Consider the following 249,347-nt stretch of genomic DNA (forward strand, 5'->3'; position numbering starts at 1 on the left):
GAATACCGGAACAGGGCACCGCCGGCCAGGAGGAGACGCCAAATTTATTCTGGCCATAACTCGATCGCTACTGAGCCGATTTTAATGAAAATTGATTTATTACGCTGCGCGTAATGCTGTCCCTCCCTCTGATAGGGCTCCCAAAGGTGCAGTTGGCGCCCCAGTAGTGGTGTGGCGCCCCAATCGTGTCTGGGCGCCCGAATGTTGATAGGGCTCTTCAGTCGTGGTAGGCGCCCAAGTGCTGGTAGGGCGCCCCATTGCCGGTAGTGTGTCCCAATCGAATTAGAGAGTCCCATAGCTCAGTTGGTAGAGCACCGGACTCCCGGTAGTGAGAGCCCGGGTTCGAGTCGCTCCGATGCTCGATATTTGAGACTCCTGACGGGGATGGTCTGCGGTTGGTGGGAGCAGCCGCAGCCAGTTGAAGTCAGTTGAGTGGGACAGGTTGTGTCCGGCTTTGAAGGGCACGTTAAACTTAGGCATCTAAATTATTCCGTTACCCGGAATTGCGCGATCAGACGGTAGGGGTCGGGGTCTACGCAACAAGCTCTGCTTAGCGTGGGCTCCGGCTCTGTCAATCCGTCCATTCAAACATTCAAGCTAAATTTATAAAAAAGTAGGGCGCCACAGTTGCGGCAGGGCGCCCCCAGTAGTGAGAGGGCATCCCATTGGTGGTGGTGGCGCCTCAGTGAGCCCTTTTCCCCCTGTCAAGCTGAGTTCGCCCCAAGAATGTGTCGCCTCCGTGATTGTCGGCAGCCAATATCTGTGGGCAGACTTTTGGGCTGTTTTGCACTGGGGTGGCAAAGCAAGACGACTGGGGTGGAAAACCGCACCACTGGGGTGGGTTTTGCCACCCCAGTTAACATGTTAAAATAGGCCCTGCTTTGCGTCTCAGACTTAATTAATTAAAACCCGCGCCCCGTAGGGGGGGCCGAAACGGCCCCCCTGTCCTTTTCGGTCGATATCTCCTAAACGGCTAGAGATATCGCCACCAAACTTGCAGGACCCCTCCGGGCATAAATTTTACACATTGTGACCAAACAATTTTCCAGAGGCTATGATAGGTTGGCCACAAATGACGTTAGAATGACGTCATGTTCTGTCATTTTCGACTGAAAAAAGACCTTCGCGAGAAGACCTGTCAGGCCTACAGCTTTGAATATACAGAAAAATGATCACGACATAAAAGGTGTAGAATTGACAGGACTACAAAACTGCTATCTCGGATTTTTGACACTATTCAGTTTTGACCCCCAAAAATCAAAAAAACATTTTTTTTGATATATTAGCCAAAAAATCCACAAAAGTTTTTGAGTTTCGAAAAAAACCGGAATGTATGTGATAGTGCCTACCGTCTTCTATCTACATACCAAATTTCAGATCGATACCTCGTTTTTTTGGCCAAGTTATAGCGAAAAAACTGTTCAAAAATGATGACGTCAAATTTTCAAATTCAATTTTTGGCAATTCTAGACCTCGTAGAGGCAAACAAAGACCACCATTAGACTCCCCGTGACGAGCTGCATCGAATCAATACCCATTTTATGCAAAAATATCAACTTTGAAATTTGACCTAATTTGACCTGACCTTGACCTGACCTTCACCAAAACGTGACCTAGGCTGGCCCCAAAGGCTGCCTAACCCACATAATCGCATTTGTCATGTAAAATGGACCATAAAACATGTATCACACGACACTTTCATATTGTGACCCCCGGTGACCTGACCTCGCTGTGACCTGACCTGGTATCAGTGACCTCAGATAGCAAAGTATGTGTTTGACGAACAATATACCATCGATGGTTTTCAATAAATTACCAATTTACTCGATTTCACAACACATTTCTTGAAATGCCTGTGAACGGTGAAAATCTGACCTTTGACCTGACATGTGACGTCATCGGTTTGACCTAGGTCAATGAAATTTGGTCACAAGGTAGTTCCCGGGTGGGGCTACCGAACGCCGTTTGAATTTTGAAAATCGGCTGGTAACTTTCCGAGATATTAGGGGGGGGGGCGAAACGGCTCCCCCCTACGGGTGGTAGGGTCCGCCGGTAGTCCTACGGGGCGCGGGTTAATTTAAGCACCTCTGAAGCACTATTATATGGTGACTTTTGAATTTCAGGGGGTGCTCGAGCACCCCCAATACCCCTAATTCTCTACAGTCACCGTGTAATTCTGTTACCGGTCGCGTGTACTTTCCGGTTTCCAGCTCGAGAGTCTCGATTAACGGCAAAAAACTGTATTGCCACTTAAACCGCGACAACATCCCCCCGCGGGTTCCCAAGCTCGACTGCCTTCCCGCCGCGTCTCTCGCCGCGCCGCGTCGCGCGGCGTCGCCATGGCAACGGGCAGAGGAGATGCAAACTCCGACACACATACCCACGGACGCACGGCGGAGGGCGGCTTGGCGACAAAGAACCAAACATTTGTACTCTGTTACATCTCCCCCCGCCAGCCAACGCCGCCTCTCAACATATACAACGAAGCATCGGAACACATACGGTATGTACAGTGTACGCTACACGCACAGACGTATCCCTGAATACGCCTCACATTTCGTAGTCGCTTAGCCACTGCGGCGGCCGTCGCGTCCGCGAAGATCTGCGCAGACCATCGTCGGAAGGCTCGATGGTGGCTGGCAGCTGGAATCGTACCTGCCGCGGCGGAGATCCTTCAGCGCGTGGCCGTGGCGTTCCCTGGGTCTCCTGTTCGCTACCCTGTCGTGGGGACCGCAGGCAAGGTCGAGGTGGTGACACTTCACACGGCGCTGTCGTTTCGTATTCAACTGTATCACTTGGCATCGCCGCCTGCGTGGTCACTTCATGTCTCGTTATCCCGGGCTGTGTCGACTGCGGTACCAGGCCACACGGCACGTGAAGGTTGACGGAGGCGGCCCGTTCTGCCTCGTCTGGTGGCTCCGGTTCGTCGTTCGCCCAGTGGAAGAGCCGACGTACGCGCAGAGATGCTCGTTGGATGTACGCTGGCGGGTTCTTCCATGGTCTCAGCTGCGCGTGGTGGGCTCGCTGTGAGTGCCCTCTCTGGTCACTGACCTCGTAGGTCACGCCGTTGTCGTTCACTCGCGTCACTGTCAGCGGGCCAGCGTAGCGAGGTCCGAGCTTGCTGGCCAGCAGGTTGCCAGGGCGTTCGATCGCCTTCTTGACCTGCTCGCCGACACGGAAAGGCGCGAAGCTCGGATGTCCCGGACTCCATGTACGCTGCGTTGTCAACGGGACTCGCGGAACATCGCTGATCTCGTGCGCGCGCCCCAGTAGGTACTGAGTTGGCGACACGCCCAGTTCGGAGTGCAAGGTCGAGTTGTACGCTGACACGGCTCGGGGAAGGCGTAGGTCCCAGTCGCCAGGTGCACCGTCCAACATTCGCAGGGAATGACCAAGCGTACGGTTCAAGCGTTCCACCGCGCCGTGACCTTGTGCGCGCAGTGGCGTGGACAGAACGTGGACGATACCCCATCGCTCCAGCACGGCCTCGAACTCGGCCCCGCAGAACTCTCCCCCGTTATCCGTCAGACAACGGGCCGCTGGACGAAGGAGTGCCGGCAGCACCCGCTGTTCGAATGCCGTAGCAACCGCTGGCGACGACTTGGACCGAATCGGCACCGCGATACCAAGCTTAGAGGCATGGTCGACCACCACAAGACACCCGATGTGGCCGCGTCCGCTGCGGGGAAGCATCACCAGGTCTGCCTCGATCAGTTCGAACGGTGCGCTGGCGGTGATCCGTATGGTCGGAGGAGTCTTCACGTGAGAAGACGGCTTGAAGAGCTGGCATTTCTTGCATGCGCCAACCACGTCCGCCACGATGTTGGCCGCTCTGGGACAGAATACCTGCTGGGTCACCATGTCGATTAGCTTGTCGCGACCGGCGTGAGCCGACTCTTCGTGCATGGTCCCAACCAGTTCCACAAGCCAGTCTCGGGACACCACCGGCACGTGTCTGTTCTCATCGAACTGATACACCACCAGTCCTTCGACTATGGCAACTCGATCCCAGTGCTTGCGGAAGTGACGAAGAGATCGTGGCAGCATTGTCCTGCTTGTCTTCCGCCGCACATGATGAGCGAGAGAGCGGATCGCCCGGTTGTGCTGCTGGTGTTCGCGTACAGCTGGGAGTTCTGGCACGCGTTGCACCTGAGTCAGTCCGACCAAGGCGTCACCATCTGGCACATGCTGCTGCTCCAACAGGGGACTCACGCGATTCCCACAGGTCACCTCTCGCCGTTCCACGTCGATGATCGCGCCAGCTTCGTGCAGGAAGTTCACACCCAGCAGCAGGCAGTGACCGAACGAGCTGCTTCGTTCGATCACCAACGGCACGCGAACTGTCTTCATCTCAGGCGAAAGTGCGACTTCAGCTTCAACGTACTCAGTTCCGAACGTCAATCCAGCGAGTCCCTGCAGCGCAACATTGCTCCGTCGAACGTCGGAATCTCTGAAGCCGAGGCGCCCCAGCGAGTCAGCACTGTACAAGCTGACGGCCGCGCCGCTATCCAGCAGCGCGCAGGCCGCCTGTCCATTGCATATCGCTGCTGCCGAGCAGCGCGAACTGAACAGATGGCCACATGCAGGACCCCTTGTCTCCTCTGCCTCGCTCTGCAGATTCTGCCCTTGGGCTTCCGCACTGTGTCGCCGAGACAGTCCCTGATCCGAGCCGTCACGAGCTCGCTCCTCGTTCACGATGTACGCCGAGAGCACGGGGTTCTGCTCATCTAGCGCGCCGGCCTCAGCGAGGAGGTTAAAGTGGATGCCCGCCAGACAGTGCAGGTGAATGTTGCCCCGTTTCGAGTGGCGCGCACTGCAGAAGGTCATGGGATGATCAGGTCCGAAGTGCACCAGAACTCTCACGTCGAACAGGCAGGCGAAAACCGCAAGCAGCTCCACAGCCAGCGGCTGTCCGGGCAGGCGCATCAAACGCAAGGCCTGACGCACAGACCGGTCGAGTTTCAGCCCATATTTTCCCGGTGAGCGAAGGGCCTCGTCGATCAGCTTCGCACGGAGCTCGCGATTGACAGCCGGCTGAAGCGCGTTGGTGCTCATCCACTCGCAGAGGCACTCTACCAGGCTGTCCCCTCCCCCCTCCGGCCGACGCGAGAGGATGAGACCGGGAGGGAGACCCGTGTCGGCGGGAATCTCGGGCGCAGGCGGCGCGCCGTCTGGGGCTCCCACGCGGGACAGCATGTCAGCGGCAGCGTTCAGACGGCCGGGGACGTGTCGGATCTCCATGTCATAGGCCGCCAGCTCTTCCACGGTCCTCGCGACCCGGTGGTTAATCAACCGCAGTGAGTGCAGGTGAACGAGGGCCTGATGATCGGTGTACGCGATGAAATGAACCCCAGCCAGGAACGAATGAAAAGTTTTCACGCCCCATCGCAGCGCCGCGAGTTCTCGACCAGTCGCTGAATAGCCACGCTGGGCGTTCGTGAAGGACATCGAGGCGAACGCGATGGCGCGATCCCGCCCGTCCTGACGCTGAGTGAGGCACGCGCCAGCCCCATAGGCCGAAGCGTCGACCCAGAGACAGAGAGGGTTGGCGGTGTCGCTGTAGTCTGGAAAGGCAAGCATGACGTCGCGGGCGATCTCATTCTTCAGTTGTTCGAACGAGTCAGTCATTTCGGGTGTCCAGGTAAGCGCAGTGGAACCAGACTGGCCGGTGAGCTCAGACAGAGGGCGAGCGACCTCCGAGCAGCGGGGAACGAACTTCCGCTGGAAGTTCACGAGGCCGAGGAACCGGCGCAGCTCCTGAACAGTCTGCGGCCGCGGGAAGCTCTGGACTTTCTCGATGTACTCAGGGGCCTTGCGCAGTCCAGCTGCCGAGAGCTGATGTCCGAGAAACTTTACTTCAGGCTGAAACCAGTGACACTTCGCTGTGTTCAGCGTGATCCCGTGCGCCTCCAGCGCCGACAGGACAGCATCCACAAGCTGCAGATGGCCGGAGAACGACGATTCCATCAGGAGCAGGTCATCCAGATACACCACAAGCTGCTGACGTGAGAATCCCGCGAAAATGGCCTGCATTTCGCGCTGGAAGACAGCAGGAGCGTTTTTCAGTCCGAAACTGAGACATCGGAACCGGTAGTGGGACCGCTGCGTGCTGAACGCGGTGAAGTCCCGCGACTCTTCTGCGATGGGAAGCTGGTAGTAGGCTCGTTGAATGTCCAGCGCGCTGAACCAGCGCATATCATGCGCGCTGTAGACGGAATCTGCTACATCTGTCATCGGGAAACGCTCTGTGACGGTGCGGCGGTTCAGGCGGCGGTAGTCGATGCATAGCCGAAGCGAACCATCGCGCTTCCGGATCGGAACGATTGGTGCATTCCATGCTGAGTTGCAGTGTTCGATGATCCCCAGACGTTCAAGCTCCAGACATTGACGCTCGACATCTTCGGCGATCGGTGGAGACATCCGTCGGGGTCGCACGTAGATCGGGGTGTCATCCATTAGTTCGATTCGGTGCGCGGTCAGAGCAGTCCGCGGGGTGTCAGCGTCATCACCCCCGAACACTCTCGAGTGCCGGTCGAAGATTTCCTGCACGGCGTCGCGCTGTTCACGTGAGAGGCCAGGTATCTCGTCAGCGGACGGCGGGCGACTGACCTGTTCGTCAGCGGCGTCCGACGAAGCGGCAAGGACTTCCACGGGAGGATCGCAGTCAAACATGCTGTCCGCTGCAGTGTACAGCTGGCCGATCAGTGCACCTTTCCGGACAGTGGTTGGTACAAAGCCTCGGTTGCAAACCAGCACACAGGGCTCGGACAGATCCACAATTCCATCAACAGGTTGCAAGCAGGGCGCACTGGCGACGTCCCCAGTGAACACATACGAGCGGGAGGGCGCATCACAAACGTCGCAGGTAGGCTGGGAACTGATCAGGCAGGGGAGGGTCACAGAGTCACCAGGCGCAACTGTGACGTCTCGAGTCGCGCGACAGGGCACTGCGCGGGCGAAATACGCACAGGCGGAGTTGCGATCCCCATCAGGCAGGTACAGCGTCCACTGCGAACCATCCACATGTCGGCCAGTGACCGCTCGGCGAGAGACATCGATACACAGTCTGTGTCGTTCCAGCGCGTCACAGCCGATAATCAGATCAGTTACGGCGCGGTCCGAGTCGAGCACCAGACAGTCTGTGAGCTGAAGCGGCACCCCGTGCAGAACAACGGAGACCTCTGCACGTCCCACCGGATGTAGCGTGCGGCCGCCGATCGCGTGAACAACCTCCGAACACGGTCGAATCACAGCATCATCAACCAAGTGTCGCGCGATCATGGAGCGGTCAGACCCAGTGTCTATCACGCCCGTCACATTCTCAGAGCACCCAGCCACAGTAAACTTCGCGTGCAGGGCTGGCTGCGGTCGGGCAGACGAGGCGAAGACAGCTTCCGCATGCAGGGGAAGCGCGGGGCTAGAATCGGTCGTAGCGGCTGGCCCCGCCGCGGCAGTACGACCATTTAGTTTTCCGTCTGACTGAGTGCTGGGGCACGCTGGCCGCGACGGAGGGCTCGAGAAGCCCCACGCTCCGCATGCATTACAGCCGGGCTTGGCGGGTCTTCTCGGGACCTGTCCAGCGGGAGTGGCGAGCTGGAGCGGCGCGCGCGACCTGGGGCTGAGGGGACAGGCCCATCGTCGTGAGAGGTGCGGCAGTCACGCGCAAAGTGGCCAGAGGCGCCGCACGTGAAACACAGGTCATTGGCACGCCGGCACTCGTTCGCGGTGTGACCGCGGCGGCGGCAGAAATCGCAGCGCAGAGGGTTCCTTTGACGGTCGCGGGTTGGCGAGTGTGCCGGCTGCACGGCGGTCAGTGCGTGGTGTCCGCGGGCTGACGCACCACGTGACTTAAATGCACCGCGCGGGACGCTGACGGAACGATGAGAGCAGTCCCAGTCGCTGTCTGACTCGTCAGCGGACAAACGGAGGTCGTGGTGCGCAGGACGTGACCGTGGTGACGTTGTCCGGGGACGGGAGCTTTTGCACGACCGGCGCGCGGCCGTTGACTGACTGCCGTGCTCTGCTGAACCACGTGCATATAACGAGTCGTGTGTGCCATCAGCCTCCGACTCGAATCGTTCACATTCCAGGTATGACACCAACCCATCCCACCTGAGCGTGGTATCATGATTAATCAGCGCATAACGCAGCTGCCGGCGGAGAAAGTCAGCGGCACACGTGGGCAGCGTTGACAGCAGTTTACGTCGGAGATCATTGCTCACCTGTTTGTCCGCCTCAGGGTACGCATCTTCGAACAGCGCAGCCAGCCGGAACGCATACACTGCCAGAGATTCTCCCGGCCGGCGCGCGGCGTCCCGATATGCGTCCGTCGCAGTCGTCTCCTCGTAGCCGCGCTGACAAGCGGCCCACTCCAACATTCGGCGCTTGATCACTGGGTACGGGCTGCGGGGTCCGTTAGCATCGAATATTTCCAGAACGCGGCCCGACAGCTTTGAACGGAGCAGCGGCAGCGCGTCTTCCATTGTACCGCGGTATTCAGACGTACAGTACCTTTCAAACCGGGCGAAGAATTCGTCCATGGGCTCTGTTGGGTCTTCACGAAACGGGAGCAGGTCGTGAGAGCGAGTCGGATGACTCTGGACCGTCTCACGACTCACTGGAGGCCCGACGGGGGCGACGGCATCGTTTGTACCGGCGCCATTGTCGCCCGCCGGAGCCGCCCTGACAGATAGGGCCTGCTGTAGCGCTGTTATCTGTATGTCTTGATTTTGCATATGCTGCCGCATTTCTTCCATGAATGCGAGCATAGCTGTCGGTTTCGCCTCCGTGATGGCGTCAGCTGGCGGCTGTGGTGAATCACTAGCCGGCGCGGGGTCAGAGGCCGACATGGCGTCGGAAAATTACAAAGTTACGTTATAAAAAAAAAAATACTAACGGCACGGTACTGAGTCTCGCTGGACTAGGGACGCAGCGGACGAGCCCCCAATGTTACCGGTCGCGTGTACTTTCCGGTTTCCAGCTCGAGAGTCTCGATTAACGGCAAAAAACTGTATTGCCACTTAAACCGCGACAACATCCCCCCGCGGGTTCCCAAGCTCGACTGCCTTCCCGCCGCGTCTCTCGCCGCGCCGCGTCGCGCGGCGTCGCCATGGCAACGGGCAGAGGAGATGCAAACTCCGACACACATACCCACGGACGCACGGCGGAGGGCGGCTTGGCGACAAAGAACCAAACATTTGTACTCTGTTACAATTCTCCACCCCTGTTACCGGGCGAGACGCGTGCTCTAACCACACGGAGTCCAACGCTCTACCGACTGAGCTACCGGCTACGGGACCGATAGTTCCTGATTCATGCAGCGTAATAAAATTTTGAAGTAGCTCTTGTAAATAAATTCGTTTTTTCGATATTGTCGATATTTTCGTCATTTTAGAATAAAAAAGACATGCAAACAAGGTATAGGTACAACTCGAGAATAACTATAATTTAGTAGCATGTTTCAATAAACGTCGTTACTGCGGCATTATTGAAACTGCCAACTGTGTACGGAAAGAACTAGACGCATCTTTAGTTGACGAATCTCTGTGATGACGGACAATTCTTTGTGAATTAATAAAAGTATATTATATTTAGCTTCTAATAACGATACAGGTGAGATAAATACAACAGTGTAGAAGTAAATGGAGTGTGAGGCTGGCGTATATTCCTGAACTTTCGATAAACAGCCTTGCTTTGTTTGGATTCCCTCGATATTGTAAAAGTAGGTCTAGGTCAATTCTGTCATTTATTATTATGCAATAATATATTTTTATCATCCAGAAAATGTTTGGCCATTACCTCCTTGTGGTTTAATTTGACATGAATCAATGTAATTGTAAAAGGAAATACATCACTTTTAAGTAGTTTTGTAGGTACCTTGAGCTTGAGCTGAGACTGAGACTAGCACAAATCAGAGGGCTGTTCACGGGCCCTGTGTGTGGTCGGACCGTATACAGACTAAACCCACTGCGTCCCTACTTCATCCTTCCATCACCGCACACAGCGATTGCTGTGGTGTGGTCGGTCGGGACTGGCCACGGGTCACGGGACTGTCCACCGCACGCGGCTGTGACGTCAGAACTGCCAACTGCCTACCCATCCCCTACCCCCACACCTGCTGCACGCACCACACACACCACACTCAGCATTTTGTGGTGCCCTTGACTCCACAGTGATCACCCCAGGCAAGATGTTCCTTTTTTTGTTCCAAAAACAGTGTTTTGTAGATGAGAAAGAGCACTTTGTAGAGGAATGTGTGTCCTTTGTCATTGTAGAAGAATGAGGTCACATCATCATCTGCTGATCAGCATGCTGCTGGTTTTGAATTACATAATATGATTGGTCAACACATAGTAAGATTCTGTGACAAACCCTATTTGATGAAGAATATACAGTAAAGCGAGATGTTAAGGGACAGTTTTGAGGTGTTTTATTATGTAACTCAAGCAGGGTAACAAAACAGTGTCAACTTCCACACTCAAGTTTTTATTTAACCTTCTTAGATGAGGAACTTGATATGACTTGAAGTTTTTCCCTTGCAACTGTCCATTAGCACCCCACTGTCCCTTAACACCCTGCTTTATGGTAGAACTTCTGATATTGAAATAATTAAATTCTTTTTTAAATATGAATTCTGATCATTTTGCACAAAAAAGTCATGAAGCAGCAGGAAAAAAATTTCAGGGAAGTGGTGTGGTGCTTTTAAATGAGAAGGCACATGAAGGGTTTCGTCTTTATTCTTTCTGTGTCAAATAAAAAAATAAGCTGGGAGGAACAGACTGTATTTTTCTGTTTAAACTCAACTTGTTAAAAGCATCTAAGGAAGGTATGCCATGTTGTCTAAATTTCAGGGACTGGCACTAGAATTAACACCAAGTTGAACTCCTGGTCAGGCCCGATAATTTCAAAAGTTTGAGAGCAAGTTCTGCCCGATATTTGGCCGGACCAGGACCTGGTAATGGGGCAGCAGGGGCCTGACCAGGGGCAGGGGCAGCAGGCCAGGGCCAGGGGCAGCAGGGGCCTGACCAGGGGCAGCAGGCCAGGGCCAGGGTTAGGGGCCTGACCAGGGGCAGGGGCAGCAGGCCAGGGCCAGGGGCAGCAGGGGCCTGACCAGGGGCAGGGGCAGGAGCGGCAGCAGCCAGCAGAGCTGACTGGGCACATACGCCAGTGGGATAGGCACTCACTGGGACCTCGTAGTGGGGCAGCAGCCAGCGGAGCTGACTGGGCACATACGCCAGTGGGATAGGCACTCACTGGGACCTCGTAGTGGGGCAGCAGTCAGCGGAGCTGACTGGGCACATACGCCAGTGGGATAGGCACTCACCGGGACCTCGTAGTGGGGTAGCAGCCAGCAGAGCTGACTGGGCCCATAAGCCAGTGGGATAGGCACTCACCGGGACCTCGTAGTGGGGTAGCAGCCAGCGGAGCTGACTGGGCACATACGCCAGTGGGATAGGCACTCAGCACCAGCCTGCAAACAGGGCTGGGAAACTTCCTAGTCCAGATCAGTTTCAGCATTTGGCATTGGTTCATGTCATCTTTTGCTTTGTTTCAGAGGCCGGCTCTGACACATATCGGTCGAAATGTTCATCTGGGACTGGCTTACTGGTGTTCTGGGCTACCTTGGTAAGTGTCACTGTTGTCTGTTACCAGTTACCACCTCTTACCTGGTTACATCATGGTCACTGCAGTTATTACCTGGCTATATCATTGTCTGCATTGCTGCTTGTTTACTTGGTCAAGTGTCACTAAAATTGCATATCTATGTGGGTGGCACAATTTTAAGCTGTTAACCAAGGCACCTAAGCTTTATCAATACTACTTTGGAGTTGAGATCAATTTGACCTTTCATATAATGAATGTGTTCAGCATTCTGTTGTGGCCGTGCTGGGCTGTCGGTTCTGTTTGTGCTCTATGTGGGTGCCTCCCTGATAGCGCTGTGTTTGCAGGTCTGTATAAGAAGTCGGGGAAGCTGCTCTTCTTGGGCCTGGACAATGCCGGGAAAACCACACTGCTCCACATGCTGAAGGACGACCGGATGGCGCAGCACGTGCCCACCCTGCACCCCAGTGAGTCTCGTACTGTACCTACCTACTTACCCCAGTGAGTCTCGTATACTGTACCTACTTACCCCAGTGAGTCTCGTACTGTACCTACTTACTTACCCCAGTGAGTCTCGTACTGTACCTACTTACCCCAGTGAGTCTCGTACTGTACCTACAGTACTTACCCCAGTGAGTCTCGTACTGTACCTACCTACTTACCCCAGTGAGTCTCGTATACTGTACCTACTTACCCCAGTGAGTCTCGTACTGTACCTACTTACTTACCCCAGTGAGTCTCGTACTGTACCTACAGTACTTACCCCAGTGAGTCTCGTACTGTACCTACAGTACTTACCCCAGTGAGTCTCGTACTGTACCTACAGTACTTACCCCAGTGAGTCTCGTACTGTACCTACGGTACTTACCCCAGTGAGTCTCGTATTGTACCTACGGTACTTACCCCAGTGAGTCTCGTACTGTACCTACAGTACTTACCCCAGTGAGTCTCGTACTGTACCTACAGTACTTACCCCAGTGAGTCTCGTACTGTACCTACAGTACTTACCCCAGTGAGTCTCGTACTGTACCTACAGTACTTACCCCAGTGAGTCTCGTACTGTACCTACAGTACTTACCCCAGTGAGTCTCGTACTGTACCTACAGTACTTACCCCAGTGAGTCTCGTACTGTACCTACAGTACTTACCCCAGTGAGTCTCGTACTGTACCTACAGTACTTACCCCAGTGAGTCTCGTACTGTACCTACAGTACTTACCCCAGTGAGTCTCGTACTGTACCTACTTACCCCAGTGATTGCCATGTTATACCCCAGTGATTGGCATACTATAACCCGCGAGTTGCTGGGGGGGGGGGCGTTAAATGCCCCCACTTTTTTCGCCGGGCCATAGCATAAAGGCACGCCAAATTTTGGGTACCTGTAGGGAATTGATTGAAGTTTATTGTGACAAAGTTTCAAAAACATCCATCGGAAAATTTTTGAGATATCGAGGTTTTCGTGACGTCATGATTTCTGACTTTTCGACCAAAAACGGCAGATGTTCAAAAAATCATATAAAATCACAGAATAGACATACAGACATGCCGTAAACGCCATTAGAATGCCAATACCATGACCAATCAAATGGCTATCTTCGTTTATTGATTATCGTTCCGCATTTTCCAAAATCTTGAACTGAATCTTGACAATTTCTCGTGACTACTTCACGACCATGATACATGAATTTCTTAAATTGAACTTTTTGAGCCAAACACGTACACATCTGATAAAATGAATGTCACCATCGTGTTCTACGGCCCAAATTACCCATAAAACATGTGTCATAGGCTGCGAATAACAGTTTTGATTTTCGGGGATATGTGCCTACCCGGTTGACCTGACCTTGACCCTGACCTATGCTTGACTGACCCCTACATGAAACTGACACTCTTGTAGGCCTTATATGATGGATTGTGCACCGTTTTGACAGAGTTTCTGACGAGAGGCGCCCATTGCGAAGTCCTGAAGTCCATGCTACTGAAAGCCCGATTTCAGGTGTTTGACCTGACCTTGACCCGACCTGTGACCTCAAAATTCAACTTTAAAGTACTCATCTGAAGCGTCTCGTCGCGTTCTTTCGTTTGCCGCCTCGTGCGTTTCGCTGCGCCTATTGGTTCTCGAGTTATCGGCTGGGGGCGTTTAACGCCCCCCCCCCCCCCCAGCAAACGGCGGGTGCCGAAATACCCCAGCAACTGCCGGGATAACTCAGTGGGTGTCACCCTACACCCCAGTGGGGGTCATGCTATAACGCAGTGTCACCCTCTACCATGGGCGCCGCCACCGGGGGGGACGGGGGGGACGCGTCCCCCCCACTCTCAGAATTGAAGGGGGACGTCCCCCCCAAACTCATTACGGAGCGAGCGAAGCGAGCTTAGTCTTTCGTAGGTTAACGGAAATTTCTGAGTATGCCGTGGTCACGCTTTTGCTAGGCTTATATCTCAGCAACCACTTGGCCGATTTACATGCGGTAATTTTTGCAGGGTAGCACTAGAATCTAGATTCATTCCTTCTAACGAGCATCGGATCGGACTATTCCCGATGCATGTGAGTGACCCCATATGCACGTGCCACGTGAAAAACGAAGAGGTGTCAGTTTTGTAACAATTTCAATATCTCGGCAACTACTGGGCCGATTGCGCTGAAAGTTGGCATGTACGTAGGTAATCTTGGGTAGGTATACCCACTAGGCAATGCATATACATGTGCCACAGTTGGGGTGCTGCTGCACGTGCGCACATGCAGGGGTCGATTCCAGATCTCGAGAACGGCTGAACCGATTGTGCTGAAATCTGATACATGGTTAGGGACCGGTTAGTAGGGTGCCGTGCAAAAGTCAGTTTGGATCCATTTTGCACGTGCGCACGTGCAGGGTGCCGCTTCCAGATCTCGAGAACGGCTAGGCCGATTGCGCTCAAATTTGGCACATCGTTAGGGACCGGTTAGAAGGGTGCAGTGCACAAGTTAGTTGGAGGTATCCCCTCGCAATTTCGCACGTGCAAGGCCCACCCCACCCTCTCGCTCGCTCCGTTAGTCGCCCCAAAAGGCGTTTTACTGGTTGTTATCCTACTCGAAATTTGATTAGGCCCTTCGGTCCAAAGAGACCATTTCAGAGCCGCAAGTATGAAAGAATTAGTGGGAGACATTGGTCGGGGCAGCCACCCTAGTGAGCCACTTGGGATGAACCCGACCAATCGAACAGGCAGCCCAGCCCACTGGCACTCACTGCACCCGGCAAAGGACTATAGCTCCAGTGGAGCCATTCCCGCATGGGATAGAGTTGCCCGTCCAGCCCGGAGCAGGGGGTTGCGGCGTGGAGGAGAAGGATTTGACTGTCCTGAGGATGGAAGAGATGGAACGGCCGGTGCCGAATCTGAGAGGGTCCAGGAGGTTTAGATACTCAGTATATGGGGTGTGGGCCCACATGCATGGGTCTGACCCCTGCCACCTCGGCCAACAAAATCTCCAGGCTTATCCGACCTGCCATCGCGGAACTGCCGATTTTTGATATCGTGATCAACGTGTGTCGTACAACACGGCTGGCCGAACACGGACCTAATATATTTCGTCTAACCAGCCAAGAACATGACTTTACACCAATCCGACCTCGAAGTCAAAATCCGAACATTTTCGAAGACTTCAACTCCGACTCTGGCCAAAACTGGCCAAAACAGTCAACTCCGACTGATTCCGGCTCCGACCCCACGCTTCTGCAGTCACGCTACACTAAATTTCCAGCTTCTAAGAAATAAGCTATACGGTTGCAGGACCACAAAACTTTGAGGCGACTTGACTACTTGACTTGGTTTTCCTGACCTAAGGTTTTCTGGTATCAAGCTTGTTACACGGGCTGCAAAATTCGTATTTTGGAGCAGTTTTGCCTAATATTTTTTTGCCAGTTTTCGCGGCGCTTCGCGCCGAAAAAGCCACGGTAAGAATGTCTACTTGTGTTTTCAGTCAGTCAGTCCGTCCCCCCCAGTCAAAAATCCGTGGCGGCGCCCCTGCCCTCTACCCCAGTGAGTGTCATACCATACCCCAGTGAGTGTCATACCATACCCCAGTGTCATACTTCATACCATACCCCAGTGTCATACCATACCCCAGTGTCATTCCATGGATGAAAGAACCTGGATAGGAAACTCCTATTCCTTTAACATTACGGACAGTGTTCTGGGCGATCGACCTGCCACCTAGCGTTCGTTAAGTATCATTACTAGAAACTCCCGCCGGTAAGCATTACGGTCTATGGGCTATTGGGCTACGCGGGCGGCCTGTTTTTAAATGGGTATTAGACTGCAATACACAATTATTTTTAGGTTTAGAAGCTACTCACCATAGACAAAATTGATCAGGCTATCAAATGAAACCAAAACTATTATTTTCCGTTGCGCACAAAAGTCGTAGGTACACGAGGGCCGAATACAGGTGACCTTGAAAAAGAGGACCATTTCTATTGTTTTTCTCTTACGCGGCGCCAGTGAGGGCGCGGCAGACGCGTGCCCTCGGGCACTTACCGAAGGGAACGCAATCAGCTGTTAGTTTCCATTTCAGGTTCTCCTGGATAGGACACTCCCTATTCTTTAACCCTCGCCCGCACATGGGGGGGGGGGGTGGTTGCCACCCCCCCCCCCAGGTAGTCTTTCTGCTCTGCACTCAACATTTTTAGAGCTAGAAGGCTGATTTTTCGTATAGCTGCTCCTCTATCCTTTCTTGATGTCCACTGAAAATTTCAAGTTTCTGTGAATTTTGGTTTCGGAGATATGACCTTGTTTTTCAGGTCATGTCATGACCCAAATGGCCAATTCTCAACTTTTTGCGCTTGCCATGGGCCTTGTGAGCTTTTGACACCCTGATTTCGGCCTTTTTTGCCAGTCTTACCTCCCACCTATCATGGAACATGTTGTTCGACCATGTACAGGGGTCAAGGTCAGGGTCAAGGTCAACCTAGGTCATCTAACATAATTGCGTTTTAGGCAAGCTGAATTTACTTTTTGTGAAGTTTTTTGACTGCATTTTTGGTAAAAGCTTCTCAGATCATGATTTCATGTAATATGGACCCAAAAACAATCGGTGCACACATCAGTATACACACAGACACACACAGACATACAAACACATATAATTGACCTTGACCTAACTTGACCTGAAATGACCTCAGCAGCAAAATTCTGGTCGGGTAGTGTGACAAAGAGGTTCTAGCTGGCTTGGCACCAGAAAACAGCATCGTCATCGGTATTTGATAAGCAGCGCACTTGATATCCAACGGTGACCCAAAACAGCAATATTTTTTAGTTTGACCTGACCTGGAAGGTCAATGACTGACCTGAGAAGGTAAAACTGGGTATCATTGGATTCGTCTCTTCCCAAAGAATCTTTTTGGTCTTTACTGCTAAGCTCTATCTCCAACAGGAACGAAATGGCGCGGGGGGGTGGCAACCACCCCCCCCCCCCCATGTGCGTTCTAGGATGGGAAAATGGCATGTGCGGGCGAGGGTTAACTTATTAACTTATTTTCATGCTATCACATACAAAAATCACTTAACCCTCGCACGAGCTATTGGTTTTCTACATACGCGCCGGCCAAGGGGGGCGGGTACAACCCTCCTCGCCGTTTCGCCCCTGTTGGAGCTAGCGCGTCGCGGAAAAAAACGAGCGTGTGCGCCGTTACGAGACGCAGAGATTGATACCCGATTTTAAGGTCCTAGGTCAACCTGTGACCTCAGAGGTCAGGTCAAGTGGCCAAGGTACGGTTCAGTTTTTGGTGAATAACTTCGCATAGAACGGCCACAGAGCCGCGATTTTGGCAGTATCATGTTTGCCTCGCACAGGCGCGTCGAATGATATACCTACTTTTTGTTTGGGTCAGGTCAACTTAGGGTGTTGAGTGTTGACCTCCGGCCACGGTCAGGTCAGCGCCCCCAGGTCACGAAGATGGTCGAAAGAGGTCATGTCGCATATCATTCGATTCGGCAGCTCTTCCTGAGTCCATTGGTGGCTTTTCCGACTCGCTAGCTCAAGTTGATCGGGAGTTATTGACGAAAAACTAATATGACTTTGATGACGTCATAAATGACGTCACGCAGGGTCAACATTGCAAAAGTGACGCATCCAACCTTGCAAGGAGTGCATCAAATCACGATTCTGTGTGCTTGAGATAGTTGGAGATCGTTCCCGGTGCCAGAATAGCAGTTTTCATTTTTCCCCATTGGCTTATAATGGTGAGGTCACGAAAATGACCTGACCTCATATGACCTTAAGGAAAAATCCGAGATATACAAGCTGTGAGACTCGTAATGGATACTGGGTCCTGCAAGTTTCATTTCCCTGTGAAAGCTCCTCTAGCAGTGAGGGCGTTGCGAAGTTGCGACATCTGAAGACCGTGCAGAGATTCACTTATGACGTCATAGGTCAGTGACCTGACCTGACCTGACCCGAAAATGCGGTTGGTGTCAAAAGATCCGGCTTGAATCAAAGGTCAGGTAGGTATGCCAAGTTTCAGCTCTCTATCGCCAGCGTGTTCGGAGCTATCGCGAAAAAGCCCTGGGGGGGGGGCACCCCCCTCCCCTTGGCCGGCGAGGGTTAATTCTTAACATTTGCTCATCGGCTGTAATCATGACCCCACACTTGTTATCAGAATTTAAACAACTTGCTTAAATTCAGTGAGTGCCAAACTACCCCAGAGTGTCATACTACGTACAGTACACCCAGTGACTAGTGAGTGTCAAAGAACACCCAGTGAGTGCCGTAAGTGAGTCACATAGGGATACTAGCTCGGTGAGCTAACATGACTAGCTTGGTGAGCTACCGTATCATTAGTTCCCAGGCCTGCCCAAAGCAAAAACACATCCTGATTGGAGAGCCATGCAAGATTACTTAGGGAAGGGCCCAGGGCAAGTCCTTTGATACAGTTTGAACAGCTTTGTAGGATAGTTTAATAATTTACAAGCGATCTTTGTGTTCTATATAGTTTCAAAAATGCATTTATTATGGCTTCTTACCATGCTACTGGTTGGGATCAGTAATTGTGCTGATGTACCGACGCACATGCATCTAGTCCCATGGAAAGGTAGCAAATTGTCGTTTTTTACACACCTGTATTCAGATGGGTTCAAAAGAGTATCAGCGTTAGGCGCTCTGAAGGTCCCAGTTAACTGCTTTGCCTGGGTCACATTTGGTGCATTTAGACTTGAGGAGTTGTGGTGCTCATTATATAATGAAAGTGAATGTTTGACTGGTGTTAAACTGATGCCATTTATTTTTATGCCTGAGAACTCATTTTGAATTTGGTGTGACGTTATAGAGCTGACAATTTGATTGGCTCGGTGATCAGTTTGCAGCATGGCAGTAGGAATGTTTAGTGAATCAGTTTGCCAAACTGGACGCCTGATTCTGCGGGTTTGGTTTTTTTCACGGACGCGTGTGTTCACTGTGGGCGGTCGGAGGCATTAGTGTCCCGTGATTTCCCTCTGATAGTCTCCGTCGGCGCCGCGCGGTTCGCCGAGTCATCTTCGCCGGGCCGACTGTAGATACTGACGGGGACCCGCTGGCCTTGGCTCCTGGTGCGACTGACGTACTCCGGCCGGCCACTGCCGCGGACGGACGGCGAGTGTATTGGACTTAACACCGCAGTGTCGCTGTCGGCACAGCGGCTGTACACCGCAGTGTCGCTGACGGCACAGCGGCTGTACACCGCAGTGTCGCTGACGGCACAGCGGCTGTACACCGCAGTGTCGCTGACGGCACAGCGGCTGTACACCGCAGTGTCGCTGACGGCACAGCGGCTGTACACCGCAGTGTCGCTGTCGGAACAGCGGCTGTACACCGCAGTGTCGCTGACGGCACAGCGGCTGTACACCGCAGTGTCGCTGTCGGAACAGCGGCTGTACACCGCAGTGTCGCTGTCGGCACAGCGGCTGTACACCGCAGTGTCGCTGACGGCACAGCGGCTGTACACCGCAGTGTCGCTGACGGCACAGCGGCTGTACACCGCAGTGTCGCTGACGGCACAGCGGCTGTACACCGCAGTGTCGCTGACGGCACAGCGGCTGTACACCGCAGTGTCGCTGACGGCACAGCGGCTGTACACCGCAGTGTCGCTGACGGCACAGCGGCTGTACACCGCAGTGTCGCTGACGGCACAGCGGCTGTACACCGCAGTGTCGCTGACGGCACAGCGGCTGTACACCGCAGTGTCGCACAGCGGCTGTACACCGCAGTGTCGCTGACGGAACAGCGGCTGTACACCGCAGTGTCGCTGTCGGCACAGCGGCTGTACACCGCAGTGTCGCACAGCGGCTGTACACCGCAGTGTCGCTGACGGAACAGCGGCTGTACACCGCAGTGTCGCTGACGGCACAGCGGCTGTACACCGCAGTGTCGCTGACGGCACAGCGGCTGCCCGGGCGGGCCGGCGGCAGTGCGCCGGTGGAAACTTGCTAATGGGATTTGCATATCAGTGCACATCCTTTGAGAAACTGTCCTTTGGTAACAGTGTACCCCCGTTTCCCGTTTCCGTAGCCTCAGGAGAGCTCTCCACTGACAACAGTCTGTCCCGTTTCCCCAGCCTTTCAGTAGCTGTGTGTCTGTAACTCTGTGTTCTGTGCTCGGCAGCGTCTCTGTAACTCTGTGTTCTGTGTTCGGCAGCGTCTGAGGAGCTGTGTGTCTGTAACTCTGTGTTCTGTGTGCGGCAGCCTCTGAGTAGCTGTGTGTCATTAACTCTGTGTTCGGCAGCGTCTGAGGAGCTGTGTGTCTGTAACTCTGTGTTCTGTGTTCGGCAGCGTCTCTGTAACTCTGTGTCCCGTCTCCGCAGCGTCTGAGGAGCTCTCCATTGGTAACATGTGTTCTGTGTAACTCTGTGTCCCCACTCCGCAGCGTCTGAGGAGCTCTCCATTGGTAACATGTGTTCTGTGTAACTCTGTGTCCCGTCTCTGCAGCGTCTGAGGAGCTCTCCATTGGTAACTCTGTGTTCTGTGTTCTGTGTTCCCCAGCGTCTGAGGAGCTCTCCATTGGTAACATGCGGTTCTCTGTAACTCTGTGTTCTGTGTTCGGCAGCGTCTGAGGAGCTCTCCATTGGTAACATGCGGTTCACCACGTTCGTGTTCTGTGTTCGGCAGCGTCTGAGGAGCTCTCCATCGGTAACATGCGGTTCACCACGTTCGTGTTCTGTGTTGGGCAGCGTCTGAGGAGCTCTCCATTGGTAACTCTGTGTTCTGTGTTCGGCAGCGTCTGAGGAGCTCTCCATCGGTAACATGCGGTTCACCACGTTCGTGTTCTGTGTTGGGCAGCGTCTGAGGAGCTCTCCATTGGTAACATGCGGTTCACCACGTTCGTGTTCTGTGTTGGGCAGCGTCTGAGGAGCTCTCCATTGGTAACTCTGTGTTCTGTGTTCTGTGTTCGGCAGCGTCTGAGGAGCTCTCCATTGGTAACTCTGTGTTCTGTGTTCTGTGTTCGGCAGCGTCTGAGGAGCTCTCCATCGGTAACATGCGGTTCACCACGTTCTGTGTTCTGTGTTCGGCAGCGTCTGAGGAGCTCTCCATTGGTAACTCTGTGTTCTGTGTTCTGTGTTCGGCAGCGTCTGAGGAGCTCTCCATTGGTAACTCTGTGTTCTGTGTTCTGTGTTCGGCAGCGTCTGAGGAGCTCTCCATCGGTAACATGCGGTTCACCACGTTCTGTGTTCTGTGTTCGGCAGCGTCTGAGGAGCTCTCCATTGGTAACTCTGTGTTCTGTGCTCGGCAGCGTCTGAGGAGCTCTCCATTGGTAACATGCGGTTCACCACGTTCTGTGTTCTGTGTTCGGCAGCGTCTGAGGAGCTCTCCATTGGTAACATGTGTTCTGTGTTCTGTGTTCGGCAGCGTCTGAGGAGCTCTCCATCGGTAACATGCGGTTCACCACGTTCTGTGTTCTGTGTTCGGCAGCGTCTGAGGAGCTCTCCATTGGTAACTCTGTGTTCTGTGTTGGGCAGCGTCTGAGGAGCTCTCCATCGGTAACATGCGGTTCACCACGTTCGACCTGGGCGGCCATCATCAGGCGCGGCGCGTCTGGAAGGACTACTTCCCGGCCGTGGACTCGATCGTCTTCCTGGTGGACGCCAGCGACCGGCAGCGGCTCACAGAGAGCAAGGTTCGAATCCCGCCAGCGGCTACTGCTTTACCACTAAACACGGGGTGGGGATGCCAGCGGCTCACCGAGAGCAAGGTTCGAATCCCGCCCGCGGCTACTACTTTACCACTAAACGCGGGGTGGGGACGCCAGCGGCTCACAGAGAGCAAGGTTCGAATCCCGCCAGCGGCTACTACTTTACCACTAAACACGGGGTGGGGACAGAGAGCAAGGTTCGAATCCCGCCCACGGCTACTACTCTACCACTAAACACGGGGTGGGGACGCCAACGGCTCACCGAGAGCAAGGTTCGAATCCCGCCCGCGGATACTACTTTACCACTAAACACGGGGTGGGGACGCCAGCGGCTCACCGAGAGCAAGGTTCGAATCCCGCCAGCGGCTACTACTTTACCACTAAACACGGGGTGGGGATGCCAGCGGCTCACCGAGAGCAAGGTTCGAATCCCGCCCGCGGATACTACTTTACCACTAAACACGGGGTGGGGACGCCAGCGGCTCACCGAGAGCAAGGTTCGAATCCCGCCAGCGGCTACTACTTTACCACTAAACACGGGGTGGGGATGCCAGCGGCTCACCGAGAGCAAGGTTCGAATCCCGCCCGCGGATACTACTTTACCACTAAACGCGGGGTGGGGACGCCAGCGGCTCACCGAGAGCAAGGTTCGAATCCCGCCCGCGGATACTACTTTACCACTAAACACGGGGTGGGGACGCCAGCGGCTGACAGAGAGCAAGGTTCGAATCCCGCCCGCGGATACTACTTTACCACTAAACACGGGGTGGGGACGCGAGCGGCTCACCGAGAGCAAGGTTCGAATCCCGCCCGCGGATACTACTTTACCACTAAACACGGGATGGGGACGCCAGCGGCTCACAGAGAGCACGGTTCGAATCCCGGCCGCGGATATTACTTTACCACTAAACACGGGGTGGGGACGCCAGCGGCTCACCGAGAGCAAGGTTCGAATCCCGCCCGCGGATATTACTTTACCGTGGCCCGTCGAGTGGAAGGGGTGGGATGTCGGCTGAATTAGTGGGAACTCCATCATTGTGGTTGAAGATTAGGCAATAGGCATGCTTTGTTGATGTTCGATACACATTAGCGGGCTGTAGGCAATGACGGTATGAGTATGGATAGTGAACGCTAAAATACGAAATAGACGTTATTAAATTACTTCGGTTTCATCAGAGAATGGTGTACCCATTTGAAGGCGGCATATCTTGGATGCTGCGCCTATGCACTGGAAGTAGGCATTTTTGCCTAATGCGGCAGCTGACAGTACTCAGTGCACGGCCCCGTGCTGAGTTCAGGGGTGTCGGGTGGTCCTCAATGTTGCCAGTGCTGCTCCATCACGGTCCTACACTGGCCGTGTTACGGACATCTGCGTCACCGGGCGCGGCAGTATCCAGCCACGCCTTATTTGGAGCAAAAAGTCGTGCCGTGCCACCAACCGGTTTTCGGAACAAGTAGCTGCCGCTGAACTTGTAATGCGGGACACCTGGTCCCTGTTTCACCGCCCGACGCTGCGCGCGCTGCAGCGCGCTGGGAACTGAGGCACACCCCTGACGTCACTCGAATGACGTTGCGTGCGATCCGTTAGCTTATAGTAAATCGCGTATCGAACAGAAACCTTGAAGAACCTAGTATCAATTGAACAGAAGTTTGAATGCGAATACTGCTAGCGTGCGGATGGTGCTGGCGCCGCGGTGCTAGCGTTTTGCGATGACGTCATAGCGTAGCGTCAGAGGGAAGTTTGTTGATATTGCCATGGAAACCCAACGCGCTGACGCGCGCAGCGCACTGCAGCGCTCCGCCGTGAAACAGGGCCCTGATGTCTGGCCTTTGCCGTTGTTTGGGTTTGCGTCACTTGCGGGTTGTTGAAGTCCTTCGTTAGTTAGTGACACGTTTAGTGACTGAGTTTTTTTTTTCATTGGTATATCATTCCTTGCATGCATCTTTTATCTGTTACGCATCACACTAATACGTTTTACGCATAAATTACGGATGTTTCGGCGACTTGATACATGTTTCACTTTCATCATTTACTTGCAGTTCTGAGATTTGGTGCCAGTGTCATGCTTTGCCTTGCTGTCAAGTAATAGGTAGTAGGTACAATATCCGTGTTTTTTTTTTTTTTTTTTGCTTCTCTTACAGTTTGGTCCCGTTTGCCGACTTTTTGTCTCCTTTGCCAAATTTGGTGCCGTTTGCCGTCTTTTAGTGCTACTTGCGGTGTTCTGGTGCTGACCGACGTGTTCTGGTGCCGACTGATTTGTTTTTGGTGCTGACCGAGTTGTTTTGGTGCTGACCGCGGTGTTTTGGTGTGATCCAGGCGGAGCTGGACTCGCTGCTGACGGACGAGCAGCTCTCCAACTGCCCGGTGCTGATCCTGGGAAACAAGATCGACAAACCTTCCGCGACCTCCGAGGACGAACTGCGGAACGTGCTGGGACTCTACGGACAGACCACCGGAAAGGTACGGCAGACCACGGACAGACCACCGGAAAGGTACGGCAGACCACGGACAGACCACGGACAGACCACCGGAAAGGTACGGACAGACCACAGAAATAGTACGGACAGACCACGGACAGACCACCGGAATAGTACGGACAGACCACCGGAAAGGTACGGCAGACCAGTGGAGAGGTACGGCAGACCACGGACAGACCACAGGACAGACCACGGACAGATCACCGGAAAGACCACTTGAATAGTACCGACAGACCACGGACAGACCACGGATAGACTACGGACAGACCACCGGAAAGGTACGGACAGACCACGGACAGACCACCGGAAAGGTACGGCAGACCACGGACAGACCACGGACAGACCACCGGAAAGGTACGGACAGACCACAGAAATAGTACGGACAGACCACCGGAATAGTACGGACAGACCACCGGAAAGGTACGGCAGACCAGTGGAGAGGTACGGCAGACCACGGACAGACCACAGGACAGACCACGGACAGACCACCGGAAAGGTACGGACAGACCACTTGAATAGTACCGACAGACCACGGACAGACCACGGATAGACTACGGACAGACCACCGGAAAGGTACGGACAGACCACGGACAGACCACTGTAACAGTACGGACAGACCACCGGAAAGGTACGGACAGACCACCGGAATAGTACGGACAGACCACGGACAGACCACCGGAATAGTACGGACAGACCACGGACAGACCACCGGAAAGGTACGGACAGACCACAGGAATAGTACAGACAGACCACGGACAGACCAGGGACAGACCACGGGCAGACCACCGGAAAGGTACGGACAGACCACGGACAGACCACCGGAATAGTACCGACAGACCACAGGAATAGTACGGACCTAGTCTTTGGATAACAGAGTAAACTATAGGTAGCGGTTTCCAGTGATGGCTATAGGTACTAATATGCCTGGCTACAAATGATTTTTTTTCGCAGGTCTCTAGCTCATATTCTATTGTCCCTTTATTTCGACACATTTTTTTCAGATCGTTGAATGAAATCATTTTGGTTGGTTAAGTCATTAGAGCGCCGCTGAGATGTTTTGCAACATCTAATGTGAAGCTAGGGACTCGCAACAGACCCTATGTGAACGCGGCTAGGTACTGTCCGATCGAGCTGCCACCTACCGAAAGAAGCCGCTGATCTACCCATGGGCAGCGCTTCATTCATGAAATGCAATACAACGCAGCGGGATAGTGGATACCGCAGCATAACCATTGTCATCACTGGCGCAGCTATTCCGTCATTTTCATGCCGTCGCACTGTCATACATATTGCATGCGTCGTACATATTGCATGCGTCGTGCGCTCAGCCCATTGAGTGCCGTATAAGTTGGGCAGTGAATTCTGTCCAGAGGCCTCTTGCACCAAAATCCTCTTGCACCAATGCTTGGATTATTTTGCATCGTATACCCAATCCAAGACTCAAATGTGACAATTTGGATGTAAAATTTATCAAGTACCTGTAGGATTATGTATTGGGCTATTGCAAACAAATTTTCCACCGTTTGATTAGCTTATTCTGAAACCGGTTTTTCGATTTTACCTAGCTAGGTAGTTTGGTGCAAGAGGCCTCTGCTGTGAACCGTCTCCGTCACACGCTACTGGCAGCTGAGGGACCAGTGTCACCACGGCGGTAGTCATGATGTCCGTACCTCGCAGGTTGCGACATGATGCATCACGACTTACCTTATTTGCTTTACATCGTCTACCATGCATTTGCGCTTATTCGGCTCTTGTATTCATTTGAACTAACCAGACACAGTCAAACTTGTCCAACTTCCAACGCTGGCATATATTCCTATACTAAATGGATGCCTAGAAAGGGGCCGACGTGGCAACTTTGGCACCCTTGTGCTTTGTTTTACCCCACACTGACCTGACCTGACCCCTGAAGTGACTTGGCCGGTCTACGCGCAGTGACTTGTCTACCGTCTCCCATCAGATGAAGATCCCGCGCAGCGACCTGCCCTGACCCCCGCAGTGACCTGTGCCCCCCCCCCGTCCCCTCAGATGAAGATCCCGCGCAGCGACCTGCCCGGTCGGCCGCTGGAGTTGTTCATGTGCTCGGTGCTGAAGCGGCAGGGATACGGCGAGGGGTTCCGCTGGCTGGCCCAGTACATCGACTGAGAGCTGCGCCGCGCCGCTCCCTCCTCCGGAGCCGGGCCCGGAGCGGCCGGAGCGGCCGGAGCCGGAGCCGGGCCGGAGCGGCCGGAGCCGGGCCCGGAGCGGCCGGCAGCTGCCCGCCGGACCGGCGCCGGGCTGGGTTAGGACTGGTGAGGGCAGCGGACTGAGTGTGTGTGAGGGAGCAGCAGGCGGGCCGGCGCCGGGCTGGGTTAGGACTGGTGAGGGCAGGGCACGCTGAGTGTGTGAGGGAGCAGCAGGCCGGCACCGAGTGTGGGCGGGGGCGACCTCTCTGTCGTCCCGGGCGACTTCTGCGGCTGCTCAGTGGTGCGACTCACCCGTCACTGCGGCCCAGTCAGCGGACTGGGAACGCGGTTAGAGGCGCCGATCCGGGGACTGGATGGTCGCGGTGAGAGGCGCCGGTCCGGGGACTGGATGGTCGTGGTGTCTGAGTCGGCTGGTGAGGCGGCGATGGTCGTGGTTCATTGACTAGGCTAATCAGTTGACCAGGACCTTTGTATTCTGGCTAGGTTCATCAGCAGGGTCCTTGTTCTCTGATTGGTGGGTAATCCGACTGAGATATTGGTCGACTGACTAGGCTAGTAGGGTGACTGAGATATTGGTCGACTGACCGGGTTAGCTAGTTGACCGGGGTCTCTGCCTTCTGACTAGGCGGCTGCTCGTTGACGGGGCCGCGGTCCGCTAACTAGGGTCGTGATCAGCTGTGGCCGTCCGTCGGCCTCTACTGGCTGCCGCGAGCCGTCTGTCCGACTGGCCGGCGCGTCGGCCGGCGCTGAGCTGACCAGCGGCCACTCGACTGGCCGGCGCTGGTGCAGTGACCGGGACGCCGGACCGGGGCCGGTGAGCCGACCGGACGCCGCCGGTGGTGGTGGTGGCTCTGTCCGACTGCGGCGCGGACGTGTCGTGGCTCCCCGCGGTAAATCACCGCTCCACTGTGCGCTCTCGGTCGCCGCTCCCCGGGGGTAAATCACCGCTCCACTGTGCCGACTCTGTTGTCGTTATTTTTACAGGGGCCGCCGGGCTGCCCTCCCAGGGTCGCCCCGGGGGCGGGGGGGGGGGGGGCGGTTTGACCCGGCCTCCATGACGCCCCGTTCGCCGTCAAATTGTCAATGGCCGCCACTCCGCGGTCAGGGTGTACCGGTGACATGTACCCGCCGGGACAGGGGGGAGAAGTCCGACCCGCCCGCCCGCCGGGTGGTAATGCGGCGCCGGCGCGTTTTATCGCTATTGTCCGCGGTTCTGGTTTAGGCGTGATATGTATAGTGAAATATACCCATATTCTGTTTAAGTTTACCCCACGGCGCGGCTAGGAAATTGCGTATACCGTATCTGATAGCGTCTGGTTAAGTTATTGCTAAGTGTGACGCACGGGGACTGGTGTGGGACCGCGCAGCTGATACAGCGCACTGTGGGGGTATTTTCTGCTGCACCTCCCAAATCCACTGTACTCAGCCCCCAGTGACTGTGCAGGCGTCTGTAAACCTCTCCGGACTTTACCGATCGGTCATCTGTCCAGCAATCAAAACTCTCCTCTGTGAACACCCACCGGCCCCGTGCGCGCGCGGGCGCCGCCGCTGTGCGTGCCTGTCGGCCTCCGGTGACGTCACGCGGTGTACTGGTGACGTCACGCGGCCGTGCCGGTGTCCGGGCTCTCAATACACCTCTGTCTTCGTGGTCGGCTTTTATCCGCGATTGGCTTTTATCCGGTTTGGGTCTGACTCAAGCTGATGTTTTGACGAAAATACATCGGTAAATAATGGACAGGAAATGAAGTTCTGTTTAGGACATGAGCCGTGCTGGTGATCCGAGTTTTTTCATGCAGTGCTGGGATGGAGGGGGGGGGCGTATTCACGCCCCCGTCCAACTCTGCTCCTGAGCCCTAAGGTCAGGTCACAAGGGGTCATCAGAGTTCAAATTTGCATAATTAACGATGTTTGACGGATCGTCGCAGAACTCTGAAGCCAATAGGTACAGAGCCCACAGAGTACCCACGGAAGCCCACAGAGTACAGCGCCGCGGAAAGCGCATTCGACAGGGTAGGGAAGGGTGACTTGAACAGGTGGGGCAATTTGAACATAGTAGGATTAACCCTCGCCGGCACAGGGGGGGGGGGGAGGTGATGCAACCCCTCCCCCCCTAAGGTTTTTCGCGAATAACGCGTAAAAAGCGGCCGATACCGACGAAACTTTCAGTACCCTCGCATTGATCAATTTTACACCCACCCTCAAAATTTCATGACCCTGACCCAAATGACCTTTGACCTGTGACCTCTTTTCCGAGACCATGTTTGGCCGGAATCGCGATTCGGCGTATGTCGGCTCGCATTAGCCGCGCGTTTGCAAATTTTTCGTGGTTTCAAACGTTCAAACATGTGATTTGATGTTGCTCCCATACATTAGGGTGGGTGTCAAGGTCACCTGAAGGTCAGGTCAGGTCATTGACCTTTGGTGACCTCGGGTGACCTCGGTTCACTTTTTCGAGTTTTACATGTTTCTAGGCTAGTTTTTGGAGCTGAATTCGAATTTAGCAACCATTTGAACATTTAAGAAGTAGTTTTGGTGCCTTCGTAACATGTTACGAAGCTGTCAGAGGCGGTTGACACGTATTACGAATACCCGTCACAACCCCTACCGGTTGACCTGACCTGACCTGACCCGACCTGGTCTAAATGCTTAAAGACATCATCTCTGGTCAAAACTAACACGATATTCGTGATCAGCACCCCGGAAAACCACATAGCAGCCACACTACGACTTTCTAACAGGTCCCGATTTTCCCGGTTTTCGGGTCATTGACCTGACCTGGAAGGTCATCCGATGACTTAGGACCTTAAATTGGGTATCATCGGCTTCCTCTCGTGACGGGCAACACGCTCGTTTTTTCCGCGAAGCTCTAGCTCGATCAGGGGCGAAACGCGAGGGGGGGGGGGGTCGTACGGGGACCCGCAGTTGCTTCTGTACACGAACCCCAACTCCAGCCGTCTGTCCTGTCCAGTAACAACTGATAACATTGATATCGACTGCCGGTCCCTGTACAAGAGCAGCTGAGGTTTCCTGTGAGTGCCCTCTGACAGTTTATCGTTGTTTCCTGTGAAGGTGCTGGTGCTGGGACAATTTACTCAGGGTCGCTGTACAGTAGCAACTGCCCCGTACCAACCATCAGGGATGCGCTGGACGCCCCCTTGTGCCGTCGAAGGACGCAAAATGGCCTGTGCCGGCGAGGGTTAACACAAAATTACGGAACATCCATAACTGACATGACAATAAGACTAATTAGGGTAAATATCCTAACTAAAAGGGCTGTCATATGAACGGGGTTTAAAGTTTTTTTTTCAATATTTTTTTTCCGCTGACACTTTTATTTCAGAAACAAGTGAAAACATACAGGTCAAAAACACCTTCTGTGTTTCTGTTCAAACGAATGCCTGTTAACATTCTAGAGTTGTTTATCTGTCTTTCTAATATCAGTACCGCTAAGATAAAAAGATGACCGGACACTGGATCTCCCTGTCGTATCCCTCTATTCAGGTATATTTTGTCCCCTAAATACCCATTCATGATTATCCTAGCAAAATTTTGTTTATTATTTTCAGTCGGCCGGTGCTGGCGGTCGGGTTCGGACGCGCGCGCCACCTCTCTCCACCGAGTGGTACAGACTACCGATACAGAGCGCGGTGTGCGACCAACAGTGCCGGCGGCTTTTTTGATCAGTGAGCGCAAGCTTCATGCTTACTTTCTAAGCTCACTTTGGGAACGGAACTCGCAGTTTCTCGAGTCGAGTGTTTTTTTCCTCTGTGTCGCGACTGACCCAGTGACGTGGCGCGCGAGCCATGCTGCGTCCCGATGCGTCCCGTGCAGTCGGCGCCGAGTCTGAGGCCCGTGACAACTCAACCAGCACGGACCAGCCGACTGGCGCCGGCGAACGACAGTCCGTGAGTCAGCTCGTGAGGGCTAACGGCGACGCACCAGTCGACGGCCAAAAGCGTGACCGCTCAGAGTCGGACGACCAGGCCCCGGCGGGCAAGCGTGGCGCCCGAGAGCGCAGCGGCGAGCCCACGCGAAGCCCGTCCAGCCTGAGCAGCAAGGGAGGCAGGAGTTTCAGGGATGAGCTGGACGCCGCAGTGGAGGATCTGGAGCAGCGTGTCACCACATCCCTCTCCAGAGACCTCCACGAGTTCCGCGAGAGGATGTCGGCTCAGATCGAGAAGCTTCTCGGTCCCGTTCAGGATCTCGAGCATCACGTCGAGGAACGGGACTGCATTATCGATCGGCTATCGGACGACCTTCGCCAGTCAAGACAGGAGATTTCGGTTCTAGGTACAAGCGCGCGTCGAGGATGCCGAAATCAACTCTCGCTTGCCCTGTCTCGTGCTCTCCGGCCCAGCCATGGCGTCTCGCCGGGCGGCTCGCCTGGAGCCGCCCCTGCCAGGGCAGCCGCCCGCGGCGCGGGCGGTGCCGGCCGGGCAGCCGGGACCTGACCCGGGACGCGCGGTTGAGTCACGATCAGCTGACCGCCGCACACTGGGCCGGTCGCCAGGTCTAGCACGACATGGGTAAAAAATCGAACTTCGTGGATGTGCAATGAAACCTATACCAATTTGTTCAAAAATGATCATATTACATTGCTGTGGTCTTTGTTTTCCAACACAATTGCTATTTCATGGCGAAAACTCAGCTTAACCCGCGCCCCACTGGGGGGGGGGGCTATTTATAGCCCCCCCCCCTCCCGTTTTTCTGCAATAACTTCCAAACCGCTTGACGTATCGACGCCAAACTTTCAGTACCTTCGGCTGCATCAATTTGACACCTTGTGTCAAAATTTGAACTTCGTACCTACCATAGGTCGGCCGGAAATGACGTCAGAGTGACGTCATGTTCGGCCGATTTCGACGCAAAACATTGAACCACGGCAATCGCTCCCAAGAGCTCAGTTTTTAAGCTAGATCCAATTTCTTTGCATGAGAGGACTCAGAATAGAATGCGCTATCAAACTGCTATCTCGGATTTTCGAAATTTTGAAAATTTCGAAAATTTTATATAATAAAATTCAAAATTTATATTTTTACATTTTTTTCAAAAACTTATTGACTTTTCGAAAAAAACCGGAATATATGTGACAGAACGCATTATTATGACTAACTCTAGCAAGTTTTAGCTAAATATCTTCAAAAATGGCCAAGTTATACGCATTATTGCAAAAAAATTAACAATTATTAATTTTTCAAATCAATTTTTCAGCACGAATTTGACATCGTACGCCAATATAAATAGCACCATCGTGTTCCTGAGCTCAAACTGCATCCAATAGATACCTTTGTTGTTGAAAAATTTTAACTTCAAAATTTGACCTTTTTTGACCTGAAAGTGACCTGACCTGAGCTAAATTTGACTCAAAATGACCTCGAATGACACAGACGACATCAAATTCGAAATGTTTGGCGTAAATGGACCATAAAACATGTGTCACGTGACCGACGGATGATATAATATTTTCGTGACCTGTGATGACCTGACCTTGACCTGAAAATCAAAGTACAACTTTGGTACCCTCAGAGTATCTAGAGCATCTGTTCACGAGTGTGTGAACCAAAAATGAGCCTGATCTGACTTGTAAGACGGCGGCCAGAGCCCAAAACGTGAAGAAGCCAAAATGCTAATAATTTTTACTTTGACCTGACCTGTGACGTCATCGGTGACCTCGAGGTCAATGAAATTAGGTTTCGCTCGACAGTTTTTCCGGGGCTATCAGACGCCGTTTGAATTTTGACGATCGGCCCAGTAGTTTCGGAGTTAGGAGGGGGGGCTATGAATAGCCCCCCCCCCCCCCAGTAGGGCGTGTTATACGCAGACCCCAGTGGGGCGCGGGTTAAACACGAACTTCGGAATCGTTTGGACCGAACTCGTCCCCCGCACTCTTCGACAACGTATCTTTGATCCACGAAAACAATCACAATTTGAGGAGGAATTCCACATTTATATACAGGGTGTCTCAAAAGTTCGTTCACAGGTACCAGCCATGCTTTTTTGTCAATAATTCTGAATCAACAATTAATTAACGGTCGAAATTTTGCATGGGCATTCGTAACAACCTTCCTCAAGCAGTCTCATTGTTTTCAAGCGCATTCGACCCTTTATGAGCTCACAAAAAGGGTTCATCTCTGACCATGGGTCAGGCATGAAAATGGAGGTCGCAAAATCGGGTCGGCTGAGAAACTCTCTATTTTAGGAGTAATGGGAATGGTTAAGTCGGAAATGACCCATGGCAAACTGTCGGCGAGGATGAGTACAACATGATGATCATCTAATAAAAACGGTGGCTAAAATTTTTGAAGGACAAAACCATGCGAGACTAACAGCGTTTTGAACGACCCTCGTACGGCAGCAGACTCGTGCTCCGGAAAGCAGCTTAAAATGAAGTCATAACTATTGAAAACTGACAAGAAGCTCACAGACAGAGGTTACCCAGTTTCACAAATTGCAGGTCATCGTAAAATAAAGACAAAGTATCATTTTAAATTGTTTATTATATCTATAACGCTAAATTTTGGGGGAAAATAACACGAAAATCGTCAATGCCAAGGACAACTGACCCTTCAAAAGTGTCAATTAATGTAAATTTTATCTTATGAAGTTTCAAGAGGCAGATCTGGAGCGAATAGCTTTCTTTTAGACACAAAATCCCGACAAAACCGCACGATGGACAGGTTTTGGCCGTTTACAAAGCAGAACCTCTCCTGAGGAAAACACTCCGCAACCCAGTGAAGATCTTGTCATGGGGAATGATGAGCGTTTGGGATTTGCAAGATTTGCACAACGTGTCCAAGAAACAGATAGCCGACACATTCTTCTACGATATGCTGCGAAAAAATTTGCCCCTGGCACTTCCCATTTGTTCAGGAATGGGGTTGTTTTGAAAAGGAAAATGGTGCTTAGGAGGTCGGCGCCAGTCATTCATGAAGGAGTTATCGCCAGAGGAGACCTACAAAATACTCACGGATGGTGTCGATGCAAGCTGTCGGCTTTCAGGGAGAAGCGGATGTTGCCGGGGAGCTCGTCAAACCTAAATCCGACGCAGAAACTGCAGGGGATTCCCCTACAAGAGCTTGAAAGCTGGTAACCTTTTATCAGCCTCCGGCAGCTGACGGAGCGACGAAAATCGGTATGGACAAATATTTTTGGAGATACAGCAAATAGTTTGATTTCCAACCTTCCGAATCAGTTGTCAAAGCATGCATATTTGTCTAGTGTGCACACAGACACCAAAACCTTAGATTTTTGGCCAGTTCTTATATGCTTTATGGGCATGGGAAATGTGTGAACGAACTTTTGAGACACCCTGTACATCAAACGATAGCTCCGGGTCTGCAGAACACACATAACCACATGAAAATGGCGAACTCTTACTTGGTTATGATGTATTGGCACCGCAAAGATTTAAAGACGAAAATATAATTTCACATAATTGATGTCACACACAAATAGACTTTTAAAAAAAGTACCGCAGAGTACCGCTTCGAAAATCTCGCTACATGTCAATGATTCATTGCACTACAAGGTCCAACAGTCATTTTTTGCGACTTTTTGCGACTTTGGATGTAGCAGCCAAACATCAACCCGCGCTGGACCGGTGCTCGGCGCATGGGCGGCGCCACCGGGGGGGACGGGGGGGACAGGTCCCCCGCTATCGAAAGTTAGGGGGGTACAGTACCCCCCTATCGGCGAGGCCCGTTCAATAGTTGATATTAATGCATTATAGAGCTCTCCGTCGCATTTAATGCATCGTTGGTTAATCAAGGCAGGTTCTGAATAGAGATTGCTGTTGGGATGCATCGCAGGGGGTCCTGGCCATCTGCAAAAGGTGTGGAGCTGTGATGCCTGTAGTTATAAGGTGATCGGCAGGGCCTCGGGGATCGTGCCCCCTTTTTGGGGCGCCAGGCAGGGTTATTACTTATTACCTCCCCACCCCACTGCCAGACCCCATTGCCGATAAAACCAAGTTCACTGAAATTCCATAGATTTCCGTTACTATATGAAAATTTTCCATTCCTAATTAGTCAAATTCAAGCATGGCAGTTCTACCACAGGAACCATTTGAAATCTATGCCATTTAACCCCAGCACTTGTGGGGAGAAGTGTTCGGATAGATCACAGGCAGGACCAAAAAAGCACGCAGTAGCCCAAGACCTTATAATTGGATATAGCATCGGCTCCCTCTCGTCAAGGGGTTCGATAGCACTCGTTTTTTTTCTGCAAAACTAAGTTCGGTCGGCGGTCGAACGGCTGGGGGTCTAATCGAGCCCCCATCCCTCCCCTTCTTACGTCAGCGGCTGTGAAAATGCCATTACCAGCTGTTGAAACATGGCAGTTGCTTTTGCATGAGTGCACGAAAGGGTTTTAGGTCCGTGATACGTGAAAGGTTCTACATGAAAATTGAGATACACCAGCTTATCAAATTGTGCTCACTGTGGTGCGCTCGGTTTTACCTTGACTAGTCTTTGAATTCTGGGGTGAAGCAGACCAGTCAAGAAACCTGTTCCATAAGGAGAGCCACTAATGCTAAAGAGATGTGGGATGACGTTTCCAGAGACCTTCATTACCTCCCAAAGGGGTTGCCCCGCCATTTGCCAATCCCTGCTGTAGTTGTTACGATTGGAGGGTGAATATGAGAACGATGCAGGTCGTGCCAGCTCGATCATGACGAACACAATGGTGCCGACAGCACAGCTCTACTGCCATTTTTGACGAAGTTAATCAACAAGCACCGGAATCCTACCCTGGGGCATTTCACCTGCAGAGGTCGCCGGACCTGAGACCCTTTCACTCAATTTTTTTTTCAACGGTGCATGCGCTTGTTTTTCCCGCGAAGCTCTTGGCAAGTAAAATCCATCAGAAAGTGTGATCAAATAACGGCTGGTGACCTTCCATGACCTAGCATGGCCTTTTGAGTGACCACCGATGACATGACCACTGACGGCTAGCCATTAGCTGCACCCTGCCCGTTGCATATGGATCAGGTGGTGATGTCATGATTCTGAAATTATATTGCAGTTTTGGCGCACTTGTCAGAGCAGAAGACATGACTATATGATGGTGAAGCCCTGAAGCTGACCAGACGTAAGATCGAAAATTTGAAAGTACGAAACGTAAGAACAGCTGGCACTGCTACTCATACCTAAGCAATTCGCAGCTTGTAGGAAACCAGCTTTGAGTTGGCAAGACTGCAAATTTTGATTTAGAGGCAAGGATGATTGAAAAGGTGATCGATCTTAGGTGTCCTAGGATAAGTTTGGAAACGGGATGCACCATTCGATGTGTTTTGGGCCTTGCCAAGTTTCGCGGCGTTACGTGCCTCGTTTTTTTTTTTTTGCATACACGATCAGTATCTACTTTTGGGATTTTCGATTTTCGGTCCCCGTCCCCCCCTATCGAAAACCCGTGGCGCCGCCCCTGGCTCGGCGTCAAACGCGCCGGGCCGGGAGGTGTTGATTGAATACTCCCCTTCTAATTCGGCTCTTGGGCCACATAGCGAAACGTAGTAAGTGGCATTCGAAAGAGCGCCCGAAATTCCAGATGGAGTAATCAGTCATTTCTAGGTCCGGTCAAATGTCACGTCACCAGAGGTCATCAAAGGTAAAATGTTGCATATATCAACATTTCTCGAAAATCGGCCTCGGGGACCAATAGAGCTACATCGTCGCGGAAAAGTGCATTCAATTGCTCTTTTAGCGGTCTTTCTGAAATAAACCCTCAGATTTGGCTTAACCCTCGCCCGCACATGCCATTTTCCCATCCTAGAACGCACATGGGGGGGGGTGGTTGCCACCCCCCCGCGCCATTTCGTTCCTGTTGGAGATAGAGCTTAGCAGTAAGGACCAAAAAGATTCTTTGGGAAGAGACGAATCCAATGATACCCAGTTTTACCTTCTCAGGTCAGTCATTGACCTTCCAGGTCAGGTCAAACTAAAAAATGTTGCTGTTTTGGGTCACCGTTGGATATCAAGTGCGCTGCTTATCAAATACCGATGACGATGCTGTTTTCTGGTGCCAAGCCAGCTAGACCCTCTTTGTCACACTATCCGACCAGAATTTTGCTGCTGAGGTCATTTCAGGTCAAGTTAGGTCAAGGTCAATTATATGTGTTTGTATGTCTGTGTGTGTCTGTGTGTATACTGATGTGTGCACCGATTGTTTTTGGGTCCATATCACATGAAATCATGATCTGAGAAGCTTTTACCAAAAATGCAGTCAAAAAAACTTCACAAAAAGTAAATTCAGCTTGCCTAAAACGCAATTATCTTAGATGACCTAGGTTGACCTTGACCCTGACCTTGACCCCTGTACATCTTCGAACAACATGTTCCATGATAGGTGGGAGGTAAGACTGGCAAAAAAAAGCCGAAATCAGGGTGTCAAAAGCTCAAAAGGCCCATGGCGAACGCAAGATGTTGAGAATTGGCCATTTGGGTCATGACATGACCTGAAAAACAAGGTCATATCTCCGAAACCAAAAATCACAGAAACTTGAAATTTTCAGTGGACATCAAGAAAGGATAGACGAGCGGCTATACGAAAAATCAGCCTTCTAGCTCTAAAAATGTTGAGTGCAGAGCAGAAAGACTGCCTGGGGGGTGGCAACCACCCCCCCCCCCCATGTGCGGGCGAGGGTTAACCCTCGCCCGCACATGCCATTTTCCCATCCTAGAACGCACATGGGGGGGGGGGGGGTGGTTGCCACCCCCCCCGCGCCATTTCGTTCCTGTTGGAGATAGAGCTTAGCAGTAAAGACCAAAAAGATTCTTTGGGAAGAGACGAATCCAATGATACCCAGTTTTACCTTCTCAGGTCAGTCATTGACCTTCCAGGTCAGGTCAAACTAAAAAATGTTGCTGTTTTGGGTCACCGTTGGATATCAAGTGCGCTGCTTATCAAATACCGATGACGATGCTGTTTTCTGGTGCCAAGCCAGCTAGAACCTCTTTGTCACACTATCCGACCAGAATTTTGCTGCTGAGGTCATTTCAGGTCAAGTTAGGTCAAGGTCAATTATATGTGTTTGTATGTCTGTGTGTGTCTGTGTGTATACTGATGTTTGCACCGATTGTTTTTGGGTCCATATCACATGAAATCATGATCTGAGAAGCTTTTACCAAAAATGCAGTCAAAAAACTTCACAAAAAGTAAATTCAGCTTGCCTAAAACGCAATTATCTTAGATGACCTAGGTTGACCTTGACCCTGACCTTGACCCCTGTACATCGTCGAACAACATGTTCCATGATAGGTGGGAGGTAAGACTGGCAAAAAAGGCCGAAATCAGGGTGTCAAAAGCTCACAAGGCCCATGGCAAACGCAAGATGTTGAGAATTGGCCATTTGGGTCATGACATGACCTGAAAAACAAGGTCATATCTCCGAAACCAAAAATCACAGAAACTTGAAATTTTCAGTGGACATCAAGAAAGGATAGAGGAGCAGCTATACGAAAAATCAGCCTTCTAGCTCTAAAAATGTTGAGTGCAGAGCAGAAAGACTGCCTGGGGGGGGTGGCAACCACCCCCCCCCCATGTGCGGGCGAGGGTTAAACCAAGAAAAGACTGCAAACCCGCGGCTAATGCGAGCCGACATACGCTGAATCGCGATTCCGGCCAAACATGGTCTCGAAAGAAGGTCATAGGTCAAAGATCATTAAGGTCAGGGTCATGAAATTTTCAGGTTAGCTGTAAAAGTAGTTATCGCGAGGGTACTGAAAGTTTCGTTGCGATCGGCCTCTTTTTACGCGAATTACTCGCGAAAAACCAAGGGTTCCGTTCGAAGATTCAGGCCCTGTCGCGCTAGAATGGCATATCGGCCCACTGTGCGCCGGGCCGGCGAGGAGGGCGGAGCGGGTCAGTGTGCGGCCGGTGCTGGTGGCGAGCGGCGTGACACGCGTGACTGGTCCTCGGCTCGCGGTGACACGTGGGGAGACAGAGAGGACGTGAACGCGCTCGTAGTGTCGACATTGAACCAGTGTATGCCCGGACTCTGCATGAACTTTTAAAAGACATCGACCGAGCGCATCGGCTTCAGGGCCCGAGCAATCGCGTCATCGCGCGTTTTGTGCAGTCGGGACAAGGTATTACCACATGCCGAGATATCCCTTTAACATTAGCACGTGCATTTGGGAAATGGCTTCGGCCCGCCTCGGCTAATGTTGAAGGTATTTGGGAAACGATTCGGCCCTAGGGCTTTTTGATTTTCCCAGACAAAGTTTTACTGAATATTCTGAGCGGAAGAACCAATTTCAAAGAAGATATTTACGGATAGTGTGTTCACTAACAGCAACAGCAAAATTAAGTGACTGCGTGTTTACATACTTTTGCTGTCAGCGTAATACTTCAACTATAAACAAGGGTATCGTTCCAATGCCACTTTATTTATTGCTGCAGAACATGGTCAGAATAGTCATTATTACCACATAATGCACGCAAAAAACGAACAATTCAAATGCGAGAGGCATCTTAACGTGCCACAATGAAACATTTGATATTGTTCCAGCTGGGATCGAAGACGCGTTTGATTCAGCGTTTCACTCAATTTTCAGTTTTCCTCACGGTTTCCTCACTCCTGCACTGGACTCCATATACTTCTTTGTTCTAACTTATTGATCCAGCTAGCATTCAAGACGCGTTTGATTCAGCGTTTCACCCAATTTTCAGTTTTCCTCACGGTTTCCTCACTCCTGCTGGACTCCATATACTTCTTTGTTCTAACTTCTGGCGCTTCACCATCTTCATCCTCAGCTTTTTCAAACCCAAAATAAGGGAAAGTATGGAATTTAATCTTTCATTCTTAACGCACCCTAAAATAAAAAAATACAAATATAAACTGTTACACCGGTACGGCATGTGGTAAATCTCTTCCCAACCTTGGGCTGTGAAAATGCAGTTTTATTCACCTCGGTTTTTTGCTACGGACCTCGTGCCTACCGGCACTCGGTCCTCCGCACAAAAACCTCGGTGAATAAAACGCATTTTCCCAGCCCCGGTCGGGAATATATAGTGTGCGCGACGTAGTGATGAGCCGGCGTCTCGAGTTGCGGGGGAGGTACTTGTTCATCAACGAGTCCTTGACCAAGCTGCGGAGTAGCATCTTCCAGTCTCTCCTGGCCGCCAAGCGAGAAAAGAAGATTTTTACAGTCTACACTCGCGGTGGCCAGGTCTTCTTGAAGGAGAAGCAGCACGGTGTGGGAACGAGAGTCAACTCCCTGCAGCAGCTGCGCGGGCTTGGCTACACGCCACTCCAGCGCTGATACATCGCTGCAGCCCCGGAGACTGGCCCGGTGGCCCGCGCGAAGCGGCCACCCGCATTGCGTCAGTGTTGAGGACTCGGATCATGTTGATTTGTGCTCCAAGGAGAGACAACAACAAACTGAGGTAATGTAGATATATTGGGCAAGTGTGTGGTGGTGAGCGGGTGGTCTGCGGATATGTGTAGTTTGGGCGGGACGGTTTCGTCTGTGGGGGACTTCTGCGGCGCTTTTTCAAAACGTATTTGAGGAGGCACTAGTTTTATTTAGTTTTATTTTATTTAGTTTATTTAGTTATTTATTTAGTTTATTTAGTTATTTTATTAGCCGGTCCCGTAGCTCAGTCAGCCGGTCCCGTAGCTCAGTAGCCGGTCCCGTAGCTCAGTTGGTAGAGCGTTGGACTCCGCGTGGTGAGAGCACGCGTTCCCGGTTATAACAGTCCGGGTTCGAAGCGCGACGGGCGCTCGACATTTATGGGCCTCCTGACAGGTATGGTTGCGGTTGGTGGCAGGCCGTAGCCAGGCGAAGTCAGTGAGGGGACCGGCCGTGCGCGGCTATATGCGCACGTTAAACTTTGGACTCTAAATTCTGCCATAGAACTGGAATTGCGCGATCGGAGGGTAGAGGGCAGGGTAACCGCAACAAGCTTCCCTTAGCGGTGGCTCTGTCCTTGTGAATCCTTCCTATCAAAAGGTTCGGACTAAATTTATAAAAAAAGCATTTTATTTAGTTTTACGCGCGAGGGGTCCTGGTATTTATATACATAAGGTCCGATCAACAAGGTGATTATAAAAACCACACCACTCAATGTATTTTGAGCTCCTGATTCCATATCTGATAGTTATTCATGGCGCAACCAAGTTTTAAAGCAACTGCGCAATATTTACCGACGCCGCCGGCCACCATCCCACGACACTCGCCGTCAACGCACTCCACCAACCGTTTGCGCCACGTGAGATGGATGGAATGGATAAACTCCAAGGTTGAGTGAAAACATTACGCTATTCAATCTCATTATGAAAGTGACGTCATGAAAATGGTCGTGGCGAAGCAGTGCAGTGCCGAAGGCAGTGCCTTAGGAGAGATTACAGGCAATGGTAAGTCAAATATTTTTAAGGCTGAGCTACACTATGCGTGACCGTCCAGGAAATTACGTGCGCGATCTGCAGATCCGTGATTGCAAGACTCCCTTGACATCGGTCTCTGCGATTTTCCAGAATTTCCGTGAATCATGGGTGGAGAATGTTTGAAAAAGTTACCCCGGCCGGCGACCGAAAGTCAGAAAGACGATGATGCACAAATATTTGTCAACGGTTATCAACAAACCCCTATTCTGTGGCATGGAACAATGGATGTCTGCCATTACGAGTTATCCGATGTTTTATTTGCAGTGATTTAGCTCGAATTTTTTAATGGACCGATTGACAGAGCCGGGGGCCCACGCTAAGCAGAGCTTGTTGCGTAGGTAGACCCCGAACCCTACCGTCCGATCGCGCAATTCTGGGTAACGGGATAATTTAGATGCCAAAGTTTAACCCACGAGCCGCTGGGGGGGGGCATAAAGTTGCCCCCCCTTTACGTTTTGTGAAATATCTCCGAAACCTGATGAGCTACGAACGTAAAACTTGGCATAGCTTCAAATGAATACCTAGGCAATGTTTGAGGAAAGTTTGGTGGTTGTAGCACCTAAGATGACGTCACAGTGACGTCATAAAGTTTTGTCGTTTTCCGATATGGACCGTTTCTGATGACGCTGAGCATGAAACTCGACTGTAAATGAACTAGACAGCACCTGCTGTCACCCTAAAACATCTTACTACACTTCCATCTAGTTTCTGACCAAAAATCGGCCCTTTATATTTGGTCCCATATATGTGATGTATCGTGAGGAATATGAGAGTCGCAAATCTATAATTTCACTTATGACGTCACTGTGACGTCATTTCAAATGGGATCGACATCAAATTTGGACACAACCTCGGCTAGGTATTCAGGAAGATGTGTGCAAAGTTTCGCTTCTCTATCTCTTCGCGTTGCGACGATATCGTCGCAGAAGTAAAGGGGGGGCAACTTTATGCCCCCCCCAGCGGCCGGCGGGTGGCGCGGAGGCCCAGCGGCCGCCGGGTTAACGTGCCCTTCAAAGCCGGACACGGCCTGTCCCACTCAACTGACTTCAGCTGGCTGCGGCTGCTCCCACCAACCGCAGACCATCACCGTCAGGAGTCTCAAATATCGAGCGCCGGAGCGACTCGAACCCAGGCTCTCGGGAGTCCATTGCCTCTACCAACTGAGCTACGGGACAGACTTATGTTATGAACTTTGAGAAAAGTCGTTGGAGAACGCTGAAATCAGAGGAATTTGGCTTTTATTATCTATGGTGATTTTATTATTGAGCTTGCCTAAAACTTGACCAGATTTCTCTGATCACGTTTGTCCCTCTTTCAAACGTCGTTCCGCTTTTCGCCTCGTAGCCCAGTAGCCGAGTTAGAAGGAGCGTGAAACGCCGACCGCTCGACTCAACGTGTTACGATAGGGCCACCACCCTGGCGCGGGTTAAGTTGGAGGAGCCTTGAGCCCCAGCCCCCAACAGCTCGTCCTTCTATCTCACTGGACACTGATATTACCCTCGTCCTCTCTTGTGATGATATTGCAGTGCCATCTTACGATAACGGCCCTTAAATATGATTTAGGGTTGTTAGATGAAACTTGTCGGGCTGCGCGATGAAAAAAAATTGAGAGCATAGAAGCTCCAAAATGAAAATAAAGTAAATTTTAAAAAACCTTTCAAGGTAGATAAAAATAATGAGAGACACTTTTATAGGTGGCAGTTTTTCGCATGGAGATAGCTTTTAGGATTTACAAAAGTGTACAAAGTTACCCCGGCCGCGCCGGGGTAGCCTGAAAGTTACCCCGGCCACGGCCGGGGTGGCCGGGGCAGGTTCTCCACCCATGCCGTGAATTATTGTATGCTGACGTAATAATAACAACTAATGAATGGTTTCGCAACAAACGCTTAATTTTGCTATGTTCTATACTATTTTATTGATAATTAGTTTATTTTGTTAATAAAACATCAAAAACACATGAAAATTAAAGAAACAATTATTAATTACGTCACTTAGATTCATACGGTGCGCCACCAAGTGCGCCAACAACTGTCTCATATCACGCAATCTCGCAGATTCTGCAAAAAAGTTCGTAGCTCTGAACTTTATATCGGTACGGAACATCCTGACCTGACCGTCCTGACTATCCGGCATTTCCTGTAGGTACTGAACGTCCGGGATTTCCTTGACTGAATCTGCGTGACCCCAGTGTAGCCGACCCTGTGTATTTCCTATCAGCTGAACTTGACATGCGTACCGATTTTCTGCAAAACCCGCAAACTCGCAGATCACGGACGTAGGGTCCCACATAGTGTAGCTAGACCTTTAGGTTAAGTGGTTGTGTCAGGCCCATGTCACTCCACTTTTGATGACATCATAAGGGGGCCTCAGGACAATAATGGCGCGGTGCGCCACAATCGCTTCAAAGCTACTTGCCAACAGTTGCCATTTTTGAAAATATTATTTTGAAATAATATTACAAGTAATAAACATATTGTAATAAAGTTGTTGATTAAATCGATACCATATCTAAAAACTTACTGAAGAATGATTTATTCATAGTAAAAATATAAGCTCGCTGCGTTTTTACGTTGCTTTCCTGCAACTGCAGAGGATTTTTAAATCGTCTATAACTTCAAAACCGGCCATTTCTTGACATATTGCTGCTCTTTTTATCGCTAGAAAATTATTTGGACTTTCCAATGACATCAACGGTTGAGCGATATGTGTAGACTGTCACCAACAATCTTCAAATGAAGTTAGTCATTTTTACGTTGTAAAGGAATGGAGCACCCCTTGCGAGCATCAGGGGTGACGTCACTCAGGATCTGTCTCTGATTGGTCGGCGGGAGAGTGACTGTACCTTCTATAGATGGCCTTGGGTTGTGTATCTGGCCTCAGGCCTTCGGCCTGAGGCCTGATGCACAACCACTTAACCTAAAAATATTTGACTTACCGTAAACCGGGGTGAGTTGATATGGATTTTGAGGTTTTTTCTAGATTTCTTTAAAAGCCACATTCATTTACGGAATTCTTTTTGTGCCAGTTTCATGACACATGCCTTGGGAAGGGAATCAGCAAAAATGAATAAAAAATGTATATATTAAGCCCCTTTTTTAAAACGCCAAAGTTTATATCAACTCACCCCCTGGGGGGTGGTGAGTTGATATGATTTTGGATTTTTCAAAATTTCTCGGCTAAAGAAGCTCAGAGGTGAGTTGATAAAATGCCAGTGTTTAAAAAAAAGGCTGAGAGAAGACATCCTGAAAGAAACCATCATAAAAAATTGTAGTAGTTTGGCAGCAGACCTCACATTCATGAAAACGCAATCATGTCCAACACAGCGCTATCAAATTGGCTTGATTTTAGCAGCATCATTTTTTCGCTTTATGATACTTATTTTACTTAGAACATTCTGAACTTGGCTAGTCACGTGTCCTCAACCCAACGGTATCAAAAATGGCAATATATTTTGGAATTACAAGTGTGTTTTCTTGTAATTAAACCACATTGTCAGTTGCGGGTCAAGGTTGATATGCCTCTGACAGAGATAATGCATTGAAATGAAAGAATACATATACTTCTGAGCTTTTGTTGACTGGTAGTCAACAAAATATTGATGAGGTGATGTGAAGCGAATCTAATTCGGACTGTATTCTATAACGTGAAATAAGCGACATAAAACAGAATTGAGAATTCGGCATCAAAAGCCAAAATTAACCCTCGCACTTATATAGGCGGGCGAACGGACCACCTCGGCTTTTCGCACATAACTCGCGCAAAAAGCGGCCGATCACGACGAAACTTTCAGTACAGTACCTCTCGAGTTTATCAATTTTACACATGTTCTAAAGATTTCATGACCCTGACTCAAATGGTTTTTGACTTGTGACCTGATTCTCGAGACCATGCTTGGCCGGAATCGCGATTTGGCGTAGTCGGCTCACATTATCCGCGCATTTCCAGTCTTTTTGTGATTGTAACGTCCAAACATGTAAATGATGTTGGTCCCACGCAGTATTGTGGGTGTCAACTGTCAAGGTCACCTGAAGGTCAGGTCATTGACCTTTGGTGACCTCGGTTCACTTTTAGGAGTTTTACATTTTTCTAGGGTAGTTTTTTCGGGCCGATTTCGAATTTAACATGCATTTGATCATTTACGAAGTATTTTTAGTGCCTTCGTAACGTAACGACACCGTCAGTGGTAGTTGACACTTGACATTCCCTATGGATAGCCGGCAGGACACCTACTGGTTGACCTGACCTGACCCGACCTGGCCTAAATGTACGAAGACATCTGTGATCAAAACTAACATGACATTCGTGATCAGCAACAGCCAAAAAATAATAAACTCGCTTTACGAACTTCAAATAACCCCCTATTTCCCGACTTCTGGGTAATTGACCTGGCCTGGAAGGTTATCCAATGACCTAGGACCTCAAAGTTGGTTATCATCGGCTTCCTCGCGTCTCGGGCAACACGCTCATTTTTTTTCGCGAAATTCTAGCTCCACCAGGGGCCAAACGACGATGGGATTCCAACGGACCCCCCCCCCCCCCTTATACGTTAAACGCTGGCAAAACACGAATACGGGTGAGGGCTAAAACACCAGTCAATTTCTTTATATTGTTTGTTCAATTTCATTTTGTCACTCATTCTCGGTTGGCAACTGCCAAGCAGGAAAACTAATCAGCTTCACGAGATCAGAATTCCCGCGCTGTTAGCCATACAAAAACGACAGTTCTGTCATTTTCGAAACTACGAATAATTATAACAATTTTTTTAATCTGTATGTATATAGGTGTTCTATAGTGTTCCTTTGTAGCTTGTAGGAGGGAGCCATCTTGAGACTTGACAGGGAGTTGTGCTGTGCCTTTTGCATGTTAGGTATGTCCACAAAAAAAAAACTTTGGGCCACTGATGTTAGTTGTCGGACCATCGTCCCCGTCTTGAGTTGAAATGTTAGTTTCACAACGTTTCGGCCAGTTACTCTCCGGCCGTCGTCACTCGTCATGTGTTCTTTGACCCTCAGAAGGACCTGGATGTTGGTGGCGTTGCGCCGTACGCGTCAAACAGTTCGAAAGCTCCTGTAGTCAGCGGGAATCGAACTCGGGTTTCCCCGGTGATGGTCCACGGTTCTAACCACTATCGAGGCAGATTTGACTATGGCCGGAGAAGTTACTGGCTGAAACGTTGTGAAACTAACATCTCTCAACTCAAGACGGTGACGAAAGTCCGACAACTAACATCAGTGATACTAACAGGCCTCGTCTCAAGCATTCAGAAAAAAAAACTAAAGCTTTTGGGGGTGATGGAATGATGTGGGGAAAGAAAAGGAGAAGAGTTGGTCTGATTGACTTTGTCTTACCTGCAGACCCATATTTCATGCTAATTTGCATGCATACCAGCCTGGTAACAGCTTTTATCATGCATATCAACTCACCACTTGATGTCATATCAACTCACCACCTGTCACTTTTCTTAAAATTATAAAAAAGTGTTGTTATAGGTGAAACCCAAAACTACCTGGGATCAACAGAAAATTGATGGTAGTTTCTTTCCCAGTGCATGTTGTTCCATGAATTTCCACCGTCTTAGCTGTAGGGTGGGGACTTTTCCTTAGTTTCAAAATCAGAAGAAAAAAAGGACTTTGAAAAAAGTAATGTGTTAAGAAGGCACTGCACCACATGCATGCCGTTCTCAGCTATATGCATCACTTATTGGTTGTTTCACTTCACAGAAAAATAAAACTGAAAATTGGTTTACAAATGGATGAGCAGCACACATTTTAACATTTTTCGAGCAATTTATATCAACTCACCACCCCATATCAACTCACCCCGGTTTACGGTACCATTGCTTGCAATCTATTCATGCGAGCAACTGTTTCCTTATCCCCAGGTAGGCAAAAATCAGTAGGTCAGGTTAGGTCAGGTTAAATTAGGTTCTGACAATTTTTGTCGATTTTTTTTCTATCCTACCCAACCACAGTGATGCAAATTGGGCTCACGAGTGGCCATAAATACCGAAAAGGCCCAAATTTCAAGTTCACCTAATTGAATAAATCGTAATATGGCCAGTCAGGCAAATGTTTGGGGTGTCTGAAAAAACATGATTTTCATGTTTTTCCTCGTGTATGATTGTCAGAAGTCGTGACATTTTCTATGTCGTAAAATGACTGTCAGGTACCCGCAACTTCAAACGCCGCTAGCGTGCGTCTATTTCATACAAATGACAAAAATTATACATATTACATGCAATTACATACAATTATACATACAATTATACAAAAATATACATAATTATACATCAAAATTTGTTCTTGCTGGAGCGCAAGGCGTTTTCTCCTACCGAACTACGTGATCGGGTAAAACGTCCCAGTAGCTCGCGGGGCAAAAAGCCCCAAGGGGCGTTTTACCTCATGTGTTGTTCGGAATACTCACTTCCTAATGTTCGGTAGCTGGCAAACAGTAAGTTTCTATGCCTCTACAATCTACATGTATTTTTCTCAGCAACCGGATGGGAATTTTCGACAATCCGTTATTGAGTTCTATTCGTTTGAAATTTTGATTTTGCAATATGTTTGTCTAAATTGCTCAGTATATGTGGATTGCAGAACAACGGTAACCACTCCGTGATGACGAGGTTAACGTCCTTCATAACATATCCAAAAACAAAGGCAATCGAAGCAGCGATGCTCTAGATATTTACGAAAAACGTTTCTCATAGCGTTACGCGTGAAACGCACCCTTAACCCGCGCCCCGCTGGGGGGGGGGGGGGCAGAATCTGCCCCCCCTCCCGTTTTTCGCCAATAACTTCTAAACGCGTTACGCCAGCGACGTCAAACTTTCAGTACCTTATCATACATCAATTTGACACGTTCCCTGAAAATTTGAGCGAAATCCGTCGGAAATTTTTTTGAGAAAATGACGTTTTAGTGACGTCATGTTCGCCATTTTCGCCTAAAAAATGGCAAAATTTCAAACGCCGCTAACATCTTCATTTTTAAAGGAATCAAGACGTAACAAAAAAGGTTATACGTGATTCTACTTTGTCTATCAAATGGCTATCTCGGTTTTTTGAAAATTTTGGATTTTGGCCCAAATTTTTTCAAAAAACTGACTTTTTGGGGAAAATATTTATAAAATCCACATTTTTGCGTGTATCGAAAAAACCGGAATATATGTCAAAGAAGTGGTCTATGTGCACCTACATACCAATTTTTAGAAGAATCGGTTCAAAAATGTGGAAGTTATTCAAAATTTTATGACGTCACGACACACAAAAATTTTGAAAAATGATTTTTTTTGGAAGTTCTAGACCTCGTACGGAAACAAAAATAGCACCATTCGATTCGCCGTGAAAAACTGCATCAGATAGACACCTTTTTAGGCCTTAACAACCAACTTCAAAATTTGACCTCACTTGACCTGACCTTGACCTGACCTCGACCTGAAATTCATCCAGAGGTGGTCCATATCACTTATTGAGTGTGCCTATTGAATTCTATGAGTAAAATGACCCATAAAACATGTGTCGCACATGCCCTTTTCTATATTTTGTTTTTGGTGACCTGACATGACCTGACCTGACCTTGACCTTGACCTTGAATGACATTGCATGCAACGAATATTGTCTTGGTAGTCTAAGAACACGTTTTGGGCAATCAGTCTCAGTCCATTCTTCGGCAACTACGGTGCAAGGCCGATACTGTAGAAACTTGCATCTTGTACCCTTGACCTGACCTTGACCTGACCTCTGACCTACCTAAGCAAAAAATTTGGGCTCTTAAGATCCGCCTTGTTGAGAGCTTTCGATTGCCGTTTTCCCCGTCTTTCTACGACCATCGGTTCGGAAGTTAGACAGGGGGGGCAGAATCTGCCCCCCCCCCCCCCAGCAGGGCGCGTATGGCTGAATAGCCCAGCGGGGCGCGGGTTAAGCCTGAATGCAGCATACATTTTAAACTGTGATTTGTAAAACCCTATATCCTTATTTCTGAATCCTGATCCGTTTGCATTTAATTTGCCGGCGCCTAGGCCGCAGCGCTGCGGGGCGCCGCGCCGGCGCCCGGGCAGTAGTTCCAGTCGCCGCCCATAGATGGCAGTAGAAGTAGGCGCCTGAAGTGATGCTGTGCCGCAATGCTGACGGGCGGACGGCACAGCATGCGGCGGTGAAACGGGATAATGGCAGTCCTGTCCAGGTGGGCGACGGCGCGTGCTTGCCTGAGGCGGTGGGGGGGGGGGGGGGGAACATATTCTCGTCATTTAATGCTTAATGCAATTGGCAATGGGGATATCTCAATATAGCCCGGCCGACAGGTGGCAGCACGAGCGATCCAGACACGCCGGTCTCGGTAGTGGCTATGGCGGCCGACGCATTAAATGCGTTTTGCGCTATTTACAGGCGGACGGAGCTAAGATCATAGCGATTTGGATAAGTTTTGGGGTATTTTCCTTGCTTTCAGGCCTTGAGACGCCTATTTTGTGGCTCTCCGGCCGAGAGGGGCGGGTGCGACTCCCTCCCCATAGGTTTCCCTGCGATAGATCGGAACACACCGGCGATAGAGAACTGAAACTTGACATCTCTAACCTTGATTGTTTGAATTGGACAAATTAATTCGTATATGATGTAAGATAAAAACACCAAAACCACCCAACGTTTCGTGTTATTCACTTTTTCAAGGGTGATATGACACATTTTACCTACAGAGTAAAGTACGTTTTTTCGGTTTCGTTCGAATATAGCGCGGGCACTTTTTCACAAATTTCCTCTGCCTTGCATGACATATTGACATATACATACAGTACACACATACTACAAATTAACGTCTTTCCTAGCCAACAGAGCAGACACCGAAGCTAGTCTGAAGAATCCACTCGAAGTGTTCAAAACATCACCTTTCGCAATAAACGCCGCTTCTATAATTCTCCGTTGGGTTTTAGAAAAGTTTTGATCCACATGTGTAGCCCGCGTCCAATCAGGTAAATGCCCTTCTTTCTCAGCGTGAATAACAAATGCATTAGAAAGTCTGTGATTACGTAAATCCCCCCTGTGTTCACGGACCCGTGTTTTGAGACCCCTACCAGTTTCCCCGTAGTACACCCGCGGGCACCCACCACATGGAATTTTGTAAACTACGCTGTCACTGTTGCGAGGCTGTTTCCTTTTTTTACGCATTATTCCACCTATCTTCTGCCCCCTACAGAGACTATGCGCAGCGCAGGACCTATCAGTTTCTGAACCGTTTCGTTCAAGGGAGAATGCGGAGCTACTACCATTGGTTTGGTTTCTGCCACAGGCTGACTAGCTACAGCTGAGGGCTGGTTATCTGAGGTGACAGATCGGGACCATATCTTCTTTGCTTTGTCTCTCAGAGATAAAAGCATGATTAAAGGGAATTGAAGTTTCATGAACGTTTGAACCACATAATCGATCTCGTCACGTAAAAAGTCTTCGGAACATATTCTGAAGGCGCGCAAAAAGAAACCAATAACGAACCCGGATTTAACTCTCTGACTGTGCCCTGAAAAGTAGTGTATAAGGTCATCCTTGTTTGTTGGCTTTCGGTAAACAGTGACGTTACAGTCCAAACTCCATAGACAAGCGGACATACGGTTTTACAAGAGTTAGGCGACGAAATACTCAGCTTAATTATTAAGTAATGGGCACCATTAGGTAGGCCATACAATTTTCTGTAGTACCGCATAGTCGCTGCAGTCAAAGGTGTTCTGGTTTTTATGCTATATGCCAAAGAATGTTTGCGTGTAATCACCGGTGACACGACATATTTCTGCTTTATTGGGTTGGGCGGTGAAGTCGAGGACGTGATCACAATGAAAATGGCTTAGTTTTGTAGAACATTGAATTCTGATTCCGGCACGACTCTCGCTAGTCCATTTTTTATTATAAATAAACCATTAATTGCGGTACAAAGTCAAAACTAGCCCGAAACGGCGCCCGCAGCGGCCGCGCCGTTAGCACAGCGGCCTTATGGTAAACAGGTTAGTTCACATTCCCGCCGCTATGCGAGTGGCGGTGGCGCCACCTGTCCTCATGTCCGCCTTGGACCGTAACGAATTTAAGTGAGTCTCCCGTTCTGATCAATAGCGTATCTAAGAAAGGAAGCCTGTCGTTCTCTTCCTCCTCCACTGTGAATTGTATAGCGGGATCTACTGCGTTTAGTTCATGGAGGAGGTTTGTGATATTAGTTTCTGATGGGATACATGCCAGTACATCATCGACGTATCTAACCCACAAGTTATGCTCCCCCACTATACGTTTGAACTGGTCTTCCTCCATTTTCTCCATATATAAGCACGCTAAAACGGCACTTAGAGGGGAACCCATTGCTAATCCACTAACTTGTATGAATTCCTTGTCATCGAAGGTAAAGGGGTTGAAGTTGACACAGAGCCGAATTAATGCCATGAAGTCTGCCTTTGAGACCGGAAGATCCTCATCATTCACGTTAGATAGCGCCCTGCCTACGGCATCTAAAGCCCCGTCTACTGGAACGTTCGTAAATAGGGCTTTGACATCAAAGCTCACCATCTTTTTGCCGGTTACGCGGAGATCTCTGATGCGCCTCAAGAGATCACCTGAGTTCTTGAGATGAGCTGAGCTTATAGTGCCAAGAAGGTCAGATAACGGCTTAGCCAAGACCTTAGCGAGCCGATGAGGGGCGCTGCCGATACCGGATGTTATCGGCCGCATTGGAGTGCACGATTTATGTGTCTTCGGCATGCCTCTCATCGTTGGTGTCCTAGGGCTTTCTTCCAAAAAGGGAAAGAAACTTCTCCATCTGAAATCAAGGCCCCAAAACATAAGGTTGGACGAAGTTTTCTACGAAAAATGTACTATGTAGGATAGCGCACGAGTCAAAGCTATTTCCGTTGTTTCTTTACAAATATGTTGCAAACAAGCGGTAAAGATTGCGCAGAAGTAAAGATAATAGAATCAATCCACATAAGAAACCTTCGGCCCAGCCTGAACACAATGCAAAGCTCTTGGCCTTTAACACACTAGGTTTTAACATGCAAGCAACCAACACAAACACACAGGCCCCTCCCCCCCCCCCCACACACACACACTTGTGTAGTCCAGTTCTAGATGACCACTGGTATACGATGTAGTATACTATGAAAACTGTAAGGATACTTGTGTAGCCTATATGACCTCAGTCCACATATCTGTATGGACAAATATTGGTATATGTGTGTGTGGTGTGTGATGTATAGTGGAATGTGACGGCGAGCGTGCTGCGGTCTGCTCTTGTTTAAATATTGTATCTATTTGTACCTATATTTGTATTAGATTTTGTTAAGTGTACGCCTCAATTGCGCAATGCGCATCGCTACATGACCTCCAAAAGCCATCTGGGTCAATGTGCACGTGTGAATATTTGGTTCCGTTTCAATTTTTCAAATGTGATTGCCTCGGCTAGACCAGAACCCGATGATGTCGTAAGACGAAAGCTCGTTCTATATTTTCGGCCTTGTTTTGTTATATAAAAATACATCTCACTGCCATGTTATTGGTCAATTTCATCACCATATTTAAGTTTTCTGTAATAAATCATTATTTCGAAGTTAACCCGCGCCCAGATGGGGTCTGCCGAGCAACGCGGTCTGATGGGGGGGGGGGGCATTTTGGCCCCCCTCAGATCTCGAGAACCACGCAACATAGCGACAAGCGGTAAACGGTGTAGGATAGCCCCAACGGGGAACTACCTTGTGACCCAATTTCATTGACCTCGGTCAAACCGATGACGTCACAGGTCAGGTCAAAGGTCGAATTTTCACCGTTTACAGGCATTTCAAGAAATGCGTTGTAAAATCGAGTAAAATGCATTTCATTGAAAATCATCGGTGGAGAAATGTTCTTCAAACACATATTTTGCTATTTGAGGTCACTGATACCAGGTCAGGTCACAGAGGTCAGGTCACTGGGGGGGTCACAATATGAAAGTGTCGTGTGATACATGTTTTATGGTCCATTTTACATGACAAATGCGATTATGTGGGTCAGACACTCTTTAGGGCCAGCTTAGGTCACGTTTTGGTCAAGGTCAGGTCAAGGTCAGGTCAAGGTCAGGTCAAATAAGGTCAAATTTCAAAGTTGATATTTTTGCATTAAATGGTTATCGATTCGATGCAGCTCGTCACGGGGAGTTCAATGGTGGTCTCTGTTTTGCGCTACGAGGTCTAGAAGTGCTAAAATTGAGTTCAAAAATTTGACGTCATCAATTTTTAACAGTTTTTTTGCTATAACTTGGCCAAAAAAAAAGAGGTATCGATCTAAACTTTGGTATGTATATTGACGAGCGTAGGGACTATCACATATATTCCGGTTTTTTTCGAAATTTGAAAAAATTTTGCAAATTTTTTGAGTTTTTCTAAAAAAAATCAATTTTTTTGATTTGTGGGGGTCAAAATCCCAAAATTTTGAAAATCCGAGATAGCAGTTTTGTAGCGCCGTCTTTTCTCTACACAACCACATAAAGAACTTTAAAATTGCTTGTTAACTGTAGAATTGGTGAGCGTTTCAAGATGTCATGTTTTTTGCTCATTTTTTCTCGAACATGACCTCAGTTTGACCTCAATAACTCCTGACCTGAGGTGACCTGTGACTTGAAATTTTGTGTGATGGTGTCAAATTGATGCCCGGTAAGGTACCCAAAATTTGGCGGCGCTGCGCGCCGCCGTTTTCTCGCTATTTAAGAAAAACCACAGGGGGGGGGGCAAAAATGCCCCCCCCCCCATCAGGGCGCGGGTTAACCTTATTCCTGGCTATTTTTGCACGAACGCTATTCTAGACACTCTCAAACATCGAGATGTAGGTAACATTGACACACTGAACCGGAAAATGGCAACTGTGACCCCTCGTTATGTCCCCAAGGTCATCTCAGGTCACGAACAGAATCTAACAGTTTTTCGCTAATAACATCTGATACAGGCGTGCTAGAGCGCTGAAAACGTCTTAGATGTGTTTGGCTCGACGTTGCGGATCGACTGATATGCAACATGAACTTTTTTGGTCAGGTCATGGCCTTGACCTGAGATCAAATTTTCAAGTTGACCTTACAAGGTCAAATTATAGTTTATTCGACGCGTCTCGACGAGAGGAACACAATGCTGCAAAAGTAATGGTATGGCTCTTTTGAGTCAAAAGAAATTGCCGAAAAAACGTTTTTCGTAAAAAACGGTTATTTTTGGAGTTTTTGCCCTCTGGAGGCTAAACCGTATACCTGAGGTCAAATCTGAGAGCCTTACCTAGAAAGGTCTGTAAAAGGGCTATCGAACGCGCTTTTCCGCGGCGCTGTAGCTCTATCGGTTCCCGAGATAGCCGTCGGCAGTTTCCAAAATGTTGAAATAGTCAACATTTTACCCTTGGTGATCTTTGGTGATCTGACCTTTGACCTGACCCAAAAAATGACCTAAGTGTTTTCGTCCTTATTTTTGACGTTCTTTCGATTGCCGCTTACCGCGTGTCGCTACGTGGCCCAGGAGCCGAGTAAGAAGGAGGGGGGGGGGGTGTTCAGACACGCCCGGCGCGGAATCTCGGAGCACTGCACCGGCCCGGCGCGGGTTAACCCGCGCCCTGCTGGTGAGGGGAGTGTTTGAACACCCTCCCTGTGGTTTTTCGCGAATATCTCAAAAACGGCGGCGTGGTACACCTTATCATTCATCAATGCTACACATGTTGTGAAAATTTCAGACCAAGGTCATTCAAGGTCAGGTCACCAGGTCACTTGAAGTGACCTCACCTCATAAAAAGTTTCAATGTCTGCCATAGCTACACCGAGTGACCGATCGCTTTAAAACTTTCAACGATTGCTAAGAGCAATAGCATGTACAAAATGTTCATCTCATAATTTTGATATCGATGACCTAAGGTCAGGTCAATTTTGCGACCTCCCCATTATAAGTTATTGGGAGAAAATTGAAATGAGCCTCTTTTGGACGAAAGGCATTATAAGCACTCCCAAACACTGAACTACAAGTGCACTGAAAAAAAATTTTACTCAGGCCAGGCATTACTCAGTAATAACTCATGAAGAAACTCAGTGAATACGATAGTGGTGCTCACTTATTGGCTGGTCTAACTCACATCACCAGGGTGACTTCGTTATGCGTGAGTTCTGAGTGCTTAGTTTCGTGAATTCGAACTGAGTCGGAAATGAGTTTTGCTTGGGCAAATCTAGTTTCCTGCGCAATGCATGAGTTCTCGCGAATTCACGTGCAGTTGTGCGTGAGGTACCCCCGGCTTGAAGATGCGCGCATGCGCGGCAGGGTGAGTTTCCTGCGTGATGCGTGAGTTCGCGTGATGAGTATTATAGCCGTTGCGTTCGAAAACCGCGGCGCGCGCTTCAGTCCGTTGTGGCGCGGTGACTCGCGTAGTTCACGTTGAATTGTTGAGGCTATTGTGAAATTGTGCGGGAGAGTGCAGGAGCGGGGAAGGCGTGCAGCGAAGGATGGGACGGGTAAGTTATCTGTGAAGAGCTCGGTGATTGTCGATGAAGCTTTTATCAATCGCATGCGCCGCGGAGAACAGGGAGGTGAACGGATGGACCAGCAGACATTCCCCGCCGGCGTCAGGAGGTCGGTGCCAACCGTGAACGGCGGAGCAGATCGATCGAGAAACTGAGGGATACCTACCCGGCATAGTTCGAAAAAGAAGAGGTCAGTTATGTTATATTTAAATTTAACCCTTGCATGTGTGCGGCGTTTTCCAGCTTCTAATGTGTAGGGGGGGGGGGTCGGTTGGACCCCCCTTGCCGTTTGGCCCCTGATCGAGCTAGAGCTTCGCGGATAAAACGAGCGTGTTGCCCGTGACGAGAGGAAGCCGATGATACCCAATTTTAAGGTCCTAGGTCATTGGTTGACCTTCCAGGTCAGGTCAATGACCCAAAGTCGGGAAAATCGGGACCTATTAGAAAGTCGTAAAATGTGGCTGCTAAGGGGTTTTTCGGGATACTGATCACGAATATCGTGTTAGTTTTGATCACAGATGATGTCTTTAAGCATTTAGACCAGGTCGGGTCAGGTCAGGTCAGGTCAATCAGTAGGCGTCGTGACGGGTATTCGTATTTCGTAGTACGTGTCAACCGCCTCTGACAGCTTCGTAACATGTTACGAAGGCACCAAAACTACTTCGTAAATGTTCAAATGGTTGTTAAATTCGAATTCAGCTCCAAAAACTAGCCTAGAAACATGTAAAACTCGAAAAAGTGAACCGAGGTCACCCGAGGTCACCAAAGGTCAATGACCTGACCTGACCTTCAGGTGACCTTGACACCCACCCTAATGCATGGGAGCAACATCAAATCACATGTTTGAACGTTTGAAACCACGAAAAGCTTGCAAACGCGCGGCTAATGCGAGCCGACGTACGCCGAATCGCGATTCCGGCCAAACATGGTCTCGGAAAAGAGGTCACAGGTCAAAGGTCATTTGGGTCAGGGTCATGAAAGTTTCAGGGTAGGTGTAAAATTGATCAATGCGATGGTGCTGAAAGTTTCGTCGCGATCAGCCGCTTTTTACGCGAGTTATTCGCGAAAAACCATGGGGAAAGGGGGTCCATCCGACCCCCCCCCCTACACATGCGAGGGTTAAAAAAAAACATGTTTGTGGGATAATGTTGTCCTTATCCTAAAAGGACGTTCATTTGACCCTTTTTACTTCTTTAAACAAGAACTCCGTCACGACCCGATGTTTTTTTTTTGGGGGGGGGCGAAGGTTGTTTGAAGTCGATTCTTTCCATGCAGCATCCATAGGCACAATGTTAAAAATGTAAAATATTGGGGGACACGTCCCCCGTACCCTTCCCCCCCCCCCCCCGGTGGTGGAGCCCATGGTCTTAATTCCGCTCGCTGAACCGTTTAAGATTCTTTTGTCTCGTTTGTGCTTGTTATTTTTCCACTGTTATTATTTTTTCCGACTGTTTTTTTTTAATGCCTACACACATATTTTCGTACACTATTCGATTTCAGCGAGCATTTTTAACCTTTCTTACATATTAATTATTAGATACCGCGGCGAGACTTGGCGTGACATACTTATTTCCATTACTGTTAAGTATAACACATTTTATGTGATTGTTTCAAGCTGATTTTAATATTGGACGCCCATGGAAGTGTTTTGCGAGTCTAAAACCCGACTGTTAAGGTGACCATCCGACCTTGACCCGCGCTGTGCTGGGTGGCGTTTTACGCCCCCCACCCCGCCCCCTCAGGTTTTTCGCGAATATCTAAGAACGGCGGCGCGCAGCGCCACCATTTTCGGCACACCTGCTCATACATTTGTTTCTGCATATGAAGAAATTTTAGACCCAGGTCGTTCAAGGTCAGGTCACGTCAAATGACTTAACATCGGAAAAAATTTCAATGGTCGCTGACGATCGCACCGTTCGCAACGTGCCATGGAAACCGTTCGATATTTTTGTCATTTTCGCTCAGGGAATTCACCGCTCGATTTCACACCAGTTTGAGGTAAAATGTCAAAAAAATATCGAACGGATTTCATTGTATAGCGTTTTTGATACTGTCCCATCACCATGTCTCAAGTATCAACCTTACGGCATGTATAAAATATATTTGCTAGTGCAATAAAACACCTCATATGTGTTCAGCTTGACGGTTTGGATCGACTGATATGCAACATGACCTGGTCAGGTCAACCTAAGGTCAAGTTTTAAATATGGCCTTTCAAGGTCTAATTATAGTTCATTCGTCCCGACGAGAGGAACACTATGCTAACGGCAAAATAAATGTCGTGACTCTTGAGTGGAAAGTATTACAGAAAACATTTTGGTAAAAACGGCTTTTTTAGAGTTCTTGCTCTCTGGAGGCTTAATTGTTGACCTGAGGTCAAATCTGAGATCAAACGCCAGCAAAAAAAAAGTCGAAAGGGCTTTTGACTGCATTTTTCCGCGGGCAGCTCTTTTGGTTCCGAGTTAAGCACCAGTTTTTCGAAAATATTGAAATAAGCAAAATTTGGCCTTTCCTGACCTCTGGTGACCTGGCACTTGACTTGACCTTAAAATTACCCAAGTATTTCCTTAAATATCTTTAATGCTTTTTCGAAAGCCGCTTACTGCGTGTCGCTACGTGGCCCAACCCCAACAGCCGAGTTAGAAGAGGGGACGTGAAGACGACCCCCTCCCCCCAGTACATCACGGTAAACTCAGAGCACCAGCACGGCGCGGTTTAACATTAATTTTGAGCTGAAGTAACTTGATAACTTTTGATATTTCAATCACCTTGCATGCCCTATAACTTCTGTTTCTCTTACTGGCAAAAGAAAATCTGACTTTTTTATTGTGTTTTCAGGGAACGGCCCATTGAGCCTCCTCTGCATCTTGGCGGAGAAGGCGTCAGTGGTGGCGTACACGGGTGACGAAAATTTGGATCACCCCTATCATAACAAGTCCGAAGAAAACGAACGGTGCCGCCTCATCGTGGAGCGAACGGAAGTCTTATGGGGATCCATGGTTTGGAAGGGAGTCTTTTGCTGTGGGCGACGGCGCACTTTGTGCTCAGTCAACAAACGGCGCACAAAGTGCGAAACACGCTGTGGTTTGTGTGTATCCATGTGCTCCACACACCATTCAATGCTGAGCGCCAGCCACCTGTAGCCGCGAAGACTGAGGTCGAGAAGCTGGCAAAAGAGTGAAGCTGAGCTGACGTGGAGTCGATCCCCCCCCCCCCCCGACGCAGTTTGGCGTGTGTCAGAATTGAAATACAGCGCAATGCGACCGTTTCTACAAACATGTATTTCTTGTAAGGGCTGGGGCGAATAGTGTAAGACTAGACGTTGGTCGGGCATGGTATAATACAGATATGTATGCTGGTTTTGGGCAATGATTCGTTATATATTGGCCAATCCCAATATATAGACTAGCTGCCTGGTAGTGGCTGTTGTATCAGCATCATGCATGCATATTGCATAATGCTGATGCGGCAGCTGTTATCATGGGCGGCGAGCCTATACATTGGCTTGAGCCAATATAAAACGAATCAGATCAGCCGTTTCAGGCGGCGCCTGAGTAACACCCGAGTATCGTATGAGTTATCGACGTGAGTATGTCCTGAGTACAGCCCTAGTTTTCACTGAATAACCGATGAGTTCCAACTGAGTTATGGCCGTACTACCACCTGAGTTATACATTAGTACCAGCTGAGTTACATGTGAGTTACTTCCTAGTTTTTCATGAGTAATGACTTACTAATACCTGAGTTTGGCCTGAGTTGTCTGAGTAGGACATGAGTTACGCATGAGTACTTACTGTGTTTTATCTGAGTTTTACCATCGGACAAAATGGCAACTCACTTTGTTACTCACATGCTACTCACTTGCAATGAGTTTTGCCCGAGTTTTACCTGCGTTCCGCCCTGAGTTTTACCTGAGTACGCGGATTTAGAGTGAGTTTTACCATTGGACAAAATGGCAACTCAGTCATTACTCAGAAAAGTGAGTAAAAAATTTTTTCAGTGTGGTTTAGACACACTGAACATGAAAAGTGTGTCCGTGACCCCTGTTTATGCCCCCGAGGTCATCTTAGGTCACGAATGGTATCTAACAGTTTTTCGCCAAATAACTTTTGATAGAGACATGCTAGAGCGATTAAAAAGCCTTAGATGTGTTCAGCGCTCGACGATACGGATCGACTGATATGCAACATGACCCTTTCCAGTCAGGTCATGACATTAACCTAAGGTCAAATTTTCAAGTTGACCTTTCAAGGTCAAGTTATAGTTCATTCGATGCGTCTTGACGAGAGGAACACGGTGTCGGTAAAAGTAAGCTCGCACAACACGGTTCGTCGGAAGGTCATCTCAGGCTCAAAAGAAACGATATATACCATTCGAAAGCTGACGGTGAGCTGAATCCAAAAATGTAATTTTTATCAAAATCGATCGATGGCCTTTTTTGAAAATTGCGTTTTTATAAAAACTTTATAATCTTTTATTCAACGGGCTGTCCTGGACATTCTTGAAAACATAAACATGTATTTTTCAGTTCCAGTGAAAGCTGAACGCCAAAGGAATAATATTTAGCGAAGCAATATTTCCAAACATTAATATGCGTCTCCCACAGCCGACAATAAGGCGCAATCACACAGCTTAGTGTCACGATGGACCAAAGTCAGCCACACAGAAGCGTGAAATGACCCTTATCGACTCGCTGATCCGGCGCTATCGGCCCGCCTGACCGGCCACGGAAAGAACGTTCGGCTCTCGTTCTACTAAACAAATGTCATATTTGTCAGTTTAACTGTCCAGATCGCTATTAAAGTTATTCAGGATACCTGTGAAGAAAATTCATTGTTCTGTCATCTTCACATCATGCATTAATTTGCATTTGTTCATGTCTACTTCGCTCAGTTGAGCTTGGTATCATGCCCATATAAGGAAAATGGGCCGCGCTGAAATGTCAGAGGTTGCACCGGCCTCAGCTCGGGTGGAGTGGGGGTAGCGCCCAGTGGGGCAGGGTAACCTTTGACCGGTCACACGGCCGAGCAGCTGTCACCAGTACAGCCTCTGACAGTGAAACCCCGCTCACTTCCCCCGCGCGGGCACTGATCGCAGATGGATGGAACAAAACATGCATAAGAAAAATGGTAAGTTAAAGCATATTGTAAATCGAGCAGAACAATGAATTTTCTTCACAGGTATCCTGAATAACTTTAATAGAGATGTGGACAGTTAAACTGACAAATATGACATTTGTTTAGTAGAACGAGAGCCGAACGTTCATTCCGTGGCCGGTCAGGCGGGCCGAGAGCGCCGGATCAGCGAGTCGATAAGGGTCATTTCACGCTTCTGTGTGGCTGACTTTGGTCCATCGTAACACTGAGCTGTGTGATTGCGCCTTATTGTCGGCTGTGGGAGACGCATATTAATGTTTGGAAACATTGCTTCGCTAAATATTGTTCTTTTGGCGTTCATCTTTCACTGGAACTAAAAAATACATGTTTATGTTTTCAAGAATGTCCGGGACAGCCCTTTGAATAAAAGATTATGAAGTTTTTACAAAAGCACAATTTTCAAAAAAGGCCATCGATCGATTTTGATAAAAATTACATTTTTGGATTCAGCTCACCGTCAGCTTTCGAATGGTATATATCGTTTCTTTTGAGCCTGAGATGACCTTCCGACGAACCGTGACAAGGCCTGGGTCAAAATTTATTGCAAAAAAAACTGTCCGAAAAAAATCGGCTATTTTTGCAGTTTTTGCCCCCTGCAGGCAAAACCGTTGACGTTAGGTCAAATCTGAGAAAATTGTTCAGAAAGGGCGTTAGGGCTATCGAATGCGCTTTTCTGTGGCGCTGTAGCTCTATTGGTTCTCGATTTATGCGTTGGCTTCTTGGAAATTGTCGACATTCGACCTGGAAATCAGCGAAATGTTGCCTTCAATGACCTCTGGTGACCTGACCTTTGACCTGACCAAAAAAAATGACTGAAGTGATTTCGTCATTATTTTTGACGCTCTTTCGAACGCCGCCTTCCACGTATCGCTAGGTGGCCCAAGAGCCGAGTTAGAAGGGGGGTGTTCAAACACCCCCCCTCCCCAGCAGGACGTGGAAATCCAGGACCCCCAGCCGGGCGCAGGTTAAAGTGTGATCATTTTTTGTAGCTTCAAAGCTGTAGGCCTGACAGCTCTTCTCGCGAAACCTTTTTTTGGTCGAAAATGGCGGCACATGACGTCACTCTGACGGTATTTGTGACCAGCCTATAATAGCCTCTGGAAATATTTGGTCACAATGTGTAAAATTGATGCCCCGAGGGGTCCTGAAAGTTTGGTGGCGATATCTGCAGCCGTTTAGGAGATATCCACGGAAAAGGACAGGGGGGGCGTTTCGCCCCCCCCCCCCTACGGGGCGCGGGTTAACCCTCGCCTGTATAGGGGGGGGGGGAGGTCGAACGGACCCCCCCCTCGGTTTTCGCGGATAACTCGCGTAAAAAGCGTCCGATCGCGACGAAACTTTCAGTACCCTCGCGTTAATCAATTTTACACCTACCCTTAAATTTTCATGACCCTGACTCTAATGACCTTTGACCTGTGACCTACTTTTCGAGACCATATTTGGCCGGAATCGCGATTCGGCGTATGTCGGCTCGCATTAGCAGCGCGTTTGCAGTCTTCGTGGTTTTAAGCGTTCAAACATGGGATATGATGTTGCTCCCATGCATGAGGGTGGGTGTCAAGGTCACCGGAAGGTCAAGTCAGGTCATTGACCTTTGATGACCTCGGTTCACTTTTTCGAATTTTACATGTTTCTAGGCCAGTTTTTGGGGCTGAATTCGAATTTAGCAATCATATAAACATTTACGAAGTAGTTCTGGTGTCTTCGTAACATGTTACGAAGCTGTCAGAGGCAGTTGCCACCTACTACGAATAATACCCTTACTGGTTGACCTGACCTGACCTGACCCGACCTGGCCTAAATGCATGGAGACATCATCTGTGATCAAAACTAACATGATATTCGTGATCAGCACCCCGAAAAACCCCATAGCAGCCACGCTTAACGACTTTCTAACAGGTCCCGATTTTCCCGACTTTTGGGTCATTGACCTGACCTGGAAAGTCAGCCGATGACCTAGGACTTTAAGATTGGGTATCACTGGCTTCCTCTCGTCACGGGCAACACGCTCGTTTTTTCGCGAAGCTCTAGCTCGATCAGGGGCGAAACGGCAAAGGGGGTCCAACGGACCCCCCCCCCCCCCTCCACTTATACGTTCGCGGCTGGAAAAACACCAATACGGGCGAGGGTTAACCCGCGCCCAGATGGGGTCTGCCGAGCAACGCGGTCTGATGGGGGGGGCCATTTTGGCCCCCCCTCAGATCTCGAGAACCACGCAACATAGCGACAAGCGGTAAACGGTGTTGGATAGCCCCAACGGGGAACTACCTTGTGACCCAATTTCATTGACCTCGGTCAAACCGATGACGTCACAGGTCAGGTCAAAGGTCAAATTTTCACCGTTTACAGGCATTTCAAGAAATGCGTTGTAAAATCGTGTAAAATGCATTTCATTGAAAATCATCGATGGGGAAATGTTCTTCAAACACATATTTTGCTACTTGAGGTCACTGATACCAGGTCAGGTCACAGAGGTCAGGTCACTGGGGGGTCACAATATGAAAGTGTCGTGTGATACATGTTTTATGGTCCATTTTACATGACAAATGCGATTATGTGGGTCAGACAGACTTTAGGGCCAGCTTAGGTCACGTTTTGGTCAAGGTCAGGTCAAGGTCAGGTCAAGGTCAGGTCAAATTAGGTCAAATTTCAAAGTTGATATTTTTGCATAAAATGGGTATCGATTCGATGCAGCTCGTCACGGGGAGTTCAATGGTGGTCTCCGTTTTGCGCTACGAGGTCTAGAATTGCTAAAAATTGAGTTCAAAAATTTGACGTCATCAATTTTTAACAGTTTTTTCGCTATAACTTGGCCAAAAAAAGAGGTATCGATCTAAAATTTGGTATGTATATCGAAGAGCGCAGGGACTATCACATATATTCCGGTTTTTTCGAAATTCGAAAAAAAATTGGAAATTTTTTGAGTTTTTCTAAAAAAATCAATTTTTTTGATTTTTGGGGGTCAAAATCCAAAAATTTCGAAAATCCGAGATAGCAGTTTTGTAGCGCCGTCTTTTCTCTACACAACCACATAAAGAACTTTAAAATTGCTTGTTAACTGTAGAATTGGTGAGCGTTTCAAGATGTCATGTTTTTTGCTCATTTTTACTCGAACATGACCTCAGTTTGACCTCAATAACTCCTGACCTGAGGTGACCTGTGACTTGAAATTTTGTGTGAAGGTGTCAAATTGATGTCCGGTAAGGTACCCAAAATTTGGCGGCGCTGCGCGCCGCCGTTTTCTCGCTATTTAAGAAAAACCACAGGGGGGGGCCAAAATGGCCCCCCCCCCATCAGGGCGCGGGTTAAGCGATATCGTCATTATCTTTGGCGCTCTTTCGAGCGCCGCCTTCCGCGTATCGCTACGTGGCACACAGCCGCTATCCGGGTTCAGAAGTGGCCAATACCCTAATTTTCGACAAATTTTAAAGCGTGATTTTCTCACATTTTCTGGTCGTAAATTGATCAGACTGTATAAAATCTCATCCAGAAAAAATATTACTCATTCTGGCACAGATTGGTGGGCTCCCAAAGTACACCGTTTTGTTTTGCTCCGTGAGACCGAACTTGTGCTGCGATTTTCATGTAAATGTTGACGAGTCTCCTGTCATATTCTTTGCTTGAACATGCGTAAGTAAGATATCAGCTGAAAGGGGAAAATGTGCGGAATCCATTGGTAACAAAAGTGCATCTAAAAAACTTCCCACTCAGTTATTGTAAGCTAATTGTTGCACACTTGCACAAAGCAGAAGGGCTTGAGGATTTCAATATTTACATAGGACTACCAAAAAACGCACAGCGTGCTTCACATCGAGACAACGTCCATAACATTTACCGTACAATTGTGATTCATTTGCTGAAAAAATTAGGTCGGCATCACACTGCCGGCAAAAGTTATTGCAGTTTTAGTGACGCTAGGTCGCCGCCCGGCCGACCCCGATCAGGTCGGCCGGGCGGCGGCCGTGCAGCTGACGTCCGTACGGTTCGGCAGCTGACCAATCAGCTGCGAGAGAGGAGCGCGGTCCGTCTAATCGCTCCCGGCAGTTGCTTGTGCTGAGGGGTGCTCGACGCTCGTGTCGATTGCATTTGTTGGTTGTCGATTGTCGATTGACTTGTGGGTATACTTTCTGGTGACCAATAAATGTACGTCGTCTTAACTGAATGTAGTCTGATCAAATTCAATAAAGCAAAGAGACATCCAGCCAACAGAACATCGTAAGAATGTCCGATATGGTTGATAACATTCAGAGTTTTGGGGAGCAGCCATCGACCAGAATGAACCTTATTGGCTTTTGTATGTAACATTTGCATTGCTTTTGGAAAGTTTCAGTCAGATATCTTCAGAAATGGCAATGTTATCGGCTTTTGCATTTTACCGTAGTCGGTTAGTCACAATTTTCGATATTGCAAAGGTAATTTCAGTACGTTCTTGACATCGAAAACCAAAACGAATAGCATCATCGTGTTCCAGAGCTCAAATTGCATCCGATGCACATCTTTTTTGTTGAGAATGTTCAACTTTAAAATTTGGCCTTTCTGACCTCGCCGTGACCTTACCTTCATTTGTCGAATGGAAATAGTTTCAAATCGGACGACCCAGATGACATCATTTTTAGATGCTTTTGCCGAAATGGACCATTAAGGATGTGTCGCATGACCTTAAAAATGTATACATTTCCTTCCATGACCTTTTCCATGACCTTTTGTGACCCATGACCTTTTGTGACCCATGACCTTTCCATGACCTTTTGTGACAAAGTTAGGTTTCGTTTGTCAGCTATTCCTATCAGAAGCCGTTTGAACTTTTAGTATTGAACGAGTAGTTTCGAAGACAGCAGGGAAGCTATGCAGAATCCCCTCCCGAGTCACCCACGTTATGGGATCTATACCCGTCATCCGCGGATTACGAGCGAAAATATTTTTTACGGCAATGATGTATCAGCATGGATGCTCATACTTTCCCATATGTGACCTTACGGTTGACTTCACATACAATAAAAATTGCTTGGCAAAATGTCAACTGGTTAACGAGTTATCGCATTTTGGCCACTTCCGAACTCAAATAGCGGCTGTGTGCGTGGCCCAGGAGCCGTGTGTGTTCAAACCTCCCCCCTCCCCAAGCAAGGCGTGGAAATCCGGGATCCGAAATCCGAAATCAGTTACTCAGTTGTCAGTTGAAAATCAGAAATCAGTTGAAATCAGAAATCATTTGGGACGCGGGCTAACAATGAAAATACTGTAACGGCGCGGTTGATGTTTATTTGGGCATCGTCATGGAAGGCTTATTGTTCGTATCATTTGTGTGATTTGCTGTAATTTATATGTGTTACAGGGAGTATGCGATTTCAGTTAGTTTGCAACGACCCTAGGGTGGTTGTAACCTCCCTGAACGATCAGTTTGTTTGCAACGACCCTAGGGACGTTACAAAATAACTGCTCGTTCCGGGACGTTGTAACGAAACTAGGGTCGTTGCAACCTCCCTAGTTAGTATGCAACGAACCTAGGGTTGTTACAAAATAACTAGGGAGTTTAACCCTAGAACGCCTAGGGGGGGGGGTTGTATCACCCCCCCCCGAGGTTTTTTTTCGAAGTAACTAGGGAGTTTAACCCTAGAACGCCTAGGGGGGGGGGGTTGTATCAACCCCCCCCCCCCCCCGAGGTTTTTTTCGAAGTGCACGCTAAACGGCTTGTGGTAGCGGGCTGAAATTTTCAATACCCTCTGGGGCAACCTTTGCGCATCTTTTGCCGAAAAAAATTGATCGGGTCATGTCAGGTCACGGAGTTATGACGTCATAAGAGGTACAGCCTCCGGCCGACAGTTACCAAACGTGTGCGCCGAATCCCTAGGTTTTCTGCCGGTGATACCCACATTGTTTGATGGATCATGATGAAACTTCCCATGCATGTTGGGGAAAGCATTGGCTATCGTGTGGTGCAAGAAAATTGACCGGGTCAGGTCAGGTCACGGAGCTATGACGTCACAAGAGGAACAGCGTCCGGTACTATTTTTGAAAAGCGCCCGAACCACTATTTTGCTAATTCTTGTCACCTCAATGGGAATATGCAGCAATATTAGCTTCTATAGGGAGCAAATGGACCTCCCAAATCCAAAAATACAATCAGATTTCAAAAATTTAAATTTTGATTTTTCGAATTTCTGCCGCCGACTGTGACCTTGCCGACTTCCGGCGCTCCCAACGCGCCATTTTTAGAGCTAGGGAAACGAAATACATACCAAACGATAGAGAATTGATCAAGGAACACGATAGTGAAGGTTCCAAGTCGATATCTCCCACCGTTTTGCCGCAATCGCCGCCGAAAGTTGAAAAAGTTTGATTTTTTCGGAAAATTTGACCTTTGACCGGTCATAAGTAGGTCAAATGTTGACCTAGGACCAAAAAATATACCACCAATCGCGAGATCTCGTTGAGAGCAATCCGTTGGTTTTTTCCGCTAAGCTCTACGACCTTCCGTTTCGAAACGCCAGGGGGGGGGTCGTAACAACCCCCCCCTGGTCGTTCGTGTTATGAGAAATGGCCTGGTCGTGCGAGGGTTAAGAATTCATCGAGTCTCATTTCACATGAGGGCCGTCAGCAATCTTGTCCACTGAAAATCTTGTTCAATCTAGTTCATTTAAAAAGAAAAGAAGAACAAAATTTGAACATTCAGCTCAGGAGTATTTCACGACGGCCATCTAGTACACATTTTGTGCAGATTAGGTGCACATTTGGTGCAGATTTGTTCAAATTAGATAGGCATTTGCCAGGAAGCCCTTCGTAAAAATGGTTATTATCCGCTCGTTTCCAGTCTTTTTGTGATTGTTAACGTTCAAACATGTGAAATGATGAAGGTCCCATGCATTATAGTGGGTGTCAAGGTCACGTGAAGGTCAGGTCAAGGTCATTGACCTTTGATGACCTTAGTTCACTTCGTCTGGGTTCATATTATTCTTTAGGCTAGTTTTTGGATCTGATTTCGAATTCAGCACCCATTTGAACATTTAAGAAGTAATTTTGGCGCCTTCGTACCATGTCACGAGGCTGTCAGTGGTGGTTGACACCTACTATGGACAGCTAGCAAGACGCCTACTGGTTGACCTGACCTGACCTGACCCGACCTGACCCAAAAACATCAAGACATCATCGGTGATCAAAGCTAACATGAAATTCGTGATCAGCGCACCGAAAAACCTCGTAACAAGCTAACTCTCCAAAGTTTTAACAGGTCCCGATTTTCCCGACTTCTGAGTCACTGACCTGACCTGGAAAGTCAACCAATAACCTAGCCCCGCCATGTGCGTTTGCAGCTAGCAAAACACCAATAAGGGCGAGAGTTAACCCTCGCCCGCACATGCCATTTTCCCATCCTAGAACGCACATGGGGGGGGGGGGGTGCCACCCCGCGCCATTTCGTTCCTGTTGGAGATAGAGCTTCGCGGTAAAGACCAAAAAGATTCTTTGGGAAGCGACGAATCCAATGATACCCAGTTTTACCGTCTCAGGTCAGTCATTGACCTTCCAGGTCAGGTCAAACTAAAAAATGTTGCTGTTTTGGGTCACCGTTGGATATCAAGTGCGCTGCTTATCATATAGCGATGACGATGCCGTTTTCTGGTGCCCAGCTAGCTAGAACCTCTTTGTCACACTACCCGACCAGATTTTTGCTGCTGAGATCATTTCAGGTCAAGTTAGGTCGAGGTCAATGATATGTGTTTGTATGTCTGTGTGTGTCTGTGTGTATAATGATGTGTGCACCGATTGTTTGTGTTCCTATTACATGAAATCATGATCTGAGAAGCTTTCACCAAGAATGCAGTCAAAAAACTTCACGAAAAGTAAATTCAGCTTGCCTAAAACGCAATTATTTTAGATGACCTAGGTTGACCTTAACCCTGACCTTGACATCTGTACATCGTCGAACAACATGTTCCATGATAGGTGGGAGGTAAGACTGGCAAAAAAGGCCGAAATCAAGGTGTCAAAAGCTCACAAAGCCCATAGCCAACGCAAGATGTTGAGAATTGGCCATTTGGGTCATGACATGACCTGAAAAACAAGGTCATATCTCCGAAACCAAAAACCACAAAAACTTGAATTTTTTAGTGAACATCTAGAAAGGATAGAGGAGCAGCTATACCAAAAATCAGGCTTCTAGCTCTAAAAATGTTGAGTGCAGAGCAGAAAGACTACCTGGGAGAGTGGCAACCACCCCCCCCCCCATGTGCCCCCTGTGAAACGAGACTCGATGATTTCTTAACCCGCGCCGTGCTGGGGGGGGGGGCGTTTTTACGCCCCCCCCTCAGGTTTTTCGCGAATATCTCAAAAACGGCGGCGCGCAGCGCCGCCGTTTTTGGTACACGTGTTTCTACATCATTTCCGCACATGTTGTGAAAATTTCAGACCTAGGCCGTTCAAGGTCAGGTCACCAGGTCACGTCAAGTGACCTTACCTCAGAAAAAGTTCAAAGGCTCGCTATAGCTACACCGACTGAACGATCACTTTGAAACTTTCAGCGATTGATATGAGTAACAGTATGTATAAAATGTATATCTCGGATTTTTGATATCTGTGACCTAAGGTCAGGTCAATTTTGCGACCTCTCCATTATAAGTCAATGGGAGAAAATTGAAATGCGCCTCTTTTGGACGAATATCGTTCAAAACGCTCTCAAACATCGGTTCATAGGTAAACATGACACACTGAATAGGAAAAATGCACCTGTGACCCCTCTGTGTGCCCCTGAGGTCATCTCAGGTCATGAACGGTCGCCAGTAGTTTTTTGGCTATAACTTTTGATAGAGACGTGCTAGAGCGGTGAAAACACGTCAGATGTGTTCAGCTCGACGATACGGATCGACTGATATGCAACATGGCCCTTTTCGGTCAGGTCATGACCTTGACCTGAGGTCAAATTTTCAAAATGACCTTTCAAGGTCAACGAATAGTTCATTCGACGCGTCTCGACGAGAGGAACACGATGCTGGCAAAAGTAATGTCATGGCGCTTATGAGTCAAAAGTTATTGACGAAAAAACGTTTTTCGTAAAAACGGCTATTTTTGGAGTTTTTGCCCTCTGGAGGCTAAACCGTTGACCTGAGGTCAAATCTGAGAACATTACTCAGAAAGGTCTGTAAAAGGGCTATCGAATGCGCTTTTCTGCGGCGCTGTAGCTCTATCGGTTCCCGAGATAGCCGTTGGCAGTTTCCAAAATGTTGAAATAGTCAACATTTTACCTTTGGTGACCTCTGGTGACCTGACCTTTGACCTGACCCAAAAAATGACCGAAGTGTTTTCGTCTTTATTTTTGACGCTCTTTCGATTGCCGCTTACCGCGTGTCGCTACGTGGCCCAGGAGCCGAGTTAGACGGGGGGCGTGAAAACGCCCCCCCCCCCAGCACTCGGCGGAAAGTTCAGGCCACCAGCACGGCGCGGGTTAAACTCCCTAGTTATTTTGTAACAACCCTAGGTTCGTTGCATACTAACTAGGGAGGTTGCAACGGCCCTAGTTTCGTTACAACGTCCCGGAACGAGCAGTTATTTTGTAACGTCCCTAGGTTCGTTGCAAACAAGCTGATCGTTCAGGGAGGTTACAAGTTACAACCACCCTAGGGTCGTTGCAAACTAACTGAAATCGCATACTCCCTGTAACATATGTACGCCAAAAGGTCATGTAATAATTATCAATTAGCATTGACTGTCGACTGTTCCGACAAATCTTCATTTGAATGTAGCACTGATTGCAGCCCGAGGACGAGCTGAGCGGCGAGTATTCGGTGGCCGAGTAGGTATATCAGTGGCACAGGCTGCGATAGACGCTATTTGTCGGCCGTCAATGGGGGCTATCTGCCGTTCGATAGGTGCACTCTGCAGCGGCGGGTCCCGGTCCTCGCCCGGCCGCTAAAGGAGCGGTGGCGTAGCGCGGACAAAGGGCGGATCTCTGACCTGAGCCGGCCTGACGGCCAGTAATCCCTGATCAGCGGCCGTATCGGGACCGTCTCCGGCCGGATTGGGACGATCACACTCTATCGTCAGACCGACACCGGCCCTATCTGGCCCGGGGCCCCGGACGTCACCCCTCCCCCCTCCCCCTCCCACCGCGCGGTGGGGGTGATTAGATAGCCCCGGGGCGGCGGCCGATCTGCTGTGAGCGGGCCGCGAGGGGCGGTACTGAGCCCGCGACATTGGGCAGTTTTTGTCAGACCTGGGAAATGGGACAGCGGTACTTTACCCGAGCTCGAGTGTTGTGAATAGAGATAGAAAGAACCTCCGGGGGCATATTGCTGTCTCGCTGTTCACAATGTGCCTATTATAGGTAGGCACCGAATAGGCTAAAAACTGGAAATGTTTTGCATACATGAAGCCTGCAAATGCTCTCTTAACCCTATTCCTGGCGGGCTCCGCCGGGACAAGAAACTGGCGGGGGGGGGGGGCCGATTCGGCCCCCTTTAAGATCTCGAGAACGAAGCAAGATAGCGACAAGCGGTAAACGGCATCGGATACGCATGGACAAGGTCTACAATTTTTACTAAGGTCATTTTCAGGTCAGGTCAAAGATGACGTCACAGGGGTCGAAAAAGTCAAAATGGCGGCGCTAGATATGGAGAGAGTTTTTCTCGAATAACTTTCGAATTAGTCAAGATAGGAACAAACTAAGGGCATCATCGTGATCCTCTCGTCAATCCGCATCGAATGATATATATGTTGACCTCGAAAGGTCAAGGTCAAAGGTTGACCTCAGGTCACGTGACCTCGAGGTCATCATGTATATCATTCGATGCGTCTTGACGAGCTGAACACAATGAGACCATCCACGCGTCTGTATCTTGTTCCTGTACGGAGTTATTGGCCAAAAACCTTTGGTGACCTTTGATGACGTCACATGACCTCACAGCTGCCCAACAGCAAAACAGACCTCAAGGTAGTGAAGGTTGATCGTATATGAAGTCATGTATGGTATATGGGGCCATTCCGACCCGTTTTAGTGGTAAAAACAGGGAGTTGATTTTTCCCCCATTGACTTATAATGGGGAGGTCGCGACTTAGGTCACCGATATCAAAATTCCGAGATATACAAATTGCACATACTGGTACCCTAACTAAAGCCTGAAGAGAAGAAATTGATCGGTCAAAAACTCTAGCTCTGGCGTGATTGCAAACTTTTCTGAGATAGGGTCACCAAACCGCCTCTGGTGACCTGACCTGAGGTCAGATCAACTCAAAATTTTCAGACATGTTGCGTAGAAGCCTTTTAGGAAAAGTCAGAAAATTTGAGCTTCCTAGCTTAACGCGTTTGGGAGAAATAACCAAAAAACCTCAGGGGGGGGGGGCTCCTGAGGCCCCCCCGCCAGGAATAGGGTTAATCCGCGCCCCGCTGGGGGGGGGGGGGGCAGAATCTGCGCCCTCCCATTCTTCGCCAATAACTTCTAAACGCGTTACGCCAGCGACGTCAAACTTTCAGTACCTTATAATACATCAATTTAATACTTTTCCTGAAAATTTGCGTGTAAAATAGGTGAAAAATAGGTGTCTAACCTCACTTGACCTGACCTTGACCTGACCTCGACCTGAAATTCATCCAGATGTGGTCCATATCACTTATTGAGTGTGCCTATTGAATTCTATGAATAAAATGACCCATATAACATGTGTCGCCAATGCCCTTTTCTATATTTCGTTTTTGGTGACCTGACCTGACCTTGACCTTGACCTTTGCATGATATTGTATGCAACGAATATTGGCTTGGTAGCCTAAGAACACGTTTTGGGCAATCAGTCTCAGTCCATTCTTCGGCAATTACGGTGCAAGGCCGATACTGTAGACACTTGCATTTTGCACCCTTGACCTGACCTTGACCTGACCTCTGACCTACTTAAGTAACAAAAATTGGACTTTTAAGATCCGTTTTGTTGAAAGCTTTCGATTGCCGTTTTCCCCTTCTTTCTACGACCATCGGTTCGGAAGTTAGACAGGGGGGCAGAATCTGCCCCCCCCCCCAGCAGGGCGCGTATGGCTGAATAGCCCAGCGGGCGCGGGTTAACCCTTCTCAACTTGGAGCTGAATGAGCTAAATTAGGAAGATACGTATGTTTGGCAAGGGTGTGGGAGAATAATGGAAGTTTTAAAAGGGATGATGCAGGCATGCAAATCTTGCTACTGCCCAAATTAGCATCCGATTTTCAGCACACGTTAAAAAAGAATCTGGTGTGATCGAGATATGTACGAGTATTTCAAGCACACTACAGGTGCTGTGTCAGGTAGTTTCCACTTCCAGCGTGTTTGGCACATTCAATACGCTGGCTCATTATCCATTTTCCATCTGTTTGGGTTCCTCCACTCAGCTCATGTGCTCGTGTTCGCTGCGCCCTGCCGGGTCGCCGGCCCGGCTGTGGCCGCTCCGTGGTGCGACCTTGCCCTCTGGCCCGCTGTGCAGCAGCCTGAATAGTCTCTCGTCTTAGCTGAGCACTGAGATAGTGCACGGTATCGACGCGGAGCCGGCGGCAGGGCGGGGCGGGGTGGGCTGCAGTGAACAGGACCCTCCCCCCCCACTGCACAGTCCCCCCCCCCCACACACACACTGCACAGTGCCCACTACAATCTGCACAGTGACCCCCCCCCCACACACACACACTGTGCAGTACCCACTCCACAGGGCACAGTACCTACCTACTGATGTCAAATACAGATAATTGGGAAACCGATACCCAAACAAGTTGCAACCAAAACCATGGGAAAGTATAGGTACCGATTCCGAACCGATACCAACTTGGTGTTTGGTAACTATTTTAATCAAATTGTTTTTGAAAATTACTTTGTTGGCATTAGTCCGTTTTCACGACGGTTTAACTGGCGAGTGGTGAATGCACCAAACTAGACCAAATCTATCCAAATTCTTCTTCCAATGTACCTATAATCGAAAATACTCCCTGATAGTTTGATAGATCAGGTGTAGGTGTAAGCAGCTGGTTCAAACTAGGCAGACAAAAAAAAAACATGTATCCGATCAGTGGCGGGCCCAGAGGGGGGGGGGCAAAATGGGCATTTGCCCCCCAAACGGCATAATTTTAACATTACGCCTATGGACGATGCGTGGAAAGAATCGATAAATTGTTACGGTTTGCCCCCCCCCCCAAACTCTGAGCTGGATCCGCCTCTGTATCCGATTGACCTCTGTGGTAGCTATTCCTCCCCGCTGCACAAAGCACAGCACACCCCCCCCCCCCGACCCCCCCCCCCTGCACCTATAACCAGACTGCGGTCGAGTGGCTCCGGGGGGGGGAGGAGGGGGAGGAGAGGGGTCTATCGGGAGATGGGAGCCGATAGTGGCCGGCTACTGCATGACACGGTCTGACTCGGTGAGCCCCGCCCCCCCCCCCCTCCGGACCGGCCGGGGGCGGTCGGAGCCAATTCTAGGGCACACTGACTCCTATAGTGGGAGTGGCTGCAGCTTCCTCTACCTTCAGGCGATGTTCCGTTCAAAGGCGATGATGTCAGCTATACCACACCACATTCACTGGTTCATCGTTACAGCTTTCCGATATTTAGGCCTCGCCTTCTTATTAGTGCCACTGCCACGCAACATCAAGCCAACGCAATGGTCACTCTGATACGATGTAAATTCGTTCACCGTGCCATGAGCAAATTCGTTGGCTCTGATTCTATGTGAATTCACTCGCCACTCTACGAGCCAGCTGTCAGGGACGGTGAGCGCTATCTGCTTCATCAGCTCGGCAGGGCGTATGGACCGTCAGCATAGTGAACTGACGTGTGTTTATTCACATCCGATATCAGACAACACTAAAGCAAATATTCTAAATAGCCAGACGTTTCGGCCTCAGGGTGCCTTCGTCAGTAACAGTAGGTATTGATTACTATTGCATTAACCTTCCAGGCGGTGGGGGGGGGGGGGGGGTCCTTTTTTTGCCCCCCCCCTTTAGTTTTTTTTCAAATTATCTCCAGAACCGCTGCGCCGATCGTCACCAAACTTTCAGTACCCTCCCGGGAGTAGCTAGCGCACATGGTGACCAATTTTTTTCCAAAGGCTATGATAGGTTGGCCGCAAATGACGTCAGAGTGACGTCATTTCTGCCATTTTCAACCCAAACAAAAGGTTTCGCGGGAAGAGCTGTCAGGCCTATAGCTTTGAAGATACAGAAAAATGTTCAAGACATAAAAGGGGTAGAATCACTAGGGCGACTAAACTGCTTTCTTCAAATTTTGAGATTTTGAATTTTGACCTCGAAAAACCTTTTTTTAATTTAATAGCCAAAAATCCAAAACGTTTCCCGATTTCCGAAAAAAATCGGAATGTGTGTGAAAGCCCTTACCGACTTCTATTCACATACCAAATTTTAGATCGATATCTTATTTTTTGGCCAAGTTATTGCGAAAAAAACTGCTCAAAATTGATGACGTCAAATTTTCAAAATCAATTTTTAGCAATTTTAGACCACGTAGCGCAAAACAAAGACCATCATTAGACTCTCCGTGACAAGCTGCATCGAATCAATAACCATTTTATGCCAAGATATCAACTTTGAAATTTGACTTTTTTTGACCTGACATTGACCTGACCTGCACCAGAAAGTGACCGAAACCGTTCCTGATGGTCTTATAACAAACACCATTGAGTTGGAAATGAAAAATTGACCATAAAACATGCATCGCATAGCCCTAGTAAAATTGGGTTTATGTGGTGACCCTTGGTGACCTGACCTGTGACCTGACCTGGTATTATCAGTGACCTATAATAGCAATATATGTACTAGGCAACTGACGCCCAATCGCTGATTTTCGATAAAATGCGTTTACTCGATGCTATAGCGCATTCCCTAGAAGACCGGTGAACGGCCAAAGATTTTGTCTTTGACCTGACCTGTGACGTCATCGATGACCCCGAAGTCAATGAAATTGAATTTTCTTCAACGAATTTGACAGGGCTTTCGAACACCGTTTGAATTTTGCGGATCCGCCCAGTAGTTTCGGAGATACGGGGGGCAAAAAAATGCCCCCCCCCACCGCGCGGAAGGTGGCCGGGAGGCCCACCGCCTGCCGGGTTAATAAATTAGCCCGCGCCCAGCTGGGGGAGGGGGGGGGGGGTGTTTGAACACCCCACAGCGGTTTTTCGCGAATATCTCAAAATCGGGAGGGCGGAGCGCCGCCGTTTTTGGCACACCTTACCGTACATCTTTTCCGCACATGCTAGCAAAATTTCAGACCAAGGTCGCTCAAGGTCAGGTCACCAGGTCACGTCAAGTGACCTCACCTCCTAAAAAGTTTCAATGCCTGCCATATCTACACCGAGCGACCGATCGCTTTGAAACTTTCAGCGATTGATAAGAGAAACAATATGTACAAAATGTGTATCTCTGAATTTTGATGTGGGTGACCTAAGGTCATGTCAATTTTGCGACCTTTCCATTACCTAACTATAAGTCAATGGGAGAAAATTGAAAGGCGCCTCTTTTGGACGAACGTCATTCTAAACACTTTCAAACACCGAATCCCAAGTAAAAATGACACACTGAACCTGAAAATAGCACCCGTGACCCCTCTTTATGTCCCTAAGGCCATCTCAGGTCACGAAAGGTATCTAAAACAGTTTTCGCTAATAGCTTCTGATAGACGCGTGCTAGAGCGATGAAAACGCCTTAGATGTGTTTGGCTCGACGCTACGGATCGGCTGATATGCACCACGACCTTTTACGGTCAGGCCATGACCTTGGCCTGAGGTCAAATGTTCAAGTTGACCTTTCAAGGTCAAGATACAAGATGCAAGATACAAGTTGTGTATTATATCATCGATCCACTTGACACAGCGGCCGTGTGGCTTTTCACAATGACGCGTCGTGAAATAAAACATGTGCAATGAAGGGGGCAAGCATAAAACATAAAAAAGGGACGGCCGCACGCCAACTTTTCTCAGGATCAATTTTTGCCCGTTTTGCTCGCTAAAACACGTGCTTATTCCTGTTTGTTTATTAGGGCTTACGGGCGCGTCCACTGCGGTGGTCATTTTCACGTGCTTATTCCAAAAACATACTTGGAGCCAGAGTCCTTTTGAAAAAACGAAGTATAGTGATTATCTTTATAAACTTAAGTTTTTTTTTCTCGTAATTTCTTGCTTTATTGGTAGCAAGAGTACAATCATTTATCCGTCTGTAGTACCTAACCCTTTCACCCGGCCGTACCCAATCCTCTGTCCGGCCGTACCCAATCCTCTGTCCGGCCGTACCCAATCCTCTGTCCGGCCGTACCCAATCCTCTGACCAGCCGTACCCAATCCTCTGACCAGCCGTACTTGTGTCCGGCCGTACCCAATGCTGTGTCGGGCCGTACCTAAACCTGTGTCGGGCCGTAACTAGCCCTGTGTCCGGGAGTACGTAATCCGTTCGGCCGCCGTTTGACGTCACTGGGTGTATCTTATCTGCTGACGCCGGAGCGCCGACTATCCGCCTCTATCAGTGCCTATCGGCATCTATCTGCCCCCTGCCGCGGCGCGACGCCGCTCCGCCCGCCACCAGAGGCAGTTCGGCAGCCGAGGTGACCTGCACCGGGTCAGCGCAGCGCCGCGCGCCCATTGGCTGCTGGCAGTGACCACCGTGCGCCCATTGGCTGCCGTCCGGAGGGTAGGCTGTGCCGCAGTACAGCATTCGGCAGTGCCGACCGATCCGGGTGGGCTGGCTGACCGCGGCGACCGTAAAGCCCGGTCTGCTCGTGGGGAGGGAACAACAGGAGGCGACAGAGCAGACATAGCAGGGAGGAGTGTTCGGAGGAGCTGTGAGAGGACGCCGCGAGGAGCTGTGGGAGGAGTGACGGGCGGCCGCGCGATGGCCGGACTCGGCGCAGTCCTGCCCGGGCTGCTGCTGCTGGTCGGCGCACTATGTTCCCCGGCAGGTGAGCTGGACGATCCGCGATCCGTCCTATATGGTCCACGGTCCGCCCTATATGGTCCGCGGTCCGCCCTGTATGGTCCGCCCTATATGGTCCGTGGTCCGCCCTATATGGTCCGCGGTCCGCCCTATATGGTCCGTGGTCCGCCCCCGCGTATGGGCGCCATATAGCCTCGTTGCTGGTGCGCCCTAAAACACCAAATCATCATCATATGTGGTCCGCCGTATATGGTCCGCGGTCCGTCCTATATGGTCCGCGGTCCGCCCTACATGGTCCGCCATATATGGTCCGCGGTCCGCCGTATATGGTCCGCCCTATATGGTCCGCGGTCCGTCCTATATGGTCCACGGTCCGTCCTATATGGTCCGCGGTCCGCCCTATATGGTCCGCCGTATATGGTCCGCGGTCCGTCCTATATGGTCCGCCGTATATGGTCCGCGGTCCGTCCTATATGGTCCACCGTATATGGTCCGCTATCTGTCCAATATGGTCCGCAGTCCGTCCTATATGGTCCGCCGTATATGGTCCGCGGTCTGTCCTATATGGTCCGCGGTCTGTCCTATATGGTCCGCGGTCCGCCCTATATGGTCCGCCGTATATGGTCCGCGGTCCGTCTTATATGGTCCGCCGTATATGATCCGCGGTCCGTCCTATATGGTCCGCGGTCCGTCCTTTATGGTCCGCGGTCCGCCCTATATGGTCCGCCGTATATGGTCCGCGGTCCGCCGTATATGGTCCGCGATCCGTCCTATATGGTCCGCGGTCCGCCCTATATGGTCCGCCCTATATGGCCCGCGGTCCGCCCTATGTGGTCCGCGGTCCGTCGTATTCTCCCGGCAGGAGGGTAGGGCCGATGTTGTGATGGTAAGTCCGAGGAAGATGGGCTGGATGGGCTGCCGATCCGCACCATTATTAAGCTGACTCAGGGTCAGCGGCGCTCAGCTGACCTGGCTAGTCCGAGACCAGTCTGGTCAGTCTGATCAGTCCGACCAGTCTGATCAGTCTGTTCTGTGTGGTCTGTCTGATCAGTCTGATTAGTCTGGTCAGTGTGGTCAGTGTGGTCACTGTGGTCTGTATGGTTTGTGTAGTCTGTGTGGTCTGTCTGATCAGTCTGATCAGTCTGGTCAGTCTGGTCAGTGTAGTCTGTGTGGTCAGTCTGATCAGTACGGTCAGTCTGATCAGTCTGGTATGTGTGGTCAGTCTGATCTGTGTGGTCTGTCTCGTTTGTATGGTCAGTCTGGTCAGTGTGGGCAGTCTGGTCACTCTGATCAGTCAGTTCAGTCTGGTTAGTGTGGCCAGTCTGGTCAGTGTGGGCAGTCTGATCAGTCTGATCAGACTGGTCAGTGTGATCAGTGTGATTAGTCTGGTCAGTGTGGTCTTTGTGGTCAGTCTGATCAGTCTGGTCAGTGTGGTCAGTCTGTATGGTCAGTCTGGTCAGTTTGGTCAGTCTGATCAGTCTGATCAGTCTGGTCATTCTGGTCAGTCTGGTCTGTGTAGTCAGTGTGGTCAGTCTGGTCTGTGGGGTCTGTCTGGTCTGTGTGTGATCTGTGTGGTCTGTTAGGTCAGAGTGGTCAGTGTGATTTAACCCGCGCGGGGCTGGGGTCTCCAGCCGAACGCGCGGGGCTGGGGGGGGTAAATTTTACCCCCCCTGTTATCTCCCGAACTAATGGTCCGATTTGGAAAATTCAAACGCCAATCGAAAGCTCTCATCACGAACTACTAAAAACATGTACTTAATTTAAAGTTTGAGGTCAAGGTCAAGGTCAGGTCAAGGGTACAAATTGCAAGTTTCTACAGTATCGGCCTTGCACCGTAGTTGCCGAAGAATGGAGTCATGGACTGAGACTGATCGCCCAAAACGTGTTCTTAGGCTACCAAGACAATATTCGTTGCATACAATATCATTCAGAGGTCAAGGTCAAGGTCAGGTCAGGTCAGGTCAGGTCACCAAAAAACAAAATATAGAAAAGGGCATGTGCGACACATGTTTTATGGGTCATTTTACTCATAGAATTCCATAGGCACACTCAATAAGTGATATGGACCACCTCTGGATGAATTTCAGGTCGAGGTCAGGTCAAGGTCAGGTCAAGTGAGGTCAAATTTTGAAGTTGGTTGTTAAGGCCTAAAAAGGTGTCTATCTGATGCAGTTTTTCACGGCAAATCGAATGGTGCTATTTTTGTTTCCGTACGAGGTCTAGAACTTCCAAAAAAGTCATTTTTCAAAAAATTTGTGTGTTGTGACGTCATAAAATTTTGAATAACTCCCACATTTTTGAACCGATTCTTCTAAAATTTGGTATGTAGGTGCACATAGACCACTTCTCTGACATATATTCCGGTTTTTTCGATAGACTCAAAATTTTGGATTTTATAATGATTTTCCCAAAAAAATCATTTTTTTGAAAAAAAAATTAGGCAAAATCCAAAATTTTCAAAAAACCGAGATAACCATTTGATAGACAAAGTAAAATTACGTATAACCTTTTTTGTTACGTCTTGATTCCTTTAAAAATGAAGATGTTAGCGGCGTTTGAACTTTTGCCGTTTTTGAGGCGAAAATGGCGAACATGACGTCACTAAAACGTCAATTTCTCAAAAATTTTCCGACGGATTTCGCTCAAATTTTCAGGGAACGTGTCAAATTGATGTAAGAAAAGGTACTGGAAGTTTGGCGGCGCTGCGCGCCGCCGTTTTTGAGATATCGCCAAAATTCGCGAGGGGGGGTAAAATTTACCCCCCCAGCCCCGCGCGGGTTAAGGGGACTAAAGGCCATGGGGTCACTATAAAAGTTCGTTTTTTTCCAAAGGACGCTGGCTCCAAGCATTTTTTTCGAACAAGCACGTGTTTTAGCGAGCAAAACGGGCAAAAACTGAACCTGAGAAACTCGAACGTCGCCTTATTTTAACATGCGAATTATTCCCGATAAATTCCATGCCTGCGTTTTGGAACTAGACATGAGAACAGTGGTGACGTCATGCTGTGGAACTTGCATTGCAATGCAATGCATAACTATCATGAAAAGAATCGCTTACTCGATTCGGGCCTCGGTAAGAGCAAAAACCGAAGTTTTCCCAAAATTCGTTGGTAATGAATGCTTTCTTACGGACATTGGGTGCCAGCTGCCACCAGTGACGTCATCATATGCTCATTTTTGAAGTCACATTTTCCATGTATTTACAGAGCACAATTTGAAATCGATCATTTTTTTCTACAAGAAATTCCTAGCCAGACGCTGAAGCTGCTAAAACTGACGTGAAAGCTTCGAGAATGAACTTTGAGCCAACGTCCTTTTGAAGAAAAAAAAACGAACAATAGTGCAATTACTATTCAGTGTCATGCTTGCCTGATCGACATCCATATCATTCGGAACTTAACGAACTTAACACAATGTCATAATTCTCTATCTCGACAGGCGTTATCACAAGTGTATTCGCGGCCATTGGGGCGACGTAAGAAAAGAAGAAAACAACTGGCCCCAAGAACTTTAAATTATCAGTTAGCATGCACCTTTTCCTTGATCTGTAGAGAATTTACCATTAATTGCTAGAGAAAATTGCATTTAAAATCTTCCATCTATGCTTTTTTCATCGTTTGCACAACATCTTCTTTTACTAAGCTAGAAACACTGATTAGAAATAGTTCCTGCATCATCAAGAACAATAGGAAAGGCTTGAAGTGAATACAATAATCTAAACGGTTTTGTAATCTATGTGAAGACTTTTCTAAAATTGCGTGTAGAAATATTGAAGGCAAAAGTTCAACTTTTTCACAAGACGGATGTCTATAAACCTATTCAACGTGTGACAACTCAGCCGGTATTTCGTCGCCTACAGCCCAGCTTTCCCTAGTGACCGATAGAGGCGCTGCTATCGATGTCCGCCCGTGCCGCCTAACGTTTTCTGTAAGCAATTAAATCCGTTTGGTGACCGTTGATGACGTCACATGACCTTAGAGCTGTCTAATAGGAATTAATACATCAAGGTAGTCAAGGTTGGTAATAAATGACGTCATTTATGGTATAATTAGCCATTCCGACGAGTTTCAGTGAAAAATCAGGCAGTTGATTTTTCTCTTATTCACTTAGTGGGGGAGGACAAGAAATTGACCTGAGCTTAGGCATCGATATCGAATTTCAGTGACAAAAAAATTGTTTTTTTTTGTCACTGAACGTTTGGTTTCTTGAAGCGTGCAGACGTGTTTTGCTGTGCTCTAGAAAACTTGGATTTTAGCCGAATATAGCTTGTTTTCATTAATGTATTACATATTGGCATGTTCCTAATTTGACGTAGATGCTATGGAACATACTTTTGTGTCATATAAGTATAAGATGTGTCTTTATTCTTACATCTAAAAGTTGATTTTTCTAGTCTTTTGTTTAAAAAAAACTCAGTAAAAGTAGGGCAAAGTGCCCGTGATTTTTGCAGGAAGGCTCGTGCAGCTAAATAGAGTAGTTGTTCGTTTTCAAGATACCATTATCTGAATTATGAATTCACTGAATCGTATTCAGCGAAGATGCCGCGTAGAAAGAATTCTGTAAAAGGGAAAAACTCTCAAGATGGCCAAAAACAACATAATTCACTATCAGACAGCCAACCGCAGATCATCTCATCATTAGGAAATCCGTCAGTTGTTGTTTGCGAACAGTGCGGCATCAGAAACAGTAGAAAACATCACATTACGTGTGACTCATGCGGCAATCATTGGCATCTCACATGCGTTGGCCTGAAGCGGAGGGAGGCTGATTTTTTATCACGCTGGTGGTGCAAAAGATGTCTCGGCTTTGAGACTTCACTCAGCTCGCAGCCAGATCATTCCACCGCCAATGTTCTGCGCTCAACACCGGAGGCGGACATCCCATCAAGCGATGCTGGTGATCTGGCGTCCAGCTTAGCCAAGCTCAGACAAGATCGCCACGTTATTCGCCGCATCCCTAGAGGTGCTAGAATAGCTACAGCTGGTGCACTCACGACCCTACTCGAAGATACCGTACAGAATAACACGGGATCGACCTGGAAGAGACTGCTGCTGTTTCCATATCACGCTTTGTGTGTGCCGGAACGCGACAGTAGTCAAACACAGGACACGTCACTGACGTCGAAAATCAAACGCCAAGTCAACAGCTACATGACCTCAACCCTTCTAATACATGTCCAGTCATCGGTCGAGACCAACAGGGTGAAAAATCCCCTCCATGGGAAGCGTCAACGGCCTGAACATAACGAAGACGGACGCCTCCAACGGAGCGTGGCAGCCAAAATAGAAGACGGGGACGTGCGCGGAGCCATTTGTTTGCTCGCCTCCAAGGATCAGCTGGCCCAGAGCTCACAGGAGATAATCGACAGTCTGCAGCTCAAACACCCACCCTCCCCAGACGATCTGGCCTTACCAGCAGCGCCCGATGAGTCCATCCAGCCGTGTCAGGTCACCGAGCCCGAAGTGGCGGCCTCCATCGCCTCCTTTGATACCGGCTCCAGCGCTGGTCTTGACGGCCTACGACCAGCCCATCTCAAAGATCTGACCACCCGATCCACCGGGGGAAGCTGGCGTGCGACTCATCTCAGCTCTCACGGCGCTCGTGAACCTTGTCCTCAGTGGTGACGTCCCAGCCTCTGCGCGTGATGCCTTCTTCGGCGGCGCCTTAACAGCGCTCCGGAAACCAGGTGGAGGTGTGAGACCGATCGCAGTCGGGAACACTTACCGACGCCTGGCGACCAAGGTGGCTCTGAAGCCAATCAGCGCCGAGCTGGGAGATCTCCTACGTCCAGTGCAGCTGGGATATGGCACCACAGGCGGATGCGAGGCAGCGGCACATGCAACGCGGCGATTCAATGACGAGCTCGGCGAGGGCAGTGCCATCATCAAAATCGACATGCGCAACGCCTTCAACAGCATCCGAAGGGACCACTTCTTACACCAAGTTCGAGAGCGTGTGCCGTCACTTTTCCACCTACTGTGGCAAGCATACAGCGCACCAACTCCACTCTTCTACGAAACAGCAACAATCACATCGGCCACGGGACTTCAGCAAGGTGACCCGTGTTGCGACTAGCCGACAATTTATCCGTGTTTTATTTAGTGGTCCGTCATCTCAAGCCGGAGGTATTTCATCTGGAAAGCCGCGAGAAAATATGTGTTCAGCGATATTTAGTTGCAGTGAGAACGAGCGAATGTAAATCATGTAAAGGAAGAACGGCACTGATTTACCTGTTTGCATATACGTGAAATGCCATAGAATGAGTTAAGTGGTAAATGTGGCTTAATTTTGCTCGGAACAGTTTAAACCTATTCAATCATGTAAACTAAAGCTGCAATGATCATGTAGTCGCTGTTGAACCGGCTCTGATGCTTTGGTGTTGAATGGAGTTAATAGAAACCGTCATTTTAACCCACATTTTTCCCGAATGTCGGAACAGTTTTAAACTCCGTGCACTGTGCATTGTGCAATCAATTGGAAGACAGATACAAGACATGGACGAGACGAAAACGTTGAAATCCGTGCGTGGTAGAAGGCTGTGCAAGCTAACAAGAGTAAGGAGACGTGCATTGATTCTCATAGATAGTAAAGGCAGCCGAACTCAACTCGCCGAGACGCTCAAAGAACTTGATGTGGCTTTGGAAGAAATCGAAGAAGCAAACGGCAAGTATGTGGCCAGCCTCAAGGAGGAAGGCGAATTGCAGGCTGCCGAACTCTATATGAAGGATGTAAGAGAGCAGCATGAGGCTGCTGTGGTCCGCATTCAGGAGCACCTGGCAGGTAGGAAGGACGAAGCGCCTTCAGTGACTGCAGAGAGTCGCGTCTCATCTAAGGCTACTGACCCCGGCAGGGCGCGAATAACAGCACAGGTGAGGCAGCTGGAGCTCCAACAGCTTCGGCGACGACTGGAGCTGGAGAAGCAAGAACAGGATATGAGGAGAAGACGCCAGCTTCAGGAGGCTGAAGATGCGGAAGCATCTGCACGGCTGGAAGAGCGGCTGTTGAAGGACGCAGAGGGAGGTCTCAGCTGGGAGCGGAGGGACGACTTTGTCGGGGAGCCAGCTGTTCTGTGCCCCGTGGAAGTAGAGTCAGTGTCTCAGTGTCCAGCTAATCAAGCTAGTTCAAGACCAGCCGATCCAGTGACAAGCAGCGACTCGCCTAACTCAGCTGTGCCTCGCCATCCTACGCCTGATGACAAGAGACGATGTTCTACTCCGGGTGTAGCAGAGACAGTGCCGCAGCGTCCAACTAGTCCTCCTAGACCAGCCCATTCAGTGGTAAGCAGTGATCCACCCGACCCGGTCGTGCTTTGCCGTCCCATGCCTGAGGATGCGAGACGGTACTCTACCCCGGGTGCAGCTGCTCCGGTGCAAGTTGCCCCTGTCTACCAGCCTGAGCATCTTTTCCATCGCAGCCTCCCCAGACTCACTCTGCCCACATTCGCCGGCGACACGAGCGAGTGGGTGAACTGGTTTGCTTTGTTCCGCACTTTGGTCCATGACCAGCCAGCCCTGACCCCCACGGAGAAAATGGCTCATTTGCAGGCCGCTGTCACTGGCTTGGCCCAGAGGACCATCGGAGGGATGCTGTATAGAGGGGAGCTGTATGAGGAGGCAGTTAGAGTACTAAAGGACAGATTCGGCCGAGATGATGACATCATCCACTCCAACCTCGACAGCATCTTCTCCTGTCCGGCACCTTCTCATCTCGATCCTGCCAGCCTGGAACAGTTTCAAGCCACAGTCCACTGCGCTGTAGTAGTGTTCCAGAGTCTGGGGCATGACGGTGACCTGTACAGTTATGAGAATTTGAGACGTGTGGTAGAGAAGCTACCGACTGAACTGAAGAGAGAGTGGGGTGAACATGTCTTAAACCTCGAACCAGAGAAGCCCAGCCTGCTCCATCTAGACTCTTGGCTGTGCAGACAGGTCAGGATCGCGCTGAACTTCGCGGCTGTTTCTCAACAGCATGGAGGGCGGCCAGCCGAAAAGAAGCGTGAAGCAAAGACGCAGGGAGCCAGTGGAGAACATGCTCTTCAGCGGACGGCTCTGGCGACTGAAGCACAGAACAGAGCCGGCAAGACTTGCATCTGCTGTGAAGCTGCCCATGACGTTACTGTATGCCCCGCATTCCTCAGCAAGTCAGTGGATGAGAGAGCTGCCTTTGTTGCTAGCTCAGGTGCCTGCTTCTTCTGTTTAAAGACAGGTCACGCCGTCAGAAAGTGCCGCTTTGCAAGGCGATGTGGCATCGAGGGTTGTGAAATGAGGCACCATCTGGTGTTGCACGGCAGCAGGAGGGTCGGTCTCGGTACAGAGGCCAGCCGGTCGGTGCCGAGCTCAGAGCCTGATGGCCAACGGGTGGTTGCTGCGTCGTCACTGCCTGTGGAACAGGTCACTACTCTTCTCCAGGTTGTGGAGGTCACCGTCGTCGGCCAGAACGGCAAGACCAGGAAGGTATGTGCGCTGCTAGACCCAGGATCACAAACTTCTCTCGTTGCAGAAGATGTCGTGGAAGAACTCGGACTCCAGGGGGAGCGCCAAACTTTGCGACTGAGAAATGTTGAAGGGAATGGCTCCCAGCAGCGCACGAGACGTCTGCAGTTAAATCTGCTGACTGAGGGAGAGGAAGTCTACTCTGTTTCAGTGCCAGAAGCCTTCTCAGTAAAGGAGATCAATCTTACTGTGCCGCATTATCCTGCAAAACAGTGGCGGCATGTGCATGATCTGAAGCTGCCGGACTGCCGTGGGCGCAAGGTGGAACTCCTACTCGGAGCTAACGTGATTGAGGCGGTCCTACAGCTAGAAGTGAGAACCGGCAGCCCCGGTGACCCTGTCGCGATCAGAACTGTGTTCGGTTGGACACTGACAGGCTCTGTAGCTGGACTCGTTCCCGGACAGATGCGTGATGTTATGCTGATTCATCACTCATCTGAGGAGTCCCAGTTGTGCGCAGCGATAAGCGACTGGTGGACGACGGAGTCGTTTGGGAGCATGTTTGAAGGCCAGGCGTCTTATTCTCAGAAGGACACTCGAGCCCAGACTATGCTCGATAGCACCACGAAGCTGCAAGATGGTCGCTACGAAGTAGGACTCCTCTGGAAACAAGAAGACACGAAGATGCCTGACAACCTAGTGGCAGGAGAGAAGGAGCTCAAGGTCTGTTTGGATGAATGGAACCAGGAGAAGATCGTCGATGAACTCAGCCAAAGACAGATTGACTGGCGGTTCAACCCACCTAACGCAAGCCACAAGGGAGGAGTGTGGGAGCGACTAGTATCCTCGGTCAAGCGTGCTCTGCGGGTCGTGCTCGGAAACCAGTGCGTCTCAGAAGAAGTGTTGTGTACTGTACTGACGGAGATTGAGTTTGTACTCAATAGCCGTCCGCTGACCTATGTCAGCACGGACTTTGGTGACCCGGAGCCCCTCACTCCGAACCACTTCGTCTTGGGCTACCCGGAGGCCGCCTTCCCGCCTGGCATCTTCGCTGAAAGTGATGTCCTCGGCCGTCGAAAGTGGCGGCAGTCCCAAGCACTCGCCGATCAGCTATGGCGAAGGTGGCAGAAAGAATACCTACCACTGCTGATTCAACGGAAGAAGTGGGTGCGTGAAACCCGAGATCTACAAGTTGGTGATGTCGTCCTCATGGTGGATCAAGAGTCGCCCAGAGGTTACTGGCCGCTGGCGAGGATCACAGAAGTAACCACAAGCGATGATGGTCGAGTGCGCTCAGTGTCGCTGCAGACGGCAAGAGGATCCGTCTACCGTCGTCCGGCAAACAAAGTTTGCTTCTTGGAAAGTTGTGAGAGATCCCAGTGAAGCGGGAGTGGAGCTGAGCTGAAAGCTTGAGCGCTCGGGCAGTAAGTTGGAGGATGTGCATGCTGCAAATCAATGGACTAAAGGGCAGTGTTCGTGTCATGTCATATAGGCCAGTAGTCGCACGTATTATTGGTGTTCTACCCAGTAGAACACTGGGGGGAGTGTTGCGACTAGCCGACAATTTATCCGTGTTTTATTTAGTGGTCCGTCATCTCAAGCCGGAGGTATTTCATCTGGAAAGCCGCGAGAAAATATGTGTTCAGCGATATTTAGTTGCAGTGAGAACGAGCGAATGTAAATCATGTAAAGGAAGAACGGCACTGATTTACCTGTTTGCATATACGTGAAATGCCATAGAATGAGTTAAGTGGTAAATGTGGCTTAATTTTGCTCGGAACAGTTTAAAACCTATTCAATCATGTAAACTAAAGCTGCAATGATCATGTAGTCGCTGTTGAACCGGCTCTGATGCTTTGGTGTTGAATGGAGTTAATAGAAACCGTCATTTTAACCCACATTTTTCCCGAATGTCGGAACAACCCGTGTGGTCCCGCTGTGTTTGCGCTGGCCATTGACCAAGTGGCCAGAGGGGTGACGGCACCATTCAACTGCTGGTACCTCGACGACGGCACCATCGGTGGCCAGGTCAGCACCATCTGTTTGGACCTGCAGAAGCTAATACCGGCTATGGCCAGCATCGGTCTCAGTATCAACGCCAGGAAGTGCGAGATAATTCTGCCAGATGGCAGCGCTGATGAAGAGGCAATGCAGGCAGTGAGAAGAATTCACGAGCTTATCCCAGGTGCAGCTGTCCTCGGCGCTTCGGAGCAGACCATTCTTGGCGCTCCCATCACTGAAGCAGCAGCCGATACCGTCATGGAAGAAAAACAGGGGGAGCTCAAGCACATGGTAGAGCGCTTACATCACTTGGACGCCCACACCGCGCTCTTCCTGCTACGCAACTGTATCTGGCTACCGAAGCTTCAATATCTGTTGCGAGCTTCTCCACTCTACCGGCAAGCCAGTCTGCTCAGCCAGCTGGACGCAGTCATGCAGTCGGCTCTGACAAGCATCAGCAACGTCAAGCTCACAGGAGCCAGTTGGGAACAGGCTGTTCTCCCGACTCGATATGGCGGTCTCGGACTCCGGCTCCTGGTCGATGTCGCTCTACCAAGCTACGTCTCTTCACTGCATGCCTGCCATGGAATCATCTACTCCTGTTTACCAGACTCTATGACTGCATGTGTCACAGAAGAGCGTGAAAAGGCCGTCAACGACTGGCAAGAGGCAGCTGGAGGTGAAAACGTACCCGAAAGAGACGAACAGCTGAAGCAAAAGGCATGGGATGCAGTCCTGGCAAAACAGCAGCAGGAAAAACTGCTCTCAGAAGCAAATCAGTATGATCGTGCTCGTCTGCTGAGCACTGCAGCACCAGAAAGCGGTGCATGGCTCCATGCTGCACCGTCTGCCAACCTGGGAACACTTCTAGACCGAGAAACCCTGCGAGTTGCCATCGCCCTTCGCTTGGGAGCCGATGTCTGCCGTCCACACCGCTGCAGATGTGGCTCAATAGCGGACAGTAAGGGATACCATGCCCTTACCTGCAAGTTCAGCGCCGGGAGACACCCTAGACACACCGCGTTGAACGACATCGTAAGGCGAGCACTGCAGTCGGCAAGGATTCCCTCTCTTCTGGAGCCAACAGGAGTTGACCGTGGAGACGGCAAGCGCCCCGACGGCATCAGCATATTTCCTTTCAAAAACGGTATGTGCCTAGCTTGGGATGCCACGTGCGTCAACACATACGCCGATAGCCATGTGCTGGCAGCCGCTACCTCAGCCGGAACAGCTGCACGCGAAGCTGAAGTCAAGAAGCGCAAGAAGTACGATGATCTCACGCAGCGCTTCCACTTTGAACCTCTGGCCTTCGAGACATCTGGAGCTTGTGGTCCTTCCACAAAGGTGTTTGTTCGGGAGCTCGGTGCAAGGATCGCCTCCGTAACGGAAGACCGTCGAGAGACAGCCTGGCTTTGGCAACGGCTGGCTCTGGCTGTTGTCAGAGGAAACGCGGCAAGCATCCTGCAAACGGCTGAACATGAGGTGCAGCAGAAGCGGCGGGAACAAGAGACTGGCACGTGGAGGGGACGGGCAGTGCAAAACCGGCGCAACGGGCTGCGGGAGGAGCCGCTGGGCGTCGGTGAGCTGCACTGCGCGTTGCCTAGCCGCAACCCACTGGGCGACCCCGAGCTGGCGCAGTACCTGAAGCCACGCGCCGCTCCCCGGTCAGTCGATGAGAGAGTGGCAACTACTCAGGAGCTGACCGACCAGCTCCTGAGCATCGCGCCCAGCTGCTCCGAAGTGTCGCCAGGGTCGCCGCGCCCCAATCGGCTGGCCACCTACGCATCGCTGCTGGCTGAAATGAAACGGGACGCAGTGTCGGGGTACGTAGAGCCGGGTGGGTAGTATGGTAGCATCTGAGTGAGTGAATGAGCAGCGTGTTTTTGTGTGTGTTTTTATGTCATGTCATAGATGATAGATGTGTGTACACTGGGCATTGGACATTAGCTCAATTAGCAATTCCGTTCTTTCTGATGACGCCCCCAGTTTTAACCTAATGAATAACGATTTAGCCTTCAGGAGACAAAAATTGCTAAAATGTACGTTGTTTGCCAAAAAATTGTAGCTGATAATAGTCTTATCACATCCTGCAACTTTCAAAGGACTCGGTCATCTACTGTATCTCTGATACGGTGACGAAGTTGCAAAAAAGTGATTGGAGGTCGCGTCATTCAAGGTGACATGGTGACCTGCCCTTGAAAGATAAGAGGTTCAGGGTTGCACACGATGCGTAAATTGGAAGTGAAAATAGTTTTGCCGAATTTCGAGGCGCTACGCGATGCGATTTTTTCGTTATTTAACCCTCGCCGGACGAGGGGGGGGGGCGGGGTGCCGCCCCCCATAGTTTTTTTTTTTCGCAAGAGCGCCGAACACGCTGGCGATAGATAGCTGAAACTTAGCACACCTGACTTATGATTGAAGCCGGATTTTTTGACACCAACCGCGTTTTCAGGTCAGGTCACTGACCTATGACGTCATAAGTAAACCTCTGCACGGTCTTCAGACGTCGCAACTTCGCAGCGCCCTCACTGCCAGAGGAGCTTTCACATGGAAATGAAACTTGCAGGATGTAGTATCCATTACGAGTCTCACAACTTCTATATCTCGAATTTTTCCTAAAGGTCATATGAGGTGAGGTCATTTTCGTGACCTTGCCATTATAAGTCAACGGGGAAAATGAAAATTGCTATTCTGGCGCCGGGAACGATCTCCAACTAGCTAAAGCACACATAATTGTGATTTGATGCACTCCTTGCAAGGTTAGATGCGTCACTTTTGCAATGTAGATCTTGCGTGACGTCATTTATGACGTCATCAAGGTCATATTAGTTTTTCGTCAATAACTCCCGATCAAAATGAGCTAGCGAGTCGGGAAAGCCACCAATGGACTCAAGAAGACCTGCCGAAGCGAATTATATGCGACATGATCTCTTTCGACCAGCTTCGTGACCTGGGGACGCTGACCTGACCGTGACCTTAGGTCAACACCCTAAGTTGACCTGACCAAAACAAAAAGTATATCATTCGACGCGCCTGAGCAAGACGAACACGATGCTGCCAAAGTCGCGGCTCTGCGGCCGTTTTTTGCGAAGTTATTCACCAAAAACTGAATCGTGCCTTGGGGCACTAGACCTGACCTCAGAGGTCACCGGTTGACCTAGGACCTTAAAATCGGGTACCAATCTCTGCGTCTCGTAACGGCGCACACGCTCGTTTTTCCGCAACGCGCTAGCTCCGCCAGGGGCGAAACGGCGAGGGGGGTCATACACGCCCCCCCCCCCTCTCCGCCGGCGCGTATGCAGAAAACCAATAGGTCCGGAGAGGGTTAAAAACAGTGGCTGATAACCGTCCCCCTGTCGGTGCGGGAGTTAAAAGTACTTGATAGCATAATGCAGAAGGCTGTCAAGGAGCAGGAGGAGCTTTCATATGCAAAACGTGTGTATGTGACATATTCAACTGCTAACTTAACCCGCACACCAACGGGGAGCGGTCTGCGCCAACTTAGAACCGACGGGGGGCGGTTGACCGCCCCCCCCCCTGAGGTCTCGAAAACGAAGCAAGATAGCGACAAGCGGTAAACGGCATGGGGTACGCAGAGACAAGGTCTACAATTTTTACAAAGATCATTTTCAAGTCAGGGCAAAGATGACGTCACAGGGATCAAAGAAGTCAAATTGGTGGCGCTAGATGTTGAAAGTTATTTGAGTTTTTATCAAATAACTTTCGAATTAGCAAAGCTAGGAACAAACTAAAGGCATAATCGTGATCCTCTCGTTAATCCGCATAGAATCATATATGTGTTGACCTCGAAAGGTCAAGGTCAAAGGTTGACCCCAGGTCACGTGACCTCAAGGTCATCATGTATATAATTCAATGCGCCTTGACGAGCTGAACACAATGAGACCATCTGCGCGGCTGCATCTTGTTCCTGTAAGGAGTTATTAGCAAAAAACATTTGGTGACCCTTGATGACGTCACATGACCTTACAGCTGCCCAAGAGCAAAAGAGGCCTCAAGCTAGTCAAGGATGATTGTATATGAAATCACTCATGGTATATTGGGTTATTCCGACGCGATTTAGGGGGAAAACACGGGGTTGATTTTCCCCCCATTGGCTTATGTGGCAGTGGCGGATCCAGGGGGGGGGGCTGCGGGGGCTGGCAGCCCCCACCCAAGGAAAACTGGCGCCACTGCGCCGAAGGCGCAGTGGCGCCAATTTTCAATTCGCAACTCATCGGAGTGCCGCATACTAGGACTAGGATGCAAAAATCAGTCGAATAACGTCGTTTCAGTACGCTCCGCACCGATATTTCCAATCGTGTGGTGTCACTGTACATACTGATCCTGGGCGCCTCTTGTCAGGGCCACTGGGCGCCAATATTTCAGCGCCAATACGATGCGACTATGGCGCCCATCCGGGGCGTGGCGCCCAATTATGACCTGCAGCCCCTCCCCAGTGAAAATCCTGGATCCGCCACTGTTATGTGGAGGTCAAGAAATCGACCTGACCTTAGGTCATCAATATCAAAATTCCGAGAAATAGAATTGTAGCCATCATCAACCTCATTACATCCTACGACGTTCATAGGCCTCAGTCATCTACTGTAGCTCTGACACGGTGACAAAATTGCAAAAAAGTGATTTGAGGTTGGCTCACTCCAAGTGACCTGGTGACCTGACCTTGAGAGGTAAGAGCTGCAAACATGCACACCATGTGTAAAATTGATGAGGGAAAAGTCATGCCAAATTTTGCGGCGCCATGGTTTTTCCGCTATCCGCTAAAAACCTCAGGGGGCGGTAAATCGCCCCCCTTCCGTCGGTGCGCGGGCATTCTGCCACCCGGCGGCATCGAACAGCGCCCCGCCCCATTCGCCCGTGCGGCCAATGCTGCAGTCTGTCCGGCGATGACGACCGCCCGACGATGACCCGTGTCAGGGGAAGGAGGTGCGACATCCGTGTGCGGTGTGCTGTCTTGAATCGTCCGTTTGTATTGAGAGAGAGAGAGAGAGAGCGAATGTCCAGTGATTGAATCTGTATGCCTGTGTTTCTTGTCCCCGCATGTTTTTGTTTGTACCCGACTCATACTCTGGACTATAATTGTCACACGCTGTGTGGATCGTCCATGATGGTAATACATGCATACACATACACATACACAAAAGATTTTCCACTCTCAACGGTCGATTACAATCAACCTCCACTCTTCACTTATATGGCCTTGCGCTCTTCAACATACATACTCATGTACTTTTCTGGTGTTTGTTGATGCATACACGTGAGGTTTTATATTGATAGAGACAAGTAGAAAAACACGGAACAAAAAGTGCATGGACGAGTTTCGATTATTAAATCTTCATCAGCATGTCATAACCACAGAGAAACAAGATATCTTGTTTTGACGATTGGTAAGAAAACAATATATCTTGTTTTCTCTGTGGTTATGTCATGCTGATGAAGATTTAATAATCGAAAAGCGTCCATGCACTATTTGTTCTGTGTTTTTCTGCACATGAGGTTAATGATTGTTTACGGCGAATCCTCGTGTTTGAAGCTTATCAACCTGTTATAACGTATTGGGATGTTGAAGCTTTTTTTTCAGCATCAGTTTATTACACACCACACGGTTCGTCGGAAGGTCATCTCAGGCTCAAAAGACACGGTATATACCATTCGAAAGCTGACGGTGAGCTGAATCCAAAAATGTATTTTTTATCAAAATCGATCGATGGCCTTTTTTGAAAATTGCGTTTTTGTAAAAACTTAATAATCTTTTATTCAACGGGCTGTCCCGGACATTCTTGAAAACATAAACATGTATTTTTGAGTTCCAGTGAAAGCTGAACGCCAAAAGAACAATATTTAGCGAAGCAATATTTCCAAACATTAATATGCGTCTCCCACAGCCGAAAATAAGGCGCAATCACACAGCTCAGTGTCACGATGGACCAAAGTCAGCCACACAGAAGCGTGAAATGACCCTTATCGACTCGCAGACCCGGCGCTCTCGGCCCGCCTGACCGGTCACGGAAAGAACGTTCGGCTCTCGCTCTACTAAACAAATGTCATATTTGTCAGTTTAACTGTCCACATCGCTATTAAAGTTATTCAGGATACCAGTGAAGAAAATTCATTGTTCTGCTCGATTTACAACATGCTTTAATTTACATTTTTCTTATACATGCTTTGTTCCATCCAGCTGCGATCAGTGCCCGCGCAGGGGAAGTGAGCGGGGTTTCACTGTCAGAGGCTGTACTGGTGACAGCTGCTCGGCCGTGCGACCGGTCAAAGGTTACCCTGCCCCGCCAGGCGCTACCCCCACTCCACCCGAGCTGAGGCCGGTGCAGCCTCTAACATTTCAGCGCGGCCAATTTTCCTTATATGGGCATGATACCAAGCTCAATTGAGCAAAGTAGACATGGACAAATGCAAATTAATGCATGATGTGAAGATGACAGAACAATGAATTTTCTTCACAGGTATCCTGAATAACTTTAATAGCGATGTGGACAGTTAAACTGACAAATATGACATTTGTTTAGTAGAACGAGAGCCGAACGTTCTTTCCGTGGCCGGTCAGGCGGGCCTAGAGCGCCGGGTCTGCGAGTCGATAAGGGTCATTTCACGCTTCTGTGTGGCTGACTTTGGTCCATCGTGACACTGAGCTGTGTGATTGCAGCTTATTTTCGGCTGTGGGAGACGCATATTGATGTTTGGAAATGTTGCTTCGCTAAATATTGTTCTTTTGGCATTCCGCTTTCACTGGAACTCAAAAATACATGTTTATGTTTTCAGGAATGTCCAGGACAGCCCGTTGAATAAAAGATTATTAACTTTTTACAAAAACGCAATTTTCAAAAAAGGCCATCGATCGATTTTGATAAAAATTACATTTTTGGATTCAGCTCACCGTCAGCTTTCGAATGGTACATATCGTTTCTTTTGAGCCTGAGATGACCTTCCGACGAACCGTGACCAGTCAGCGGACACAGCTCACAATACACAGCGCCGTGGTCTTAATCAAACGTGATCAGCAAAACCCAACGCGGTACGGGCCCGCTTTGGACACTGTCAGCGGCCGTACCGAGCATTGAGTACCGCAGGCAGCGGTACACAGTACCAAGGGTACGCAGTAGGGTAGTGTGGGGTAATTTGAACATATTTTTACGTCTTCTCCGTTGTACCAAGTTCCAACTCAACCCTGGATGAAGAAAAACTGCTTCAGTAGCGCAAGTGTCACTTGCTTTCACCATGCAAGCCTCATTTTTGGACGAGCCGAGCATACCTTGAATAGCATAGCCTCACTTCTCCACCAAGTCACGGTGTGTTCAAATTGCCCCACTGTGGGGTAATTTGAACATACTGCCTTTACCTGTCATAAAAACGATAATCTCGCCAGCACCGATGTTGTTTGACCCATAAACAAGTAGGCAGAACAATTCTAAACACACCTTCACTTGAAAAATCAACACAACAAAAATAACAGTTGCAGAGTATCAATACCTGCACGCTGCACACCGGTCAGTTGACAAAATTCGTCTCTCTTCAATTAACAGAACGTCATCATTTTTGTTCGATAAAAACTCTCCCAACCTTGCTGCATCTGTTATAGTGGTGCCACTCGAACCCTGGACATTTTGAGTTCTGATTTTGTCCGATGTCCAATTTGGAATTGGTTGGACAAAGGTAGCAGACTGGACAACATTGGACGATGGCTTGCTAAACTTCAGCGCTTTTTATAAAGTAACGTGCATAGCATTGATTGGCGAATGGAAAGTTTGTTAAGCTCTCAATATAATGTACACTTTTCGGTTGGTAATATTACATTAAAAGCAATTTAAATGACAGTTTTGAATGTTGATTAATGCGTAATTTTCGGACATATTTGGACAAATGGCTGCCTTTAACATTTTTGAACGGAAATAAACGAAAATGCCGGACATTAGACGGATATTAGACGTAAATTTTATAAAACTGGCATCACTTATCTGCTACTGCTTTGGGTCGAAAATATTGGCAAAAAAAAAGAACTGGGAGCGTTGTTTTCGGAGCTATCCCTGTCTTCACTGAAATTCTCAGACTATGTTCAAATTACCCCACGCTAAAAGTTATTTTGTCATATCTAAAAACAAGTTTCAAAAGCAAATTTCTTGGATTGAATGCATTGATTAGGTCGTTGTACAACAAAAGCCGTTGCGTATTAGACGCTAGCAATGCAAGATTTTGCGCTGCAATGAAGTTGCAATGACGTGATTTTAGGCGTTTTTTCTTGCGAAATTGATTTTTTACATTGTGCGTCAACATCTTCATTCCCTGAAACATTAAACTCCGTTCATATGATAGCCCTTTTAGTTACGATAATTTCCCTCATTGGTCTTATTGTCATGCCACTTATGGATTTTCCGTAATTTTGTGTTTTTCACACTATGTTCAAATTGCCCCACATGTTCAAATTACCCCACCCTACCCTACTTCGGTACACAGTACACTGGCACTCAGAGATACAGACACTCAGCTCGGTACGACCCCTCGCGCGGCGGTCTTAGGGAAGTTGAAGTTTGTGTCGGGATGTTATACAGCTCAGCGGTATACCTATATTCCCGTCAGATCTGGTGATAAGCGAGTGTGCTGACGGATCATTGATTGCTTTTTTCAGATGCTATTCCCGACTGGGACAATCCGTTCCTCTCTGCCGATACGTCCGACGACTACATCAAAGACGTGGATGAATCCAATGCGGTCCTTACAGTATACGAGGACGTCCCGATTGGTCACAAGATAGCCGAGCTCAACATCGTGGCACAGACAGGTGAGTGAACCTTTTCTAGTTAGGGCGTCACGGTGATGAAACTTAACCCGGCACCGCCTGGGCTATTTCCGTACCCACGACAGCCTGAGGGGGGGGGGGGGTCGGATCCGACCCCCCCCCCCTGTTATTTCGAGAACCAATGGTCGTATCGAGCCCCGCGAGGCGGCGTTCGAAAAGGTCTCTACGAGACCTTCCCAAAGCACTCTTAAGATTTTAAGATTGAGGTCAACTTTCGGGTCAAGGTCAGGTCAAAGGTCAAATTCGGGGGTTTTGCATGATTAGGCTTACGGACAGCGGAATTGATAGCTACTGCTCGAAACTGACCAAAAATGACCTCAAAGGACTAGTGAAGGTACCATGTGCGTATAGGGGTCATACTAAGTACGGGTCAAGGTCAGGTCAGGTCACGAAAGGTCACGTTTTCACTTTCTGCTACATGGGCGTGCGACACATGTTTTATGGCTTATTTTTCACGCCGAATCCGATGGTAATGGTTATATGTGACCCCAAGTCACTTTGCTGGTGATAAAAGTGCAATGAAAGCATACAAAAATCGTTTATACCATACATAACTAAACGAGGGCTAAGAAAAAAGTCAATTTTTCAACTTTTTATTTTTGACATAAAAATGTACTTTTCTAGACGAGCTTTGTCCCAGGAATCTAGTGGTGCCATTTGTTTTCTCATGCGATGTTCAGAAGTGCCTCTAATTCACGAAAATGCTTATGACGTCACCATGCCCTATGCCTGTTGGAGCTATTTCTTACAATTTGGGGGTCAAAAATCAAGATAGAAAGTTGAAACTTGGGGCATTAAATGTTTTTATAGAGCTCTACAACATATATTCCGTTTTTTTTGGAAATTCCCAAAATTTTGGATTTTATGAGCTGTTTTCCAAAAATATAGTTTTTTGACTTTTTAGGGGTGAAAAACGCATTTTATGGAAAATCCGAGATAACCATTTTAAAGAACTCGTTGAGCTGCGTCTTTTTCAGTCCTTCATTTGTAATTTTCCCTAAACCCTGATTTTTGGGGATTTTTTTTTAAACATTTACCACTTTTTGACCAAAAACGCCATGTAGTTACATTACTAAAATCGATATATCTGAAAAAATTGAAATTTTTTCTTAAAAATTACACAGGAGACGTCAAATTGATGGGGGAGAAGGTATGCCAAGTTTCAAGTAGATAGCGAAAGTGGTTCATGAGTTATTCAAGAAAAACGGGGGGGGGGTCGGATCCGACCCCTCCAGGCGGTCGCGGGTTAACTTCGCTCTCCTGATACTATATACATATCAATGCAGGCTAGCGAACCATTATCCGTTAGGCGGCACGGGCGGACATCGATAGCAGCGCCTCTATCGGTCACTAGGAAAAGCTGGGCTGTAGGCGACGAAATACCGGCTGAGTTGTCACACGTTGAATAGGTTTATAGACATCAGTCTTGTGAAAAAGTTGAACTTTTGCCTTCAATATTTCTACAGGCAATTTTAGAAGTGTCTTCACATAGATTACAAACCGTTTAGATTATTGTATTCACTTCAAGCCTTCCCTATTGTCCTTGACGAAGATGCGGGAACTATTTCTAATTAGTGTTTCTAGCTTAGTAAAAATATATTGTGGAAACGATTTTTTTTTTTTCATAAATGTATTTATTTCACTCACATACAGGTTGCTTAAACGATTATTGCACCCATGACTCCTCTTATTCGGCTGTCACTCTAATAATCCACGCTATGTTTCAATTCGGGACGTCCAGTCACGCTAGAGGAACATAAGAGACTGCAGAGCAAAAATAAAAAAGCGAAAACTGCCCAGTGTGACCCGGGTTTCATCAATAACATTTCTAATTCACATTCTCTTCACACATAATCGCGAACCAATTCTGTATAGGCACCTAGGTATATAACACCCGCCAGCTGACATTTTATACCAAATAAATTGTCCACACCAACCACAGACCGCGCAAAAAGTAAGCAAAGAAAGTAAAAGTAAACAAAAATTTAACCATGTTCGGGCACAAGTGTGACAATATTTTAGATACTCAGCAGGAACTGAAGGGGCGGCAGCGGAGCGGCGGACGGAGGCGGTCAGTGTTTTGAACATGTCATTATCTGCTCCAGGAACGGAGAGGGGGCGCCACTACATCCAGCAGTAGGTGGCGCCACCGCACCGGCCGGCCACGGGCCGCCATCAGATGCCGCCCCCACACAGCAGCGCTCGAGAGTGGGAAGGATCATAGAAGGATATATCTTAGGGCATTGGATGTAAATAAGCAGTAAATAAGCAGCATTGGAGATAAATATATCATTCAGGCTACTGATTGATATATGAGTGATGGAGAAAGTTTTCCGGTTCACCGTTGTGCGGCGCAAGGCGAGGCAGCCTGGTTCTTATTGGTTGTTTGAGCCGAGTGTATTTTGGAGCTTACTCCATTTATTTTCGAAAACTTTCATATCATTACCGTTCATTGCAATATATTTTTCAGTTTCATAATCTCGTTTGATGCAGAGTTTAAAGTTATGTATTGATGGTTTTGTTTCTTTATATCTTGCGTCGTATATACAGAGTTTTGCAACTGTTACTATATGAGTAAGCAATGCGTTTTCACTGTCACCAAAACATTTAGTTTTATCATTAAGTTGGCCAATTACATTTGTGTGTAAGAAGCGAGAAAGATCTTCCCAAAATATGCGAACGTGTGGGCATGTGATGAATAAATGTTTTAATGTTTCAGGGTTACGATCACAGAAGGTGCATCGATCATGATCTCTGCGATTTATTTTGAATAAGAAGGAATTTGTTGTTAGTATTCTCATAGCAAACTTATACTGAAAGGATGTATACCGTAACAAGCTAGTACTGGTTTTAACTGTCAGGGCAGATCCTTGTTCAAAACACCCCACATCTTGTTTCCATTTATTTTCTATCCTTATCATATCCGTATCACTCCTAATATTGCTGTTTAGGGCACTTCTATTGAATGTTTTTGTGTAGCTATCGTGATTAAGCAAGAAATACATGCGAGCAGGAATATAGGGGCGCTCCTGCTTCCACCCGTCAGGCTGGTCTCTTCGCAGGTGTTGTGGAAGACTGTGTAGCAGGCTGTGATAATCTAGGTAATTGCAGTTAATTCCATAGATTTCTTTAAATCTCTCCCACGATAGAATTTTATTATTCTCAAAAAGATCTCCTATAATGTGCACGCCTCTTCTCTCCCACTTACGATATGCATTTTTCCTGAACTTTGTATGGTCTGAGTGGAATATATTTTCATTATTGATGTTCTCAGCAGGTATATCAAAAATATTCGAAAAATGCATCCATATCGTAACTACATCTTTCCAAAATGGATTGGTGATAGATTTTGCCACTTCCTTAAGTGCAACAACTCCATAGTTCCATATGAATTCCCTTTGCAGCTTAAGCGGTATCAGTGTATACCACGTGCTCTTACTACCTTTAACAAATCGTTTAACCCATTTCATTTTTAGGGATTGAATGAAAGAGCCAGTGTCTATCATTGACAGACCATTTTCATTTATTGACTGACACAACCGTCGTCTTCTCACCGGGTTTCTTTTGGATCCCCATATAAAAGTAAAGAACATTGCATTTAAATCTTTTATAAGTTTATCACTAGGATTTGGTAAGGCAGAAAGTATATGTGTGATTTTAGGAAGCAAAAGTGATTTAGTTATCGCTATTTTCCCAACTAACGATAAACATCTGCCCTGCCACATAGCTATGGTTCTCAAAATTGCATCTTTTTTACGTTTTATGTTTTCATCTGTTATATTCGCACATTTGGGAGTAAATGTTACACCGAGTAACTTGAGTTCTTTTACCCAATCCAGTTCTATTTCTGGACATATTTTGGTTTCCAAGTTTGCACATTCACCTATCCACATTGCATGACACTTTGAGATATTCGGCTTAAGGCCCGAGTACTTTGAAAACCACCCGAGCTCTTTAAACACTTCTCTCAGGCTTCTATCAGATCCGTCTAAAAACAGCGTCGTATCATCTGCGTATTGTATTATTTTAGCTGCCTCATTGTTCAGTTTTATTCCTTTGATACGCTCGTTCTGCCTCACTTTATTTGACAGGATCTCGGCACCGATTATAAAGAGGTAGCATGATATCGGGTCTCCTTGTCTACAGCCTCTTTCCAACAATATCTGTTCTCGGCTAAGCTCACCATTATACGATATTCTCGAGAAAGTATTCCTGTGTAGACACCAAAACATATTGATGAACTTCTCGCTAAATCGAAATTTTCGCAAGCAGCTCTCAAGGAATTTCCAGTTCATTACATCAAATGCCGATTGAAAGTCTATAGAAAGTAGAAGTCCTTGTTTGCTGCTGTGCTGTGCTTCCCACAAAACGTCATATGTTGTACGAATATTTTCTCCAATATATCGATTCCTTAGAAAAGCTGTTTGATCCGAGTGAATAATATTATTAAGCACCTTTTTTAATCTATTTGCTATGGTTCCAGCTAACATTTTGTACGTCGAATTTAGTAGGGTTATAGGTCTCCAGCTCGATATAAAATTTTTGGGTTTAGACGGTTTGGGTACTAGTGTTATGATACCTTCTCTTTGTGTAATAGAAAGCTCTCCTCGTTTAAGACCGTATTCAAGAGATCTAAAAACAAACCATTTCAAGTCACCCCAGAAAACCTTATAAAATTCATATGGGAAGCCATCTGAACCTGGACTTCGGTTATTGCTAAAATGCATAAGAGTGGCTCCGATTTCCTCAATCGTTATATCTCTTTCCAGGAGTTCAGCTTCCTCATCAGTAAGTGTCGGCACATTCACCTCATCTAAATACGCATTTATTTCAGAGTTCGTTCTATCGGAGCCTCTCGCATACAGCTTAATAAAATGTTGACTTAGTTCACTTAGAATTCCATCGGAGTCCTTAACTATGCGGTTTGTCACATTCAAAGAAGGTATTAATTTACTTTCGAAATTTCTCTTTTCCATTTTCAAGAAGTAACTAGACGAGCCTTTCTCCCCTTCCTCATACCATCTGGCCCTAGAACGAATGATCCTTCCTTCATTGGCAGCAGATCTCAGGTTTTGTAATTCACATTGCTTCTCGTTAATTTCGGACATATCTCTTGATGTTGGGTTTGGAAGAGATTCTAATGTCTGGAGTTCCGTTAGCTTGCGTTTTTCTAAAACATTTCTCTGCCTTGCTTTATCTATCGTATATCTGATTGTTCGAGCTCTGATTTGCATTAGCAGAGTTTCAAGGAATAGTGAGTCATCAATTATCATTTGTACATGCTGCCTGGCTTCCTGACTAGAAATATATTCAGATGAATAAATTGGACATGCATACTCGTGCACAACGTTCCTGATCGTCTCCTTTACAATGTTGAGGTAAGTTAAATCTTTAAGAAGGGAACAGTTAAATTTCCACAAACCTCGTCCTCTCGGTTGAGAGGTCAAATTTAGACGTAGTGACACCCTGGAATGATCAGATCTATACGCAGGTAAGATTTCGCACGAAACCGTTTTATCTAAAATCGATTGGGAGACAAGAAAGTAATCTATCCTGGAACATTTCACTGGATTGCTTTTTCGCCACGAGAATTGTTTCCTGTCACCATTTTGTAGTCGCCAAACGTCATGGAGGTTAAGTTTTTGGCAACTATCATGTATTACTTTTCGAGACTGTGCTCGCCTGTCATGAGATACATAATTATATGAATCAAGTTCTGGGTTTAGAAAAACATTCCAATCACCACAGATTATTAGATGTTCTTTCCTATCGGGAGTAGCGAATTTGAAAAATTCATCAAAAAAAATTGATTCATCTCTCTCGGGAGGACCATAGACATTAGCTACTCTCAGATTTTCGCCGTTAACCTCTAAAGTCAAAAGTATTGCACTTCCTTTTTCATTTGTCACCATGTCGATGACTTTGCACGCTGTTTTATTTTGTATTAAAATGCCAACTCCTCCTGCAACTGAGCTTAGCGGTGCGAGGAATGCTCTGCCTCCCCACTCATTTCGGAAAAGGTGTTCTTTGCCAGGGGTGATGTGTAGCTCTTGTAGGCATATTATGTCAGCGTTTTGGCTTCTCAGAAAGTCAAACACATCCTTCCTCTTTGAAAAGTTACCTAGTCCTCTCACATTAAATGTTATGATTTCTAAATCCCACGACCTGCTATTCATGATGATGGAATTTAGTATGTTGGGTTCTTTGGGATGTAGTGATTCGAGTTTTCATGGATAGAATGGGAATGGGTGTCTCACAGCGCCGCTGCAGGGGCCGGCAACCTGAAGCAGCCACTCGGCCGGCCGGGCCAAGCAACCACACATACCACCGATCCGCGGCGCCGCTCCCCTTGCGCCCCCAGAAGCAGACGGCTACCAGCGTCGTCTTCTCTATCGTTACACTTGCAGACGAGTCCAGCCTCAGTCCGCCGCCCCGCAGCCGCCGCTCCAGCCCCTCACCGCCATCGGAATAACGCGTGGATTGATCTGCGCATAAGAAAACATTATCAGAGCCAAGTAGAGAAGATCGATTTAAACATTCACTGGACATACACCTGATCAGTTGCAATCTACAGCAAAAAAGAAAGAAAAAAGAAAATAAAGTTCAAATACACTAAAAATGAGCACAACCGGTGACCATGTTAAACAACATACTAGGTAAGGACAGTTCATATATTTTTAGCCTAATTTCTTTATCACATATCTTTGTACACTAATTATTTGACGCCGTTCATAATCGTTTGCATGTAGTGGAACGGTAGTTACCTGTTTTAACACACGGAAAGTCACTTGGGCGCTATGAATGCTTACGTATTTAACATAAAAATGTCAGCCGCTACTCCGGGCACAAATAGATATGCTAGATTAAGCAGTGAAGCTCGCCGGCCGGCGAAGAGCCATCTCTCTAATACAAAAAGTTACTTGATGGGCTACTAGCCAATAACCATACTTATACAGCATCCAGTCGAGGCGCAGACTCCGCGAGCCAGCCGAGTCCAACGCGACAGCACCGCGTCCACCAGCTTCCATCCCAGCAGCAGTAGCGATGACAGCGCCAGTAAGACACCGTCGATAACGCAGCCAGACCAGCCAGGCGTCCGGAGCGCGTATTTACAAATTGCAACCGAGCTCCGCCGTAGGGTATTTTATTTCCGCCGTAGTGTATTTCACTTGGGGTATTTTCTACCATACATCTGCCTGAGCTTGGGGTAATTACAATTTGTCGGCGACGGTCAAAAATGATGCACCTTTTTCGCAGTATAGGTTATCGCATGTGCATATTTTTGCCTTTTGGTTGCGCTTTTCCCTCGCCCGTATAGGGGGAGGCGTTGAGCGGACCCCATCGGTTTTTCGTGAGTAACTCGCGTAAAAACCGTCCGATCGCGACGAAACTTTCAATACCCCCGATTTTATCAATTTTACACCTACCCTGAAAATTTCATGGCCCTGACCCAAATGACCTTTGACCTGTGACCTAGGTATTTCTCGAGACCATGTTTGGCCCGAATCGCGATTCGGCGTATGTCGGCTCGCATTGGCCGCGCGTTTGCAGTCTTTACGTGGCTTCAAGCGTTGAAAAATGTGATATGATGCTGGTCCCATGCATTAGGGTGGGTGTCAAGGTCACCTGAAGGTCAGGTCAGCTCAATGACCTTTGATGACCTCGGTTCACTTTTTCGAGTTTTACATGTTTCTAGGCTAGTTTTTGGAGCTGATTTCGAATTTAGCAACCATTTGAACATTACAGCTGGGGGTGTAACGAAATTATCCGGACACCTTTCTTCCCGCTGTAATTAAAAAGCAAAACATTCTGGTACTTTTTCTTTTAACTGAGCATGTAGCCACCTTTCATAAAAACACAGTGGCGAATGTTCTGGAGCATTTCAGCCACTGGATTCTCCAGCACACTGGCTTTAATGCGACGCCCTCTAAACCTGTGCCTGCGGTTGGGCGGTGCTTGTGGCGGGCGTCTCTTCAGTCACCTGCTGAACAAGAGCCCACAGGTTTTCGATTGAATTGGGATCGCGACTTTTTCCAAGTCATAAGCGTTAGCCCAGAATGATTGAAGGTTCTATCGGCATCACTTCCCGTTCTTTTAGGGACTTTTAAGTAGCGCGCCGCCCCGCATGAAGACAGCGTGGCTTGAATCAGGCACCATGACCAGTGCGCGTTCAGAAACCGAGCCCTCCTATACCGTCTGGTTGAGCGACTCCAACCAATTAGGACATAGTGTCACAAAATACCGCGTTCAACGTCAAGTATTACCGGAGCAACATACTGGCCAATGAATGGTTGGCAACCATTCATTGGCCAGTATGTTGCTCCGGTAATACTTGACGTTGATCGCGGTATTTTGTGACACTATGTCCTATTGGAGCATCGCTAGGCAGCTGAACATGCTCCAGTTCTGGATATTGTCCGGATGTTTGACGGCGGCGAAGGCCAGCAAGTTCGAGCGGCTGGCCGCCCATACATGGCCGATTTGACGGTTCAAAGGATAATACAGCTCGAACGGCTACCCATCCAACCAGACCACCTCACCCTTATCTTTGTTCAACCAGTGGACGCGATCTGGCGTGAGGCGAAAGGTGGTGAACTGGTTATTTTCCCGTCAGTTTGATTGGTGCCGTTTTCTTGCTGCTATCTTGATGACTCTCCTCACCACTTGACAAAGGGCGGCTTTTGTGGTCGCGACCGGGCTGAATCTGCCACCAAAGTCCCAGCTTATTACGCCTCAGGCAGATGTGCAATTGGCTGCTGCTGATGTCCAGCTGCTGGCAGAGCAGCTTCTGGCTCATGACGCCGTGGATGCCGCTATGCAATTTTACCACGAAAGGAGAGATTGTATCCCTTTCTCGCAACTGCCTTGGACGAAAACTACCGTGTGAACCCGTCTGTGAATCGACTCCTCCTACTCAGAGCAACAGTCACACTCACATGACAAGGTCAGGTCACTGCTGAGTTGAAAAACCGATAGCAGAGGCACGTATTCATCCAATATTCCCACTTCTAACATCAGAAAGGATTAGGAAACTGCGCAAACAGATATGGCGAAAAAATAGATGCCCGGATAATTTCGTTACACCCTGTACTGAAGTAGTTTCGGTGCCTTCGTAACAAGTTACGAAGCTGTCAGAGAAAAAATAGCGTTCTGGCCCTCCAACTTTTGCTGATTTGTATAGAACTTCGTTGCTTAGCAAACCACTATGTTGTTCGCATTAAGGAGCTTTGAAATGTCTGTGTAATTCAAAATGTTAGTTCTGTAATTTAGAGAAATGATTCAGTGTTGCACATAATCTAACTTAACAACCGAGCATTGCAGGTTTGACGGCTTTTTGCCCCACCACCTTCCCTGGAAAAGCTCCACCCTTGCATATGGGGCAAAGCATAAGGGACAAAAACACAAAACAAGACAGATAAAAAACAAAACAAAATGAACTCATTACCTAATGAAGTTCAGTCTGGAGCAAAAACATAGGTAATAGGTATCTATGTCAAATTAGAATGAAAGATTAAAATCAACCTGACCAGGCCTTACGGTCTGACCTGGTCCTAACCGCCTTACTTCACCTAACCAATTCAACCTAAGCTAGGTACCACAACACCTGCAGAGGTACCTTCCTGGAAAATGACGCCCAGGGAGGTGTCCAACTTTTTGGAATATTACCATGATTGCTTGTCAAAATGTGTGTCATCATGGCCATGCTCTTGTTTGACAAGTGATTTATAATAAATGTGACATTCAAAAATGGTCTCCTGACTGTTGAGTGATCAGAATATTCAAATAATCAGGGTACAACGCTGTGCATAATAGTGCAAACTAATCATGTTGTTTTGTGTAGGCCCTCTGCGCATTAGGTATGTATTGTGTACACTGCCATGTGCACCTTAAGGGAAAAAGTGACTGGTGGTACATGACAAAGGGTTGTGCAACAGTGAAGTTCATGCCCTTGGTCTTGCTGGTGCCAAATGCCTATAGCTATAGCAGGATCAGTGAGGGTTGTAGACATGCTAATTACACTGTGCATTGAAGATATTGGCACAAAGTTCATCCATAATTACTATGCTTAACACCTAATGTAAGAAGCAATATAAATGCCCAGATGATACAGCTCTTTGGTCAACATCACACAAATTTATTGACATATTTTGCAGGTACATATTCACATTCATAGCAAATACTTTCGATTTGATCAATAATTAGGTGCTAGTAAGCTTGTATTTTTGTAGGTACAACAATGACCATACATTAAATCATAAAACAACCTTCTCGTGGCATTCATTGCATACCTTTTTACCGAACAAGTACCTGTCTACCATGCAATGACTCTAAATTTTGTCCGCAATCCACCTATATCTCAACTGACACATTGAAATTGAAATACCCTAACAAAACCTAGAACTGTACATAAGAAGAATGCAATACTACAAGAACTATGAAGTTCTGAAGTTATTCTCACATGCTGGAATGTTGAAACTTTACTTTTGTCGTCCATTTCCACGTTTGATTGAGCCATCATATAGAACTGTTTTCGCTCTTCAGTCATAAGCAATTGCACAAATCTTGAATTTTTACACATCATCTTGAACCATGCTCCAGTCTTTCCAACAAGGTACTATGGAACATCAAAGCATTTTTGATTTGTTACAACAGCTTCAGATCATGATGATAGGCTTGAAATTTCAGTTTGTTACACCATTTGCCAGACAAACCTCGACAACATGTGTATCAATTCCCAAAATAAGCAAATATCAGTATTTGCAGTTTCCACACAATATTTCATTAAATTATTCGATTTTTATATCAAGAAACTCAAATAATCCACAAATTGTTATTGAAACACTCCCACTTCAAGAGCTCACAGCAAGAACAATACAAGTTCAGAAGCAAACAAACATTGCGCCAGATTTCGTATGAAACGCGCCATCATCTTGAAGTTTCTACCACAGACGGTAGTTCAACCGCAGCCGTAGTGCAAAAACCCCTGCCCACCTTACCCCACGGCGGAGCTCGGTTGCAATTTGTAAATACGCGTCCGGAGCCACAGGAGCCGCTTTGACGCAGTCGATGCTAGCTGTACTTGCAGACAACAGCGCCGTAGGCGATCATTGATCCAGCCCGGCCGGTCCACCCGGAGTCACCGGAGCCACCGGAGCCGTCCGGAGCCACGGGAGCCGACACGACGCAGCCAGGGGCCGACTGAGTCGGGCAGGCGGTACTGCAGACAACAGCGTCGAAGTCGATGATCGAGCCAGTCTCGCCGGCCTGTCCGGAGCCACCGGAGCCGTCATGGACAGGCCGTCCGGAGCCACAGGGGCCGACACGACGCAGCCGGGGCCGACAGAGTCAGGCAGGCGGTACTGTAGACAGCAGCGTCGAAGGCGATGATCGAGCCAGCCTCGCCGGTCCACCCGGAGCCACCGGAGCCTCATCGACAGGCCGACCGGAGCCACAGGGGCCGACACGACGCAGCCGGGGCCGACTGAGTCGGGCAGGCGGTACTGCAGATAACAGCGTCGAAGCCGATGATCGAGTCAGCCTCGCCGGTCCACCCGGAGCCACCGGAGCCTCATCGACAGGCCGTCTGAGTCGACACGCCACGGCGCGGCAGGGCCGACGGAGCCGGGCAGGCGGCCCTCACGCGGACAGCAGGAGCAAAGCCGATGACCGCGCCGGCCCAGCGGGGCGCCGCGGGTCATCGGAGCCAGCACAACGCATCGCCAGCCGATTGGCAAGGATCACGCAAGCAAGGTCAGAGTCACAACATTTCACCAGCACACCGCTCAGTGGCTCCAGCGGCCGATCTAGCGATCGCACTCTACCGGCCAGGGGCAGGCCCGCGCCTGTCGCCAGGGCGGCGGCCGCCCCCGCCATTTTCCCGTCGCCCTCCATCTTCTACCACAGAGAAGCCAAGTTCACGTACTCTGTCGATCGTCTCGACTCGCACGCCCGCTGCGAACTTCTCCGGCTTGAAGTATACATGACCTCCACGTGTGTAAACCGTATGCAGCTTCTTTTCCTTTTTCGCTCCGAGCAGGCTGCGGTATATTTTGCTGCGCAGCGGAGTGAGACTTTCATTCACATAGAGATCTTTGCCGTGAAGTTCGAGACGACGCCACATCACTTGGTCTCTTATGCTACCCAGACCAGATCTGACAAACCTCACGATGACACGATTGTTGGGGCCTGGCAGCCTGTGGGCCCGATCCACATCCGATTCGCGCATGTTCAGACCTCCCAGACATCGATTCAGTGTCGCCACCACCAGTGCCGGTACGTCCTCGGGCTCATCGGTCGCCGTACCGACACGCCGTCCGCCTCTCTCTCCTCTCGCCATCCCCGCCGCACTCGCTCTTCCCGCCTCCTCGGGCCGTGCCCCCGGGCCATCGGCGGATCGGTCGGTCAGGGCGGCGTCAGCAGGGCCGCGCGCCAACCGTTGGGCCGCCTGATGGGGCGCCATGGCTGCACCAGATAATATCAGACATGGGAGTCGCGATATAATCTCAGATTCCTCAATCCTTGCCTGCACTCCACGCAGTTCTTCTTTCGTTTCAGTTAGCTGCTGTGTTAAATCTTCGATTATTCCGTCCTTTTCCTCTATATGACGTTCGAGATCTCCCACTCTGTCACTGAGTGTGTCTAACTGTGTCTGTACGATATCTCGCAAGGTGTTCAGCTCGGTCGACAGAAAGACACGCATGCGACTCTCGAGGTCTTCCATCGCGGCGTCATATTGTTCTTTGAGCGATTTTTTGTTTGACGGAGAGGGCTCACCTTTGCGATCTCGTTTTCCTGCCGGTGCCACAGAGTCTCCTGATTCGGATCGGTCACGCTTTCCGGCAGCATCGTCAAAACCGCGCACCAGCTCGCTCACTGATGAGCCTCGGCTCAAGGACCGCTGATCGAGCTCGTCTCCCGGTCTCCGGCCATCTTGCGTGTCTGATCCCGGCATCGCAACACTGAACCCTGTCCCTCGCCACAAGTCACTTTAATTCGGTCACTCAGTCGCGCTCACACCGAATTAAGAAGCCATTGGCTATCTGGCAATGGCTATTACGCACCACCCAGTTCCTCTCACTCGCGCTCTCTCCGGTCACCGCCCGCCTATTGTGGAAACGATGAAAAAAAGCATAAATGGAAGATTTTAAATGCAATTTTCTCTAACAATTAATGGTAAATTATCTACACATCAAGGAAAAGGTACATGCTAACTGATAATTTAAAGTTCTTGGGGCCAGTTGTTTTCTTCTTTTCTTACGTCGCCCCAATGGCCGCGAAAACACTTGTGATAACGCCTATCGCAAGGTTTGCGATAGGTAAGTATTTTACCTATGGCGTAACCCTGGCAGATTTATTTTTATATATGCCCTCCGCCGCATTGGCCGTACATATTTACAGCGTCAAACGTACAGAGGATGGTCTCCCTGACGTTCGGCCATGATCGATCTAGAGCTTCCAGAAAAACGAGCGTGTTGCCCGCTCATTCATTCATTCATTCATTCATTCATTCATTCATTCATTCATTCATTCATTTATTCATTTATTTCGTATGATCTCCATAGCATGACTTTTATGATCAAGTGTGAATACAAAGTAGTGAAAGCAAGCGAATAAAACACGACGAAAATGAACAAGAAGTAAGATGCATACAACAACGCTAAAATCAATTCGAGTGTTGACTACCTAGCGTCTGCATCCCGCCCTCCAGGCTACACATTCCGCTTAAAACTGGCTACGCTGGCATCCCTCACGTTAGCCGGGGCCTCGTTCCATATCGACAGCGCCCTGTAGCTGAAGAATCGCTTTGTCATCTGGGGCGTTCCACGACAAATCGACTAATAAAAAATTAAATTTGCACCCTCATATTTTATTCTTCGTTGAAAACTGGTGTAAGGGGTTGTGATGGGCGGGAAAGCCAGCTGTGGCAAGGATTTTTTTCTTCGAACAACGGTTTCCGAGATATAGCCTCGGGCAATTCTTGGAGTTCGCGCTGCAGCCCTATGTTTGGCGGCCTATAACTCAGAAATTATTGGTTTTTTACGATAAAAACTTCATATGGTTCAACTCACAATCAACCAACAAACATTTTGTCTATCTCGGATTTTCAATTTTTGAAAATTTTGATCACGTGACCTTTTGTCCTATTTTTCGAAGAGTGACCTCGATATTTTCCCCACTGAAAGTTGCAATTTTGTCTGATGACGATTAAAGCCTTATCGGTTGTCATTCATATGCGATAATAAAAAAGTGGTTATCGCCCTGCGTTGACCTCAGGTCAGGTCATTTTTATGACCTGTCCATTATTACGAGCGGGAGCGACAGCAAGATCTCGAGAATAAAGCAAGATAGCGACAAGCGGTAAACGGCAAAGGGTACACACGGATAAGGTCTATAATTTTTACTCAGGTCATTTGCAGGTCAGGTCAAAGATGACGTCACAGGAGCTAAAAGGAAGTCAAAATAGCGGCACTATACATATATATGAAGTTTTTCTCGAATAACTTTCAAGGTATCCCAGCTAGGAACAAACTAATAGCACCATCGTGATCCTCTCGTCCATCCGCATCGAAACATATGTATGTTGACCTCGAAAGGTCGAAAGGTCAAAAGTTGACCTTAGATCACGTGACCTAAGGTCAACTTTTGACCTTTCGACCTTTCGAGGTCAACATACATATGTTTCGATGCGGATCGACGAGAGGATCACGATGGTGCTATTAGTTTGTTCCTAGCTGGGATACCTTGAAAGTAATTCGAGAAAAACTTCATATATATGTAAAGTGCCGCTATTTTGACTTCCTTTTAGCTCCTGTGACGTCATCTTTGACCTGACCTGAAAATGACCTCAGTAAAAATTATAGACCTTATCCATGTGTACCCTTTACCGTTTACAGCTTGTCGCTATCTTGCTTTATTCTCGAGATCTCGCTGTCGCTCCCGCTCGTAATAATGGACAGGTCATAAAAATGACCTGACCTGAGGTCAACGCAGGGCGATAACCATTTTTTTATTATCGCATATGAATGACAATTGATAAGGCTTTAATTGTCATCAGACAAAATTGCAACTTTCAGTGGGGAAAATATCAAGGTCACACTTCGAAAAATAGGACAAAAGGTCACGTGATCAAAATTTTCAAAAATTGAAAATCCGAGAAGGCCAACATTTTTGTTGGTTGATTGTGAGTAAAACCATATGAAGTTTTTATCGTAAAAAACCAATAGTTTCTGAGTTATAGGCCGCCAAACATAGGGCTGCAGTGCGAACTCCAAGAATTGCCCGAGGCTATATCTCGGAAACCGTTGTTCGAAGAAAAAAAATCCTTGCCACAGCTGGCTTCCCCGCCCATCACAACCCATTAGACCAATTTTAAGCAAAAAATAAAATATGAGGGTGCAGGGCACTTGTCGATTTGTCGTGGAACATACATATGTTTACATATGTTTCAACATACATATGTTTCGATGCGGATCGACGAGAGGATGACGATGGTGCTATTAGTTTGTTCCTAGCTGGGATACCTTGAAAGTAATTCGAGAAAAACTTCATATATATGTAAAGTGCCGCTATTTTGACTTCCTTTTAGCTCCTGTGACGTCATCTTTGACCTGACCTGAAAATGACCTCAGTATCCATGGGCCGCATCTCTGTGCGGACACGCGGCAGTTCCAGTTGTCCGGCGGCTGTGCCTCGCTTGTCCCTGACAAATACACAAGATCGCTATCTTAACTCGCGCCCCGCTGGGCTATTCAGCCATACGCGCCCTGCTGGGAGGGGGGCAGATTCTGCCCCCCCCAGTTCGGAAGTTAGACGGGGGGGCAGATTCTGCCCCCCTGTCTAACTTCCGAACCGATGGTCGTAGAAAGATGGGGAAAACAGCAATCGAAAGCTCTCAACAAGGCGGCGCTTAACAGCCCAATTTTTTGCTTAAGTAGGTCAGAGGTCAGGTCAAGGTCAGGTCAAGGGTACAAAATGCAAGTTTCTACAGTATCGGCCTTGCACCGTAGTTGCCGAAGAATGGACTGAGACTGATTGCCCAAAACGTGTTCTTAGACTACCAAGACAATATTCGTTGCATACAATGTCGTTCAAAGGTCAAGGTCAAGGTCAAGTCAGGTCAGGTCACCAAAAACAAAATATAAAAAAGGATATGTGCAACACATGTTTTATGGGTCATTTTACTCATAGAATTCAATAGGTACACTCATTAAGTGATATTGACCACATCTGAATGAATTATAGGTCGAGGTTAGTTCAAGGTGAGGTCAAGTGAGGTCAAATTTTGAAGTTGGTTGTTAAGGCCTAAAGAGGTGTCTATCTGATGCAGTTTTTCACGGTGAAGCGAATGGTGCTATGTTTGTTTCCGTACGTGGTTTATAACTTCCAAAAAATCAATTTTTCAAAAAAAAAAATGTTGTCGTGACGTAATATAATTTTGAATACCTCCCACATTTTTGAAATGATTCTTCTGAAAATTGGTATGTAGGTGTACATAGACCACTTCTCTGACACATTCCGGTTTATTTGACCAGTATAACGCCTTTTGGGGCGACTAACGGAGCGAGCGAGAGGGTGGGCCTTGCACATGCGAAATTGCGAAGGGGTACGTCCAACTGACTTGTGCACGGCACCCTACTAACCGGTCTCTAGTGATGTGCCAAATTTGGGCGCAATCAGCCCAGCCGTTCTCGAGGTCTGGAAGCAGCACCCTGCACGTGCGCACGTGCAAAATGGGTCCCAACTGACTTGTGCACGGCACCCTACTAACCGGTCCCTAACTGTGTACCAAATTTGAACGCAATCGGGCGAGCCGTTCTCGAGATCTGGAAACGACCCCTGCACCTGCGCACGTGCAGCAGCACCCCAACTCTGGCACATGGATATGCAGTGCCTAGTGGGTGCCTACCTACATACATGCCAACTTTCAGCGCAATCGGCCCAGTAGTTACCGAGATATTGCAACAATAACAAAACTGACACCTCTTCGTTTTGCACGTGGCACGTGCATAAGAGGTCACCCACATGCATCAGGAATAGTCCAATACTTGGTAGAAGGAATGAAGCTACCCTACAAAAATTACCGCATGTAAATCGGTCAAGTGGTTGCTGAGATATAAGCCTCGCAAAAGCGTCCGCACGGCCGGCCGGCCGGCCGGCCGCTCATACTCAGAAATTTCGGGTAATCTACGGAAAGACTCCGCTCGCTTCGCTCGCTCCGTAATAAACTCAGTTTTTTTTTTAAAGAAAAAAATGGGCCAATATCAAAAAAATTCACAAAAAAACGAGAGAGCCATTTGATAGACAAAGTAGAATCACGTATGACCTTTTTTGTTACGTCTTGATTCCTTTAACCCTCGCCGGCACAGGGGGAGGGGGGGGGGGGGTTGATGCAACCCCCGTAAAGTTTTTCATAAATAACTCGCGTAAAAAGCGGCAGATCGCGACGAAACTTTAATTACCCTCGCATTGATCAATTTTACACCTACCCTGAAAAATTCACGACTCTGGCCCAAATGACCTTTGACCTGTGACCTCTTTTTCGAGACCATCTTTGGCCGGAATCGCGATTCGGCGTATGTCGGCTCGCATTAGCCGCGTGTTTGCAAGCTTTTCGTGGTTTCAAACGTTCAGACATGTGATTTGATGTTGCTCCCATACATTAGGGTGGGTGTCAAAGTCACCTGAAGTCTAGGTCAGGTCATTGACCTTAAGTGACCTCCGGTGACCTCGGTTCACTTTTTTGAGTTTTACATGTTTCTAGGCTAGTTTTTGGAGCTGAATTCGAATTTAGCAACCATTTGAACATATGCGAAGTAGTTTTGGTGCCTTCGCAGCATGTTACGAAGCTGTCAGAGGCGGTTGACACGTATTACGAATACCCGTCACAACCTCTACCGGTTGACCTGATCTGACCTGACCTGACCTGACCTGACCCGACCTGGTCTAAATGCTTAAAGACATCATCTCTGATCAAAACTAACACGATATTCGTGATCAGCACCCCGGAAAACCACATAGCAGCCACACTTTACGACTTTCTAACAGGTCCCGATTTTCCCGATTTTCGGGGGACCTGACCTGGAAGGTCACCCGATGGCTTAGGACCTTAAAGTTGGGTGTCATCGGCTTCCTCTCGTGACGGGCAACACGCTTGTTTTTTTCCGCGAAGCTCTAGCTCGATCAGGGGCCAAACGCGAGGGGGGGGTCGTACCAACCCCCCTTGTGCCGTCGAAGGACGCAAAATGGCCTGTGCCGGCGAGGGTTAACCCGGCACCGCCTGGGCTATTTCCGTACCCACGACAGCCTGGGGGGGGGGGGTCGGATCCGACCCCCCTGTTATCTCGAGAACCAATGGTCGTATCGAGCCCCGCGAGGCGGCGTTCGAAAGGTCTCTACGAGACCTCCCCAAAGCACTCTTAAGATTTTAAGATTGAGGTCAACTTTCGGGTCAAGGTCAGGTCAAAGGTCAATGTCAGGGGGTTTTGCATGATTAGGCTTATGGACAGCGGAATCGATAGCTGCTTCTCGAAACTCACCAAAAATACCTCTAAGGCCTAGTGAAGGTACCATGTGCGTATAGGGGTCATACTAAGTACGGGTCAAGGTCAGGTCAGGTCACGAAAGGTCACGTTTTCACTTTATGCTATGTACATGGGCGTGCGACACATGTTTTATGGCTTATTTTTCACGCCGAATCCGATGGTAATGGTTATATGTGACCCCAAGTCACTTTGCTGGTGATAAGTGTGCATTGAAAGCATAAAAAATCGTTTCTACCATACATAACTAAACGAGGGCTAAGAAAAAGTCAATTTTTCAACTTTTATTTTTGACATAAAAATGCACTTTTCTAGACGAGCTTTGTCTCAGGAATCTAGTGGTGCCATTTGTTTTTACATGCGATGTTCAGAAGTGCCTCTATTTCACGAAAATGCTTATGACGTCACCATGCCCCATGCATGTTGGAGCTATTTTTTACAATTTGGGGGTCAAAAATGAAGATAGAACGTTGAAATTTAGAGCATCTAATGTTATACTAGAGCTCTACAACATATATTCCGGTTTTTTGGAAATTCTAAAATTTTGGATTTTATTGGCTGTTTTCCAATTTTTTTTAGTTTTTTTTTAATTTTTAGGGGTAAAAAATGCATTTTATGGAAAATCCGTGATAGCCATGTTAAAGAACTCGTTAAGCTGCGTCTTTTCATGTCCTTCATTTGCAATTTGCTTCAAACCCTGATTTTTGGTGATTTTTAAAACATTTACCACTTTTTGACTAAAAATGCCATGTAGTTACATCACTAAAATCGATATATCTCAAACATTTTTTGAAAGTTTTTTCTTAAAAAATTCAAAGGAGACGTCAAATTGATAGGGGAGAAGGTATGCCAAGTGTCAAGTAGATAGCGAAAGTGGTTCATGAGTTATTCAAGGAAAACGGAGGGGGGTCGGATCCGACCCCCAGGAGGTCGCGGGTTAAAAGAACGTTTTTTATAGAAAACAGAACGAATGGATCTCTAATTGAATGAATGTTCCGAAAGGCGAATGGGATTTGTTGGGCTCTGGATGAAATACAGCTATATTCGTAATATTTTACAGTTGTGTGTTGCACAAATTTAAGTCACTTTTGAAGATGCAAAACTATTTGCACGTGTTTTGGTAAAAGTTTTTGCCCACGGGCAAAAATGTTTTACCAGATCAAATAACATTGAGCCTGTAATTTTTACCACACGCTCGCGCATATTGTAAAGGGATATCTCGGCATACGGTAAAAAGTTAGTATTGCAATCAGTTTTACCATTTGGTTTGATTTTCGGTATTTTCCTATTGTTTTGGTTGGCATTTGGTTTGGTATCGGTTTCCAAATTTTCCGTATTTGACATCACTAATTCAAGCCTGCCAGATCCCCATCAGCAGGGTAGGGCAAAGATGCACTTGATGTAGGTATGTCTCAACTTAATCCATAAGAACATTGGTGGTAGCACAGCGCAGCCCAGAGAGCAGACTCTATTACAGGTGTTCGATCGATGTTCATTGCAGGTGACCCGGTGGTGGTGACGCAGCAGGACAAAACTGATGAAATCCGGCTCAGCTTCGACGGCAACATCACCAAGCAAAATGTCTACATTCAGAGCGCTCTTGACCGGGAGAAGACGGTTAGTCGTGTACCTCCGCGATCATGATTCTCTGTGGAAGTAACTTGCATCTTCCTAAGTAACTAAGAAGTAACTTGCATCGTCTAAACGCGTTACGCGGCGACGTCAAACTTTCCGTACCTTATCATTCATCAATTTCACAGGTTTCCTGATAATTTAAGCGAAATCCTTTGATTTTTTAAAAGAAAATGACGTTTCAGTGACGTCATGTTCGCAATTTTCGCCTCAAAAACGGCAAAAATTTCAAACGCCGCCAACATCCTCATTACGAGCGAGCGAGCGCAGCGACCGAGGGAGTTCAGACTGAACTCCCTCGGGAAAATCCTGAGTATGAGACGCTCTTCAAAAGCTAGATCTTAGGAACGGGACATCCGATTGACAAGCGGTCTTCTTTACTGAATGTCACTTGGACGTAAAAGTTCTGTGGTGTGATGGTCACCATGCGTTCTTGCCAACCACCGCACGTGGCGCGTGGTAAAGTTGAACATTATTTAAGAACCCCAAAAATTGCAACCTCAATAACGGCACAGCGGCTGGGCCGATTGAATTCAAACTCGGAAAAGAGTTAGGTCTCCATCAGATAATTCATCTGCATGTGTTGACCCGCGTCCCGTAGGGCTACCGGCGGACCCTACCACCCGTAGGGGGGGGGGGGGCGTTTCGGCCTCCCTAAGATCTCGGAAATTTACCGGCCGATTTTCAAAATTCAAACGACGTTCGATAGCCCCACCCGGGAACTACCTTGTGACCAAAATTTCATCGACCTAGGTCAAACCGATGACGTCACAGGTCAGGTCAAAGGTCGGATTTTCACCGTTCACAGGCATTTCAAGAAATGTGTTGTGAAATCGAGTAAATTAGTAAGTTATTGAAAACCATCGATGGTACATTGTTCGTCAAACACATACTTCGCTATCTGAGGTCAATGATACCAGATCAGGTCACAGAGGCCAGGTCACTGGGGGTCACCTGGGGGGTCACAATATGAAAATGTCGTGTGATAATGTTTTATGGTCCATTTTATATGACAAATGCGATTATTTGGGTCAGGCAGCCTTTAAGGCCAGCTTAGGTCACGTTTTGGTCAAGGTCAGGTCATGCTAGGTGAAAATTCAAAGTTGATATTTTTGCATAAAATGGGTATCTATTCGATGCAGCTTGTCACGGGGAGTCCGATGGTGGTCTTTGTTTTGCCCTACGTGGTCTAGAATTGCCAAAAATTTAATTTGAAAATTTGACGTCATCATTTTTTAACAGTTTTTTCGCTATAACTTGGCCAAAAAAACGAGATATCGATCTGAAATTTGGTATGTAGATAGAAGACGGTAGGTACTATCACATATATTCCGGTTGTTTCGAAACTCAAAAACTTTGTTTTTTTTTGCTAATATATCCAAAACATCGCATTTTTGATTTTTGGGGGTTAAAACTCAAACATATCGAAAATCCGAGATAGCAGTTTTGTAGGCCTGTGAATTCTACACCTTTTATGTCTTGATCATTTTTCTGTATCTTCAAAGCTGTCGGCATGACAGCTCTTCTCGCGAAGGTCTTTTTTCGGTCGAAAATGGCAGAACATGACGTCATTCTGACGTCATTTGTGGCCAAGCTATCATAGCCTCTGGAAACAATGTTTGGGCCCAATGTGTAAAATTAATGCCCGGAGAGGTCCTGAAAGTTTGGTGGCGATATCTCCAGCCGTTTAGGAGATATCGACGGAAAAGGACAAGGGGGCCCGTTTCCGCCCCCCTACGGGGCGCGGTTTAAGGTTGGGGTGCTACAGCACGTGCGCACGTGCAGGGGGCGCTCCCAGATCTCGAGAACAGCAGGGCCGATTGCGCTCAAATTTGGTACACGGTTGGGGACCAGTTAGTAGGGTGCCGTGCAAAAGTCAGTTTGGACCCCGCTTGCACGTGCGCACGTGCAGAATGCCGCTTCCAGATCTCAGGAACGGCTGGGCCGATTGCGTTCAAATTTGGCACACCGCTAGCGACCGGTTAGAAGGGTGCTTTGCACAAGCCCGTTGGAAGTACCCTCTCGCTCTTGCGCACGTGCAGGGCTCACTATCTCGCTCGCTCGTTTTTCGCCCAAAAGGCGTTTTACTAGTTTTTAAAAGAATCAAGACGTAACAAAAAAGGTTATACGTGATTCTACTTTGTCTATCAATTGGTTATCTCGGTTTTTTGAAAAGTTTGGATTTTGGCCCTTTTTTAACTGACTTTTGGGAAAATAGTTATAAAATCCAAAACTTTGAGTGTATAGAAAAAAACGGAATATTTTTCAGAGCACTGGTCTATATGCACCTACATACCAATTTTTAGAAGAATCGGTTCAAAAATGTGGGAGTTATTCAAAGTTTTATGACATAACGACACACAAAATGCTCGAAAAATGAATGTTTTGGAAGTTCTAGACCTCGCACGGAAACAACATTAGCACCATTCGATTCGCCGTGATAAACTGCATCAGACAGACACATTTTTAGGCCTTAACAACCAACTTCGAAATTTGACCTCACTTGACCTGACCTTGAGCTAACCTCGACCTGAAATTCATCCAGATGTGGTCCATATCACTTATTGAGTGTTCCTATTGAATTCTATGAATAAAATGACCCATAAAACATGTGTCGCACATGCCCTTTTCTATATTTCGTTTTTGGTGACCTGACCTGACCTTGACCTTAACCTTTGCATGATATTGTATGTAACGAATATTGCCTTGGTAGCCTAAGAACACGTTTTGGGCAATCAGTCTCAGTCCATTCTTCGGCAACTACGGTGCAAGGCCGATACTGTAGAAACTTGCATTTTGTACCCTTGACCTGACCTTGACCTGACCTCTGACCTACTTAAGCGAAAAATTTGGGCTCTTAACCCTCGCCCGCACATGGGGGGAATGCCATCCCCCCAGGTAGTCTTTCTGCTCTGCACTCAACATTTTTAGAGCTAGGAGGCTGATTTTTCGTATAGCTGCTCCTCTATCCTTTCTTGATGTCCACTGAAAATTTCAAGTTTCTGTGGTTTTTGGTTTCGGAGATATGACCTTGTTTTTCAGGTCATGTCATGACCCAAATGGCCAATTCTCAACATCTTGCGTTGGCTATGGGCCTTGTGAGCTTTTGACACCTTGATTTCGGCCTTTTTTGCCAGTCTTACCTCCCACCTATCATGGAACATGTTGTTCGACGATGTACAGATGTCAAGGTCAAGGTCAACGTCAACCTAGGTCACCTAAGATAATTGCGTTTTGGGCAAGCGGAATTTACTTTTTGTGAAGTTTTTGGACTGCATTTTTGATAAAAGCTTCTCAGATCATGATTTCATGTAATATGGACACATAAACAATCGGTGCACACATCAGTATACACACAGACACACACAGACATACAAACACATATAATTGACCTTGACTTAACTTGACCTGAAATGACCTCAGCAGCAAAAACCTGGTCGGGTAGTGTGACAAAGAGGTTCTAGCTGGCTTGGCACCAGAAAACGGCATTGTCATCGGTATATGATAAGCAGCGCACTTGATATCCAACGGTGACCGAAAGCAGCAACATTTTTTAGTTTGACCTGACCTAGAAGGTAAATGAATGACCTGAGAAGGTAAAACTGGGTATCATTGGATTTGTCTCTTCCCAAAGAATCTTTTTGGTCTCTACCGCTAAGCTCTATCTTCAACAGGAACGAAATGGCGCGGGGGTGGCAACCCCCCCCTTATGGGCGTTCTAGGATGGGAAAATGGCATGTGCGGGCGAGGGTTAACCCTCGCCGGCCGAGGGGGTGTGGGTGCCGCCCCCCCCCATAGGGTTTTTTCGCGATAGCTCCGAACACGCTGGCAATAGATAGCTGAAACTTGGCATACCTGACCTTTGATCCAAGCCGCATCTTTTGACGCCAACCGCATTTTTAGGTCAGGTCAGGTCACTGACCTATGACGTCATAAGTGAACCACTGCACGGTCTTCAGATGTCGCAACTTCGCAACGCCCTCACTGCCAGAGGAGATGTCACAGGGCAATGAAACTTGCAGGATCTAGTATCCATTATGAGTCTCACAACTTGTATATCTCGGATTTTTCCTAAAGGTCATATGAGGTCAGGTCATTTTCGTGACCTCACCATTATAAGTCAATGGGGAAAAATGAAAACTGCTATTCTGGCGCCGGGAACGATCTCCAACTATCTCAAGCACACAGAATCGTGATTTGATGCACTCCTTGCAAGGTTAGATGCGTCACTTTTGCAATGTTGACCTTTTGTGACGTCATTTATGACGTCATCAAGGTCATATTATTTTTTCGTCAATAACTCCCGATCAAATTGAGCTAGCGATTCGAGAAAGCCACCAATGGACTCAGGAAGACCTGCCGAATCGAATAATATGCGACATGACCTCTTTCGACCAACTTCGTGACCTGGGGGTGCTGACCTGACCTTGACCTGAGGTCAACACCCTAAGTTGACCTGACCCGAACAAAAAGTATGTCATTCGACGCGCCTGAGCGAGGCAAACACGATGCTGCCAAAATCGCGGCTCTGCGGCCGTTTTTTGCGAAGTTATTCACCAAAAACTGAACCGTACCCTGGGGCACTTGACCTGACCTCAGAGGTCACCGGTTGACCTAGGACCTTAAAATCGGATACCAATCTCTGCGTCTCGTAACGGCACACACGCTCGTTTTTTTCGCGACGCGCTAGCTTCACCAGGAGCGAAACGGCGAGGTGGGTTCGTACCGCCCCCCCCCCCCCCTCGGCCGGCGCGTATGTAGAAAACCAATAGGTCCGGCGAGGGTTAAGATACGCCTTGTTAACCCGCGCCCCACTGGGGTCTGCGTATAACACGCCCTACGGGGGGGGGGCTATTCATAGCCCCCCTCCTAACTCCGAAACTACTGGGCCGATCGTCAAAATTCAAACGGCGTCTGATAGCCTTGGAAAAACTGTCGAGCGAAACCTAATTTCATTGACCTCGAGGTCACCGATGACGTCAAAGGTCACGTCAAAGTAAAAATTATTAGCATTTTGCTTGTTCACGTTTTGGGCTCTGGCCGCCGTCTTACAAGTCAGATCAGGCTCATTTTTGGATCACACACTCGTGAACAGATGCTCTAGATACCCCGAGGGTACCAAACTTGTACTTTGATTTTCAGGTCATGGTCAGGTCATCACAGGTCACGAAAATATGATATCATGCGTCGGTCACGTGACACATGTTTTATGGTCCATTTAGGCCAGAGATTTCGAATGTGATGTCGTCTGTGTCATTCGAGGTCATTTTGAGTCGAATTTAGCTTAGGTCAGGTCACTTTCAGGTCAAAAAAGGTCAAATTTTGAAGTTAAAATTTTTCAACAAAAAAGGTGTCTATTGGATGCAGTTTGAGCTAAGGAACACGATGGTGCTATTTATATTGGCGTACGATGTCAAATACGTGCTGACAAGTGGGGCATTCCACGATAGATCGACCAAAAAAAAAAATTAAATTGACACCCTCATATTTTATTTTTCGCTCAAAATTGGTGTATAGGGTAGAAATGGGCGGGAAAGCCAGCTGTGGCAAGGATAATTTTTTTTTTACCTACAGTTTTCGAGATATAGCCTCGGGCAATTCCTGGAGGTCACGCAGCAACCCTATGTTTGGCGGCTCATAACTCAGAAACTATTGATTTTTGTATAAGGATAACTTTATGTCTTCCAACTCAAAATTAACCAAGGAAACTTTTGGCTATCTCGGATTTTCGATTTTCGAAAATTTTGGTCACGTGACCTCTTGACCTATTTTTTGAAGAGTGACCTTGACACTTTCCCACCTGAAAGTTAAAATTTGGTCTGATGACGATTCAAGCCTTATCAATGGTCGTTCATATGCGACAATAAAAAACATGGCTATCGGCCTGCATTGACCTCAGGTCAGGTCATCTTTGTGACCTGCCCATTATAAGTAAATGGCAAAAGTACCGGCTAGGTCACTAAAACGCATCGGACTGGTACAGTTACTTCATAATCATACCATATTAGGTTATTATTGATCACTCTGGTGCAATTTTGCATCAGTGACCCGCGGAAAGGTCATCCGAGGTCACATTATGACTCACGACATTCATATGCCTTTTATGTCTATATCTTTTGATAGAATAGGTATAGGGATTTGGGAAACACATCAATTAGTTCACTTTGGCCAGGCGCATCATGCCATACGCAGCCTTATATGTTAAGGTCATTTCGTGACCTTGACCTAGGGTCAAATTTTGGTCAAATTTCATATTTGACCTTTCGAAATAAAAACTTATACAATTCGATCCGACTGGAAAAAGCAAACACGATGGCGCTATTTTATACATCTGACTTCATAAACATAATAAGATATTGGCGAAAAACGTTTTTATTCCGTGAAAAATGTTTATTTTCAGCCAGATTAAATAACAATATTTTGGCGTGGTAAAGGCATTCGAGGTGCATAGACACGTTGGCGTAAGTACTTGTACCTAAGCAATTCACGCTCATATGACTCGGTGTTGCGGTCATTTCTACAGGTACCAATCTAAAAAAAAAAAAATAGCATAGGTAGATATGTGATGATCAGCAGTTTCGTACATTTGGCATGAATAATAATCACTCACATAAAACATTTTCCTATGTACACCCTAATCGGCACGCACGGCACACAGCAAACCGACAACATATTCACAACAACACAAAACAACATTGGTCCGATCCAACAGTGCAACTTTCCAAGCTCGTCTACTTTGTATGTGCTTATCTAAGACACTTTGACTTCCTTGCCCTCCCGATCTTCTGAAAGCTCGTGGACGCGGACTGTGGTCAGGTCAACTGGACAGAATCTGTGGTACTGTCTCGTCCCCTTCACAGTTTTGGCCCTGGCGAAGCGAGCTTTGAGCTCCGTAGCCGCCTTCACTACCTCCCCCTTAGCCACGAAGAGGAATTCTATGGCGCTGACAAATTGCTGGCTTAGAAAGTCATACATGTTTTGGGCGGTCAGAATTTGATCAGAAACCGTGCGCCGTAGACTCTCGCGGTACGTTGCGCGCTTGACGGTTCCACCGATCCCGTCACAGGCTCCTTTGCCGTGGGAGGTGGCGAAAAAATTCCATTCACAGGGAACCTGAAAGTCGTCAGCATGGCTGCATACGTTTACGAAATTGAACTTATTTTTGTACTGCCCTCCACAGCCGTCGCTAAAATAGTGAATCTTTTTTAGCCCCGGTACACGGTTCTTGATCATCGGCACCAGGCGGCGTAGAAATGCGTGCACTGTGACGGTGGTGTGTTTGGTGCAGTCAGATATTACGCAGTAGCTTTGATGGTATTGCTCGCCGTCCTGCCGCCAGTGCACCACAAACGGGTGGACTGTGCACTGGGACGCGTCCCAGTGGAAGCCCTGTGCGGCATCCTGCACAACAAACGAGAAGTTTTCGGAGAAGTCACCATGGACCACGGCCTCTCCCTCACAGTCAGGCCCTTGTTTTTGTGTGCAAAACATGACCACAAAGCGACCTGACGCATGCCATAAGCAAGCACATCGGTGCCTATCCAACGTCTCGACCTATCTCTGATAGATCCGAAGATATCGCAAAAAAATGCATATTTAGGTATGCATGTCGTGAGTTTATCATGTGACCTCGGATGACCTTACGACAGGTCACTGATGCAAAACTGCACGAGAGTCATCAATGATAACCTAATTCGGCATGATTCTGAAGTATTTGAACAGGTCAGATGCATTTCGGTGGTAATTGATATTTCTGCCATTGACTTATAATGGGCAGGTCACAAAGATGACCTGACCTGAGGTCAATGCAGGCCGATAGCCATGTTTTTTATTGTCGCATATGAACGACCATTGATAAGGCTTGAATCGTCATCAGACCAAATTTTAACTTTCGGGTGGGAAAGTGTCAAGGTCACTCTTCAAAAAATAGGTCAAGAGGTCACGTGACCAACATTTTCGAAAATCGAAAATCCGAGATAGCCAAAAGTTTCCTTGGTTGATTTTGAGTTGGAAGACATAAAGTTATCCTTATACAAAAGTCAATAGTTTTTGAGTTATGAGCCGCCAAACATAGGGTTGAAGCGTGACCTCCAGAAATTGCCCGAGGCTATATCTCGTTAACCGTTCGTCGAAAAAAAAAATCATCGCCACAGCTGGCTTTCCAGCCCAAAACAACCCCCTAGACGAATTTTGAGCGAAAAATAAAATATGAGGGTGCACAGCTTTGGTCGATCTATCGTGGAATGCCCCAAGTTGATTTGAAAAATTAATAATTGTGAATTTTTTGCAATAATGCGTAAAACTTGGCCATTTTTTAAGATATTTAGCTAAAACTTGCTAGAGTTAGTCATAATAATGCGTTCTATCACATATATTCCGTTTTTTTTTTCGAAAAGTCAAAAACGTTTTGAAAAAAATGTAAAAATATAAGTTTTGGATTTTATTATATCAAATTTTCGAACTTTCAAAATTTCGAAAATCCGAGATAGCAGTATGATAGCGCAGTCTATTCTGAGTCCTCTCATGCAAAGAAATTGGATCTAGCTTAAAAACTGAGCTCTTGGGAGCGATTGCCGTGGTTCAATGTTTTGCATCGAAATCGGCCGAACATGACGTCACTCTGACGTCATTTCCGGCCGACCTATGGTAGTTACGAAGTTAAAATTTTGACACAAGGTGTCAAATTGATGCAGCCGAAGGTACTGAAAGTTTGGCGTCGATACGTCAAGCGGTTTGGAAGTTATTGCAGAAAAACAGGAGGGGGGCTATAAATAGCCCCCCCCCCAGTGGGGCGCGGGTTAAGAGCTCTCGATTGCCGTTTTCCCCGTCTTTCTACGACCATCGGTTCGGAAGTTAGACAGGGGGCAGAATCTGCCCCCCCCCCCAGCAGGGCGCGTATGGCTGAATGGCCCAGCGGGGCGCGGGTTAACTGGCCGTCGTAGCAAGTTTTTAGTGTAGGAAAATAACCATACAGGGTATTCAGAAACGAATTATTCGACACCAGTAGTATGTATATGATCGGTAGCTTTCGGGGGCTGCTGCCTCCTTCATCAGCCTGCTTTTTAAATGCATTAGAACACAAGACAATACGTTTCAAACATGTCTACCAAAAAGTAAACCGCCACGAGGAAAAGTTGTAACGGTACGTCTCAAGCATAGATGCACAACAGTTTGATACATGATAACAAATAATAACACATAATTAAGTCGCCATCGTCCGTAATATCCGTAATAAAACATTCGACATTAATCGTGATCCGTGGTCGTAACAATCGAGTTCGCACAATCGGGGTCATGACACATTAATCGATGGTAATCGTTATAGGATCGTAATCGTTACATACTTGCAGGCGCACAAACTTGCATAAATTCGCTCTGATAGCCACACGCCTATACAACAAAACAATTTTCAACAATCCAAAAGCAAGTGTACCTATTTTTGACAGCTCACTCAGCCTCATCGAAAAGCGCCTTACACACGTAGTGCCCGGTACTTATCAGGCACCTCCCACCCGGGTAAGATGTTAACCCTCGCCGGCACAGGGGGGGGGGGGGGGCGGGTGCTGCCCCCCATAGGGTTTTTTTCGCGATAGCTCCGAACACCCTGGCGATAGAGAGCTGAAACTTGGCATACCTGACCTTTGATCCAAGCCGGATCGTTTGACACCAACCGCATTTTTGGGTCAGGTCAGGTCACTGACCTATGACGTCATAAGTGAACCTCTGCACGGTCTTCAGATGTCGCAACTTCGCAACGCCCTCACTGCCAGAGGAGATGTCACAGGGAAATGAAACTTGCAGGATCTAGTATCCATTATGAGTCCCACAACTTGTATATCTCGGATTTTTCCTAAAGGTCATATGAGGTCAGGTCATTTTCGTGACCTCACCATTATAAGTCAATGGGGAAAAATTGAAACTGCTATTCTGGCGCCGGGAACGATCTCCAACTATCTCAAGCACACAGAATCGTGATTTGATGCACTCCTTGCAAGGTTAGATGCGTCACTTTTGCAATGTTGACCTTGCGTGACGTCATTTATGACGTCATCAAGGTCATATTAGTTTTTCGTCAATAACTCTTGATCAAATTGAGCTAGCGAGTCGGGAAAGCCACCAATGGACTCAGGAAGACCTGCCGAATCGAATGATATGCGACATGACCTCTTTCGACCAACTTCGTGACATGGGGGTGCTGACCTGACCTTGACCTGAGGTCAACACCCCAAGTTGACCTGACCCAGACGAAAAGTATATCATTCGACGCGCCTGAGCGAGACGAACACGATGCTGCCAAAATCGGCGCTCTGCGGCCGTTTTTTTGCGAAGTTATTCACCAAAAACTGAACCGTACCTTGGGGCACTTGACCTGACCTCAGAGGTCACCGGTTGACCTAGGACCTTAAAATCGGGTACCAATCTCTGCGTCTCGTAACGGCGCACACGCTCGTTTTTTCCGCGACGCGCTAGCTCCACCAGGGGCGAAACGGCGAGGGGGGGTCGTACCCGCCCCCCCCCCCCCTCGGCCGGCGCGTATGTACACCTTTTTTCCTTCAGTTTGAAAAAGTTGTAGCTCAATTTGAAAAAGATGTAATTCAATTTGAAAAAGTTGTACTTCAATTTGAAATAAGGTAACTTCAATTTGAAAAAGATGAAATTCTTTTTGAAATAGTTCAAATACAAATAGAAAAAGATATAATTCATTTTGAAACGTATCGGGCTCGGAAGAGAACACACTACACATAGTGTGCTGTGCCTGCGGATGTGCCTCAGGGCATGCAATCATGTGCAGACGTACTTCGCTGGGTGCCTCGAGGATCGCGACCACCCGATGGGCGTTTAAAATGTCCCTGCTTAGCTGCGGCTCTGCCGCACCACTGCACTGTTTTCAGCTTTGAAATGTGTGCCCGTGGTCGGGTCGCAGCGGGTCCGACTTCTGTCCGCTGGCAGAGTCGATTACCTGCCCATTCATTCCGATCTCTGTGGTCCGGCGAGGGTTAACTTCGTCCCATTTGATAGAGTGCCCTGTCTCCAGCACATGTTTAGATATCCCTGAGTGATCCCGGTTTCCGTTTGCTATAGCTCGTTTGTGTTCCGATTCCCTCGTCCTTAGCTTTCTCCCGGTTTCTCCTACATAAATTTTTCCGCACTGACACTTATACTGATAGACCAGCCCAGCCTTCTCCTTCACCCCCAACCTGTCCTTAGGTTTGACGAGTCTAGCACTAAGGTTGGCTGCAGGTCTCGTGCTGACCTTCGCGTAGGGTCGAAGGACGTGCGTTACCTGTTCAGTCACCCCCTGGATGTAAGGGATACTTACATAAGCCCGGCTGTCATCTTCCGCTCCCCTAGCTGTCCGTCCGGAACCCTCCCCCTCCCCCATCCTAAGCCGTTCTTTATTCTTTACCCGCCTCTGAATACGTCGCACCAATCGCTTGGGGTAGTTGTTCTTCTCTAGTGCCCGCTCTATTTTCCCTGTCTCGCGTTCCTCGTCTTCAGGTGTTGTTGTGAGCCGTGATGCCCGTGTGAAAAGTGTCTGTTGGACTGATGCTTTGTGTTGTGTGCTGTGGTGTGACTCAAAGTGAAGGTACTTGTCTGTGTGTGTCGCTTTTCTGAACACTTCGGTCTTCATGGTCCCCCCTCCCTGCCTATGTACCCTTACATCCAAAAACGGTAGCGACCCCTCCCTCTCCTCTTCGAACGTGAACTCAATCCTCTCATGCTGAGCGTTGAGGTGGTCGAGAAGTTCACCTACCTTGTCTTTCTTTACGATCACGAACGTGTCATCCACGTAGCGTCTCCATAGTTTCACTGGGTGTGGGAACGACTGAAGCGCACTAGACTCAAACGATTCCATAAACAGGTTGGCCACCACTACGCTCACTGGACTCCCCATGGCCGTGCCCCACTTTTGTTTGAAGAACTTTCCGTTAACCCTAAAGTAAGTAGTACCCAGATAGAGTCGTAATAGTTTAATGATGTCCTCGACCTCTAGTGCTGTTTCCGCCCTTACCCTGCTCTCCTCGTCCAAAAACTCTTCTTCGAGTCTCTGGCGTGCTACGTCACATGCTGCCTCTGTCGGTACCGACGTGAATAGCGCTTTTACGTCAAAAGACACCATGGTTTCATCGTCGCTGAGCGTTACCCCACGTAAACTCTCTTTGAAACCCACCGTGTCCTTAACATGATGTTCGGATCTGCCCACAAGAGGAGATAGGATGCCTGCTAGGTGTTTCGACAGCGCGTACGTCACACTGCCTATGCTCGACACGATGGGTCGTAGCGGAACTCCAGGGCTTGTGCACTTTCGGTAGCCCATAAAGCAACGGCGGAGTCGGGTCCGAGTCCGAGTCGGGTCCGAGTCGGGTATATAAAATCCGAGATATACAGATTGTAGGCGCCCATAACATCATGCAATCCACCAAGTTTAACCCGCGCCCTGATGGGGGGGGGGCATTTTGGCCCCCCCTGTGGTTTTTCTTAAATAGCGAAAAAACGGTGGCGCGCAGCGCCGCCAAATTTTGGGAACCTTACCGGGCGTCAATTTGACACCTTCACACAAAATTTCAAGTCACAGGTCACCTCAGGTCAGGAGTTATTGAGGTCAAACTGAGGTCATGTTCGAGTAAAAATGAGCAAAAAACATGACATATTTAAACGCTCACAAATTCTACAGTTAACAAGCAATTTTAAAGTTCTTTATGTGGTTGTGTAGCGAAAAGACGGCGCTACAAAACGGCTATCTCGGATTTTCGAAATTTTGGGATTTTGACCCCCCAAAATAAAAAAAATGATTTTTTTTTTAGAAAAATTCAACAATTTTCCAAACAATTTTCGAATTTCGAAAAAAAAACGGAATATATGTGATAGTCCCTGCGCTCTTCGATATACATACCAAATTTTAGATCGATACCTCTTTTTTTGGCCAAGTTATAGCGAAAAAACTGTTAAAAATTGATGACGTCAAATTTTTGAACTCAATTTTTAGCAATTCTAGACCTCGTAGCGCAAAACGGAGACCACCATTGAACTCCCCGTGACGAGCTGCATCGAATCGCTACCCATTTTATGCAAAAATATCAACTTTGAAATTTGACCTAATTTGACCTGACCTTGACCAAAACGTGACCTAAGCTGGCCCTAAGGTCTGTCTGACCCACATAATCGCATTTGTCATGTAAAATGGACCATAAAACATGTATCACACGACACTTTCTTATTGTGACCCCCCAGTGACCTGACCTCTGTGACCTGACCTGATATCAGTGACCTCAAATAGCAAAATATGTGTTTGAAGAACATTTCCCCATCAATGATTTTCAATGAAATGCATTTTACTCGATTTTACAACGCATTTCTTGAAATGCCTGTATACGGTGAAAATTCGACCTTTGACCTGAACTGTGACGTCATCGGTTTGACTGAGGTCAATGAAATTGGGTCATAAGGTAGTTCCCCGTTGGGGCTATCCAACACCGTTTACCGCTTGTCGCTATGTTGCGTGGTTCTTGAGATCTGAGGGGGGGGGCCAAAATGCCCCCCCCCCCCCATCAGACCGCGTTGCTCGGCAGACCCCATCTGGGCGCGGGTTAAAACCTTTCTGACAAACACTGCAGGCTGGACATGATTGCAAACTTTTTTAGGCTTGGTCAGTTAACTTGACCTGGTGACCTGACCTGACATGACCTGGGGTAAAAAAATTCACATATTGTCCAAAATTGATGTACCAAAAGCTACCCCAAGCGGAGCGGCACTACGCGCCGCGGTTTTTTTATTTACACGCAAAAAATGAGACAGGGTGGTAACATATACCCCCCCCCCCCGAATGAAGGTTAATGGTAACATTAAAACCTTCGCTCCAGTGGGGGGCATATGTTACCACCCTGTCGCGTTTTTTGCGTGTAAATAAAAAACCGCGGCTCGTAGCGCCGCACCGCTTGGGGTAGCTTTTTGTACATCAATTTTGGACAATGCACAGTGGCCCTTTTTCAGAATTAGCACGCATTAATTCCCACATTACCTGAAAGTGGTGCAAGACGTCAACACGTGATCAAGGACGTATTTCCTGCCAATGCTAAGAGAAGAAAAGAAAAGAACTGCCCAAGGAGATTCGGCCCAACAGCGACAGGTCGCTCGGCCCAAGATTTGGCGCACGTTCGTACGGCTCGCCCGCCGGCCAGCCCGCTCCGAACGCAAGTGTGGCGAGCCCGCCAGCCGACCGCCAGGACGCCCCAGGGCGTCACGTGACCGTATCTACAGCTGTTGCCAGCCACCGTTAGTATAATTTCAATTAGCACATCTTGTGGCAAAAGTCAAGCCACATTTAGGCGCACACTAGGTGACACCAGCTTCGAGCCAGGTCAATGAGCTTAGTCGTATCGAACAGGAGCCACAGCCGCTCGCGGACTGAACTGGCTCACGTTATCCACCGTAGAAGCAAAATGGCGCAAAATGGCGCGATGCCCTTTGGCGGACATGTTCAGAAGAGATCGGCGATTCGAACGATGTATAATACGACATGTTCCAGAGTGTGCCACTTAACATAAAGCTTCATATGTATGGCGCCATCTCCAGTTAATAATTGTCCTGTCATTGTGTCCACAATATTCGGCAAAAGTGGTCTATTTAAGTTTATATAATGAAAATAGTGGCTTCTAGGGCTTCTGCGTAAACTCAGCTTCACAGCCATGCCACTCATTTTTAATATTTTTGCATCGAAAGTCTTACAAATTGATGTTCATCTCACTCTACTTTTTAGGGTCCGCCGGTGGTGTCCGCGCGCCTCTCGACAAACGTCGATTTTGCGGTCAATTTTACCAAAGATAATTATTTTTTAGGAGGTAAAAATGGCACCATCGGATAGTTTGGAATGTTTTGCACACGATAAGACTGCATTTTACTCAAAAGAAGAGAAAAAATATTTTGAATTTATGCGTGCTAATTCTGAAAAAGGGCCACTGTGCAATGTTCGAAATTTTTGACCCTAGGTCATGTCAGGTCAGGTCACCAGGTCAGGTTAACTGACCAAGCCTAAAAAAGTTTGCAATCATGTCCAGCCTGCAGTGTTTGTCAGAAAGGTTTCAAACTTGGTGGATTGCATGAAGTTATGCGCACCTACAATTTGTTTATCTCGGATTTTTTATATCCGTGACCTGAGGTCAGGTCAGTGGCGTGACCTTACCATTATAAAGCAATGGAGAAAAATGAAAATGCGTCTAGATCCGTGTGTACGCATAGGAACAGTCCAAATATTTCAGAATCACAATGATTTGGACCACCCGTGACGACCAAGGTGCTTTTTTTGCTGATAGCCTCTAGAAAGGTCATCTGAGGTCATTTGAGGCTACAAACAGATTTTTGCCAATAACTCTCGATTGGAAAGAGATAGGACGCTGGGGATGGCCTCATTGTGTTTCTCTTGTTGAGACGCATCGAATGATATGCAACATGACCTTTTCCGGTCAGGTCATGACCTTGACCTGAGGTCAAATTTTCAAGTTGACTTTTCAAGGTCAAATTATAGTTCATTCGACGCGTCTGTCTTGTCGAGAGGAACACGATTCTGGCAATAGAAATGTTGTGGCTTTTTTAGTCAAAAGTTATTGTCGAAAAACACAATTCGCAAAAACAGCTATTTTTGGAGTTTTTCCCTCTGGAGGCTAAACCGTTGACCTGAGGTCAATTTTGATGGTAGCTTTATCAAAAGAAGAGTTCAAAAGCTATCGATTGCTTTTCCATGCGTTTTTCTAGCTATCATAGTTTCTGAGATAAATGCATGTTTTCTGAGAAATATAATGACATTTGGCAAATTTGACCTTTGATGACCTCCAGTGACCCCAATATTGCTCTAAGATGAAAAATGACCTTAATACTTTCAAACGTACACACTGAGAGCTATCGACTGCTTTTTACTGCGTCTTTCTAGCCCTCTTAGTTTTTGAGTTAGAGGTGGGTGGTAACATATGCCCCCCCCCCCCACTAGGGCGAAGTTGGCTGAGACCGCCACTGGGGCGCGGGTTAAGTACTGTGGTTTCAAAGCATAAAAGTGATAGAACGAAGCGCATATCTCCAGTATTTTCCGAGTTTAGTATTTTCCCATAGGCTTAACCCGCGCCCCGCTGGGCTATTCAGCCATACGCGCCCTGCTGGGGGGGGCAGATTCTGCCCCCCCTGTCTAACTTCCGAACCGATGGTCGTAGAAAGACGGGGAAAACGGCAATCGAAAGCTCTCAACAAGGCGGATCTTAAAAGCCCAAATTTTTTTGCTTAAGTAGGTCAGAGGTCAGGTCAAGGTCAGGTCAAGGGTACAAAATGCAAGTTTCTACAGTATCGGCCTTGCACCGTAGTTGCCGAAGAATGGACTGAGACTGATTGCCCAAAACGTGTTCTTAGACTACCAAGACAACATTCGTTGCACACAATGTCATTCAAAGGTCAAGGTCAAGGTCAGGTCAGGTCAGGTCAGGTCACCAAAAACAAAATATAGAAAGGGGCATGTGCGACACATGTTTTATGGGTCATTTTACTCATGGAATTCAATAGGCACACTCAATAAGTGATATGGACCACCTCTGGATGAATTTCAGGTCGAGGTCAGGTCAAGGTCAGGTCAAGTGAGGTCAAATTTTGAAGTTGGTTGTTAAGGCCTAAAAAGGTGTCTATCCGATGCAGTTTTTCACGGCGAATCGAATGGTGCTATTTTTGTTTCCGTACGAGGTCTAGAACTTCCAAAAAAAATCATTTTTCAAAAAATTTGTGTGTCGTGACGTAATAAAATTTTAAATAACTCCCACATTTTTGAACCGATTCTTCTAAAAATTGGTATGTAGGTGCACATAGACCACTTCTTTGACATATATTCCGGTTTTTTCGATAAACTCAAAATTTTGGATTTTATAAATATTTTCCCAAAAAAGTCAGTTTTTTTGAAAAATTTTTTGGCCAAAATCCAAAATTTTCAAAAAACCGAGATAGCCATTTGATAGACAAAGTAGAATCACGTATAACCTTTTTTGTTACGTCTTGATTCCTTTAAAAATGAAGATGTTAGCGGCGTTTGAAATTTTGCCGTTTTTGAGGCGAAAATGGCGAACATGACGTCACTAAAACGTCAATTTCTCAAAAATTTTCCGACGGATTTCGCTCAAATTTTCAGGGAACGTGTCAAACTGATGTATGATAAGGTACTGAAAGTTTGACGTCGCTGGCGTAACGCGTTTAGAAGTTATTGGCGAAAAACGGGAGGGGGGCAGATTCTGCCCCCCCCCCCCAGCGGGGCGCGGGTTAACATTACGACGTAATGACCTCTAACTGACCTAAGGTCAGTGACATCAAAAAACCCGAACTATATGTTATGCAACTCGGTGAGCTTAGCACACCCTGAAAGTTTGAAGGAAATCTGTCAAAAACTGTGAGTTGGACAGGTGCAAAAAGAAAATTGAAATTTGCCATGACCTTGTACCGGTCTTTTCTGACCTGGTGACCTGACCCAAGGTCACCAGGACCTGTAATTATCAGGTCATATGTATAAAGGTTGCCCTATAGGCTGTGCCAAATTTGGCGCCGCCGTTTTTACGCTATCTTCGAAAAACATTAGGGGGGGGTGGCATCGACCCCCCTGCCAGGGCGAGGTTTAACCCTCGCCGGACCTATTGGTTTTCTACATACGCGCCGGCCGAGGGGGGGGGGGGGCGGTACGAACCCCCCTCGCCGTTTCGCCCCTGGTGGAGCTAGCGCGTCGCGGAAAAAACGAGCGTGTGCGCCGTTACGAGACGCAGAGATTGGTATCCGATTTTAAGGTCCTAGGTCAACCGGTGACCTCTGAGGTCAGGTCAAGTGCCCCAGGGTACTGTTCAGTTTTTGGTGAATTACTTCGCAAAAAACGGCCGCAGAGCCGCGATGTTGGCAGCATCGTGTTCGCCTCCCTCAGGCGCGTCGAATGATATACTTTTTGTCCGGGTCAGGTCAACTTTGGGTGTTGACCTCAGGTCAAGGTCAGGTCAGCACCCCCAGGTCACGAAGTTGGTCGAAAGAGATCATGTCGCATATCACTCGATTCGGCAGGTCTTCCTGAGTCCATTGGTGGCTTTCTCGACTCGCTAGCTCAATTTGATCAAGAGTTATTGACGAAAAACTAATATGACCTTGATGACGTCAAAATCACGATTCTGTGTGCTTGAGATAGTTGGAGATCGTTCCCGGCGCCAGAATAGCAGTTTTCATTTTTCCCCATTGACTTATAATGGTGAGGTCACGAAAATGACCTGACCTCATAAGACCTTTAGGAAAAAAATCCGAGATATACAAGTTGTGAGACTCATAATGGATACTAGATCCTGCAAGTTTCATTTCCCTGTGACATCTCCTCTGGCAGTGAGGGCGTTGCGAAGTTGCGACATCTGAAGACCGTGCAGAGGTTCACTTATGACGTCATAGGTCAGTGACCTGACATGACCCAAAAAGGCGGTTGGTGTCAAAAGATGCGGCTTGGATTAAAGGCCAGGTATGCCAAGTTTCAGCTCTCTATCGCCAGCGTGTTCGGAGCTATCGCGAAAAAAAAACCCTATGGGGGGGGCGGCACCCGCCCCCCCCCTCGGCCGGCGAGGTTTAACCTTCCAGGCGGTGGGGGGCATTTTTGCCCCCCTTTAGTTTTTCTATATATCTCGAGAACCGCTGCGCCGATCGTCATAAAACTTTCAGTACCCTCCCGTGAATAGCTACTGCACATTGTAACCAATTTTTTTTTTCCAAAGGCCATGATAGGTTGGACGCTAATGACGTTAGAGTAATGTCATTTCTGCCATTTTCGACAAAAAAAAGGTTTCGCGAGAAGAGCTGTCAGGCCTGCAGCTTTAGAGATACAGAAGAATGTTACATAGATAAAAGGTGTAGAATTTAGGAGGCTGCAAAACTGCTATATCAAATTTTTGAAATTTTTGGATTTTGTTCCCCAAAAATCAAAAAATATATAATAGCCGAAAAATCCAAAAAGTTTTTTGAATTTCGAAATAATCGGAATACATGTGACAGTCCCTACCGCTTTCTATCTACATACTAAATTTGAGATCGATACCTCTTTTTTTGGCCAAGTTATAGCAAAAAACTGTTCAAAATTGATGACGTCACATTTTCAAACCCAATTTTTAGCAATTCTCAACCTCGTAGCGCAAAACAAAGACCACCATTAGACTCCCCGTGACGAGCGTTATCGAATCGATACCCATTTTATCTAAAAATATCAACTTTGAAATTTGACCTGTTTTGACCTGACCTTGACCTGACCTCCACCAGAAAGTGACCTAAACCGTACCTAATGGTCTTATAACCAACACCATTGAGTTGGAAATGAAAAACTGGCCATAAAACATACATCGCACAACCTTAGTAAAGTTGGGTTCATGTGGTAACCCTTGGTGACGCTTGGTGACCTGACCTGTGACCTGACCTGGTATAACCAGTGACCTCTTATAGCACATATGTATACAGCCCTCAGCAGACTGCGTGGTAGGCATTCTTTTTTCGACAAAACCGGTAATAACTCAAAAACTATGTGATCTGTCGGTCGGAATTCATTGCAAATATAGGCACCATGCTCCACTCTTTCGATTGGGTCTATCACTAAACAAAGTATACTAATTCGTGCTACACAATACGCATGACAGTTATATTTGGACGCCTCTGTTGTATGAAGCGTCACTTATAGGCCACTCATAACACGATATTGAGTGACAGCGCAGAGTTTTGGGAGTTCAGTTTTGGTCTATGTTTGTGGATGTAGAGAGACTCTAATAGCCTAAGGTCAAGCTCCAGGTAACTCCTCTGCAGAATTGTAAAATCGTTAATTGAGAAGGCGGTGCCGCACTCATCAGAGTGGTCTTTAACTGAAGAGGGCTTTGGGCTAAATACCATTAAGCCAGTGCGGTCAGAAATCCCCATGTGCTGGCACACTCTAGTAGTGAGGCGTACATGAGTGGACCCAATGTACGACTCCCCACACGAGGAGCAACAAAACTGGTATACAACACCAGAGCGGCAAACTTTGGGAACCCTGTCTTTGAAGTGGAAGATAGAACCGATGGTGAAGGTGTTTCTTAGAATCACCTTGGGGTCAAGATAGGGATAGAAGGACGTCAGTAAAGTTATGAGGTCTTTTCGCAGGCTAAGGGATTGTGCACCAAAGTAAGGTAGTACTAGGTACTTCTCCAGCTTGGGCACGATGACTTCGCTCGATATTGCTGCATATTGTCTGTCAGGGAACTTTCTAACATGAAAATCAAACATCTTTGTTGGAAAGCCATTGTTTTGAAAGAACTTTCGTAGGAATTTGAGTTCGCTGTCAAACGGTTTAAAATCAGAGCAGAGCCGGAATGCCCTGAAAATGGCAGATTGCATGACAGCCTTCTTAACAGTCTGAGGGATGAAAGTAAAAAAACTCAAACCCAGACCCGTAAAGGAGGGTTTCCTATAAACTGATGTAACCAGTCGTTCTCCCGCTTTTTGGACTTGCACATCTAAAAAAGGAAGGGATCCGTTTTTTTCTACCTCTTTTGTAAACCGTATCTTTGGGTGACGGCCATTCAAGAAATCCAGAAACTTGTGTACTTTGGACTGGTCGTCAAAAATAGGAAACAGTCATCTACATACCTCCGGAAATACTTTGGGCGAAACTCATTTGGGCAGTCATTGAGCCAGTTCACCTCATGGAAACAAAGAAAAATATTTGCAAAGGTAGGGCCGAGATTAGAAGAGTCAGACATTTCGTTTTTCTCACAGTCAATGACAATCCAAAAACAATGTAATAAGACCAGACGTTTCGACAACAAAGTGCCTTCGTCAGTGGAAAAACAAGATATAGGCTTTACATCGATAAAAAATATAGAAGACGACCAGCCTGCACGAAATACTGTTCTACTTTTTTGAAATACAGGTTATATCTAATCTCGCACTAAAATGTTGTATCGTTCTTCTGTCTAAACTATTCTGTAAGTCATAATCACAGCATTGACACATTGACACATTATAACAGAGACACTCCTATAGATATAGCTATTTGTTTTTTAGCACCATTTTCGCACCTATCCTGGACCAGCTGTAGAAGCCTGGTTTTATGTTAACAGTGTCTTCAAGTAAAATATATGCAGCTTCCATGGCTCTCCTAATCGGTTTTGGCATGCCCTTTTCCATCACTGTAGCTGAATCCCAAGCTGGAAGATGATGACACTTTTCTATATGAAGCACCATCGCATTGGATACATTATGATTTCGAACATCACGTTTGTGCTCTTGAAGTCGTGTTTTCAAACCCCTCCCCGTTTCACCGACATATGATTTTGAACATGGTCCAGAACAAGGTATCTTATATATAACACTGTTGTCTGATGTGTTCACCTTCTTCGGTCGCACTAAATCTTGAATCTTGGATCCTGAAACGATGGCTACATTGGTTCCAGCTGATCGTAGACTAGTCGCTATTTCGTTCGCTTGTTTCGAGATGGGAATCGTTATGAATCGTCCTCGTTTCTTTTGTTCTTGTTTTTGTTTCTTCTTTTCTTCTACACTCTTCCTCCTTATTTCCTTCGCCTTGTTTTGGAGCCGAATTAAGTAACCTTTTGGATAATGAAGTCTTGTAAACGTTTCGTATATATGGGCGATCTCTTCGTCGAGGAATTCTTCGCTACAAATCCTGAATGCTCGGAGAAAGAAGCCGATGACTATGCCACTTTTTACGCGATCGCTGTGTCCTGAAAGGAAGTGGACGTAGTCTTCTTTATTTGTAGGCTTTCTGTATACCTTAAATTTTGCTGTACTTCCGCACCTAATAACCAGTGTGTCCAGGAAAGGAATCGTTCCGCTGTTTTCGGTTTCAATTGTGAATTGGATTTTCGGATCGACGGCATTCAGGGCAATAACCTTCTCTTTCAGGTTCATATCGTGTGGAACTATTACGAGCACGTCGTCAACGTAACGAATCCAAGTGCACTCAGGGCCCATGATATGTTTGTACTTTTCTTCCTCCAGGTTTTCCATGTACAAGCAAGCCGCTAAATTTTGCTGTACCTACTGTGCGGAAGTACAGCAAAATTTAAGGTATACAGAAAGCCTACAAATAAAGAAGACTACGTCCACTTCCTTTCAGGACACAGCGATCGCGTAAAAAGTGGCATAGTCATCGGCTTCTTTCTCCGAGCATTCAGGATTTGTAGCGAAGAATTCCTCGACGAAGAGATCGCCCATATATACGAAACGTTTACAAGACTTCATTATCCAAAAGGTTACTTAATTCGGCTCCAAAACAAGGCGAAGGAAATAAGGAGGAAGAGTGTAGAAGAAAAGAAGAAACAAAAACAAGAACAAAAGAAACGAGGACGATTCATAACGATTCCCATCTCGAAACAAGCGAACGAAATAGCGACTAGTCTACGATCAGCTGGAACCAATGTAGCCATCGTTTCAGGATCCAAGATTCAAGATTTAGTGCGACCGAAGAAGGTGAACACATCAGACAACAGTGTTATATATAAGATACCTTGTTCTGGACCATGTTCAAAATCATATGTCGGTGAAACGGGGAGGGGTTTGAAAACACGACTTCAAGAGCACAAACGTGATGTTCGAAATCATAATGTATCCAATGCGATGGTGCTTCATATAGAAAAGTGTCATCATCTTCCAGCTTGGGATTCAGCTACAGTGATGGAAAAGGGCATGCCAAAACCGATTAGGAGAGCCATGGAAGCTGCATATATTTTACTTGAAGACACTGTTAACATAAAACCAGGCTTCTACAGCTGGTCCAGGATAGGTGCGAAAATGGTGCTAAAAAACAAATAGCTATATCTATAGGAGTGTCTCTGTTATAATGTGTCAATGTGTCAATGCTGTGATTATGACTTACAGAATAGTTTAGACAGAAGAACGATACAACATTTTAGTGCGAGATTAGATATAACCTGTATTTCAAAAAAGTAGAACAGTATTTCGTGCAGGCTGGTCGTCTTCTATATTTTTTATCGATGTAAAGCCCAAGGCCGTATATTAGAAGGTAAAATCGTCAGGCGGTTTGTTTACATTTGCTCAGCTGACGAAATGACGTCAAAGGTCGTCCACCCTCACGGATCAGGCAGCCGCATGCAGTACAATATGCGGACGTTTTTGGGAATTGAGACGACTTTAGCGATATTGAACGATTAAATTACGTTATACCAGCTTCTACAAACCTGCAAACCGGTTTATGCTCATGTGGTGCCACAAAAACCAGTGTGGAAGGAGTTTATATTGATGCATTATCGGCTGGAAAAACACCATAACTTCGACCGTAGCCGACTGAGCCAACATTGACCTATGCTTGGTTATGGGTCAGCATAGTTGCCAGAATGTCATAATTTACGCGGATTCAAACAACAACTAAAGCATTAGACGTACGATTACGAGGTTTTGCTCACAACAGTTAGGTATACCGAGCAGAGCATATACCCGGCCGGGGCACCAGCGCCGAAACTGAAGCGTGAACGGTGGCCTGCGACAGGAACGCATATGGCTGCCAGTGATACGGTATGTGGTGGCGCATCGGATGCAGCCCTGCCACTTTCGGTCCAGAACTGGCTGCCATTCGTTGGTCCCAGTCCAGCTGCCTCAATCGGTCCCGGTTTAGACGCCTTTGCCGGCCCCGGTTCAGACGTCTCAGTCTTTCCCGGTCCGGAAGTCTCAACTCAAACTTTATTGAACAATCTTATCAACATTATCTTGGTAGAAAACACAAAACAGTAAGACAGAACAAACGAGCAAACTCAAGCAGCACTTCAAAATGACGATAGGTACACACAAACATCAGCGTGTTTCAGCAGCATCCACGCGTCGCTCCGCGCTGTCTCACAGCACCCCACGGGGTCAAACCACTACGTGGGTTCGTAACACGCTGGCCACAAAACATGGGTTACCAGCGACCAACACAAAACTCTGAAAGCAGGGGTCCATCCAACCTAATTTACAAACACAGCAGCCCCGTCAATGGCCATTAGCGCCAACCCCGCCGGCGGCAGCAGGAGCGACAGGCAGGGACAGCGCATGCAACTCGATCGCAAAACCATTCTTCTGGCATTGCTTTGCGTCTATAAAGGAGAATATCCCGCCCTCATCTACCCTTCAGGACCTGGCCGGGGACACTAACGAGACGCGGACATTACCCACTCAGCTGAGCAGTGAGCACCCTTTCGACCGGTCCGGGGCCCAGCTCTCGCCACATGACCGAAGGCTACTGTTAGGGTGCTGTCCTGTCCTGCTGTTCTTTTGCTGTCCTCCATCAGTCGGCTCCGAACCACCAGCCTCGCTGCCCCGCCGGGGTCCGGAGAAGAAGCTGCGCTGAGACGATCTGGAACCATCAGCCGGGCTGTGAGTCCCCACCGCCATGCGGTTGCTGGGACCGGGGCGGTGCAACCACACTCGCGTCCTGACTGCGCTTATGTGCTTCTCTCCTCGGAGCAGAGTCCGGCAGCGCAACCTGACTGACCTGAGCACGCCCCGCGCGAGAAGGCGTCTGGCGTGGCGCGCCGGCCTCGACCATCTATCACACCGCCTCGGGATTCATGATCCAGATCCGATCGAATCGTCAGATTAAAATGTCTCTTGTATGGTAAACACAGATAAAAATCCCTCCTTCTTGAGTCGCAGAAGGCCAGGGAGGCTTGACAGTCTACGGAGGTCGCCGACTGAGAAACGCTCCAGCAGCCGTAGTTGGTCAGCTGCTCAGCAACACTCTCCGCCAGCAAGACTGAAAACAAAAACCTTCCATGAAATGCAAATTAAGGATGGCTGAAGGATGCATAACACCCAGTAAAACGAATAACTATTCAGTTAACAAAAAATGTCACTTCCTTGCTTGGAAAATTGTATTTTAGTCACTAAATGCCATGGCAAAGGAGCTGCCTAAATCGATGAATGTCAGCAACTCGCCAAACAACCTGTGTAAAACAGTTTGTTATTGTATGTGACTCGGTAGACACAACCTTTTGACCTTAGCCTGCACTAAATATGATAGCAAATTAGGCATGCTCCATTGTCATTTTCCCCTTTGAATTAGGTAATTGTTTTTGGGAGCTGCCACAACTGCACAGATAGGCACATTAACATTGCTCACACACACAGATTCACTTACTTGTAAGTTGCTGGGTGATGTGTTGTGCCTTGGTCACCAGTCACAGAATAACTGAAGCCTCCTGGAAAAGCGCTGTAGCTGTTGGCGACTGGCGTCACCACAGCTGGTCGGTGGGGCACTGTAAACAAGATGTGACTTTAAACGCTGCTCCAGGTACTTTGGTCATGATCTGTCATAACATAGTTAACATTTCTTCTAATCAAACTAGGGCCTAGGGGAGTTGGAGTGATACTCCTCCATCATACCAATGCGCTAACAAGGATTGAAGAAAACACATGAGCCCTAAAACCAATCAAAAAACGAACACAAAACATACCTACCTACTCATTCATAATCATTATTTTTTAATTTGACAGGAATCCTGTTCACCTGAAAATATTCAGCAAACCACTCACCAATTGCCTGACACCATAGTGCACACAGAAGTTTGAGGCCTGTGTAGGCTGTGCAATATTATATGTGTAGATCAAGATGAAGTACAGTGAGACGTGAGTCAGTACCTTTTAAGTTGTAGGTTGGTAGATTGTAGGCTTTAAATTGTAGGTTTTCGGTTAGTAGGTTGTAAGTTTGTAGATTGTAGGTTGACAGGTTAAAAGTTTTTGGATAGTAGGTAAGGTTAGGTCAGGTTAGATTTTTTATCTTCACTGTACTTCATCTTCACATTTACCGGCTGTGCGGACTGCAGGCCTGTTTGTGTTGGACCGGATCTTTGTAATGCAAAGCACTCGCTCATTCTAAAAGTACTGGTTGTCAAAGACAGAAGAGAAGCGGATGGCTCCCCGTGGATGTCCAGATACTTATCAATTATGGCAGCTTACATGAGTTACAGAAGCAATTGCAGCTTCCTTTGTCCGTCTAGGCTTTAGACAATTGACCACACTTAAAACAATCAAACATGCAATTTTGTTTGGTATTGGAATACATACCAATATTTCTACATTTACAAAAGTATATGATAATTCTTATTAACTACTTGCTGGTAATAATCAGAAAAAAACCTCGAAAATGCCAGACAGAAAAGAATCAAATAACAACTAACAATTGATATCAATTGAAATACACAAATTTGCAAGCAGAAGACTGTAACACGCGCGCAATAAATGTAGAAAATAGTTAAATTTCTGCTTCAATTCCTTAAACCACTGTCATAAATCGTAATTCCCAACTAATTCACTGCTACGCTAGAACTCAAAGACTACAAGTTTTTAGGTATTGTAACCTTTACAACATGTAGAAAATGTCTTATTCAACCATTTGAGACCAAAAACGTTCCACTTCATCCCGTTTTAGTTGAGAAAACAGCAAAGAAAGTGGACGACCTTTGACGTCATTTACCTTCTGATTGGCCCAAAAAGCCTTCCCTATGGCGCAACATAGAAACGATGACCCCCTGGTAAAGCCTATATCTTGTTTTTCCACTGACGAAGGCACTTTGTTGTCGAAACGTCTGGTCTTATTACATTGTTTTTGGATTGTCATTGACTGTGAGAAAAACGTAGGGCCGAGAGGGAGACCGTGACGCTTCATACAACAGAGGCGTCCAAATATAGTTCTGTCATGCGTATTGTGTAGCATGAATTAGTGTACTTGTTTCTTGTATTAGTGTCTCGATAAACAAAGTATATGCTTCGTGTGGTTACAAAATGCAACAGTTTGTTTTGGGGGCAAAAATAAACTTTTGGGTTTTGTTGCCAAACTGGATGGAAAATGAATACGATGGTAATGCCCATCTATGTAAGGTGCGGAGTCTGGCGCGTCTTGCTGTTACGATTTCCGAGTGACCGAAAGCATAGTATCCGCGATATTCTCGGTTTTGTCGAAAAAGAATACCTACCACGCAGTTTGCAGAGGGCTGTACTAGACAACTGACGCCCTATCGCTGATTTTCGACAAAGTGCGTTTTACTCGGTATTATAAGGCTTTCCCTAGAAGCCCCGTGAACGGTGAAACATTTTATCTTTGACCTGACCTGTGACGTCATCGGTGACCCCGAGGTCAATGAAATTGGGTTTCTCACAAATTTGACAGGGCTATCGAACGCCGTTTGAATTTTCTGGATCCGTCCAGTAGTTTCGGAGATACGGGGGGGGCAAAAAAATGCCCCCCCCCCCACCGCGCGGAAGGTGGCCGGGAGGCCCACCGCCTGCCGGGTTAAGGTCTCAGGTCAACCAGTGACCGCTGTGGTCAGGTCAAGTGACCCAAAGCACAGGTTCAAGTCTTTAATAATAACTTCGCAACAAATGGTCGCAGGGCCGCGATTTGGGCATCATCGTGTTGGTCTTGCTCAGGCACGTCGAAGGGTAAACTTTTTGTTTGGTTGCTGTCACGTTCAGATGTTGAACTCGGATGACTGATGAGGTCAGGTGACAGGTCAGCGCCTCCCAGGTCACGAAGCTAGTCACGGGAGGTTATGTCGCATATCATTTGATTCGGCAGGTCTTCCTGAGTCCATTGGTGGCTTTTCCGACTCGCTAGCTCGATTTGACCGGAATTTATTGACGAAAAACTTATGACCCAAGTGATGTCATAAATGACGTCACGCAAGGTCAACAATGCAAAAATGAAGCATTGGACCTTACAATGAGTGCAAGAAATCACGAATCTGAGTACTTGAGATAGTCTGAGATCGTTCCCGGCGCTAAAATAGCAGTTCTCGATTTTCCCCTTTGACTTAAAATGGTGAGGTCACATGACAGACCTGACCTCATGTAACCTTAACCCTATTCCTGGCGGGGGCCTCAGGAGCCCCCCTGAGGTTTTTTGGTTATTTCTCCCAAACGCGTTGAGCTAGGAAGCTCAAATTTTCTGACTTTTCCTAAAAGGCTTCTACGCAACATGTCTGAAAATTTTGAGTTGATCTGATCTCAGGTCAGGTCACCAGAGGCGGTTTGGTGACCCTACCTCAGAAAAGTTTGCAATCACGCCAGAGCTAGAGTTTTTGACCGATCAATTTCTTCTCTTCAGGCTTTAGTTAGGGTACCAGTATGTGCAATTTGTATATCTCGGAATTTTGATATCGGTGACCTAAGGTCAGGTCAGTGTCGCGACCTCCCCATTATAAGTCAATGGGGGAAAAATCAACTCCCTGTTTTTACCACTAAAACGGGTCGGAATGGCCCCATATACCATACATGACTTCATATACGATCAACCTTCACTACCTTGAGGTCTGTTTTGCTGTTGGGCAGCTGTGAGGTCATGTGACGTCATCAAAGGTCACCAAAGGTTTTTGGCCAATAACTCCGTACAGGAACAAGATACAGACGCGTGGATGGTCTCATTGTGTTCAGCTCGTCAAGACGCATCGAATGATATACATGATGACCTCGATGTCACGTGACCTGAGGTCAGCCTTTGACCTTGACCCTTCGAGGTCAACATATATATCATTCGATGCGGATTGACGAGAGGATCACGACGATGCCCTTAGTTTGTTCCTATCTTGACTAACTCGAAAGTTATTCGAGAAAAACTCTCTCCACATCTAACGCCGCCATTTTGAGTTTTTCGACCCCTGTGACGTCACCTTTGACCTGACCTGAAAATGACCTTAGTAAAAATTGTAGATCTTGACCGTGCGTATCCGATGCCGTTTTTCGTTTGTTCTGCGATGTGTAGTTTTTGATATCTGAAGGGGGGCCGAATCGGCCCCCCGCTAGTTTCTTGTCCCGGCGGAGCCCGCCAGGAATAGGGTTAACCCGCGCCCTGATGGGGTCTGCCGAGCAACGCGGTCTGATGACGGGGAGCCATTTTGCCCCTCCCCCCAAGATTTCGAGAACCACGCAACATAGCGACAAGCGGCAAATGGCGTTGGATGGCCCCAACGGGGAACTACCTTGTGACTCATTTTAATTGACCTCGGTCTAACCAATGACGTCACAGGTCAGGTCAAAGGTCCAATTTTCACCGTTTACAGTTGGAAATTTGGAAAATCTGAGACAGTAGTTTTGTAGCGCCGTCTTTTCTCTACACAACCACATAAAGAACTTAAAAAATATTTAACTGTAGGTTTAGTGAGCGTTTCAAGGTGTCATGTTTTTTGCCCATTTTTACTCGAACATGACCTCAGTTTGACCTCAATAACTCCTGACCCAAGGTGACCTGTGGCTGGAAATTTTGTGTGAAGGTGTCAAATTGATGCCAGGGAAGGTAGTAGGTACCCAGAATTTGGCGTTTTCTCGCTATTCAAGAAAAACCATAGGGGGAGGGCAAAATGACCCCCATTAGGGCGCGGGCTAAGAAAAAATATGAGATATACAAGTTGTGATACCTCTGGAGGATACCACATCCTGTAAGTTTCATCTCCTTGTATAAGTTCCTCTGGCACTGATGACGTTGCGAGTTCGCGACATTTGAGGACCGTGCAGAGGTTTACTTATGACGTCATATGTCAGTTACCTGACATGACCTGAAAATTCGGTTGGTGTCACGAAATGCGGCTTGGATCAATGGTCAGGTATGCAAAGTTTCATCCTTCTATCGCCGGCGTGTTCGGAGCTAATGCGAAAAAACTATGGAGGGGGGCCCCTCCCTCGTCGGCCGGCGAGAAAGGGAGAGTAGTAATTCAAGGGCTAATCCAGGGGGAGGAAAGGGGCCATGTCAGTCCCAGGCCCGTTTATTCCCCCTCCCCACAAAAGACCCGGGTTCTAGCACTGCGCCTATGGCGGTGCATGGAAAGAAAGGCGTAATTTCGGCCATTTGTCCCCCCCCCCCCAAAAAAAAAAGAAAGGCCAAAATCACACCATACAACAAATCATTAAAACTGACATATTTTTGGAAAATGAAAGACAAAAACAGAAGTATAGCTTAGCCACATTACCTTATTGTGTTGTCTCTGTTCCAGAATGATATCCCGGGTCTCTCCTATAGCTTTGCCACATTACCTTATTGTGTTGTCTCTGTTCCAGAATGATATCCCGGGTCTCCCCTATCCCGCGCCCCGTAGGGCTACCGGCGGACCCTACCACCCGTAGGGGGGGGCCGTTTCGGCCCCCCCTAAGATCTCGGAAAGTTACCGGCCGATTTTCAAAATTCAAACGGCGTTTGATAGCCCTACCCGGGAACTACCTTGTGACCAAATTTCATTGACCTAGGTCAAACCGATGACGTCACAGGTCAGGTCAAAGGTCAGATTTTCACCGTTCACAGGCAATTCAAGAAATGTGCTGTGAAATCGAGTAAATTGGTAATTTATTGAAAACCATCGATGGTATATTGTTCGTCAAACACATACTTTGCTATCTGAGGTCACTGATACCAGGTCAGGTCACAGCGAGGTCAGGTCACCGGGGGTCACAATATGAATGTGTCGTGTGATACATGTTTTATGGTCCATTTTACATGACAAATGCGATTATGTGGGTTAGGCAGCCTTTGGGGCCAGCCTAGGTCACGTTTTGGTGAAGGTCAGGTCAAGGTCAGGTCAAATTAGGTCAAATTTCAAAGTTGATATTTTTGCATAAAATGGGTATCCATTCGATGCAGCTCGTCACGGGGAGTCTAATGGTGGTCTTTGTTTTGCTCTATGAGTTCTAGTATTGCCAAAAATTGAGTTTGAAAATTTGACGTCATCATTTTTGAACAGTTTTTTCGCTATAACTTGGCCAAAAAACGAGGTATCGATCTGAAATTTGGTATGTAGATAGAAGACGGTAGGTACTATCACATATATTCCGGTTTTTTTCGAAACTCAAAAAACTTTTTGGAGTTTTTGGCTAATATATCCAAAAAAATGCTTTTTTGATTTTTGGGGATCAAAACTCAAAAATTTCAAAAATCCGAGATAGCAGTTTTGTAGCCCTGTCAATTCTACACCTTTTATGTCTTGATCATTTTCTGTATCTTCAAAGCTGTAGGCCTGACAGGTCTTCTCGCGAAGGTCTTTTTTCGGTCGAAAATGACAGAACATGACGTCACTCTGACGTCATTTGTGGCCAACCTATCACAGCCTCTGGAAAATTTTTGGTCACAATGTGTAAAATTGATGCCCGGAGAGGTCCTGAAAGTTTGGTGGCGATATCTCTAGCCGTTTAGGAGATATCGACCGAAAAGTACAGGGGGGGGGGGCCGTTTCGGCCCCCCCCCCCTACGGGGCGCGGGCTATAGCTGGGCCACATAACCTTATTGTGTTGTCTCTGTTCCAGAATGATATCCCGGGTCTCTCCTATAGCTTGGCCACATTACCTTATTGTGGTGTCTCTGTTCCAGAATGATATCCCGGGTCTCCCCTATAGCTTGGCCACATTACCTTGTTGTGTTGTCTCTGTTCCAGAATGATATCCCGGGTCTCCCCTATAGCTTGGCCACATTACCTTGTTGTGTTGTCTCTGTTCCAGAATGATATCCCGGGTCTCCCCTATCCCGCGCGGGGCTGGGGGGGGGGTAAATTTTACCCACCCTCGCGAATTTTTGCAATAACTCAAAAACGGCGGCGCGCAGCGCTGCCAAACTTTCAGTACCTTTTTTACATCAATTTGACACGTTCCCTGAAAAATTTGAGCGAAATCCGTCGGAAAATTTTTGAGAAATTGACGTTTTAGTGACGTCATGTTCGCCATTTTCGCCTAAAAAACGGCAAAATTTCAAACGCCGCTAACATCTTCATTTTTAAAGGAATCAAGACGTAACAAAAAGGTTACACGTAATCCTACTTTGTCTATCAAATGGCTATCTCGGTTTTTGAAAATTTTGAATTTTGGCCAAACTTTTTTCAAAAAACTGACTTTTTTGGGAAAATAATTATAAAATCAAACATTTTGAGTGTATCGAAAAAAACCGCAATTTATGTCAGAGACGTGGTCTATGTGCACCTACATACCAATTTTTAGAAGAATCGGTTCAAAAATGTGGGAGTTATTAGAAATTTCATGACGTCACGACACACAAAAATTTTGAAAAATGAATTTTTGGGAAGTTCTAGACCTTGTACGGAAACAAAAATAGCACCATTCGATTCGCCGTGAAAAACTGCATCAGATAGACACCTTTTTAGGCCTTAACAACCAAATTCAAAATTTGACCTACTTGACCTGACCTTGACCTGACCTGGACCTAAAATTCATCCAGATGTGGTCCATATCACCTATTGAGTGTGCCCATTGAATTCTATGAATAAAATGACCCATAAAGCATGTGTCGCACATGCCCTTTTCTATATTTTGTTTTTGGTGACCTGACCTGACCTGCCCTGACCTTGACCTTGACCTCTGAATGATATTGTATGCAGCGAATATTGTCTTGGTAGCCTAAGAACACGTTTTGGGCAATCAGTCTCAGTCCATTCTTCGGCAACTACGGTGCAAGGCCGATGCTGTAGAAACTTGCAATTTGTACCCTTGACCTGACCTTGACCTTGACCTCAAGGCTCAAACTTTAAATTAAGTACATGTTTTTAGTTGTTCGTGATGAGATCTTTCGATTGGCGTTTGAATTTTCCAAATCGGACCATTAGTTCGGGAGATAACAGGGGGGGGGGGGTAAAATTTACCCACCCCCAGCCCCGCGCGTTCGGCTGGAGACCCCAGCCCCGCGCGGGAGCTGGGCCACATTACCTTATTGTGTTGTCTCTGTTCCAGGATTCTATCACAGTTAGTCTGCTGCTGAACGGAGGAAGCCAGACATTTATTGCCATTGATGTAGCCGATATCAACGACAACACCCCGACATTTGACGGCCAGGGATCGCAGATATCGCTGGACGTGCCAGAGGTTTGTATATACATGTATTATGTATAGCATATGTGATATTTTATCCAGAATGTGTTGCATGCAACTTGTTCATGTTCTATTGATATAGTATTTTCTTGTTTTTTTTTCAGTTATGCCAAAATGTATCACATCATCAGCTTTTTATCGGCTTTGTTGGTATTACATAATTTAACCAAAGGACTTAGGTCCCATATTTATTTATATCAAAGTTAAAGTTATGTTGTAACCAAGGGATCACCATGTAAGTCTTAAGTTCCGCCATTACCAATCAAAAAGCGTTATCAATTTCCACCTCGCATGGGCCTTTTTAAAACACTTTACACAATTAAAAATTGAAAACAGCCTTAGTCATTAATTTTCCAGCGCAGTAATTGTTATTTTCTTCTGTCATTGGTGCTGTAGAACCAGCTGAACGACTCGCTACTCATCCTGACGGCGACCGACGCCGACCCCGGAGCCACAGCCAACCTGACCTACACCATGAACACCGGGGTAAGTACGGCGACCGACGCCGACCCCGGTACGGCCACCCTGAACTATACCATGGATACGGGGGTAAGTACGGCGACCGACGCCGACCCCGGAGCCGCGGCCACCCTGAACTATACCATGGATACGGGGGTAAGTACGGCGACCGACGCCGACCCCGGAGCCACGGCCACCCTGACCTACACCATGAACACCGGGGTAAGTACGGCGACCGACGCCGACCCCGGAGCCACGGCCACCCTGACCTACACCATGAACACCGGGGTAAGTACGGCGACCGACGCCGACCCCGGAGCCGCGGCCACCCTGACCTACACCATGAACACCGGGGTAAGTACGGCGACCGACGCCGACCCCGGAGCCACAGCCACCCTGAACTATACCATGAACACCGGGGTAAGTACGGCGACCGACGCCGACCCCGGAGCCACAGCCACCCTGAACTATACCATGGATACGGGGGTAAGTACGGCGACCGACGCCGACCCCGGAGCCACGTATTGGTGCTTTTCCAGGCAGGTAGGCCGGAAAAACTCTTGGAGGTAGTTATGCCCCTGGAGCGTGTACAGGTCTCAAGAGCTAGTGTATGGGCCCAATAATTCGGCTGGCGGCGTGGAACTTGCATGGGGATTCGTAGAATGCGCTTGGTACCCACATTTGTTGAGTCGTGAGCCCCAATAGTCAGTTACCGGGGTTACATGAGCAAGTAAATGCGTATCAGGAACGGATTTTCCTATTCGCTCACCATTGTAGTCCGTTTGTAATGTTTATTAACCCTATTAGTGGCAGGGGGGTTGTTTTTATCCACCCCTCAGGTTTTTCGGAAATATCTCCGAAACTGCTGAAGCTACGATGCTGAAATTTTCTGACTTTTCCTAAAACTAAATTGGGCACATTCCCTGAAAATTTCAAGTTCATAACTTTACCAGGGGCGGCTCCAGAGCACTGGGAATTGGGGGGTCCTATTCGTGAAGCGAGTCATTTGGGAGAAGATCACGATGCTGCACCAGTTTTACGAACAGTGAATGAAAGGTATCATGTGACAATATATACAGTTATTGTGCATCCTCTTTTGACACGTTTTTGCTATAATAGGCGGATCCAGGCGTCCAAAAAGGGGGGTTATGTCTTACCTTCCAACATAGGTGCCCTGACACCGCCTATGCATGACCAATACAACTGTAGTCGTTCTCTCATAAGAAAATTGTAACATAACAAGACCATTACCATCCTTTTTAGAAACAGTACCAACAAAAACCTTATTTACTATACTTTTTTGTGTACCCCCAATCTCAATGATCTGTATCCGCCTATGATTTTTGAAAATGCATATTTTTAGGATCCATGTGAATTCCTGGTTCATTCTTTATCGATCGGCAAAAGCTGCGTTAAGATTGGTTCAGAAACCTGGCCGTGATAAACAGTCTAAAATGTATCTGCAATTTGCCCATTTTTACCCCCCTCTACCCCCCCTATTGACATTTTATAGTTTTTATTTTTTAGAAATGTAGATCACGTTGAGCGAAATCGAATGCCGTTTGAATTTTGAAAATCGGCCCGTTAGATCTCGAGATATCAAGGGGGGTCGTAAACAGCCCCCCCTGCCACTAATAGGGGTAGCCAGGAGCCTGCCACTAATAGGGTTAACTCTGATCATGTAACCCCGAGCAGTGTGGAGCTCTAAGAGCCGGCAGCGGTAGAGAACACACAAGTTCCGGCGTTGGGACTATCAAAGGCCTGCAAAGGGGGGCACCAGGAGTGGATAAAGTGGCTCTACAAGCCGACATGGGGCCTAAGAATCAGAATGGAATCTCATGAGCCTACATATGCCCTTAGAGGTTTTCATTAGGCCCTCAAAGGTCGTCGTGAGGGCCTTCAATCTGAAATCCTTGCGCGGAGCTCAGATGCCAGCATGGCCCCTAAAACCTGCCAGCGGTGGGGCCCTCAGAGGTCGTCGTGACTCTTGAGGTTCCTCAGAGGGCCCTCAGAGGGCATGGGCCCTTGGGGCTGCCCTTGGGGCCTTTGTTGGGCCCCAGAGGCTGTTGAGAGGGCCCTCAGAGATCGTCGCATGGCTCTCAGAGGCAAGCATGGCCCCTGGAACCTGCCTACTTTGGGGCCCTCAGGGGTCATCGTGAGCCTTTGTCGCGTGCGTTGGGTCTTAGGCCGTCGTGAGGGCCCATAGAGGTCGTCGTGAGAGCCTTCAGTGGTTGTTATGACTTATGAGGGCCCACAGGAGCCATCAAAAGTGCCATCATAGGTAGTCATAAAGGCCGTCGGCCATCGTGAGGGTCTGCATATGGACCCTCAGAGACTTTGGCAGGGCCCTCAGATGTCTTCATAAGGCCGTCAGAAGCCATCGTTAGGGCCCTCAACAGACCGTCGCAGGGTCCTCAGATGTCAGCATAGCCCCCGAAGCCTGGCTGTGATGGGGCACTCAGAGGCCGTCGTTAGGCCGTCAGAGGTCAGATGGCCCTAAGACCCGGTTTGGGTCTAGGGCCAACGTGAGGGCCCTCAGAGGTCATCAGATGCCATCAGATGCCGCCATGAGGTACCAAACGCGGTTCGGGACACTACTAGCCAGTACCCGGCGTGGGGACCCTAAAAACCATAGTAGGGCGTTTCTAGCCGTAAATGGACAATGGACATCCATGATCCCACATTAGCGCTCATTTCCTGATCACCGTTTTTAGGAGGAAATGTGTATTGGAAGCTGCACCCCCTGTACCCCCTATTCAGCCGCTCTTGCGCATCGGTGACCAGCGACGCGACTTTACAACGCCACACTATCTGCATGCATTCAGTTAACCCGCGCGTGACTGGGGGCGGGGGGCTCTACAGAGCCCCCTCCCGTTTTTCGGCAATATCTTCTAAACAGTTCGACGGATCAGCACGAAACTTGCGGTACCCTCAGCAGCGTCAATTTGACACCTTGTGTTAAACTTTCTACTTTCTATCCACCATACTTTGGCCGAAAATGACGTCAGAGTGACGTCATATCGGCCGATTTTGATGCAAAATATTGAATTACGGCAAACGCTCTAAAGAGCTTAGTTTTAAAGCTAGATCCAATTTATTGGCATCAGTGGGCTACAAATGCACGTAGCTATCACACTGGTATCTCGAATTTTCGAAATATTTCGATTTCAAAATATGTGTGATAGAATTACAATTACAAAAAATATTACAACTACAAAAAAAAAATAAAAAAAATCAAAAAGTTTTTAATTTTTCGCAAAAACCGGAATATATGTGATAGAACACACACTGATAAACAACTCTAGCAAGTTTAAGCCCAATATCCTAAAAAAGCCAAGTTATTAGCTTTATTGTCAAAATTTATAATTATATATTTTCCAAAACCATTTTCAGTACGTTTTTGACATCGTACAGCAATATAATGGGCACCATCGTGTTCCTGAGCTCACATTGCATCTGAAAGGCACATTTTTTGTTTGAAAATTTTTCAAAATTTGACCTTTTGTGACCCGAAAGTGACCTGACTTCCGGTAAATCCCGCTGAAAATGACCCCAAATGACACAGATGACATTATTTTCGAAATCTTCGAGCAAAATGGACCATTAAACATGCGCTACGTGACCGATACATGATGAACAATTTTCGTGACCTAGGATGATCTGGCCTTGATCTGAAAAAAAAAAATTGAAATAAAAGTTCGGTACCCTCTGGTATCTTAGGCATATATCATGGAGTTCGTAAACCAAAAATGACCCTGATCGAGCTAGTCAGTCGGCGGCCAGAGCCTAAATTGTCAACAAGCAAAAATACCGATAATTTTCATTTTGACCTGATCTGTGACGTCATCCGTAACCTTCAGGTCAAATAAAATCGGTTTCGCTCGACAATTTTCCAGGGCTATCAGAGCTATTTGAATTTTGACGATCGGCCCAGTAGTTTCGGAGATAGGAGGGGGGGGGGGGCTCTGGAGAGCCCCCCTCATTCACTCGTGTTATGGAAAATACCCCAGTCATGCGCGGGTTAACCCGGCAGGCGGTGGGCCTCCCAGCCACCTTCCGCGCGGTGGGGGGAGGGCATTTTTTGCCCCCCGTATCTCCGAAACTACTGGACGGATCCGGAAAATTCAAACGGCGTTCGACAGCCCTGTCAAATTTGTCGAAGGAAACCAAATTTCATTGACCTCGGGGTCACCGATGACGTCACAGGTCAGGTCAAAGATAAAATGTTTCACCGTTCACGGGGCTTCTAGGGAAAGCGCTATAACACCGAGTAAAACGCATTTTGTCGAAAATCAGCGATAAGGCGTCAGTTGTCTAGTACATATGTTGCTATTAGAGGTCACTGGTCATACCAGGTCAGGTCACAGGTCAGGTCACCAAAGGTCACCAAGGGTCACCAGTCACCACATGAGCCCAACTTTACTAAGGTTATGCGATGCATGTTTCATGGCCAGTTTTTTTTTCCAACTCAATGGTGTTGTTTATTAGACCATCAGGTACGGTTTAGGTCACTTTCTGATGGAGGTCAGGTCAAGGTCTGGTCAAAAAAGGTCAAATTTCAAAGTTGATTTTTGTTGCATACAATGGGTATCGATTCGAGGCAGCTCGTCACGGGGAGTCTAATGGTGGTCTTTGTTTTGCGCTACGAGGTCTAGAATTGCTAATAATTGAGTTTGAAAATTTGACGTCATCAATTTTGAACAGTTTTTTTCGCTATAACTTGGCCAAAAAAGAGGTATCGATCTCAAATTTGGTATGTAGATAGAAGGCGATAGGGACTATCACATATATACCGTTTCTTTTCGAAATTCAAAAAACATTTTGGATTTTTTGCCTATTATATTCAACAAATCTATTTTTTATTTTTGGGGGTCAAAATTCAAAAAATTCGAAAAACCGAAATAGCAGTTTTGTAGCCCTTTTGATTCCACACCTTTAATAGTTGTAACATTTTTATGTATCTCTAAAGCTGTAGGCCTGACAGCTCTTCCCGCGAAACCTTTTTTTTGGGTCGAAAATGGCAAAAATGACGTCACTCTGACGTCATTAGCTGCCAACCTATCATAGCCTTTGGAAAAATTTTTGGTCACCGTGTGCGCTAGCTACTCCCGGGAGGGTACTGAAAGTTTGGTGACGATCGGCGCAGCGGTTCTCGAGATATATTTAAAAAAACTAGGGGGGGGGGGCAAAAAATGCCCCCCCCCCACCGACTGGAAGGTTAAGGGAAATCGATCTATTATCAGCACACTGACCTAAATCATCGGCAGCGAGCGGTCAGCTCCTTTCTTCAGAATGGCCGTCACGGAGGGTCCTGCTTTTCGTCCAGATATGCATCGACGCCGTATTAGATTTTCTCACCTCTGCATGCCTTGGGAGGGGCAAAAAGATAGTCTTGCCCAAACGATTTAGCTTTGGGGAGGGCAAATGCCCATTTTGCGCTCCCCTGGATCCGCCACTGGGCCTCGTTTACACCATGGATACCCGGGTAAATGATGTCAAATATGATATATTTTATGTGTTGTGAAGATGTTGAAATGAATATCCAATTTTACTGTTGCCTTTTCAATGGGTACTTTTGTAAAAAAAAAAATCATAATGATTTTATTTCATGTATCAATGAACATGTCTCCCTAAAACCAACAATTTGAAACAAATATGGTGGTTATTTTGGATTAGCGAAATGGAATGGATGACAAGAAGCGAGTATACTCAATTTGTAACGTCATTAATTTACTGAGATATCATAATTGATAACATGCAAGTTCCATCAGCCTCTAGCACCTCATTGTCGTTATGGGTACCTCACGTTTGTATTGTTCTGATATTGACAGCCTGCACCACGTTTACCAGGGTTACGATGACGTGTTCAAGCTGACCTTGATCACAAAGGACAACAAGCCGGCTTGTCAGCTGAGACTTCTGAAGCAGCTGGACTACGAGACCAGACCGCTGTACAAACTCACCATCACTGTCAAGGTAATTGCATATTCTTTTTTCAGCTTTACATTAATACACAACTTAAATTCAGATACACAGCTTGGTTCCCAATTTAAAAAAAATAAACTATTTTGCTTGGCAGTAGCTGTTTTTTTTTTACTATGGGCTATTTGGCGAATGGACCAAACTTGACCTAATTTGGTGAAGCCTGATCAAGTCACTTTTTAAAATAAATACCTTAACACTCGCACCGACGGGGGTCTGTGCCAACTTCGCACCGACGCACAGTGGGGATTTTTCCGATCTAGCGCCTATTAATTCAAAAAATATTTTTTGGATTTTTGTTTATTTTTTGTGTCAGTAGGGCTAAGAAATGTCTGAATTTTTCATATATGGCATTGTTTTATCTGTATGTCCACAGCAAAACTAGGAAAAATGCGCCCAAAGTTCACACTCATGCGTGATTACTCAATGGGCTCAGCAAGGCCCGAAAGTATAGCTCAATTTCATTGTCCTGTCCTGTTGGTTTTAATCTTGCGAGGTCTTAAAGTTGCATATCGTCTGAAAGGCACCTTTATTAGGAATGGAATGGCAAACAGAAAGTATGCCACAACCTTACTAAGGTCACAAAAATGCCCTTTACAAAAAACCCTTACAGACACCATATTGGAGGAATGGTATTCTAAATAAATGTAGGAAATCAACAATGTTCTCCACACTTTTCCACTCCGAAATATATCCTATCGAATTCGCCACTTTCTTCTGCACAAGACAACGCCTAGTTTGGCTGCCGAAACTTGCCTGAACACGGAATATTCACATTAGAGTATCTTAACACCCCACTCGAGGAGCGCTAGGGCAAACAGCACGATATAGGTATGTTCCGGACATAGGCGAATAATTTTACTTCGTGATTTATATGATGCATATTTTCTGAGACACATTCATTAGGAATAGGATGACAAGCGTAAATTATACATACCGTAACCTTATTAACCATCGCACTTGTGGGGAGGGGGAGGGGGAAGGGGTCGGATAAAACCCCATGGTTTTCCGCAAATTACTCGCGCAAAAAGCGGCCGATCGCGCCGAAACTTTCGGTACCCTCGAGATCATCAATTTTACATCTAACCTAAAAATTTCATGACTCTGACCCAACTGACCTTTGACCTGTGGCATATTTCTCGAGACCATGTTTGGCCGGAATCGCGATTCGGCGTATGCCAGCTCACATTATCCGCGGTTTCCAGTCTTTTTGTGGTTTTAAACGTTCAAATATGTGAAATGATGTTGGTGCCATGCATAATGGTGGGAGTCAAGGTCACGTGAAGGTCAAGTCAAGGTCATTGGCCTTTTGATGACCTTGGTTCACTTTTTCGAGTTTTACTTGTTTCTAGGGTAGTTTTTGGTGCTGATTTCGAATTTAGCAGCCATTTGAATATTTACGAAGTAGTTCTAGTGCCTTCGTTCCATGTTACGAAGCTATCAGTAGTAGGTGACACTTCTATGGATGGCCGGCAGGACGCCTACTAACTGATCTAACGTGACCTGACCCGACCTGGCCTAAATGCATAAAGACATCGTCTGAGATCAAAACTAACATGAAATTCGTGATCAGCACCCCAAAATACCCCGTAACACCCTAACTTTGCAAATTTTCAAGAGGTCTCGATTTCCCAACTTTAGTTGGGTCATTAAACTGACTTGGAAAGTCAGCTTATGACCTTGGACTTTGAAATTGGATATATTCGGCCTAATTTCGTCATAGGCAGCACGCTTGACTTTTCCGCGAAGCTCTAGCTTGATCAGGGGCCAAACGGCTGAGCGGGGGGTCCAATTGAACCCCCTATACTATGTTGATTATGCACATTTACAGGTAAAATTCTCACCAGGACACACCAGCCAACATCTGTGCACAATCTGGCTACAATTCTACCTATGGTTTGCCCTCTACGAATAAATAGGTGCTAGATCGGAAAAATCCCCACTGTGCGACGGGGGGGCGGATGACCGCCGCCCCCCTGAGATCTCGAGAACGAAGCAAGATAGCGACAAGTGGTAAACGGCATCGGATACGCACGGTCAAGATCTACAATTTTTACTAAGGTCATTTTCAAGTCAGGTCAAAGATGACGTCACAGGGGTCGAAAAAGTCAAAATGGCGGCGCTAGATATGGAGAGTTTTTCTCGAATAACTTTCGAACTAGTCAAGATAGGAACAAACTAAGGGCATTATCGTGATCCTCTCGTCAATCCGCATCGAAGGATATATATGTTGACCTCATGGTCAAGGTCTAAGGTTGACCTCAGGTCACGTGACCTCGAGGTCATCATGTATATCATTCGATGCGTCTTGACGAGCTGAACACAATGAGACCATCCACGCGGCTGTATCTTGTTCCTGTACGGAGTTATTGGCCAAAAACCTTACAGCTGCCCAACAGCAAAACAGACCTCAAGGTAGTGAAGGTTGATCGTATATGAAGTCATGTATGGTACATGGGGCCATTCCGACCCGTTTTAGTGGTAAAAACAGGGAGTTGATGTTCCCCCATTGACTTATAATGGGGAGGTCGCGAAATTGACCTAACCTTAGGTCAACGATATCAAAATTCCGAGATATACAAATTGTAGCTACTAATGATCTAATAACATCCTGCGACTTTCAAAGGCCTCCGACATCTACTGTAGCTCTGGCACGGTGACAAAGTTGCAAAAAAGTGACTTGAGGTTGGGTCATTGAAAGTGACCTGGTGACCTGACTTTAAAAGGTAGCAAGTTCAAACTTGCACACCATGTGTAAAATTGATGAGGGAATAGTCGTACGGGGACCCGCAGTTGTTACTGTACACGAACCCCAAGTCTAACCGTCTGTCCTGTCCAGTAACAACCGATAACATTGACATCGACTGCTGGTCCCTGTACAAGAGCAGCTGAGGTTTCCTGTGAGTACCCTCTGACAGCTTATCGTTGTTCCCTGTGAGGGTGCTGGGACAATTTACTCAGGGTCGCTGTACAGTAGCAACTGCAGGTCCCTGTACCAAATTTCGCGGCGCTACGTTTTCCCGCTATTTGCGAAAAACCTCGGGGGGGGGGGCGGATATCCGCCCCCGTCGGTGCGCGTGTTAATATCATGAATTTCTTTCGATGTTTAAATAAAAATAGGGTATGATATTTTGAAAAATCAGATTTTGATCAGGCATATCAACAGACAGTGCAAACCGTGCTGAATACTTACTAAGAGCTAGGCACAGGTCACTGCTGAAGTAATGTGCGGATATAGGTACTGTAATCGGACGAAACCTAGCACCAATCATCAATGGTGAGGCCTATCATATTCAAAAGCGAGTATCGCACAGATTCGTGTTTCAGTTGGACAACTTTTTCTAACGCGTCACAGTTCCACCTGCCACAGAGTGCTCGCTATAATCGAAAACGGGAATACTCACTCCATTCGGGGCACCCCGGAGTCCAATCTCTGTGACCGCCACTGAACAGAGAGTTGTAAACCTACGCACGTGCGTACTACGCCGTAGTAAAGTGACATTGCTGGACCCTCCAGTAGGGGAGAGTGGGGAAAGATGCCCAGGGTTTGACTATGTCATATATCATTCGAAAATGACGATCGGAAAGCCAAAACTTGGAGTTTCAACGGAAGCCGACATCATTTTTCTCCAAAAATATCACACTTTCGTGCCTGAACTATGATAACTTTTTTTGCTATTAAGCATTTTCCTGAAGAAGTGAAAGGGGGCATCTTACCCCACAGGGTGGGGAAGACGCCCCCTGGCGTTGGGTAAGATGCCCCCTGCACTATAACTGACATAAATAGGCACGTGAATCGCCTGAACGAATCAGAATTCCCTGCGAGCCTGCAGTTAGACACCAAACGTCATCGTAAGGGCCCTCAAAAGTAGTCGTAAGGGGCTTCAGAGGTCATCGTTAGGGCCATCATAGTCCAGCGTGGCCAAACAAGCCTCCGTGGTGGCGTTCGGAGACCACTGTGGGGCCCTTATAGGTCTTCATGATACTTGAGGGCCCTCGAGCCCATCGTGGGGACTTCAGATGCCAGTGCGGCCCGTGGAGCCAACGTGGGAGCCCTCAAAGGATGTCGTGAGGGGCACTTGAGCCAATAATGGGGCCCACAGAGGCCGTCGTGAGGGCTCTCAGAGTCAGATGCCGCCCAAAAAGTCGCTGTGTGGGCCGAGAGACCGGCATGGGGAGCACCTGACCGTACTGGACTCTCAATAGTCCCAGATCGGCTTTTGTCTCTCATCACAAGTATGTAATAAATGATTTGACGGGCTGCTTGAAGGACAGCCTACGGATTTAGGGGGGCGTCTTTCCCCATCAGGACAGGGGGCATCTTACCCCAAGGTACCGAAGTGACATTAAATCAGCACAATTTGTTAGCCATAAAACTACACCCTGAAACAAACTGTTTGGGACACAGTACACGCATGTTAATGTATCACGACCATAGCAAGGGACGCAAAAATTATCTACCTTCTTTGATATTTACAATGTTTTGACGCCAAAATATTTTTTGAAAGCAGCAAATAAAAAACATGCAATCACCAGCCAGCCGTTGCCCAACTGAGCTTCGCAAATTTTTGTGCAGTTAACAAGGCAGGCTTCCGCTTTACGCTAAGAACATTAATTTCCCGGTTCGATTCTTTGTTTCCCCGCTAGAGGGGGTGGGGCGTCTTTCCCAACCTGGGCATCTTACCCCACTCTCCCCTAGAGTGTAACCATTGATGATCGGGACACCTGCATCGACAAATAGGGGCTCTCTCTGACAGGCGAGGAGGGGGAGGGTCTGAGGTGGGCAGGGGTTGACCGCGGGGCTACTGGCCGGCGCAGTGGGAGGGGTGGGTGGAGGTAGGGCGACAGGGACGCCAGCTGCAGGGCAACAGCGAGCTTTGAACCCAGACGTGCGGGAGCGGTATGTCTGTCTGATACCATTTTGTGAAGCAGGCGGCTTTAGAGACACAGAAAAAATGTTTCAAATATAAAGAGGGCTATAATCAAGAGGGCTACAAAACTCGTTTCTCGGGTTTTTGAAATTTTTGGATTTTGAGCCCCCAAAATCAAAAAGTATATTTTTTAAAAATATAAAAGCCAAAAAATTCAAAACGTTTTTTGAAGTTCGAAAAAAAATATATGTGATAGTCCCTACCGCCGACTATCTACATACTAAATTTGAGATCGATACCTCTTTTTTGGCCAAGTTATAGCGAAAAAAAACTGTTCAAAATTGATGACGTCAAATTTTCAAACTCAATTTTTAGCAATTCTAGACCTCGTAGCGCAAAACAAAGACCACCATTAGACTCCCCGTGACGAGCTGCATCGAATCAATACCCATTTCTGCAAAACTATCAACTTTGAAATTTTACCTGTTTGACCTGACCTTGACCTGACCTCCACCAGAACGTGACCTAAACCGTACCTGATGGTCTAATAACCAACACAATTGAGTTGGAAATGAAAAATTGGCCATAAAACATGCATCGCACAACCTTAGTAAAGTTGGGTTCATGTGGTGACCCTTGGTGACCTGACCTGTGACCTGACCTGGTATGACCAGTGAACTCTAATAGCAACATAGGTACTAGACAACTGACTCCCTATCGCTGATTTTGACAAAATGTGTTTTACTTGGTGTTATAGCGCTTTCCCTAGAAGACCCGTGAACAGTGAAACATTTTATCTTTGACCTGACCTGTGACGTCATTGGTGACCCCTAGGTCAATGAAATTTGGTTTTCTTCAACAAATTTGACAGGGCTATCGAACACCGTTTGAATTTTTCGGATCCGTCCAGTAGTTTCGGAGATACGGGGGAGGGGGAAAATGCCCCCCCCCCCCACCGCGCGGAAGGTGGCCGGGAGGCCCACCGCCTCGCGGGTTAAAAAAGGAGAAGAAAGAATATTGAAGCATATAACTATAAAGCCAAGAAGCCAATAATTTTTATAATTTGCATTAATGCACAGGTACAATACAACTGCAGCCACACATTCACTTACCATTGCAATTCCAAATCAAAATTCCAATTCCAAATTCCAAATCCACATACGGTCACAGCGTGCCGTATTGGGATACAAAATGAAGAACTTGAATGTTTTGCGCCACTCATGTTGTGATGAGTTTGCCGCTTTGCAATTTTAACAAATTTCATAACATCGTCTGCGGGTAGGACGGTTTTCGTTGACCACACGTCTATTGTCATCGCAAAGGACGGTGACCGCCTCCCGGCCTCTCCTCGACCCCTCCCCTGCATTTACAGTCCACCTCCAACTGGTCACGTGACTGGCCTCTCTCGAGGCCCTGCCGACTGGCCCGGTGCGCCGTAGGCGGCATGGTCATGTCATGCTGATTAAATCGCTCACCACTTAACGACTATGCTCACGGTTTGACAGTGTCTTCGTGGCGGGGTGGTTTAGCGTCGAGCTATAGTTCGGGAGGGTTCGGATTCGATCCCCATCGGATCTTCCCGTTTTCCACTGACTGCTTGATAATATATGCACTTTGAATGTCATCGACATTGGTTACCAATCAGCAATCAGTTATTGGCCAATCATATCAAGATTACTTAATTAGTGTAGGGGAGACCCGGGAGGTGTGGGCCGGTTTTGTGAAAAGGCAATTTTCTTCCAGTGGGCAGTGGCTAGACCCGGTTTTTCACTCTGTGTACATACGTGAAATTGCCTTTCGCCAGCAAAGTGTGCCTGATATTAGGCATCTAGGATCAACTATTTTTTCTCGAGTTAACTTTCAATAAAGCATGCGCTTTTTTATCCATTGACCTTCCAGGCGGTGGGGGCGGGGGCATTTCTACCCCCCCCCCCTTTAGTTTTTTCGATATATCTCGAGAACCGCTGCGCTGATCGTCACCAAACTTTCAGTACCCTCCCGGGAGTAGCTAGCGCACATGATGAACAAATTTTTTTCCAAAGGCTATCATAGGTTGGCCGCTAATGACGTCAGAGTGACTTCATTTCTGCCATTTTCGACCAGAAAAAAAAGTTTCGCGGGAAGAGCTGTCAGGCCTACAGCTTTAGAGATACAGAAAAAATGTTTCAACATAAAAGGTGTGGAATCAAGAGGGCTAAAAAACTGCTATTAAGGTTTTTCGATTTTTTTTTTGATTTTGATCCCAAAAATTAAAAAATAGATTTTTTGAATATAATAGCCGAAAAATCCAAAAAAAATTTGAATTTCGAAAAACCGAAATATATGTGATAGTCCCTACCACCTGCTATCTACATAACCAATTTGAGATCGATACCTCTTTTTTTGGCCAAGTTATAGCGAAAAAACTTCAAAATTGATGACATCAAATTTTCAAATTCAATTTTGTAGCAATTCTAGACCTCATATCGCAAAACAAAGACCACCATTAGACTCCCTGTGACGAGCTGCATCGATTCAATACCCATTTTATGCAAAAATATCAACTTCGAAATTTGACCTTTTTTGACCTGACCTTGACCTGACCTCCACCAGAAAGTGACCTAAACCGTACCTGATAGTCTATAACCAACACCCTTGAGTTGGAAATGAAAAACTGGCCATAAAACATGCATCGCACAACCTTAGTAAAGTTGGGTTCATGTGGTGACCCTTGGTGACCTTTGGTGATCTGACCTGTGACCTGACCTGGTATGACCAGTGACCTCTAATAGCAACATATGTACTAGACAACTGACGCCCTATCGCTGATTTTCGACAAAATGCGTTTTACTCGGTGTTATAGCGCTTTCCCTAGAAGCCCCGTGAACGGTGAAACATTGTATCTTTGACCTGACCTGTGACGTTATCGGTGACCCCGAGGTCAATGCATTTTAGTTCCTTTCGATAAGTTTGACAGGACTATTGAACGCCGTTTAAATTTTCCGGATCCGTTCAGTAGTTTCGGAGATACGGGGTGGGCAAAAAAGCCCCCCCCCCCACCGCGCGGAAGGTGGCCGGGAAGCCCACCACCGGGTTAACCCGCGCCGGGCCGGTGCTCTGAGATTCCGCGCCGGGCCGGAGGGTGTCTGAACACCCCGCTTCTAACTCGGCTCCTGGGCCACGTAGCGACACGCGGTAAGAGGCAATCGAAAGAACGTCCAAACTAAGGACGAAAACGCTTCTGCCATTTTTTGGGTCAGGTCAAAGGTCAGGTCACCAGAGGTCACCAAAGTTAAAATATTGACTACTTCAACATTTTGGAAGCTGCCGACGGCTATCTCGGGAACCAATAGAGCTACAGCGCCTCAGAAAAGCGCATTCGATAGCCCTTATAGAGACCTTTCTGAACAACGTTCTCAGATTTGACCTCAGGTCAACGGTTTAGCCTCCAGAGGGCGAAAACTCCAAAAATAGCCGTTTTTACGGAAAGGGATTTTCGGCAATAGCTTTCGACTCAAAAGAGCCATGGAATTACTTTAGCCAGCATCGTGTTCCTCTCGTCGAGACGCGTCGAATGAACTATAATTTGACCTTGAAAGGTCAACTTGGAAAGTTGACCTCAGATCAAGGTCATGACCTGACCGGAAAAGGTCATGTTGCATATCAGTCGATCCGCAACGTCGAGCCGAACACGTCTAAGGCGCTTTCAGCGCTCTAACACGCCTCTGTCAGAAGTTATTAGCGAAAAACTGTTAGACCCGCGCCCCGTAGCCTCCCTGTCCTTTTCCGCCGATATATCCTGAACGGCTGGAGATATCGCCACCAAACTTTCAAGACCCCTCCGGGCATCAATTTTACACATTATGACCAAAAAATTTCCAGAGGCTATGATAGGTTGGCCACAAATGACGTCAGAATGACGTCATGTTCCGCATTTTCGACCGAAAAAAGACCTTCGCGAGAATACCTGTCATGCCTACAGCTTTAAAGATACAGAAAAATGGTCAAATATAAAAGGTGTAGAATTGACAGGGCTACAAAACTGCTATCTCGGATTTTAGAAATTTTCGAGTTTTGACCCCCAAAAATAAAAAAGCATTTTTTGGATATATTTGCCAACAAATTCTAAAAGTTTTTTGAGTTTCGTAAAAACCGGAATATATGTGATAGTAACTACCGTCTTCTATCCACACCAAATTTCAGATCAATACCTCGTTTTTTGGCTAAGTTATAGCGAAAAAACTGTTCAAAAATGATGACGTCAAATTTTCAAACTCAATTTTTGGCAATTCTAGACATCGTAGAGTAAAACAAAGACCACCATTAGACTCCCCGTGACGAGCTGCATCGTGACGAGCTGAATCGATACCCATTTTATGCAAAAATATCAACTTTGAAATTTGATCTAATTTAACCTAACCTTTCTGTCCTTCACCAAAACGTGACCTAGGCTGGCACCAAAGACTTCCTAACCCACATAATCGCATTTTTCATGTAAAATGGACCATAAAACATGTATCACACGACACTTTCATATTGTGACCCCCGGTGACCTGACCTCGCTGTGACCTGACCTGGTATCAGTGACCTCATATAGCAAAGTATGTGTTTGACGAACAATGTACCATCGATGGTTTTCAATAAATTACCAATTTACTCGAGTTCACAACACATTTCTTGAAATGCCTGTGAACGGTTAAAATCCGATAATTGACCTGACCTGTGACGTTATCGGTTTGACCTAGGTCAATGAAATTTGGTCACAAGGTAGTTCCCCGGTGGGGCTATCGAACACTGTTTGAATTTTGAAATCGGCCGGTAAATTTCCGAGATCATAGGGGGCCGAAACGGCCCCTCCCCTACGGACGTAGGGTCCGCCGATACCCCTGCGGGGCGCGGGTTAGATTATGTTCGTGACCTGATATGACCTCGGGGACATAACCAGGGGTCACAGTTGCCATTTTCCGGTTCAGTGTGCCAATCTTACCTACATCTCGATATTTCAGAATGTCTAGAATAGCGTTCGTGCAAAACAGACGCTTTTCAATTTTCTCCTATTGACTTATAATGGAGAGGCCGCAAAATTGATCTGGCCTTTTGCCAACGATATCAAATTCCGGGATATACATTTTATAGATAATGTTGCTCTATCAATCGCTGAAAGTTTCAAGCCAATCGATCAATCGGTGTAGCTATGACGAGCATTCTTTTTTTTCTGAGGTGAGGTCACTCGGCGTGATCTGGTGACGTGACTTAACCCGCGCCCCAGTGGCGGTCTCAGCCAACTTCGCCCTAGTGGGGGGGGGGGGGGGGGGGCATACATATGTTATTACCCACCTCTAACTCAAAAACTAAGAGGGCTAGAAAGACGCGGTAAAAAGCAATCGATAGCTGCGTATGTTTGAAAGTATTTAAGTTATTTTTCATCTTAGAGCAATATTGGGGTCACCAGAGGTCATCAAAGGTCAAAATTTGCGAATAGTCATTATATTTTTCAGAAAACATGCCATTATCTCAGGAACTATGATAGCTAGAAAAACGCTTGGAAATGCAATCGATAGCTTTTGAACTCTTTTGATAAGGCCATCATAAAAAATGACCTCAGGTTAACAGTTTAGACTCCAGAGGGCAAAAACTCCAAAATTAGCTGTTTTTACGAAATGTGTTTTTCGACAATAACTTTTTACATAAAAAACCACGATTTTTTTGTTGCCAGAATCGTGTTCCTCTCGCCAAGACGCGTCGAATGAATTATAATTTGACCTTGAAAGGTCAACTAGAAAATTTGACCTCAGGTCAAGGTCATGACCTGACCGGAAAAGGTCATGTTGAATATCAGGCGATGCGTCTCGGCAAGACAAACACAATGAGGCCATCCCCAGCGTTCTATCTTTTTCCAATTGAGAGTTATTGGCAAAAATATGTTTGTAGCCTCGAATGACCTCGGATGACCTTTCTAGAGGCTATCAGCAAAAAAGACACCTTGATCGTCACGGGTGGTCCAAATCATTGTGATTCTGAAATAGTTGGACTGTTTCTATGTGTACACACGGATCTAGAGGCATTTTCGTTTTTCTCCATTGACTTATAATGGAAAGGTCACGCCACTGACCTGACCTTAGGTCATGGATATAAAAAATGCGAGATTTGCAAATTGTAGGCGCCCATAACATCATGCAATCCACCAAGTTAAAAACCTCTCTGACAAACACTGCAGACTGGACATGATTGCAAACTTTTTTAGGCTTGGTCAGTTACCTTGACCTGGTGACCTGACCTGACATGACCTGGGGTCAAAAATTTCACACATTGTCCAACATTGATGTACAAAAAGCAACTCCAAGCGGCGCGGCGCTACGCGCCGTGGTTTTTTATTCACGCGCAAAAAAAAAAAACGCGACAGGGTAGTAACATATGCCCCCCCCCCCACTGGGGCAAAGGTTAACCCTCGCCGGACCCTATTGGTTTTCTACATACGCGCCGGCCGAGGGGGGGGGGGGGCGGGTACGACCCCTCTCGCCGTTTCGCCCCTGGTGGAGCTAGCGCGTCGCGGAAAAAACGAGCGTGTGCGCCGTTACGAGACGCAGAGACTGGTACCCGAGTTTAACCCGCGCGGGGCTGGGGTCTCCAGCCGAACGCGCGGGGCTGGGGGGGGGGGTAAATTTTACCCCCCCCCCTGTTATCTCCCGAACTAATGGTCCGATTTGGAAAATTCAAACGCCAATCGAAAGATCTCATCACGAACAACTAAAAACATGTACTTAATTTTAAGTTTGGGGTCAAGGTCAAGGTCAGGTCAAGGGTACAAATTGCAAGTTCCTACAGTATCGGCCTTGCACCGTAGTTGCCGAAGAATGGAGTCATGGACTGAGACTGATCGCCCAAAACGTGTTCTTAGGCTACCAAGACAATATTCGTTGCATACAATATCATTCAGAGGTCAAGGTCAAGGTCAGGTCAGGTCAGGTCAGGTCACCAAAAACAAAATATAGAAAAGGGCATGTGCGACACATGTTTTATGGGTCATTTTACTCATAGAATTCAATAGGCACACTCAATAAGTGATATGGACCACCTTTGGATGAATTTCAGGTCGAGGTCAGGTCAAGGTCAGGTCAAGTGAGGTCAAATTTTGAAGTTGGTTGTTAAGGCTTAAAAAGGTGTCTATCTGATGCAGTTTTTCACGGCAAATCGAATGGTACTACTTTTGTTTCCGTACGAGGTTTAGAACTTCCAAAAAAAGTCATTTTTCAAAATTGTTGTGTGTCGTGACGTCATACAATTTTGAATAACTCCCACATTTTTGAACCGATTCTTCTAAAGCTTGGTATGTAGGTGCACATAGACCACTTCTCTGACATATATTCCGGTTTTTTCGATACACTCAAAATTTTGGATTTTATAGCTATTTTCCCCAAAAAAGTCAGTTTTTTGAAAAAAAAATTGGGCCAAAATCCAAAATTTTCAAAAAACCGAGATAGCCATTTGATAGCCAAAGTAAAATTACGTATATCGTTTTTTTATTACGTCTTGATTCCTTTAAAAATGAAGATGTTAGCGGCGTTTGAACTTTTGCCGTTTTTGAGGCAAAAATGGCGAACATGACGTCACTAAAACGTCAATTTCTCAAAAATTTTCCGACGGATTTCGCTCAAATTTTCAGGGAACGTGTCAAATTGATGTAAGAAAAGGTACTGAAAGTTTGCGCCGCCGTTTTTGAGATATTGCAAAAATTCGCGAGGGGGGGGGGGGTAAAATTTACCCCCCCAGCCCCGCGCGGGTTAAGGTCCTAGGTTAACACGCGCAGTGGAAGGGTTGCGAGTACTACGCCCAGTGGAAGGGGGGGGGGGCGGATGTAAGATCTCAGCTCCCACTGGAGCTAGAAAGACGAAATTTGGAGGGTAGGTGGGGGCCATGGGGAACTCTGTTGTGTGTGAATTTCATGACCCTAGGTCAATATCTTCAAGGTCAAATGAGGTCAAATGTGGTCAAATCTGCCATATTAGCGACTTTTTTGCGTTTACACGCCGATAACTCAAAAAATTACCGGCCGATTTTCTTTTTTTCTTTCACTATACGAAAGAACAAACATTTGTGAGTATGTATGGTGAATTTCTAGATAATCCAACAATAAATATGGCAGTTAGAAGCCTGCTAAGTGTAAGATGTCGCCAGCTGAAGCGGGATCGGCCGACGCGGGAAACGCGGCAATCACAATTTTGTGTTTACACACTCATAACTCAAATTATTACCGGCCGATTTTCAAAATTCTTTGACCATATGATTGCCTGTACATTTCTCAGTCTTCTCACCGAATTTGACGCGAATCTGATATAATCAGCGGTAAGGAGCGCGATGTAAAGAAGGAACCGTCCCGCCCCGGCACAGTCTACAATTCAGGCGGCGCGTAACGGCTAGCGCCGGCCGCCGCGCCGCCGCGCCGCCGCGGCGGCAGGATGTTTGACTTTAGACCGCTATTACTAGAAAAGTTGAGAACCGATTTTCTTATTTCTTGCACGAGAAGATCCGCAATTCAATTCTGGGCAGGTAGCCGAAATTTCACATTAATATTATGTTTGCGACGCGAGTTATTGGCGAAAAACAGGAGGGGTGGGCGAAATCCGCCCCCCCCTTCCACTGCGCGTGTTAACCGGTGACCTCTGAGGTCAGGTCAAGTGGCCCAGGGTACGGTTCAGTTTTTGGTGAATAACTTCGCAAAAAACGGCCGCAGAGCCGCGATTTTGGCAGCATCGTGTTCGCCTCGCTCAGGCGCGTCGAATGATATACTTTTTGTTTGGGTCAGGTCAACTTTGGGTGTTGACCTCAGGTCAAGGTCAGGTCAGCACCCCCAGGTCACGAAGTTGGTCGAAAGAGGTCATGTTGCATATCATTCGATTCGGCAGGTCTTCCTGAGTCCATTGGTGGCTTTTTCGACTCGCTAGCTCAATTTGATCGGGAGTTATTGACGAAAAACTAATATGACCTTGATGACGTCATAAATGACGTCACGGAAGGTCAAAATTGCAAAAGTGACGCATCTAAACTTGCAAGGAGTGCATCAAATCACGATTCTGTGTGCTTGAGATAGTTGGAGATCGTTCCCGGCGCCGGAATAGCAGTTTTCATTTTTCCCCATTGACTTTTAATGGTGAGATCACGAAAATGACCTGACCTCATATGACCTTTAGGAAAAATCCGAGATCTACAAGTTGTGAGACTCATAATGGATACTAGATCCTGCAAGTTTCATTTCCCTGTGACATCTCCTCTGGCAGTGAGGGCGTTGCGAAGTTGCGACATCTGAAGACCGTGCAGAGGTTCACTTATGACGTCATAGGTCAGTGACCTGACCTGACCCAAAAATGCGTTTGGTGTGAAAAGATGCGGCTTGGATCAAATGTCAGGTATGCTCTCTCTATCGCCAGCGTGTTTGAAGCTATCGCGAAAAAACCCTATGGGTTCTTTTCGGGCGGCACCCGACCCCCCCCCCTCGGCCGGCGAAGGTTAACCTTCGCCCTGGCAGGGCATTTTTCATAACACGCCCTGGCAGGGGGCGTCGATGCGACCCCCCTCGCGATTGACTCTTATGGCACCTAAAAACACCAAATTTGGTAGGTAGGTGGGCCCCCTGGAGTTCTCGCCCCTGTGCAAATTTGGTTTCTCTAGGTCAATATCTAGGTTTTTTGGGGGATATAAATGTAAAAATTTCGCTAAAAACAGGTCAAAAGTTTTTCGCTTATAACTTTTGATCTAATTAAGATAGAGCAAAAATAAAAGCATTAGTGAACTCATCACGTCAAGGCGCGTCGGATGACGTACTTTTTAGCTTGCTTAAATGTACTTATAGTTTTTCTTTATTTTAAGTAAACTATAAATAATTAATTAAGTTCAAATTAACCAAATTGCAGCATATCGCATATCATTCGATTCAGCTGATCCCCAGGAACATAATGACACCAATTTTTAAGCTCTAGCGTCATTATGTCCCAAGTTATTGGTAAAAACGTCATGTGACCTCAGTTGACCTCATTTGACCTGACCCATGGATAAGTACACCAAACAAAGAAGCACCAAGTGTCCTGCTGTTACGTACTGTGGTTTCAAAGCACAATAGTGATAGAAAGAAGTGGATATCTCCAGTATTTTCCGAATTTAGTATTTTCCCGTAGGCTTAACATTACGAGGCTATGACCTCTAACTGACCTCAGGTCAGTGACCTCAAAAAACCCGAACTAAATGTTGTACAACTCGGTGAACTTTTTTTCTTCCTCAAAAAATGTTTATTTACATAACAATGGCCCAACACAACAATATAAAACAGGACACTTTTGAATCACAACTGTCTGGCGTATCCACAGTTGTATGTGCGGCCCGTCCGGCCAGGCCGAGACGGCACCATTAGCTATGTCCGCCCCGACCCCGGGGAGATCTGTTGGTCCGCCCCGTCCGGGGAGAGCTGTGGGATAACTCCCCGGAGCTCTGGACGGACCGCCACCCCCGCCCGCGCCGCCTCGCGTCTCACGTGCCACGGGGCAGCGCCCCTGTCACCGGCCAGGCCTACGACGCGCCAACTCGCTTGAGCGGCGCGTCACGTGTGAACTTTACGTCACGTGAACACTTTATGTCACGTGTGTCCCTCTGTGTGACAGGACACCCGGTTGTGTGACAGTGCGCCACTTTATGTCACGTGTGTCCCTCTGTGTGACAGGACACCCGGTTGTGTGACAGTGCGCCACTTTATGTCACGTGTGTCCCTCTGTGTGACAGGACGCCCGGTTGTGTGACAGTGCGCCACTGTAGGGGAGAGCGGGGAGAGTTGTATCATGTCCAAGTTGTATCAGGGCGAATTGTGCCAAACTTATCCAATAGATGGCGCTCGTGACACGACCAGCCGACAAGGTTTTCCGGGCGCCATCTTTCCCTGTTCTGTCGTGTGGCTGGGTGGACGCGTCTCGAGGTGAGAGCCGATTTTATGTTTTTTTAATGTCATTCTAAAAAAAATGAGTTGCAGGAAAATGTGTGTTTTGGGCATTTAGATGTGCACGAATTTGAAAGATCTCCGTAGCGGTGGTGAGGGTAGGTTCTAAGGCTGCGTGAGTGAAAATGGATTTCTCCAGCTGTCCGCTGTTTTTGAGCACGAGGATGTTTTTTCCAAGATGGCGGCGAGGTATATGTTGTATCAGAGCCGGGTGGGGTATGTTGTAACATGTATGTATGTATGGGCATGTTGCTTTTGATCGCGAAAGCTAAGCCCTGTCTCGCGTTTGTAGGCAGCTAGTCAATACTCGTTCCATTTCGGCACAATGTGTTGGCTGCTTTGCTCTTAACGGGCCACTTTTGCATCTAGTCTGTTGATGTTTCGTTCGTTTCGATGTTTCGTTCGGATTGCATTGACCTAAGTTTGGTCTAATAAAAGTGAAGCCTTTGAGCATATACATTGTATTAACCCCATTTAATGTTGTTGTTATGTTCAAAACCAGTAGCAAGCACACTCCCTGAAACGTGAAATGCCTAGTGATACAAATTACCCCACCATGTGATACAACTCACCCAAGCCATGGGGCAAGTTGTATCAAAAACATTGTTCTGTTCGGCAGACCGTAGAAGAAAAACTGGTAGAGGTAGCGGAAAAGTTACTTTGGACAAAAAAGCAGAAGAATCGAGGAAGGAGATAGTATGGAAATAATGAGTTTATCACGGATATTTACGAGGTTATGGGCCTCGGAGTAAAAACTGATACAACCCACCCCACTCTCCCCTATGTCACGTGTGTCCCTCTGTGTGACAGGACACCCGGTAGTGCGACAGTGCGCACTGTATGTCACGTGTGTCCTTTTGTTCGACAGGACACCCCCGATGTCCGGGGAACCACGTTCAGCTCCTCCGTCACCGTCTTCGTCAACGTCCAGGACGTGGGAGACAGCCCACCTCGCTGGCTGCAGCCGCCAATGGCCAGCAGTGTGGACGAAAACACGAACAAGGTGGGCCCTATACAATGTTTTTTTTTCCCATATTTATTGCAATTGAAACCAGGGGAGGGGTGCCCCCCTACCCGGCATTTGTATTACGAAAAGTTGAGACACTTGTGTTAGTACTTTCAGCAACCGTCACCATTCAAAACGACAAAAACATAGTTTTTGATCCTTTACCGAGCAATCAGCATGAGCCATGCATGAAAAGTACGACTCATTCTACTTCCGATCAAATACATTTTATTGCTTTTAGATAAAGTATTGCATTGAAAAACGAATTGTTAGATAGTCCCTCACGCCAGCTTTCCTCCGTTACTATGGCAGCCTGATATCCCGCGCCGGGCCGGGGGGTGTTTGAACCCCCCCCCCCCTCCTTGTGGTTTTTCGCAGATATCTCAAAAAACGGCGGCGCGGAGCGCCGCCGTTTTTGGTACACCTGTTCGTGCATCTTTTCCACACATGTTGGGAAAATTTCAGACCCAGGTCGCCTTAGGTCAGGTCACCAGGTCACGCCAAGTGACCTCACCTCAGAAAAAAAATAAGAATGCTCGTCATAGCTACACCGATTGATCGATTGACTTGGAACTTTCAGCGATTAATTAGAGCAAAAGTATCTAATATCTATAAAATTTATATCTCGGAATTTGGATATCGGTGACCTAAGATCAGTTCCCGAGATAGCCGTTGACAGTTTCCAGAATGTTGAAATAGTCAGCATTTTACCTTTGGTGACCTCTGGTGACCTAACTTTTGGCCTGACCCAAAAAATGTTTGAAGTGTTTTCCTCCTTATTTTGGACGTTCTTTCGATTGCCGCTTACCGCGTGTCGTTACGTGGCCCAGGAGCCGAGTTAGAAGGGGGGGGGGTTCAGACACACACCCCGGCCCGGCGCGGAATCTCAGAGCAACGGCCCGGCGCGGGATATTGTTGGGCCCTCTGAGTAGCGCCTACTAATTATTGTCACCGCTTTTTCATCGGGAGCCCTTTACCTGGAGCTGGACCGACCGACTGTACCTGGTTTTGATAGTCTTGGGAGAAACTTATTTGAAATGGAGTTAATACAAATATAGGGTGGCCCAGACAGTAGCCAAGACCGTGACCCGGACCATTGCACAGACTATGACCCAGACTAGGACACAGACCGTGACCCAGACCGTGATATACACCATGACATAGACCGTGACCTAAACTATGACATAGACCATGACCTTAACCGTGACCTTAACCGTGGCATAGACCATTACACAGACCGTGACATAGACTGTGACCGTGACACGGACTGGTGGGCGCGGACGGTCAGATACCGGACGGTCAGATACTGGACTGATGGGCGGACGGTCAGATACTGGACTGGTGGGCGGACGGTCAGATACTGGACGGTCAGATACTGGACGGTCATATACTGGACGGTTAGATACTGGACGGTCAGATACTGGACGGTCAGATACTGGACTGGTGGGCGGACGGTCAGATACTGGACGGTCAGATACTGGACTGGTGGTCGCGGACGGTCAGATACTGGACGGTCAGTTACTGGACGGTCAGTTACTGGACGGTCAGATACTGAACGGTCAGATACTGGACGGTCAGATACTGGACGGTCAGATACTGGACTGGTGGGCGGACCGTCAGATACTGGACTGGTGGTCGCGGACGGTCAGATACTGGACGGTCAGATACTGGACGGTCAGATACTGAACGGTCAGATACTGGACTGGTGGTCGCGGACGGTCAGATACTGGACGGTCAGATACTGGACGGTCAGATACTGGACGGTCAGATACTGGACTGGTGGGCGGACCGTCAAATACTGGACTGGTGGTCGCGGACGGTCAGATACTGGACGGTCTGATACTGGACTGGTGGTCGCGCACGGTCAGATACTGAACGGTCAGATACTGGACTGGTGGTCGCGGACGGTCAGATACTGGACGGTCAGATACTGAACGGTCATATACTGGACTGGTGGGCGGACGGTCAGATATTGGACGGTCAGATATTGGACGGTCAGATACTGGGCGGTCAGATACTGGACGGTCAGATACTGGACGGTCGGTCAGACACTGGCTGACCGTCCCGTATCTGTTGTCATGCAGTGAAGCTCATTGATTGGAGTACGGAATTAACTAGGTGCACGTGTTGTCATTGAGCAGCTCTTGGGTTTTATTTTACAAAATGGCCAGTGCTATTGCGTTCTGTTCTGGGGTGACTGAGCACTGAGTAGTTAGCTTCAGCTGTTTGCCGTTTACTATGCTCTGTTTCAGTGTATTTACTGTGCTCTGTTTCAGTGTGTTTACTGTGCTCTGTTTCAGTGTGTTTACTGCGCTCTGTTTCAGTGTGTTAACTGTGCTCTGTTTCAGTGTGTTTACTGTGCTCTGTTTCAGTGTGTTTACTGTGCTCTGTTTCAGTGTGTTTACTGTGCTCTGTTTCAGTGTGTTTACTGTGCTCTGTTTCAGTGTGTTTACTGTGCTGTTTCTGTGTGTTTACTGTGCTCTGTTTCAGTGTGTTTACTGTGCTCTGTTTCAGTGTGTTTACTGTGCTCTGTTTCAGTGTGTTCACTGTGCTCTGTTTCAGTGTGTTCACTGTGCTCTGTTTCAGTTGTGTTTACTGTGCTGTTTCAGTGTGTTTACTGTGCCCTGTTTCAGTGTGTTTACTGTGCTCTGTTTCAGTGTGTTTACTGTGCTCTGTTTCAGTGTGTTTACTGTGCTCTGTTTCAGTGTGTTTTCTGTGCTCTGTTTCAGTGTGTTTACTGTGCTCTATTTCAGTGTGTTTACTAAGCTCTGTTTAGGTGTGTTTACTGTGCTCTGTTTCGGTGTGTTTACTGTGCTCTGTTTCAGTGTGTTGACTGTGCTCTGCTTCAGTGTGTTCACTGTGTTCTGTTTCAGTGTGTTTACTGTGCTCTGTTTCGGTGTGTTTACTGTGCTCTGTTTCGGTGTGTTTACTGTGCTCTGTTTCAGTGTGTTTGCTGTGCTCTATTTCAGTGTGTTTACTAAGCTCTGTTTAGGTGTGTTTACTGAGCTCTGTTTCAGTGTGTTTACTGTGCTCCGTTTCAGTGTGTTTACAGCGCTCTGTTTCAGTGTGTTTACTGTGCTGTTTCAGTGTGTTTACTGTGCCCTGTTTCAGTGTGTTTAGTGTGCTGTTTCAGTGTGTTTACTGTGCTCTGTTTCAGTGTGTTTACTGTGCTCTGTTTCAGTGTGTTTACTGTGCTCTGTTTCAGTGTGTTTACTGTGCTCTGTTTCAGTGTGTTTTCTGTGCTCTGTTTCAGTGTGTTTACTGTGCTCTATTTCAGTGTGTTTACTAAGCTCTGTTTAGGTGTGTTTACTGTGCTCTGTTTCAGTGTGTTTACTGTGCTCTGTTTCAGTGTGTTTACTGTGCTTTGTTTCAGTGTGTTTACTGTGCTCTGTTTCAGTGTGTTTTCTGTGCTCTGTTTCAGTGTGTTTACTGAGCTCTGTTTCGGTGTGTTTACTGTGCTCTGTTTCAGTGTGTTTACTGTGCTCTGTTTCAGTGTGTTTACTGTGCTCTGTTTCAGTGTGTTTACTGTGCTCTGTTTCAGTGTGTTCACTGTGCTCTGTTTCAGTGTGTTTACTGTGCTGTTTCAGTGTGTTTACTGTGCCCTGTTTCAGTGTGTTTACTGTGCTGTTTCAGTGTGTTTACTGTGCTCTGTTTCAGTGTGTTTACTGTGCTCTGTTTCAGTGTGTTTACTGTGCTCTGTTTCAGTGTGTTTACTGTGCTCTGTTTCAGTGTGTTTTCTGTGCTCTGTTTCAGTGTGTTTACTGTGCTCTATTTCAGTGTGTTTACTAAGCTCTGTTTAGGTGTGTTTACTGTGCTCTGTTTCGGTGTGTTTACTGTGCTCTGTTTCAGTGTGTTGACTGTGCTCTGCTTCAGTGTGTTCACTGTGTTCTGTTTCAGTGTGTTTACTGTGCTCTGTTTCGGTGTGTTTAGTGTGCTCTGTTTCGGTGTGTTTACTGTGCTCTGTTTCAGTGTGTTTGCTGTGCTCTGTTTCAGTGTGTTTACTGTGCTCTGTTTCAGTGTGTTTACTGCGCTCTGTTTCAGTGTGTTTACTGTGTTCTGTTTCAGTGTGCTTACTGTGCTCTGTTTCAGTGTGTTCACTGTGCTCTGTTTCAGTGTGTTTACTGTGCTGTTTCAGTGTGTTTACTGTGCTCTGTTTCAGTGTGTTGACTGTGCTCTGCTTCAGTGTGTTCACTGTGTTCTGTTTCAGTGTGTTTACTGTGCTCTGTTTCGGTGTGTTTACTGTGCTCTGTTTCGGTGTGTTTACTGTGCTCTGTTTCAGTGTGTTTGCTCTGCTCTGTTTCAGTGTGTTTACTGTGCTCTGTTTCAGTGTGTTTACTGCGCTCTGTTTCAGTGTGTTTACTGTGTTCTGTTTCAGTGTGCTTACTGTGCTCTGTTTCAGTGTGTTCACTGTGCTCTGTTTCAGTGTGTTTACTGTGCTGTTTCAGTGTGTTTACTGTGCTCTGTTTCGGTGTGTTTACTGTGCTCTGTTTCAGTGTGCTTACTGTGCTCTGTTTCAGTGTGTTTATTGTGCTCTGTTTCAGTGTGTTTACTGTGCTCTGTTTCAGTGTGTTTACTTAGCTCTGTTTCAGTGTGTTTACTGTGCTCCGTTTCAGTGTGTTTACAGCGCTCTGTTTCAGTGTGTTTACTGTGCGCTCTGTTTCAGTGTGCTTACTGTGCTCTGTTTTAGTGTGTTTACTGTGCTGTTTCAGTGTGTTTACTGTGCTCTGTTTCAGTGTGTTTACTGTGCTCGGTTTCAGTGTGTTTGCTGTGCTCTGTTTCAGTGTGTTTACTGTGCTCTGTTTCAGTGTGTTTACTGTGCGCTCTGTTTCAGTGTGCTTACTGTGCCCTGTTTCAGTGTGTTTACTGTGCTCCGTTTCAGTGTGTTTACAGCGCTCTGTTTCAGTGTGTTAACTGTGCTCTGTTTCAGTGTGTTTACTGTGCTCTGTTTCAGTGTGTTTACTGTGCTCTGTTTAAGTGTGTTTACTGTGCGCTCTGTTTCAGTGTGCTTACTGTGCCCTGTTTCAGTGTGTTTACTGTGCTCCGTTTCAGTGTGTTTACAGCGCTCTGTTTCAGTGTGTTTACTGTGCTCTGTTTCAGTGTGTTTACTGTGCTCTGTTTCAGTGTGTTTACTGTGCGCTCTGTTGTAAGGATTTTTGGATGAATGGAAATTATTATGCCACAGTGATAGCCAATTTGATTAGTCTCGCTTACCTTGGTATGCGCTTCTTGAATGTTTGTACAGAACTCAGTAATCCTTGCCCTCGTGTCCAAATCCTTGTAAAACTCAGTGGCTTTACGCTCAAAGTAAACCTTTCGTATGGCTTCTTGATCGGGTTGATATCTGTATCGTCACTATTTGAGTTTGCTGGTTCTTGTGTGTCACACAGCGTTTAACAACCACGAGGCTTCCAGACTGTCCCCGCCCGTGATTCCAGTATGTATCTGCCACTTTTTCAGTGCCGCACCCTGCCGCGCAGCTCGTTTGAACAGCTGAACAAACAGCTGATTTTGGCATCGTGCCAGTCACGTGACAACGATTTTCATGGTCAAGTCGACACGCACTTCTATGACCGATGCGGTTAGAGCCACACTTCCTGCCATCTAGCGGTTACCAAGCGAGACTAAATTGGCAAATTTGGCATAGGTGGCGCTGGTGAGGAATCAAGGTTAGGAAATATGCATGGAAGGGATGTGAGGAGTGGAAGACGGTGAATAATTCTCACACTCCCCAGGCGAGATGCTTGACAGAGGAGTCAAGCATGTCATGTGTTTTCTTCTGTCATGAGTTGGTTGTTGTTAAGTGGTGTGATTGAAGTATGATGTGAACAATGATGATGATGATGATGTGGTACACTTGTTAGTGCGCTTGATTGCAGGTTCTACAAAGAACCTGACCGGATCAGATCCTGAACCAGTTGCCTCTGTCCACTTGCCGCTCGTCTTGCAGGGCGAACGTTCGGGCGCGAGATGTCAGCTGGTGGTTCTGTCCTGAGACTGTTTCCGTCCACTCGACTGTTACACCCATCCGCGGATGTCCCAGCGTGAACAGCCCGCACTTCGAGCGGGTACAACAACCGCGTGGCATACCGACCTTGTCCTTTTGCAGTCTTCAGGATGACCTGTCGGACGCGACCATCGTTGCTGTGAATGAGTTGTAGAACACGTCCCATCTGCCAGTAGACTCTGGGCCGGTCCCTCGTGTCGATCAGAACAATGTCTCCCACCGATATCTTGTCAATCCACTCGGACTGGAACACGTCACGTGAAGTTTCTCTCAGACTCAGTAGATAATCACTGTACCACATTTTCGTGTATTTATCTTGCAGCCGTTGCTGCTCTTGTAGTGTGTTGTTCATCTGTCGATGCACATCATCTGGAGTTGAAGTCCAGAGTGGGTCGTCGCGGTCGTCTTCGCAGATCAGCCGCAGACGTGGGTTGGAGTGCACCTTCAGGATTTTGTTGGGAGTCAGAGGCTCGATCTCTTCCAGTTGACTGTTGACGTATGTGATTGGTCTCCCGTTCACGATATCTTGAATCGCGGCAAGGTGAGTGATGAGCTCGTAGTATGTCAGTTTTGCACGACCTACTGTTTTGTGCAGACACTGTTTGATTGTTTTGACTTGGCGCTCGTAAACGCCACCCACCCAGCTTGCGTAGGCTGGAATGGTCTTGTGGATGATGTTGAGTCTTGCCAGATGTTCTCTGAAGTCGTCTGATAGAAAGAAGTTTTCCATCAGCCTCTGAGCTGCGATGAAGTAACTAGCGTTGTCTGTGTAGAGTGTGTGGGGAACACGATATATGCTGCAGAAGCGAGAAAATGACTGGATGAATGACTTCACCGTCAGGTCCGGTACTACATCCAGGTGCACCGACCTGATGGCCAGGTCGGTGTAGAGGACGATGTACACTTTTTTCATCTCTCCATTGTCATCTTTGACAAAAATATGTCCAGTGTAATCAATCGCTGTATCGTGATAAGGCTTGAGGAAACGCACTCTCTCCTTTGGAAGGTCTGTCAGCTTGGGGTAGGAAAATGCGAGACTGTTGTGCTTCTTGCAGGTGATGCAGTCTTTCAGTATGCGCTTCACCACCTGTCGTCCAGCTGGTATCCAGAACCCACGTTCTCGTAGAGCTGTGAGAGTAGTGCCGATGCCAAGATGCTTGCACTTGAGGTGTTGATCGTTGATCAGAAGTGAAGTGAGCTGATGTTCCTTCGCTAACAGCACAGGATTGAGCGTTGAGTATGAGTAGTAGTTGAGTCGTGACAGCCTCCCTTTACATCTCAGGATGTCACCCTCATCTAAGAAGAGATTGAGGTCGTTCACGAGCTTGGGCGGCGGTTTCGACGCCTGATTTTCTTTTTCTCGCAGGAACCGCAGTTCTGCTGGGAACGACTTCTGCTGCATGCGGCGAATCCAGTAGTCCTCAGCTTGCTTGTAGCAGTCTACCTGTCTGCCTTTGAGCTTGTTGATGAAGTGGTAGACCCGAGCAGTGACACCGTAGAGCCTCTTGAGACTGGAATATTTACCAGGGTCCAGCAGCTGCTGACTGGTATGATCTGGATCGTGCTGTTCTGTGAGGTTTGTGTTGACCTGCATCGCGCGTTTGGTGGCTTCGGACAGACAGTTGAGCGTGTTCTGAGGCCAGGCGTCTGTGTCGGCCAGCCAACTCGGGCCTGACAACCAGGTGAGCATGCTTCTTTCGAACTCTCTGTACGAAATACCTCTGGTGACCATGTCGGCGACGTTGTCCAGCGTGTTGACGTATCTGAACGTCACTTCACAGTTCAACAGCGTTTCCAGGTCCTTTTTCTTCTGTTGGGCCGTCTTCAGCCTGTTGATGGTGAATCTGCTCTTGGTCTTGGTGCCACTGTGAAGCCATTCCAAGACCACCTGAGCATCACACCATACGAATACATCATCTGGCTTGATGTTCAGTGAAGTTGCGATTGTTGAAACACAATCGAGTGCCATCAGTACAGCAAGAAGTTCAGTTTGTGGGATGCTCTTCTTGTCAGGGGCTAACTTGCTGTGACTGTAGACAAGAGATGTCTTCTCTCCTTGTTTGATGTAGCAGGCGACGCCGTAGCATGATCTGCTGCCATCACAGAACACGTGGAGTGTGATCGGATCGTCTGATTCCAAATCAGCAGTCTGTCTCGGGAATGTCAGTGATTGGAGAGCCTCAAGGTCCTCTCGAAGCTTGGCCCACACGGCCTTCACTTCAGAGGAAACCTCTTCATCCCAGTCGGTTCCTTCATCCCAGACCTGCTTCATCAGGATGCGACCCCTGATCGTGACTGGAAGAGTGAGTGCAAGCGGGTCAAACACCCGGCTGACGTTGCTCAGCAGTCGTCGCTTGGTCAGCCTCCTGCTGTCATCAAAGTGAATGTCAGCGAGTGACATTGTGTCAGTTTTGGTGTCATATAGATAACCGAGTGTCTTCTCACTTGATGATGAGTGTGAGTGAAGAGTGCCTTCACTATCCATTGTGTTCAGCAGGGTTGGATGGTTCGACTTCCAACTTCTGAGGTTGAATCCTCCTTCCTTGAGTATCTTAATGCTCTCATGGTAGATGTCGGTGAGTTTGTCCAGGTCGGAGGAAGTGTAAAGGAAGTTATCCACATACAGGGATTGCTTCAGGGCAGAGATCGCCTCGGTCTCGCGGAATCGCTGCAGGTGCAGTTGAAGGATGTGGTTGAGGATGAACGGACTTGCGTTCAGTCCAAAGAGAATGGTCTTGAACCTGTACGCTTTCACGCCCTCTTCAGTCTTCCACAGGAAGCAGAAGTGATCCTGGTCGCTCTCATACTTCAGGTGAACTTGTAAGAAGGCTTTCTCGATGTCAGCCATCATCATGAACTTGTTGGTGCGGAACTTTTGCAGAAGACTGGTCATGTTCGTGAGCAGGTTGACACCTGGGAAACAGGCATCATTGAGTGACGGCGAGCCTGTTGTCTTGAAGCTGCAATTGAAGACAGGCCGTATCTTGGTTGTAGTCTGCTCGTCGGTTTTGATAACCGGGTGGTGTGGTATGAAGACTCGTCTTTTTGAAACAGACAAGTCGATTTCTTCGATGATTCCATCGTTGACTTGCTGTTGAAACACGGCTGAGTACTTTTCAACAAGATTTTTCCGCTGCAGGGACTGGTGTACCCTATCTGTAAGGGCCATGGCGTTGTCAAAGTTTTCGGGCACCTCTTCCACGTTGGAGTAGAAGGGTATTTTCACGAAGTACTTTCCGTCGCGAAACTCCACTTCGCTCTTGAAGTCCTCGAGGACGTGTTCATCTGCAGCTGTCAGTTCAACATCGTCTTCGTCTTCGTCACGAAGAGTCTGCGTAGTTTGGCTTTTGACGTTTGTTTTCTCTTGAACTGTTGGTGGTTGCCCATCTTGTTCCCACTGGACAGTTAGTCTTGGGATTGAGTTTGAGCTTGAGCTTGAGTTTGTGTTTGTGCTTGAGTTTGAGCCTGAGTTTGAACCTGAGCTTGAGTTCAGACCTGAGCTTGAGTTTGAGTTTGTGCTTGAGTTTGAGTCTGAGTTTGAACTTGAGCTTGAGGTCAGACCTGAGCTTGAGTTTGAGTTTGTGCTTGAGTTTGAGCCTGAGCTTGAACTTGAGCTTGAGTTCAGACCTGAGCTTGAGTTTGAACTTGAGTTTGGGTTTGCAGTTTGAGTTTGAGCATTTGAGTCAGCTACGAGGCCTGCATCTTGAGTAAGCTGACTCCCTTCTTGATCTTGAAGTTTGGTAGCCTCTTTGGTAGCATCACATAGGACTTGCGGCTGTGCTTGCTGTCCTACCGTGCTGGCTTCAGTTTGTTCTTCAGGTGTTGTTCGATGCTGATCTTGTTGCTTGATGTTGATGTTGGTCTCGTTGATCGTTTGTAGCAGTTCTTCCTCATCCTCGGGCGTCGGTTCACTTGTCGGACCAGACAGGTGAGACAGGTGGTCTGGAACCAGACCAGCCAGATCTCCGAAGATGATGTGCCCTTTGTCGACCTCGTAGGCGACACTCTGTCCCAGGCTGACTGTCCGGAGAGGGGTGAGGTCAGACAACACGTTGACGCCCAGCAGACAGTGGATGTTGTCGATGTCGTCAGTCTCTTGATCTCTGTAGAAGCAGTCAGCCAGTATGACGCCTTCATCTTGCAGTTGCTTCACCGCACGTGATACGCCTGGGAGATTGTAACTGAGGTCCATGTTTGGATCGATGAGGAACTCTGCCTTGATCATGCGTTTCGGTGTGATTGCGATCTCGCAGGTGACGACTCGGTGTCTTTTCTCTTCTGTCCCGATGCATGTCTTCACTGTGAACGTCTCCTCGTGTCCCTTCTCCTCCAGCTTCAGCTTCTCTGCCAGTGCCTGACTGATGTAGCTCGCCTGACTCCCGTGATCTATCAGCGCTCTGGCCACTTCTGCTTCTCCACAGGCACAGATGACCACTGACGTCGTCGGCAGCAGTGAACGGCGGCCGTGCTGCTCGCTCATCAAGCAGAGTCGACTCTGGGTGGAGTTTCCTGGAACACAAAGTGCAGTAATGTGCGACTTGTCTCCACAGATGGTGCATGGGTAGTTCAATCCCTTGTCCTTGCCGGGGCAGCTGGACAAACTGTGTTGACCACTGCAGGCTGTGCACAGTTTCAGTTCGGCCAACCGTGCACGACGTTTTGTCGCGTCCTGAAACGAGTTACACTTCAGCATCGAGTGTGTGCCCTGACACAGTTTGCATGGTTTGTATTTCAGAGCCTGCTTCTGTGTATCAGTCTGAAATGTGCTGATGTTCTTCATGGGTGCATGCTGAGTCGTGTGAGCCGGTGTCTTCGACTTTCCGGTCAGAGCAGTTTGCTTTGACGCCTGAGAGGCTGAGTGTGGTTTCTTTTCTGATAGTCTCTCAAGTGTTCGGAGGATGTCACCATAGCATTCCAGCAACTGTGCTGTTGTGGGTGTCATTGTGTCCATCCGTTTTTTGAAGTTTGCTGGTAGCTTCTCCCATAGAAGAAAACTTATGATCCGGCTGCCTAGTGAGTCGCCATCTAGAGCATCATAACCAAAGGTTTTCAGCTCATAGATGGATGTGCGAGCTGTGTTCATGAACTTGCGTACAGCCTCTAGGTCACGTGCCGGAGGGGCTTGTAGTTCGTAGATCTTTCTGATGTGATTTTCAACAACCTTGTCTTTGTTCAAAAACTCCTTCTTCAAGAACTGCACCGCCAACTCGTAGTTGTTGCTGTCATTGGAGAGGTGCTTGATCTGGTCCAACGCACTGCCTCGTAGATAGGTCTTCAAATACAGCAGCTTGCTTCCTCCACCGATTTTGCTGTTTTTCCCAATCAGCTCCTCGAAGAGTGTGAAGAAGTCATTGAATTCCATGACATCTGCTTGCGTGCCACTGAACGTGGGCAGTTTTATTTCCTTCAGTTTGGCTGTTGTTTCTGTAGCGCTGGCACCCTGCTCAGCAACATCAGTCTTCTTCTTGATTTTCTCCATAGCTGTTTTCATCTCCAGTTGGTACTTTACCTGTTCGGCCAACTCTTCTTCATATCCTTCACCTTCTCCATCTTCATCAGCCAGCTCCGTAGCAATTGACATGTCATATTCCTCTACTTCCTTCAGCTTTTGCTGTATGCTCGACACACAATCACTTGCAACGTTTGGATGTACTTCCTCTTGCTGCAGGCTCTTGAGCGTTAGAGTGATAACACGTTTGACATGACCTCGTTTGACCTTCAAACTTCTCAGGTCTGGCTTTGAGTCTGTCATTGTGCCTAAACGTTGAGATAACAAGAAAAAATACAATTATGGCGCAGGATGAGCAATGTTACCACAATCTTGTGAATAACAACCTTATAACTATATGATCTGGTGAAGGAACTATCAATCACTTGCGACAGTCCAGAGATCTTCAACCAGTGAAGCGACACAATCAGCAGCTCGGAAAGTGTCAGTTTGTGAGTGTGAATGAGACGACACAATCAGCAGCTTGGATAGTGTCAGTTTGAGGCTTGAGTTTGCGAGTGTGAATGTGACACGAGCAGTCAGTCACAGAGTATGTTTGAACTGAACCACTTCAAGTTTTAGAGTCATATTTTTCCCAGGTTTATGTTTGTAGATATAAAACTTTATCGGAATTCACTGGGATTGTATTGCGTATTATAGGGTTATTTTAGTTGTCCAGTGACCAAGGCCAAACAATATTGGCCGAAATATTTGGACTTGCATACGCAATACAATCCCAGTGAATTCCGATAAAGCTTTATATCCACTTCAAGTTCTGCGTGTTTGATAATGACGAACAATATCACCCAAGGAAATAGTTGACACAGAGGGAAGTTTTGACGATGAACAGTGAGTTACCATGAGTTTTACAATTTTCTTCTATGTAAGGATTTTTGGATGAATGGAAATTATTATGCCACAGTGATAGCCAATTTGATTAGTCTCGCTTACCTTGGTATGCGCTTCTTGAATGTTTGTACAGAACTCAGTAATTCTTGCCCTCGTGTCCAAATCCTTGTAAAACTCAGTGGCTTTACGCTCAAAGTAAACCTTTCGTATGGCTTCTTGATCGGGTTGATATCTGTATCGTCACTATTTGAGTTTGCTGGTTCTTGTGTGTCACACAGCGTTTAACCCGCGCACCGACGGGGGTCTGCGCCAACTTAGTACCGACGGGGGGGGGCGGATGACCGCCCCCCCCCCTGAGATCTCGAGAACGAAGCAAGATAGCGACAAGCGGTAAACGGCATCGGATACGCACGGTCAAGATCTACAATTTTTACTAAGGTCATTTTCAGGTCAGGTCAAAGATGACGTCACAGGGGTCGAAAAAGTCAAAATGGCGGCGCTAAATATGGAGAGAGTTTTTCTCGAATAACTTTCGAATTAGTCAAGATAGGAACAAACTAAGGGCATCATCGTGATCCTCTCGTCAATCCGCATCGAATGATATATATGTTGACCTCGAAAGGTCAAGGTCAAAGGTTGACCTCAGGTCACGTGACTTCGAGGTCATCATGTATATCATTCGATGCGTCTTGACGAGCTGAACACAATGAGACCATCCACGCGTCTGTATCTTTTTCCTGTACGGAGTTATTGGCCAAAAACCTTTGGTGACCTTTGATGACGTCACATGACCTCACAGCTGCCCAACAGCAAAACAGACCTCAAGGTAGTGAAGGTTGATCGTATATGAAGTCATGTATGGTATATGGGGCCATTCCGACCCGTTTTAGTGGTAAAAACAGGGAGTTGATTTTTCCCCCATTGACTTATAATGGGGAGGTCGCGAAATTGACCTGACCTTAGGTCACCGATATCAAAATTCCGAGATATACAAATTGTAGCTACTAATGACCTAATAACATCCTGCGACTTTCAAAGGCCTCCGACATCTACTGTAGCTCTGGCACGGTGACAAAGTTGCAAAAAAGTGACTTGAGGTTGGGTCATTCAAAGTGACCTGGTGACCTGACCTTGAAAGGTAGGAGGTTCAAACTTGCACACCATGTGTAAAATTGATAAGGGAATAGTCATACCAAATTTCGCGGCGCTACGCGCCGCGGTTTTCCCGCTATTCGCGAAAAACCTCAGGGGGGGCGGATATCCGCCCCCCCCCGTCGGTGCGCGGGTTAACAACCACGAGGCTTCCAGACTGTCCCCGCCCGTGATTCCAGTATGTATCTGCCACTTTTTCAGTGCCGCACCCTGCCGCGCAGCTCGTTTGAACAGCTGAACAAACAGCTGATTTTGGCCTCGTGCCAGTCACGTGACAACGATTTTCATGGTCAAGTCGACACGCACTTCTATGACCGATGCGGTTAGAGCCACACTTCCTGCCATCTAGCGGTTACCAAGCGAGACTAAATTGGCAAATTTGGCATAGGTGGCGCTGGTGAGGAATCAAGGTTAGGAAATATGCATGGAAGGGATGTGAGGAGTGGAAGACGGTGAATAATTCTCACACTGTTTCAGTGTGCTTACTGTGCCCTGTTTCAGTGTGTTTACTGTGCTCTGTTTCAGTGTGTTTACTGTGCTCTGTTTCAGTGTGTTTACTGTGCTCTGTTTCAGTGTGTTTACTGTGCTGTTTCAGTGTGTTTACTGTGCTCTGTTTCAGTGTGTTTACTGTGCTCTGTTTCAGTGTGTTTACTGCGCTCGGTTTCAGTGTGTTTGCTGTGCTCTGTTTCAGTGTGTTTACTGTGCTCTGTTTCAGTGTGTTTACTGTGCTCTGTTTCAGTGTGTTTACTGTGCTGTTTCAGTGTGTTTACTGTGCTCTGTTTCAGTGTGTTTACTGTGCTCTGTTTCAGTGTGTTTACTGTGCTCTGTTTCAGTGTGTTTACTGTGCTCTGTTTCAGTGTGTTTACTGTGCTCTGTTTCAGTGTGTTTACTGTGCTCTGTTTCAGTGTGTTTACTGTGCGCTCTGTTTCAGTGTGCTTACTGTGCCCTGTTTCAGTGTGTTTACTGTGCTCCGTTTCAGTGTGTTTACAGCGCTCTGTTTCAGTGTGTTTACTGTGCTCTGTTTCAGTGTGTTTACTGTGCTGTTTCAGTGTGTTTACTGTGCTCTGTTTCAGTGTGTTTACTGTGCTCTGTTTCAGTGTGTTTACTGTGCTCTGTTTCAGTGTGTTTACTGTGCTCTGTTTCAGTGTGTTTTCTGTGCTCTGTTTCAGTGTGTTTACTGTGCTCGGTTTCAGTGTGTTTGCTGTGCTCTGTTTCAGTGTGTTTACTGTGCTCTGTTTCAGTGTGTTTACTGTGCGCTCTGTTTCAGTGTGCTTACTGTGCCCTGTTTCAGTGTGTTTACTGTGCTCCGTTTCAGTGTGTTTACAGCGCTCTGTTTCAGTGTGTTTACTGTGCTCTGTTTCAGTGTGTTTACTGTGCTGTTTCAGTGTGTTTACTGTGCCCTGTTTCAGTGTGTTTGCTGTGCTCTGTTTCAGTGTGTTTACTCTGCTCTGTTTCAGTGTGTTTACTGTGCTCTGTTTCAGTGTGTTTGCTGTGCTCTGTTTCAGTGTGTTTACTGTGCTGTTCGCCGTTCATTCCGCACTAGTCCAGGACACAATGATTTTCACCCTGTATTTATTGTGCTCTCGGGTGCTGTGTGTGTGTGTTCACTGTTCATGGCGTTCTGTTCCAGGGCAGTGAGCTGTTCACTGTTCAAGCTATAGATGGCGACACCAGCGTCGACAACAACATCACCTACTCCATTATCAGTGGTAAGGATTGTCGGAAGCCTACTCTCACATTGCGCCGCATACTTTATAGAGGCTCTTAGAGCGCCTTCAAGTGTGTGATTATCTGGAATTGTAGAATTGATCATAACTCATGCATCACACGAACCTATAGTCAGTTCCACTGATACCAGGTCAGGTCACAGAGGTCAGGTCACTTAGTGTCACAATATGAAAATTGCATGTGTTGCATTTTTTTTATGGTCCATTTCATATGCCAAATGGGATTTAGGGGCCAGACAGCCTTTTCAGCCTTTGGGGTCAGTTTAGATTATGTTCTGGTGAAAGTTAGGTCAAGGTCAGTTCAAATTAGGTCAAATTTCAAAGTAGATATTTTTGCATAAAATGGGTATCAATTCGATGCAGCTCGTCACGCGGACTTCAATGGCGGTCTTTCTTTTGCGCTGCATGATCTAGAATTGCTAAACTTTTAGTTCAAAAACTTGACGTCATCAACTTTGAAACTTCTTTTCGCTTTAACCCGCGCGGGGCTGGGGTCTCCAGCCGAACGCGCGGGGCTGGGGGGGGTAAATTTTACCCCCCCTGTTATCTCCCGAACTAATGGTCCGATTTAGAAAATTCAAACGCCAATCGAAAGCTCTCATCACGAACTACTAAAAACATGTACTTAATTTAAAGTTTGAGGTCAAGGTCAAGGTCAGGTCAAGGGTACAAATTGCAAGTTTCTACAGTATCGGCCATGCACCGTAGTTGCCGAAGAATGGAGTCATGGACTGAGACTGATCGCCCAAAACATGTTCTTAGGCTACCAAGACAATATTCGTTGCATACAATATCATTCAGAGGTCAAGGTCAAGGTCAGGTCAGGTCAGGTCAGGTCACCAAAAAACAAAATATAGAAAAGGGCATGTGCGACACATGTTTTATGGGTCATTTTACTCATAGAATTCAATAGGCACACTCAATAAGTGATATGGACCACCTCTGGATGAATTTCAGGTCGAGGTCAGGTCAAGGTCAGGTCAAGTGAGGTCAAATTTTGAAGTTGGTTGTAAAGGCCTAAAAAGGTGTCTATATGATGCAGTTTTTCACGGCGAATCGAATGGTGCTATTTTTGTTTCCGTACGAGGTCTAGAACTTCCAAAAAAGTCATTTTTCAAAAAATTTGTGTGTCGTGACGTCATAAAATTTTGAATAACTCCCACATTTTTGAACCGATTCTTCTAAACTTTGGTATGTAGGTGCACATAGACCACTTCTCTGACATATATTCCGGTTTTTTTGATAGACTTAAAATTTTGGATTTTATAATGATTTTCCCAAAAAAATGAGTTTTTTGAAAAAATTTAGGCCAAAATCCAAAATTTTCAAAAAACCGAGATAGCCAATTGATAGACAAAGTAAAGTTACGTATAACCTTTTTTGTTACGTCTTGATTCCTTTAAAAATGAAGATGTTAGCGGCGTTTGAACTTTTGCCGTTTTTGAGGCGAAAATGGCGAACATGACGTCACTAAAACGTCAATTTCTCAAAATTTTCCGACGGATTTCGCTCAAATTTTCAGGGAACGTGTAAAATTGATGTAAGAAAAGGTACTGAAAGTTTGGCGGCGCTGCGCGCCGCCGTTTTTGAGATATCGCAAAAATTCGCGAGGGGGGGTAAAATTTACCCCCCCCCCCCAGCCCCGCGCGGGTTAACTTGGCCAAAAAAGAAGTGTTAATCTAAAATTTGGTATATATATTGAAGAGTGCAGGGTTTATCACATATATTCCGGTTTTCTCGAAATTCGGAAAAATGGATTTCTTGCGTTTTTTCTAAAAAACAACTTTTTTTTCTTTTCTTGGGTCAAAATCCCAACATTTTGAAAATCCGAGATAGCAGTTTTGTAGTGCTGCCTTTTTTACATGACCATATAAAGAACTTTGAAATTGCTTTGTAACTGTAGCTGTTGTGAGTGTTTCAAGATTTCATGTTTTTTGCTCATCTTTTCTCGAACATGACCTCAGTTTGACCTGAATAACACCTCACCTAAGGTGACCTAAGACATGAAATTGTGTGTGAAGGTGTCAAATTGATGCCCGGGAAGGTGCTAAAAAATTGGCGGCGCGCAGCGCCGCCAAATTGCAACCTCGTTTTGGAGGCCTTATAACCCGCGCCCCGTAGGGCTACCGGCGGACCCTACCACCCGTAGGGGGGCCGTTTCGGCCCCCCTAAGATCTCGGTAATTTACTGGCAGATTTTCAAAATTCAAACGGCATTCGATAGCCCCACCGGGGAACTACATACCTTGTGTATAAATTTCATTTAACGAGGTCAAACCGATGACGTCACAGGTCAGGTCAAACAAAATCGAAATGTGTTGGTAAGTACTCAGGTGAAATCGAGTAAATTGGTAAGTTATTGAAAACCATCGATGGTATATTGTTCGTCAAACACATACTTCGCTATCTGAGGTCACTGATACCAGGTCAGGTCACAGAGGTCAGGTCACTGGGAGGGGTCACAATATGAAAGTGTCGTGTGATGCATGTTTTATGGTCCATTTTACATGACAAATGCAATTATGTGGGTCAGGCAGCCTTTGGGGTCAGTTTAGATTATGTTCCGGTGAAGGTCAGGTCAAGGTCAGGTCAAGGTGAGGTCAAATTAGATCAAATTTCAAAGTTGATATTTTTGCATAAAATGGGTATCCATTTTAGCAGCTTGTCACGGGGAGTCCAATGCTGGTCTTTGTTTTGCCCTATGTTGTCTATAATTGCCAAAAATTGAGTTTGAAAATTTGACGTCATCATTTTTGAACAGTTTTTTCGCTATAACTTGGCCAACAAAGGAGATATCGATCTTTAATTCCGTATGTAGATAGAAGACGGTAGGTACTATCACATATATTACGGTTTTGCGAAACTCAAAAAAAAAACTTTTTGGATTTTTTGGCTAAAATATCCAAAAAATTGCATTTTTGATTGTTAGGGGTCAAACCTCTAAAATTTCAAAAATCCGAGATAGCAGTTTTGTAGCCCTGTCAATTCTACACCTTCATGTCTCGATCTTTTCTGTATCTTCAAAGCTGTAGGCCTGACAGCTCTTCTCGCGAAGGTGTTTTTTCGGTCGAAAATGGCAAATCATGACGTCATTCTGACGTCATTTGTGGCCAACCTATCATAGCCTCTGGATTTTTTTTGTCACAATGTGTAAAATTGATGCCCGGAGGGGTCCTGAAAGTTTGATGGCGATATCTCCAGCCGTTTAGGAGATATCGACGGAAAAGGACAAGGGGGCCGTTTCGGCCCCCAACCCCCCTACGGGGCGCGGGATAATTATGCGTAAACGTGTTTAAGTGTATTTAACGTTTTTCTTAATTTTTAAGTTAACTTTAATTAATTAATTAAGTTCAAGTTAACCCGCGCACCGACGGGGGTCTGCGCCAACTTAGTACCGACGGGGGGGGCGGATGACCGCCCCCCCCCTGAGATCTCGAGAACGAAGCAAGATAGCGACAAGCGGTAAACGGCATCGGATACGCACGGTCAGGATCTACAATTTTTACTAAGGTCATTTTCAGGTCAGGTCAAAGATGACGTCACAGGGGTCGAAAAAGTCAAAATGGCGGCGCTAAATATGGAGAGAGTTTTTCTCAAATAACTTTCGAATTAGTCAAGATAGGAACAAACTAAGGGCATCATCGTGATCCTCTCGTCAATCCGCATCGAATGATATATATGTTGACCTCGAAAGGTCAAGGTCAAAGGTTGACCTCAGGTCACGTGACCTCGAGGTCATCATGTATATCATTCGATGCGTCTTGACGAGCTGAACACAATGAGACCATCCACGCGTCTGTATCTTGTTCCTGTACGGAGTTATTGGCCAAAAACCTTTGGTGACCTTTGATGACGTCACATGACCTCACAGCTGCCCAACAGCAAAACAGACCTCAAGGTAGTGAAGGTTGATCGTATATGAAGTCATGTATGGTATATGGGGCCATTCCGACCCGTTTTAGTGGTAAAAACAGGGAGTTGATTTTTCCCTCCTTGACTTATAATGGGGAGGTCGCGAAATTGACCTGACCTTAGGTCACCGATATCAAAATTCCGAGATATACAAATTGTAGCTACTAATGACCTAATAACATCCTGCGACTTTCAAAGGCCTCCGACATCTACTGTAGCTCTGGCACGGTGACAAAATTGCAAAAAAGTGACTTGAGGTTGGGTCATTCAAAGTGACCTGGTGACCTGACCTTGAAAGGTAGGAGGTTCAAACTTGCACACCATGTGTAAAATTGATAAGGGAATAGTCATACCAAATTTCGCGGCGCTACGCGCCGCGGTTTTCCCGCTATTCGCGAAAAACCTCAAGGGGGCGGATATCCGCCCCCCCCCGTCGGTGCGCGGGTTAACCAAATTGCATCATAGTGGATATCATTCGATTCGGCTGATTACAAGGAACACAATGACACCATTTTTTAAGCTCTAGCGTCATTATGTGCCAAGTTATTGGCAAAAACGTCATTTGACCTCAGTTGACCTCATTTGACCTGACCCATGGATAAGTGCACCAAACAAAGAAGCACCAAGTGACCTGCTGTTAAGTACTGTGGTTTCAAAGCACAAAAGTGATAGAACGAAGCGGATATCTCCAGTATTTTCCGAATTTAGTATTTTCCGATAGGCTTAACCCGCGCCCTGCTGGGGGGTGTTTGAACACCCCCCCCCCCTTGTGGTGTTTTGCGAATATCTCAAAAACGGCGGCGCGGAGCGCCGCCTTTTTTGGTACACCTTATTATACATCAATTCTACACATTTTGTAAAAATTTCAGACCAAGGTCATTCAAGGTCAGGTCACCAGGTCACTTGAGGTGACCTCACCTCATAAAAAGTTTCAATGACTGTCACAGCTGCATTGAGTGACCGATCGCTTTGAACCTTTCAGCGATTGCTAAAAGTAATAGCATGTACAAAATTTATATATCAGAATTTTGATATCTATGACCTAAGGTCAGGTCAATTTTGCGACCTCCCCATTATAAGTCAATGGGAGAAAATTGAAATGCGCCTCTTTTGGACGAAAGACATTATTAACCCTCGCCCTGGCAGGGCATTTTTCATAACACGGCCTGGCAGGGGGGGGGGTCGATGCGACCCCCCCTCGCGATTGGCTCCTATGGCACCTAGAAACACCAAATTTGGTAGGTAGGTGGGCCCCCTGGAGTTCTCGCCCCTGTGCAAATTTGGTTGCTCTAGGTCAATATTTAGGGGGGTTTTGGGGGATATAAATGTAAAAATTTCGCTAAAAACAGGTCAACAGTTTTTCGCTTATAACTTTTGATCTAATTAAGATAGAGCAAAAAGAAAAGCACCAGTAAACTCAGCACGTCAAGGCGCGTCGAATGATATACTTTTTAGCTTGCTTAAGTGTACTTAAAGTTTTTCTTAAATTTTAAGTAAACTTAAATTAATAAATTAAGTTCAAATTAGCCAAATTGCATCATATCGCATATCATTCGATTCGGCTGATCACGAGGAACACAATGATACCATTTTTTAAGCTCTAGCGTCCTTATGTGCTAAGTTATTGGCAAAAACGTCATTTGACCTCAGTTGACCTCATTTGACCTGACCCATGGATAAGTACACCAAACAAAGAAGCACCAAGTGACCTGCTGTTAAGTACTGTGGTTTCAAAGCACAAAAGTGATAGAACGAAGCGGATATCTCCAGTATTTTCCGAATTTAGTATTTTCCCATAGGCTTAACATTACGACGTAATGACCTCTAACTGACCTCAGGTCAGTGACCTCAAAAAACCCGGAATATATGTTATACAACTCGGTGAACTTAGCACATCCTGAAAGTTTGAAGGAAATCAGTCGAAAACTGTGAGTTGGACAGGTGCAAAAAGAAAATTGAAATTTGACCATGACCTTGTACCGGTTTTTCTGACCTGGTGACCTGACCCAAGGTCACCCGGACCTGAAATTTTCAGGTCATATGTAAAAAGGTTGCCCCATAGGCTGTGCCAAATTTGGCGGCGCTGCGCGCCGCCGTTTTTGCGCTATTATCGAAAAACCTTAGGGGGGGGGTCGCATCGACCCCCCCTGCCAGGGCGAGGGTTAACACTCCCAAACACCGAATTACAAGTGGCTTAGACACACTGAACATGAAAATGGTGTCCATGACCCTTGTTTATGCCCTGAGGTCATCTTAGGTCACGAATGGTATTTAACAGTTTTTCACAAATAACTTTTGATAGAGGCATGCTAGAGCGATGAAAACGCCTTAGATGTGTTCAGCTCGACGATACGGATCGACTGATATGCAACATGACCCTTTCCGGTCAGGTCATGACCTTGACCTGAGGTCAAATTTTCAAGTTGACCTTTCAAGGTCAAGCTATAGTTCAATCGATGCGTCTTGACGAGAGGAACACGATGCCGGTAAAAGTAAGCTCATACAAGGCTTGTATCAAAAGTTATTGAAAAAACTGTTTCCGAAAAACGGCTATTTTTGCCGTTTTTGCCCCCTGTAGGCAAAACCGTTGACGTTAGGTCAAATCTGAGAAAATTGCTCAGAAAGGGCGTTAATAGGGCTATCGAATGCGCTTTTTCGCGGCGCTGTAGCTCTATTGGTTCCCGAGTTATGCGTTGGCTTCTTGGACATTTTCGACATTCGACCTGGGAATCGGCGAAATTTTGCCTTCAATGACCTCTGGTGACCTGACCTTTGACCTGATCAAAAATTGACTCAAGTGATTTCGTCATTATTTTTTACGCTCTTTCGAACGTCGCCTTCTGCGTATCGCTACGTGGCCCAGGAGCCGAGTTACAAGGGAGGGTGTTCAAACACCCCCCCCCCCAGCAGGGCGTGGAAATCCTGGACCCCCAGCCGGGCGCGGGTTAACATTACGACCTAATGACCTCTAACTGACCTCAGGTCAGTGACCTAAAAAAAACGAACTATATGTTATACAACTCGGTGAACTGAGCACATCCTGAAAGTTTGAAGGAAATCATTCAAAAACTGTGAGTTGGACAGGTGCAAAAAGAAAATTGAAATTTCACCGTGACCTTGTACCGGTTTTTCTGACCTGGTGACCTGACCCAATGTCACCCGGACCGGAAATTTTCGGTTCATATGTAAAAAGGTTGCCCCATAGGCTGTGCCAAATTTGGCGGCGCTGCGCGCCGCCGTTTTTGCGCTGTCTTCGAAAAACCTTAGGGTGGTAGGGGGGGGGGGGTCGCATCGACCCCCTGCCAGGGCGAGGGTTAAGTTGATCTCACGTGAACTCACCTGAAAGCATGTCATTCGACGCACTTGAGCTAAACGAACACATTTATGCCAAAATCGCGGCTCTGCGGCCATTTTTTTGCAAAGTTATTTACTAAAAACTGAACCTGTAACTTCAGTCACTTGACCTGACCAGCCTCAGACGCTACCGGTTGACCTTAGACCTTAAATAAGGGTACCAATCGCTGCGACTTGTAACGGCACACACACTCGTTTTTTTTCCGCGAGGCTTTAGCTCTTTTAGAAGCGAAGCGGCGCGCTGGGGTCGTATCAACCCCTCCAAAACCCATTTTGTTTGCGGGAAAATGAGGAACTTATAGAAATAACACCTAATTCTAATTTCTTGGATGTTGATTTGCAATGACATGAAGTTTTTTTTTTTTTTTGAACAAATAAAAATGCTAAACAATTTTGGTCCCAGAAGTCATTAGAGGCAAATGAAAAAAGATATTAAGATTTTTGTTAAACAAATAAATTTTTTATTTGCAATTTTTAAAAAATAATATAAATCTTTGATTCATCGCAAGCTTAATGCTGTTCGCGGTTTATTGGTTGCTTAACACGCGCACCGACGGGGGGGTGGATATCCGCCCCCCTGAGGTTTTTCGCAAATAGCAGGCAAACGGCGGCACGTAGCGCCGCGAAATTTGGTAGGACTATTCTCTCATAAATTTTACACATGGTGTGCAAGTTTCAACCTCCTATCTTTTAAGGTCAGGTCACCAGGTCACTTCAAATGACCCAACCTCAAGTCACTTTTTTGCAACTTTGTCACCGTGCCAGAGCTACAGTACATAGATGTCGGAGGCCTTTGAAAATTGAAAGTCGCAGGATGTTATAAGATCATTAGTAGCTACAATTTGTATATCTCGGAATTTTGATATCGATGACCTAAGGTCAGGTCAATTTCTCGACCTCCCCATAATAAGTCAATGCAATGGGGGAAAAATCAACTCCGTTTTTACCACTAAAACGGGTCGGAATGGTCCCATAAACCATACGTGACCTCATATACGATCAACCTTCATTACCTTGAGGTCTGTTTTGCTGTTGGGCAGGTGTAAGGTCATGTGACGTCATCAAAGGTCACCAGCGGTTTTTTGCCAATAACTCCGTACAGGAACAAGATACAGCCGCGCGGATGGTCTCATTGTGTTCAGCTGGTCAAGGCGCATCGAATGATATACATGATGACCTCGAGGTCACGTGACCTGATGACAACCATTGACCTTGACCTTTCGAGGTCAACATATATATCATTCGATGCGGATTGACGAGAGGATCACGATGCTGCCCTTAGTTTGTTCCTATATTGACTAGTTCGAAAATTATTCGAGAAAAACTCTCTCCATACCTAGCTTCTCCAGTTTAACTTTTTTGACCCCTGTGACGTCATCTTTGACCTGACCTGAAAATGACCTTTGTAAAAATTGTAGACCTTGTCCGTGCGTATCCCTTGCCGTTTACCGCTTGTCGCTATCTTGCTTCGTTCTCGAGATCTCAGGGGGGGGCGTTCATCCGCCCCCCCCCCCGTCGGTACGAAGTTGGCGCAGACCCCCGTCGGTGCGCGGATTAACCCGCGCCCTGCTGGGGGTCCTGGATTTCCACGCCCTGCTGGGGGGGGTGTTCAAACACCCCCCCTTCTAACTTGGCTCCTGGGCCACGTAGCGATACGCGGAAGGCGGCGTTCGAAAGAGCATAAAAAATAATGACGAAATTACTTTGGTCAATTTTTTGGTCAGGTCAAAGGTCAGGTCACCAGAGGTCATTGAAAGCGAAATTTCGCCGATTTCCAGGTCGAATGTCGACAATTTCCAAGAAGCCAACGCATAACTTGGGAACCAATAGAGCTACAGCGCTGCGGAAAAGCGCATTCGATAGCCCTATTAGCGCTCTTTCTGAGTAATTCTCTCAGATTTGACCTAGCGTCAACGGTTTTGCCTGCAGGGGGCAAAAACTGCAAAAATAGCCGATTTTTTCGGAAACAGTTTTTCTGCAATAACTTTTGACCCAAACCTTGTACGAGCTTACTTTTACCGGCATCGTGTTCCTCTCGTCAAGACGCATCGAATGAACTATAACTTGACCTTGAAAGGTCAACTTGAAAATTTGACCTCAGGTCAAGGTCATGACCTGACCGGAAAGGGTCATGTTGCATATCAGTCGATCCGTATCGTCGAGCTGAACACATCTAAGGTGTTTTCATCGCTCTAGCATGCCTCTATCAAAAGTTATTTGCGAAAAACTGTTAGATACCATTCGTGACCTAAGATGACCTCAGGGGCATAACCAGGGGTCACGGACACCATTTTCATGTTCAGTGTGTCTAAACCACTTGTAATTCAGTGTTTGGGAGTGTTTATAATGCTTTTCGTCCAAAAGAGGCGCATTTCAATTTTCTCCCATTGACTTATAATGGGGAGGTCGCAAAATTGACCTGACCTTAGGTCATCGATATCAAAATTCTGAGATATACATTTTGTACATGCTATTGCTCTTAGTAATCGCTGAAAGTTTCAATGCGATCGGTCACTCGGTGTAGCTATGGCAGACATTGAAACTTTTTATGAGGTGAGGTCACTTCAAGTGACCTGGTGACCTGACCTTGAATGACCTTGGTCTGAAATTTTCACAACATGTGTAGAATTGATGTATGATAAGGTGTACCAAAAACGGCGGCGCTCCGCGCCGCCGTTTTTGAGATATCCGCGAAAAACCACAGGGGGGGGGGTGTTCAAACACCCCCCCCCCAGCAGGGCGCGGGTTAATCCTCGCGGGTCCGGGGGCGTTTTTCGCCCCCTGGCGAATATTTGCGATAGCTCCCGAACGCCTAGGGATAGGAAAGCGAAACTTTCAGTACCTTTTTTCGCATCAATTTGACATCATCTGAAGTAAAAAATAGACCTAGCCCCCTTGATGACGTCACAAAGTCGATTTTTCTATACCTCTGCACGGCAAACTTCGGCGTCACAGACGCGAACTTCAAATAGCTACTAAAAATAGAATTTTAGAGATAAAGACAAATTACGAACACGGTTGTGTAGCGTTTGACCTGGAAAAAAAAACAGAAAAATAGTTTGGGTGACCTGAGGTCAGAGGTCAGGTCAACGACCCCGAAATGTGGTTTTAGTTTTTCGCAAATAACTTCGACAAAAATGGTCCTAGAGCTACGGCAGTAGTACGGGGACCCGCAGTTGCTACTGTACAGCGACCCTGAGTAAATTGTCCCAGCACCCTCACAGGGAACAACGATAAGCTGTCAGAGGACACGCACAGAAAACCTCAGCTGCTCTTGTACAGGGACCGGCAGTCGATATCAATGTTATCGGTTGTTACTGGACAGGACAGACGGCTAGAGTTGGGGTTCGTGTATGTACAGTAGCAACTGCGGGTCCCCGTACCATCGCATTTGCCTTGTCAAGCCGCGTCGAATGATATAGATTTTGTCTGGAAAAGGTTAAATTTTATGTTGACCTCATGTGACCTCGAATGACCTTTGGTTGACCTTGACACATGAAAGGTCGTTTATGATGAATTTGTACCCTCTGATTACGAATCTGGCATCTATTTTCCTCTAAGCCTTTATTTAGAGCTTCCGGATAGCAAAATTGTCATATTTATTATTACGAACTTAAATCAGTGAAATAGCCTCTAGCAAGGATACTCTTCTGTGACCTTGACCTTTGAGCTGCCTTGTATCGTAAGATGAACCACAAATAGGGAACTGATAAGCCTCAAAACATTTCAAAACATTTCGAAAGTTAGCACGCAAGATGTACGAAAAAGTGCAAAGTTTAAGGTCAGTTTGGGGCGTGACCTTGACCTTGACCTTTGATTTTTAGCACATTTTCGGAATCCTCAGATTCTGTTCTTTTGTTTGTCACCCAATTTTGCCGGTTTGATGCATCCTGCCGTCCTGTAGAAGTCTTACTTTGAGATCACTACACATGTGCCGGTTTTTGCCTTTGACCTTGACCTCTGACCTTGAAAATTGACCTGATGTAAACATTTTTAGGTTCCTTAGAATCATTTCGTAAGGACCTTTCGTTTGGTATCACTTTTGCTTCCGTAGCTCCCTTATTTACGAAGTTAGACAGGGGCGAAAACGCCCCCCCCCCCGGGCTGCGGTGGCTGGGATTACGCCGGGTTAACCCGTTCTTGAATTATAGGCCATCAAACTCAACGTTACAAACCAAATTAAAAAAAAAAATGTAATGCAATATAACTCAAAATGTTTTGATCTGAGAGGTCTGATTTTTTGCCAGGCGTCTTTGGGGCATATGATTACCCCTAGGACTGATTTTCATTAAAATCTGAGAGATGAGGGTGACGGGCCTGGTACGATCTATCGTGGAATGCCCCAGTTTTGAAGATCGCCATGGGGCTGCCTGGGGCAATATCTCCCGAAGTATTTGATAGATGAGATTGAAAATGTCACAACATGAATCGCCGGGCGATGTAAACCTTAGACGAATTCCACCAAAAATATGGTAGGTAGGGTGTGATGTCACGATTTTGGGTTGGTATGTCGTGGACTGTTTGCCGAGGTAGCTGTGTGCTGTTGTGGAGTATTCACCCCATTGGGGCCCCTGACCAGTTTGTTCATATGGTTTATGTTGTCCGTCTCCAGAGGATCCGGAGGGGTTCGTGGAGATGGTCGACCCCACCACGGGAAAGGTCACTCTGAAGAAGAAGCTTGACCGGGAGGACCCAGATCTCATTGATCGCGGATTTATCAACGTGGTACTACAGGCCAGGGAGTCCCCGAAGAGTAAGTACACCACGTGACAGGGAGTCTACGGCAGTGTCAATGTCACTGTACAGAGAGCAGCCGTACCACGTGACAGGGAGTCTACGGCAGTGTCAATGTCACTGTACAGAAAGCAGCCGTACCACGTGACAGGGAGTCTACGGCTGTGTCAATGTCACTGTACAGAGAGCAGCCGTACCACGTGACAGGGAGTCTACGGCAGTGTCAATGTCACTGCACAGAAAGCAGCCGTACCACGTGACAGGGAGTCTACGGCAGTGTCAATGTCACTGTACAGAAAGCAGCCGTACCACGTGACAGGGAGTCTACGGCAGTGTCAATGTCACTGTACAGAAAGCAGCCGTACCACGTGACAGGGAGTCTACGGCAGTGTCAATGTCACTGTACAGAAAGCAGCCGTACCACGTGACAGGGAGTCTACGGCAGTGTCAATGTCACTTTACAGAGAGCAGCCGTACCACGTGACAGGGAGTCTACGGCAGTGTCAATGTCACTGTACAGAAAGCAGCCGTACCACGTGACAGGGAGTCTACGGCAGTGTCAATGTCACAGTTTACAGAAAACAGCCGTACCACGTGACAGGGAGTCTACGGCAGTGTCAATGTCACTGTACAGAGAGCAGCCGTACCACGTGACAGGGAGTCTACGGCAGTGTCAATGTCACAGTTTACAGAAAACAGCCGTACCACGTGACAGGGAGTCTACGGCAGTGTCAATGTCACTGTACAGAGAGCAGCCGTACCACGTGACAGGGAGTCTACGGCAGGGTCAATGTCACTGTACAGAAAGCAGCCGTACCACGTGACAGGGAGTCTACGGCAGTGTCAATGTCACTGTACAGAGAGCAGCCGTACCACGTGACAGGGAGTCTACGGCAGTGTCAATGTCACTGTACACTGTACAGAAAGCAGCCGTACCACGTGACAGGGAGCCTACGGCAGTGTCAATGTCACTGTACAGAGAGCAGCCGTACCACGTGACAGGGAGTCTACGGCAGTGTCAATGTCACAGTTTACAGAAAGCAGCCGTACCACGTGACAGGGAGTCTACGGCAGTGTCAATGTCACACTTTACAGAAAGCAGCCGTACCACGTGACAGGGAGACGGGAGTCTACGGCAGTGTCAATGTTACTGTACAGAAAGCAGCCGTACCACGTGACAGGGAGTCTACGGCAGTGTCAATGTCACTTTACAGAGAGCAGCCGTACCACGTGACAGGGAGTCTACGGCAGTGTCAATGTCACTGTACATAAAGCAGCCGTACCACGTGACAGGGAGTCTACGGCAGTGTCAATGTCACAGTTTACAGAAAGCAGCCGTACCACGTGACAGGGAGTCTACGGCAGTGTCAATGTCACTGTACAGAAAGCAGCCGTACCACGTGACAGGGAGTCTACGGCAGTGTCAATGTCACTGTACAGAAAGCAGCCGTACCACGTGACAGGGAGTCTACGGCAGTGTCAATGTCACTGTACAGAGAGCAGCCGTACCACGTGACAGGGAGCCTACGGCAGTGTCAATGTCACTGTACAGAGAGCAGCCGTACCACGTGACAGGGAGCCTACGGCAGTGTCAATGTCACTGTACACAAAGCAGCCGTACCACGTGACAGGGAGTCTACGGCAGTGTCAATGTCACTGTACAGAAAGCAGCCGTACCACGTGACAGGGAGTCTACGGCAGTGTCAATGTCACTGTACAGAAAGCAGCCGTACCACGTGACAGGGAGTCTACGGCAGTGTCAATGTCACTGTACAGAAAGCAGCCGTACCACGTGACAGGGAGTCTACGGCAGTGTCAATGTCACTGTACAGAAAGCAGCCGTACCACGTGACAGGGAGTCTACGGCTGTGTCAATGTCACTGTACAGAGAGCAGCCGTACCACGTGACAGGGAGTCTACGGCAGTGTCAATGTCACTGTACAGAAAGCAGCCGTACCACGTGACAGGGAGTCTACGGCAGTGTCAATGTCACTGTACAGAGAGCAGCCGTACCACGTGACAGGGAGTCTACGGCAGTGTCAATGTCACTGTACAGAAAGCAGCCGTACCACGTGACAGGGAGTCTACGGCAGTGTCAATGTCACTGTACAGAAAGCAGCCGTACCACGTGACAGGGAGTCTACGGCAGTGTCAATGTCACTGTACAGAAAGCAGCCGTACCACGTGACAATGCATGTAACTAAGTAATAAACACAGCACGACACAACCTTACATGCTACTTTCTACCACGGAGCTAGCATACGTAAGAGCCCTGACGACCAGCAAACTGAACTGAGTCCGATCTCAAAGATCGGGACGGCTGGAATAAGTCGCTCTGATGGTTATCCTGCATAAGAGATTGAGCAGTTAAGGAACTCGCACCAAAAAGCCTTTCCTCACAGATATCGGGGTTCCATGAGCACAGTAAATACGTATTTAGCCGCAAATGCGAATTAGGAACGCATTACCGACTCATGTAGCCACCTGCTAGTACGAATCGGCGATCCGAAACGCGGTTACATGAGCAAAACAAATACGTATCACGATCGGATTCACCGCTAATGCGAATCAGGAGCGTACTACCGACTCATGTATCCACCTGCTAATACGAATCGGCGGTCCGAACAAAATCCGCTGAGAAACAGGCTTAGGAGCGAATAGGACCAAGATACGTATTACAGGAACTATTACTTCCCAAAAAGAAGCCTTAAAATGGAAAATACAAGGTATTTTGTCATTTGTTGCTTTTGAAATCAAAAGTTAAAAAATATTTAAGTATTTCGTCAAGTTTTCAAAATAAATATGATGAAAACAAAAGAAGAAAATACCTAAGAACTTTCAATGGAAACATTTTTCTGACAGCACTACAGACGAATCGAGAGAGGCAAGTGAGCAATAAGTCAAAACAATACAACTTTATTTTCAACTTTTTTTCTCTAGTTAACTTAGAATGTTATGAGCAGATGAAATGTAAAAAAAAGACATAACATATTAAATAATCAATTCAGTCACCTCTATTGCTACGGAAATGCGCCACATTTGTATGCTATTCCGTTTGTAATGCGCATCGGACCGAGAGCCAAACTAGATCCGTTTGACGTCACTAAAACGAATTTGCTCATGTAGTCGGTGCCGTGAATAAGTTCTAGGGGAGCTGATGCGAATTAGCGTAGTACGTATTTGGAACGGATCGCTCATGTAGCCGAGGTGCACGACTCGGACCGGAACTGGACGTATTTCACAAGAACTATTCTTTGCTGAATGGAAGCGTCAAAATGCAAAATAATAAGCATTTTTTATTGAATGCTTTGTAGAAAATAGCAAAAAAAAATTGTTGATATTTTGGTTTAGTCTTTGGAGGTGAATTTGGTAAATAGCAAAAATAAAATGAATGAAATATTTTGATGGATAAATTTATTCTGACCACCCTGCTGTCGCTGCATGGCTAATAAGTGCTCAGTGATTTAAAACACGAAAACTTTGTTTTCAATTTTTGATTTCATGTTTACTTTTAATGTTTTTGAGCATATCAAATGATGTTGTATCGTTCAATAATTAAAATTTAGTTCGGTCGTCCCGGTAAATGCCGCAACTGCGCCATGACTGTACGCTAATCCTATTCCGTTTGTGATGCGAATTACCGGCCGTCGAGGAGTCAGCTCGGGTAAGCCAAACAAGATCCGTTTGACGTAGATAAAACGAATTAGTCTCATGTAACCGGTGCCGTAGATACGTTTGTGGGGAGCTGATGCGCATTAGCGTAGTGCGTATTTGGAACGGATCGCTCATGTAACCCCGGTAAGAGTCCACCCTGCCACTTCCACCGGAGGCACGTGGAACAGCTCAGGGCGTCGTGTGCGTCGGCCTAGTACGTTTAACCCGCGCCCCGTTGGGCTCTGCCGAGCAACGCGCCCTGTTGGGGGGGGGGGGCAATTTCCCCCCCCCCCCTTAACATCTCGAGAACCACGCAACCTAGCGACAAGCAACAAACGGTGTTGGATAGCCCTATCAGGGAACTACCTTATGACCCAATTTTATTGACCTAGGTCAAACCGATGACGTCACAGGTCAGGTCAAAAGTAGAATTTTCACCGTTTACAGGAATTTCAAGAAATGTGTTGTAAAATCGAGTAAAAGGCATTTCATTGAAAATCATCGATGGGAAATGTTCTTCAAACACGTATTTTGCTATTTGAGGTCACTGATACCGGGTCAGGTCACAGAGGTCAGGTCACTGGGGGGTCACAATATGAAATTGTCGTGTAATACATGTTTTATGGTCCATCTTACATGACAAATGCGATTATGTGGGTCAGGCAGCCTTTGGGGCCAGCTTAGGTCACGTTTTGGTCAAGGTCAGGTCAAGGTCAGGTCAAATTAGGTCAAATTTCAAAGTTGATATTTTTGCATAAAATGGGTATCGATTCGAAATGGGCATTCGATTCGTGTGACTGTATATCACCCCGTGCTACCGCAGGTGATCCGGACCAGGCCTGTGTGACTGTGTATGTGCTACCCCAGGTGACCCGGACCAGCCCTGTGTGACTGTGTATCATCCCGTGATACGGCAGGTGACCTGGACCAGCCCTGTGTGACTGTGTATCACCCCGTGCTACCGCAGGTGACCCGGACCAGCCCTGTGTGACTGTGTATCACCCCGTGCTACCCCAGGTGACCCGGACCAGCCATGTGTGACTGTGTATCACCCCGTGCTACCGCAGGTGACCCGGACCAGGCCTGTGTGACTGTGTATCATCCCGTGCTACCGCAGGTGACCCGGACCAGGCCTGTGTGACTGTGTATCACCCCGTGCTACCACAGGTGACCCGGACCAGCCCTGTGTGCCTGTGTATCACCCCGTGCTACACCAGGTGACCCGGACCAGCCCTATGTGACTGTGTATCACTCCGTGCTACCACAGGTGACCCGGACCAGCCCTGTGTGACTGTGTATCACCCCGTGCTACACCAGGTGACCCGGACCAGCCCTGTGTGACTGTGTATGTGCTACCCCAGGTGACCCGGACCAGCCCTGTGTGACTGTGTATCACCCCGTGCTACACCAGGTGACCCGGACCAGCCCTGTGTGACTGTGTATCACCCCGTGCTACCGCAGGTGACCCGGACCAGCCCTGTGTGACTGTGTATCACCCCGTGCTACCCCAGTTGACCCGGACCAGCCCTGTGTGACTGTGTATCATCCCGTGATACGGCTGGTGACCCGGACCAGCCCTGTGTGACTGTGTATCACCCCATGCTACCCTAGTTGACCCGGACCAGCCCTGTGTGACTGTGTATCACCCCGTGCTACCACAGTTGACCCGGACCAGCCCTGTGTGACTGTGTATCATCCCGTGATACGGCAGATGACCCGGACCAGCCCTGTGTGACTGTGTATCATCCCGTGCTACCACAGTTGACCCGGACCAGCCCTGTGTGACTGTGTATCACCCCGTGCTACCGCAGGTGACCCGGACCAGGCCTGCAGCAACATCACCTGTGTGAACGGCACCGCCCTGATCACGGTCAATGACCTGGAGGACAACGGACCAAAGTTTGAGAATACCTCCATGCAGGCCGACTTCGCAGAGAACAAAACGGGAAATCTGGACCTCACCATCAATGTGACTGATAAGGACGCGGTGAGTGACAGATCGGGCTCAGTAGCAGATCAGGGCTCAGTGGCAGATCAGGGCTCAGTGGCGGGTCGACAGGCTCCCGCCGTGTTGGGTTGTTTCTGTTGTTGTTACAGGCACTCCACGGTGCTTTGTTGTTGTTAGGGGTCCTCCGCAGTGTTGTTTGTCTGTCTGACGCCGGCGCTCCGCGCTGCCGCAGACGTTCCAGTTGTTGTTGTTGTTGTTGTTGCTGTTGTTGTGTTGTTGTTGGCGTCTGTCTGACGCCGGCGCTCCGCGCTGCCGCAGACGTTCCAGTTGTTGTTGTTGTTGCTGTTGTTCTGTTGTTGTTGGCGTCTGTCTGACGCCGGCGCTCCGCGCTGCCGCAGACGTTCCAGTTGTTGTTGTTGTTGCTGTTGTTGTGTTGTTGTTGGCGTCTGTCTGACGCCGGCGCTCCGCGCTGCCGCAGAAGTTCCAGTTGTTGTTGTTGTTGCTGTTGTTCTGTTGTTGTTGGTGTGGTGTCTGTCTGACGCCGGCGCTCCGCGCTGCCGCAGACGTTCCAGTTGCTGTTGTTGTTGTTGCTGTTGTTGTGTTGTTGTTGGCGTCTGTCTGACGCCGGCGCTCCGCGCTGCCGCAGACGTTCCAGTTGTTAATGTTGTTGTTGCTGTTGTTCTGTTGTTGTTGGTGTGGTGTCTGTCTGACGCCGGCGCTCCGCGCTGCCGCAGACGTTCCAGTTGCTGTTGTTGTTGTTGCTGTTGTTCTGTTGCTGGCGTCTGTCTGACGCCGGCGCTCCGCGCTGCCGCAGACGTTCCAGTTGTTGTTGTTGTTGTTGCTGTTGTTCTGTTGTTGTTGGCGTCTGTCTGACGCCGGCGCTCCGCGCTGCCGCAGACGTTCCAGAACAACTACATCACACTGTCTCTGGAGGGAGCTCAGAAGGACGTGTTCCAGCTGCAGCAGTCCTCTGGCTCCGGGCAGCTGCAGACCACCATCGCTGTGGTCGACAAGGACTACATGGACTACGAGCTGGAGGACCACCGGACCATCACCCTGACGGTACGGGGCCATAAACAGCTCTTGTCCCGCACCGTAGACAGGGTTTACAATTGCTTCACGTGCAAAGAGAGAACTTATCGGATGTCGTGTAACTGATTTAAGCGTTTAGACGATTAACCCGCGCCCCGATGGGGGGAGGGGGCAGAATCTGCCCCTCCCCCTCCCGTGTTTCGCCAATAACTTATAAACGCGTTATGCTAGCGACATCAAACTTTCAGTACCTTATCATGCATCAATTCGACACGTTTCCTGAAAATTTGAGCGAAATCCGTCGGATTTTTTTGAGAAAATGACGTTTTAGTGAAGTCATGTTCGCCATTTTCGCCTAAAAAACGGCAAAATTTGAAACGCCGCTAACATCTTCATTTTTAAAGGAATAAGACGTAACAAAAAAGGTTATACGTGATGCTACTTTGTCTATCAAATGGTTATCTCGTTTTTTTTTGAAAATTTTTGATTTTGGCTCAATTTTTTCTTCAAATACTGACTTTTTTGGGAAAATAATTATAAAATCCAAAATTTTACGTGTATCGAAAAAAACGGAATATATGTCAGAGAAGTGGTATATGTGCACCTACATATCAATTTTTAGAAGAATCGGTTCAAAATTGTGAAAGTTATTCAACAGTTTATGACATCACGACAAACAATTTTTTGAAAAAAAAAAATATTTTTTGGAAGTTCTAGACCTCGTACGGAAACCAAAATAGCACCATTCGATTTGCCGTGAAAAACTGCATCAGATAGACACCTTTTTAGGCCTTAACAACCAACTTCAAAATTTGACCTCACTTGACCTGACCTTGACCTGACCTCGACCTGAAATTCATCCAGATGTGGTCCATATCACCTATTGCGTGTGCCTATTAAGCTCTATGAATAAAATGACCCATAAAACATGTGTCGCACATGCCCTTTTCTATATTTTGTTTTTGGTGACCTGACCTGACCTGACCTGACCTTGACCTTGACCTCTGAATGATATTGTATGCAAGGAATATTGTCTTGGTAGCCTAAGAACACGTATTGGACAATCACTCTCAGTCCATGACTCCATTCTTCGGCAACTACGGTGCAAGGCCGATACTGTAGAAACTTGCCATTTGTACCCTTGACCTGACCTTGACCTTGACCTCAAACTTTAAATCAAGTACATGTTTTTAGTTGTTCGTGATGAGATCTTTCGATTGGCGTTTGAATTTTCCAAATCTGACCGTTAGTTCGGGAGATAACAGGGGGTAAAATTTACCCCCCAGCCCCGCGCGTTCGGCTGGAGACCCCAGCCCCGCGCGGGTTAAAATTGGAGACCCAGGTCGCTCAAGGTCAGTGTTCCGGGAGTGCTCTTAAATAATGTCTCGAGAATAATGTCTCGAGACAAATACTAAGAATTTGTGTTACGCATGGATTTTGGCTGTCTCATGTGTCTCATCTACTTGTCTGACTAGCATGTCATTTTAAGTATATCATTTGTGTGATATAAATCCTGTACTTATTTATACCTATTGTGTCAACAAACGAAACATGGCGCAGCCGGCAGGATTTCCATTAGTAAAATGTAACGTAAGATAGTAAAAAGAAAAAGCAAAAGACACGATTAGGTACGAGAAATATTCACAACAAAGCAAGCAAGCAAGCAAAGCAGCAAGCAACCAAGTGTATAGGTATGAAGCGAATATTTCAACAAAAGAAAAGAAACAAGCATATCCAGTACAAGTAAGAATAAAAAGTCAAGCAAGCAAGAGAAACAGTAAAAAGCAAGAAATCAAGAGAAGCAAGAAAAGCAAACAGAGAGCACCTGGCATCCAAGAGCCAATCATGCCTGGTTCGTTTAAGCCACCAGATAACTTCGATTTTACATCGCCAGATCAGTGGCCTGCCTGGAGAGAACGCTTCAAGCGATACAGACTAGCGTCAGCTCTGCACAAAGAAGATGAAGAAATTCAAGTATCAGCACTCATCTACAGCATGGGACCCGAAGCCGAGGGCGTAGTGCAATCTTTCGTAGGTGAAGCAAACACTTTTGCAGCAGTGATAGATAAGCTGGATGGATACTTCATTCCGAAGCGAAACCACATCGCCGAAAGACAGTGCTTTGAACAGCGCAACCAAGCGGAATGGGAGTCCAATGAGCAATACATCCGTGCCCTGTTCACGCAAGCTGATAAATGCACTGGCGGATCCAGGGGGGGGGCCACGGGGGCCATGGCCCCCCCCAAAGGCCTAAAGTGGCCGGTTTGGCCCCCCCCAAAACGTCCGAAAAAAATGCTAAGAAAATATACCTTGATGGAGGTTTTTAGCCACTTGGTGAAGTAAAGCTTTCCACAGCATAATATGGAAGCAATATGGTAGCAGTGAGGGTCAGTCAAAAGTTGCGCGAGAGGAGTCGACCTTAAAAAAAGACTGTTGTTGGCACGTGTTTATGGCGCGGCAGCTGGTAGTTGGCGGTGTTTCGCGTGGTGTGGCATCACTGGCCGATCCAGGGGGGGGGGGGCACGGGAGCCTGAGGTGCCCCTGACAGGTCCATGGTGCCCTTGCTAGGCCTGTGGTGCCCCTGGACCCTGGCAGGCCTGTGGTGGCTCTGGCGGGCCTAGGGTGCCCCTGCTAGGCTGCCGATGCCCCTGGGACCTGACAGGACTGCGGTGCCCCTGACAAGCCTAAAGCGCCCCCAACAGGCCCGTGATGTCCCCGACAGGCCCAAGGTGCCCCTGCGTGATGCCGTGATGCCTGCGAGGCCGGCAGGGCCCCTGGCAGGACCATGGTGCCCCTGCGAGGCCGGTGGTGCCCCTGGCAGGTCTCTGGTGTCCCTGACAGACCTGGGGTGCCCCTGACAAGCCTGTGGGCCCCTCACAGGCCCGTGGTGCCCTTGCTAGGCCTGTGGTGCCCCTGGCGGGCTGGTGGTGCCCCTGCTAGGCCGGTGGTGCCCCTGACAGGCACCACCCGGGCACCAAGGGGGGTCATGACCCATGTGGCCCCCCTTGGATCTGCCACTGATACATAATATATTGATTTGTAAAGGCTAGACCGGTGGTGCCCCTGGCAGGCCTGTGGTGCCCCTGCTAGGCCCCTGGTGCCCCTGGGCCCTGACAGGACTGTGGTGCCCCTGCTAGGCCTCTGGTGCCCCTGCAAGGCCGGTGGTGCCCCTGTAAGGCCTGTGGTACCCCTGCTAGGCCTCTGGTGCCCCTAACAGGCCCATGGTGCCCCTGCGAGGCCGGTGGTGCCCCTGGCAGGTCTCTGGTGTCCCTGACAGACCTGGGGTGTCCCTGACAAGCCTGTGGGACCCGTCACAGGCCCGTGGTGCCCTTGCTAGGCCTGTGGTGCCCCTGGCGGGCTGGTGGTGCTCCTGCTAGGCCGGTGGTGCCCCTGCTTGGCCGGTGGTGCCCCCGGGCACCAAGGGGGGTCATGACCCATGTGGCCCCCCTTGTATCTGCCACTGATACATAATATATTGATTTGTAAAGGCGTTATGGCTTATGCAATATGCAATTGCAGGCACTTGGTATCCCTCACTTATCCCTCATTGGGGGCTCTGGCGGGCTCCTGAGGGCCCACGTCTATCTCCATTCTCCGGGAGCCCTAGACGGGCTCCTTTGGGTCCTTTCAGTCCACTACAGCATAAGAGGTCTCCACGCAAGTCCTATACATCTGAGGGCGTACCCTGACGTCTGAGGTACCCAGCTGCAGCTCCAATGGTGTCTTACACTGGCGGATCCAGGGAGGGGGCATTTAGGGCCATGCCCCTTTCCTAGAGGCCTAAAGTGGCCCGTTTGCCCCTCCCCCAAACGATAATGAAACATAGTTCAATCAGTGCGTGGCCCAGGAGCCGAGTTAGACTGGGGGTGTTTTACCACCTCCCGGCCCGCAAAGGGACCCAAGAACTGACTCGAAGCGGGTTAACTGGTCGACAAAAGCAATGGTAAGTGTTCACAAAGTAATATAAAGGCATGGGTCGGGTGGACTACCATTTATATATTTTTCTTTTTAGTTAAAAAAATTAATAGTGTCAGAGCTGTGACGAAAAATAAGTGGCCTAAATCCGATGAGAAAACAGGATTTGGGGGTACCCTAGGTTTGGCTCCGCATGAGTTGGCCCCCCCCAAAACGCAAGCCTGGATCCGCCAGTGGATAAATGTGACTTCGCCGATAAGCAGGAGCGTCTAAGGGACCGGTTATTGGCTGGGATGAAAGACAAGGAACTTTCAAAGAAGGTTCAGCTTAAGGCGCTGGAAGAGGCTGTTACTCTCGATACAGTTATACAGATGCTAAGAAACACGGACATCATTGAGGGTGACACCAGATCAAAGGAACCAATCGGAAGTGTCCAAAGAGTGTACCAAACTCATTATCAAAAGAGACAAAAAGCACACAAAGGGCATGAGCAACAGAAGAAATTCCAGCCAAGATACAAGCCAAACCAAAACAGAGCAAGCATAAGTACAAGCACGACCTGCAAATACTGCGGGCGCGCAAGACACGACAGTCCCAGTGAGTGTCCGGCCCGTGGAAGAACGTGTGCCAAGTGTGGGAGGCGAGACCACTTTGCCGCAGTGTGTCTCTCAAAAGCTCCCGGTCATGTCACTGAGACAAGTGCATCACCGCAGACAGAGCAAAGCGAGAAGATGACATTTTTAGGAGAAACAGAAAGTGGCAGCGTATCAGATTGGCGGGTGCAGCTGGCTGTCCACGGAGAGCAGTGCTCCTTTAAAGCTGACAGCGGTGCCGACGTAAACGTGCTTACCCGACGTCAGTTCCTGGCTTTCAAGGATCCAGTTCAGCTGAAACCAGCCGATAGAAAGCTGCAGAGTGTGGGACACGCACTGGATATCGTCGGCATGTTCAGCGCTGACATCTCATACAAAGGGATGCCACTGACGCAGGAGGCCTTCTATGTCGTTGACACATGTGAGAACCTGCTATCACGAGAGACCTGTTCCAAGCTGGGAATTCTGAGATTCGTAGACGGCATTCAGCAGAGCGTCTACGGAGAAATCGGCCTGATGAAAACTCAACCAGTCAAGCTGGAGGTGTCTGCAGAGGCAAAGCCATGTGCTGTCACGTCGGCGCGGAAGGTTCCGATCCCTCTCATGAAGCCTGTTGAAGATGAGCTGCTCAGAATGGAGGAAGCGGGCATCATCAGACCCGTCACGTGCCCAACAGAGTGGTGCTCCCCGATGGTGCCTGTCAGGAAAGCTGGAGGGAAGGTCAGGATCACAGTCGACTACAAGCACTTGAATAAAGCAGTAAAACGGGAAATATTTCCCATACCGACTCTGGAACAGCTCACATCAAAGCTCAGCGGAGCAACGCTGTTCTCAAAGCTAGACGCGGTCTCCGGATTCTATCAGCTCCCATTAGACGAGGAGAGCTCTCTGCTGACTACATTCATTACCCCGTTTGGAAGAAAGGCCTTTCTCCGCCTGCCGATGGGGCTCAACATGGCTCCGGAATGCTTCCAACGAAAAATGGAAGAGACTCTCAAAGATTTACCAGGAGTTATCTGCTACATGGATGACATCATGTGCTTCGGTGACGAGGAGAGCCATGACGCGCGGTTGAAAGCCGTGATGGAGCGCATTGAAGCCTCTGGTCTCAAGCTAAACCAGTCGAAATGCGTGATCCGTCAGTCTAGCGTCCTCTTCCTGGGAATGAAGATTTCTCAGGAGGGACTGCAAGTCGACCCAGAGAAGCTGGAAGCAATCCGAACTCTAGAAGCACCGGCAAACACAAAGCAACTGCGATCACTCCTGGGGATGATCAATCATCTTAGCAGGTTCGTTCCGCGCGTGCAGGAAACACTGAAGCCACTGAATGAGCTCCTCAGAACAAATACAGCATGGAACTGGTCGTATCCGCAAGAAAAAGCACTTGCAGAGGTAAAGAATCTGCTGACACAGGCACACGTGCTGGCATTCTTCGATCCATCAAAAGAGACGGTCGTCAGCGCCGACGCGAGTAGTTTTGGAATAGGAGGTTGTATCCTCCAGCGCCACGGAAAAGGCATGAAGCCCGTGGGATTCTGCAGCAGAACACTGACCGATACGGAGAAGAGATACGCCCAGATCGAGAAAGAGCTGCTAGCAGCGACATGAGCCGCGTTTACATAGGGCTAGTTGCCAGATAGTGGAATTCCACTAACGAGACATTTTTTCCACTAACGAGACATTTCAGGCACCTTCAGATAATTCTGACGACTTATCCGGCCAGAAGGACCAAACCGATTGACAAAAATAAATACATCGTGGCGGATGAACACTAAAGAGGTACTTCAGGCCTAGACATAGTATAGATGTCGCAACTCGCGGCCTTCCCGGCAGTAAGGGCGAGGTATAGATGACGCTTCTGCAGCAAGTCACTGGAACGTGCGAGTCGTGGAATGGAACGGAAGATACGGAACGGGGGCTTCTTAACGGAAGCTTATTCGTTTTATTTTCATTTAAGAATTGATTTCGTGCGCTAGGGAAAGAACATTGTCTTCTTTTTTCTTACGTCTGCACCCCCCCCCCCGTCCCTTCCATCCTTTGGATCAGCCAGTGTGCAGCAAGAGGGTTCATCGGAGAAAAACAACAAAGAGCAATCCTCCCTGAGCCTGTCAGGTCAGAAATAACCTGAGCATAGGCGGCGGAATGGGGAGGGCACCGGGGCACCGTGCCCCCCTTTGATTTTGGCATTTTAACATTAGCCCTATGGGCGCTGCATGGAAAGAATGGGACCAAAAGTCGGCGGTGCCCCCCCCCCCCTTAATTGAAGGTGCTCCGCGGCTACTGAACCTGATGACCGTTCGTTATGCCCTACTGCCCACGCTTCTTAAAATTTCAGTAGTAGTCAGTTATCTGGCCAATGTTTCCGTATAGGGGTTGGCAAACACAACTGAGCCTCGTGAGTGGGATGAGTACTGGACACAGAAGTGGACAATCTGTTGGCAAGGAGCCCGCAAGGATAATATCTCGAAACTGAGGACTACGTATACAAACATTTTAAAAGCATCTAAATCTATACTATAATCGAAAGCCGCATTGTTGTGAACTACCGGCACGTGCGTCCAATCACCATCAAGAACGGAAGTCCGACCTACAGCAAGCACGACAGTCCGATCATAGATGTATTGAAAAATAACTAGCAACTTTAAACATCGCCTTCCTCAGCCACGCTCTACACCGCATCACATAAGAAAACCGCCAATATCGATTACAAAACACACATAAAGGAATTTCGTAGGTAGAGATCAGAGGAATACTTCACCTCCTTTATCTGGCGCGTCAATAGGTATAAAGTAATCTTTGGCGTCTACGCACTAGCAACATCTATAATGCAAACAGCAGTTCAGAAACCATCCACTAAAATTGCAACAAGGCAAGGGTTGGTCAAAATAAATTATAGTCACCGTGATAAATAGCAAACGAAATACAGAACAAGCAAGCACAACAAAGCATTCCACACTCGTTTAGACTGTACCTACAATATGCCTACATAAGACATTGCAGCAGTGTACAAGGGAAACATTCTTTAAAGATGCTAACGTGAGGAGTTTTAAAAGTTTGGTGAACATAGTTACGAGTCACTGCACAAGAAATGTCGCGGTCGCCAGCCGGCCCAGGCGAAAGAGTCGACGGAGACGGCGTCAAACAAACCCGAGAGGGGGTAGTTTCATCCGCATCAGCGGAGGCGCTCTCTCTGTTAAAGGAAAAGGGCCACCTTCGTGAAATATGAAGATATCGTTGTTTTTCATTTTGACATTATTATTTTTCATTTTCTTTTTAAAACTGGTGCCAGAAGTGCACAATTCGCGAAAAAGTATTTAAAACTATTTAACATATTGGTACTATGTTGATACTCTCTACGGCACCTACTGTATGATGGCATAGCGATGACGTCACACTCAAGCCAATCAGCGTTCAGAAGACAGACTCGTCGGATTGTGTCAGATAAGCTGATTGGTTAAAGCTGAGCTGGTTGGAGCTGATTGGTAAAAAACCAAAGCCTCGCCGCGGGTGGCTGTATTGTCGGATAAGAACGCATTCCTGGGATAAGGACGCATTCCTGGCGTATTTTCTTTTAAAATTGCCGATAACTACGAATGGAGGCCGAAATCGGCCGTAAGGAGGTAGACAGAGAGGTTTTCGGACACGGGCTACAAGATGGCTGTCTCAGTTTCAATCCCCATGTTAAAGGTGGCCCTTTTCCTTTAAGGTCGTCAGTTACCAGCCGCAGCACCCTGCTGGCGATTTGATAGCTGCTCTCATTCTCAGCTGGCTGAGCGCCATGTGCCGGGTCATCCGGCTCCATGATTTCCCCTTTCATTAGCAGCTGCTGTTGTAGTTATTGTTGTTGCGTTCCTTTCAGCTGCTGCCGCAGCATAGCCGTACGGTTCTGGATGGTTCTCACGGCGGCAGCCAGGGTCACCAAATCCGTCTCCCCGTAGCCACACCAGACTCGGGAAAATGTACCGAGATGTACCGAGCCAATGTTGCAGTACTCGCGGCATTCATCGGTAGGACTCCGCCCAACCCAATGTCGGCACTGGCAGGAGCCCGACCAGTGGTCCAAGCGAAACTGATGAAAATCGACAGCTGATGAGCGGTCCTCCACTGACGCCGGACGGGTGGCGACGGCGCGGCCGGTCCTGGAGCTGGAACAGCAGAATGGACCGGATAGACGGCGGTCGACCCATATCGACCGGTACCATCCGTCCGGCCAGCTCCTCCAACACCGCTCTTAGGGCGAATAGCTCGCCGCGCGTGCTAGAGCAGAGGGCGCCTGCCGCGACACGCACCTCTCGGATGTCGCGGTTCGGGGGGGGGGTGGCCCCTCCTCCTCCATCTAGCACACCATCGGTGGCGGAGCTGTCTGACCAGATCAAGCTCGCCTCAGACGGGAGCTCCGCCAGACGACTTTCCGCCGCCTTGGCTCGCCAGCCGTCGCGCCCAAACTCGCTTCAGGCCGTGAGTCTATAGCCGGCGCGGTGGCGTGGCTTCGCCATGGTAGCCTTGGGCGGGTTGTCCTCAGAGAACGCATTCGCATTGGCGAGGAGGCGAGCAGCGCCACGAGTCCTGAAAAGACCAAACAATATCAATAGACAATCAAAACTGTAAAAATTGGCATTAACTGCGCAACTGATGTTTGCTTGTTTGTTTATTAGGGTTTACGGGCGCTGCGGTGGTCATTTTGCACCCATGAAGCTGTTCTGGTGAACCTGCGCAACTGAGCAGTGATCATGCTATAACTTATGTTTGGCGCAGTACCAGGGTTCCACCTAAAATTTCGGCGCACGTCAGGTGTAACGTCACATGCGACAAATTCAGCGCATGTCAGTTGGGCAAACTAAGGCTGATGGAATAATATAAAACGAGGGCACCAAAAATTGATCCTAAATGACCATACTTGGACATTAATGCAGACCCTCTCTGTATCACCAATTGTCAGAAAACAAGCGGTTTCAAGGAGCGTTAGAGAGTCATGAAGCCAGGATAAAACACAGTGCTATTTTCTAAAAACAGTTTTTACATGATAGAGTTAGGCAACTCTCTCCCTCTCTCTCCGTTTACCATTTGCAAGGCCAAAAAGGCCAATTGGTTTTGAAAGACATTGGATTACAAGCTGAGAATTTTTTTACTTTATCATAAAATGTTAAACCTGCGTGTAGATAAAGTCTGAACGGTGGTTTGTAGGCTGATAGGTTGGAGGTTGAGGGTTAGTAGGGAAGGTAAGGTCAGGATAATTTCTGCTTTTTATTTTCATTGGACTTCAGTCTTCATCAACACACGCATCAAAAATATCATCTATTTGAGCATCTTCAAGCCTCAATATACAAGTTGTACCACAGAAAATTAAAAATTGATGTCATGCCAACATATGGTCATGATTTTTACCACCAGAATTGAATTAAATGCCTATTGATGCTTTACCTAATATTTTGAAGCCTGAAATCTGATTAACCAAACATTTTTTTTTCTTGTGTTGGCAGTCTAAAATTTGGCTGGCTTGAGCGCGATGCTATTGCTCTAGCAGAATCTCAAACGGATGTCTACCAAGTGCCACTCCCAAGAAAGTTTTTCAAGATTCTAAAACCACAAACTTTGTTGCTGCCTGATCGTGTGATGGTAAATCAAATGATAGCACTCCGTCTGAGGCCAGTTTTACAAACAGAAAATAGCCACCTGCCGGATTATTTTGCCTAAAGGCTAATTCACATATGGAGTGTAGGTAAATGGTGAAGCCCTCACTGCTTACATGCCTATCGCGTTTACCCTCTGTATGTTGTACCTACGTGGAATGGATATATGAGGAGAAAAATTCCAGGCAGCTATTTTTGTTGGTAAATCGGGTAAAGTAAAACTGGCCTCTGAACGAAAATTTGGACTGAGTGAGATGTCGGCTCTTTGGTGGTTTGGATAGGAGTTGATGATTTTAATTGAAAGATTAAAAGGAAAGAGCAGGGGCGCGGGAACTACTTTCCGACTGGGGGGGCACACCATAATAGAGATCAACCTAGGGTACCCCAAAATCTAGTTTTCTCACCAGTTTTAGGCCACTTATTTTTCACCCCTCGGCTTTTTCAACAAAAAAAGAAAACATTTGCAAAAAAAGTGTGGTATTCCGTCTCAAAGATGTGGGGGCACCGCCCCCACGGCCCCAGAGTTGGGGGGGCAAGCTGCCCCCACTGCCCCCCCGGCTCCCGCGCCTATGGGAAAGGGTTTCAAGACAATCGGCATGACAAACCAACACCTTACCTGCAGTTCAAGTTTGTCGATTTCTTCATCAAAATCTAGTCTTCGTCTAGTCCACAAATCAAGATAAAATTACTGGATAGGTACAACTTCTTCTTCTTCTTCTTCTTCTGCACCTCACCTGCCACCCCCTACACTTCTACCTTATTCTGATAAATATCTTTACATAATTTTCACAAGAATGCCACTCAACGGGGTAGATCTAAAAGAGTGCAGGGCTTAAGTTTTGAGCTACAGAGTTCTCAGTGATTTTGAGACACCCAATATGTCTTTGGCACGCCGTATTTGTCTCTCACCGCTTGCGAGTTCGGCGATATGATTGGTCGAAGGCCGAGGCTATGGGTCCAAGAAAAGGCCAAGATTCCTGCCAAGATTCTTACAGATAGCCAAGACCGATGACTGACGTGACTGACGGCATGTTACTGCCCTTGGCATATTGCCAATGCACTGCTCCGTCATATCGGCAGTGATGTCAACAGTCATATCGGAAGTAATATGGTAGCTAAACGCAAAAACCATTTGGTGTATGGCTACCATACTTTTCCGATAACGAGACATTCTAGATCAATCTCTCTACTGTTGGCGACATCTGCTGAGAAATCCCAAGACCGAACGCAAGCACATAAAAGTAATGCACTCTAAGGATGCGTTCGAAATCTGGGAAGTGACGGATTTCATTCCTCAATGCGTGTCCCAGCGTTCCCCATGCTGTTTGTTCCGCCATCTATTGCCATGTTTCGCATTCGCACTTCATGAATTCACCACCCCGCCAAGTAGGTTGGTATCAAGTTGGTATAGGTGTCGCATTGCTCTGGTCGATTAGGCTGAGCCAGCTGTCTGGAGAGTGGAGCCGATCCAAAAAAACGCAGAAATTCAAAACACCGACTCCAAAGCAATGGCAATTGGCAGCATGCATATCATTAGAGCGTAATTCTGTCGTGATTGCGTCAGAAGCAAACATAATGGCAAGAGTTTCTTGTGTGTCGGTAGGCGCGTGTGGAGTCGCTGGACCGACCGGGGACGTACCCAAGGGGGGACGGACGGGGTGCGCCTCCCCCCTAGGGGTTTTCAGGGCCCATGCTGGCAGAAGGCCAACGTTGGCCAAAATCACGTCGGAGACGAACGAAATTCATGGGAATCCCCCAAAAAATCACGTTAGGACTCAGGACAATCAAGGCTCTCCGACTCGCCTGCCACCTAGGGCCCTTCAATTTACTGCGTGGGGCCTCCTGTGAATAACCGCTAGTGTCTGTGTCTAACCACTAGGACCCTGGACCCCTCTGACTCCTCGGGTGGAGGGCCCTCTGTAGGTAGGAGGCTCTCTCTACGGGATTCCTCCGCTCCCCCCCCTCGGCCAAATTCTAGGTTATACGTGCCTGCGCTAAGCCGGGGTCGGAGAGAGGAGTTGACGACCGAATGACAAGGAGTACTCGTCCTGAAAGTAAACATTTGGAATATAAACAATCCAAAGCTGTTCAGTATTTATATCATTCGAGAGCAGTGCCTTCAATTTGGATACACTTAGCATTCATTTCCCACACCCGTGTACACTCCACGAAGGCTTCTCCGCTGCGGACTCCCGCTTCCGCCGATGCGTCAGTTCTGTTATGGTCGGTAGTGGCGATTAACACGGCGATATCCTTGGAGCGACACAGGACGACCGAAACACGATGGCGGCGACCATGGAACTGTTTATTTTTTATGTGCTTCCATATGACTGGGGGGTGAGACCAAATGAAGGGAAAGGAAAACGTGCCCCATCACAACACCTCCCCCCCCCCCTCAAGACGCATGCGTCGGTACAAGAAACGCATTGCGTCTAACACATAAACAAAAATGTACACCACACACGGTGTGGACGCACGAACTCAGTCGTACGTCTGGTCCGCCCAGCGCACGGTCAGTCGGGCCGGACGGCGACGGCGGCGCGTCCCACGGCGCACTGAGCTGGGGTCGTCGGCGCTGTTCCGCAGCACCGGTGGTGCCGGCTGTCCGCCCGCCGGCGCAGCGGCGGCGGTCTCCTCCGTGCCGTCGGGTGCCGAGCTCGGAGCGAGCTGCTGCCGGCGCCCGGGTGCAGGTGTGGCGGCGCCCTCCGAGATGAGAGATCTCTGGGGTCGCAGATAGCGCTGGTTCCGCCAGTAGACTCGGCCACTGGGCAGCCGGACCAGGTAGTCGCGCCGCTGTCCGACCGCCGTGATGACGCCGACGCGGTCCCACAGCCCCGACCGCGGGTCTTGGACGAGCACACGCTGACCCATGGTGAGCGCGCTGTGCTGGCGGGCTGTCGTGTCGTACCGCTCGGCTGTTTCCTGTTGCTGCGCGGCGGCCCTGGCGTCACAGTCGTCCGCCGCCCGCTGCCAGCAGTCGGCGAAGGCCCGGTGGTGCGCCGGCACTGCCGACCTCAGCGGGTGGCCGAACAGGACCTGAGCCGGAGAGCGGCCGTCGGCGCGCGGCGTGTTGCGCAGCTCCAGCAGCCCCTGCGCGTAGGCGTCCGTGTCGAGCTCGCCGCTGCTGGTCGCCTTCTGGATGAGCCGTTTGGCGGCCTTGACCGCCGACTCGGCGTGCCCATTAGACTGAGGGTAGTGCGGTGTAGAGATCTGGTGCTCCACTCCCCAGCGGCGCAGAAACTCTCGGGTGAGCCGGGCGGTGAACTGGTGTCCACCGTCTGTCCGGAGGGTGGTGGGCACGCCGGTGGCCGCGAATATCTGGCGCAGGCTGCAGACCAGGTCTCTGGCAGTCGCCTCGCCGGCCACGTGCGACACAAACGGCCACCCGGACAGCCGGTCCGCGTATACCAGGAACGTGCGGCCGGCCCAGGCGAAGTAGTCAGCGGAGACAGCCTCAAGCACTCGTGATGGCGTCTTTTCCGGCATCAGCGGCTCCTTCTGCTGACTGGACAGGTACTGCTGGCAGGCCGGGCACGCTCCGACATGGTTCGCAATGTCACTGTCCAGGAACGGCCAGTAGACTACCTGCCGCGCGCGGCGTTTGGTGCGCTCGACGCCCTGGTGACTGGCGTGCAGGCGCTCGAGCGTGGCGCGCCGCAGACTGGGCGGTATCACGAGCCGCTGGCCGCACACCACCAGGCCGTCGTCCACGGCCAGCCGGTCCCGAACTCCCCAGTACGGTCGGAGGCGCGGGTCCAGCTGTGACCGGTGCTCTGGAAACCCGTTCAGGATCAGGTCAGTGACTGCGATGAGCTCCGGATCGGCGGCGGCGGCGGCGCGCACCTCTGTCAGCGCCGCGTCTTTGAACGGGCTGGGACCGTCGTCCGCCCCGTCGGTGGCCAGCCGTGAGAGCACGCTGGCGAGCTGATGGCTGGCGTCCCTCTCGGCTTCCTCGTCCTCAGGCGCCGGGTCATCCACCAGCGCGCGCGACAGCGCGTCCGGGATGGCGTGCAGCTTGCCTTGCCGCCAGATGGCGAGCAGGTTGAACGGCGCCAGCCGTTCTCGTAGCCGCTGGAGCCGCGGATTTTCGATCTCCGCAAGGCTCTTACTGTTGAGGATCGGGATGAGCGGCCGGTGATCGGTCAGGACTTCAAACCGCTGCATCCCGCCGAGATAGATGCTGCATTTCTTGCAGGCCCAGGCCAGGGCCAGCAGCTCCAACTCGATCACGGCGTACCGCGACTCGGCGTCCGATAGGAAGCGTGAGCCGCACTGGATCAGTCGCCACCGGCCTGCGGCGTCTTGCTGCAGCAGGCAGTAGCCCAGGCCGCCGGAGCGAGCGGCGTCAGTCTCAAGGACTGTGCGGCGGCGAGGGTCGAAGAAGTCGAGCACGGGAGGCGACGTGAGTGCCATCTTCACCGCGCTGAACGCCTGCTCGTGCGCTGGCGTCCACAGCCACGCGTTCCGCGGCCGCAGCAGCTGTCTCAGCGGCTAGGCGGCGGCGGCGACCTCTGGGGAGAAGGCGCCGAGCTGGGTCACCAGGCCGAGGAACGACCGTAGGTCGGTGATGTTGCCCGGCCTGGGGAAGGCCTGGATGGCACGGACTTTCTTGCCGTCGGCGGTATAGCCAGCCGAATTGATGCGAAAGCCGCAGAATTCGACCTCGTCTTCCGCGAACTGACATTTGTCCGGGTTGAGTGTGATACCGTGCTGGTCCACCTTAGCAGAATCTGCCGCACGTGCTGCAGGTGGGCGGCGTAGTCAGCGTCATAGGCCAGGACGTCGTCCACGACCTTACACGTGCGCGGGATGTCGCCGAGCGCGGCGTCACCGCGCTGGTTGTACACGTCGCCAGAGCTGACGATTCCCATTGGAGCCCTCAGGTACCGGTAGCGGCCCCACGGCGTGATAAAACACGTCAGGTCTCGTCTCTGTCTTCTGGCCGGATGGGGACCTGGTGGTACCCCGCCTTGCTGTCCAGCTTGGTGAAGTACGCAGCGCCGGGTGAGACGAAGGCGAGTGCGTCTTGAGGCGAGCGGACCGGGTACGTCGGTCGCTTCACGAACCGGTTCAGTTTCGTGAAGTCCACGGTCAGCCGACAGCCGGACACTGTGCCGTCTGACGACCCCTTGGCCACAGGAACGATCGGATGACACCAGTCTGTGGGGTGCTCCACCGGCTCGATGATGTCCTTTTCCATCAGCTCGTCGAGTTGCAGTCGCACGTCCTCTCGCCAACAGAACGGGATATTCCGGGCGGTGGTCACAGCGTGAGGGACGGCGTCGTCCGTCAGCTCGATCTTCATCGGCTCCCCCGTCATCTTCCGCAGGGTCGACTCCGTATCGAAGACCCTCGGGAACTCGGCTTTCAATTTGTCGAAATCTGCCCGCCGCTGCCGTGCGGAGGGGGTGCCACCGGCGGCCGGGCGGCGGCGCGCGCGTAGGGCCGGGCGGCGGCGCCCGCCCGGTCGGGTCGGCGCCGGCCGAGCTGGCGGCCGGCCGGTCGGCGGCAGAGACGCGGCTTATGTCCCGGGTCTCCTCAGGTGCCGCCGTCGTGCCGCTGCAGCGCCGTAGTGCGGGCTGTCTGCCGGCGGCGGGGGCCTCAGGCGGCTCGCCGGGCGGCGGCGGCTCCGGTGCCCCACCGTCCGTCCCAGTCTCGGCTGCCGAGCCGCGCTGGCAAATCTGCCGGGGAAAGCTCGCCGGTAGAATTCCCAGGCCGATACAATCGTGCCACGACAGCAGTGGTGAGTGCAGTGCTCGCAGAACGGACACCTGCACGGTCTGTATGACGTCACCGAGCTGCAGGGTGAGGGCGCACGTGCCCACACAGTCCAGCCGGCGGCTGTCGGCGGCCCACAGCACAGCCGTGGAGGGCGTGAGGTCCGCTCTGCTCACTCCCATGGACTCGGCTTGTTGCAGTGAGAGGGCTGATATCTCGGTGCCTGTGTCGGGCGTCCATACGGTCGTCCGCCTGACTCCGTTTGGCAGGTGCAGCTGTAGCCGGACCTGCGGCGACCGGTGGGCCGTCACACTGTTGAGGCGCGCGCCCGGCGTCCGGGCTGCCGGCGGCGCTGACTGCTGCCGGTTCCCCGTGTCTCTCGTGGTTGCATTCGCTGCCAGCACCGAAACCTGCCGGTGCGACGCGTCGGCAGCCGTGCTGACACGGCGGCGGCTGATTGCGCTACGGTGGCACCGGCCCCTCCCCTGGCGGCTGCTGCTCGCGCTACGGAAGCGCCAGTCCTGTCCCTGGTGGCTGCGCTCGGAACTAGGCGTCTGCCGGCGCCGCTCTTCAGTGCCCGCGGCATGCCGACAGACCGAGGAAAAGTGGTCCCGTTCGTGGCCATCGGTGGCAGGTGCGACCCAGGGCGGGGCAGGCACGACCATCCGTGTGCTGCGCGGCACCGCAGCGGTCACACCGCCGGGTCTGGTCGGCCGAGCGCGAGTCCGCGCCGCTCGGCCGACCGCGCTGTCGCCGGTACTCGGAGAGCCGGCGCAGAGACGGCTCGCCCGGGCCACGGATCGCCGAGCTGTTGAGACGGGCGCTCTCGGACGCCCGGCACAGGTCGGCGGCCATCTGGAAGGTCAGATCGGGCAGTTCCAGCATGCGGCGTCTGGCCTCGTCATCACTGGTGCCCACCACCAGATGGTCTCGGAACCTATCATCGGTGCAGTTCGGGCAAAAATCACAGCAGGACGCTATCTCCTTCAGGGCGCAGATAAAATCGTCCACTGACTCGCCTGGCTCCAGCATCCGCATGTTAAACTCGCAGCGGTCGATCACCACGTTCCGCTGCCGCCGAAGGTGGGTGTGCATGGCGGTGATTACATCGGCCATGGACGCCTCGGCCGGGATGGGCAGGCCAAACCGGACCACGCGGGCCCAGTCGTCGTCGAGAACAGCGAGCAGGGCGGCCCGCTGCTCAGCCTCGGTGAGATCGTGGACGCCGGTGAGGAGGCAGTAGCCGGAGAACTTCTCTTTCCAGGCCTCAAACTCCTTGAGGGTAGCGGTAGCCGCCAGCCGGGGCGTGGGCGTGCCGGCGGCGGGCATGCGTGCACGCGGCCGGGCGCCGGAATCGGGCCCCGCGGCTGCCTGGGCGGGTGCCGTGGCGTCCTGCACGGCCGTCGGGCCGGGAAGCACCCGCTCCAACAGCGCCGCCATCCGCTCCTCGCGTCGCGCTGCCGCTGCAGCCAGCTCCAATTGCTGCTGCAGCATGCCCCGAAGTAGCTCCATCTCAGACGGCTTCTCGGCGGCGGCGGCCGACTGCGCCTCATCGCCGCCCGCCATCTTGGACGCGCGCGCCGCACACAGATGTCACTCGCGACTGGCGACACGAGCATGAATCAGAGATTATCCCAGCCGCTCGCCAGGTTTCGTGCCCCACCCCACGCCAGCCCGTCACCGACTTCAGTCGGCTGGGCGGCCCATCTTCCGCGATAGTCCTGAGGGCTTGCCCTCGGGGAGCGCGTGCGCCTTGGCGAAGAGCTTCGCTACCAGCACGTCTCGCCGGGCGGCCAGCGGGCACCGGCATCAGTCCGGACTTCACCATCACTGCGTGGGCTGGGATAAACAAGGGGCAGCCGGTGATATACGGGTCACCGCCTGCATCTCCCTTTGGAGGAGTTCCACGTGGGATTGTGGCGTCACCGGGAGCCAGGTGGCGGCCGCGTGCACCAGCACTCCACGGACGTATCCAGACGCTACAGCGCAGAGCTGTCGTTCCTCTAGTCCCCAGCGCCGCGCTGTCAGCTTGCGAAGCTGCTGGATCCGGGGCGCACTCGGGAGCGGAGACTGCGGCAATGGGCCCCGAAGTGAAGGAGCAGGTTGAGGGGGTGGCTCCGAGTAGTTTGAGACGGTCGGCTGCTGGAACCGACTTTCCGTCGACTTTGATGGCACAGTCCACGGCGTCCGCGGCGCTCTAGGAGACGACGAGCAGCTGCGTATTTCACCCGCTACCAGCATCTTGGACTGTTTTGCCCAGCGCAACACAGCGTACGTCGCCTGCCGCGTCCGGCCCCAGTTCAGTATCGTCTGTTTCCATTAACACTCTGAAATGACAAAATAATTAGCCATTAAAATCAAAGTTCAGCACTGACGAAGTTTAACCAAACTTGCCATTTCAACATAACACAGTGAGCTGTCAGAATGCTGTTCTTTTGTGCTTTGACACAGTTGCAAAATAGGTACCTTCATACGTATATCATAGAAGTAATTACTGGTTATTATTATTGGAGGATTTTTTTGCAGCATTCTCGTCAAGTAAAATACATTATCTTCTTTAAAAGGACCATAGTGTGAGGTGTAAATACAGTCTGTAAGGTTGTCCAGACTAATTGTGCCCCTATTTGTACGGTCTGGGCTGGAGCATGTACTGTTGGCATGTTTGCACGTCCACTTTGGATTAATCTGGCATGCTAAGCGAATGCGATGGCAGCGCCTTGCATTGCTTGCATGCGGTGGTTGGCATTGTTGGGAGATGTTCTAACTATCTGTTTGTCCCGCTTTGCCCACAGCGTCGACTGGGTTGAATATACTTGTATTTCTGAGTGAACAGTTTCTCACATTTGGAGGCAGCCATTCAACCCAGTCTGGAACCCACTCTTGCTTCCGAAGACGCTTGAGGTGGCAGAATTCCAGCAAGTCAATGAGTTTTTGTGATAGCGTGGATGAAAAAGTTCAAGCACTCTCTTTAAAGTAGCGGCCAAGGAGCCACGGACACAGGACATGGCGTGTGCCCCTGTTAAGCCAGACAGATTTAATGGTTCTGGTGATGTGGAAAGATTCTTGGCCCATTTTGAAGTGGTGTCAAAAGCCAATGAGTGGTCAGAACAAAAGCAGTTCCTGCAGCTCCCTGCCTGCCTGACTGGACCAGCTTTTGATTTTTATCGCCAGTTGCCTGCCATGGAGTGTACTGACATTCACACACTGAAAAAGGCGCTCAAAGCTGAGTATCATACACCAGCTCTCCCTACGGATTATGCCATCATGCTGTCCAAGCGTTCACGCATGCCTGGAGAAACTGTCATGCAGTATGGCGAGGCTTTGAAGAGCCTTGGCAGGAAAGCATATGCTCCCTTCAGTGAAGAACAGTTGGGAACTGTTTGTCGCTCCACATTTCTGAACAATGTTGATGAAGCTATGAGAGTGCAGTTACTACTGACCCTGAAGGAAACAGAAAGTTACAGGGACCTACTGCAAAGAGCTCGACAGCTGGAGCAGGTAATGGGACCTCGTGTACGTCATATTGAGGAACAGTCTCAAGAGCACCGCCTGGAGGATGAGGTATCCAAGCTGTCCCTGGTTGTGGCGAATCTGGAGAAGAAGGTGGATGCACTCCAGGCAGGACGACAGGAAAGGACTCACAGACGTTCACCGCCGGGGCCGTGTCCGAACTGTGGCCTGGAGGGACACTGGCGTAGGGAATGTACCAAGCCCAGTAAGGATCGACAGCAGACAAGTGCTGCAGAGGTTATTTGCTTCAAATGCAATACGCCTGGACATTTTGCTAAGGGTTGCGCGGCCCATTTTCAGTAGGCGCGGCTGGCGGGGGTGGGCGGAGAGTGATTCGTACCTCTGTACGTCCACTTTACCCCGAGTCGGCCGCGCCTTGCAGCTGGAGCGCGGATTACCTGAACGGTGATGTTGTGTCGTCCTCCGTATGGAGGCCGGCCGCGGCGGCCCGCGGCTCGTCGGTGCGTGGATCTTAGAGCCGGCCCGCTCCGGCCGGCGGCTCGTCGGTGCGTGAATCCTGGAGCGCGCTCGCTACGGCCGTCAGCTCGTCGGCGCTGGAACCCTGGAGTCCGCCCGCTGCGGCCGGCGGCTCGTCGGCGTTGGAGTCCAGTGGCGCACCTGCTACGCTCGACTACTCGTCGGCACCGGACCCCCGTGGCGCGCCCGCTGCGGCCGGCGGCTCGTCCGCGCTGGAGTCCAGAAGCGCGCCTGCTGCGCTCGGCTGCTCGTCGGCGCCGGACCCCGGTGGCGCGCCTGCTGCGGCTGGCGGCTCATCGATGCTGGAACCCTGGAGCCCGCCCGCTGCGGCTGGCGGCTCATCGATGCTGGAACCCTGGAGTCCGCCTGCTGCGGCCGGCGGCTCGTCGGCGCTTGAGTCCAGTGGCGCGCCTGCTACGCTCGACTGCTCGTCGGCGCCGGACCCCCGTAGCGCGCCTGCTGCGGCCGGCGGCTCAACGGCGCTGGAGCCTCGGGGCGCGCCTGCCGCGGCCGGCGGCTCGGCGCTGGAACCTCGGGGCCCGCCTGCTGCGCTCGGCTGCTCGTCGGCACCGGACCCCCGTGGCGCGCCTGCTGCGGCCGGCGGCTCATCGGCGCTGGAGTCCAGTAGCGCGCCTGCTGCGCTCGGCCGCTCGTCGGCGCCGGACCCCGGTGGCGCGCCTGCTGCGGCTGGCGGCTCATCGATGCTGGAACCCTGGAGTCCGCCCGCTGCGGCCGGTGGCTCGTCGGCGCTGGAGTCCTGCTGCGCTCGGCCGCTCGTCGGCGCCGGACCCCGGTGGCGCGCCTGCTGCGGCTGGCGGCTCATCGATGCTGGAACCCTGGAGTCCGCCCGCTGCGGCCGGCGGCTCGTCGGCGCTGGAGTCCAAAAGCGCGCCTGCTGCGCTCGGCTGCTCGTCGGCGCCGTACCCCCGTGGCGCGCCTGCTGCGGCCGGCGGCTCATCGATGCTGGAACCCTGGAGTCCGCCCGCTGCGGCCGGCGGCTCGTCGGCGTTGGGGTCCAGTGGCGCACCTGCTACGCTCGACTACTCGTCGGCACCGGATCCCCGTGGCGCGCCCGCTGCGGCCGGCGGCTCGTCGGCGCTTGAGTCCAGTGGCGCGCCTGCTACGCTCGACTGCTCGTCGGCGCCGGACCCCCGTAGCGCGCCTGCTGCGGCCGGCGGCTCATCGGCGCTGGAGCCTCGGGGCGCGCCTGCCGCGGCCGGCGGCTCGGCGCTGGAACCTCGGGGCCCGCCTGCTGCGCTCGGCCGCTCGTCGGCACCGGACCCCCGTGGCGCGCCCGCTGCGGCCGGCGGCTCGTCGGCGCTGGAGTCCGGTGGCGCACCTGCTACGCTCGACTACTCGTCGGCGCCGGACCCCGGTGGCGCGCCTGCTGCGGCTGGCGGCTCATCGATGCTGGAACCCTGGAGCCCGCCTGCTGCGGCTGGCGGCTCATCGATGCTGGAACCCTGGAGCCCGCCCGCTGCGGCCGGCGGCTCGTCGGCGCTGGAGTCCGGTGGCGGGCCTGCTGCGCTCGGATGCTCGTCGGCGCCGGAACCCCGTAGCGCGCCTGCTGCGGCTCCAGCCGAGGCTGTACAAATAGGGGCACAATTAGTCTGGACAACCTTACAGACTGTATTTACACCTCACACTATGGTCCTTTTAAAGAAGATAATGTATTTTACTTGACGAGAATGCTGTAAAAAAAAACCTCCAATAATAATAACCAGTAATTACTTCTATGATATACGTATGAAGGTACCTATTTTGCAACTGTGTCAAAGCACATGTAAAACAACCATTCCCGCAATTGCTCCTTCTCAGTGGAATTGGGAGTGGAAAATTGGGCTTGAAAACTGGAGGTGAGAGTGGAAAATGATTTGCATTTGGATGTCGTTTCCCACCCACATCTACAAATTTTGGGACACTGCGCAGCAGTCAATGCACATTATGGTTCAGTCGCAAGCCTTGCTTTAATCAACAAAAGAAAATTATTTGTTCTATCATGCATCATGAATTAACGAAATTTTTGTTCATATTTTTTTACCTTTTCTCATAATTTCATGCACACCTTAAAATCATGAAACTGTAGCAAGCAACTGATTTGAAGATAGAAAAGTCCTTGCTACATTTCTCGACATTATCAAAACATCTTTTTCCAAACATACCTATCAACATCCTGGAAATATGAGACTTAGCAATATATTGAGGTTCCATACCCTTGACAAGGCAAATGCACCAGGTTTTAAACCAAAACAACTTTACCAACTTTTAAATAAATTTGTGACTTCCATTGATACTCCCTTACAAAAAATCATTGTTGTTGCCTGCTGGATCGAACTGGAACAGCGAAAGAGCGCCCTCGCCCCTTCCGTGAGACCTGCACAAACTTACCAGGAGTCTGCAGTCAGAACACGACACCGTAATCATATTGAAAAAGGGCATAGCGTATAGAAGAGTAGCAACTAGCGTCTCACTGACCTTAGGCCAAAATATTTCTCTTCATGACATCCACACAAGGCCAATGCAATGTATGTAGATAGGCATATCAATACAGAAATGATATATCCAAATATGTCTTTGCCGCGTCATAGTTGTAACGCACTACGGGGATCTCCAGAGATCTGATTGGCTAATATTAGCCAATCAGTAGCATATGTTACTGGAAACTGTCATAGTGGAAGTAAATTGGTAGCTGTTTCAGCTACCAAATTGATGAAGGAAATAGGGAAAATTGCTTATTTTACACGAACACCAGTCATACGCTAATCAAAGTAGAGCTAATGAGAATGGCATTATCCCACGAAGGAAAGCCAATTTGCCACGTAAGCCACCATGAATAGATTTGCTGAGCTTGTCATCACGTGTTTTTAACAAAAAAAAGTCAATGAAATCATGTAATTTACGAATTTCTAGCACTCACATGCATATTTTCGTCTGCACACCGAATTGCGTCCAGGATATTGGCCATGGCGTATTTCTCGTGAACCCTCTGTTAGTGGAAATTCCACTATCTGGCAACTAGCCCTATGTAAACGCGGCTATGGACGTGTGGAAAGTTCCACATGTTTCTCTCAGGTCTTCCAGAGTTCCGACTGGAATTGGACCACAAACCACTCATCCCTCTCATCAATTCAAAGAACCTGGAAGACGCGCCTCTCAGATGCCAGAGGATGTTGATGCGGCTCATGCACTACAACGGTACAGCCGTCTTCGTGCCAGGAAAGGAACATTGTATTCCAGACTATCTGTCGAGGAATCCTCTGAAAATGACTGCAGACCACGTAGGCGAGGTCATCCAACAAGAAGTATTCGAACACTGTACGGGAGTGTTCAGCGACCTCCCTGCCAGTGTGAAGAAGCTGGAAGAGATCAGCAAATGTCAGCAAGAGGATGACCTGATGAGAGCAGTGACAGAGCAAATTCAGAATGGATGGAGAGAGAGTGCGAAGACGGGCCCCCTCAGCGAGTTTTTCAAGGAAAGAGGTCAGTTGAGCGTGCTACACATGACGTTCGGGCCCCTGATCATGAATGGTAAGCGTTTGGTGATACCAACTCGCATGAAAGCAGACATCATCAGCAAAATCCACGACGACGGCCACTTCGGAATAGGGAAGTGCCGAGAACGAGCCCATGCGTCGGTGTGGTGGCCAGGTATTGGTGCAGACTTGAAGCAATATGTGTCAGCTTGCAACTTCTGTCAAGTCAACTCGCCTATCCAGAAGAAGGCGCCTCTTCTATCGACAGCAGTGCCGACGAAAGCATGGTCGCACATAGCAACTGACATCTGTCATCATGCCAACGCTGACTACCTTGTCACAGTCGATTTATTGAGCCGCTTTATAGAGATACAGAAGCTTCCGAGCACCACAGCTGCAGCAGTGATAGAGCGCTTGAAGTCGCTCTTCAGCCGTTACGGTATCCCTGACTGTGTGACTTCAGACGGTGGCACGCAGTTTACCTCTCAGACATTTCGGGACTTCTCCTCTACCTACGGTTTCAGTCACCGCATCACAGATCCGCACACGCCGTCTGCAAATGGAGCTGCAGAGCGTGCAGTGCGCACCGCGAAGTGGGTACTCAAACAAAAGGATCCACACCTAGCGCTCTTGAACTACCGAGCCACACCCATTGAGGCGACTGGCCATTCACCTGCTCACATGCTGATGGGGCGTGAGCTGCGGACGCGACTACCCAAGCTCACTTCTGAAGAGGACGGACTAAAAGAGGCCCGTTCGAGAGACATGCAGCAAAAGAAGAGGACGGAGCAGCGCTACCGGAAGCGTCACGGGGCCAAATCGCTGCCTGTCCTGGAGCGGGGTGACCATGTCAGAGTTAGAACGGAAGCGGAAAAGCAGTGGTCGGAAACGAAGGCATTGGTAACAAAGAGACTAGGCCCTCGAAGCTACCTGATCAGTCACCGAGGAACGATCTATCGTCGAAACAGGCGTCACCTGAAGCTCGTGTCTCGCGCTCCAAAAGCCAGTGTCCATACTAAGTCAAACTGCAACAACCCACAGCAAGATGACTTTGACTATCTTGTCACCTATCCAGCCCACGTAGCACAGCAGCAGGCGAGGCAGCCACCGGAACAAGCCCACAGCAGCCCATGTGTCACTCGAAGCGGAAGGGTGTTCGGTTAAGTGGACTTAAGCTCGTGCTCTCGAGCTTGCAGGGAAGGTGTTCCGGGAGTGCTCTTAAATAATGTCTCGAGAATAATGTCTCGAGACAAATACTAAGAATTTGTGTTACGCATGGATTTTGGCTGTCTCATGTGTCTCATCTACTTGTCTGACTAGCATGTCATTCTAAGTATATCATTTGTGTGATATAAATCCTGTACTTATTTATACCTATTGTGTCAACAAACGAAACAGTCAGGGCACTAGGTCACGTCAAGCGACCACACCCCGCCTTAGTCACTGTGAATGCCTGTATGGTTGTGGGATGTTGTGTCTCTAGACTCTAAAGGTTGAAACAGACTCTTTCCGCATTCAGAAAGAGTCAGAAAGTCGCATGCGAGAGCCTATTCAAATACATTATAGTTCTTCCCGCATCAATCGCATGCGGGAAGTGCGTGCGATTGATGCGAGCGTGCTTCCATGTATTTGAATAGGCTTTCGGGGCATTCCACGTCAAATCAAACACCGAAATCCGTCATCCCCTTCGATTTTTCTGAAAATTTGTAGGCAGACTGGGCATGGTTCAAAACTGAGTTACGTATAATATTTTCGAAATTTGATAACGTATCGCTGAGATATAGGTCATCGAATATAGCGAAAAATGCCACACATCAATTTTTTAAATGGCTATAACTCTGGTTCCTTTTCTGGTATCAAAATGATATTAACAGGGTCTTATAGGCAATTGATAAGGCTTCGATTTTTAATTATAAAATAAAATTGAAGTGACCTTGAAATGCTTTTGACCTTGAATTAAAACAGAAAAATTTAAATAGCAAAAAACACGTCACCTTCGATTTGGCTAATTTTTACATATTATGTCCGTCACAATGTTCCTAACCATCTGTGAAAAAATTGGAGTGGGCCATTCATAACTTTCGCGGCAAACGCCGTTTTCATGCATCAACATCACGCAACCGCGCGTGACCTTGAAAGACAGAGTCAAGACATGCTTGCTTGTGTACACTTTCTGAAATGAATGATTGCTGATTAGTGATATCCCAAACTCTGCGAGCATGAAAATGCATAGTCATCGTAGTCAAGCATTCACGTTCCATTGTAAAAGTGTCTCAGGCAAACGGTACCTATTTTGCGGTGAATTTTGAGCCGTGTGGAAATGCATCATGAAGTAAATTCAACGAAAACATTATCACGCAACGATATCTTCACGTCTTTTGATCTTCACTATACGAAAGAACATACATTTTTTAGTATGTATGGGGAATTTCTAGTAAATCCAATAATAAATATGGCAATTGGCAGTTAAAGGCCTGCTAAGAGTAACATGTCGCCGGCTGCAAGGCGGGCTCGGCCGATGCGGGAAACGCAGCAATCACAATTTTGTGTTTACACGTTCATATTTCAATTGTTTACCAACCGATTTTCAAACTTCTTTCACCATAAGATTGCCTGTACATTTCTTAGTCTTCTCACAAAATTGGACGCGAATCAAACGTAATCAGCGGTAGGGAGCGCGATATAAAGACGGAACCGTTCCGTTCCGTCCCGGCACAGTCTACAATTCAGGCGGCGCGTAGCGGTCGGCGCCGGCTGCCGAGTCGCCGCGTCGCTGCGGCGACAGGATGTTCACTTTACACCGCTATTACTAGAACAGTTGTGAACCGATTTTCTTATTGCTTGCACGATGAGATGTCCAATTCAATTCTTGATAGGTAGCCATAATTAATTTCGCATTAATCTTATGAGATATTGGCGAAAAACAGGAGGGGTGGGCGAAATTCGCTCTTCCTCCTCCACTGCGCGTGCTAACATACGTTTGCATATGTGCAATTTTCTTCAAAACTTATGAATGGCCCACTCTAATTTTTTCATAGGTTGTTAAGAATATGGTAGGCAATAAAATATATGAAAATGAGCCAAATCGAAGGTGACGTGTTTTTTGCTATTTCGATATTTGTACTTAAGAACAGAGTTAAGCAAATTTCAAGGTCATATATTTAAGTAGGTGCAATTCTAAACAAATGCTTAAGAAATTACCTAAACAGTAAGGGTTATTTCATTCAAATCAAACAAGTACAACCAAAGTTATGGTCGTTCAAAAATATAAAGATGCAACATTTTGTAAAAATTTGATGCCCTATATTTAGAAGACCTGTGGTCAGAATGTGCAAAAAATATCAATGTAATGTCCGGGGCCACACAGGAACTCGCTCACAAATTTATAATGAAATCGCTGATGGTAAGGTGCAAAACAGCCGATTTTTGTTCGATTTGACGTGGAATGCCCCTTTCGCATCCGCTTTCCTGACTGCGGAAAAAGTCTGTTTCAGGCTTAACCCTATTCCTGGCGGGGGGGGGGCCTCAGGAGCCCCCCCCCTGAGGTTTTTTGGATATATCTCCCAAACGCGTTGAGCTAGGAAGCTCAAATTTTCTGACTTTTCCTAAAAGGCTTCTACGCAACATGTCTGAAAATTTTGAGTTGATCTGACCTCAGGTCAGGTCACCAGAGGCGGTTTGGTGACCCTACCTCAGAAAAGTTTGCAATCACGCCAGAGCTAGAGTTTTTGACCGATCAATTTCTTCTCTTCAGGGTTTAGTTAGGGTACCAGTATGTGCAATTTGTATATCTCGGAATTTTGATATCGGTGACCTAAGGTCAGGTCAATTTCGCGACCTCCCCATTATAAGTCAATGGGGGAAAAATCAACTCCCTGTTTTTTTCACTAAAACGGGTCGGAATGGCCCCATATTATATGGCCATATACCATACATGACTTCATATACGATCAACCTTCACTACCTTGAGGTCTGTTTTGCTGTTGGGCAGCTGTGAGGTCATGTGACGTCATCAAAGGTCACCAAAGGTTTTTGGCCAATAACTCCGTACAGGAACAAGATACAGACGCGTGGATGGTCTCATTGTGTTCAGCTCGTCAAGACGCATCGAATGATATACATGATGACCTCGAGGTCACGTGACCTGAGGTCAACCTTTGACCTTGACCTTTCGAGGTCAACATATATATCATTCGATGCGGATTGACGAGAGGATCACGATGATGCCCTTAGTTTGTTCCTATCTTGACTAATTCGAAAGTTATTCGAGAAAAACTCTCCATATCTAGTGCCGCCATTTTGACTTTTTCGACCCCTGTGACGTCATCTTTGACCTGACCTGAAAATGACCTTTGTAAAAATTGTAGATCTTGGCCGTGCGTATCCGATGCCGTTTACCGCTTGTCGCTATCTTGCTTCGTTCTCGAGATCTCAGGGGGGGGGGGGCCGAATCGGCCCCCCCCCGCCAGTTTCTTGTCCCGGCGGAGCCCGCCAGGAATAGGGTTAACCGCCTCCGTCACATTCACTGTGAATGTATGTAAGGTCATTAGATGTTGTGTCACCACCGCCACAGTCAATGTGAATGTTTGTAAGGTTGTTGAATGCTGGATGTTGTGTCTCTAACAGTCTCCATCTCGGTTGATGTCTGTAAGGTTGTTGGATGTTGTGTCTCTAAACACCTCCGTCACGGTGAATGTCTGTAAGGTTGTTGGATGTCGTGTCTCTAACCACCTCCGTCAAGGTGAATGTCTGTAAGGTTGTTGGATGTCGTGTCTCTAACCACCTCCGTCAAGGTAAATGTCTGTTAGGTTGTTGGATGTGGTGTCTCTAACCACCTCCGTCAAGGTGAATGTCTGTAAGGTTGTTGGATGCCGTGTCTCTAACCGTCTCGGTCACTGAATGTCTGTAAGGATGTTGGATGTCGTGTCTCTAATCTCCATCTCGGTTTATGTCTGTAAGGTTGTTGGATGTCGCGTCTCTAACCACCTCCGTCAAGGTGAATGTCTGTAAGGTTGTTGAATGTCGTGTCTCTAACCACCTCCGTCACTGAATGTCTGTAAGGTTGCTGGATGTCGTGTCTCTAACCGTCTCGGTCACTGAATGTCTGTAAGGATGTTGGATGTCGTGTCTCTAACCACCTCCGTCAAGGTGAATGTCTGTAAGGTTGTTTGTTGGATGTCGTGTCTTTAGCCACCTCCATCAAGGTGAATGTCTGTAAGGTTGTTGGATGCTGTGTCTCTAACCGTCTCGGTCACTGAATGTCTGTAAGGTTGTTGAATGTCGTGTCTCTAACCACCTCCGTCACTGAATGTCTGTAAGGTTGCTGGATGCTGTGTCTCTGTCTCTCTCTCAGGTGGTTGCCACGGGGAGCGACCCGAGCTCACCGACAGCCTCGGCCACCGTCACCGTCCACCTGCAGGACGTGAACGATAACAACCCTCAGTTCAAAGGTAATCCTCCACTAACCCACTAAAACTCCACTAATACTCCACCACCAGTCCGCACCCGCCACCAGCCGGCTCCTGTAGCGACACTTGCCGAAATGCAGCCGCAGACTTATTAGCCGTTTTCACGACGGCCATCTGGTACATATTTGGTGCACATCTGGTGCAGATTTGGTGCAGATTTGGTCAAATTAGGTTCAGTTTTTCTCTTAGTAGCTATCAGCTAGGGTTGCACTAATTGCTTTTATGCCTGCTTTGTCTAATTATCAGAGAGAATCATCGATTAAAAACTGAAATAACTTCATAAAATAAAGGTATTTGCTGTAAAAGAGATTAGGTGCATATTTGGTCAGATTAGGTGCACTCGCCGGATAGCCCGTCGTGAAAACGGCTAGTTTCATCAGACAGAATTAACGGCAATGTCCCGCGATCACTGATGATCTCTGCAACCGTCACAAACATTGTCTTCGAAATGGTTGACACGTCTGTTAATTTATCTTTCTAAAGGCAGGTGCCAATGCGCGATTGGAACGGGATAGGTTGTTGTGACACATCGATCATGTTCATTGTGCAAACACACACAAACACAAACTGTCTTTGCAAATACACACAGTCACCTATCCCAAGGCCAGGCAAAATAGCGGTCAGCAGTTGAGGTTAATTTAACCTTCGCCGGCCGAGGGGGGGGGGCGGGTGCCGCCCCTATAGGTTTTTTACCTTTGATCCAAGCCGCATCTTTTGACACCAACCGCATTTTTGGTCAGGTCAGGTCACTGACCTATGACGTCATAGGTGAACCTCTGCACGGTCTTCAGATGTCGCAACTTCGCAACGCCCTCACTGCCAGAGGAGATGTCACAGGGAAATGAAACTTGCAGGATCTAGTATCCTCATTATGAGTCTCACAACTTGTATATCTCGGATTTTTCCTAGAGGTCATATGAGGTCGGGTCATTTTCGTGACCTCACCATTATAAATCAATGGGGAAAAATGAAAACTGCTATTCTGGCGCCGGGAACGAGCTCCAACTATCTCAAGCACACAGAATCGTGATTTGATGCACTCCTTGTAAGGTAAGATGCGTCTTTTTTGCAATGCTGACCTTGTGTGACGTCATTTATGACGTCATCATGGTCATATTAGTTTTTCGTCAATAACTCTTGATCAAATTGAGCTAGCGAGTCGGCAAAGCCACCATTGGACTCAGGAAGACCTGGCAAATCGAATGATATGCGACATGACCTCTTTCGACCAACTTCGTGACCTAGGGGTGCTGACCTGACCTTCACCTGAGGTCAACACCCTAAGTTGACCTGACCCGAACAAAAAGTATATCATTCGACGCGCCTGAGCGAGGTGAACACGATGCTGCCAAAATCTTGGCTCTGCGGCCGTTTTTGCAAGTTATTCACCAAAAACTGAACCGTACCTTGGGGCACTTGACCTGACCTCAGAGGTCACCGGTTGACCTAAAACCTTAAAATCGGGTACAAATCTCTGCGTCTCGTAACGGCGCACACGCTCGTTTTTTTCCGCGACGCGCTAGCTGCACCAGGGGCGAAACAGCGAGGGGGGTCGTACCCGCCCCCCCCCCCCCCTCGGCCGGCGCGTATGTAGAAAACCAATAACAGGTCCGGCGAGGGTCAAAGGCTATTAGTCTATTACCACGTGCATGAACGCCTATCATGTGCGTGAATGAATGTTTCTGATCGGTTTTCAGACGCGGTGTATAAAGCAAACGTCAACGAGAGCTCCGCTGAGGGCGATATTGTTGTAACTGTTAACGCTACCGATGAGGACTCGGCTGACTTTGGATCCGACGGCATCAGGTAAGGCATTTTCAATATACACTCCGTTTTTCGACATGCCTCCGTCAGGTGTAGCCGCGCAGATTAAATGGTGCCAGCAGGTGACGTGTGGTTTATGGTGTCCGTGCCACCTTACACCCCAGTCTCTAGTGTTCCACTACTGATTTAAGGTGTCCGTGTCACCTTATGCCCCCGTCTCTAGGGTATTAATCCACTACTGCACTGCAGCACGCCACAACATAACACAGGTCTGTTCTATCCGTGTCCTGTCCGTGTTCTATCCGTGCTTTGTATGTGTTCTATCCGTGCTCTGTATGTGCTCTGTTTGTGCTCTGTATGTGCTCTGTTTGTGTTCTGTGTGCGTTCCGTATGTGCTCTGTTTGTGCTCTGTTTGTGCTCTGTATGTGCTCTGTTTGTGCTCTGTTTGTGCTCTGTATGTGCTCTGTTTGTGTTCGCCAGGTACTCGATCTCCGGAGGGAAGCAGAACACGCTGCGTATCGACCCGAAGACGGGCCTCGTCTCCGTCAGCCGCGACGCCCCGTACGACTTCGACAGAGACGACGGTACGGACCGGGAGGGACAGCTGGGACAGAGACGGTACGGACCGGGAGGGACAGCTGGGACAGAGACGGTACGGACCGGGAGGGACAGCTGGGACAGAGACGGTACGAACCGGGAGGGGCAGAGACGGTACGGACCGGGAGGGACAGAGACGGTACAGACTGGAAGGGACAGAGACGGTACAGGCTGGGAGGGACAGCTGGGACAGAGACGGTACGGACCGGGAGGGACAGAGACGGTACGGACCGGGAGGGACAGAGACGGTACGGACCGGGAGGGACAGAGACGGTACAGGCTGGGAGGGACAGCTGGGACCGAGACGGTACGGACCGGACGGCTGGGACGGCTGGGCCTGGGACCACTGGGACCACTGGTACCGAAACACTGGGACGAATAAGCTCGTCAATCCGCTGCAGTGGCACTGTTTTTTAATTTCATCTCATTGGTGCGAGATACGCCGTTGATGACAGATAGACGTGAGTGACGGGCTGTTAAGTAGGTATGTACTTCCATACCAAGGTATATGCCCGCACATGCATTTACGGTGAGTGTCCCATGATGTAGCCGTGGGCTATACGTTATGGGGGATTTCTGCGGCACTGTTCTGTCGACACCAATGGCATGTATGTAGGTACTCGTCCACCGCCACGAGCTGCCTGCACCCCCGTTCCCTCCAGGGGACAGGGTGCTGACACATCCACCCCGCCCCGCCCCCCGTTCCAGGGGACAGGGTGCTGACACATACACCCCGCCCCGCCCCCCGTTCCAGGGGACAGGGTGCTGACACATACACCCCGCCCCGCCACCCTGTTCCAGGGGACAGGGTGCTGACAGTCATACACCCCGCCCCGCCCCCCGTTCCAGGGGACAGGGTGCTGACACATCCACCCCGCCCCGCCCCCCGTTCCAGGGGACAGGGTGCTGACACATACACCCCGCCCCGCCCCCCGCTCCAGGGGACAGGGTGGTGACACATCCACCCCGCCCCGCCCCCCGTTCCAGGGGACAGGGTGCTGACACATCCACCCCGCCCCGCCCCCCGCTCCAGGGGACAGGGTGCTGACACATCCACCCCCCCCCCCCCCCCCGCCCCCCGTTCCAGGGGACAGGGTGCTGACACATACACCCCGCCCCGCCCCCGCCCCCCGTTCCAGGGGACAGGGTGCTGACACATACACCCCGCCCCGCCCCCCGTTCCAGGGGACAGGGTGCTGACACATACACCCCGCCCCGCCCCCCGCTCCAGGGGACAGGGTGCTGACACATCCACCCCGCCCCGCCCCCCGTTCCAGGGGACAGGGTGCTGACACATACACCCCGCCCCGCCCCCCGTTCCAGGGGACAGGGTGCTGACACATACACCCCGCCCCGCCCCGCCCCCCGTTCCAGGGGACAGGGTGCTGACACATACACCCCGCCCCGCCCCCCGTTCCAGGGGACAGGGTGCTGACACATACACCCCGCCCCGCCCCCCGCTCCAGGGGACAGGGTGCTGACACATCCACCCCGCCCCGCCCCCCGTTCCAGGGGACAGGGTGCTGACACATACACCCCGCCCCGCCCCCCGTTCCAGGGGACAGGGTGCTGACACATCCACCCCGCCCCGCCCCCCGCTCCAGGGGACAGGGTGCTGACACATACACCCCGCCCCCCCCCCCGTTCCAGGGGACAGGGTGCTGACACATACACCCCGCCCCGCCCCGCCCCCCGTTCCAGGAAACAGGGTGCTGACACATACACCCCGCCCCGCCCCCCGTTCCAGGGGACAGGGTGCTGACACATCCACCCCGCCCCGCCCCCCGTTCCAGGGGACAGGGTGCTGAATTACACCATCACGGCGGCCGACGATACCGGGACCGGTAACACGGGCACAGCCACACTGGTCGTAACGGTGCTGGACGTGGACGACTCGCCGCCCACGCTGGACGTAAGTCGCTGGGTGCAGACCGCGCTGGACGTAAGTCGCTGGGTGCAGATCGCGCTGGACGTAAGTCGCTGGGTGCAGACTGCGCTGGACGTAAGTCCTGCTGGGTGCAGACCGCGCTGGACGTAAGTCGCTGGGTGCAGACCGCGCTGGACGTAAGTCGCCACATGACGTCAGTGACGCAAGTGAGCGTAGTTCCGTGATAACTGTGTAGTGTGTAGGCGGCGTCATTGTTCTGCGATCCCTAGTATGTCTCGTCGTTTTAAACAGACTCGCCGGCCGGCCGATCCGGGTGCGCTTCCTGCTGTGTACACGCCGTGTTCTGTGTTAGTCTGCGATCAGCCGGCCGATATATCCGGGTGCGCCTTCCTGCTGTGTACACGCCGTGTTCTGTGTTAGTCTGCGATCAGCCGGCCGATATATCCGGGTGCGCCTTCCTGCTGTGTACACGCCGTGTTCTGTGTTAGTCTGCGATCAGCCGGCCGATCCGGGTGCGCCTTCCTGCTGTGTACACGCCGTGTTCTGTGTTAGTCTGCGATCAGCCGGCCGGCCGATATATCCGGGTGCGCCTTCCTGCTGTGTACACGCCGTGTTCTGTGTTAGTCTGCGATCAGCCGGCCGATATATCCGGGTGCGCCTTCCTGCTGTGTACACGCCGTGTTCTGTGTTAGTCTGCGATCAGCCGGCCGATATATCCGGGTGCGCCTTCCTGCTGTGTACACGCCGTGTTCTGTGTTAGTCTGCGATCAGCCGGCCGATATATCCGGGTGCGCCTTCCTGCTGTGTACACGCCGTGTTCTGTGTTAGTCTGCGATCAGCTGGGCGGCCGATCCGGGTGCGCCTTCCTGTTGTGTACACGCCGTGTTCTGTGTTAGTCTGCGATCAGCCGGCCGGCCGATCCGGGTGCGCTTCCTGTTGTGTACACGCCGTGATCTGTGTTAGTCTGCGATCAGCCGGCATTATCGGGCGGTGTGTCCGTGCTCCAGGTGGGCGGCGGCCCGGCAGAGGTTCTGGAGGAGACGAAAGGAGCCGAGGTGCCCGCTCACATCACCGCCGACGACGCCGACAGCATGGCGAAACTGGGGTTCTCCATCGACTGGGACGCCACTAAGGCCTACAAAGACAATGTCCAGGTGGACCGCGCCGAGTACGACTACAAAAAGTGAGTTATAACGACACTGACGGTGCTACAACTAAAAGATAAGCAGTGCTACAACTACACAGACTAAAGGTGCTACAACACAACTACACAACTAAAAGGTGCTACAACTACACAGAGTGAGTTGTAACGGCACTAGCCACTGCACAGGGTGAGTTGTAACGGCACTGAGGATATTGCAATTACTCAGGAACCAAGGTGAGATATAACGGCATTGACATCATCGTTGTGATGTTATATAACAGCTACAAATGGCTTAATTAACTGGTCACTCGATGATAGAATGGCGTTATTACATGGTGTCAGTGTAGTGATGTGACATTAGTGTTTCAAAGTGAAATCATTGTTGTTATGTAGCCCAGGAATGTCACATCAGTGCTGTAATTTGACATCACTGATATGATGTAACATCAGCATTACAGTGCGAGGTCAGTACTATGGTGTGACGTAAATGCTGTGCCACTGCCACTGCACAGCAGTGGCACAGCATTTACGTCACACCATAGTACTGACCTCGGCGCTCAGGAACCAACGTCGGCGCTGTGCTGTGCTGTTCTGTGCTGCGCTGTGCTGTGCTGTGCCGTGCTGCGCTGCGCTGTTTTGTGCTGTGCTGTGCTGCTCTGCGCTGTGTTGTGCTGTGCTGTCACTGTGTAGTGTGACGCCCCGCTGCGCTGTGCTGCGCTGTTCTGTGCTGTGCTGTTCTGTGCTGTGCTGCTGTGCTGTCACTGTGTAGTGTGACGCCCCGCTGTGCTGTGCTGCGCTGTTCTGTGCTGTTCTGAGCTGTGCTGCTGTGCTGTCGCTGATGTAATGTGACGTCAGCGCTGCGCTGTGCTGTTCTGCGCTGTGCTGTGCTGCGCTGCGCTGTTCTGTGCTGTGCTGCTGTGCTGTCGCTGATGTAATGTGACGTCAGCGCTGTGCTGTTCTGCGCTGTGCTGTTCTGCGCTGTCTCTGCTGTAGTGTGACGCCCCGCTGTGCGGCGGCGGCGGCGCAGCCTGTTTCAGCTGTCGGCGGACAGCGGTGGTAAAGCCGCCATTCTGCGCGTGTCGCCGGACGGGGCGCCGGACCGGGAGCAGATGGACACCATCACCCTGCGGGTCGTGGTCACCGACACGGCCACAGAGTCCGGCACAGACCAGGCCTCAGGCGAGTGGCGCAACACGGCACACCAGCTGAGTGGCGCAGCACGGCACACCAGCCGAGTGGCGCAACACGGCACACCAGCTGGCAAAACCCGGCACACCAGCTGGCAAAACCCGGCCGAAAACGGACCCAGTGCAGTAAAAACACCGCGCTCCTTTGGAACATCATACCCAATCTAGTTGGACAAGCTCATGATGGCGCGTTTGATATTTGTCTTCCATGAAAAACAGAGACTCAGATCCAGACTCCGACGTCATGAACTGAGAAGTAATCCCGTGAGGTCAGAGATGCGCCGATGACCACCATAGTCCGGGAGCCCAAAAAAAACCCGAGGTCAGAGATGCTTCTTCATCCCATGACGACATTTCGCTGTCGCCTTCCCTCTCTCCCCCGTAAGGTGCACCGACGGTGACTAGTTTGACCCCGCTGCCGCCCGCCCTCAGGTGATCTCACGGTCAAAATCCTGGACGTGAATGACAACAGCCCCCAGTTTCAAGACATGACCGACCGGATCTTCAACGTCACAGAGAACATGCCGAAGACGTCCATCATCAACCAGCCGATCCTGGCTACGGACATAGACGAGAACGCCACCATCACCTACAGCGTCACAGGGTGAGAGGCACCGCCACCACCATCACCTACATACAGCGTCACAGGGTGAGAGACACCGCCACCATCACCTACAGGCTACAGCGTCACAGGGTGAGAGGCACCGCCACCACCATCACCTACATACAGCGTCACAGGGTGAGAGGCACCGCCACCATCACCTACAGGCTACAGCGTCACAGGGTGAGAGGCACCGCCACCACCATCACCTACAGCGTCACAGGGTAAGAGGCACCCACCACCATCACATATGTACAGCGTCACAGGGTGAGAGGCACCGCCACCATCACCTACAGGCTACAGCGTCACAGGGTGAGAGGCACCGCCACCACCATCACCTACAGCGTCACAGGGTAAGAGGCACCCACCACCATCACCTACAGCGTCACAGGGTGAGAGAAACCCACCACCATCACCTACAGGCTACAGCGTCACAGGGTGAGAGGCGCCGCCACCATCACCACATACAGCGTCACAGGGTGAGAGGCACCGCCACCATCACCACCTACAGCGTCACAGGGTGAGAGGCACCGCCACCACCACCACATACAGCGTCACAGGGTGAGAGAAACCCACCACCGTCACCTACAGCGTCACAGGGTGAGAGGCACCGCCACCACCATCACCTACATACAGCGTCACAGGGTGAGAGACACCGCCACCATCACCTACAGGCTACAGCGTCACAGGGTGAGAGGCACCGCCACCACCATCACCTACATACAGCGTCACAGGGTGAGAGGCACCGCCACCATCACCTACAGGCTACAGCGTCACAGGGTGAGAGGCACCGCCACCACCATCACCTACAGCGTCACAGGGTAAGAGGCACCCACCACCATCACATATGTACAGCGTCACAGGGTGAGAGACACCGCCACCATCACCTACAGGCTACAGCGTCACAGGGTGAGAGGCACCGCCACCACCATCACCTACAGCGTCACAGGGTAAGAGGCACCCACCACCATCACCTACAGCGTCACAGGGTGAGAGAAACCCACCACCATCACCTACAGGCTACAGCGTCACAGGGTGAGAGGCGCCGCCACCATCACCACATACAGCGTCACAGGGTGAGAGGCACCGCCACCATCACCACCTACAGCGTCACAGGGTGAGAGGCACCGCCACCACCACCACATACAGCGTCACAGGGTGAGAGAAACCCACCACCGTCACCTACAGCGTCACAGGGTGAGAGGCACCGCCACCACCACCACATACAGCGTCACAGGGTGAGAGGCACCGCCACCACCATCACCTACAGCGTCACAGGGTGAGAGGCACCGACACCATCACCTACAGCGTCACAGGGCGAGAGGCACCGCCACCACCATCACATACAGCGTCACAGGGTGAGACGAACCCGCCACCATCACCCTCAGCTTCACAGGGTGAGAGGCACCGCCACCGCCATCACAGGAATCTGCCACCATCACATACAGCGTCACAGGAACCCGCCACCACCATAGGAACCCACCACCATCACAGGAAACTGCCACCACCACAGGAAACTGCCACCACCACAGGAACCTGCCACCACCACAGGAACCCGCCACCATCACAGGAACCTGCCACCACCACAGGAATATGCCACCACCACAGGAACCTGCCACCACCACAGGAATCTGCCACCACCACAGGAACCCGCCACCATCACAGGAACCCGCCACCATACCTACAGCGTCACAGGGTGAGAGGAACCGCCACCACCACCACAGGAACCCGACACTACCACCTACAGGTTCACAGCCCAGCCAGCCTTCTCAAGTGGGGCCCACATGGGCCCCAAGTGGGCACCAAACTAGGACCAATCTGGGCTCCCCACCTTGGATCCAGATGGGAATGTCATGGGCGTCCAACTGGGTCCCATCTGGGCACCCCAGACGGGGCCCATTTGGGACCCATCTGGGCACCCCAGACGGGGCCCATTTGGGACCCACCTGGGGCCATATTGAGCCCCATATGGGCTTTCCCAGTTGGGACCCACATGGGCAGCCCAAGTGGGGCCCATATGGGACCCAGTTGGGATATATGTATGTATATGGGTCCCACACAGGCTTTCCCAGTGGGGACTCACAGACACATGCAAAAAGCACACATGGATTTTAACTGGAATTTGGTACCTAAGCTTATGTCGTCCACTATTTCTGCGCGAATCAAAAAAAAAAAAATGTGGTCACACGTGGTAGAACCGCGTACCCCTTGCCTCTCACCAGATCCCCAGAAATTCGAACCCAAGACCTACGGAACATGATGCGGGGACCCTAACCACTACACTACGCTAACACTGCAGGTAGGCGGCCGGCGGCCGGCAGAGAATGGAAGCGTGGATGCGTAGCGTACCTAGTGTGAAAAAGGAGAAGACTTTGTAACAATAGTGTAAAGGCCCGAGCGGTCCGTCAGCGCCGTATTTCGTCTATTTATAGTCACCAACTGCCAGCGCGGCCGCCCCGCGGCCGCCCCACCACACAACAAACGCCGGCGACACATTATCAGCGACCTCGCAGGCATAGGCGGCGGAACGGGGAGGGCACCGGGGCACCGTGCCCTCCTTTGATTTTGGCATTTTAACATTAGCCCTATGGGCGTTGCATGGAAAGAATGGGACCAAAAGTCGGCAGTGCCCCCCTCCCCCCTTAATTGAAGGTGTTCCGCCGCTACTGCTCGCAGGGACACGGGCAGGGGTGTGCCCAGGCGGCTGTCAGATCAGGAGTCTGGCAGGGTAGCGGCACAGATCAGGCAGGGTAGCAGCACAGTGGAGGCGCTGGCCAAGTCTAGCACGTAAAGTTAGCCCATTTAGCACATCTGGGACCCAGTTGGATGCCCATAACATACCCAGATGTAGCCCAGCCCATATTCGCAGATTCCCCACTTCCAGCCCATGTGCGCCCCATTTGGGATTGCTGGCTGGGAGGGTGAGAGGAGCCTTCCACCATCCTATCCCTACATACATTGTCACAGGAACCCGCTTCCAGCACTTTCAGCGTCACAGGAGCCCGCCACTAAACCTACAGCGTTAGGGAGAGGGCACGTTGGATTCCTACACCTGAGAGCTCTATCAGACACGGTAGATTTTTTTTTATAGATTTCTGATCCGGTCGTTGAGTATTTTCATCTCATACAGTTGGACAATGAACATTGAACAATACCTTCATAGCAGGATCGAACTTCCCTTGTAGGGTAGACCGGGGCAAGTCGCCCCGCCGAGGTAAAACGCCTCACCGATGTTTCTCGGAACTGGCAAGGTTCTGGGGAAACATCCTCTCTTCAATAAAACGTGCATTATATGATCATTATCTGAGCAGACTGGAAAGACATTGTGATAACTCTTGAGGAATACATAGCCAAAAATGTGTTTTTAGAGTGATTTTTATGTTTTGTTGTCCGATTATGCATCATGGCGTTCTTTTGTGGTCCACATCAGGTTAACGACTTTTATTTATGTATTTTGAACAATTATTGTCTAACTCTTATAATGCCGGGTTGGTTCGTGTTAAATTATGTCTTGCTGGAGCGCAAGGCGTTGTTCTCTGACCGAACTACGTAATGGGGTAAAACGCCCCAGAAGGTCGCGGGGCAAAAAGCCTCATGGGGCATTTTACCTCACGTGTTGTTCGGACTACACTGAGAAAAAAATGACTCTAGGGAGACCAAAAATGACTCGGTTCCTTTTTTGTACCCGCGCCTAGAGTCAAATTACTACTCATTTGATACTGGAATGCAGAGTAAATTTGCACTGTATAAGAGAGTCTTAAAACACCAGAGGGTGTCATGCGACTCTTCCACGAGTCACGCGACACGTTATAATGAATCGGATTTTGACTCTTTGATTCAGTGTGTGTTTTATGACGACACCCATGCTAGTCATTTGACTCCGCCCGCTCAACACCTGCGCCTCGAGTCAAGCGACACTAGGTCGTCGTGTACTATGAAACCGTGTTTGGCACTAACAACGCCCATATATTGACTCCTGTAGCGGGGGTAAAATTGCTATATTATGTAGCAATATCGTGATTTTCCCCGACAGCGAAAATAAATGGACATTGTCAACGTCACAAACTGCGTGGCGGCTGCATCGTTCCACTCTTCTAGTAAAACAAGCTGGTCCTTGTAGGAATATATTAAAGGAGCACGGTCGCCAGGTTGTCCTGCAGAACCTACCATGCACACAGCCAATTAAACATTTCAAAAACATTCGAAAGTAACCCCGAAAAGGCAGACTCTGGGCCTAACCATCGCGCAAACCAGCGCTCTACATCTCACACACGCAATGTCCGAATGCCAGTCATGCCCCTTTGGTCCGAGCCTGCATGAGGAATTACTCACATCTCAACAATGTTCCATCAACCGGCGATTATCGCTACTCAGACGTTATTCTGCAACTGAATAACACAAAACTTGCTTCCGTTTCCATGGTGCGCTGCTTTCTTCTCCTCTCTTGAAAATTTCACCGATTGCAGGGCGCCTCGTTATTTGAATACACATGATGAGCAAACTACAAATAAAAACTGAAGTTTATCGTTAACGCACTATCACTTGAAATAAAACAACACTTTAAACAACGTTTGGCGACATAACAAGCGCGTAAATTCAAATAAATTCCTCTCCTAGCTCACACCACACGCACGCACGTGGCCACACCGCCGGCAACTGAAGCGCCAACGGCTTTTCTAACGGTTTTTCTGCAAGGTCGAGCTATTTTATCTTCGTGGCGGACCGGCATGGCCACCACACAAATGACGTCACACGACAATGCAGCGCCTTGCTGATTGGGCATTGACTCAAACCACTGAACCTGAGCTGTGGTTCCCAACAGGGTTACGCAGTCAAAGTCAGAGTCGGTTGGAGTCGGCAGTTCTGGCTGGAGTCAGAGTCAGAGTCGATTTTGGAAGCCGGAGCTGGAGTCGAAGTCTGAGTCACCGAAAATCCATTGATTTCGTGGTCTTGACTCCCACCACCAGTGACGTCCCAACAATATTTTCTTGTGATTTAGGGTTTAAACTTTAACACATTTCATGACTCTTACTGGAATGTTCCTTACACCCGGTAGTACCTTTGCTGAACTCTCTTGAATGTGTCTGACATCGTGGCAAATTGTCAATATCAACAATAATATCCCCGTGTCATTCACACTCACGGTCACTTACTACATAGTATTGATATCAGCACGTGTTTATAATCACGTTAATTAGACGTCTGAACGTCTTTTGACGCTATCATGTGGAGTTTTTAACCCCAATGGGTGTCATTTCACTCAGTTGAGTGTTTTCGTAATCCGTGACTCGCTTATTAGGTGTAATTTGACCCTCAGTGGTGCCATAATATTCTAGTGTCATTTGAACCCAATGGGGCTCAAATGACACCGGAATATAATGACACTTCTGAGGGTCAAATTACAGCCAATAAGTCATTTGAACGGAATATTATGACACCACTAGGAGGACCAAATTACACCTAATAAGGGAGTCACGGATTGCGAACACGCTCAACTGTGTGAAATGACACCCATAGGACATAAAATTCCTCATGATGGCGTCAAAAAAACGCTTAGATGTGTCATTTTACACTGACACCGTGCAGGAACTTTAGACACGACATGCCTAAAATGGGAGCCAAAATTTTGGGAGTCAAATGACCCTTGGGTATGTGATTCTGACCCAGATCAATTTACACTAAAAAACGGTGTATGGACACTGTTTTTCAGAATCGGATTACAACATGGGTGTCAGTTGATTCCCAAATAGGGGATCGTGATTCCTGGGGGGACTAATTATTTTTATCCGTGTGAAGAATCCACGTTAAGTTCTAACCACCGCATGCAGCCTCTCTTTTCGTAACGCTTCTATACAACGAAGCATGCATCATTGTGCCAACCAGCCTTGCCATCAGTTGAGTACCTATACCATATTTTAACTCTTCGTCAAAAGTTTTTGAGTGACACTGTAAATACGAATAAAAGATAGGGACGTCTGATGGAAGTTAAGTGACTCTTAATGCGACACCGTAAGGAGTCAATCACCTCTGAATATTCATAGAGTCATAATAAAAAGTGACACTAAAAAATAGGTTATGACTCCCAAACATGGTGCAGACGACTCCGTAGAGAGTCATTTGCATCCGCCAATAGGGTGTCAGTTTAAGGGAGTCAAATGACTCTTCGTTAGATGACACTACATAGAGTCAATTACAGAGTCGAAATGTTTTGTGACACTATAAAAAGGAATCATGACTCCTAAACTTGGTGTCACTGACTCTATATAGAGTGATTTTTTCTCTCCGTGTACCCACTTTCTAATGTTCGGCATCTGGCGAAGGGTAAGTTCTTATGCATTTATATGCATTTTTCTCAGCAACTGGATGGCAAAGAAAGTATTTTGTTAACATTTGCATTGCAATAATTTATTATTTGGCCTTATGAGGCAGGTGAAAAACCTGCTCATACAATAGCGTCATAACTGAACACCTGATAGGATAGAAGGTACTAACTTCAGTGCCGTGCCTCCAGAGGTCTAACCAACCTCTCATATAAGATTTATTCAACTACCGTGTTTAATCTGTAATTTAGAGTATGGGGCTTCCTGCCCCAGGCCGTGGGGCGTTTTGCCCTGGGGTTGGGGTAAAATGCCCCATTTGCAGTTGTTTCAAAATCACTTCCTAGCTGGGAGTCCGATCATAAGTAAATGA

General features: G+C 48.5%; 3 protein-coding genes and 2 long non-coding RNA genes across 6 annotated transcripts; 2 read left to right on the forward strand and 3 right to left on the reverse strand.

Moving 5' to 3' along the window:
- Positions 1-9,495: 9,495 nt before the first annotated feature.
- LOC122365237 (GTP-binding protein SAR1b-like) lies at positions 9,496-28,044 on the forward strand. 2 transcript variants are annotated; one of them, XM_043336241.1, is made up of 6 exons: positions 9,496-9,612; positions 11,555-11,625; positions 11,949-12,068; positions 21,560-21,717; positions 24,050-24,193; positions 26,239-28,044. In XM_043336241.1, exons 2-6 carry the CDS (start codon positions 11,583-11,585, stop codon positions 26,353-26,355), a joined length of 582 nt encoding a protein of 193 aa, XP_043192176.1. In that variant the 5' UTR covers positions 9,496-9,612; positions 11,555-11,582; the 3' UTR covers positions 26,356-28,044. The 2 variants fall into 2 exon arrangements, with proteins under 2 accessions (XP_043192176.1, XP_043192177.1); XM_043336242.1 differs by lacking the exon at positions 26,239-28,044 and adding an exon at positions 26,171-26,207.
- A 48,884-nt stretch (positions 28,045-76,928) lies between these two features.
- Positions 76,929-242,664, forward strand: LOC122365230 (protocadherin Fat 4-like). The gene is made up of 18 exons (XM_043336234.1): positions 76,929-77,300; positions 96,361-96,513; positions 116,572-116,687; positions 149,427-149,558; positions 149,961-150,050; positions 155,874-155,999; positions 172,702-172,836; positions 187,963-188,041; positions 199,937-200,077; positions 205,524-205,699; positions 206,558-206,722; positions 235,362-235,458; positions 237,174-237,282; positions 237,721-237,824; positions 239,631-239,749; positions 240,733-240,908; positions 241,897-242,048; positions 242,489-242,664. The coding sequence occupies exons 1-18, from the start codon at positions 77,234-77,236 to the stop codon at positions 242,662-242,664; spliced, it is 2,313 nt and encodes a 770-aa protein (XP_043192169.1). The 5' UTR covers positions 76,929-77,233.
- LOC122365231 lies at positions 137,616-139,647 on the reverse strand. Its single transcript, XM_043336235.1, has 2 exons — positions 138,950-139,647; positions 137,616-138,664 (listed from the first exon to the last, which is right to left on the reverse strand). The coding sequence occupies exons 1-2, from the start codon at positions 138,960-138,962 to the stop codon at positions 137,748-137,750; spliced, it is 930 nt and encodes a 309-aa protein (XP_043192170.1). The 5' UTR covers positions 138,963-139,647; the 3' UTR covers positions 137,616-137,747.
- Positions 139,960-142,938, reverse strand: LOC122365233. The gene is made up of 3 exons (XR_006253707.1): positions 142,671-142,938; positions 141,853-141,970; positions 139,960-141,468 (listed from the first exon to the last, which is right to left on the reverse strand). It is a non-coding gene; the product is annotated as an uncharacterized LOC122365233 (long non-coding RNA).
- On the reverse strand, positions 215,729-217,735 carry LOC122365232. Its single transcript, XR_006253706.1, has 2 exons — positions 217,447-217,735; positions 215,729-215,766 (listed from the first exon to the last, which is right to left on the reverse strand). It is a non-coding gene; the product is annotated as an uncharacterized LOC122365232 (long non-coding RNA).
- Positions 242,665-249,347: the final 6,683 nt, after the last annotated feature.

The sequence above is a fragment of the Amphibalanus amphitrite genome, unplaced genomic scaffold (assembly GCF_019059575.1).
Source record: "Amphibalanus amphitrite isolate SeventyFive unplaced genomic scaffold, NRLGWU_Aamphi_draft 000724F_arrow, whole genome shotgun sequence".
In the NCBI taxonomy this organism is placed as follows: Eukaryota; Metazoa; Arthropoda; class Thecostraca; order Balanomorpha; family Balanidae; genus Amphibalanus; species Amphibalanus amphitrite.

Coding starts and splice junctions, on each gene's coding strand:
- LOC122365237 (XM_043336241.1), top strand. CDS start 11,583: ATGTTCATCTGGGACTGGCTTACTGGTGTTCTGGGCTACCTTG. Junction 11,626..11,948: donor TGGTGTTCTGGGCTACCTTG/GTAAGTGTCACT, acceptor CTGTGTTTGCAG/GTCTGTATAAGAAGTCGGGG. Junction 24,194..26,238: donor ACGGACAGACCACCGGAAAG/GTACGGCAGACC, acceptor CCGTCCCCTCAG/ATGAAGATCCCGCGCAGCGA.
- LOC122365230 (XM_043336234.1), top strand. CDS start 77,234: ATGGCCGGACTCGGCGCAGTCCTGCCCGGGCTGCTGCTGCTGGTCGGC. Junction 237,825..239,630: donor CGACTTCGACAGAGACGACG/GTACGGACCGGG, acceptor CCCCCGTTCCAG/GGGACAGGGTGCTGAATTAC. Junction 239,750..240,732: donor ACTCGCCGCCCACGCTGGAC/GTAAGTCGCTGG, acceptor TCCGTGCTCCAG/GTGGGCGGCGGCCCGGCAGA.